This window comes from Pristis pectinata, chromosome 5 (genome assembly GCF_009764475.1).
Source record: "Pristis pectinata isolate sPriPec2 chromosome 5, sPriPec2.1.pri, whole genome shotgun sequence".
NCBI classification, from domain to species: Eukaryota; Metazoa; Chordata; class Chondrichthyes; order Rhinopristiformes; family Pristidae; genus Pristis; species Pristis pectinata.
The window spans coordinates 57,900,009-58,106,452 of NC_067409.1; the positions used below are offsets into that span (position 1 = coordinate 57,900,009).

At 40.3% G+C, this 206,444-nt stretch overlaps 2 protein-coding genes across 6 annotated transcripts; one reads left to right on the forward strand and one right to left on the reverse strand.

Annotated features, from left to right (window-relative positions):
• Positions 1 to 6,167: 6,167 nt before the first annotated feature.
• On the reverse strand, positions 6,168 to 161,993 carry LOC127570362 (cytoplasmic dynein 1 intermediate chain 1). Of its 5 annotated transcripts, none has more exons than XM_052015842.1 (17): positions 161,869 to 161,984; positions 151,050 to 151,167; positions 144,943 to 145,057; positions 141,324 to 141,465; positions 131,230 to 131,289; positions 130,716 to 130,828; positions 95,866 to 95,952; positions 83,745 to 83,907; positions 78,178 to 78,277; positions 75,952 to 76,077; positions 67,133 to 67,279; positions 64,299 to 64,412; positions 46,633 to 46,766; positions 40,909 to 41,053; positions 28,013 to 28,153; positions 20,495 to 20,620; positions 6,168 to 6,821 (listed from the first exon to the last, which is right to left on the reverse strand). In XM_052015842.1, exons 2-17 carry the CDS (start codon positions 151,155 to 151,157, stop codon positions 6,702 to 6,704), a joined length of 1,941 nt encoding a protein of 646 aa, XP_051871802.1. In that variant the 5' UTR covers positions 151,158 to 151,167; positions 161,869 to 161,984; the 3' UTR covers positions 6,168 to 6,701. The 5 variants fall into 5 exon arrangements, with proteins under 5 accessions (XP_051871802.1, XP_051871801.1, XP_051871800.1 ...); XM_052015841.1 differs by having other exon boundaries at positions 161,764 to 161,879; XM_052015840.1 differs by having other exon boundaries at positions 161,745 to 161,874.
• Positions 161,994 to 174,263: 12,270 nt separating this feature from the next.
• On the forward strand, positions 174,264 to 194,693 carry sdhaf3 (succinate dehydrogenase complex assembly factor 3). Its single transcript, XM_052016590.1, has 2 exons — positions 174,264 to 174,656; positions 194,129 to 194,693. The coding sequence occupies exons 1-2, from the start codon at positions 174,483 to 174,485 to the stop codon at positions 194,330 to 194,332; spliced, it is 378 nt and encodes a 125-aa protein (XP_051872550.1). The 5' UTR covers positions 174,264 to 174,482; the 3' UTR covers positions 194,333 to 194,693.
• Positions 194,694 to 206,444: the final 11,751 nt, after the last annotated feature.

Sequence of the window (206,444 nt, forward strand, 5' to 3'; positions counted from 1 at the left end):
AATGTGTACAGTCAAAGTGCTTTCAGTTTATTCAAACGGTAAAGTTCTTTGGGAGTTGACATTATAGTGCTTTATGTGCATTAGTTGTCACATGTAAGACATGGGTATCAGGCAGCAACAACAACAACTGGCCCAGGTCGCCTTATCAAAGTCTGAGATCCCAAACGGTATGAAAATCGAGCGTCCTTGCTGCATACAATTTTGTTAATCAGTCTCTACCTGTTGCTCAATTGCAAGAGCACTGAGTTGTAAAACCTGCATTCCTGCAGGCAACTGAGTGAATCCTTTCCCTGACATCTCATTGTCTGCGTAGTAGCTGATGTTTCTTTACATGAACAATTCCCTCTAATTCTGAATGAATCTGGACATTTATTTTCACAGGCAGACCAAAGTACAGTCTCCATTCTATCAGTAAGGGGACACTGAGTTTGCCAATCAAGCTTTCTGTCACGACAGATTGGCCTTTGGAGGAAGAAGAAACAATTGCACTGGAGAGATTAATAAACCAATGAGAGTCTGAGTGCAGCTTCGATTGGGATTATAATTCCATATCTGCTGGTGATGTGTAACAACATTATTTCTGCCCATCAAAAATTCATTTTGCTCCATTCATTGCACTTCCCTACTTTCTCTGCTACCTAGATTAACATTTATATTTCTCTTTCTACAGATGCTGCCCAACCTGCTGAGTTTTCCCAGCACTTTTTACCATATTCCCACACTCTCCCCATGGCCCTTCTTGCCTTTTGCACTTAGAAATTTATTTGCTACTTAAAAATATTCAGCAATTTGGCCTCTTACAGCCTTCCACAGTAGCAAATTCTATTGGCTTATCCCTTTGACTTAATAAATATTTCCTCACCTCAGGCTGTGTAAACCTCTGCCCAAGTTAGAGGCACTAAATAATGTAATATTAAAATAAACAAAAGCTAGCCAGGTCAGAATTTTGTATGTTTCTATTAGATCCCCTGTCATTCTTAGCTCTAATAAGTACAAACTTAGTCAACCTGATCTCTCCTCACCTGGCAATCCCACCAGTTTAGGAATCTGTCTAAATTTGGATTTTCCTGACAGCAAAGGCAAATATCATCCAATACATGCCTGGTGTAATGAAATTAGGATGGGCCATCAAAAAAACTACAAAGATAGATCAGGGCCTTACAAAACAACTGATCTAGAACTTCCTCGCTATTTTGATTAAGTATGGGATGGGCCAAGTTACTTTTGCTACTGCTCATTAAAGTAATGGAGTACACTACCATCTCCCCTTGAGCTTTTATTTTCAAATACTTTATTATTTCTAGTGAGCACTATTTTATTTCCCTTGGACGTGTGACAAAGTTATTGTACAATGGCAGGAACATACTTAAGACGATGACATGAAAAGGAAACTAACACACATTACAACAGTAGCTGCACATCGAACTACTTGAATGACCATAAATGCTTCAGACACCTCTGAAGGTGTGCAAAAAGGACCAGAGAAATCATGTTTGTTTATTTTAACATTATGTTATTCAGTGCCAGTCTTCACCTTCTACTTCAAATAGCCCAAAGGTAGCAGAAAGTTCCACAAATTGCCAGCATTAAGAAAATGAACATATTTTCCATTGGGCCATATTTAACTAACACTGGTGACTTATAGTTACCTAACTGTAGCTTGCACTTAAAAATTGGCTGAATCCCATACAGCTCAGGCCAAGGAGAATTGGTTGGGGGATGATTTTTGAAAAGCCTGCAGCTTTATTACATGGATCCTCCATAGCACCATCACTGCTGACCTCAATAAAAGATCCAGTGATATCGGGTGTGATTATTTCCTGTTCTGATGCTTGCTGCTGTGAGATCAAGCCATGATGTCATCAAACTGCCTAACCTGTTATCTCCATCAGCTTGGTACTAGAACAGCAGTAACAATTACTGCCACAAGAAAATCAACATGGAGGGTCTTCTGAGATAGCTCTTCACAGACAACCCACGACTCCCAACCAGTGGCTGGTCTCCCCCATTCCACCATATATAACACAAGTAGAGAGACTCTTTCACTTGACAAGCAGATGCTGGAAAAAGTGCAGGAGATCCAATAATTAGCACAATGGGTACATTATTCTACTTAGTTGTGACCATTTGCAATCCAAATACCAAGGGCTTACCCTGCCAAGAGCCAAGTAGAGCGGACAGCTCATCAAGGAAACAGGCAAGCAGCATGCACTTAGAACAAACTCAGGACACTGTCTTCACTGCAGATGACCTTGACTCCACACCACAGTACATGATCCAGACCAGACTCAATGCCACTTCAAACCAACAAGTTGAGAAGCTCAAATGTCAACCAAAACACACAAATTTGCGATTTCTGAAAATTAGTAGATGACATATTTTGACTCAACTTTGCATCATCCTTCACATCTGCTCAGAGGACATACCAGTGAGCCTCAGAGACACCACAATTGTGACCCTCTTCAAGAACGATACAAACCTGAATACAGAAATTTAGAGATCACGCTGATGTCTGCCACAGAGAAAGTCAGGATACCCACAACCACCTCCTCCCAGAAGGCAAAGATAGGCTTCCCAAGTTGCAATGTGAATTCCATCCATCTGGAGTCACAATAGACCATGCAACATCCCCCCCACCAAAAAAAGTGCAAAGAGCAGCAACCACAATTCATGGCCTTTTCTGACATTCAAACAAAAATGTAAAATTTTTGTCAACCTGGAGGGACAGTGTGGAATCCTTCTCAGATTTGGTGCCATCTGAAATTTATCTTCATTCTACATCTGCTACATTAATGGTACACAAGCTGTGCTTCTCACTGTGTCTGCCAGATCCAATCCCTGTGTAGACAGAGTAAAGAAAGGCTATGTCATTGCTCCAATCCTTTTCTCAATGTCTCACTGCAATATTGTGCCTCCTTGCCGATAAGCTTTCCATTATAGTGGAGGTAAACTACACAATGAATGGGAAAGTCTTCAACCTCATGTCTATTCTGGAACCAAAATGACTTCGACCTTTACCATCGAGCTGCAACATGCAGTTGAGGCTCATGTACAGACACAATGAGACAGTGCTCAAAGTTACCTTCAAGCATGCGAGAGAATGGCTCTTACATTAAACAATGCTCCTCTACCAACCACTGCACAGCACCTTTCTCCAATTTAAGAGGTCCAAAGGTCCTGGAAAACATGAAGCGACATCATAACGAAGGCAGACATTGATAATGAAATTCACCACCATTTCCAGTGCACCAGTGCAGCCTTCACCCATCTGGAAAAGTATTCTATGATCACCTACAGAAAGGTCATGATCTACAGGGCAGCAGTGATCTATGTCCCCTGTGGCACTTCAAGACAAGCAGAATAAGCCTTGGGGAAAATAAAGGTGTAATATTCTCACCGACCAGAGGAAATCCCTGCCCTGCGACCAGGCAAAACCTGGGAGATGTCTTGAATCTATTCATTGGAAGCATACAGAAGCTCAGCAAAATTGACATAAGGAGCACGGCACCTCTCAAACTACTGACCTATCAAACTCATGTCCCATCTGAAGCAGAATCAGCAGGTCACACATTGGCCTCCCCAACTATCACAGAACTGCAGTGGAAGCAAGTCATCAGTAACTCCAAGGGGACTGCCTAAGAAGAGGAGTTAATAAATGCCAAAAGTTCATGCCAATTTTCTTTGATTTTGATGAAGGAAGCTTCAAATATTTCAATCAGTGGAGGAGAGCTGAATAACTGACAGCAGTTCTGAGATTTCCAGGTAAACAATGAATGCTCAGAAATCCTCAAATTGCTGTCAGTTTCAGAGTGTAATGATAGTCAATGTTAATCATTTCACAAGCATTACTAATGTACATGTGGTCACTTGTGTTTTGATTATTGCACTTTAAAAGTAACAGTAGACAAGGCAACTGCAAAAAGGAAGGTTGCTGTATTTCGCTGTGGTACAGCTCAAAAATGACAAAATCTTGCTGAGGAATTTAAGTGTTAAAATGTTAACATTCACATGTCATAACACCAAAAGGGCAGAGTGCTATCTGGCATCAATGACTGTGATGCCAATAAGCATTTTGCATTTTCTTATAAGCAATGAATACTTGCAGTTTTATAAATGAAATTAACATGATTGAATCTATCCATTATATTCTGGTAATTTTTTTTTAAATGCTTTCACTGCTGTAGATTTGCCTCATTCTGTTGAAGGGTCATAAGCCTGAAACATTAACGCCATTTCCTTCTCCACTGACGCTGCTGAGACATTCAAGCTTTTCCATTTCTATTTCAGATTCCCAGCAGCTATAGTTGTTTGCCTTTTGTAATAGGAGTGAACAGAAATAGTGCAGTGATTGGTTATTTCACATACACACAAAATTGCAAGCCTTTAAAGGACAGAAATTAATTTCCTTTAGAATGCACTAAACACATTATGTAGTAATGTACTTCTAAAACTTAGTTACATCAGTTTCAGTGGAATAGAGTCCAACATGCATAGGTTATTGTATTTTGTGTTTAGCATATACAACAGAGGCTGAATTTCTACCCCTAGCTGTGATAATATGCAAACTGATTTTACCTCCTGAATAATAAATTTTAGCAAACCATTTGGGAATCAGAAGTTCCACATGATGCCATGAATTTGATCACTATAAACGTAAATAATGTTTGCCAAAAAATAAACAGAAAATCCTGTAAATATTCAGCAGTTCAGACAATACCTGTAAAGAAAAAAGGCCTCAACATTTCAGGCCAGTGACTTTGTCTGAATTTAACATATTGTAGTTCTGTATCTGTTTCTTGTGCCATAAATGGTACCAGGCCTGCTGAATGTTTCAAGCATTTTCTTTTCAAATTTCATTACCAACACCTGGACTATTGACGTTTATAGACTGGCTGATATCTACAAAGAACATAATACATTTGGGAGCATATTTTCATATATTTAACTTGAATTCTTATTATAGCATCCTACAATATTGTCTAATACAGTAGCCCGCACATTCAACACTCATTACTAAATGCGATGTTAACTTACCCGAGAGTCTACAAAAAGCACTAAATAGAAGGCAAGAGGAGACTTAACAGGTGTTTCAATGAAGTGTTTCTTAACCTTTTCTACATGCACAGCTGTTCATCTGAAATGCACACAGGAGGCAGCTTTATGCATTTTCAATGCTTTTTGCAATGTGCAGATTAAACCTTCAGGATCATGAGGCCATAGTTTATTACAGTACTAAAACATAGGACCAAATTGCAATTGGACATTTTGCAAAGTCCTAATAGAAGCAAACTCACTTTTGTGAAGCTAAGAGCAGATTCTTGGTATGGTCAACTCTTAAAGTCACACTTCCTTTTCACTTTTCTTCTCTACATGCTGACATGATATTTATTTTCATTGAGAATAAGCATTTCAATAGTATTTTGAAACTTTGACATACAAAAAGAGCATGTACACTTTGGAGGGGAAACGCATATAATTAAACTTATCCTACATTTCACTGAAATATGCAAAATTCTGATAGGACTAGACAGACTGCATGCAAACAGGATGTTTGCCCTGGCTGTGGTGTGCAGAATAAGGGAGTCGTAGTCCCAAGTTATAGGGATATTTAGAACTAAGATGCGGCGAAAATTTACAGAGGGTAGTGAACCTGCCAAATTCTCAAACCCAGAAGACAACAGAAGCCAGGATACCAAATATAATTGGGTTAGCGTTCTAGAAACGAAAGACATAGAGGGTAAATGATATAGAGACAGAGGATCAGCCAAAATCACATTGAATCATGGAGCTAGAAGGGATGAATGGCAAAACACAACACCATTTTTCCAATGTCTTTGTGTAACCACAGCAAAACACGTTTAACACAGACATCTAACAGTCAGCTTCCAATGAGAGGTTCATTAATATTTAATTTTTGAAGCAGATTTGGGTCCTGCTGGTAAACAAGTACTCAAGCCACAATATTAGTACATCAACTAGAATGCAGATGACAGTGAGGGATCCAAATTGTTGTTACGGTATTATAACAAATACAGTATACTGGAACCTTTAAAGCTCCTATTTAAATGAGAACTGCTACCATATGACTAGGGCGAGGGTTTTTGGGGAAAATGTTCTCTTAAATGAAAGCAAAATACTTGAATTTACTGAGAAAAACTGGAATGCACATAGAGACAATAAAGATGGCACATGTTCTAAATTAGTTTAATATTTTTCTAGTATGTTCCATGCAGTAGTTTAATAAATATGAAGCAGCAATTCTAATACAGTACAACCATTCATAATGTGTGCACTATGAATGCACATTTGAAAACACCACATTTGAAATTCTTGGCTCAGTCTCGTACAGCATGACTCGCCACATCTGCATGTCATATCTGGCATCATATGGATTTAATAGATCTATAGCATACAAGCCTGCAAACACAAAATTTAACTATGGGCTTCATGTTATTAAATAAAACTAAAATGTATTAATGAGTACTTATAGTTTTAGAATGTGACACCTATTTAAGAATCCAGAAGTTTATTTCATTATGCAGTGCAGTTTTTAAACACATTTAACATTTTGTTAAACATACTAGACGTGTGAAATGGAAAAAAAATAATAATAGCAGCTTATCATCTTAAATGGCACTTTACACTGGCATATCTGGTAATGGCATCATTGGGCTGGCAAGGCAGTGGGTGTACATAATGGCTTACAGCTGTGCAGACAGTTCAACTACACTTTCCTCTTCAGCATCTGCCCGGTTAGCCCGGATCTCCACCAGGGTCCTAGCAAAACGAGCCCATTCATCACTGTGAGGGATTGCCAATTGCTGCGAATGAGAATAATGTGGAAGAGCTTCACCTTTTAGAAATAAATCTCAACTTTCAGAGTTACCATATTTCCTCTTATTTCTAGCTTGCACTGAACAACATCAAATAATAGTTTTTAAACAACTAGTCAAGATTAAAACATATAACATGAATAAAAGCATGAGCAACAAGAATAAAATAAGCTAACATATTTAAAAGTACCATATCTTGTCAGATTGCCAAAGACATTTAAGGCTGTAAATCACAAGCCTGCAATAATGCAACTTAACAACAACTAGGAGTCATTAACTGTATAACATACATTCAGGAAACTTAAGCATTTTGCACTTTTTTTTGGTACAGTTAACAAATGAGAATCCTAACAATGGAAATTAGGTAGCACTTCATTCTTATGGAGCCAAATTTAGCTGAAACAAATAGGATAAAAGTCTTGCTGCTTGACGTAAAGGTTATATATGATGCAACTTTGTTTAGTCTCAACGCACTCCCTAGTGGATGAGAGCCTGCAGGCCAAAAATACCTATAATTTGGCACAAATTGGTATTCAAAAGAGTAGCACAAGGGTGGTTACTGCAGGAAACAAATTACCATATTGGTGATTGCCAGGGCAGTGTTGAGGTGTACCAGGCTTGATTTTCTCTTAATAGGAGGCAGTGGTGAAAAGCAAAGAAAAAATCAAAACTGTCTCTGCTAACGGGAGGTCTGATTCCGCACTGCTTCTATAGTCAGTGGAATAGAAGGCTTTAACTGCTGTCCAGTTTATTCATCAGCAGAAACAGAAGTATGGTTACATAAAACTACTTGCATCTTGTCTGCATTTCCAGCCATCTCAGCAGGATTTGTACATTGTTTTAAAATTTGCCAAGAAGCAGTTATCTGAGCCAATACACCAAATGCACAAGCAATTTTCCTCCCAGAACTCAAATTCATTAAGTGAACTCAAATCAAAACTGCTTTTGAAGATAGCACATTTATGACTGCATATGGTGACAATGCTATAGCTTGCCAGAAGAATGAGTAATTCCTGTCAATCAAACATGACCACATAGCTATAATTGACATTCATTTTTCCACACAAGATTTATGGTCCACTAGGCCTCACTCACTGCATTTTCCAGAGAAATTACCCTGCTTTCACTATGAGGTTGTAATAATGTGTTTCCTCTGCTCTTTAAAGAGCCAATTTACTTAATTAATTAATTTATTGTACAATAGTTCTTATATTTACCCCTCCCCCATCCCCAACTACCCCTTTCCTATTCCCAGTCATTGGTTGAAATGTGGCATGTTTTATCAACCACCCCATGCAAACCCAGCCGCATTTTGGAGCATCACAGCCAGGCCTGATTTCATCTGACAACCCACACATGTATACCTTTCAGCAAGGTCACCGAAATGTTGTCCAACAGGAATTCTCCTAGAACTTTCCTCATCACAGCCCAGCAACGTTCCAGAAATTGCAGTGCCCCTACTGCCATTCAAGCCGCAATCAAACCAATTTGAGAGACTGCAAGTTACTGATATACGTGTATTGATATCGCACAATAATGCATTTGCCAAACTACCTAGAAGGGAGCTGAAATGTGCATGAGAAACTAAACATTTCTATTGAAATTATGATCAAGTTGATTGCTTCAATGCATTGTAGTTCAAATGCAGGTCCTTATTCAACAGTGAGCAATTAAGAATCAGATTTCTATGTGGCCACTAAACTGTTGGCCTATAGCTTCTGATGTGCACATTTGGGCACCATCTGCTTGACCAGATGGTAAAGTTTTCCTTGCAAAGGGTTAATAGCTATCTTCTGTTCAGAAACATATGTACAGATAGTTGCATACTAAAAAAAAATAAAAGATCTCCATTTCTCCCCTAAACCTAAAGTACAGACTGAAACATTTGTCAAATAAAATTTACAAACTAACCAGAGTTGTGAAGAGACTTCTTGTTTTTATCCAAGTGCCAAAGTAATGACAAAATTGCAGACAGCTTAGGCAGCCAGCAGTGGTGGAATGGAAAATGCACATATTGCCTAGGAAGCCAGATTCAAAGGAATGGACAGCTGTACGCCAAGGGGGCAATGGTTTGAGATGAGATTGGGCAAGGTCAGAGAGCATGATGGCATGTGGCCAGGAAGGCTTGATGAGGATGTAAACATTTTTCGATACTAAGGACGTGGAGAATGTGTTGTCCTTTGCAGAGCTAAGTGAAAATGCAAAAAGAGGGAAGGCAGTGATCTTGTTTGCCAGGGTGCTGCCCTATCTCAGCCATTGAAAATACATTTGCCTAGCTAAGCCTGGATGGTGAACTACTTGGTGCAGGTTGAGCAGCATCCCTCAAGGAGACAGAGCAATATTTAAATAGTCAATGCTGTTTCTTTACACCTTCCTAGAAGTTGGCAAAAATCTGACAAGAAGCTGCATTTTCCAATGTAGAGAGTCTTAAATGTGGGAGGAAACAAGCAGAACTTACGGGCAGACACACACACACACCCCATTCAGTCGAATGAATTATTGCCAAAAGGGATCATAAATCAACCAATTCCAATCAACAGTGAAACAGATTACTCATTTACAATGTGGTCAAAGTTTCAGGAGGGATCATGCAGATGCAGGGTTTCTGTCCCAAAAGGTCGACAATCCCTTTCCTCCCACAGATACTGCTTGACCCACTGAGTTCCCCCAGCAGATTGCTTGTTACTTATTTACAATGCTTAGAAAGTAAGCAGGAGAGTAGGCCACACACTACCCCCACCACCAGCAATATGTTCTGCCATTCAGTAAGACCATGGGTGATCAGTTCGTTGGCCTCCACTCCACTTTGCTGCCAGATCCTCATAACCCTCTATTCCAACATGATCCAAAAATCCCTCAGCCTTGAATATCCATAATGACACAGTATTCACAGCACTCTGGGACTGAGTGCCACAGATTCAGAAGAAATTCCTTCTCATCTCAGTCCTACATGGGTACCATTCATTCACAATCTGTGCCTGTGGTTCTAGATCACCTCATTCTTCTAAGCTCCAGACAGCATAGGCCCAATCTACTCAACCTTTCATAAGAAGATGATCACTTCATTTCAGGAATGAATTTAAGGAACCTTCTATATGGAGCCCAAAATTGCTATTTTTGAGTAGGGCAGCACAGGTAGGACAGCTGGTGCCTCACAGCTCCAGCACCCTGGGTTCAATCTTGACCTTGGGTGCTGTTTGTCTGGAGTTTATATATTGTCTTTATGTATACGAGTTTCTCACATGGGTACAAAAAACAGAACACTGGAAGAACAATGGTCAGGCAGCATATGTGGAGGCAAAAGGTGCAAGTTGACACAGGACTGAGAGGAAGGAATGCTGGTATATAGAAATATACAGAGGCTTGTAGGTGATAAGTGAAACCAGATTCGGGGGGGGGGGGGGGGGGGGGAGGGGATAGAAATGATAGGCATATGAAACTGGGTGGGGGAGGTGGGAGAGGTGAACAAAGGGAGAAGAAAACTCAGTGGATGAGTGGCAGGAGAAATTTGGGAGTGTGGGTTACCTGAAATTGGAAAATTTGATGTTCATACCTTTAGATTGTAAGCTACCCAATACTTCTTGGCCTCTGTAGCAATGGAGAAGACATAGGATAGGTTGGTGTGAGAGTGGGAAGGAGGGTTAAAGTGACATGCAACCGGAAGCTTGAGATGGACATTGTGCACAAAGTCCTAATTACCTAATCTATGCTTGGTTTCACCAATGTAGAGGTGCCATATTGTGAGCACCAAGTTTTTTTTTAATAAAGGTACTCCCATTTCCACCCACATCCCTGTAGGTTAAGGGGCCACTCTAAATTGGTCCTAGTGTATAGGCAAGATAAAAAATCTGTGGAGTTGACGAGAATGAGGGGAGAATAATTACAAGTAAAATTATTGGGGGAATGGGAATGGTCTACAAACCAGCAGAAGACTCAATGGACTAAAATGGCTTCTTTCCATGTCAAGGAAATATACAAAATAATATGAAAAACTGTAGGTAGTAATTCAGGTTTGGTCTCAGCACGACTTCACAGTTGTTAAAAGACATCCATACTTTTACATTCCATCCCACTTACTCAAGTGATAGATCATGGTGAAACTCTGGTGTTAGCAATCGGATAGAAATAGACATCCAAAATGTAATTTTACTATAATTCATCAACTGAGCCTCTATGATACTTAAGCTTTATTCAGACATAAATTTTATATATTCTGCTGTAGGTTTCAGAAACTTTAAATCTGAACAATTATCCTAAATTAAGTCATATTCTTAGTACATCACAGTATTTTCATCAATAGGTAGGGAAGGGCAATTTTAAAAATTAAAATGCTCCTCTATCTACAAATCTCAAAGTAGTAATTATTTCTATCGGTCACCTAAATAATTTTTTTTTAAAAGTTTAAAGGAAAAACAGTTAGCAAAATATATGCTTGATATTTAGCACAAAAATTGTTTTTTTTTCTAGCTAAATTTTCTGCACCAGGGTTAGAGGACACGATTCTGAAGGGGGGTTGGGGGGGAGGGGGTCAAGAACAAAGATTTGCGAATGTACAAGGTTCATTGAAAGTGGAAGGGTAGGTTGAGAAAATGGTTAAAGTAGCACATGGAATGCTGGGTACAAAAGTAAGGAGGTCATGATGAACCTTTATAAAACACTGGTTAGGCTACAGTTGGAGAATTATGTCTAGCTTTGGGTGTCCTAATTCAGGAAACATGAAGGCTTTGGAAAGGGTGCAGATGTGTCTCCCAAAATGATTCAAGAAATGAAGGACTTTAATTTGAATACACTGGAGAAGTGTTATCATCTAGAATACAGAGCCAAGTTAGTGGTCGAAGGAAAATGGAAGTGCTTTGAGAAACTGGTTTCCTCACACCCACATTTAAAAGAACTCTGGCATCTCTTGGATAGAAATCCAATTTTAAATTATCAAGATGTTCACAGGCACATTGTCTGAACCACTGAACATCTACCTACAAAAGGGGAATCAATTTGGGTTATTAATAACTGCCAAAGACTGCACTTCTAAGCAGCTAACCTTGAAGATACTGTGATGAGCCTGTCAAAGGATGGATATTGCATAACAACATTCAGGGACAAACTTGAAAATCTGATCTTCAAGCTGACTTGCCCTTGCCCTTGCCCTCCAAGAGGAACTGTTTGGATCCCTTTATTATTATTTGAATTAAATCTCTATATTTTAAAGAAACTATGATCTCAACCTTAACATTTCATATATAAAACCAGCTCCTTTAAAATGTAATATACCAACAAATAGCATTAAAAGAAGCATTTCTAATTATAGATGTGATTCCAAATCTTACCAAAATGTATATACACACAGAATAAAAGAGAAAAGACTTAAGTGAAAAATATATGCAAATGTCTTTATACCTCTTTTTCTTATATGTTTAACAGGTTAGGCATTAAAATTTGCTATTGAAAAATAGTCTTTATAGTATCACTCATCCTATATAATTACCCTTTCGTGTTAGTATTTTCCCTGATAAAATCTGGACATTGATAGAAGACTGTTTTAAACCAGGCACAAAGTAATGCCAGATCCTGTTACCATATAAAAAAAGACTTTGAAATCAGGAGAAAAAATAAAATTGAAAGGCAACGAACATTGAGCACATCATAAAATGCATGTCCAAGCTTGTATAGTTAAAACGTGTTTTAAAGACTTTCATTTACAAAAATTTGTATTAAACTCCAAAAAGATTACCATTTCCTGAAACTGTCCCAAGTTTAAACACAAAACTTAAAATTATAACTTTTGAAAATTTATAATTTACACCTTCAGGACAGGTAAAATTAATTTATTTTCAAATGCTTGCTATTAAGTTGATTACTGCATTCATTGAAATTCAATGTTGGTAAGACATAAGACGACAGGCACTTTTATTCTAAGATTTCTAAAACTATCTAAATGATGAAATCACCACAGAGTTCCATTTAAAGGGAATGAACTTCTCCCATATTTTAAATAAATGAAAATCAGGGCAGTGTAGCAGAACGCAGCGCGTGGAAGGGAAGAAAACGCAGAGACTGGCGGCTGGACTGGAGCACACTTTACTGACTGAAACAAAGCGCGCGTGCTCGCCAAAGTAACCAAGAGCCTCTCCGGCGGACGTGACGTGCGGTCCCCGCCAGAAGGCCCGCCCCGCAGTTAGTCCGCATCACGCTCCCGCAGCCGCCGATGGCGGTTCGAGTCCTGCGGGTCCAGGCCGCTACACCACCTCCCCCCCACCCCAGAATCGCCCAGCGGGGGCGTGGGATCCCCAGTCTGTGTGTCCACCTTGGGTGGCCTGCCCCGCCGGCGTGGTGAGGGCACCTTCACGGGCTGTCCGATGTCCAAATGCGGTGGTTTGAGGTGGTCCACTGTGAAGGTCTCTTGGCGGCCCCCCACCTCCACGACATAGGTAGATCCGTTGTGCCGGATCACCTTGAAGGGTCCTTCGTACGGCCTCTGCAGAGGGGACCTGTGCATGCCCTTGCGAATGAAAACGTACTCTCAGTCCCTGAGATCCCTAGGAACAAAAGTCAGTGTAGTGCCATGTCTGGAGGATGGAACCGGTGCCAGGCTCCCCACCTTGTCCTGCAGCTTTATCAGCACTTCCGCCGGAGTCCCTGCTGGACCTTGGGCCTCCAGCACGAACTCGCCCGGGACCGTCGGGGGGTGCCGTAAACCAACTCCGCCGAGGAGGTGCCCAGGTCCTCCTTGGGGGCCATGCAGATGCCCAGTAGAACCCAGGGAAGTTCATCTGCCCAGTTGGGCCCTCTGAGGCGCGCCATCAGGGCTGACTTGAGGTGCCTGTGGAAATGCTCAACCAAACCGTTAGCCTGTGGGTGGTACGCCGTGCTGTGGTGTAAATGGGTGCCCAGGAGCTGTGCCAGTGCTGTCCACAACCCTAACGTGAACTGTGCCCCTCTGTCGGAGGTGATGTCCGCTGGAAGTCCAAACCTGGCAATCCAGTTTGCGATGAGTGTCCTGGCGCAGGACTCCGTGGATGTGTCCACTAGCAGCACGGCTTCTGGAATCTGGTGAACCTGTCGACCACGGTGAAGATATACCTGGCACCCCAGGAGACGGGCAGGGGGCCGATGTCCACGTGGACATGCTGAAACCTGCCGAGCGTCGGTTGGAACTGTTGGAGGGGAGCCTTCACGTGCCGCTGGACTTTGGCAGTCTGGCAGTGTACGCAGGTCCTGGGCCAGTGTCCGATCTGCTTGCGCAGGCCATGCCAGACGAATTTGTCTGAGACCAATTTGATGGACGGCCAGATGGACGGGTGGGCCAGGCCATGTAGCGTGTCGAATACCCGCCACCTCCATGCTGTTGGTACCACGGGCCGAGGTCTGCCAGTCGACGTGTAGCACAGGAGCCGAACCACTGTAGGGCTGACGGGGACGTCCTCCAGCTGGAGTCCCGAAACGGTGGTGCGATAGGCCAGGATCTCAGTGTCTACTTGTTGTGCCTGCAGCAGCACCGTGTAGTCGACCCCTGGGGCTGAGGTGGTCACTGACTGGATGTGGGGACGAGACAGCATGTCGGCGACCACATTGTTCTTCCCCACGGATGTCAGTGGTAAACTCCGAGATAAATGAGAGGTGCCTCTGCTGCTGAGCCGACCATGGGTCCGATACCTTTGCGAGGGCGAAGGTGAGGGGTTTGTGGTCCGTATACGCGGTGAAATCCCGTCCTTCGAGGAAATACCAGATGGCTAGGTAGAGTGCTAGTAACTCCCTGTCGAAAGCGCTGTACTGCACCTCCGGCGGTCACAGGTGTCGGCTGAAAAAGGCGAGCGGTCGCCACTGGCCCTCGACCAGCTGCTCCAGGACTCCACCAACCGCCATGTCGGAAGCGTCGACTGTGAGCGCCGTGGGTACATCGACTCTCGGGTGTACTAGGAGGGCCGCCTTCGCCAACGCCTCGAAGGCTTCCATGGACTCCGCGTCCCATTCCACCTCCTTGGCCTTGCCGGCCATCAGACCGAACAGGGGTTTCATGATGCGCACCGCCGCTGGCATGAACCGGTGGTAGAAATTTACCATCCCCACAAACTCTTGCAGGCCCTTGACCGTGCTGGGCTTGGGAAACTGGCGGATAACCTGAACTTTGTCCGGCAGAGGGGCAGCTCCGTGCTGGTTGACCCGGTGGCCCAAGAAGTCGATTTCCGGCAGCCTGAACTGGCACTTCGCCGGGTTGATTGCTAGTCCGTGGTCGCTCAGGCACTGGCAGAGCTGGCGCAGATGTGCCACGTGCTCCTTGCATGACTTGCTGGCCTCACCCAACCGAGTCCATTAGCCTCTGGAAAAGTCTGAGCGGCATTCTTGAGGCCGAAGGGCATCCTTAGGAATTTGAACAGCCCGAAAAGGGTGATGAGGGCTGTCTTGGGCACATCATCAGGGTGCACGGGGATCTGGTGATAACCTCGGACCAGGTCGATTTTTGAAAAGATGGCCGCCCCGTGGAGGTTGGCCGTGAAGTCCTGCATGTGGGGCACCGGGTATCTGTTAGCAGTTGTGGCGTCATTAAGTCTCCTGTAGTCCCCGCAGGGCCTCCAACCTCTTGCGGACTTGGGCACCATGTGCAGCAGCGATGCCCAAGGACTGTCCGAGTGGCGGATGATCCCCATCTCCTCCATTTCCCGGAACTCCTCCTTGGCGAGGTGAAGCTTGTCGGGTGGCAGCCTACAGGCCCGGGTGTGCAGCGGTGGTCCTTGCATGGGGATGTGGTGCTGTATGCCGTGCTTGGGGCCGGTAGTAGAGAACTGTGGGGTGATGATGGAGGGGAAATCTGCCAGCACCCTGGCGAGCTCGTCACCCGAGAGCGTGACGGAGTCCAGGTGAAGGGCCGGGAACTGGGCTTCCCCGAGTTGGATGGTTTGGAAAGTCTCAGCGTGGACCAAACGCCGGCCTTTCAGGTTGACCAGAAGGCAGTTGGCACGTAGGAAATCCACCCCTAGTAATGGCCGCAACACCGCTGCTACTGTGAAGGTCTAGGTAAAACAGCTGGGGCCGAAACACAGCGGGACGGTACGCGAGCCGTACGTCCGGATGGTGGTGCCGTTCGCGGCGGTGAGGTCGGGGCCTGGGGCCGTGGTACAGGTGTCCATGTTTGATGGGGGAAGGACGCTGATCTCGGCCCCGGTGTCCACCAGGAAATGTCGCCCTGAGTGTCAGTCCCAGAGGAACAGGAGGCTATCGCGGCAGCCAGCCATCGAAGCCACTAGCGACGGCTGGCCCTGACGTTTCCTGGGAAGGCACACAGTGGAAGGCAGTGGCGCGCGTTTGACCCCCACCTCTGATGGTAAAAACACCATTGGTCCGAACCCTCGTCTTTGTCCCCCGTGGGTCTCGGCAGTTTCGGTTGTGGGGTCTTGGCCTTAGGCTGCGCGGTCGTGGTTAGGCAGATGGAAGCTGCTCCCCGCTGCTTACTCTGCCACAAAATGTCCGCCCTGGCCGCGAGGCTACGCAGGTCGCTGAAATCTTCACCCGTGAGGAGGCGGCGAATATCCTCTGGCAGTTGCTCGAGGAACAGCTGCTCAAAAAGGAGGCAGGGTTTATGGCCATCCATGAGCGCCAGCATGTCGTCCATCAGCTCGGATGGCTTGCGGTCGCCCAGGCCGTCCATGCGCAGGAGCCGTGCGGCTCGTTCGCGGTGGGAGAGTCCAAAAGTGCGGAGGAGGAGTGCCTTGATTTTAATGTACCTGTCCTCCGTAGGCGGATGGTGCAGGAAGTCAATGATCCACGCTGCCATGTCCTGGTCGAGCACGCTGACCATGTAGTAGTACCGCGTGGCGTTGGCTGTAATGCCTCTGATGCTGAACTGGGCCTCAGCCTGCTCGAACCAAACGTGGGGCTGAGCAGCCCAGAAAGTTGGGAGCTCGAGCAAGACTGCGTCGTGCGAGTCGTTGGGATTCATGTCTCGGGTTCCAGATGCCGTCTAGGAGCGTCGGGGTCACCAAATGTAGCCGAACGCAGGGCGTGGCAGGAAAGAAAATGCAGAAACATGGCGGCTGGACTGGAATACACTTTACTGACTGAAACAAAGTGCGCGCGCTCGCCAAAGTAACTGAGAGCCTCTCCGGCGGACGTAACATGCAGTCCCCGCCGGAAGGCCCGCCCCGCGGCCGCTGATGGCGGTTCGAGTCCTGCAGGTCCGGGCCGCTACAGCAGCATGGTGGTGGTGCAGCAGCTAACACTGCTGTCTCTCAGCTCCAGAAACCTGGGTTTGATCCTGACCTGGGTGTGTAGTTTGCATATTCTCCCAATCACTGTGTAGGTTTCCTCTACATCCCAAAACTTGCTGGTAAGTTAATTGGCTTCTGTAAATTACTACAATGCAGGTGGTAAAAGAATCAAAGGAGAATTGATGGGCATGTAAAAAAAGAACAAGTTGCAGGGATACAGGGAAGTGGAGCTGCTGGAATGGGATTGATGGGATTGAGCTGTTGGAAGTCAGAATGAGGAAAATGGCTTCATCTGTCAGAATAAAAAAGCGGAATCTTGTTCATAGATATCTACAGAATGAATTGTTCTTTAAGAAATAACCTAGTATGTTCTGTACATCAAATGGGTAAACTCTTGAATAATTAATGTTATTAGTCTATTCATTAAATGGAAGAGTACAAACTCTCATGAGGTTTAATTTAATGTACAGAACAACTGTTAGTTAAATAAATACTAATGGGGTTAAGATCAGTACATTTCAAAATGGGATAAAACTGAACAAAACAGTAACAAAGACGAGCAGCTCTACATCAGTGACACATAACTTTACAGTTCAACTCCACAAACATACGTGAGCTGGATGCCAGCTAGAAAAATATATCTGTACTGAAAGGGACATGAAAGAGAACACTACTGCAGCCTGATCTCTCAATCTATATGAAGAGGGCTGGTTATGAATAACTCTATGAACAACAGTTTCAAAGAATCTTCCAACAAGAAAACAATAATCATACACTTTGGGAAAGCTGCTGGGAAAGCAGGGAATAATCACGACGCAAGGTGAAATTGGAATGACTAAATGGCAACCATGATTTGATATTTGCACGTTCCAGATATTCTGGTTCATATGAGGGGGTGGGAAATATAATTTTGAACCACAAGTGGGATTAGGGGACAGTGCAGATCTATAGAAGTTAACTGATGGGACTTCATTTTTTAACAAAAGTGTCCAACCTCAAAACTTTTCACAAGTAGTTAGAGGAAAGATTAAAATGTTTCTGAATTAATCAAGCATGATGTATTATAATAATACAAAAACTAAAAAGTCTTCTCTTTAGATGTTCAAAGAGCATGTCTTTTTCACCGTTGGTTGACTGAACTGGGCCATAGTGGATACTGATGGCTCCGACTCTTCATATAATTGACCAGTGATTGCCATTCCGCACTAAGTAATCAATGCAACCGAATCCCGACCTCAGACATAGCACAAAATTCATGGTCTACTCAGGCCAGTGATACCTCCTATCTGGACTACCTACAGCAGCCATCCCAAGGCACTGGAAAAATAGCACCAACACTGACTCCATAAAGTCCTCCAAATTCACAAGGATGATAAGTGAACCAATGTCAGTGTCCTCTCCCAGACTAACATCCCCAGCATTGAGCTCTGGTTACATTTATTCAGCTAACACGCCCAAAACAAACACATTGCAGACATATTTAATCTCTCCCTGCTTCATTCTCAGGTTCCCACCTCTTTTAATAAGACCACTATCATCCTGGTACCAAAGAAAAGCAAGGTAACACGCCTTAATGACTACCGACCAGTGGCTCTGACATCCACCATCATGAAGTGCTTCAAGAGGCTGGTCACAGCACGCATCAACTCCAGCCTCCCAGACAATCTCGACCCACTGCAATTCGCCTATCGGCGAAACAGGTCTGCAGCGGACGCCATCTCCCTGGCCCTACACTCTGGAGCATCTGAACAGTAAAGACACCTACGTTAGACTATTGTTTATTGACTACAGCTCTGCCTTCAATACTATAATTCCAAGCAAACTCATCACCAAACTCTGAGACCTGGGACTCAATACCTCCCTCTGTAACTGGATCCTTGACTTTCTGACCAACAAACCGCAATCAGTGAGGATAGGCAGCAATACCTCCGGCACGATTATTCGCCCCACAAGGCTGCATCCTCAGCCCTTTACTCTACTCCCTATGTACTCATGACTGCGTGGCCAGATTCTGCTCTAACTCCATCTACACATTTGCAAATGATACCACCGTTGTAGGCCATATCTTAAATAACAATGAGTCGGGGTAGAGGAAGGAGACAGAGATCTTAGTGATATGGTGTCATGACAACAACCTTTCCCTCAATGTCAACAAAACAAGAGAGCTGGTCATTGACTTCAGGAAAGGTGGCAGTGTACATGCACCTGTCAACATCAACAGTGCTAAAATCGAGAGGGTTGAGAGCTTCAAGTTCCTAGGAGTGAACATCACCAATAGCCTGTCCTGGTCCAATCACGTGGATACCACGGCCAAGAAAGCTCACCAGCGCCTCTACTTCCTCAGGAGGCTAAAGAAATTCAATAAGTTCCCTTTGACACTCACCAACTTTTACCGATGCACCATAGAAAGAATCCTATCTGCATGCATCACAGCTTGGTATGGAACTGCTTGGTCCAGGACCGCAAGAAACTGCAGAGAGTTATGGACACAGCCCAGCGAGTCAAGGAAACCAGCCTCCCACCTCTCGCTGCCTTGGTGAAGCAGCCAGAATAATCAAAGACCCCACTGTGATAAGACTACTAAACGGTTTGCATATATGATGAGATGGACTCTTGACCTCACAATCTACCTTGTTGTGACCTTGCACCTTATTGTTTACCTGCACTGCACTTCCTCTGTAGCTGTGACACTTTACTCTGTACTGTTATTGTTTTTTACCTGTACCACCTCAATGCACTCTGTACTAACTCAATGGAACTGCACTGTGTAATGAATTGACCTGTACGATCGGTATGCAAGACAAGTTTTTCACTGTACCTCTGTACAAGTGACAATAATAAACCAATACCAGTTTCCGAGCTCTGTAGCGAGAGGAGATCACCAGAAAGACAAAAATATTCAAGGACATGCTCGATGCTTCCTGGAAGCAGCACGACATCTCCATTGATCCCTGGGAACCCTTGGTCCATAACCACTCAACACTGAGACAGCATTCAGACTAGTATTGAGAGGCCTCGAGACTGTGCGATGGGGGCCCACAGGAGCCCTGCATAATGGTGAAAGGACACCAGTTCAGAAGCCGATCCCATCAGCCACCTCTGCCCCCTTGTGGGAGGGTCTGTAGTTCCCACATTGGCCTCATCAGCAGAAATGTCATCCCCGATCCAGAGGGAATGCCCAAAAAGAGATCAAGTGGTAATCTGTAGTCACAGCTGATCATCAGAAATGTGTACATAAAGAGCTGCATTAAACATCAGTTTAAGAAAATCTTGTGCAGAGATATACAAACATAAGTGACCTTCATATTAGAGTACAGCATAAAACAAGAGTATAAATGTCAAAATGCTTTTCCAAGATTTTAAAGAGAATGTGAAATTTCAGATATTCAGACATATGCAAATACAGTAAATCAGATTTACTAAAACGATTTCAAAGGTAATTATAAAACAAATGTTAGTTACCTCACTGACATCATAAACCCATACATGTCCTTCTGAATCTCCTACTGCCACCTCTCTGCCAGTTGATGCCCATCTGACTCTATTTAGTGCAGATGTTCCCTCGACTGCTGCACTGGCTGTTGGTACCTAAAATGAAACAATATTAAAATTGATTTGCCTTACAAGCAGCAAGTCATTTTTGATTTTTTTTTAAGCAGCAAGTTTTCATGGTTGAATTCAAAAGGAAGCAAAAAGTATCCAATGCATTGCAATCAAGCAGGTAAAGAAAATGTCCACTGTATGGTGTTATTTTGCCTCATTGCTACAGGTCTTCCCCAGGTTATGAACACTCAACTTATGAACATATTCTAATGAGCATTTGGGAGGACCAGCCAGATAGAGTTGCTATCTACTGTGGGACTTAAGGCATCTTCTGCCACCATTTCTGCGTGTCTTCTCTCCCCAGCCCCATCTGGGGCTAGGTTGAACAGAGCAGAGCTGGAAGTACTGAGCAGACTCAGAGAGGCCGGCTGGCAGCTGCTCTTACCATGGCCTGTTCACTCTCCCATCACAGCCGTTTCTGTGATCCTCTCCCACACGACGTTTTTGTTCATTTCCAACTTACGAGTTTAGGTTATGAATAGTTCTTAGGAACCAAATACTGTCGTAACCTGGGTACTACCTGTATAAATTATAAGACATTCTTTTCAAATTTCCGTGGCGGAACTTGCCTTTCATGAAAACCTTGGCAGTGATTTATTAACCTGTATTGCATATAATGGAAATAACTTATTTATTTATGGGTCAGCTTAAAAATATCTGAATATTTGAGCAACATCTTCCAATAAGTGACATTATAAATAAGAGAAATTTATGTTTTATGCAACAAATTGAGATGAACATAAAGGACCACTGTAACCAAAACTGCAAAGTTTAGCTGACTTTGGAAGCACAGCAAATTTTGGTACTAACTTGCATTCATCAGATTTTAATACACCTTGTTTTTTGTCTAATGCAGTGGTAAACATTTAAAGCAGGCTAAAATATACTGTAATTATTCTGAACTGAATTTCTCACAGATTACAAAGGGATCTTCTATCAAATAAATTATGACCTCATTTAGATCTAATTTCTTAAAATTCATCTTCAATTTTGATTGTGAATTTTGACGCTGAATAACGTGAAGAAAATTCATTCCATTTTGGGAAGATTGTGGTAACAGAAGACATTCCAGTTCAAGTTGGGGGCAGCTGGGATTTAAAGTGTGGCCTTGGAAGAAGGAACAGACATAGGGTTCAAGGCTTCTCTTAGCTGTTCCTCCTTTCAATCTGTTCATGGTTGATTATCTACCTAATCTGTTCTCCCACCCGTTTCCATATCCCCCTATTCCCCAAGTGTACAAAAGTTGAATGATTGAGTATCCACAGCTCCTTGGAGTAAAGAATTCCAAAGATTCACAATCACCTTAGTGATTTCTCACCAGGTCCAAAATGGACCCAGAAGCTATTCCCTACTTTTAAACTCTCCAGCCAGGCCAGAAAACACAGCCTCCTAGGATCTCATCATCCCTAATTCTTGCATGTTCTGTGAGCCATCTGTCATTCTGAACTTTTGTGTGTTGGCATATTCTACTCAATCTCTTTTCATAGGAAAAATCTCTCATTCCAGTGAAGCTGCTCTTCTCATAGGCAAGTGTTTCCCTTGGCATCGAGTCACAGCTCTACATAATATTGCAGGTGCTGCCAACATGACTGGCTTACTTTTCTACTCCAACCCTCTTGCAACATTGGCCAACGTACTATTTGCCTTGCAAACCCTTTGCTGTAATTACTGATTACTGGGGGGTGGGGGTGACACATGGTACAGCTGTTAGTGCTGGTGCTGCACAGCCCCAGTAACCAAGGTTAGGTTCAATCCTGATGGTGCCTGTGAAGAGTTTGCATATACTCAGTAAAGAATTAATTTTAAAGAGGCAAAGTAAAATATAAATACAGACAGACAAGAAATAAAAATGGGCAAGAGTTTTTATAACTACATAAAAAGGAAAGAGCAGCAAGGCAAATGCAGGCCCCTTATAAATTTTCCTGTTTGTCTATAATGGGGAATAAGAAACAGCAGAAGAATTAAACAATTACTTTGTGTCTATCTTAATGGTAAAAGACAGACAAAACCAGCTTGATATATTAGAGAAGGGTCAGGAGTAGGAACTGAAATAAATATTCATCAAAAAAATTAATACTAGAGAAGTTGATGAAATTGAAAGCTGATGAATCCCAAGGACCCTAATGATCCACATCTGAGAATTTTGATACAAGTGGTTTTAAAAACAGTGATGTTTTGCGTGTCATCTTCCAAGGTTCTGTAGATTCTACATTTGTCCCCATAATTAGTAGGTAGCAAATGTGACCTCACTAAAGAACTGAATGAGAGAGAAAAAAGGGAACCACTGATTCATTAGCCTCACATCAATGGTAGGGAAAATGCTGGAAGCTATAATGAAGGATGTAGTAACCGAGCACTTTGTAAATAATAAAAAGGATTGAACAGAGTCAAGATGGACTGACCAAGAGAAAAATCACATTGACTAAACTGTACAAGTTATTTGAGGATGTGATCTGACAAGAGGGATGTGGTGTACTTGGATTTCTGGAACACTTTCGATATGAACGGAGGCTGGTTAACATGATGAGAGAACACAAAATTGGGGGTAATATACTGATGCGGATTGAGAATTGGACAGAAAGCAAAGGGTGGGAACTAATTGATCCCTCTAAGGCTGTGACTGATGGGGTACTGCAGGCATCGATGCTTGGGCCCCAGCTTTTGTCATCCATATCAAGAATTTGGCTGGGGGGGGTTGGTGTGAAACGTCAAATTTCAAGATTTGCTGGTGACACTAAACTAGGCAGGATTGGGAGTACAGAGTATATAAAGAGGCTTCACGGGGATGTGGACAAGCCAAGTGAGCAAGAATATGGCAGATACAATATAATGCAAAATAATGTGTGGTCATCCACTTTGGTGCATATAATACAAGAGTATTTGTTAAATGTTGAGAGACTGGGTAGTGTAAACGTACAAGTCTCTGAAGGCCAACATGCAGGTGCAGCAATGAAGAGGAAAAGTAGTATGTTAGCCTTTATTGCAAGTGGGCTTTGTTACAGGAGTAAGAAAGTTTTATCCAATTTGTAGAGTGCCTTGATGAGACCACAGATGGGGTGCCGTGCACAGTTTTGGTCTTCTTACCCAAGAAAGGATGTAGTTGCTACAGAGGAGATGTGGTGAAGATTAACTGGAATAGGTCTAGAGATGGCAAGTTTGCCACATGAAGGGAGATTGAACAGACTTAAGAGTTTGGAGGAGATCTCATCAAAGGTTGCTGGCTGGACATGTCTCCTGACCGAGGAATCTAAGGCCACAGGGTAGAGATTGAGAATGAGGGATAGGTCATGTAGGACTGAAATGAGGGGAAACTTCTTCACTCAGACTGTGGTGAAGCTTTAGAATTCTCCACCCTGGAGGGCTGTGGAAGTTCAGTCATTGTGTTCATTCAAAACAGAAATTGATAAGTTTCTGGATACTTAAAGAATAAGGGGACATAGAGATAGTGCTGGAAAATGATGCTGAGGTAGAAGATCAGCCATTATCTCAATGAATGGTGGAGCTACAGCAAGGGCTAGATGGTCCACTCCTTCTCCTGTTTCTTACGGTTTTATAGTTTTAACAGAAGCAGTCTTAGTTGGTCAATTGGTATTGTAAATTGCTCCTAGTGCTGGCGAATCAGGGTGATGTTAATCAGTACGTGGTGGAGAATAAGTAAAAGGGAAATAACTGGGGTAATGGACTGATTGCTGAGAGCCAGCACAGGCTTGATTGCTGAATGGTCTCCAATGTCATAAGGTGTAGCGACTCACCATCCGAGCAAGTGAACTGGCTCGGCGGTCGGGTCGCTCGTCGTCGGAGTGGCGAGGCCCAAGATGGCGGTGGGCCTGCATCTTCCCTGAGCGACAGGGAGAACCCGCGCACGGGGAAGATTTGATGACGTAGCGTATACGTCACTGCCGTTTTGAGTGGGCGGGAACAGGCTCTCTTAAAAGGCCCGCGCAAGGCAGGAAAATAAACCAGTTCTTGTTCTGAAACCCTTCGACTAGCGTCTTGTTTTTTTTCCATCGCGGTTGCAACCGCTACAAAGGAAACAATTTCTCTGTCCCTCATTACAGTCACATTTGCTACTTACTCACCATTTTCCATTTATTCCAGTAAAATTAATCATCTCACATTTTCCCACAACGTACACTGTCACCTTTATTATCCAACTTCTTCACATCCCTTTGCAAGCTCCTTGTCATCTCCTCACAGCACCCTTTCCCACCAAGCTGTGTATTACCAGCAAACTCAGATACATGACACACTCCTGTCATCTAGGTCATTAATATGTTGTCAGATCCTTGTGGCACCTAACTGGTAACAGTCTGCTAAACAAAACATCCTTTTTATTCCTACTGTCTTCATTATTTGTAACAATTCATTACCCTCAATCACCTGAACTCTTATTTTATGTAACAGCCTTTTCTACAGCACCTTATCAAATGTCTTTTGAAAATCCAGATGTATTTACATCTACTGGTTTACCTACTGTACTAGTCACATCAACAAAGAAATCCATTAGATTCGTCGATTTTCCCTTCACAAAACCCAACATGCCCTTCACTAAGTAACAATATCTCAACAACTTTAAATTAATAGCTTTCAGAGCAGACAATTTTAACAAAAAGTCTACTTTTAAAATTTATTATGTTGACACTTGACAACAAGCTGCAGTTCACACTTGTAAGTTTTGTTTTCTATGATTTACAACAGCAAAATTACTTTTAGGGTGGTTATAGAGGTTCATATCCAAACCTTTCCATGACCTTCTCAAAATCACTTTCAGAATATTAATCAGAATGTTTAGCTGGAGTCATGTTTCTCTGGAAGAGTAAGTGAATAATACAAGGGCTACTTCTGAGTTGGAGGCTAATCAGTACTACAGGCAAAAAACTTGCACCACTCTAGTAGTCATGAGTAGCAATACACAAAATATAAAAATGAGGAATTTAATTTTTGGGCTGGGTTTGTTTTCCTGGAGCAGAGGAGGCTGAGAAGAGATCTGACAGAGGTGTACAAAATTATGGGAATATTGAAAGGTATAGATTGTGAGGAACATTTGCCCTTTGCAGAGGTATCTTACCGGGGTATGGGTTTAAGATAAGGGGTAGGAGACTTAGAGGAGATTTTAGAAAGTATTTCTTCACCGAGAGTGGTTGGAATCAGGAACACACTACTGCCTGGTGGAGGTAGGTACTCTCAATGTTTAAGCAGTATTTGGATGAGAAGGCTACAGGCAGAGTGTTGGAAAATCTGATTAGTACAGATAGGTACCTGCTTGGATGTAGTAGGCCAAAGGGCTCATTTCTGTGCTGTACGATGCAGACTCTTATAGATTCACTGGATCGATTCTTGCTGTGTTGAAAGGTAGACTTACTTGAGTTTAAAAAGAATGAAAGCTCTAAGATATTATGAGAAGGATTGACAGAGTAGATACATAGAGGCTGCTTCCTCTGGCGTGAGAATCTAAAGCTCGGCTGTTTAGTCTCAGGATAAAGGAAAATCGATAAAACATGCAGATGCTGGAAATCTGAAATAACAGAAAATGCTGTAAAAACTCAGCAGATCAAGCAGAGTCTGTGGAAAGAGAAAAATAGTTAACATTTCACCTGAAACATTAATTGTTTCTCTTTCCACAGATGCAGTTAACCTGTTTAGTTTTTTAAGCAAGATTTTGTTGTTTATCTTGAGATAAAGGGTTTTGGCACATAAGACTGAGATGAGGGCAAGTTTCAGATTCAGATTAGTTTATTGTCATATACACCAGAGTGCAATGAAATTTCTTGCTCACAAACCGTATACATGATAATTAAATAAATGCAACAATAAATACAGCAACGAGCACAAAAACAACAGAATGGTGCAAAGTATAGTAGTGCAAAAAGAAATGCTGAAGTGACAATAACAGAGGTAGAATTAAAGGTTCAAGAAAGTGGCAGCACCACCAGGAAGGAATGTGAAAGAGGTGATTAGTTCAGAAGTCTGACAGCAGTGGGGAAGAAACTGTTCAAGTCTGGTCATCTGGGCTTTCAAGCTCCTGTATCTTCTCCTAGAAGGTAGAAGAGAGAAAATGGAATGGCCTGGGGGCAGGCATCCGTGATGATGCCTCTTTGCACAGAAGTTTGCAAATCTTTGAGATTCTTTGTCAGAGGGCTGGAGATGCTCAGACTTTGAGCACATTGAAGGATTCTGGGCACCAATGGCATCCAAGGGTGTGATTACTAGGTGGGAATGTGGACAAGGCACTGAATCAGTCATGATCTTACTGAACAGTGGAACTAGCTTGAGGGACCATTTGATCTACGCCAATTTCTACTCTGTATGTAGACAGCACACACCTCATCTCATTAGAAGCTTAAGCTTTTCTAGAAACAGTTCTGCAATATTAAGATGGTATTCGATCAGATCATATAGAGTCAGTATTTAAATTTAAATACTCAAAATACACAGCAAATGCAAGCATTTTAAAACATCAGTAATGTATTTACTCAAACTGGACTAATTCAAAAATCAGAGTATTTTTTGAGCCATTTCAATTTCAAATATTGGAAGTAACTGGTGGCAGAAATTATAGGTTTTCTGGTACCAACCTGGAAATGAAGAGGTTAAATAAACAAGTTTCAGAATTTATACCAAAACAGGAAGATGACCAAACTAAACTTTACCATGATAAATTTTTATCTAAATTTGGTCTATTAGTGCATTTCACAAAATATACCTGACAGCACTACGACCTCCTCCTAGAACATAGCTGCTGCAGAAAAGTCTTCTCCACTCATATCCTGCAGCTGTGTAGCTCATAATTAAAAAGGCTGCACCGCTTCCTGCTGCGGACACTTCAAAAGATTTTTTTGTCTCCAGTCCGTTGACGTCCAGCTTGAAATGACTTGCCCACATTTTTGAGTTGGCATTAAATAACAAAATTATATGTAAACTATATACATCGATAAAAGTGGAAAAAAATGTCAGGCTTAGAAGAACAATCTGTTTTATTGTGACCCAAAATCAACATGACAAAAAGTACTAAGGCAAGGTTGTTTAAATAAGCATTTTAGGTTTTCTGTTCTTATAAGCTAACAAGACTAATCATGAAGTTTCAAAATGCTGCGAGATTATTACACAATGTATAAATTAAAACATCCAAGTGCAATCTAAGCTACAAATTCTAATCTAAAAATGTGATTTCTTCCTGATCTTTTGCAGGCGAGATTTGAATCAAATCATTCACAAATTTATATTTTCCAAACTTGGGTGAAATTTTGAGGTTTAAAATTAGCAAGTACAGAATTGCACAAGGAGGATCCTACATTAGTATTCAATGACTGGATAGTCACAATTACTTCCAAGTTTTTTTTAAAAAGCCAAATAATAAAGGGTTAACTTCTTCCTCACCTCAGTGTCATTATTGAGGTTCCAGAGGTCTAATCGTCCCATCCCATCCACACAAGCAAATAGTGCAGGATGCACTGGTGACCACATGACGTCGTAGACATAGTCTGCATTGTCTTCAAAGGAGTAGAGAGGCTTGTTGTGCTGTAAGGCGGAGAGAGCAAGACGACTTTGTGGCGCTAGTACTGCCCGAGGCTGTCTGGCAAGTCTAATTAAAAACTTTGCACATTTTCAAAGTGTCATAAACCAATGAGATGAAAGTCTGTAAAGGTGGGAGTAACTTCAATACAACAGCTGCCTGGTAAGATAAATAATATATTAAAAAAATCCATAAGGACTTCATGAGTATGCCGCAGACAGGTAGACATTTAGGTTTCCAGCTCACAATTCATTCACGACAAGTAGGAGGCTACATGTCCAAATGAATCAAACTGTGGTAAACCTGCTTTAAGTAAACCAGTCAGGAGAATTAACTGCAGACTTCCAGACAATAACCTGGCTTTATAGATCCAGAGTGCCATCTAGTGAAAAAATCTTGTGCAGCAGGACTGTTCAAATTGATGTGAACTGGTTTCCCCAGGGGCCACATGACCTGCTCTGCTTATCTCCTCCAGACATTTCACCTACAATGTGGACAGCTGCAAGGACAAACTGGCCATCATCAAAGCCAAAACAATTAACTTCACAGACCAACATACTGGCTACTGCCATTAGCTGTCATTCTCTCCTGAGAAAAAGATATTAGAATGAAAGATGCTTCTCCCTTCTTTCTGCCCTTATCCCTTGCACATTCAAGCGCACACGCTCACTCACTCTCCTCCTCCACAATGCAACCACGCACAAAAGTAAATGCCTTTCTCAGGAGACAAATATTTCATTCTAGTGGGAAAATGAGACCTGGAAAATATTTTTGTCTATTGACAATGCCACAGAGTGTCTTTGATTGCTGCACCATGCTTCAGATCACATTAATCTTTTAAGTCTTCCCAACACATTCTACCACTTCACTATCACATGAAAATCTTCACAAACACACACTTCAGTAAACACACTGCACTCAAAAGTGAGCACATATTGCTTTTGCACCAGAGGCACAATTATATAACTTTTGACTCATTAAACAAAAAGTGACTCAAACTGCACATATCAGTCTGAACTCATCCTGCCAATATCTAATACTCAATGATCATATCAAGTCCTGATATGATGGAAATTGCTCTATCTGGCACAAAACAATATGCTGCATTACAGCAGGTCATACAAGAGAGAAATGCATTTTATTACTTCTCACATTGGCTCCTGCCACCTCAACTGAGGGCAGAAACATCAAAGGCTTTCAATAAATAGCATTATACACTGTTATTTAGTTTGACTGACAGATCATAAACCATGAGCTACCATCCAAAAAAAAGCAAAGTAGCTTTTCATACTGTATATGAAGGTAGTCAGACAGGCCAGTGTATGAAATTAGTTCTTCAGAATCCAATAGCTCCCATTATAAAAGGACTTAATGACACGTTATCCTTTTGGGTTACATTCTTTTAAAGATGAAGACTTAAGGCATCAAATGAACTGCATATACAAGAAACGAAGATGTCAAAAATTCATAGAGCAAGGTAACAGACCCATCAACCCAAGCTCATAATGACCATCAAGCACCCATTTACACCAATCCTACTTTATTCTCCCCACATTCCCATTAACTCCCCACAGATTCTACCGTTCACCTACACACTAGGAGCAGTATCATAGTGGCCAATTGACCTTCCAACCCAAAAGTCTTTGAAATGTGGATGGAAACAGAGGCACACGGAGGAAATGTACTTGGGGTCACAGACAGAACTGGAGGTCAAGACAAACATAGGTTGACGGAGTTACGATGCAGCAGCTCTGATAACTGAGCCATCCTGTGCATGGTCACGTTACTATTATCTTTACTGAAGAGCTGTAAAGTAACTGCTATATTCATATTATAATGATGGCTCACTTAGTGCTGCCCTGCAAAATGCTGATTCTTTACAGAGCTGTTGATCATGAAGTCAAACATTCACTGGCTGCATCTGCTCCACGTGTTGTCAGGACTACCCAGATCCTACAGTCTCACTTACAAGCACCAGTTGGATGCAATGCAAACTGATGCCTCTCACTCTCTTTGGCTGCACACCTCTCCCCAGCCCAGAGATTTCTCTATGGTGACAAGCTCAGCATTAGTCGCTGAAATTGAGCTTATTACCACAGATAAGTCTCCCATCTGGGGAGAACTGTGCAGCTAAGGAACTCAGCAGCTTTCACTGCATCCAACCTATTCCATCGGAAGTAAGTGATATCATCATAGAATTGTTAAACTGCAGGAAGATGTCATTCAAGCCATTAAATCATGCCAGCTCCTTGTAAGGATATCAACTGAGTTCCATCCCTTCACTCTTTCCCCAAAATCCAGCAAACAATTTTCCTTCTAGAGCCCATCCAAATTATTTCAGAAACCCCTGACTGCATCACCTTCCACACACCGTTGCAGATTATTCACACATTCCGTGTGGGGGGTGGGGGGGGGGGGGGAGTGTGGGAGGGACTTCCTCACAACAGTCTGCACCTTTTGCCCATCATTTTCAATCCATGTCCCCTGGCCCTCAAACCATCCACAAATGGTAATAGCTTTTCTCCACTCATCCCATCCAAGCCCATCAGGATTTTGTATACTACTGTCAAATCTCCTCTCAACCTTTATGCTGCAAGAACAACCCCAGCTCCTCCAATTTAAAAACAGCTAACATCCTTTGAACCTTTCTACTAAATCTTTTCTATACCCTTTAGCCATCCTTCCTGAAGTGTGACGACTGGAATTGAACACAATACTGTCAAATTAACTATGACTGGCCACAAGAGTCCAAAATGCTTTGGATAAGACACGACATAGAAGGTTACCTTTTCAATAACTTTTCAATTTAGAGGAATGGAGTTGACGACATAATATTGTTCTGTTTCTATTGAGAAATTTCAGCCCAGTTTTTTTTTCTTTTTTTTGTCTTTTTTTTTTGAAATTTTCCTTTTTAGTTTGGTTTATGTACAATTTTTTATTGATTTGGGGATCTTTTTTTCTTTTATATACACAATAAATCTTTTTCTTTTATATTATATTCATCTACTAAGAGATCCTGAGATCTAAAAATTTTTTTTTATATTATTCTTTATGATTATCTATGCCATGATTGTTCTCTTGATCTCTTTGTATTACATGTACAATCATCGATATTATATATTAATCTGTATTAATTTGGAAACCAATAAAAAGATTGAAGAAAGAAAGAAAAGGAGGTTACTGCACTCAGTGAACTATCAGCATGATAAAGGATTGCTAACAAACAAAACAATGTCAGGATAGATGGGTAATTTTCAGATGAAGATGGAACTGATGGAGTGGTACCAGGATCAACTATAAAAAATGTAAATTAATGGCCTAAAAGGAGGAACAGAGTGCATCACAACCATATTTGCTGACAATTCAAAGAAAGATAGGAAAGCAAGTTGTTAGGAGTGGTGCTTAATGCTGGTATATGCAAGGTCATTCTCAGCACATCAAGAAAAGAGCAGAATATTGTGGACAGATACTATGGAAAGCTGCAGTACTGAGAAATCTGGAAGTCCTCAGACATGAAATACCAAAAGCTTGCATGCAGCTACAGAAAGTAATTAGGAAGGCAAATGGAATGTTGGCCTTTATTAAAAAGGGGATGCAGTCTAAAAACAGGGAAGTTTTCAACTCAGTTCCGATGAAAGTTCTTCGACCTGAAACATCAACTATTTCTCTCTCCATAAATACTGCTTGACCTGCTGACCTTTTCCAGCATTTCCTGTTTTAAATGTTTGCTAGAGCATGGGTGAGATAACAGGTACAGTTTTGGTCTCAATGACTGTATTGAAGACAGTCCAGGAAAGGTTCACCTGGTTGCTTCCTAGGTTTCAAGCAGATGGCCTTTAATAATGGAAGTCTGGGTAGGTTAGGCCAATACTCAATTAAAAACAGAAAATGCTGGAAACGCTCAGCAGATCAGGCAGCATTTGTGGAAAGAGAAACAGAGCTAACATTTTGGGTCCAAAACCTTCACTAGAACTGGAACTGAGCTTATACTCATGTGAATTTACAAAAATGAAAAGTGATCTTATTGGAACGTTCAAAATTCTGAGGAGGGCTCAACTGGGCACAGTGAGACTCCAACAATCCAGCACGCTACGGGCTTTGGTGGTGCCAGACGAGCAGATTTTCCAGATTCTTGGAACTTACTCCTATTAATAGCCAAGCACACTTATTTCACTCTTTTTTTTTTGAAGAAAAACATGTCACACAGTAAATTTTCCAGTGAACATGGCAAGTTTAAAGGGAGTGGGAAATATACAAGTGCTCCAGACCACGGCTCTGTCGACGAACTACAGATGTTCCTGACCCTTGGCATTCTGGATCCTGACCTGCCTCTGGCTGCATATCAGGTCCACAGTCCGAGCCCTGGCCTCAGCTACACACCAGACCCTTGGCTCTGGACCCCCTTCCTTGTATTAAATTTCATCCACCACTTGTCTACTTATTCAGCCAGCCTCCATTTGCGTGCAGCCTGTTATGTTTCACTGTTTACCACACTTCCTTTAACATTCCAGACTAATGAATGAGCAGATGCTGGACTATCAGGATTCCCAAAAAAAAACTGGATGCCAGGTTATCGGAGTTTTACTGTAGATGTTCAGATGTTTCTTTTCATGGGGTAAGCTGGAACTTGGGATGCCTTTTCAGAAAATGGGTCACCACTTTGAGATGGGGACGAAGAATTTCTTCACTGAGAAGGTCATGGCCCTTCTGAATTCTCTATCCCAGAGGGCAGTGGAGCCTGAATCATTGAATATGACCAATGATAGATTTTTTTGAACCACAGGGGACTGAATCAAGGTTACACGGAACAGGAAGAAAAGTAGAAAAATCATATCATCTGTGATCTTACTGAACAGCAGAGCTGGCCCTGCCACTTCAACAGAAAAATGTGCACACATCCATGTCTTCCACAACCTTTAGATCTTTATTGTTTCTCAAGGTTCTTTATGCCAAAATGTATTCATTTACACTTCTCCACATATTCTGCTTGCCACTTGTCCACCTGTCCTGCCAGCCTACCTGCTCCTACAGCCTATTATAAATGCACTTCCAGGTTTGGAGATTTGTGCAAATTGTGAAAATTTTACTCTGCACACCCATATCAAAGTTATTAATATATATCAGAAAACCAGCAGAGATTCCTGGGGCATGCCACCATTTACCATTCCCCAGTCTGAAAGGTAAATTTGAGGCCAATTTCTTTTCTACGCTAATATGAGCCTCCAATTTTGCTAAGCAACCTTTTAAGTGGCACTTGGTCAAATACCTTGTCAAAATCCATAGATAACATCCACAGCATTCCCTTCGTCAAACTCCCCCATTAGAGTCATAGAATGCTACAGCACAAACAGGCCCTTCATCCCATCTAGTCCATGCTGACCTGATCTTCTGCCTAGTCCCATCTACCAGACCATATCCCTCCAAACCCCTCCCATCCACGTACCCATCCAAACCTCTTAAATGTTCCAGTTGAACCCACATCTACCACTTCCGCTGGCAGCTCGTTCCACACTTGCACAACCCTCTGAGTGAAGAGGTTTCCACTCAGATTCCCCTTAAATATTTCTCCTTTTACCCTAAACTTACGCCCTCTAGTTCTAGTCTCACCCACCCTTATGGGAAACAGCCTGCATGCATTCACCCTATCTATACCCCTCATAATTCTGTGTACCTCTACAAGATCTCCCCTCATTCTGCATTCCAGGGAATAAGGTCCTAACCTATTCAACCTTTCCCTAATAACTCAGGTCCTCAAGTCCTGGAAAGATCCTTGTAAATTTTCTCTGCACTCTTCCAAGCTGATTGATACCTTTCCTGTAGGTAGGTGACCAGAACTGCACACAATGCTCTAAATTCGGCCTCACCAGCATTTTGTACAACTTTGACATAATATCCCAACTCCTATACTCAGTGGCCTAATTTATGAAGGCCAATGTGCCAAAAGTTCTCGTTACAGCCCTATCTACCTGTGACGCCACTTTCAAGGAACTATGGATCTGTATTCCCAAGTCTCTTTGTTCTACCGCACAGCTCAGACCCCTACCATTCACTGTGCAAGTCTTACCCTGGTTTGTCCTCCCAAAGTTCAACACCTCACATGTCTGCATTAAATTCCATCAGACATTTTTTAGCCTATTTTCTTAGCTGATCAAGATCACATTGCAAGCTTTGATAGCCTTCCTTGCTATCCACTACATACCCAATCTTTGTGTCATCCACAAACTTGCTGATCCAGTTTACCACATTATCATCTAAATCATTAATATAGATAGATAACAACAGACCCAGCACCGATCCCTGCGGCACACCACTAGTCACAGGCTTCCAGTCAGGGAGACAACCATTGACTACCACTCTCTGGCTTCGCCCGCTCAGCCAATGTTGAATCCAATTGGCTACTTCATCCTGAATGCCAAGCGACTTAACCTTCTGGACCAGCCTCCCATGTGGGACTTTGTCAAAGGCCTTGCTAAAGTCCAAGTGGACAACGTCCATCGCCTATCCCTCATCAACCTTCTTGGTAACCTCCTCAAAAACCTCTAAGATTGGTTAGACATGACCTACCATGTACAAAGCCATGTTGACTATCCCTATCAGGCCCGGTCTATCCAAATACATAGTGGCATGCAAAAGTTTGGGCACCCTGGTCAAAATTTCTGTTACTGTGAATAGCTAAGCAGGTAAAATATGACCTGATTTCCAAAAGGCATAAAGTTAAAGATAACACATTTCTTTAATATTTTAAGATTACTTTTTTTTTATTTCCATCTTTTACAGTTTCAAAATAACTGAAAAGCAAAAGGGCCTGAAGCAAAAGTTTGGGCACCCTGTATGGTCAGTATTTACTAACACCCCCTTTGGCAAGTATCACAGCTTGTAAATGCTTTCTGTAGCCAGCTAAGAGTCTTTCAATTCTTGTTTGGCGGATTTTCACCCATTCTTCCTTGCAAAAGGCTTCTAGTTCTGTGAGATTCTTAGACCGTCTTGCGTGCACTGCCCTTTTGAGGTCTATCCACAGATTTTCGATGATGTTTAGGTCGGGGGACTGTGAGGGCCATGGCAAAACCTTCAGCTTGTGCCTCTTGAGGTAGTCCATTGTGGATTTTGAGGTGTGATTAGGATAGTTATCCTGTTGTAGAAGCCATCCTCTTTTCATCTTCAGCTTTTTTTGTTTTACAGACGGTGTGATGTTTGCTTCCAGAATTTGCTGGTATTTAATTGAATTCATTCTTCCCTCTACCAGTGAAATGTTCCCCTTGCCACTGGTTGCAACACAAGCCCAAAGCATGATTGATCCACCCCCGTGCTTAACAGTTGGAGAGGTGTTCTTTTCAAGAAATTCTGCACCTTTTTTCTTCAAACATACCTTTGCTCATTGCAGCCAAGAAGTTCTACTTTAACTTCATCAGTCCACAGGACTTGTTTCCAAAATGCATCAGGCTTGTTTAGATGTTCCTTTGCAAATTTCTGATGCTGAATTTTGTGGTGAGGATGCAGGGAAGTTTGGAGATAAAACTGAAGGTTTTGCCATGGCCCTCACAGTCCCCCAACCTAAAATTCATCGAAAATCTGTGGGTAGACCTCAAAAGAGCAGTGCATGCAAGACGGCCCAAGAATCTCACAGAACTAGAAACATTTTGCAAGGAAGAATGGGTGAAAATCCCCCAAACAAGAATTGAAAGACTCTTAGCTAGCTACAGATAGCATTTACAAGCTGTGATACTTACCAAAGGGGGTGTTACTAAGTACTGACCATGCAGGGTACCCAAACTTTTGCTTCTGGCCCTTTTCCTTTTGTTGTTATTTTGAAACTGTAAAAGCTGGAAATAAAAAAGTAATCTTGCTTAAAATATTAAAGAAATGTGTCATCTTTAACTTTATGCCTTTTTGGAAATCAGGTCATCTTTTACTCGCTTAGCTATTCACAGTAACAGAAATTTTGACCAGGGTGCCCAAACTTTTGCATGCCACTGTATATATTCTGTCCCTTAGAATACCTTCCAATAATTTACCCATGACTGACGTCAGGCTCACTGGCCTATAATTTCCTGACTTATGCTCAGAACTTTTCTTGAACAACGGAACAACATTATATCCTTCAGTCCTCTGACACCTCACCCATGGCTAAGGATGTTTTAAATATCTCCGCCAGGGTCCCTGCAATTTCTGCACTAGCCTCCCACAAGGTCCGAGGGGACACCTCGTCAGGCCCTGGGGATTTATCCACCTTCATTCGTCTCAAGATAGCCAGCACCTGCTCTTCCATAATCCAGACACTCACTACTCTCTTGCCTCAATTCTATAGTCTCAGTGTCTGTCTCCAGAGTAAATACAGATGCAAAAAATTCATTTACGATCTCCCCCATCTCTTTTAGCTCCATGCATAGAGGACCATGCTGACCTTCAAGAAGACCAATTTTGTCCCTTGCTACCCGTTTGCTCTTAATATAGCTGTAAAAACCCTTGGGATTCTCTTTTACATTGTCTGCCAGACCAACCTCATGTCCTCTTTTTGCCCTCTTGATTTCTCTCTCAAGTGTTCTTTTGCATTTCTTATACTCCTCAAGCACCTCATTTGATCCTAACTGCCTATACCTGATATGCACCACCTTTTTCTTTACCAGGGCCTCAATATCCCTTGATAACCAAGGTTCCCTAAACCTGTTATCCTTGCCTTTTATTCTAACAGAAACATACAGATTCTGTATTCTCAGAAGTTCACTTTTGAAAGCCTCCTACTTACCAAGCATCTCTTTGCCAGAAAACAGCTTATCCTCATCCACACCTGCCAGATCCCTTCTGATGCCATCAAAATTGGCCTTACTCCAATTTAGAATCTCAACTAGCGGATCAGTCCTATCCTTCTCCATAATTATCTTGAATTACTTCTTCATAAAATTCATACAGATTAGTTGAGCACACTCTGCCTCTAAAAATCTGTGCTGATTGATTCTTCTTTAACAGAAATCTCTCTCTACCACTGACCCCACCATCAAGGTGAAACTGATCAGGTTGTAATTGCCAGGCCGATCCTTGCTCCTCTTTCTGAATCAAAGCATTAACATTTGCCATTCATCAGATTATTCCAATTGCAACAGAAGTGACTACACTCTTCCACAGATTTTCAAACATGCTGATCGTAGCATGACAATGAGTCTATAAACAGTGGTAACAATTCAAGAGAAATACTTTAAAGCTTGGTGTACTCAGTTTTAGTGGACTCAGGTTAACCATGACTAAACATGCAAAAGTACGCCTGCAGTCTGAAGACAGACTGATTACTTTTTTTTTGAGGTTTGTTCTTTAAGTCGATGCATTCTTTATAAATGAGCTTGACAAATGAGTCACACAAAAAAAAATGATAACCAGTCTGGTTTTCGGATGTGAGAAAATCAATGCATCTGACAAAGAAAAGGAAAGAATGTGCTGTGATAGATATCCGAACTAGGGCGTCAGTTCATCAAACAGCAAGGAAAGGGGTGGGTCAGGAATGCCTTCCTAAGCTATAATTTTGCTAATGCCTCATTCTATACACTCAATATCTGCTTAAAAAGAGTAAAATTGTAATTTTAACTTTGACATTTAAAAAAAATCACGAAGTTCAACACTGCCAGATGAGGCTCAACTTCCTCTACATTCTTACAAAAAAAATTCTTCCCTTGCTAATTTCCGCACCCTCATTCCAGTGTTCCCTCCATGCTTTCTTCCTCTTGCTACAATACTCAAGGTGACAGACACACCACAAAACTACTCTAAACAGGCCATCACCAAAAAGGTGACGGGTCAGGATTTTCTGGCTTTTTCTTTCCCTTAAAGATGGCAAATATTGATGCTTCTCTGCTGACTAGTACAGGATACTCCCTTCAAACCTGTAACTAGAAAGCTAATTGAAGACAGGATTCATAATCCCTACACTTAGCTTGGGATTTCAGCAACTATTATTCAAATTAATGAAGTAAAACTCCCATTTATGAAAAATCCAGCATGGCAACAGATCCTGTTCAAGAGTATTTTCAAAAGACTACCTCCATCAGAACTGCTGCAATGTAGCAAACAGAACACTGGATACGATACTTGGAAATATTCACAGTTTGTTAATCAGGATAAAACATCATGAATGTATACTGCCAGACTTGTTTGCCTTTTTGTGGGGGGAAAAAAGCAAGGGGAAAATTTTCATGAACTCATCCACGTGCACCAATGTACTTTAATCTAAATCAAAGTTTCGGCAAAATACCAGTCCCAGGAGAAAAAAGCCTCAAGCTCAACAAATGTAACCTTCATCTTGTAAGCTCAGGGAATCTATGCCTCAACCCAGAGCAAGCGAGTTCCGAAATGAGCACTTTGCATCGGTAGTCACCAAAGAGAAGGGCATAGACGATGGCGAGATCAGGGAGGGTTACGTTGATATTCTACAAAATACCGATATTGAGGTGGTAGTGTTGGGCCTCTTGAAAACCATCAAGATGGATAAATCCCTTGGGTTTGATGGAATCTATCCCAGGATACTGAGGGAGGCAAGGGAAGAGATTGCTGGGGCCTTGGCTGAGATCTGTATATTCTCTTTAACCACAGACAAGGTGCTAGAAGACGAGAGAATAGTCAGTATCGTTCCTTTGTTTAAGGGCAGCAAAAGGGACAAACTAGGAAATTTTAGGCCAGTGTGCCTTACATCAGTGGTAGGGAAATTATTAAAGATTCTTAGAGACAAGATTTACTCACATTTGGAAAAACATGACATGAACTTATTAGGGATAGTCAGCATGGCTTTGTGTGGGAAAGGTCCTGTTTCACAAATTTGATTGAGCATCTTGTGGAAGTGATGATGAGGTTCACAAGGGTAGGGCAGTGGATGTTGTCTACATGGACTGCGTAGAGGATTTGACAAGGTCAAATGCAAGAGTAAAGTACACAGTAAGTGGCAGGGCCCTTCGAAGTATTTATGTACACAGAGGGATCTTGGGATACTAGTCCACAGCTCCCTAAAAGTGGCAACACAAGTGGATGGGATGGTAAAGGCGGCACATGGCATGCTTGCCTTCATCAGTCAGAGCACTAAGCACAAAAGTTGGGAAGTCATGTTGCAATTGTATAACACTTTAGTTAGGCCTCATTTGGAACACTGTGTGCCGTTCTGGTCGCCACACCGCAGAAATGTGGGGGCTTCAGAGAGGATGCAGAAGAGGGTCACTAGGATGATGTCCAGATTGGAAAGTATAAGCTACAAGGAGAGGCTGGACAAGCCTGCACCGTTTTCTCTGGAATGTCGGAGGCTAAGGGTGGCCTAATAGAAGCACATAAAATTATGACAGGCACAGATAGGGTGGACAGCCAGAGTCCTTTTCCCAGGGTGTAAATGTCAAATACCAGAGGACATAACTTAAAGGTGAGATGGGGAAAGTTCAAAGGAGACTTGCAAGGCAAGTTTTTTTTTGTTGAGGTGCCTGGAACGTGCTGCCAGAGGAGGGAGTGGAAGCAGATACGACAGCAACATTTAAGAGACCTTTAGACAGACACATTGACAAGGGAACAGGAATACAGACCATGTACAGGCAGATAGGATTAGTTAGATTGGCATCAGGGTTGGTGCCGACATGATGGGCTGAAAGGCCTGTTCCTGTGCTTTTCTATGTTCTAATATGGTGAAACACAAACAGGGGAAGTAGTACACAAGATCCCAAACAACCAATTCATCCCCCACTCCATCTCTGGCAGTCTTTGGATCCCATGTAGAACTCATTAGTCACCAAAAAACCCACAGAACTGTAGAGGAAGGCAAGTCATCCGCAATCCCAAGGGACAGCCTGAGCAGGAAACGCAATATAGTAAGTACAACAAAGTTTTTCAGGTGAAGTTCCTGCTGGCTGAACTGCAAAACTCTGTGCTACATCACCCAATCATTCAGCTGTAAAAATTTCATTTTTTCATTAAAATAAAACCCATTTCAAACTTGGACCTCACATTTTTCAACAGTTGCTTTAACAAATGCAAACTACCACAGTGATTTTCACAAAAAAAACCACATTAGTGGGAAAGCATTTACTTCTACTTTGGGTATTTCCTTCTATTGATCTCCTGCAGTTCCTCTTGCCAGCTCCATGCCTCTTTTCTTCACTCCCCCACAAGCTGTCAGCAGTTTTTCTTTCTTCATCCCACTCACCCAAACCAAAACTGTAGGATTACACTCACCAGACACATCAGTTTTAAAAAAAAGAGAAAGCCACAGGGAGAGATCAAGAAACACTGCAACCAAGTTAGAAGAGCTTCAACATGTACAGCAAGACTGAAGTCACACTGACAAAATCCACAGATGTGCACTTTTTCCATCATGACTTGGGGATGAGACAGCTTATACCTGAAACTTGATGAAGCTACTACAACTAAACCATTTAAAATGGTGGGGGTGAGGGGAGGGAGGTGATGAAGCAGCATTGACTGGCAGTTTTATTAAATGTTAAATCGATGCATTCTAGAATGACCAAAAACATACCAGCATAGAAAGTTCAAAAAGCATACATTTCATAGAACAGGACAGCTGGAAAACGTTAGCATTACATAAACACATGCAAACAAATACCCTGAGGTATTCAGACACCTAACAACACAGGAGCTCACCTAACAATTTATAAATTAGTTAAGTAGAAGAACCAGTCAATTCTAAAGCCATAATGCACAATGTCTCAGTAAAGAAATCGTGGCTTGGAAAAGATTCAGGCAAGATTATAATTCCTACTGTCAGGTATGAGAAAGTGCATCTTACCTTTGTGGTCCATAATTTGACTGTCCAATCAAACGAAGAAGTGACAAAGAGATGAGAGAAATCAATCTGTCCCACAGCCATGTGACAGTTGATACCAGTCACCGGACCCTGATGTCCCTCGAACATTTCACCAATACCAGCCTTACTGGAAAACAAGTTTTAGGCAAAATAACTCATTAACTAAGCAAAGAAATATAACTGGTTTAAAGATGCATTATTGTGGCCCAGCAGACATAAATTATCAACCAAGGTTTTCCATCTGGTTCAATAGTTGTAAAATCACAAGTTACAGTCCAGATGCTTTAGCTTATGATATACGTTACTGAAGGAGAAAAATCAGATGGCAACTAACAGACATCAGCATCAAAGGATACAGCAGCTCAAACAGTTTATTCCAGTATACAGCTGAGTTACATCCATTAGAAGTAAAAATATAGTTGAGTTTTTATTTTAATCTCAGGAGTTAAAGCTATAAATGCAACAGAGTTACATATGCAAGGAGCCAAACATCATCCCTGTCACAAAAACACAATGTTTTGATTAAACTCTGGGAGGAAGTCTTTACAAAAATTATTATATAATGGATTTTCAACATTGAAACATTTTGTTAAAGGGCGATTTCGTCAAATGCTTGCAACAAAATAAAGATCGCCTTGCCAGTAAATGATGGCAGACTGGTTCTGTTTGGCTACTCCCAGAGCAAGTGCTGATGGGGTGGGATAACAAGGAAATCATTGGCATAAAATTTAAATAAATCCTTAGAAAATATTCTACTAAATATCTGCACTATCCCTGCAAACAGTATCAACTGGCTCATCTCTATCCAGAGTGCCAGTCTGTAGAATCAGTCACTGAAGTTGAAAACTTGTAGCAGGAACAGGGGAAATACTCAAAAAGAAATTGATTCCAGCCAATTAAAAATTATGATCTTAATAATTGGGTAACAACAACACAAAATCGAAGGTCACACTTCAATAAAATGCTGAAAACCATAATGCATTTGAAGATTGGGACTGAGCATACACAAATAAGCAGAAATAAGGAGACAGATTTATTTTCAACTGCTCCCCCTGAAACTTAGTCCACACTCCTGTGAGAAAGAGGATGAGAGAAAAGATTCATAAAGTTCATTGCACTTAAAATGAAAAAAGGTTTAGTGGCATGTTTGATTAGGTCAGCTTCCTGAATAGTCATGTTTAAAAGTGAGCTCAAATACTAGATTACTTTAAAGCATTTATTCTCTAATAGAAAATAAAAGTATAATAAATTATTTAAAATTTTAATTATTTTGGAAGTTGTATCAGAGGATTATAAATACTCAAAACTTCAAACAAGCTAGTCCAGTATCTGATTGCTCAGAAATTCTGATGGTCCAGTACTTAGTTCACTCATTAGTCCGGAATGTGAGCTAGAGGCCCAGGGTGTAACAGGGGTGTAAAGCACAGGAGTTAGGGTCAGGTTTGAGTACTTATGTGTTTCCTGCTCCTAACCTCACTGCGTCCACTGGAAAATTTATTATACTACTGTGCAACGTGAAATAAAAATGTGTGTTTGGGTAGGAGTAACATGCAATAGTCTGGAAAATCTGTCAGTCCAGCAGGGTGCTGGATGATTGGAGTTTTAACATGTAGGCCCGTCTGATCAACAACAATTACACAGCATATTTAGAATAATAAAACATCCTATGTTGCTTCACAGAAGTGTGATCAAAAAAAGTTATTGCATCAGATAATAGTTGTGAAAAATACTTAGCAAAAAGAACATATTACATACTAAAAGAGCGAAGGGTTTGGGCACCTGGGGACATGAGCATCAGTGGTGGGTCATAAAGATCAGGTATTTTCATGAAGTTAGAAATGTGGCAGAATACAGAGATCTTAGAAGATTGCAGAGTTGAAGGAGATTACGAAGATAGGTATGCCATGGAGGGATTTAAAATTAAGGATGTAAATTACAAAGTCTAGTCTTTACCAGAGCTGGGGGAAGAATAGGATTAGGTGGGAGTTGGGAAAGGAGCACCAGAGTTAGGATGGGTTTAAATTTAAACCACCACAAGTAATCATATAACGTGTACATCAGAGAAACTGTTGGTCTACATTTTAAAAGACTGGCACGGTGGAAACATTAGTATGCAACATAACTGGGATCAATGAATGTCATAATTTTGGGGACTGATAATATGAATGTCTCATATTATCAGATACAAATGCTTTTTCAGTAACATCAGTAGTCTGAGCAAGTTGCATATTGGGAGTTTATTTTATTAAGGAGTTCCCAATTTCAAATAAAAGATAATATAAGCAAAGAGTGGGATCAGAATTGGAAATTGATTTTTGCATCTGGCCTAATGTGCATCTCTGTAATACTTTCCAAGGCAGATCAAGAAAAGACTGGTAAGGGGAAGTCACAAACAAATCATTGTCACAATCTATTAAACAAAGTAATAGTTATAATTTAACTCGTATGCAGATGTTTCAGCTGTATTCTTATCGAAGAATTAGCAAACACATGCTCTTTTAACTTGTATCCAAACATTGATTTGGGTTTTTGACACAAGAGATTTTGGTTTAATTTTACTGGACTCTCAATGTCCAGAACCAAGAGAAACTAAACACAGCAGCTGAAATGATTAATTTCTTTAGCAAGCTAACGAACAGCTCATTACTTTTATATTTGAGAAACAACTTCAATGCCTTTCCCCCACAGATGCTGCTTGACCCAGTGAGTTCCTCCAGCAGAGTGTTTGTTGCTCCAGATTCCAGCATCTGCAGTCTCTTGTGTCTAGCATTTTAACCACATTTTTACCGTGAATCCATTTCTTAAAAATAAAATGCATGAATACACTTGGGGGGGAAAAAAAATTGAGTGTAATTCTTTCCCAAAATCCTCCTGGTTGTGCATGATCAAGAAAATTGCTAAGCAATGCAAAGTATGAAGCTACAAAATGAATGATTGGGAGACAAAGAAATAATAATCTTATATTGTTTTTTCTTTTACCTTTATCCACCCACATGGCGGAGAAAGGCAAAACAAAATTACCAGGACACATGCATTATTACATCTCAAGAGCTTAAACTCCATTCATGTTTTTCTTACTGAGCGGATAGACAGAGAAATCAATTCCAGATTTCTGCCTATATCCCTAATGAACATATTACATGAAACTGCACCAGAGCACCATCTTCTCCTCCTTATAAGAACAGCTTGTGCACACAATTCTTACTGACAGCTCTATGGAGGGATGTATTAAAATTGGGGAGAATATTATCCAAACATACGTTGTACTCAGCAAGGAATCAGAGTGGTGGATTCATCACCAATGACCTGGCCTGCCTGGCTGCCAGATACCGGTTGCAAAAACACAAGCAGCTATCGCTGAGATACACATGAATGCACAGAAATTGAGCACTGAGAACTCAGTAACAAGAACTTGACTTTTTAGACACACAAGAAACTGCAGATGCTGGAATCTAGAGCAACAATCTGCTGGAGGAACTCGGAGGGTCGAGCAGCATCTGTGGTGGAAAAGGAATTGTCAACGTTTCAGGTTGAAACCCTGCATCAGGACTGAGAGTGGGGTGGTGGGGGGGAATAGTCAGTATAAAGAAGATAGGGGGAATTGGTGTGACAGAGGCCAGAGGTGATTGGTGGACTGAGGGGTGTGGGGGGTGTAGTGACTTTTTAAAAAGTTTTTGAAATGTGCCTTCATAAATGCCAGTTAAGCAAAGTTAAAGTTCTCTAATACAACAATTAAACACATCAGAATATCAGTGCACAAGGTTTTGGGCTTCAACTGACATCAACTTTAATCTATTTTTTCCTCCCTCAGGCAAACTTGCGGCTTTTGGATAGAGTGAGGAATGTAAACGTGTTGACAAGATACCACAGTTGTTGAATAGCAGGCTTTGCCATTGGCTTTCCCACTTGAGCTACTGCAAAGTGTTCGTGAGGTGAGGTGAGGTGGGGTGGGGTGGGGCGGGGTGGGGGGAAGGGGGTGGTGGGTGGAGAGCCTTAGAGTTGAGAGGATGACTTCACTGCTGAGCTGAATTTAGTTGTGCCTTATCCCTGATCACTGAGATACAAAATACACATTAGAGCATGTGAGGAGATTAGCAATATGCTTTTACTGCTTGCACTGAGTAATAGGCGATCATTTTGCAACACAGGATTTTCCACAGAACAACGTTAACATTAAACACTCATTACATTAACTTACACCTCATTCTTTAAAATAGAAAATATAGTTCAAATCTTCTTTTGATCCCTTCCCACACAGTTAATCCAAATTGTACTATTCCTTACACCAACACAGGTGCAACAATAATTGCTAGCTATCACTTCCAAACCTTTACCCCAAAATAAAACATGTGATTCCTGGATTCTAACCTCATGTCACAAGCAAATTAAGATATTCAATGGTGTTATAATCTATCTACATTGGAAAATTAATGGAACTGGTGTTATTTAGTAAATGTTGTACCAGAAACGGTGACAGGGTAACTTTAATATAAAAAGCGTATGGCCACATGACTATGGAAAATCTTACTGAACACGATGCACTGATTCAAAAGTAATGTCATTCTGATTTTTTTTTAAATATCTTACAGGTGTCACAATTAACAAGGGAAAAATCAAGCTACTCCATGAGCTTTACTGCAATTTATTTTCCATTTAAAAGCGATTTCCAATTTAATTATTTACAATATGGCTATAACAAACATATAATTAGATAATAATTATTTCTCTGGTATTGGCAATAATTTGCTTGAACCTTTGTAACTCAGTTGTAAGGTGAATGTAACCATGAAACTGAAATTGTATCCAGCAGCTCATTAAGTAACTGCATACAATTTATCAGTGATTGTTATTGAGTTTTATGCAGTCCAACAATGAACTCACCTTGTTCAGCCCCTACGACCTTGCTTTGATTCCCTTTCATTCCTGGAAGAATTCTAATTTGCAACTCAACAACGTTTAATTTTGATGTTCATTTGAATTTCACACTATGACCATCCAAAAATTGCCCACTTTCACAACAAAATATCACCCAGCTCTGTTCAATATTCATCCTCACTATTAAAGAAATCCTTCTTCATCCTTTAATTCCAGGTTGAACCTTTTCATCACCCTCTTTGGTAGGCCCCCAGACTCCATTCTGGATAATTTCCAGATTTCTAACACTCACATCTTAATACTCTCAAGATCGACCTCCTCTCACTTTTAGCAGCTCACCATTTCTCAATGCATCAGTTTTAAAACACTCATTCTCCAACAAACAGCTTTATGGCCTCACTCCTCACATTCCCTTCTTCTAGCCCTACAACACTGCTTGATTCTCAACATTTCCAACACCAGCCTGTTCTGCTTTCCCACTTCTCTACACTTTACTATCAAAAGTTATTTCCACAATCAAATTCTCTCCAAACCCCTGCATCAACCAATCTTGGAACAATCCTCTATCTGCATTTTAAATTTCTTGCATTTCAAACTGCAATTCCCTCTCAACTTTAGTTTTTAATTATAAAGTGCATTTGCTCTTTTTGATATAAAAATGTATTCTTTAAATGTGAGCTAACATACATTTGCCCTGTTAATAGCAAGCATTCTGCTACATCAGCATGTTACACTATTTGACAACAAATCCGATTTGGAAGCATAATAGAGAAAAGGATTTCTTGTTAATTAAATGTTATAAAAGGTTCATAAAAAGGTTATAAATGTTACCTGCCATGGCGACATGCAGTATAAACCATGCCCTCCTCGCTGCCCACAACAAAATTGTTGACATCTCCTGTTGGAAAAGCCATGCTAGTGACAGCCACAGGCTTTGACTTGTTGTATACCAGCTCCATATTTTCCTAGATTAAAAAGAAAACAAAGAAGTTAGCACAGAGCTTTAAATACTTTTTCCTATAATTTTTCTCGTCAGAGTGGATCTTCCCATTGCTCATATTCACCACCTCCATTCCCCCAAACTTACCTTCTCTGGATCCAGAAGGCCAATCTCGTTGGCCCAGATGGTCCTGGAGACTAGCTGTGAGGAGTGGCAGCACGCCCTTCAACATGTAATAAATTGATGTAGAAGAACTATAACAAACACTGCCCATGAAACTCCTCCAGAAGTCTTTGACAGCTGGTGAAGTTTTGCCACCTGTCAAAGTTCTTCAATATTTCTGAATGTTCAAAAACATTTACAAACAAGTAAACATTTTGAAAATAAAAATGCAACACACACAGAAACTGTGCCTTGTTTAACCAGTGTAAAAGTGCGGGATCCGCAAGCAGTCATTGGACTCTGTTGCACTGCACAGCTCCCCTCAAAGTCAGAAAAACCGCCACCACTGCTCGGCCAGCAATATCAGCACTTTTGTGAAAAGCACTATCCTGAAACGTGTTGGCACTTGAGAAATGCTGGCAGCTCCATGTGGAACTGCTCACAAAACACAGCAAAATCCAACTATCACAGGTTGCTGACTTATTGAAAGTACCTGAAGTACTACATTCACATGCAAAATTTTCCAGGAAGGTGGGAAGCTATACAACTATGAAGCTTTTGGATTGCTCTCAGCAGACACCCTTGATGCTTAAAGATGGAGCTATTACATAGTTATCGAGGTCCAAAACTGCAGCTGATTTTCCTTCCCTTATGCAGGATTGCCAAGGGCAGGTGTATGGCTCCCTATCACTTCAACAAAATAGATCTGCTAAATTTGCACAGACTGAGGTCTGAACTCTGTGTTATGACTTGGCTGTTCACCGACTAGACTGAACCACTGAGGCAGCTACATGCATCTTTATTAGCTGGAAACTTTACAATTTTCTGACATATAGCAACCCCCATCTCCCCCTAAAAAAAATACCTGCTTCTAACAAAAAATGTAACAAATATTGCACTTAATATTTTGCAATTGCATAAACACAAAACATTTTATTTAAAAAATGCTGCTTAGATAGTAAAGTTTTTCCTTTTGCTCACTTCCACGTGTCCTTGCAACAATTTGCTTTCCTGTTATTTTTAAAACTACTTATTCTCCATAAATAGTTTGCAAGATAGTGAAAAGAACTACACAAAGCCTTTAATGAAACAGCAAAAAAAGTTTAAGAACAGAATTGTACTATGCACCAAAACAATTAATATATAGCTAAAGTGCATGTACATCATTTAATTTCAGGTTACCTGAAATCAGATACAGCTTCTGCAGAATTTTACTTATCAATATTTTTATTCCTTTTGTGGTCACCTAATTATTACAGAAATTGCTATTATAATCAGTGTACATGTAAAATATGCTGAACATTCAATAATGCATTCAATAACACAGATATTCAATGACTTTGGGAATAATGAAATTATATCTGTAGATCAACTTTATCAAGCCAATCTGTAAACCAAAATATGCAATGTTCACAGTAGTATCTGCAACTGAACATTCACCCCAGGCAGGCAGACCTTAAACTTCAATTGAAGGGATCAAATTTCATTCATCAGAAACCTGGTCATAGTGAGAAGAAAGTTATGAAAGAGGTATTGTAATGGTTTACATTCACATCTCATTTTAAAAGGCAGTATCTTCATGAAACAATCGTGCTGGTGAAGTGCAAGAATATGGAAGCCATAAACAGCATTTTCATCGACATAATTTCACACTCAAATTATGTAATTCAGTTTGATTTATATTTTTATTGCATGTTGTTTACAAATAAGCACATGGGCTCAGCCAAATATTAAACAATGAAATTTGAATCCTTTTTAGTTCAATAAGCACAAGAACATCATACATAGAAACTCCTTGCAAGTCAATCATTTGTAAGCATTTGACTTTAAAATATTCCATGCAAACTCTGTCCATCTGTTGCACACATTTTAGATCCTTCTCAATTGCTAGCACATATGCTAAGCTATGTCACAAACAACTCAGCAACAACTGTTTGATATATTTCTCTCCCCTGGGCTTATACACAAGGGGAGGGGTGGCAGTGATGGTGCTCAGGAACACCAACTTCAAACAATTGAGCTACATTTGTACAAGATGGACTCCTGACCTCTCAATCTACCTCATCATGGCCTTGCACCTTATTGTCTGCCTGCACTTTCTCTGTAACTGTAACACTATATTCTGCATTCTGTTACTACCTCGATGTACTGATGTGATGAAATGATCTGTATGGATGGCATGCAAGGTTTGTTTTAAAACCGTACCTCAGTACATGCAAGATAAAATAACTGGTTTATTATTGTCACATCTGTATAGCTGCCTAACCCCTGCCCTACTCCAGGATTTCCCACTTTTTCTTGAGTTCCACTTCCATCCTCCCTCACTCTCTACAAGTTAACCTCGCATCTTTCTGCCATCCAGCCCCTATTCCCATTAAACCACTAAGCATGCACCCTCACTTCATGGCTCCCATGCCCTCCAAATTTGAGAATGGGTTCCTCTCCTCCCATACAGTTCAAAACTACCATTTCATCATTTAAAAAAAAATCCGAATCATCTACTTCCGCTGGCTAGTACAAGATGGGTGGATATTTCTGCAGTTCCATTTCTTGGGATTGCCATGTGGAATGGAATAAGCCTTCTACCAAGCACCGATGCAGTAATTTAGTTCAGAAATGCCCCCTGTAGATTGCTGCCTGACCATTAAGTATTAAAGGAAATGATAACTCTTGTCACTATGGAGCCTGGGAAGGCAAAGAGACTTCAAATTGAATACAACAGTCCTGTGCCATTGTTGCCTCCACAAATCCATTAAGGATCTATTCCTGGCTTCCTTCAATTTGCATCAGCATGATGTTCACAATAAACTCTATTCTCCACCCAACAATTAGACTCCCCTCTCTAACAACCATCATGGACTGTTCTAGACTGTTCCCAACCTGGGCATCGTTTGTGTCTCAGCCTTGGCCTACTGAATCCATAACCTCAGCATCAGCAAAACTGCAAACTTGCAGTGCCACATCCTCAGTCTTTGCCCCTCTTTACCCAGCTGACACCCAAAATCATCACCAATGCCTCTGTTATCTAAAGAATGTACAAGTACCCTGTGAGTGTTTGGACATGATGACAGAGTGCTGCCACTTAGAGCATTGATTTGTTACTGCACTGTTTGGACAGGATAACACGTAGCGGTATGTACACCATCATACTGCATGCTGTTACGCCAGGAACCTGGCACTCTGCTGGCGCACTCACAGCAGTGAATCACCTTCAGTACAATATGGAGAGTCCATACGACTGGCATCAAATAGGTTGGGGCAAGTGGTGCGGCCACTCACCGCTGAGATGTGGGGCTCAAGGATGAACCTTGGCCAGCGTGGTGACTACAGGATGTTGCTGGGGACTGGCAGAACCTGCCCAATGCTGACAGATCACCGTGTGGTCTCTCTCATTACCTCCTGTTGGAATGTGATGGAAGCTGCTGGCTTACTTTCCTACTGTTTAGCTGTTGAGCTCAAAGACCAACAATCACTGCAGAACTAGTTTCCAGAGAGAAATCACTGGGCTAGGGAGAGTTGTGCAGCCCTGAGCCCTGCATCTTAGCATTGAGCTCACCCTGGCCCACACAACACCAGCCACACCAAATTTGCACCAGATTCTCAGTACCCAGGTTCCTGGCCCAGTAGAGGGGAAGGCAGAGGATCACACCAAGTTCCCAGTTAGTAACACATCTCTCTGTACAATACTAATGTGACCCATTTTAGTGCCAATACCAATGTTCCTGTTCTTGGGAAATGCCTCGAGCACAATCTAAGGTACCATTCTGCTGCTTCCCTGGTCAGCCTGCTAACACCCATCTTCTATCAACTTAAATTAATCAAAAATTCTGGTAACTGCAGCCTAACTAGCAGCAGCTCCTATTCATTGATGCTCAATGACGGGCATTGTTTACCATCTACTAATGCTTTGGATTTTTAAAATTCTCATCTTGAATGCAAATCTTTCCCCCACCCTACCCTGACAGTCTCTCAATCTCCTTCATCTCTTCCAGTTCTACAAATTCTTTCCAGTTCTACTGTGCACTCCTTCAAACACTGCATTTTTCACAACCCTTGCTCCAGTATCAAGTCCATGCCTCCAACCACTCTAAATAGAAATCTCCGTTCACATTTGTACTTTAAGACCCCTCTTAAAACTTCTCCTTCAGACCAAGCTTTTAGTCGTCCATTCCAACTATATCCTTCTTTGATTCAGCTGACTTTTGTTTAAGCTACAAAATACATTTGGAAAATGTTACTGTCAAATATGCTGCGTATACAAAAATGGTTGTTGCTAAATTTACAGTTGTCATTGTAGAACTGTTCAGGTAAATTAAGTGGTGTATATGAATTAATACTGCTGTTATTCTGTGATATACAAAAAGCAAAGGTAACTGCTGTTACTATGAAGTATTTTCTATGTGAGTAACAACATTGTGGAATTCCTAACTCTATTAACTTTATTTAATAGAGTAAATAAATCAGCCATGATCAAATGGTGAAGCAGTCTCAATGGGCCAATTCTACTCTCATGTCTTACGTCTTATTTTAAAATCCACCAACTGAGAATGCATTGAACTTCACTTTACCAGTTCAGATGCGGATTTAATAGTTGGGAAATATGAACCAAGATTGTGAGAGCAAACATTATTGATGTGCAACTGACAATCATGATGGAACACAATATAACACTGGACGTTACAACCCCTTTAGTGCCTTGAGGCATGTGTACCATGTAATGGTTGAACAAGGCAAAACTGGAGTAGTACTGTGCGTCAAGTTTAACTTTCTCACTTAATGCCCTGTCTCCTGTGCTTCCTCTAGTACCCCAAAATTTCTCACTAAACCATGAAAATATTACATGACCGACCACCCAAAGCCCTCTGAGTCAGAGATTACTAAGATTCACAAAGCTCCATTAAAATAAAAATTCTCAGTCCAAAGAGACTCCTGCTTATTCTGAAAAGTTCCTCCTTGGTCTTATTCTTTCCAACTTAAAGGCAGCCTGTCATTTTCTGAAACTTGTAAAATCACCTTCCTCTTTTTTTTAAATATATAAAATAATTCAAATATCGGCCATACTCACTCACTTTCTCCTCATTGAGCAATGTCCACCTCCTAAGAATTAACATGGTGAATCTGTACAATCTCCCCCAATTCCAAGACAATTATATCCTTCTTCAGGATAGAGACTAAAATTCCACATTGCTCCAAGTTAGGTCTCACCAAAGCCCTATTCAATCTCCAACCTCCTCGAATAATGTCCAGTTTTCATGTCACTCAAGTAACAATATCAAGATTATTACCCTCGAGTTGACATAGAACAGCATTGGAGAGGCCACTTGGGCCACGATGTTGTGTCGATCTTGATGCCAATTTATACTAAATGTCCTCCTCTTGTGTACCATCCATATCCTTCCTTTCTTATCATAGTCATGCATCTATCCAAAAACCTCTTAAAGTCCACCAAACTGTCTACTTCCACTACTACCCCTGGTAACCCATTCCAGACACCTACCACTCAAGTAAAAAACTTGCCCCTCACATCGCATTTATGCTTCCCTCCTCTAATCTTAAAAGCACGTCCTCTGGTATTTGACATTTCTACCCTGTAGAGAAGATTCCAACTGCCTACCCTATCTATGCCTCTCATAACTTTAAAAACCTCTATCAGGTCTCCCTCAGCCTCCGATGCTCTAGGGAGAACAACCCAACTTTGTCCAACCTTTTCTTATACCTCATACTCTCTAATCCAGGCAGCATCCTGGTAAACCTCTTCTGCACCCTTTCCACAGTCTCCACATTCTTCCTATAATGGGGCGACCAGAAATACACACAATACTCCAAATGTGGTCTGACTGAAGCTTTATACAGTTGCAGCACGACTTCCTTACTCTTATACTTAACACCCAAAGCAATAAAGGCAAGCATGTCATACGCCTTCTTTACTGCCTTATCCACTTGCATAGCCACTTTCAGTGAACTGTGGACTTACACCCTAAGATCTTTCTGTACTTCAATGCTATTTAGGACACTACTATTAACCGTATACTTTCTCCTCTCATTTGACCTCCCAAAGTGCAACACCTCACACTTGTCTGGATTAAACTCCATCTGCCACTTCTCTACCCATATCTGTAATTGATCTATATCCCGCCGTATCCTTTGATGGTCCTTTACACTGTCCACAACTCCACCATGCTTGGTGTCATCTGCAAACTTGCTAATCCACTCATCTATTTCTCCACTTAAATCATTGATATACATTACAAACAACAGTGGTCCCAGCACCGATCCTTGTTGGTCACAGACCTCCAAGCCAGAATAATAGTCTCCCATAAGCAAGCCAGTTCCGAATCCAAACTTACAATTCATCCTAGATCCCACATATCTTTATCTTCTGAATCAACCTACCATAAGGAACCCAATCAAATACCTTACTGAAGTCCATGTAGATAACGTCCACTGTCTTACCCTCATCAAACATCTGTCACCTCCTCAAACAAAATCAAGTTTGTAAGGCATGACCTGCCCCGCACAAAGCCATGCTGACTGTCCCTAAGCAGGCCATGCCTTTCCAAATGCAGATAAATCCTATCCCTAAGTATCCTCTCCAATAGCTTCCCTACCACTGATGAGGCTCACTGGCCTATAATTACCTGGATTATCCCCATTTCCCTTCTTGAACAAAGGCACAACATTTGCTATTCTGCATTTTAAATTTGGTGCCTAGTTCCTCAAATTTTCTCAACACAACTTCACTCCCATTTCTAACTACATAGCTGGTTCCCATGTGGACCATGACAATTAGTTTCCCCCACTCCCAATCCAAGACTTTTCCTCAGCACCAAATGTCCTTAATCATAGGATCAGGCAGGAAACCCTGGATTGTGGCTGCAGAGAACATTACTTATTCTTCCGTCTATACATTTCTTTACCACCCATCCTGGTTGAAGTCTCCTATATCAATAATCTCCAGCTGTGGTTGGCTGCCCATGCTCCCTGCAGTCTCTGTTCACATCTGTATAGAGAGCAAGTATCTGGAAGGAATAGGAAAAGGTCAAATGTGGATTCTCCTACAGCAGTGCACACTGGATCCCCAATTCTTCATGTCTTTTGCATCATTAATTTTACTACCAAGTCCAGATCACTACCTAACCTAAAGTCTTGATTGCCTTCCAGGTAACTCTCCCCATCTCTGATGCTCCTTAATGTCTGCAACTCAGACTCTAGCTCAACAACTCCAAGCCTAGTACAGATGTAAACTAAAATGAGTGCACATCAAGATACAGACATGCATTAAAATGAGTCATTTAATTGGTCCTCCTACATGCTGTTGATGTAATACATCACCTGTCCAGTATTAACTATTTATTTGCTTATTATTTAGCAATTTAACCTAGTTAGTGATCTTACCTTACCTTTCAGTTAGCTGTAAGCTTGAAAATGGTTTCTGCAATATGTCCCATTAAACTTCTAATGCGAGCGTGGTGTGTCTCTGACCTCTGTCACGCCAGCACAGTGCAGTCCTTAATCCTGGTTGTGCTCATGGTGTGTTCTCTGAACTCAGTAGCACATAGACAATGACTGAATCTAATTACACATTGCAGAGAACCCAAATTATTCTACAGCAGACTGGAACAAATTACACATTCCAAAACGTTGGGTGAACATTATCCTCCTACTTCATGTCACTGAGACTAAAATGTTTGCTATTCCCAATGCAGTGGTAAAAATAGGTGTTTGTCAAAACAAACAGATAACTTAGTACAAGCACTTTTAAGAAGTTTGACTCACGTCGAGAAGTGCAAAATGTAGTTTCTCTGAGCAGATAACATCATACTGCTACCTACCAAAATACATTATTTCCAAATTGAAATTTCAGATTTGTCTCTTAGAAGTTTACAATTCATCTCAATAATTCAGTCTCCCATTGCCACAAACAAGCCAATTCCCAAGTGTCTACAGTTATTAATGAGAGTACTATACTGGCCAACTTAATAATGCTCCTAGTCGGCTTGAAGCATCCTGGACTCCAGTAGCAAAGTCTGAAAGGTTGAGGTGGGTACATGGAACACTGAAGCAGCCCATCTCTGAAGCACCCCAGAAATCTTTGTCAGTCAGCAATGCCCCACTCCCAGCTCTGCAGGCTTTACATGCTGAGTGCCAGAAACATTTAAAAACTATCAAAATTTAAATACAAGGTCAAATTATTAAAATATTTAAAAATAAACCTAATGACATTTAAAGACTTTAAACTATAGCAAAATAATAAAATAAAAGTTATTTGCCTTACCCTTTGCCTTCGCACCCACAGCCCAAAAGTCCCTGAAGGAATGAATGGGGTCTCAGGTCATGCAGTAGAACCCGAGCAAGTCTGAACTCTGCCACGGCAGTTCAGTCCCAAGCTTCAGTTTGAATGGTTAAATGCTGGCAGCTCTGTTCAGAACCACCAGCAATATCCAGCAAGATGTGGCCCATAACCTATCACATTCAAAGATAATGGTTGCCCAAAGTTCTCTTGGCAGGCATTGGGCTCACCATAATTTCTTCCATCCTTGGGTAGGTTTGTCAATAAGAAGCAGGGCCTCCAGCTGGGCTTTCATGTGACACCCCCCCCCCCCCCCCCACCAGATTACCCATTCCCTGACAACCTTTAAACATCCCACAATATTCAGTGAAGTACATGCAGCTACTGAGCAACTAAAGACAGTTATGGCAACTGTTGCACAGTCGGAGTGTTCCAGCAAACAAACAACTTGCAGCTGTATGCTTAAAACACCAAAACCTGTTGGAACTCTTCCAGTTTCTACCCTGCCCGAGATTTTGTTACTGTATTATAGAATCAAAAGCTTTTGCATGTAACTGTAACACTTCATAAACTCATTGGAGGCAAGCATCTGTGGAGAGGGGAGGGGACAGGAGGAGAGGGAGCTAGCAGTCACGACAAGGCCCATACCCACCAAATATTTGGATGCGCTGAGCTCTTATCTGCTACAACGGGGTCAGACCATTGCACCACAGCTTTAAAAAAAAACTTCCTAGGTTTCCCTTACAGTAGAATATAGCAGATCTTCTGTATCTGCCAATGCCTCATGTACCTTAAGCCATCTTCAGTGGGGACCTCCTACAAATGTAGTCTGCTTGCAGGTACAAGTTGAGAGACCCCTTCCTGGACACCAGCCAGGCCACTTGAAACGATCAGGATCAGTCTGGAGGTACTTCAGCCTGATTTAGAGCCTAGCTTTGGCTCATATTTAGATTAGAATCAACTGTGCCTCAATTGGTAGCACTTGCATCCCAGTTAAAAGGTTTTGGGTTCAAATCCCACTATGAAAAACTGAACACAAAAATTTTAGGATGACATTTCAGCCTGAGACAGAGAATGCTCCACTGTCAAATTCCAGCAACAACATCATCAGTATGGCAAATTCCACATACAGAATCAAGGGATGTTTCACCCACTCGCTAATCACGCAAACCTTTAAAATGGCAAATCCATTAAGGCAGAGGTCAGGCAGCTGGTTCTATTTTCAATAAGATCTTGACCAAAACTTGCTGACCTGCTGAGTAATGCCAGTATTTTGGGTTTTTATCCCCAGATTTCCAGTATCTGCAGGTTACTGATTTTCCATTTTAAAGGTTTTTGGAAAGTGATTTATGAAACCTGCAATCTACTTTAGTAACAAATTATACAAGAGTTATAATAAAACTGGGTGTTTAATTTGAGTGTATTTACCTAATGGAGACATGAATTTGACTTTCATTTTGCTCATCCTTAACCAATATACATTTGAATATTTTAGATTTTCGTCTATCAGTAGGCAAAATACTGCAATTCACATTTAAACTGGACAAGCACTGATTTGTTGAACAGATGTTACCATACCCTATGATTTTTTGTTACATGCATTCATTGAATGCAAGTGTTAAATGGGGAGGGGAGGGAAATGCTTTTTTCAGAAGGCACTACTACATGATCATTAGCACAGTAATGACATTTCTGCTGTGTTGCCAATTCAGTTCTTTGAAGCAAATGACATGAGAAATAAACTAATCATGGACTTTAAAGATTCAATGCATAGTGAAAGTATACAATGAAATATTATTCTTTGTAGGGCCCACAAAGAATCAAAGCCATGGATTAAACCCTGTGCATTAGTTCTCTTTATTGAAGACTTCTAGATGCCACTCCATTATAGTTGAAATAAGTACCCTTTTCCTTAAAAAACATTTGTAGAGAAATCTTTTCAAGTGCTTGTTTCTCAATTTCCATTGGAAAAACATTGATCAATGCATGAACTTGATGTATGAGGTATCCTAGTTTAGATCTCCTCAATTCAGAAATGTGCTCCAATTCAAGGAGAGATCACAATCAAAGTATTGTTTCTAAACCATAAGGGAACCCTTTTTAGTTTTAGTATTTAACATCCATTATGTATAAATGACCAGAGCTGATATTCCTTTAACATCCAAGTCAAGCATTCCTTCATAACACTTGGCTAAAGAATCCAGTTGCAGAATATTTCTTTAACTCGAAGTGGTACAAGTTGAAGCAAATATGGGTTTGGGTTTTTCCAATCAGCTCAGTCATTTGCCACAGAACCTTTGAGGGTTGGAACTGGTGACAAAGATCTATTTAACTCTGCATAGACTTATTTTTAATAAAGTCAATTGCTGTCAGGCATCAGTTTAAAGAGATCCCAGGCATCCAGAGCTACGACATCAAAGTGACTGAGCAACCAATCACATTAAAGAATCTTTAAGGAGCGATCCTCACGAAGGAAAGAGATCAATTTAAAGCAATTATGTTAAACATTTTTACAGAGCTCTAAATAAAGACACAAGATTTAGGCAGATGCTGAAATAAACACATTTTAAAAATGTTTCTTTAAAATAGCTCTTTAACAGTTATGTAAGGAAATTCCATTCCACATACATAAAATTAAGTTTAGTTGGAGCCACAGAGTTTGGTAAGCAGTATCAAGGGTTGGCCTATTAAAACTCATATGAATCATACATCAAAGAACAACACCTTCAGGTTTTCCTCGAGTGACACTGGTTCATAAATATTCAAGTTATCTGTCAATTCAATTATTTGCTATGGAGAGGGTCACAAAGTTAATGCAAACTGTGAAGGTGGGCTGTAACATCATCCGTAACTCTAGATTTTCACACTGAACTATGCTTCATGATGTTATGATGATGAACATAATAGATCAGTAGCATTACAACCGCAAAATCTAAATTGTACAGATCTTTTAAAAAAATCTGAACTGTGGTCAAAAAATTGAGCAGCCAGGCAGAAAGGCAAGAGGCATCTTCAGTAGATGAATTAACATTCTTTCCATCTCCAAGTGTTCATATTGATTACACCAAACCAGAGTAAAGATTCAAGGTAAGAACCCCCCAGCCAACCTGGGGATAATCACATCACAGTGCTATTGGTTTTCCAAATATGGCATGAAGTTAATAACGCTTTGAACACCCCAAACCAGGTAGCAAGGGCCGTGACTTGGAGCGAGAAGCGGGACTCTCGGTGCAAGAAGTGGGAGCCATATTAAGAGGTGAGTGTCAGGACCCAGTTCTTTTCCCGATATTTCCATACAATACAAGAGGCACAGCCGCGAATTGTTAGGTGATAAATCTAATGGGAAAATTAGCCAATTGGCAACAACCAGTAAAAAGGGTAGGGTCAAGCAAAGTGGCCATTGTTGGAGTGGACCAGTGTTAGAGTGGGGAGCTTAGGCTTTGGTGAGAAGAGGCTAAGGTAAGTTTCTTTCTTACTCTCTCTCTCTCTTTGTCTATTCGTCCTAAAGTTATTAGCTATTAGCTAAAGTAGTGACAATGGATCCAGGGTCAGTGGTGTGTTCTTCCTGCCAGATGTGGGAGATCTCAAGTCTCCCTGATAGCTATATCTGCGGGAGGTGCATCCAGCTGCAGCTCCCTACAGACCGTGTTAATGAACTGGAGCTGCAGCTGGACGACCTTTGGAGAATGAGGTGATAGATAAAAGCTAGAGGGGTGTAGCCACACTGGTTTCAGGAGGCAGGTAGCTGGGTGGTGTCAGGAGAGGGGAAGGGAATAGGCAGATAGTGCAGAGTAGCCCTGTGCCCTTCCCCTCAATAAAAGGTATACATCTTTGGATAGTGTTGGGGGACCACCTACTAGGGGGAAAGCTGAGGCAGTTAGGTCGCTGGCACTGAGTCTGGCTCTGTGGCTCAGAAGGGAAGGGGGTAGTAGAGGAGAGCAACAGTGATAGGGGACTCTATAGTTAGGGGAGCAGACAGGAGATTATATGGTTGTGAAAGAGACTCCTGGATGGTATGTTGCCTCCCATGTGCCAGGGTCAGGGACGTCTCAGATTGGGCTCACAGCATTCTAAAGGGCAAGGGTGAGCAGCCGAAAGTCTTGGTGCACATTGGTACCACTGACATAGGTAGAAAAAAGGATGGAGGTCCTGAAAAGTGAATATGGGGAACTAGGTAGGAAGCTGAAAAGCAGGACCTCAAGGGTAGTAATCTCTGGATTGCTGCCTGTGCCATACGCCAGTGAGGGTAAGAATAGGTTGATTTGGCAGATGAATGTGTAGCTGAGAAATTGGTGCAGGGGACTGTTTCAGATTTGTGGATCACTGGGATCTCTTCCGGGGAAGTTATGACCTGTACAAAAGTGACGGTTTACACCTGAACTGGAGGGGGACCAATATCCTTGCAGGCAGGTTTGCCAGAGCTGTTGTGGAGAGTTTAAACTAGTTTGGCGGGGGATAGGAACTTGAGTGATAGGTCAAAGGATGGTGCAGTTGGTGTACAGGTTGATGTAGCGTGTAGAGTGACAGAGGAAAGATATGCAGTTGATAGGGCAAAATTGCAGTCAGTTGGATGGGTTGAAGTGTCTATTTTAATGCAAGAATCAGGAACAAGGGTGATGAACTTTGACTATAGGTCAGTACATGGAACTATGATGTTGTGGCCATTACAGAGACTTGGCTGTCACAAGGGCAGAAATGGCTGCTGGATGTTCCGGGTTTAGATGTTTCAAAAGGGACAGGGAGGGACGTAAAAGAGGTGGGGGAGTGGCATTGCTCATCAGGGATAGTATCACAGCTGCAGAAAGGGAAGACGTCCTGGAGGGATTGTCTACTGAGTCAGTGTGGGTGGAGGTCAGAAACAGGAAGGGAGCAATCACTCTATTGGGTGTATTCTATAGACCCCCCCTAATCTCAACAGAGACTGAGAAACAGATTGGGAGGCAGATTTTGTAAAGGTGCAAAGAAAAATAACAGGGTTGTTGTCATGGGTGATTTCAGCTTCCCTAATATTAATTAGTACCTCATTAGTGCAAAAGATTTGGTTGAGGCAGAATTTGTTAGTTGTGTCTAGGAAGGATTCCTGACACAATATGTAGACAGGCCAGTGAGAGGAGAAGCCATTCTGGATCTGGTACGAGGCAATAAACTTGGTCAGGTGTCATATCTCAGTGTGTGAGCATTTCGGAGACAGTGACCACAACTCCCTGATCTTTACCCTTGCCTTGGAGAGGGATAGGAGCAGACAATATGGGAAAGTATTAACTGGGGGAGGGGGAATTATGATGCTATTAAGCAGGAACTTGGGAGTGTAAATTGGGAGCAGATGTACTTGGAAATGCACAATGGAAATGTGGAGGTTGTTTAGAGATCACTTGCATAGGGTTCTGGATAGGTTTGTCCCATTAAGGCAGGAAACGGATGGTACGGTGAAGGAACCCTGATTGACAAGAGATGTGGAATATCTAGTGAAGAGGAAGAAAGAAGCTTGCTTAAGGTTTAGGAAGCAAAGATCAGACAGGGCTCTAGAGAGTTACAATGTAGCCAGAAAGGAGCTTAACAATGGACTAAGGAGAGCTATAAGGGGGGCATGAGAAGGCCTTGGTAAGTAGAATTAAGGAAAACCCCAAGGCACCCTACTTGTATGTGAAGAACAGGAGGATGACTCGAGTGAAGGTAGGACCAATTAGGGATAGGAGGAAACTTGCCTGAAGTCAGGAGGAGGTAGGGGAGGTCCTTAATGAATACTTTGCTTCAGTATTCACCTGTGAGACAGACCTTGACATTTGTGAGGACGGCGTAAAACAGGCTGATAAGCTAGAACAAGTCAATGTCAAGGAGGAGGATGTGCTGGAACTTTTGAAAAACATTAGGATAGATAAGTCCCCAGGGCCAGACAGAATATATCCCAGGATACTATGGGAAGCCAGGAAAGAGATTTCTGAGCCCTTGGTGATGATCTTTGCATCCTCACTGGCCACAGGAGTACCACCAGATAGTTGGAGGGTGGCAAATGTTATTTCTTTGTTCAAGAAAGGAAGTAGGGATAACCCTGGGAATTTTTCTTCTTACTGGGAATCACCAGTGAGTCCTACTTCAGTGGTGGGCAAATTATTGGAAAAGATTCTTATCGACAGGATTTATGAGCATTTGGAGAAGCATTATCTGATTAGGGATAGTCAGCATGGCTTTGAGGGGCAGGTCATGCCTCACAAGCCTGATTGAATTCTTTGAGGATGTGACAAAACACAGGGTAGAGTAGTGGATGTGGTGTATTTGGACTTCAGTAAGGCGTTTGATAAGGTTCCCCATGATAGGCTCATTCAGAAGGTCAGGGGGCACAGAATCCAGAGAAACTTGGCTATGTGGATTAGAAATAGGCTTGCCCACGGAAGGCAGAGGGTGGTTGCAGACAGAGTGCATTCTTCCAGGAGGTCAATGACCAGTGGTGTTCTGCAGAGATTGTTCTGAGACCCCTGCTCTTTGTGATTTTTATAAATGACTTGGATGAGGAAGTGGAAGGGTGGGTTAGTAAGTTTGCAAACAACACAAAGGTTGGTGGTGTTGTGGATAGTGTAGAAGGTTGTCAAGGGTTACAATGGGACATTGATAGGAAGCAAAACTGGGCTGAGAAGTAGCAGATGGAGTTCAACCTGGAAAAGTGTGAAGTGATTCACTTTGGAGGGTTGAATTTGAAGGCAGAATACAAGGTTAATGGCAGGATTCTTAGCAGTGTGGAGGTACAGAAGTCCACAGAGCCCTCAAAGTTGCCGCACAAGTTGATAGGATTGTTAAAGTGTATGGCATGTTGGCCTTCAGTAGTTGGGGGATTGAGTTAAGTAATGTTGCAGCTCTATAAAACCCTGGTTAAACCACACTTAGAATATTGTGTTCAGTTCTGGTTGCCTCACTATAGGAAGGAAGTGAAAGCTTTAGAGAGGGTGCAGAGGAGATTTACCAGGATGCTGCCTGAATTGGAGAGCATGTCTTATGAGGATAGGTTGAGTGAGCTAGGGCTTTTCTCTTTGGAACAAAGAAGGATGAGAGGTGACCTGAGGTGTACAAGAGGCACAGATCGAGTGGACAGCCAGAGACTTTTTCCCAGGGTGGAAATGGCTAACATGAGAATGTACAATTTTCAGGTGATTGGAGGAAGGTATGGGGGGTGGGGGCAGATATCAGAGGCAAGTTTTTTTTAAAACAAAGTGATGGGTGTGTGGAATGTGCTGCCAGGGGTGCTGGTAGAGGCAGGTACATTAGGGACATTTAAGAGACTCTTAGGTAGGCACATGGATGATAGAAAAACAGAGGGCTATGTGGGAAGGAATAGTTAGATTGATCTTAGAGTAGGCTAAATGGTTGGCACAACATTATGGGCCAAAGGGCCCATACTAAACTGTTCTAAGTTCAAACTTTGTTTTTCCAAGTAATCACTTTATGAACCAATATACAGAGCTAGCTATGGGACAGTCATTTGGGAATGAACTGAGACTTTCTTGGTTACTTTCTGACCATTAAGGAAACAGACATTTTATTGCCTCCTTTACACCTAATGGGCCCAGTTAGAATGCACAAGGATTGCCCAGGCATCCGATAACTTCTTCATGTGGCAATTTCTTTTAAATGTATTATTTCAGAAAATATTAAAAACGTGCATTTAATGGAACTATCTTGTGAACAACACACATCTCTAACCAAAACAATCCATAAACATAGCACCAAACTACCTAGGATAGATATAAAACTGATAAGTCACAAGTAAAGAGTTTAACCACAGTCCATTGCAAACTGTTCACCACTTGCAAGCAATGAGTCATCCATAAATATGGAAATTTTACCATGCAAGTCATAACAACGTGACTTTGGTTCTTTTGCTACGCATCTGAAAACTGCTTCTTCGAATCCTTAACTCCTCCACTAACAGAAATAGTTTCTCTTTTCCACTGTGTTTGTCTACTATATCTAGACCCCTCATTATTTTTAAGCTTTTTATCTTCTCTCTCTGCCATGTCTGCTTTAAGGACAACAATTTCAGCTTCTCCCATCTTTCCCCTAATGAACCATTCCAGTAAATCTTTCTCTGCCCACTCTCCAAAATCCTCACACCCTTAATTTTGGTGTATGCTATACTCCATTGCGGCAAACTATGTAGAACCTTTAAAATACTGAAGGCCTTTGTTTAGGAAGCTCAGGATCCTTTCCCAAAACAAAGACTACTACCTTTGCAAGCTGTCCTACCAAATTCAGCAGGGTTTCTCCTTCTGGAAGGATCTACAACTTCAGGCAGATTTAGAGGATGAACCTCTTCTAAGGATGCTGGGAATTTGTGGAATTCTCCACCCCAGAGAGAAGACCATGTCATTGAGTATATGCAAGGCTGGAAAAAAAAACGTTTTTCAGTTCGAGGAAGCAAGGATTAAGGGGAACACTCAGGAAAGTGGAGATGAGGCCAAGATCAGATCAGCAATGACCGTATTAAAGGGCTGAGCAGGCTTGATGGACCATATGGCCTACTCATGCTATTATATTCCCATGCCTCTCCTCAAGTTTCCCCTATGCCAGTTCATAGGGCAAACTAACAATGACTTTGTCATCGATCCTGCCATTCCATACTGTATCTTGCACTGCTCAAACCAAGTACAGACAAGTCTCACTACACAAATTCACTCAAATTTATATAAACTTGTATAAAAAAAAACAATACAGGCAACGCTGAGGCTACTGTGGGGATGGGGGTTGAAGGCACTTTCCCAGAAAATTATCTGTATCACAATTCACCATAACATGAAGGCTCGTCATCTACGCATGCTTCAAAAAAAAATGAGAGTTGAAAAAAAAATCAACTTTGTTGATTTACTTTTCTTTCTCCTCCTCCCCCACCCCCCAACCGCATAAATTTTGAGAGAGTGAATTTTATTCTGTATCTCAAATTTTTGAATGTTTGACTTATGTTTCGTGAATTCTGTAAGGGTGAATTTTTGTAACATGAACAGCTAATGTGGCAGTCGCCTACAACAATAAATCAGCTACTTTTTTGGTTTAGTTTTGATGAAATTAATTACTAGTATTGTTTAATCTACCTAGACAAATGTAATGAAACCAGCTTACCTGTGGTTGAGTCAGCATATCCAGGCTCCAGGAACACATTTTTCCATCTGTGGAAACTGTGATCAGATTATGGGCATTTTGTGTTCCAACGACATTCACACAATACACAGGATGCTTCAAAAAAAAAAGCATAAAAGTAAAAATTCTAGCAAAGAGCAATAATAAAGCTCTGCCTCTCCCTTAAAGTTAACCAATTATCTTTCAAATTAGAAAGATTGAAATTTAATAACAAAACTTTAAACAACACTTTATTGAACATATTTCATGTCACTTCATTTCAAGTCAGATACACCTGTGATTTTCATTTTTGTTGATTCATAACTTACCCCTACTTTGCAAACTACCCTAAATTTCCAGGTCCCTTAAAGTAGTAGGCTGCTGAACTTTGGCTTTGTTATTTTGTAAATTCATGTACAATTTTCACAGTTATATTTGTTATAGTTCTACAGAGTTTACATATAGTAATGTGAACTAGAAGACTTTCCATCATATTACACAAAAGTTAAGATTAGGTGTAGTCTTAACTGAATTGGAATCTGTTGGTAGGGGATAATTGAACCAGAATGTATTGATAAATGAATGTACATTCTCAAGTTATCCATGTTCTGCTTTTTATTCAGTAATGTAATTATTTTATTAACAGTTGATCACCCATGACATTTTACAAGGGAGTCAATATTAAGCATAATATAGAGGCAAAGCAAGTCTGAATGATCAAGATAATACACAAGGCTACAGCAATAAATTCTAACTATACAGTAATACATTCGACATACCTTTTAAATATATTTTTACCTTTATTTCTAATTAAGTAGCAAAACACAGCATCAGAGCTAACGGGGACACCAGTATTCCTCAGAGGATCCAGAAGTCAAAAAAATTAAGTTGTTATGCTTCCACCCATGGAGAGAGGGTACAATTACAGCCTGACATGTTTACATAGTTTCCAGTGTACATACAGCACACATATTTATAATGGAAAGTTTGACACAAAAATATGACAAACATTCCACGGCATCAAGTAAAGTTTATAGGTGGGAAATGTGTACATGTGTGATATTTTTAACATGTTACATGGATGATGATATTTTGATACTCAGCCTATATTAGTTCAAAGTCACACGTGATGAAAAATAAATAAATAGTTTGCACGATGCACTAAAGCAGTTCAGACTTTAAATTAACTTTTCCTGGAAAGAAAAAGGGCTGTAATCTTCATTGATTATTATTTTAAAGTCTACACAAAAACAGTGGGTGGACATAAAGTGGCCAGAGAAGTTAAACAGGCATTATCAAAATGAGTCAACATTCTAGGCTTTGTAGAGGGACAGGGCCGCACTGTGCTCCCCATCTTGCCTGCTGTTCCATGGGGTATTACCAGCTATCTCCTCCTCCATCCAGTTCGTCTCTGACTTCTACCAGTGTATTGAAACATGGCAGGCAGTTTACACATACTGAGTAATGACTGTGTAATTGTTATTTTGAATGTTGATCAAGGGGGTAAATACTGGCCTAGATGCTGGGAATAATTTACCTGCTCTTCTTCAAAATAATGAAAAATAATTTTTCTCAGCCATCTGAGAAAGACTTCCACAGCTAAAGTTGGACTGAAGACTGCAGGTGAATTGTTTACTGTCTCTCCCAATCTTAATTTCTAGGACTTTAAGTGTTCCAGTGGGGCGTTCGGCTCAGGACTGGTTGGGACCTGTGGCCCACTCCATTCATAGCACTTTCAGGTATGGAGGGTCAATTTACTGGCCTTCTGTACCTAGAATAGGTTGGTCTATGTGGATCCAGTATGATCTGACGCAATGAGCCAAAGCCTTGGAGTAGAGATTACTAGAATAGCACCAGTAATTAAAGACTCCAGTCACATGGAGTAAACAAAGAAAATGGGATTGTTCTTTAGATGGACAGATTTTATACAAGTGTCAAATTCCTGATGCACTTTGATAGAACTAATACTGGGAAACTGTCTCCGGTGGCTGAGGTAATCTAATTGTGATATGGCAGTTACCAAAAATTAGACGTTTCCAGCACATTTTAGTTTTTAAATACAGTATATTTACCTGTCAAAGTTGAGCACCTGCAAAATAATAATTTTGGAATTCAATCTGAGAAATGTGAAGCTATACTCAACATTAGAATAAATACATTTATAAAAAAATTTGCACAGTCAGCCTGACATCAGTTGGTAAAATCTAATTGCCCTCAAAAGAGCAATACAAGCACCTGGAATTGGAACCACTGCTGTGATGGTTTGGTGGTAGCACAATCACTTCAGAGTCAGAAGGCTGTGGATCCAGTTCCCACTCCGGGGTCCCCCAGATACAAAATTCCACTGAGGCACTGAAGGATTGCTGTGCTACCAGAGGTGCCATCTTTTGGATGAAACATTGAACAGAAGTTCAGTTTACTCTCACAGATGGGTGAGAAAAATTATTTTCCGCTATTTTAAAGAACAGGTAATTTACTCACTGCATCTTGGCCAATATGTATGCATGTGTGTGTATATCTCTATCTATCTATCTCTATCTCTATATACACATACACACACACCTCAATCAGCATTCTTAAAATAACAATTACCTGGTCATTACCCTAATTTACTTTGTGTAAGCTGTCACCATGTTTCTTAAAAGAGGAAGTAAGTTTCAAGGTGAAACAGTATCACTGCCTATTAATTACTTTGGAATATTCTAAGATTGTGAATGGCGTAAGAGAAATGTATATTTTTGGACAAATTACATTCATGTTAATTTAGCAAATAAGTATAAGGACAAGTTAAGAGGCAATTAAAGTTACACATCTAGGTACAAGAATGTTTTACTTACAGTGTGAGCAGCAGCAGAGAGTGGGGTTCGTTGAACTGGAGTTCGACGGTGGCTGCGGTTGTCCCAGAGAACAATCTGTCCAGAGTAGGTACCACTAACTACCAAATTTGGGTGAAATCGGGCAAAGCAGACCGACATTACTGGAGACTGCACATAATCAACATATTGAGATTAATTAGTTACCATTCAATATATGTGATCAGTCAATGATGCACTCAAGTTAACAAGTATCTATTGAGCTCATTGAGGCAAAATTAGGGATTGTTTTAAGGTATATTTTAAGATGTATTGATCTTTCAGCTACAAGATGTCTTTCACCTTGATAGAATTTATTGATACTAGTTATTCACTTGTTCCTGTACATCAGTCAGCGCCACTCCATGAAGCATAACAGTAATTTTCTACTGTGGAAATAAATGTAATATTACTTGCATCAAATTGCTTTCAGTTTACTGAATATCCAAATCAAATCTAAATTAGACTCAAATCTTGAGGAGAGAAACTTGGATCAATGATGCTCATTTTTTGATGCTGCCAAATTAGCATCCACAGCATGCACTGATATCTGTAGAGAAAAGTCTTGTTAGACAGCACATTTGTCAATGGCTTTATTACACCAACACTGAACATCCATCACAATGCCAGTTGTTATGCAGCAGGAGATTTCATCTTCCCCAAAAATAGAAGCATCAGTCTTTCAAAAATGAGCCTCTTAAAGACAATCACCTGGTTATAATGTACAACTATGTGACTGGCTTAGTTAGATTGGGAAAGTAGATTAAAAGGTTTGCCAGTAGTAAAACAGAGCCATAGAGTGATACACATGGAAACTGACCCTTGAGCCCACCATGCCCACTTCAACTACCTATTTACATTATTCCTATATTAATCCCATTTTATTACCTCCATATTCTCATCAACTTCCCCCAAATTCCACCGCTCCCCCACACCCAACAGGCAATTGACAATGGCCAATTAACTTAGCAAACCACACATCCTTGGGAATGGAGGAATCCGAAGCACCCAGAGGAAACCCATGCAGTCCGAGTACACAGAGTACGATGAGTTAGAGTACAGGAAGGAGATAAAGAGCCTAGTGACATGGTGTCATGACAACAACCCTTCCCTCAATGTCAGCAAAACAAAAAAGTTGGTCATTGACTTCAGGAAGAGGGGCAGTGCACAAACTCCAGTCTACATCAACAGTGCTGAGGTCAAGAGGGTTGAGAGCTTCAAGTTCCAAGGAGTGATCACCACCTGTTGTGGTCCAACCACGTAGACGCCACGGCCAAGAAAGCTCACCAGTACCTCTACTTCCTCAGGAGGCTAAAGAAACTTAGCATGTCCCCTTTGACTCTCCCCAATTTTTAAATCGATGCAACATAGAAAGCATCCTAACTGGATGCATCACAGCTTGGTATGGTAAGTGCTCTGCCCTTGACCACAAGAAACTGCAGAGAGTTGTGGACACCGCTCAGCACATCATGGACACCAGCCTTCCCTCCATGGACTCTGTCTACACTTCTCGCTGCCTCAGTAAAGCAGCCAATCAAAGACCCTACCCACCCACCCTCTCTTCTCTCCCCTCCCATCAGAAGGTACAAAAGCCTAAAGCACATACCACCAGGCTCAAGCACAGCTTCTATCCCATCTATCCCACTGTTATAAGACTTTTGAATGGTCCCCTAGTCTGATAAAATGGACTCTTGACCTCACAATCTACCTCATTATGGCCTTGCACCTTACTGTCTACCTGCACTGCACATTCTCTGTAACTGTAACACTATTCTGCATTGTTATTGTTTTACCTTGTACTACCTCAATGCACTGTTGTAATGAAGTGATCTGTATGGACAGTATGCAAGACAAGTTCTTCACTGTAACTCAGTACATATGACAATAATAAACCAATTTAACCAATGTTTTGTACAACTGTTTTCAATTCCATCCTTTTTCTGAAGCTATTTAGAAATCTTTTTCTTATTCTGAAGGTCAACTTGTACCCATACTACGGAGACATATGGAACTGCAGATGCTGGAATGTGGAGTAAAAATATAAACTGCTGGAAGAACTCAAGTGAATCAACAGCATCTGCAGAACCAGATAAGGGGGAAGAGGGTGATGAGCAGATGGAGCCAGTTTTTTTTTGGTGGGGGGGGGGGGGGGGTGGAGAAAAGTGGGTAATGGGTCTTGGTAATGGGGTGGGGGGGGTGGAAAAGCAGAACGAAAGGTAGAGAGAACTTGGGTGAACTGGTGGGAGTGGGATACCTGAAATTGGAAAATTCAATGTTCTTATCATTGGATTGTAGGCTATCCATGTGGAATGAGGTGTTGCTCTTCCAGTTTGCATTTGACCTCACCACGGCAATGGATAAGCCCAAGGACGGATAGGTTGGTGTGGGATTGGAGTTGAAACAACATGCAACTGGAAACTCAAGAAGGCTGTTGCCTATTCCCCCTTATCCCACCTTTATCTGTTTCCACCAATCACCTACCAGTATATTTAAAGATTAGATTGCATGGGGTGGTGGGTATGTAGGACAAACTGCCAGAGGAAGTGGTAGAGGCAGATACAATTACAACATTTAAAAGACATTTGGACAGGTTCATGGATAGAGAGGTTTAGAGGGATATAGGACAAATTCTAGCAAATAGAACTGGCTCAGGAAGGTACCTCAGACAGCATGAACGTGGTAATTAAATTAAAGGATTTGAGACATCTTGATACAGCAAAATAATGGAATGTATAATACCAAATATTATGTGCTAAAAAAGTATAAAACATCACTTTTTAGACTGCTACAATCCTTAAATGAAATGTAAGCAAATGAATGCTGTAACAACTTAAGAATTTAGTGCCAGATGTTTTAAGAGTTAACAGTTATCATTAGTATTTATTTCAATCACCAATTAAGAGTTACTAGTTTGCCAAAACTCCAATCTTTTCATAAGTAGTTACAAAAATACCGATTACCATGGAGAGATTTGTTGGTTCCCATCAACAGATGCAAAATGCAGTCATACCCAGACACTTTTTAAAGGAGAGTTTTGCAAGCAGATGATGACATCAAGCCACACAAGAAGCTTGGTCAGACAGCAAGGTTTAAAGAGCCTTTTAAAACAGAAAGGCCTTTAGGTCTGACAGCATGATTTGTCAATGGTAGGTAACTACATTTTAAAATGCTCAAGAGATCAAGATTGGAGTACAATGATATCAGAATGTTGAAGAGCTGGGAGGAGGTTACAGACAAAATCAAAGAGCAAGGGACTGGAAAGTTTAACAAGGTACAGCTGAACTTGATATCAATGTCAGATAATGAGCAGAGGGATGAGTGATCCCTGACAATTGCATTTTGTTTCTATTGGCACATTTGTGATCTTGCAAAATGCACAGCTCCATGGCCATGTATTCTAGTAAGGGTATCGGTTTCTGTATTGGTGCTTCATAAGGTGCATCTGTGAGACTGCAGGTCCAGAACCATTGAAAGACATTGGTAGGACAAGCTTAACAAATGATGAGAAGATTGAATGGTAGCAGTGGCAGAACAATAAAGCCTCAATTTGTCATGCTGCAAATGGAAATGTTTCAGCTATAGCATGCTGTAAAACAGACAAAGGAAAAATACCACATTAACGTGCTGTGGTATCTCCAAATCCGCATGCCCCACATGCATTTCTCATCCCTATTCTGCCAAAGATATTGAAAAAGCATTTACTTCTTATTTCCCATCTACAGAAAATAGAGGCCCTCAGGTCTCACTAGAATTAAAGCAAAGTGAGAGTCATTTTGTTCTGGGCCATTGTACAAAGCCTGATGGAACCTACATTTATAGAATTAGGTGGAAACATTCTTCTGAATTAGATGTCACAAAGTCATATAACATGGAAACAGACCATTCAGCCCATCATGTCCACACCAACCAGTGGGCACCCACCTGTATTAATCCCATCTTCCACCACTTGGCATGTAACCTTCTCTGTCTGGGCAAATCAAGTGCTCATCTCGACACCTCTTAAATGCTGTCAGCAACTCTGCTTCCACCACTCTCAAGCAGTGTATTCCAGGTACTCACCGCTCTCTGGGTGAAAAAGGTCCCCCTCAGATCCCCTCTAAATCTCTTACCCCTTACCCTAAATCCACATCCTCTAGTTTTATCCATCTCGGATATGGGGAAAGGTTTCCTGTGGTCTACCAGATCTACAACCCTCAAATTTTATACAACTCAATCATGTCCCCTCTTAACTTCCTCTGCTCTAAGGAAAATACTTAGCCTCTCCTCATAACTGAAACTCTCCCTCCCAGGCAACATCCTGGTGAATCTCCTCTGCGCCCTCTCCAGCACCATCATATCTTTTCTATAGTGTGGTGACCAGAAATACATGCAGTACTCCAGCTGAGGTCTGACCAATGTTTAGTAAAGTTAGAGCATAACCCTCCTGCTCTTGTATTCAATGCCCTAATTAATGGAGGGCAGTATCCCATCTGCATTCTTAAGCACATTATCTACCTGCACTGCCATCAAGGATCTTTGGACTTGTACTCCCAGGTCCTCCTGTTCTTCAATACTCCAAGACCCTACCATTCATTGTTTATGTCCGAGCCTCATTAGTACTCCTAATTAGTTCATCATCTCACACTCATCTATTTTTAAACTCCATCTGCCATTTCTCAGCCCATTTCATCAACACATCACTATCACCCTGTAGCCTAAGGATACCCTCCACACTGACAACTGCTCCACTAGCTTCATATCATCTGAGAACTTACTGACCTTACCTCCTACATCCACATCATTCACATACTTTACAAACAGCAAGGGTGCCAGCACCAATCCCTGTGGAACATCACTAGTCACAGGCACCCAATCACAAAAACAATCCTCTACTATCACCCTCTGTCTCCCATTGCCAAATCAATTTTGAATCCAATTTACAAACTGGCTCTGGATCCCATTTTGCATCAGTCAACCACGTGGGGCCTTGTCAAAGGCCTTACTGAAGTCTACATAAATCTACTGCATTGCTCTCAATGAACTTTGTTACCTCCTCAAAACAAAATATCAGATTGGTCACAAAGGATCTGCCCTTGACAAAGCTATGCTGGCCATCTCTGATTAGTCCTCGTCTTTCTAAATGATCATTAATCCTGGCATCAGAATTTTTCCCAAATGCTCCATAGCGAGTCCAACCACAGCTTCAATTGCTCTATGCCATCTGCCTGGAGCTGTAACTAGATGTCATCACCAGGGCACCAGATGTGTCCCACATCCCACAGGAAGAGCATGCCACTGCTGTAGTTTCCATATCCTTTTCCCAATCCCTCCTAAGAAAGAGAAAAAGAAAATGTGTTGAATTCCAGATGCTCGTATATCCTATCTCTAAGAATTTTCTCCAGCAATTTCCCTACAACTGACGTAAGACTCACCGGTCTATAGTTCCCAGATTTTTCCTTGTTCCTTTCTTAAATAGAGGAACAACATTAGCCACTCACCAGTCCTCCGGGACCTCACCCGTGGTCAAAGAGGACAGAAAGATACTGGTCGAGGCCCGAGCAATTTCCTCTCTTGCCTTCCTCAGTAACCTGGGGTATATCCCATTGGGCCACAGTGACTTATCCACCTTAATACTATTTAGGAGACCTAAAACTTCGAAACCCTGATACATCAATCACCCATTCCTGTCCCTCCCTCAACCAAGTCTCTGTAATGGCCACAACATAGTTCCATATACTGATCCATGCTCTAAGTTCATCACTTTTGCCCATAATACTCCGAGCATTAAAGTACAAACACTTCAAACCATTTGTCCCATCACATCTGTTATTAGGAACCTGCCTAATACTACATAACCTGACATCAGCCCTCCTGCCCATTCCCTCACTTACTGATCTGTTGTTCCAGTTCCCATTCCCCTGCGAATTCTGCAGAGAGCACAACGAGTAGAAATTGCCAGGATTTGGCAGTGAGTGACAAGATGCCCAAAATCACCGGTGAACTCCAGACAAAGTCTGCACTTATTTAAATCAAATCCTCAGTTGGTAACTTGCTGGATAAATGACTCCTGATCCACAGTACTAAGGCTGAATCATGGTGGGATTTTTTAATGCCATCTTGTCACATGGTAATGGGCTGTGGGGGTAGTATTGAGAACCAGAACAAGTTCTGCCCATGACACTGCTGCAGAAAAGCTTTGACAACCAGCTAAGCCTCATCTCCCGACTTAGCTGACTGCCAAAAATTGTTTCTATATGTTTGAACACGTGAATGCATTTCAAAACTATCAAAAAATAACCACACTGTCTAAAAGTGGGAAAACAAGTTATGAAACCTAAAACACTTAGAAGTCTTCAAATAAATTCAAAAGAATAATGAAGTTTGGGATGAGTTAGTGGTCAGGGGAGGGACAAACTTTTAAATTTTTCCACATTTGCATACACATGGAAAAAACTGTCAATGTGTTATTACTTGCACAAGGAAATTTTCCTGAACAATCAGGCCCCATAAAATTTGCTTGCTCTTGGCTGATGCACAGAACAATGGAAGATAAATTAAACCATATTCCAAGCAGAAGTTATTTTGAATGCATTGGTGAAAGCAGAGTGAATGCTTTGATTGCATACAGCAGTTTACAAACAGCTTCTAACTCCCATTTTATGCAATGGTCCAACTGTTACTGACTTACTCCTATCAGAATCAGATTTATTATAACTTGCTTATATGACATGAAATTTGTTGTTTTGCAGCAGCAATACAAAGACAAGGTTACTATAAATTACAAAAATAAATAGTGCTACAAAAAAAGGAATAACGAGATAGTGTTCACGGACTGTTCAGGTATCTGATGGTGGAGGGGAAGAAGCTGCTCCTCAAATGTTGAGTGTGGGTCTTCAGGCTCCTGTACCTCCTCCCTAATGGGATTAACAAGAAGAGGGCATGTCCAGGATGGTGAGTGTCCTTAATGATGGGTGCCACCTTCTTAAGGCACCACACCGCCTCTTGAAAGTGTCCTCCATGGTGGGGAGGGTTGTGCCCATGATGGAGCTGGCTGAGCCTATAACCCTCTGCAGCTTCTTGCGATCCTGTGCATTGGAGCCTCCATACCAGGCTGTGATGCAACCAGCCAGAATGCTCTCCACTGTACATCTATAGAAATTTGTAAGAGTCTTTGGTGACATACCAAATCAACTCAAGCTCCTAATGAAGTAGAGCCACTGGTGTGCCTTTTTCATGATTGCATCAATGTGTTGGGCCCAGGATAGATCTTCTGAAATGTTGATGCCCAGGAACTTGAAGCTGCTCATACTTTCCACCACTGACCCCTCAATGAGGACTGGTATGTTCTCCCAATTTCCCCTTCCTGAAGTTCACAATCAATTCCTTGGTCTTGCTGACATTGAGTGCGAGAAGTCATACATCAACTTCTAAATTTTACCATTCCCATAGAACATTCATACCAGTTTTATTTATTCTCAGCCAATCAGTTCTTGAAAAGTCAGCCTTGCTCATAGGATTTATTCCAAGGATTGCACCTCCTTTAATTACAAGGAAGTTGTTTTATTTACAGCTTTATATACATAACTGTTTTACAATAAACAATACCAAGCAAGAATTTGCTCCCCATGATGTTTCAAGCTACTTTGCATTCATGTTTACAGAAGTCAGATTGCTTGACACCACATTTACCAAAGAAAGGTGATTCAATTTCATTGATAAAAAATGGAACAAAAAAAAAGTCAGGGAAAATTCCTGGCCTGACCTCACCATTCTGCCCCACCCACCTCCTACCAATATGGCACTTTGATCCCTTCCCTGACCACTAACTCATCCCAACCTGTCCCCAACTGCCAATATGCTAACCTAATACCATCTGACTAATAAGCTTTGATCTGATCCATTAATCCCCCAACACACTAATTTTTCTGCCCCAGCTCTGTCCCATAACATTCATGATCAAAGGTCACCAATACCTCAGCTCCCCACCCAAACTCCACGAGCCCACTTATTATACTAGTCTTCACCCTTCCCCTCAAATCTCTGCTCTCTTCTCACAATAGTCCCTCCCTCCATGACTTGCTATATTTCCTCCATGTGCTCTGCAATAGTGAAGAGAATGAATCAATGGTGTTTTATGATTTAAGGCCCATTCAGTAATATGCAACTGCAGGTACTGACACAATTCAACATCTAGGTCCTATGTTTATCCAACCTGAACGATTTATTTAAAAGACTTCAAATGCAGAATGATCTATATAGAATAAATTAACACTTGACTCAATATAGATTTAACATAATGTCTAAATCAGTTCCCAACATTAAAATCTTTTCTTTAAACCAGTATTTTGTTTGAATGGGTGGACGTATCAAAATATTCCTTTAAAAAAGATTTTGTAACTTGTTTTTCACATCCAAGGCTACTCTTCAAAAGGAAAAATATTGAGATAAAACACGTGCCTTTTATTGCATAATGCTTATATAAAACCATCCTCAGAAAGGACACTTAATGAGAAGAGCTGCTTGAAAATAAGAAACTGTGTGAAATTAATATAAAATGCACCAAAAGAAAGCCTGCTGATTTTCCACTTGGGTGGGCTAAAATATCCGAATGGTTGGTTGAAATGGTATACCACACTTTCAACAGTGCAGAAGCAGACCGTATGTTTTGATGAATGCAAATGTTATCACTAAAAAATAAATCACAATTATAAATAGTGTTTTTCATTTTATAACATCAATTGGAAGAGTAAAAAGAACTATTTAATACAAAACATTTTGGTGTGAAACTGTATTTACAAGATTGCTGCCTCATCACGAGGCCGTACCTGACAGTGGAAGATGTATTCTGGGGTGTTTTTCTTAAATTTCATATTCCAAACCAAAGCTACCCCATCTGGCTCATGTGGGGCATCTTCATTGTTACAATAAGAAGCAACCATCAGTTCAGGATACTGAAACAAATAAAAGGTTTAGATTCATTATTGCACAAGTTCACCTACAAATGTTATTGACTGAATACTGCTCAACTCTCAGCAAATAAAATGGTTGGCAATGAAACTTACTTGATTGTGAAATAAATTTAACCCTTACAATTTAGCTGCCATGTAAACAAATTTAATAAACTCACTGGTAAAGATGCTACCCATTTAAAAATGGGCCAGACTCCAAATCATTACTTAGTTCATAAACAGAAACAGAAAGTGGCTTACAACTGAATACAAATCAAATACCTTCAGTCACAAAGCCCTTATTGTACACTGATTATCTTACAATTATAGCCTTTCCAAATACATATTAAACAAAAAATTATCACTCATATCCAGTTGCATAACTCTGCATCAAAGATTTGTTCTGGAAGGGTCCAGAGCAGAATGCGATTTCAAATTCAGACAAGAGAGAACAGATACAGAAGTAATATTTTCTTCATTTTCAAGCCACGATGAGAATTCAGCAAATAGAGTAGTGATTTACTTTTATTAAACTTGCTGCTTTTCAAATCTAAAACAGACTGAAGTCCAGTGATAAGGGCTCCAACATCTCCCTCGATGCAAATTTGAACAAATCCCTTCATGTACTAAAGTCCAAAAACAGAAAACAATAATTTTGGAAGATCCTTTTGGTGTCCATTTCACATTTTATCAGAAAATTATATACCAGCTTGCACAGCAACTGGGTTAATGGTATAAAACTGGAAAGGTGGCAACCTATCCTGGCATTTTATTATAGGAGTCCCACAGCTGATGAAAATCTGCTCAGTTCCCATCAGCAAATCACTGCCAATACCCCCAACGCAAATTTTGGTCATTTTGTTCTAAGTCCAAGAAAGACAGTTCTTAGGCATTAAAGAACATGAAACAGAGATGGGTAAATGGGGATTAGCAACAATTTAACTGAATGGCAGAACAGACTTGAATAACTTAATCCTATATCCATTTCCCCTGGGAAAAGATTCTCTTAGCCCATTGCTCAGAAATATTCTAGACCATAAAATCACAATTTGTAAAATTCAACTAAGACTCAAAAATCATAAACCAGGATCTTAACACTTTCAAGACAACATATTCCAGCAGCAGCAAATTTAGTGAGGAAAAGATGTCACATGTCCAATACCTACCTTTCTGAATTTAAGCAAGTATGTTCACCTGCTAGCTCACAGGAAGTGTTAAAGGCAAATTTGGTTCTTATTGGATTAGTTACTATACCTCTAAGTGCTCACTTGCCACCATGCCAAAATACTGCTGAAACCTGATGTTACAGTTTTCAAGAGTGTATGGCAAATTACTAATATACATAAGAGCAAAATGGGTACATCAAATTAATTCTACTCTTGCTCATTTATACGAATTTGTTTGGGAGTTTTTACACAAAGGCAGAACATTATTGCTCAAAATAAATGCAGAATCTGATTGCTCCACTTGCCCTAAGTAATAAGACAGTAACAAAGTTCAGTCTATCCATGGACCAAGTGGACTGGTATCATCTAGGAATAAACTTCAGAAATAATTAGATAATAACTCCTCGAGCAAAGAATGTACAGTGCCATCATCCATCATGTTTGCACTCTGCTTTTTTTCAAGAAAACATGGTTTACAATTAAATTAAGATTTTAATATTTTAAGCAACATTGAAAATATATATTGTGTAAATGTACAAGTGGTCTACATTTCATACTAGATCTTTTGGATGAAAGCTTTTCAGATTATTTGCATTCACTATACTAGGATAGAAGTTAACAAAACATACACATCAAACTTCGTGTCAGCAATGTTGCTGGGGTCACAAATCAAGGATGACACCTTCATCTGCATTCCTATTAATGCATTCCATGTATCAATGCAAGGCTGAATGGATTTTGGTTACAGACCTGTTTGGAAAATGGGCACCATCTTTCCCTATTTCTAATTTACTGGTATTCCCAGTATCCAGCAATACACTTTCAACATGCAGAAAAATGCTCAACAACCTTTAAGTTCATTGCAGCAGAGTCTTCACAAGCAGACTTAAAACATAACATTTCTTGCATGAATTACTATACTTGAAAACTCATTTACCTGAAGTGACCAATCTAAACAGGTTACAACACGGTGTTTTGACCAATGTTCATCATAAAACTGGCGGTTAAATGAAAGGTTTAGTCCAGATTGAAAGTCTCTGCAACAAAAAAAGTTAAAATAAAACACCATTACCCATGTGACTATTGTTCATTCTTTGCTATTTTAAGAGTATTATTATTGAGGATAATGGTAATAATAAGAGTGCCAGTCTATTCATAAGTAGATATTTTATATCTTCAACTCAGTGATTTATAGATGGGTTTCAGGAACATACGCTTCAGCTAATATATCCCTCGCTCCAAGGTGCCATGGTTAATGTAATGCTCCCAATATTGATCTATAGAAGATCAATACCTAGAATAGGCTCAATTTAAAAAAGCAGGTAGAAAAAAAACCGGAGGTTTCGCTTCGGCAGACGTCGGGACTTCAGGACAGATAAGTTTTTCTTCTTTTTTTTATATATAGGGTTTTTATTATAAGGTTCAGTTTTATAAGGTTCTTTTTTTATATATAAGTTTTTATATAAGTTTTAATCGGAAATAGTGGGGACTGGACTACACAGGTGCATGACGTCAGCAGGTAAGGCACGGGCAGTTTAAAAAAGCGGATAGAAAAAAAAACGGAGGTTTCGTGGGTTTCGCTTCGGCAGACTTTGGGACTTCAGGACAGAAGTTTTTCTTTTTTTTGTAAATAGGATTTTTATTATAAGGTTTAGTTTTATAAGGTTCTTTTTTATAAGCTTTTATATAAGTTTTAATCGGGAATAGTGGGGACTGGACTGCGCAGGTGGGTGACGTCAGCAGGTAAGGCGCAGGCAGTTTAAAAAGCAAACCGCCATATCCAGCAGGCAGCAGAGTGAGAGGGAGCAGAGTGTTTTGGGCTTTGGCTCAAGGGGCTTTGGTGTAAAGGGGCAAGGAAAGGTAGGTGACTTGAGTTAAGGAAAGGGTATGAGTGCGGTTTCCTGTACTCTGTGTCAAATGTGGGAGTTACCGGAGTCTCCCTGCCTCTGGGAAGGCTACATCTGCACCAGGTGTGTCGAGCTGCAGATCCTGAGGGACCGTGTTAGGGAACTGGAGATGCAGCTTGATGACCTTTCTCTGGTCAGGGAGAATGAGGAGGTGACTGAAAGGAGTTTATAGGCAGGTGGTCACACTGGGACCATGGGAGTCAGGCAAGCGGGTCACAGTCAGGAGGGGGAAGGGGAAGAGTCAGGTACCAGAGAGTACCCCTGTGGCTGTACCCCTTGACAATAAGTACTCCTGCTTGAGTACTGTTGGGACAGACAGCCTACCTGGGGGAAGCAACAGTGGCAGTGTCTCTGGCACAGAGTCCGGCCCTGTGGCTCAGAAGGGTAGGGAAGGAGAGAGGAGGGCACTAGTGATAGGGGACTCTATAGTTAGGTGGGCAGACACGCAATTCTGTGGACACAGGAAAGAAACTCAGAAGGTAGTTTGCCTCCCAGGTGCCAGGGTCCAGGATGTTTCAGATCGTGTCCAAGATATCCTGAAGGGGGAGGGAGAACAGCCAGAGGTCGTGGTACATATTGGTACCAACGACATAGGTAGGGAAAGGAATGAGGTCCTGAAAAAAAGACTATAGAGAATTAGGAAGTTGAGAAAAAGGACCTCAAAAGGTAGTAATTTCCAGATTACTGCCTGTGCTAAGTGACAGTGGGTATAGGAACAGAATGAGGAGGAGGTTAAATGCGTGGCTGAGGGATTGGAGTAAGGAGCAGGGATTCAGATTTCTGGATCATTGGGGCCTCTTTCGGGGCAGGTATGACCTGTTCAAAGAGGACGGGTTGCACTTGAATCCCGGGGGGACCAACATCCTGGCAGGGAGGTTTGCTAAGGCTACTGGGGAGAGTTTAAACTAGAATTGTTGGGGGGTGGGATCCAAACTGGAGAGACTGGGGAAGAGGTGTTTGGCTCTCAAATAGAGAAAGCTAGTAGTAGGTACGATAGGCAGGTGATAGAGAAGGGACGTGCTCAGACAGATTTGAGATGTGTCTATTTTAACGCAAGGAGTATTGTGAACAAGGTGGATGAGCTTAGAGCTTGGATCAATACTTGGAGCTATGATGTGGTGGCCATTACAGGGACTTGGATGGCTCAGGAACTGGAATGGTTGCTTCAAGTGCCGGGTTTTAGATGTTTCAGAAAGGACAGAGGGAGGCAAAAAGAGGTGGGGGAGTGGCACTGTTGATCAGAGATAGTGTCACAGCTGCGGAAAAGGTGGACGTCGTGGAGGGACTTGTCTACGGAGTCTCTGTGGGTGGAGGTTAAGAACAGGAAGGGGTTGATAACTTTACTGGGTGTTTTTTTTATATATAGGCCACCCAATAGTAACAGGGATATTGAGGAGCAGATAGGGAAGCAGATCCTAGAAAGGTGTGAGAATAACAGACTTGTTGTGATGGGGGATTTTAATTTCCCAAACATCAATTGGCATCTCCAGACAGTGAGGGGTTTAGATGGGGTGGAGTTTGTTAAGTGTGTTCAGGAAGGATTCTTGACACAATATGTAGATAGGCCTACAAGAGGAGAGGATGTGCTTAATTTGGTATTGGGAAATGAACCTGGTCAGGTGTCAGATCTCTCAGTGGGTGAACATTTTGATGATAGTGATCATAATTCTATCTCCTATACATTAGCACTGGAGAGAGATAGGAACAGACTAGAAAGGCGTTTACTTGGAGTAAAGAGAATTATGAGGCTCTCAGGCAGGAAATTGGACGATTAAATTGGGAACAGATGTTCTCAGGGGAAAGTACGGAAGAAATCTGGCAAATATTCAGGGGATATTTGTGTGGAGTTCTGCATAGGCATGTTCCAATGAGACAGGGGAGTCACGAGAGGATACAGAAACCATGGTGTACAAAGGCTGTAATAAATCTAGCCAAAAGGAAAAGAAAAGCTTTCAAAAGGTACAGAGAGCTAGGTAATGTTAGAGATCTGGAAGACTATAAGGCTAATAGGAAGGAGTTTAAGAAGGAGATTAGGAGAGCCAGGAGGGGGCATGAGAAGGCCTTGGCGGGCAGGATTAAGGAAAACCCCAAGGCATTCTACAGGTATGTGAAGAGCAAGAGGATAAGATGCGAAAGAATAGGGCCTATCAAGTGCAGCAGTGGGAAAGTTGTCTGGATCCAGAAGAAATAGCGGAGGTACTTAATGAATACTTTACGTCAGTATTCACTATGGAAAAAGATCTGGGGGATTGTAGTGGGGACTTGCAACGGCCTGAAAAGCTTGAGCATGTAGATATTAGGAAAGAGGACGTGCTGAAACTTTTGGAAAGCATCAAGTTGGATAAGTCGCCGGGACCGGATGAGATGTACCCCAGGCTGCTGTGGGAGGCAAGGGAAGAGATTGCGGAGCCTCTGACGATGATCTTTGCGTCGTCGATGGAGACGGGAGAGGTTCCGGAAGATTGGAGGGTTGCGGATGTCATTCCCTTATTCAAGAAGGGGAGTAGGGATAGCCCAGGAAATTATAGACCGGTGAGTCTTACCTCAGTGGTTGGTAAGCTGATGGAGAAGATCCCGAGAGGCAGGATTTATGAACATTTGGAGAGGTATAATATGATTAAGAATAGTCAGCATGGCTTTGTCAAGGGCAGGTCCGGCCTTACGAGCCTGATTGAATTTTTTGAGGATGTGACTAAACACACCGATGAAGGGAGAGCAGTAGATGTAGTGTATATGGATTTCAGCAAGGCATTTGATAAGGTACTCCATGCAGGGCTTATCGAGAAAGTAAGGAGGCATGGCATCCAAGGGGACATTGCAGGGTGGATCCAGAACTGGCTGGCCCACAGAAGGCAAAGAGTGGTTGTTGAAGGGTCGTATTCTGCGTGGAGGTCGGTGACCAGTGGTGTACCTCAGGGATCTGTACTGGGACCCTTGATGTTTGTGATTTTTATAAACGACCTGGTTGAGGAAGTGGAGGGGTGGGTTAGTAAGTTTGCGGATGACACAAAGGTCGGGGATGTTGTGGATAGTTTGGAGGGCTGTCAGAGGTTACAGAGGGACATAGATAGGAAGCGAAGATGGGCTGAGAAGTGGCAGATGCAGTTCAACCCAGATAAGTGTAAAGTGGTTCATTTTGGTAGGTCAAATATGATGGCAGAATATGGTATTAATGGTAGGACTCTTGGCAGTGTGGAGGATCAGAGGGATCTTGGGGTCCGAGTCCATAGGACACTCAAAGCAGTTGCACAGGTTGACTCCGTGGTCAAGAAGGCACATGGTGTATTGTCCTTCATCAATCGGGGAATTGAATTTAGGAGCAGAGAGGTATTGTTGCAGCTATATAGGTCCCTGGTCAGACCCCACTTGGAGTACTGTGCTCAGTTCTGGTCGCCTCACTACAGGAAGGATGTGGAAGCCATAGAAAGGGTGCAGAGGAGATTTACAAGGATGCTGCCTGGAACGCAGAGCATGTGGCACAGTAGCGTAGCGGTTAGCACACCGCTATTACAGCGCCAGCAAACGGGGTTCGATTCCCGTCGCTGTCTGTAAGGAGTTTGTACGTTCTCCCGTGTCTGCGTGGGTTTCCTCCGGGTGCTCCGGTTTCCTCCCACATTGCAAAAAGACATATGGGTAAGTTAATTTGGGTTTAAAATGGGCGGCGCGGACTCACTGGACCGGAAGGGCCTGTTACCACGCTGTAAATAAAATTTAAAATTAAATTTAAAGCAAGTTGAGGGAACTCGGCCTTTTCTCCTTGGAACGATGGAGGATGACGGGGGACCTGATAGAGGTATATAAGATGATGAGAGGTATTGATCGGGTAGATAGTCAGAGGCTTTTCCCCAGGGCTGAAGTGGTGGCCACAAGAGGACATAGGTTTAAGGTGCTGGGGAGTAGGTATAGAGGAGATGTCAGGGGTAAGTTTTTTTTTACTCAGAGAGTGGTGAGTGCGTGGAATGGGCTGCTGGCAACGGTGGTGGAGGCGGATACGACAGGGTCATTTAAGAGACCGTTGGATAGGTACATGGAGCTGAGAAAAATAGAGGGCTATGGGTAAGCCTAGTAATTTCTAGGGTAGGGACATGTTCAGGACAGCTTTGTGGGCTGAAGGGCCTGAATTGTGCTGTAGTTTTTTCTATGTTTCTACTGCACCTTTCGACACATTTATCAGAAGTTCATTAAATAGCATTTTCATGCTATTTTTGTGGGCAGTTTTAACTAATGCAAGAGGAATGAGATTTTGACTGCTCACAATCATTCCTATGTGCAAGAATAAACAAAATCCAGGGCTTTACATTTGTTCCTATAAATAATGTAACTACAGGAAAAATCCTTTGTGCATCAGCATTTTTTGTTGACACTACAAATGATCCAAGAACTCACTATTTTAACCCAGAAATATCTATTTCTTTGAGCCACTGATGCTTTAAAATAATTCAAAATTTCTAATTTGATAAATAATTCAGTCACTAATTTGCATCAGAGACAGCATACTTTATATACTGACAGTTGCCCCTATAACACTGGTATCAGCCACGTTGCTTTTGTTTTATTTATCTGAGGAACAGTGAAGTGATTTAAAAATAAAACATACCCTTCTTTTTCATCCAATTCTTTGCCACCATAGTCAAAAAAGAGGCTGGAATCTTCAGCAAGAGCACGTTCTATAATACGTATGTTATGGTCAAAGAAAATCAAAAATTCCTCAGAATGAAGAATTTGTTGCTTCTCCGCTTCAGTGAGTTCCCTTGGAGAAGCTTTAAAAAACAGGAATAAAAATCACAATAACATTGAATGAAAGGACAAACAACTGACTTCTTGATTATTACAATTTGGCAGACATTAAAAGCACTATATATTAATAGCAACTAATCCCAGCCTGCTTCTTCCAAAATGGATCAGTTTTTATACAGATAATTCCTAATCTTTGAGATCTGGGAATGATTAGTTACAATGCACAACGGCACCTGTAAAAATTGACCAGAGATCTGTTAGTTTTTTTTAGTATTACAGTTACCAATAATTAAATTTTTTTTTAAATTTTATTTACAGCATGGTAACAGGCCCTTCCAGCCCAACAAGTCCACGCCGCCCATTTTAAACCCAAATTAACCTACCCGTACGTCTTTGCAATGTGGGAGGAAACCGGAGCACCCGGAGGAAACCCACGCAGACATGGGAGAACATACAAACTCCTTACAGTGATTGCAAAGTGGATTGCAAAAATTAAATGCTTGCATGCAATTACTCCTGTTAAAAACATACATTGCACAATATATTTTCTGACCTCTACAAAATTGCAGCTACAGTTCAACAATGCAGTCTTTCGTCTATATTTGTTCAAAAGGTTCAGAACAATAACCTGAGAAAGACTAATGCAGAAACAGCTGGTGTTGTCTAAAAACCAGTTAAGGGTGTTGATTGGTATTTACTTGGATTACAGGACCAGCAATAGCTAAAAACCAAATTCTTTTACGTGAAACCTTTAATTTAGACGCTTAAAATTTTACAAATATTCAGACAAGTCTGTGTGGAGCCAGAAGAATCAATCTGGACAAAAGACAAAAATAACATGTAATGAAAACTTTCAATCAGTGCAAAACTCTTGGATAACCTTCAAAAAAAAGAAAAAAAAATTGGACTTTGAGGAAATTGTACTGTCACAAACCAGCAACAAAAGAAACACACTGAGCATGATTCAGTGTTTAAAACTATTTTATTAATCACTACTTATGATAATACGTAAAATAAAAGTTAAAAAAAAATGTTAGTATGTTAGAATTCAAGAATGTTAAACCTCGAACGTTAACCCCAAAACTAAACTCGTCGTGTGTGTGTGTGACAAAGTCCAAAACTCCCAGTTCCTGAATGGTTCTTAAAGTTCAGTTCCGCAAGCCATAAGGTGAAACATGAGCAAGGGCTTCTTCAACAACCACCGTTGTCTGAAGATAAGATGTAGATGTAGAAAAACTTAGAGAGAGTACATACGAAATCCAAATGTTCCACGATGGAACCCAAACGACACTTCAGTGTTTACTCGGTAGTGACTTCCTCACCCCGAAAAGCATCCAAACCGTGGTCGTCCACATACAAATACCTGTTTCCTTCTACAGGTCAGCAACAAAGTGAACTCCACCGGATTACTTCCAACTTCCATACATGGATTTCAGTGGCAAACACAGTTATTGTTTCTCATCCATCGATAGAGAAAACAAGCAGGCTGGTGTCTCTCTCCCTTCTCTCTCTCTCTTTCTTCTTCTAACTTCTTCAACAACGTCATTACGTCCTTTATCTTCTATTGACGTAAGCACGCCCCACACACACATACACACACACTCTCTATCTTAAAGGGACTTTCACTGAGTCCATAACAGTACACTAAAAACATAGATCCTGCTCATTGTAGAAATCATACTGCATATCAGAGTTATGCTTAGAACCACCACTCACTCCACTATGATGTTCCATATAAAATTGGATTGATTAAGAGAGCTTAGCTCACTGGTAGAAACTCAGACTATGCCAATTATATATTGACTTCCACTGGTTAGAGTTTCCAAGAACTACTGCCATCGGCTTGCATTTTTTAAAGAACCTAATTGTTTATTTACTTCTTCTGAACTTATAAATATTCCCCCACTGATCCTTGCTCCACTGAACCTGGTTCATAGCCAAGAACCAAGTCTAGCAGTGCTGTCTTTCTTGTTGAACCAGAAACTCCATCTCTTTGCCTCTTATGTAACTGCAATTCCAATCTATAATTAAGTTCCCCCTTATTACTCGATAGCTTCTGCACATTTCTGCAATTTACCTGCAAATTTGCCCCAGATCTCTGTTATACTTGCACCATTACAATCCCACATTGCTAATTATGCCTCCAGCTCACCAACTTCATTTAATATGCTCCTTGGGTTTACACATGTGCACTGTAAATCTATGTTGCATCTTCTTGTACCTTATATTTAAAAACCCTTTCTATTTCTGGTCTTATTCATCTCTCCTAATCATTTTTTGCACCTTTTCAATGCTACTTTCCCACATGCATCCCCTTGCTAAATTAGTTTCAACCTCCCCAGACAACACCAGTGTAGCGCCTGATAGGAGATTAGTCCCAACTCTGTTGAGGTGCAATCCATCTGGGTTGTACAAGCTCTCCCCCTGCTCCCCTCACTCCAGCATTGTGCCATCTTAGTTCTATAATCACTGGTGCATGACCTGCTCATCTTACCTTTTAGCCAAGGCTTGACGTTCCACTTCAGTTATACCAACATCAAATGGAATTGCCACGGTGCTGCTGCGGTGTTACGCATACATTGGTCATTACACCTGCCCTTCTGAAGAGTTGCCCATCTGTGCTGTACTCTCAAGTTTTCCCTCACCTTCCCAGCTGGATCAGTGCTTTATTTGAATAGGGCCATTGCACCCTGAACTACAAGTGGCTCCTGAATTTCTTGAGGGCCTAATGCTACAATTCTCTCAAAAACACAGTCCCTCAATCTGAGTGACTTTATCCAATCCACGTCAGTGGTCGATCAATGCACACTCCTGACATATATCCACAATAGGCAAGTGGACTCTTAAGTCTACTAACAACCCAGTAGTTTATTTTCCCCACAACTTGGTGAGTTCTTCTTCATTGGTACCCATTTAAAAGGCATTTCGGCAGGGACTTGGACAGGAAAGGCAAAGAGGGAGAAGGGCCTAATGTGGACAAACAGAATTAGCATAGATAGGCATCATGGAAGGCCAAAGGGGCCCATTTCTATGCTGTACATTTCTATGATGAGATCATTTTGCTCCTTCTCTACAGAAAATGTCCAATATATTTCTGATAAACACTCTGACTTGTAATTTAGAACTCCAGTATCAAAAAGGATGCTTATCATGATGTTCTCAATTAATAAAATAGGTTTAAATGCATTGTCATTATACCCATTTCCACTCTTCACCACCCAATTTCAGCCCAAATAGTATCCTATGTGCCATATCCATAATTTTCTCCTTTTTCTTCTGAGGCAAATGGGAACCATTGTCTTTGCCACTAGGCCCTTTCTTAGAGACATGCACCTCCATGCAATATACGCTGTATTCTGTGACAATTATTGCACCTGAGAAAGGTATTCTTGGGTCAAATGACTCTCATTACAGCCATGAAAAGGCCCTTCATCCTTCACACCCACACAACTTGCAACCTCACCACCTAAAGTATTCGCATAACCTTTTGGTTTTCCGTCAAACCCAGTCATCTGCCTGTGTGGCCCCTCAAAATCAAGAATGACTTGCTTCCAGTCTGGTCTTGAGGGTTTGGAGCTAACCGGTAAGGCCAATGCACGACCTACAGACTTCACCACAGATGGTGTAGGCAGTGCCTGATGCAGCAAGTGGATGATTTGTGAGGCCGTGCACTCCTGCCATTTATGCTGGGTTTTTGCAGGTTTCTGATCCATGGACTCGTGATTTCTAATACCATTCTGAAATGCACTACTCTACTTTGAGTAATCTTGGGCCAGGGATTCTCAGTTGGACTGCTACACTTTTACCAGAGACTTCAAAAACAATTTTGAATCTTTTCCTCTGTCTGCCTGATAATCTCTTTCCTTGAGAGAGCTTAGAATAGTTTGTCTGTTTCAGGAATCATACAAGGTCGCCAATGACACCACTGTTGTAGGTAGAATCTCAGATGGCAATGAGGAGTGAGAGAGATTAGCTAGTTGAATGGTCAATTCCTTGGTCTTGTTGACGTTGAGTGCAACAACCACCTCGCACTCAACGTCAGCAAGACCAAGGAATTGATAATGGACTTCAGGAAGAGGAAGTCGGGAGAACACATACAAGTCTCCATTGAGGGGTCAGTGGTGGAAAGGGTGAACCGCTTCAAGTTCCTGGGTGTCAATGTCTCAGAGGATCTATCTTGGGCCCAACACATTGATGCAATCACGAAGAAGGCATGCCAGTGGCTTTACTTCATTAGAAGTTTGAGGGAATTTGGTATGTCACTAAAGACCCTTACAAATTTCTACAGATGTACGGTGGAGAGCATTCTGACTGGTTCCATAACCACCTGGTATGGAGGCTCCAATGTGCAGGATCGAAAGAGGCTGCAGAAGGTTGTAGACGCAGCCAGCTCTATCACAGGCACAACCCATCCCGCCATCAAGGACATCTTCAAGAGGAGGTGCCTCAAGGCAGCAGCATACCTCATTAAGGACCCTCACCACCCGGGCCATGCCCTCCTCACGTTACTACCATCAGGGAGGAGGTACAGGAGCCTGAAGACCAACACTCAACATTTCAGGAACAACTCCTTCCCCTCCGCCATTAGATTTTTTAAACAGTCCATGAACACTACCTCATTATTCCTCTTTTGCACTATTTATTTTTGTAACTTAGTAATTTTTCTGTCTTGCACTGCAGCTGCAAAACAACAAATTCCACAACATATGTCAGTGATAATAAACCTGATTCTGATTGATGTGACCTGCCCAAGTGTAATTAGGGCCCATATACCTCACTACTGTTCTACCTGCAGGTGTTGGCCTGGGAGAGGACACTGGCATAGGTTCACTTACCCTGCCAGTAGATTTGGAGAATTTTGCATGGACAGCATCTTCACAAAGTATTAAGGCACCTGCTCAAGGTGGCCCAAATCTAAAAGAGGTCAGTGATCTTGAGTTTTGTGCCAAGTTTGATGTCTTGATCTTCAAACATCCTTTTCCTCAATTGACCAAAGGCAGTGCAGGTGCAGCAAGGCAAGAGCAAGTTTCATCTTCCATGTCTGCCTTCACTGAGAGGTGGCTCCTGAGATATGAACTTGACACAGACTCAACAAAGTCACAGGCTTTACTACTAACAACGACAACTCTTTCCACTTTAAGGGCTTATCCACATTGCTCTAGGACTTCAGAATATCGTTCCCTCTAAGGAATATCTCCATTCACTGCAAGTGTAGGACAAATGACTGAAACAAGCTCACCAACATATCCACCGCGTCCACTGTCTGCCTTCACTACTACTCTATCCTGTTGTCTATTAATTCACACTTGATCACTGCCCTGGAACTTCAAGCAGCAACATCCCAAACCCAGCACCAATGCAGTGTCTGTAGGCTCTTTTGTCTTCCTGAAGCAAGGGATGTGCTGGGAGCTAACAACAAAGCATCCTTTGTTGAAAGCAGTCAACACTCAGTAAACAGCAGTGGCTGGTACCAAATTATATCAAACGTCATATCATATGGTATACAGTTCTTAGAGCTGGACTCCCTCATATAAATGAAACAGCAATAGAGGTGAAAAAGAATTCAAAAGAACAAAGTAGAGGAGAGGAAGGGAGGAATGTGACAGAGGAGAATGAAGAATAGAGGGATTGAACAGGAACAAGAGGAGATTGGGAAAACAAGAGAACATGGCAGAAAATGAGAAGGAAGAAATATATAGTGATTCATATTAATAGCCTTAAAATCCAACTTCAGAAGTGGGGTTGTCTGTAAAATGAGAGGCAGTGATATCACTGCCTCTTTCACAAATGCTTTATTTTCCTTTTGTTTTAGACTGTGTAATGGAAAATGGGGCATGATGTCTAAAAGGCGGATGATTTGCCATCACTTGTTTCGTTTCATATCCCCAGAAAAGATGAATCTGTAGTCTATCTCCATCTGTCAGAGGGAAAACCGGGTTAACCAATGTTACAACTTCTAATTTCCTACAAGCAGAGTAAAAGGGAGACACAGAAAGAAATGGATATTTCAGTACTCTCAGCTTTATTCCAGTTTCCAAAGGATTAACTGCCAACCTGCACCCCCGCCCACCCCCACCCAACACAGCCTCCTGGAAGACAGGTAGGGTTGGTGGATCAAGACAGCAGCAGGATGAATACAATCACCTATGGAAGAAGATTGAAGGTTAATGATCCCAAAGCAAGATATCAACTACGAGGTTCTAGGAAGGGATGGGATAATGAGGTGTAACTGTGGACAACACAGTAGCTCAAAGAATAGTGGGAAGGCAGAAATACTTGGGAGAAATATTAGGAAACTACTCTGGGCAACAGTTATTTCCAAACCCTCATTCAACATATAACCTGGGCACATCTTTTCCCTAGCACACATTGCCATGTCATTCATCACAAAGGGAGAGTGAGAAACTCAAAACTGAAAATAACAAAAAGTTGAGAGAAAAGAAAATGGATAAGAAGAGAAAAGCACACCAAAATAGAAGAACAGAGGAAACTGTTAACATGGACATCAGTGACTGATTAAACAGTCAGCATATTCCCCATATGTGCCACAGAATATTTACTCGTACTGAGAAAAGTCAGACTTGCTCTACTCATTTTCTAATTGTAAAATGCAGTGGGCATCTGAAATTTTAAAATAGTGAATTGACTCATGCAAATTGAGGATAAAAAGAAAGCAGTTTATTTTCCTGGCAACGTCAATACAATTTTTAAAAGTTGGTATTCATTTTTAAATTATATTTAAGATGTGAAGTGTTTAGCATTTTGAATGCATGCCTATGGTCATAAAATGCAACTTAATCCTCTGACCAACTGTACAGCTATGGAATAGTGTGGTGGTAAGTTGCTATTTTAATTGGAATACAGCACTTGAATGAATTGCTTTTTCTCTGGAACCAAATTAAATATCAGACTGTAGTGCTCTGTGCAGGACTTGCATGTTCAAGTACCAAAGTATACATATTTAACTGCTTGGTAAAAATCATCCAATAACTTTGCAGAAATGCTGCACAAGGGTTTCAAATGTGTTATTGCGGGTTTTTGCATAAAATTATTAAATTTTTCAGTACATTTTAAATAAAATGATTCTTGGGTTATTCAACTTTAGGTTACTAACAACTAATAATGGCATTTAAGTATTTTTAAACTGGCTGATAACATTTTCATTTGCGACACTTCTAATAGATGTAACAGCTGCTTTAAGAATGAATTTTCCAAGAGCTTTCAACCTAATGTCTATTATAACTGGAAATGTCACCCAAATAAATCACATTCCCTCTAATCATCTTAATATACATTCTTTTTTGTAAATTGTGAGCAATGGACTATTTTACAGCTAAACATATTCCATAATTATATAACTAGTTATTGTTTGTGGTTCCAAGCTTAAATTATTTAAAATTACTTACAAAATGCCAGTGAATTTTTGACATTTGACAAGTCAAAAGAAAATAAACCTTTTGCAAAAATGCTGCATGGAGACATGACTCTTGTTAAAATACTTCATCACTGTTACTACAATCTCCAATGTCTATGTTGTTTGTGCAATCTTCCATAATTTTCTTCTTTGGTAACTAGTACTGTTAAACGTACTTTGATCTCAGTTCCATGACTGTCCCTTACTTCTTCTAGAGAAGCTAGCAGATGCACAAATGGCTGATCAAAGTATGCTACTGAGGCACTCCAAAGAACAAGATAGGCCACCATGTAGCAACCAAACCACTATGTGACAAAGCCATATTTTCTTGGGAACATTTAGCTCTTTGGAACACAATGATTATCCAATTCCTCTTTGGTGTTAAATGGAACTCTAGTAATGTGCTGAACATGCCTACAACTAGTGCAAGCATTTGGCATACCCACAGTATTCAATTTATTATGTTAATAATAAAAAAAATGCATTAGAACAGAAATACAAACCAACTTAGCCTCAAAAAAAAATTCTATCCATAAGCTCCGGCTATCCTGATCCTTCAGGAAATAGTGAAGCAGTGAGTTAATACTTCCCATTTTCCCATCAAACACATACACAATTACATCTTTACATAAACATTTACATTCTACAGGAACAGCTCCTATAATATTGATCAGTTTTACAAGTTACATTAACAGTATTGTAAGTTTTAGTGCAATAATTGTGTAAAGGGTTTTGCAGGGCAGATGCATGGGTGACGTATCCCCCTGACTGAGGAGCCTAGGACTGGAGGACACAGATTGAGAATAAGGAGTAGGTCATTTGTACCGAGATAAGGAAAATTTCTTCACTCAAAGGGTGGTGAATATTTGGAATTCTCTACCCCAGAGGGCTGTCATTCAAAACAGAGATTGATAGATCTCTGGAAAATAGAGCTGAGGTAAACGACCAGCCATGATCTTGATGAATAGCGGAGCAGGCTCAAAGAGCCAGAGAGCCTACATCTGCTGGTTTTACTTGTGTTCTTAAGCGTTATAATACAGTATATTACAGGGAACCTGGGATACGAGATGCCAAATGCAATTATGTGAACTTATTGCAGTGCAAGTACATTTGCCCTCGAATCAAAAGACGGAAGGTTCAAATTCTACTATCACGTTCCCTTCACTTAATCTTCTTGCAAACACAATGCCAACCCCACCAGATTGCTGCACCTCTACCAATGATTGTAACTACAGATCCCTTCACATAAATCTGTTTCTCCCCTATCCACCCAATCGTTGAGACTGACTTATTTTAGAATGCCAAACATTGGCAAATCTTCCTTTCTTTCTATTCTATAGTAAACAACACGGGTAAATGGCTAGTTTTGCATTTTAACTAGTGTTTTCTTCCCCCTAGTAGTTTAAACAAACATCTACAATAGGCATAGGTCAGCAGAAGCCATTTTCGTTCACAAAACACATGAACAAACAGATAATGCTGTCATCCCAGTAGTCTACATTATTGGAACGCATGATTCCTCGACTCCCTCTGCTATTCTCTCGATCTCAGTCCCCTTCAATGCTTTATCTCAAGTATCACTGACCTCACTATGCTCTGTACCATTATCCAATATTCGAGAAATCTGCTCCACAAGTCACAGTAGTTCCTGCATCAATTTTAAGATCTGTAAAAACTAAATGATCTGTTCACATAAATTCTTTTCACCCACTCTAACCACTGCCAGAACATTCATCCTTTAAGAGGAATACACCACCTTCTTAAGGCAAGTTTAGGAATAACTGTAGACCTCACCAGAAATGCCCACATCCCAAAAACAAAATGTGCTTTCATTTCCATACAAAAGAAGACATCTGAATCTCCATAACCAACAACATTGAAGACAGAGTGCTTTATTCAAGTTTCTAGTTGTCAAAAAGACTCTTCAAACCATTTCAGCTAACCCAGCCAATACATGTATACATTTCAATTTTTGTGGAAACTTATTTATCACTAGAATTTGATCATAATGTGGTCAATGGTGACATTGCAGCTGCTAATTTTCTTCTTTGCTTGTGCTCTCATAACAAGATTTGATTTCTTACTCAGATTCTGTGGTTCTTTCATAACAAAAATGCACTACTGCTCAGGTTAGACTTTTTTTAAAAATGGTAGTACAGTACTGATATAGTTATCATACAGTGCCCTCCCCTGCCAGATGGTGTTAAATACAGCAGTTAACATTTTAAAAGGGCTATGAACTCAATCTAGACCTTAAGACAGATGATTCCCAGCACAGATGACATTTACACTGAAACCCATCTATCACCAGAATATTTTGTTCTGCACTGACATGAAGGAAGTCCTTCAAATAGACAAAAATCTGTGCTGCATAATGATCATACAAAACCATGGCAAACACTTAACCATTTATTTCTTCAAATCTAAGGTTTTGAATGAAAATGCTTACTTTTTCTACATTGTATCTCACTATCACTACATGTCATTTTATGTTAATCATGGAAGATTTAATTTTTAAGTTTGTTGAAAAGTTTTGCAGAAATGATGATCAATTATGTTATCCTAAAGATCATATCTTCCATGCTCAACATTGTTTTTTTTGATAATATTTGCCAATCTGACAAGTATCTATTAAGTGCTTTTTAACTGCCAAATGAATTGACACCTTGGACATTATGGTGGAATGATTTTATTATCATGCTAGAAAAATACTGATTACAAGTTTAAATTTAAAATTTCGAAAGAATCCTGCAAATTATGCTCAATCCTCCTGATATGAAATTATACTTACAGCTGACTAATTCAGTAAAACCCTTAAAGGAAACCTAGCAAATCTTACCTGGTTTGACACAGGTATGACATTAACTTTGCACCAATATAGTTAACTGTTAACTATTCTCTAAAGTAGGATATACTGTAGGTATAGAATTTGCTTCAAACTTTTAAAATGTGGCACACCATCATTATCTCAAAGCAAGTAGCTGAGGGCAGCGTGTATTACCTATGTATTACCTCCCGTACCACTACAGTGATTTCTTTAAAATTTTAAATGGAAAATTTATGATTCTAACTAAATTATGTCTTATGAAAATTGTGACATCTGCAGGGATGGAAATAACAGTTAGCGTAATGCTATTACAGCGCCAGCCACCTGGGTTCAGTTCTGGCCACTGTCTGTAAGGAGTTTGTACGTTCTCCCTGTGTCTCTGTGGGTTTCCTCCAGGTGCTCCGGTTTCCTCCCACATTCCAAAGACGTACGGGCTAGGAAGTTGTGGGCATGTTATGTTAGCACCAGCAGTGTGGCGACACTTGCAGGCTGCCCCCAGAACACTCTACGCAAAAGATGCATTTTACTGTGTGTTTCGATGTACAAGTGACTAATAAAGAAATCTTATCTTATATATTGCCACAGTTTTGATGTCATAAATATAAAGAGCCAATATGATAAATTCAAAGTTCTTCCAAATTGGAAAATATCAGCACACATAATGGCTCAAAACGTACCCTCTTAAAAGGTGGTCAGTTTAATTTTTTTCGACTTTATATTGTGCATGTTCCAAGTATATAAACTCTTACAATTGTTAAAGGAAATACTTAGCAACAGTGATAAATTGCTGAAATTGTGGATTAAAAATATTTATAACGTGACTGTTATTGATATCTGCCCAGACGATTCTGATTTGCAAAGGGCAAGAGTCTAAAATCATAAACTACCACTTGACATAATGACATTAAACAGAAAATGTTGTAATACTCATACAGCACCTGTGGAAAGACAGAGTTAAGATTTCACCATGTTGGAACCTCGTTGGCCATCTATCCCCAAAATCAATTCTGATACTTTAGGCAGAAACTTTGTCATTCAGCATTAAGCATGAAAAACACTATGATGCTGGAGGAACTCAGCAGGCCAGGCGGCATCCGTGGAGATAAGCAGGCGGTCAATGTTTCGGGTCAGGACCCTTCTTCAGGACTGAAAATAGGAAAAGGGGAAGCCCAATATATAGGAAGGAAAAGCAGAGCACTGATAGGTAGACAAAAGAGGTGGCGGGGTGGGCACAAGGTGGTGACCCAGATCCACTGGGCGATGGGTCAAAGGTAAGGACAGAAAAAAAAGGGAGGTGGGGAGGGGTAAAAAAAAAAGGAGTCATTTTTTTTTTCCCCTGTCTCCTTACCTTTGACCCATCCCCCGGTGGATCTGCTCTCTCCTCCTGCCTGTCACTGTCTCTTACCTGCATCTACCCATCACCACCTTGTGCCCATCCCGCCTCCACTCTTTTGTCCACCTATCACTGCTCTGCTTTTCCCTCCTATATATTGGGCTTCCCCTTTTCCTATCTTCAGTCCTGAAAAGAAGAGTCCTGACCTGAAACTTTCACCGCCTGCTTCTCTCGACGGATGCTGCCTGGCCTGCTGAGTTCCTCCAGCATCATCGTGATTTTCATCTAGATTCCAGCATCTGCAGTCCTTTGCTTCTCCAACATTAAGCATGGCTTGGCGAAAAGAACCTTTCCGCCCACGTAGACTCTAATGATTTTCACACACATTAAAAATGATAATGATCTACCTTCTTTACTATCAGCTTTCGACTCTTGGTTCTCCAACTCAGATTCAATTCCAAGATTCAGTTCAGGCATCTCATCATCTTCATCTTCTGCAAGAAAAAGGGAAAAATTATCGTATTGGTCTGTTCATTTCCTCCATTTCAGCCATTAATTTTTCTGCATTTACATGCAAGAACAGAATCTGTAGGTAACATCAAGCAGCAAAAGGTAGAAGGTTTAACCATAAGTTATAACCACAAGTTATTAACCTTTGTTCCTATAGTTAAGTGACAACTTCAGAACAAGCTTAGAAGGAAAATCCAAGCCTTCAATCATTAAAGCAGAGTTAATGTTTTAGGGCACCTGTTGTCACGACTGAGAGTTGCTTTAGATCTGAAGTACAAGGCTCCAAGGTTAAAGCCAAGGAAGCAGGAGGGTTGGGGTGGGGGCCAGGTGGGTGGAAGGTGACAGGCAAAAGCTCAGAAGGCCTATGAAAGGGTGGAAGGAAAAGAAATTAAATGAGAGATTAAAATGAGAAAGGGATGATAGTGCTAAGTAAAACAATGAGACAGGGTAATGGAGCAAAATTAGATGCAGAATATCTAGAAGGACAATGGAAGAACTATTACCAGTGCCTGCTGTCTGTGGCTATGTGTGTGTGGCTATGTGTGTGGGGCTGTGGCTCTGTGTGTGTGTGTGTGTGTGTGTGTGTGTGTGTGTGTGTGTGTGTGTGTGTGTGTGTATGTGTATGTGTATGTGTATGTGTATGTGTATAGTGGGGGGGAGGAGGTGATGGGGGAAAAAATAAAGATGCTGTGATGACAATCTGAAATGGGCAAATTTATTAGAAGTGTTTAACTGAAAGGAAGGAAATATTGTTTCTTTAGCTTCCCTTGCACCACAGTAGGAATCGAACAGCAAAGACATCACAGTGAAAGTGCAATCAAGACTTAAAATAATGAGCAACCTGAAGCTTATGCGACATTGTCTGCATATTGAATGGATATGGATAACAATGCAGTCATTGTTCTCTCCCATATAGGGAGAAGTAAATTTATCATTAAAATTGTAAGTCATACAAGTAAATTTTACCCAAAAGGAATGTTTGGGCACTGGCTGTTGGGAACCGAGGATTTGGAGGGGAGGATCTGCTGCATCCTCTGCATCTGCATGGAAAGTGTTATGCAAAGGGAACTGGGTATTGGGAGTGATCAAAGAGCAAGGTTGGACATCACAGAGGGAATAGTCAGGGATCAGAATAGTAGCTAGAACACTGAACAGCAGGACAAATGGTGCATCTTCTTAACCAACATGACTAAAGGGGCAAGATAAAGATGGTGACTGAGAAAGAGGGCAAGTTACAATGGGAATTCAATGCCAAATCAATTATGGAAACTGAGATAGAGGGAGGACAAAAGATTCCATTATGTGAGAAAAAGTGAAATGAGAAAAAATTAAAAATAACATTTTCATGAAACAATCACAATCTTAAAGAATGTGTCCCCACGTGGAATTGATGACTCTCTGCACAAGAAGAATGACTGGCAGCTGTGTGGTGCATTTAATGGACAAATAATATATAAATACAGGAATGCCATCTACAAGGATCACAGATATTAAGGGTGAGGTGCTGTATGTGCAAAGTCAGCAGTACACACTGGTTTGCCATTCTTGTAGCACCTCATTCTCATTACATGTTGCTGTCGTTTAGTTATCTTCCTTTTAGCAAAATCTGGCCTAATAAATCAGTTGTTCTGGCTAATAAACAAGATCATAAATTAAAGCCACTTACTATATCCACCACCAACTCCCCCCCCCAACCCCCCAATTCCAAGAAAGCCCATCCTTGCACATCAAGAAATTAGTACTTAAAACTTCATCGTGGTAGAACATTGATGTTTCCTTCAACCTACTCAATACAACCTAAAATACTGATCAGTTTGATCTTTTAAATAACTGCTGCAATTTTCTGCTCAACCCATGAGAAGGTATCAATTAAGTGGTCTCAAAGTCCCTTCCGCTCTGAAGATTCACCCTCGCATTTGTTACAGTGTTGGCGATTCACTTTTCCTTCTGATGAGAGCCCATTTCTGCAGCCCTATTAATTTAGGCTCATGAACATGCATCACAATGTCCTTTACCCTCTCCATTACTTTAACACACATTCTCTCAATGTCAAAAGTTAGCCAGTTTCAGAATAGATATAGCAATGAAATATAGAATCCTGGGATTAATGAAATTGCCGTTGTGGATTGCCTATGGTCAATTCAACTACGTTCCTGCTGAATGCACACAAACCACAATCCGAGTATTCATAGTACATTTCAAACTGCTGCCTCCATATTCTGTCATGGTTTATAGGGAGTAGATGGACAAGTTGAGCTACCCATCTTCCACAACCTTGTGGGACAAATGAAGCATGACAATATACAGGGAAAAAAAATGAAACCTTTCCTATTGATTGGGAGGATGGACAAAAGAACATAGGACAAAAGAAATATCCTTAAAAATCAGAGCCTGACGATTCAGCAGAAAAGTTAGGAAACTGTTTGATAGAAAGGGTTGTTTAAGGGTAGAACTCTCCCAAAAAGCATGGATGCATGCTCAATTTATAACATAGGTTCTTTTGCTAGACGAGGGGAAAAAAAAAGCAAATAAAAATATGGAGCCAACGCAGCTGGATGGAGTTAAGATACTGATCTTATCAAAAAAACTGAAACAGGCTTGAGGGGTTGAAGTCTAGCCCTGTTCCTAGGCTTCTCTATGCAAAGAAAAGTAACTTTCTAATGCAAGATATAAATTCTAATGTATTGCAATTGCAGAATTAACTCAAAAACAATAATGAAATATACTTCATTGAAAAGGTTAAGAACACAATAAACATTTTGTAATGTGATCTTGCTCCCCATATCCTAGATAAATAGATGATAAAGGAATAAATAGCATCTTTCAATCATATGAAAATGCCTTATTAATGACTGCTACAGATACCTTGCTTTTTACAAGGACTTACTACATCTATGCTGCAAGCCCAAGATCTCTAATTGAAACCTGTGCAAACATTTGCCTGAGAAACATTGTGAACCTGATCACCTATCACCCAGCAAGTCGTTACATATGCTGTTCTCACCAATTTTTTTGTTAATCAGCTTGCTTCTGGGCAGAATGTTTTGCTGAACTAAAAGGTTAATGACTTTGTGCCACAGAGTTTTAACAGAGCATTTTAGGTATTAGAACAATCAACAGCGAGGTCAAAAACTAATACAAATTTTAAAGGACTGTATTAATATTCCAAACCTCTCCAAAAGTAGTACCATGGGATATCAGAAAAATCAGGAAACCATGCTTCATGCAGATGTTAAAGGCCTCAATGCTGATTTCTAAAATTAGTTCTGTTCACTCCTCAGCTACCACAAATAAAATGATATCTTATACCTGAAGAAAAGATAATATTTGATAACTGCATTTCAGTTGCATTGCAACCCATCACTGCAAGAGATTTTCTAGAGCAGCATGTTACTTGGACTTTTTAAGCCTACTTTTCTTTTTGATCTATATTTAGACTGTAATTTGCCGGAACATAGCTGCTGTGGCGAGGTTAAGGACAGCACAGTTAATGTCTTAACCCTTAGACCAACCACACGGCACTAAAATAACTACCAACAGATGTTGCAAGTGAGACTGAGGTGAACAACTGGAGAGGTAAGTGAATGGCAAATTCTAAAATGAACTTTAAAGTTGATTTTAAAAGTAATAATTTATCCCTAACCTACATTTTCCTGATGCTCCAAGATTTGGTGTGGAATCCTTGGCTGGTTTTCACAATGAGCATATTTAGCACACTAATCATTTTTTGCTGATGACAATGACAGGTTCCTCAAGAGCATTATGATCCCAAGCAGTTAAAATTAAGTGTAGAATTTGACTTAATGGTAGCATGTCCTGTTGAATGCATGTCCTTGTAATTCCTTAGTTTGTGTTAGAGATCTCTACTGCCTGACTCGTAGCAGTGTAGAAATTAAGGATTGTCATTGCTACAGACAAGATCAGAAGGTAGATTGTGGTCCAACTTGTTTATGAGGTGGCTAATTGCTTTCATGTTGAGCTCCTCAAACAGTGCCTCAAAAAGAAAAAGTTCCTTATACCCACTCTGTGCAATCTCTGCTGAGATTGTTCAGACTCTGATCATTTTTATTTGTTCTTCTGCTCCTCCTCCAGTTTATCCTGGTCCTGAATTATTAGGGACAAGGTAATGCCCATCTTTTCACCTTCCTTACATAACAATATTAGTGGTGTGCTGATTGTAATTATCTTCTGATACTAACAGGACTCACACCAGTAAAACCAATCAAGAAAAAAAAAATCTGGCCAAAAGAAAATGGGTGATTTGGGGAAAAAATTCTTAAAGTAATTTTTAGATTACCGGAGCAAGTCTCTCCACTTCAATCCTTTGTTGAACTCTCAGAGCCTTGTTGGCCATAAATTACAATGGATGGTATCAGGTCACCCAGCCATTACTTCTCAGTTTACAGAGCTGCAATACAAATGGTACTAATCCAGCAAACTGCAAACCAGTAACATCTATGACACCAAGTGGGTAACAGGAAAGTCATACCAAATGTGCCACAAAACAAAACACTTGCTCTATTGTATTCTAAAAATATTTTTAGCAGCAGAATATTCAGTAAAACTTCTGCTCAATGTCAGCTTTCAGAAGCAAATCCAAAAGGATCTAAGAAAACACATTAAATTCAGACTCACAATTTTCCATCGTGTACAGTGTTGAGATCTGAATGATGTCATATACACTGTGCAATGCTTATGAGCTCACAGATGCAGTAATCAAGGTTTTTAATGCCAAAAGGAGGAGAGAATTAATTATTACCTAACAGAGATGAATTAGTAGACACCAACTTTCAATATCTCAAAACAATTCTTAACTGGAGAGTAATTTTTAATAAAATTACATTAGTTGTATTTTTTCCATTTGTGAAAAAGCATATTCATTGTGCACTTCAAGATTGTGGAAAATATACCAAAAGATTCAAAACAAATAAAAAATGTTATTGGGAAGATGGGGGGGAGGGGGTGGGGGGGGAGAAAATCACCCATTACACAATACCACTCCCTACCCCTGCCTGATCCCACCAAAATTTGATGCCTTCAAATTTTGCATACAAGCTCTGGCCCTTCCAGAAGCAGCACCTGTTCCACAACACTAGTTTTAATGTATTATGATAATGGTCAGCTTTCCCTTATCCTGCTTTAGGGGATTTTTAAAAAAAAACCATTGATAGTGGATGGAATTTTATAAATCACCCTGATTATACCATCACCATCAATGGGAGGAAACCTCTCAGAGTGATCTACTTAAATTTAAAGGTGAGTACTTAATAAATAAGCAATTTAAGTGTTGATGAAACATTAATTGGCAGAACCTTAACTTGTATACTAATTGCTTAGCATGCATACAGTACATTGGTTTTTGACTATAACCAATATACAGGCAATGGGAACTAATATTTGCAAAGAGCATTGTTTGTGGGGCACTGTAAGGGCATGAGAAAGGTCATGTAGTGAGATGATGTAATACATTCTTAAAAAGGCATCCTAAAAAAAACTGCCCCTGTGGGCTTTCAATCATTACCACAGCAATTGAAGCAGGACAAATAAAAGAAGCACTTCAGAATTATCAGATGTATTGTTAAATATGTTGTTTCCTAAATGGGTAATAACTCTTCTTCTCATCCAATGGTTGCTTTATTTGCAAAAGAACTTTATTTCCTTAACTGGGTTGATCAATGCAATGTGCAACATCATAAATCAGAGTCAGACTTCTTGTTCAATTACCCCTCACTTAAGTAGTTTATTTTTAACAAAATATAACCATCTTATTTCTTCTTACCAATACGATCTCACTAAATTTCCAAGAGACAGGATTTCAGAATGGAAAAATCAAGCAAAATGAAGCTAAATTTTAGTTAGATACTTAGAAGTTAAAAGTTGTGCTGCAAGGATGTCTTCATCCTGTGACAGTTCCAGAGCTATTCTTATCTGAAAAAGGTTACCTAAACTCTGCACTCTAAACAGAGCAACAAAATCAATTTTTAAAATGTACACTGGTATTTAGCAGTGCAAAAAGCTATAAACATTTTTTTCTGCTAATAACAAACTATTACCAGGCAAGTGAATGAAACTTTATACCTTTTCTGCAGACAAAGATTGAACTGAACATTACTGCAGTTCACAGGGGTTAATTAGAATTATTCCAAGAATACTGAGATTGTATTTCTGGTATAAATAAAAATGCATCTATACAAAACCAACTGCCTAGAGGAGGCAATTCACAGTAACACATCAACAAACCCTCCTCTCAACATCTGTACAAAAAATGCCCCAACCATTGCTTACCACAACGAGACCACCTAGTTTTCTAAAAATACTAGGCAAGAAAAGACGACCACACAGGAAAAACAATATCACTGCTAGGATCAGGTAAGAGCATTGTGCATAAAAATGCTAAACTAGTGACATACAGGGGATCTGCAGCAGATTCATGAAGGAGAGTGATTTTTAAAAAAAATACATCTTCACGCACTTCGAATTTTTCATTTCATATTTCAGGAGTTAGGTCAAATATACAAAAAAATCTTGTGGGTTGTCCCATCAAGGTAAGAGGTTTGCAATCAAGGGTTCTTGACAGTAGTGGGGCAAAAATCAGGTCAATTAAAGATGAGAATGGTAGGAAAGACACAGGAGGATTTCCCCCTTTCTCCAATGATCAGTCAACTATAGCAGCTGGCTGCAATGTTGGTCAATTGCTGATCAAAACAGCAAACCTTGTAGCAGCAGAGGCCAACTCAAGGACATGCAAAACAAAAATGTTAAAGTGAGCATAAGAAAGTGAAGCACGAATAGGACATTTGACCCTTGTGCCTGCTCCACCATTGAACAAGATCCTGGGTGATCCTTTACCTCAATGCCACCAACATGTACTAACCCCATTTCCCAGGATTCACTTAATATAAAAAAAACAATTTGTTTTGAATTTATGCTCAACTACTAAGCCTACACAGCTCCGCAGTAGAGGATTGCAAAGATGTACTACCCTCTGGGTGAAGTAATTTCTTCTCATTTCAGTCCTGAATGGTTGACCACTTAGTGAGGCTGTGACTCTTAATTCTAAGCACTCTAGTCAGGGGAAACATTATCTGTGCACCTACTCTATCAAGTCCAGGAAGAATTTTGTAAATTTCAAATGACATCAACTATTCTTCTTCTAAAAAGGCACAAATCTACATAGAACAGTACAGCACAGGACAGGCCCTTTGGCCCATGATGTTGTGTCGAACTAATTAAACCAATGACTCCTAATTAATCTAATCCCTCTTCCCCACACATTGACCATATCCCTCCTTTCTCTGCATATTCATGCATCTAAGAGGGAGTCTTAAACTCTCCTATGCTATCTGCCTCTACTACCACCCCCGGCAGCACATTCCAGACCTCCAGTACTCTGTAAAACAAAAATACTTGCCTCATACATCTCCTTTGTACTTTCCCCCTCTCACCTTAAATACATGCCATTCTCGTACTAGACATTTCAATCCTGAGAAAAAGATACTGGTTGTCCACTCTATCTATGCCACGCATCATTTTATAAACTTCTATCAAATCTCAGCCTCTGCCACTCTAGAAAAAACAGTCCCAGCTTGTCCAACCTCTCCTCACAGCACATCTGCCAAACAGGGCAGCTTCCTGGTCAACCTCCTCTGCACCCTCTCCAAAGCCTCCACATCCTTCCGAAAATGAGGTGACCAGAATTGAACTCAATACTCTAAATGTGGCCTAACCAGAGTTTTATAAAACTGTAACATAACTTCCCAACTCTTTAGCTCAGTACCTCGACAAATTAAAGCAAGCATACCATATGCCTTCTTTACCACCCTATCAAGCTGTGAGCCACTTTTACAGAGTCATGTACCTGAACCCCAAGATCCCTCTGCTCATCAACACTGTTAAGGATCCTGCCATTAACTGTACTCTCCCTTTATGTTGGATCTCCCATCTGCCATTTCTCTGCCCGTATCTGCAATTAACCTACATCCTGCTGAATCCTTTGGCAATCTCCTAACCAACCTTTGTGTCATCTGCAAACTTACTCACCCACCCAAATTTTCATACTGGATACATATACATAAAATAGCAGAGGTCCCAGTACAGATCCCTGCGGAACACTACTCACAGACCTCCATCCAGAATAGACCCATCCACCACTACCCTCTGTCTTCTATGGGCTAGCCAATTTTGGATCCAATCAGCCAAGTCACCCTGGATCCCATGCATCCTAAATTTCTGGATGAACCCACCATGCAGGACCTTGTCAAATGTCTTACTAAAATCCACGTCTACAACATCCATTGGTCTACCTTCATCAATTACCTTTGTCACCTCCTCAAAAAAAAACTCAGATTAGTCAGACATGACCTGCCCTGCACAAAGCCATGCTGACTGCCCCCAAGTAGACCATGCTTCTCCAAATGCATAATATACAAGTTCAATCTTTTCTAACAGAAGAACCCTCCACTCCCTGACAAGGAATCAAAACTTTGATCTTTTGTTGCTTTCTCTTATTTCAAGTGAGAGCAGATCTCTGCATAATATTACAAGTGTGGTCTCACCAGGAGTAAGACCTTTTTAACCCTGGTAATCAAATTCCTTGCAATGAAGAACAACATAACAATTGCCTTCCTAATTTCTTCCAGTACCTGCACATTAACTTTCAGTGATTTATGTGCAAGAACACCCAGGCCTCTCCACACATCAATCCCTGCATCCTCCCCAACTCACAGCACCACCCGTCTGATGAAGGGTATCTGACATGAAATGTTAACTGTTTCTCTTTCCACAGATGACCTGAGTGTTTATCTGCTGTTCTAATGATTTTTCACACTGGCACACAGTTTTACATCACTGATTAAAAACTGAACAACTGTGGCAATCCCCTAGTGACAGGCTCCTAATCCAGAAAAAAAGGCTAGATATACCCATTTTCTATTTTCTTTGTAAACCAATTCTCTTTACTCTCATAACTACACTTCCTTCAAACTTTTTTCCCTTAAAACATTTTCAACAGCCCAGGCACTCCTTTCCAGTTTGTGCAGAAATATTCCCAATATCTACCTTATACTTGCAGTTCATGGCTTATACATGCTCTCTTATCCTGTTCTTTTCTATTTGAAAATACCGTTTTGGATTTCTTCCCCCTCCCCTCACATAAATTCAGAAAGATCACCTCTGGACTGTCTCTTTATCCAGAAAATCCCTTTATGGATCAGCTCTTCCCCCAGGCTTGGTGACCACAACCATGCACAGTGAGCTCTAATCAAGTGACCTTACACTTTGGCTTGATGTCTGATAATTTGAACTTGACTGAGTCATCAAAATAAACTGGTGTCCACCTTATGTTGTTCAATTTTTACCCACACAGTGGGCATGCAATTGCCAAGTATGGGTTCCATGCTCTGTGACACATTAATTACATACTTCTGGATAGATTAAGCAGAGATATGTGAAACCAGTAATTTTCTCTTGTACAAAATATGAGCATTGCAATATCAAAAGGATTATGTTAGCCACACAATAGTACAATTCAGGTAATACTTTTAAATTGGTTCAAGCAAATGTCACCAGGAATGGTTCAATGTCAGTCGCTAGATACTCCTAGATGCATATATTATTACATTAAAAAGCTTTTTGCCATTACCAACATCGCTGATGGCAAAATTCACATTTATCCACACTCTTTTTCAATAGCCTGTACGTGAGCCAATAAAGCTGATCCTGGCAATACCGTTCTACGATCAATGTATTGCTGTGACATCTGATACTCCATATATAACATATGGCCCTTTGTTATTGTTTTCTTTAATTCACAAACTCCTACCAAAAATTTTGTTTCCCCACATTCCCCCTAGTCAGAAGGTGATAGAATGTCAGTCCCCTATTAGTACCTTTGGCAAACACCTCGAGAAGGTTTGGTAGGGGTAGGTTTTTCCATTAAAAAAATAATATTTTTGAATTGATTTAATTTGTCCCTAATGGAAATTCTATGTCCTCAGACAATTACTGCCAACTTTCTCAGGTGTTGACTTTTCACTCTCATTAAGCAGGGATACCAAATCCACTCAATGGCATTCCCAAGCCAAGTCATGAGCTCATCACTAAACACAGCCAATTCCTTTTCAGCGTCTTAATCTGATGCAAAACCACCCAGACAATACTAGTCTTTCCCTTTTGTGCACAGGGCACTGTAGTCCTCTTACCATGCATGTGCAATCTCACGCACAGAGCCAAGATAGAAGTGGCAAACACAGGTATCTTATCAGGCATCCCAGAAATACCCAAAACACCCCAGTAATCTCTTATCCCATGCTCAATGAGTGAATTGTCCTGCCTCAGGCTCCCCAATGGGATAAATTCTTGGCCCTGGAGGACAATCAACTCCTTCCCAAAACAGTTATTCAGATTACCTCATCTGCAGCAGTCATACCAACATGGAAAATATAGGAATACCAAAAAAAATTCCCAATCACATTTGAAATGACAGACTGGTGGGATATACAAGCCTCACCCATCCCTCTCACTTCTATATACTGGCTACCTTCCCTCGCAGTTGACCATCCCTTTACCTCCAATCTCTGTGCAGACCTGCAGAATATGGTTATCACTCAACTTTCAAGGCAGCTTTATCCACGTGCTGGAAGATCTCCACAGTTCAGAGTTGGACAGCAAGAATGATTGGAGGACAGATGTTCAACATGTACCAAAAAACAGGTGTACATTTGAAAACCTCCCTACAGAAAGAAAGCCATCTCTCCAATTAAGAGCTCCACTGAAACTGAGATTGGGATCACTGGATAAAAATAAATTTAGATGGGACTTTTACATCAAAACGGAATGGGAAGGCATCAAGCAAGGAAAAGATATCAATTAGAAGCATTTGTAGCAAGACAGACAATTTGAAGAAAATCAAAAATTCTGCAGATGCTGGAAACCAAACACAGAAATGAACCAGAATCTATTACTAAGGAAGTGGTAACCAGCTACTTTGAAAATTATAATGAAATATGGCAATGTCAACATTGTTTATGCAAGGAAAATAGTGTTCAACAAGGCCAATAAGAATTGAGGATATAACTTGCAGAGTGAATAAGGGGGAACCAGCAAATGTCATATATCTGGATTTTCAAGAGATATTTGATTAGGGTACCATTATGAGAGGCTATTACATAAAATTAGAACTCATGGGTATGTAGGTAATATTGACACCACTTGGATTAGTTAAAGCACAGAAAATCAGAATCAGATTTATTATCACTGACTTATATGATGTGAAATTTGTTGTTTTGTGGCAGCAGTACAGTGCAAAGACAGAAAATTACTATAAAATAGTAGAAATATATGGGTCATTTTCACGTTGATGGGTTACTACTAATAGAATCAATGATGGGTCCTCAGTCAATTATATTCTGTGTTAATGACTTAGATAAATGGACAGTGCAAGGTTTGCGAATGATACAAAGCCAGATAGAAGATGTACAGGATCTTCAAAGGGATAATGATAAAGAAAATGAATGCTTAAGGTAATGTAAAATACTGAGAAATTAGGTTATTAATTTTGATAGCAAGAATAGAAAAACATTTAAAATGGCGAGAAACTGGTAGATGCTGGTATTCAGAGGTACCTTAAATAAAGTTACAGGCAAAAAAAAGTTAGGAAACAAATGGCATTTTCCCCATAGCAAGGGCTGCAAAACAAGAGTAACAACGTCTGGGAGAATTGTACAAGGCTTTGGCAGAACTCCATCTAGAGTAGTGCATGCAGTTTTGAACTTCATACCCAAGAAATGAGCTACTTGCTTTGGAGATAGCATAGGACAGACTGACTAGAGGAGACTATCCTACAAGAGGAGCCCAAACATTCTGGATTTCAGAAGAAATTGAGGCAAGACAGCAATTGACAGGGGAAATTGAGGCAAGACAGCAATTGACAGGGGAAATTGTTAAAGAGTCCAATACCGGAAGGCTCAGACTCAGTATATGGGGTCAGTATTTAGGATTAGTACGAGAAGAGACTTCTTTAGAGGGTGGTAAGTGTTTGAAATCTCAGTCCTGGAGTGCTGTGAATACTTAGCTCTCAAGTATATTGAATTGACATGATCTTGGACAAAGGAGGAATCAAGGAATATGCAGAATAAGTAAGAAAGTGGATGACTATCATCTTATTGAAGGCTGGAGCAGCCTTGAGGAGTCACATGGGCCCTTTGTGCTCCTATTTCATACAATATCAGTAGTTTCAGTCGTTACCCTTATCAAATACAGAACCATGTAATTTCAAAACCATTTCTATTTTTATTTAATGTCTTTTCTCCTTCACTAGTCCCACTAATTCCCAAGGCATAACACCCACAAATATTGCACAACACTCACCAGAATTCTCATTCATTCAGACCAGATCCAGACAGCCAACTATAAATAACAACCTTCCCAGTGGACTGCCCTTGTATCCTGGACCTAGAGGTCAGATGCACTTCACGTTCAGTCCCTCAGCTTCACACCAAGAATGACTGGTGCATGTACTGCAACCCCATTGATTTGGAGAGGATCATTGAGCTGGATTGAAAAGTTAGGTGCAGGAAAGTTATTTTACTTTGTTTTTAATTCATTTCTCATAGCTTATGGTAATTTTTTTTTTAAATCACTTGAATCACAGAGACATTTAAAAAACCACCAAGGACTTTCCCAGACACAAGTCGTCATAATGCCGTCAGGTCAATCTGAGTTGGGGCCTCATGATCCTTGGCCTTGGGCCTACTTACTGCTTGTGACCCATTCAGGCAACGGCTACAGCAGCCGAACCTCCAGCTGATTTAGTCCTGAAGTACCACAAGAAGTGCATGAGGGCGAGGCTAGAGGGTTAGCAGCAAGTGCATGCACCAGGCCAAATCACGCTCATTGTGACCCAATGTCTTCCTTCTCGTTGTTAGATGCAATAACTCCCTAAAACCAGATACTACCGATAATGTCATTAGCACTCTTAGAAACAAAATGCATATTTACAATTTAAATAATAAAAAAAGAAAACCTGAACCAAGGGGCAGATCAGGATTGGAACTGCATGCTTGGCAGCCACTCCACCCTCAACCTTCTCTACCCAACTTCCAGGTGATGTGAAGGAAACATAGACCTATCATAAGTAACGTTCATACCAAACTCTATGGGCTAGGATCTGCTCAGACAGATCTCATTTAACCCACAATGACTTCACATCAGTTGTGATAACCGTGAATAAAAGGAAACACCTTTCAGATTGTAAACCACAATGTTTGCCCTTAAGTTCCCATGCATTAGAGCATCATTGAGAGGCTGAAAAAGCATACAGACCCTGCCCACGATTAAAGCGCAAGATTATATTTACTCAAATTCAAACACACAGTGCACCTAATCGATGTACTATGATAGGATTTCTAGGCCCAAGCAGATTTTTTTTTAAATCTAATTAATTTGGGCTTGTGATGCTGACCTTCCCTCATTACGAAAAAAAAAGCAAACAATTGCAGTATAAAAAGTACTGAAACTATAATTTTACAAAAATAACATTCCCAGTTTTATATTTAAATTTAGGTTTCAGTAATATTAAGCAAATTATTTTTTGTTTAAAACATTGCTGGAATGCACTTGTTGATCACACAGACTTCAGCCACAGTATGCAGCAGTGGACAACTGTTGCCATGGATACTGTCGAGTTCCTTGGGTTGTTATGGCTACAACTACCAGGTTAGCAGTGAGCATCTGGACCATGTGGATAATAGAGAAGATAAAGGTTTGGAGATCAGCTGCTTACCAGAGACTTTACAGCCCCTGCTTTGTAGCCTCAAGCATTTGGTCAGTGGTGACCTATTTACATATAAAGCGTTTTCTGAATATATGCTATACTCAGTTTTTTGTGGCAATAACATTTTTGACAATATACAATTTTGAATGAAATAGACTTTTATGTATAATGTGAATACACATTAAAATATCACTGGGCTTGCTCTTCATCGTTTCTGATGAAACATCAGTCTAGAAATTTACCACTTTTCTGTGGGCAATAATAGATGTTTTAAGTTATGGGCACACTACTTGAAAATTCAGTGATTCCTAGAGACTGATGGAATAGGGACACCACTGAAAGGGCCTTGTACACTTGTCAACGTAGGCCTTCCTCTTTCTGCAAGGAGATAAAGTAGTACAACTCCCAGCATCCAAGTACAGTGCCACCAAAAATTCAATATCCTTGTACGTGTGATTAAGGTCAATGAATACATCTTTAAATGACATATCGTACCAATGGAACCACTTGCCTCTGACATTGTTCAACATATCAGGTTCCTAATCATCTACTTACCAATAATCTCTCACAACAATATTCATATAGCCACACTACACACTTGTACTCTCACTATTAGTTCAAGCTTTACAAGTACATCCGAGAGCTTAAACACACCATCAACAATTCAACCACAACAGCCACCTAACCTATACATATTCTGTGACACCTATGGAAAAGTGACACCAGAATGTACTCAGTTGCTTCACCTCATCGTTCTTGGGAGAATACAGTCTATTCCTGTGGTGCCCATGATAATATTGGTTGCCAGCAATGGCCTGAGATCACTGAGGTTGTGGACATACCCCACATCCTACTTCCCCTTCATATCATAAGCCCTTCTGATTTACAAGCTTCAGATAAAGTAAGAATGCATCTTCCCTTTCCACATAGAACAATGATTAGGCAACCTATGGGAGATGGCCACTGAATTTATACAATGAAATGCGATGCAAGCCCAACCATGAAACGTCTGATGGCAGAGGTCTCACTTTTCCCTGCAATACAAGCAGAAGCCACCCAATTTTTTGTACTGCAGTGAAGCTCCAGCTTGTGGCTGGTAAAGCTTATCCAGCTGAGATTCAACCTCAGACTACCATGATTTTGGTACTGCCAAAGGTCGTAGAGCATCGCAGCGGTCTGGCGACCTCCCTTTTAAAAAAAGGTATTATGAGGCACTAATGGCTGTGGAGCAAAAATATGGCAAACTTCTGAAGTTACAGCAGGATGCTCAATGAAACTACAGTACCACTTCTCCTTGCTGTCCACCTCATATCCTGTCCATCAGCAAGGCTGCACATGCTATCCTTTGGAAATTAACCAATACTCCTATTTCCATCAATTTTGGTCCACTTGCAGAATACTTGCCCTAGTACAAGAGATGGGTGCTTATAACAATTATGAGACAATACTCATAACAGACAATGCCATTATGAATAAAATGCAGTTTTCTCATTACCACAGTACAAAGGAATATAATAGGCAATCCCCAACCATCAAAAATCGCTGAGCAAACAAATAAAGCAATTCAAATGCTCCATTGAATACTGAGACAGAGTTGGAATGATCCATTACAGTTTAAATTTAAACACTTAAGTAAATGATAGAAATATGCTCTTATGTTTATTACAGTATTGAAATTACAGCTACTCCCAACTACATTTCTTGAGATTCCTGCAGCCAATTTAAAATTGAAGACAACCCCAATAGAATTGACATAGGACAAGATTTAATTTTCTACTCACATTAATTACACTGGACAGACTGCAGATTATTAGTTGACTTTTTTTAAATGCAGAGTGTCCTTCAATTAATCTTCTCTAAATTTGGCAATTGTGAATTATAGTTGAAACACATTCAAGTTCTAGTCATAACGTTCAGTGGAAATTTTAACAAAAATATCACAACTATTTCCCTAACCCAGGAAATATGTAAAATTTTACTGTAATACTATTCACTGCGAGTTCCTCCATCTATATGCTGAAGTATCAAATCATAACAAAAACTAGAAATAGTGTTGAAATGCACATAAATCAGTAGTCTTCAAATATCTTTAATGAGTTTTGTGCCGTGCTACTAAAGACCTCAAATGATTACCAAAATACATAGGAAGGCAAACAGCAATTTTATTGTTCCAGCTCCCATAAGGCACCAGAGCATTTTGCCGATTATAAAGCTCATTTATAATTCCCCAAGGACTACAGAATATTAAGAAATCAAAGCAATACATGCGAATGGCATGTTACATCGCAGAAGATTTCATTAAGTATTTGCATTTGCACCATTTGGAGGCAAAAATAAATCAATTCCTCATGAGCTCAGTAGCTACAGTGCACTTGTAGGTAACTGGCCATGATTACAACTTTCACAACCTATTAATCAGATGAAGAATGTTATATTTCCATTAGGGACCATCAATGGCATTATAGTATCCAATAATCAAGTTCAATCCTTACCCATTACTCTTAGCACAGGTAGGGCATTTACGTCCAAATGGCATCAATCCTGTTTAACTTGCAACAGAAGTTTATTTGGGAACACTCACTGCTGAAATATGGTTATATCAAGGTTAAAAAAAGTCAAAGGGATATACATCAATATTTCCTCCATTAACTCAGACCAAGGCAATTCTTTTCTTATTCTGATCCAAGTACAGAATAAATAGTTTCCCCTCTCCTCTGCCGCCGAACCCCCACCCTACTCTGACAACTTAAAATTCATTACATATGATCTTATAGCAAAGAAAAAGCCCTTGGCCAAACAAGTCCAAGTATTACACACCCTCCATTGTCTTGAATTACCCTACATCCTTCCATTCTTTTTCTCCCTCACGTTCTTCCCCAGGTTCTCAAATGCACTAATTCTATTTCCCTCAACTATTCCAATAGTAGCAAGCCCAACATTCAACTGCCCAAGTTCCTCCTGAATTTGTTATTTACTAGTCTCTCTGTTTTGGCTCTAGTTTTGGACTTGCAACATTTTCTCTACACCTATCCTATCAATTTTTAAATTCTCTACCAGATTACTTCAGTCTGGGCTTCTCAGAAAGATTAGGTCTGGTGTCTTTCTCAATGCTTGTATCTGGTCATTCTGTTGTCATCCTTGTAAATCTCTAGTGCACTTCACTACTACTTCCTATAATCTGGAGACAAACAGGTCATTTCTACCATGGTCGAGTAGAGACACTTTACAAAGTTTAATACAGCTTCTCCACTTCTGAATTTTATTCTTTTAAAAATAAACTTCAGTGCTTTGTTTACTGCATTTAACAAGCTGGGTCATTTGATGTTGCTTTTCATGTTGTTAAGTCAGACTCAGCGGAACAACTCTGATTCATGCTGCTAATTCTTCACTCTAGTGCAGAACTCAATGGAATCTCCTGGACTTTATGTTGGTGGGCAGTTCTTGTTACTGCACGCCACATAACGATGACATGACTCAAAGACAACACCAAGTGAACCTTAATCACCACTTCTGGAATCTTTGATGTATTATGGTTTGCTTGCAATGAGCAATACATGTGGCCTGAAGTTAGTCAGATTTCATTATAAAAGTGTTCCAGTTTACTAAACACTTGACATAGTCAAATTTGGATTCCAATCCACATCAGACATGTAACAGCACTGAAAGCAACATGCCATTCACAACTTGCTGGGATGATATAATCCCACTCCACTTACATGCCCCTTCTGTTTATGGTCAGTTTTCTAAAATGAAATGAGTGGCAATTGCAGTGACCTCTCATTTGAGCCAACACTTCATCATAAAAGACAATGGCCACCTTAACAGGAAAGCATAACATATCGCAATCTTCTTCCTTGATATCATATCCTCAGCATTTAGTTCGGTTCTTGTACATTGTTTGCAATTCCATGTGCGTGGTGCACAGCATTGCTGCATACAACTGAAAAGGCTTTGTTGGTATTTGCTGTTTAAATTGCAAGCCTTCACCACAAACAGAAGGAGGCATGCAACCTGTGTGGCGCCAAAGGATCCCAGCAAGTTGCGAAAAGTAAGGTACTGTCAGTACTGTAACATGTCCTGGCACGGATTGGAATTCAAATCTACATCACTTAAAAAGATAGAAATTTATGCAGCATTAGTTGAGCAACACAACTACTGGCACCCACCCCACCCCGTCTGCTTGTTAATGTCTTCCCACGACAGAGCTTGGAATACAGCATCTGTTTTTAAGAGTCTGGGAACAGGCATGCAAATGATGTGGCCTGCCCAATAGAGCTGTTGAGTGTAAATAGGGCCTTAATTTTGGAAACGTTGGCCTAGGAAGGGTGCTGCTGCTGGACTGTTTATTCTTCCAGAGGATTTGAAAAGCACTGGTTGCATCTTTCCATTGCCTTGAGGCGGCTGCTGTGAATAGTCCAAGGCTCACAAGCACATAGGAGGACAGGGGTCACTGCTGCTCGGTCGACCACAGGTTTCGTGCAGTGTTTAACATCCTGATTTTCATGCACCCTTTTTTCGAGTCAGCCAGTGCATGTGCTGATGCACTGAAGGCGGTGATGAATTTCCATGATATCTGCCTCCACTGAGAGGTAGCTCATGAGATGAGATGAGATGAGATAAGGAAAGCGTTTTCCAGGATCTTTTCACAAACCTACAGTATCTGAGGAAGATGTTATACAGCAAGGGCAGATTGGTTGAGGGCACTTGAATAGGACAAGGCCAATCCTCTTGTATGCTTCAATGAACAAGTCGATGACAGAGCTCAGCCTCCGAACATGTGCAAATTAAAGTGATGCTGTGTTCTGCACTGTCTTTAAAACTGACACCAGTTTGCAAAGACTGGCCACGTGGTCTTCATGCATACACCGAGGCTAACACCACACAGGATTTTAAGACTACTGTCCTACTCTATTGTGAGTTTGGCATGAAGGACCAGTTGCATTGTTAATGATGGGGATTTCAGCCATACATGCTGCTAAAGTGATTGACGAGGCAAGTAGGGAATATGACCCACTGCACTGCATCCTTCCCAACACCACTCCCCAACCCCCACTTTTCCTGTTCACATTTTCTCAATAAATCATCCAAAAAGTTATTCTTTTTGGGTGAAACTACACAAAATATGATGGAGCAACCCTTGCGCAGTGTTCTAACATAGAAACCAGTCTCTGAACATCTTGACAAAAAAAAAAGCACACCAAACCAAATTAAGGTTGGAGGAGTGCTCATTATGAACCTGCAAGGAGGACAGGGTGATGAAGAGGCAGAGGAGTTTTTGGAGAGCACGTGTAAAAAGGCATGCCAAATGTAGGGCAAAGGGAGGGAGGGAGGGAGGGAATACAGTGTAGGTGTGTGTCAAAGAGATGAAGAGTATTTGTAGGGGGTTTGGGGGTGGGGGGCGCAGGTGGGGAAGAGCAGTAACAGTAGGGAAACATCGAGAGGAGGATTTTGCAGAGACAGTGTGTTGGCCAACATAGGACAGCGAGTACAGCTGTGACAAAAGCTTTGGAAGTGGGATTTCATGGAGCATCAGCATAACAAAAAAAATACAGCTAAATGGAACTCAGGCACAGATTACTCATGTTCTAAAAGACTGGGAGACTAAATTTCAAAAGCATTAGGGGAGGATTATATGGTAAAACAAAGTGACAACAGCAGGGAGTAACTGAGGATATTAGATAATGCACCATTGTCGGATTGTCATTAGTTTTTGAGTGCTATTTCTATGTTGAAGGTATGCTGTCTTCTATACTTTATACCTGTAATTACTAAAGAAAGCTGATAACTCACATGAAAGTGTTTGCTTATAGTATGGAAATACACATCTGTCCATATTTTTTTTAATCAAATTCTACTACCATACACTCCTTTGGAGAAGAGATACAAAAATTGCCACTGCTGGGCAAAACAGCATCTTATGGTTTCATCCACTAGATTAAAATAGCTTAAAGAGTTATCCACAACTTCTTATAAATCACACTCATTTTGTTCAAGAAAATACCCAAAAACTATACATTGCAGCAATTTTTTTTAAATCATTTAAATCATTAAATAATTTTTAAAAGATTTCACACTTTTAGATTCTAATTCTAAACAATTTTACAATCACATACTTGTCTAGCGGCATAGTTCTGAGGCAGAGTAGATTTTAAAATAATATTAAATTTTTGTATTAAAAATACAAAAGGTTCTTTGTCTTCTATCATTCTGATAGTCGTATGATACAATGGAATTGCTGACTAATCACAGCAATCACTCTCTCAATTAGTATGCATGTTTGATTAATCCTACCTTCATGGGAGAGACTAGGTGGTTGTGTGGTTAAAATAACCCCAAAAGGGATTTAAATGAAGCCCAGAGGCTTAAAATTGCCTATGCTTTATTTTGGGGATCACAGGTGAAGTTCCAAACACATTTGCTGCAGAGGCAATAAAAGATCAAACTCTGTACATCTGTACATTTAAAGAGCAAAGAAGAGTAGCAGTCATGAAAGCATGTGTGCGCATACACACCTACTGAACTCCTGAAGTAGCTACACTTACACAAGGGAAATGCCAGTATTTCACTGCAAAGATAGAAGCTACTGATTAAGATTTCATGTGAGACCCTGTATTTTAACAAAAGATTCTGACACTTGTGCTGAGCATTGGAAGAATCTAATAATTAAAAATTAAATTTAAAAAAAAATTCACTGCAAGAAAAAAAAATGGCCTCATGATAGGAAAAAAAATGTAATTTAAAGTTTCCTAAACTTGGGCCTCTTGCAGGTGGGCTTATTTTATATTCAGAGCATTAGCAGTATATTTCCAAAGTTTTCATTAGGGCAAGGTTACCAGAATGATGGACAACTTGCATATATCAGCACATGTGGGGTACAGAAAAGTGGAAGGTGCACAAGCAACAAAAACACACACCAAAACTCTGTTGCAAGCATAGCTAAAGGCTATGTCCAATCAAAGGGTTGTCACTGGTGTACTCAATGAATAAATGAGCTGCTTTGACAGGAAATTCCAACAGCAATTTTAATTCTGATCAGGCTTCAGGAAGTGGAAAGAATAAAAACACATCAATTATAATGACAGGAAGTCTTAAATAACATGGCAAACAGCTGCTGCCAGCAAACATGATGGCCTTTTCTTTAATTATTTAAAAGAAATGTTATATATGTAGAAAGCAAGAAATTCCACCTAGAATGGAGTACACAGGGTCACTATTTCTCCCCCCCAAGGGTCAAGTTACTTATTCACAAAATCATTTTGAAAAGAGCGCAATATGATTTATTTTTCCACTTAGGTGGAACATTTGAGAAAACTTCAACTTTAGGCTGTGGGAGGAGGCATAATTTCCCTTCGATTTCCATCTCAAATTTTCACTTGTCAGAATGGAGTACTTGAACGTACAAGCAATGTGTACAAAGAACACATAATTGTGGCTTTATAGAACTGCAGAAAAAACAGATTTTCTTCTCTAACGTTCTTTGCATAGTTGGTTCCAAAGTGTTATAAATGATGTTATGCTTGCAGAGTGCTTTACAACATTGAGGCTGTAGGAAATTGCAGTTTTGTTTTGATGTTTAAAAATGCACAAGTACCAGAAGAATTTTATTTCTAAATGATGTTCCATTTGCCTTTTTGACACTTTCTTAAAACAGTTTTCCTTTCTAATGTTATGTCACAAGATATCTTCACTTTAATTTTTTTATATACTAATATTACTTTAACAATAGAAAAACTGTTGCTAAGTTGAGATACTAAAACTCGAGCCAATTTGAGAACTCTATAACAAGTAGTACTAAAACAATGATACAAATTTCTACATCTTCATTATTCAAAATTAAACAGTACAATTCTGCCAAATGAAAGATGTTCCAAAAAAAACACCCAGATGTCTATTTGACAAAATGACACAAACACTACTCTACATAGGATTTTGTTTACGATTATGGTACTCGAATTACTTCTGTAATTGTCAAACTTTTTAAAAGATAGAGATTTCCATAGAAACAATTGAGGATCCACAGCCTGTGGCTGATCCAATCCTCAACCATTTCCTAGTTAATTAGTGCCTAGTATACAAGGCAGTAAAACATCTAAATTTTCAAACAAAAATACAATGGGCTTAGAAACTTTAATCATAAAACACATTTTTATGCACTACATAATTCATTTTCAGATTAAAAAATAGGAATCTTTATGCACAATTGACTTCGCTGCCAAAATATTTTAATGTAAGTATGTTCTTAAAGTCTGACTTTCCAGAGGGTACTTTCCCCAGAGTCAAGGCTTGCATCAGTGCAAAGTAAAAGCTCTCACCTCTACTTTAGCCAATGCAAAACAAGACTTCCAATCATTCCTCAAATTAGGAGCACTTGGATTGTCGTTTGACTCAAGTGTTTGGTTTGGTTTGGTTTGGTTAAAAGGACAAATCTGCCAATAGCTAATTTATCACAAGACTAAAAGCTTCGAAGTTTTTAAACGTGAAAAGATAACAGAAGGTTGCTCCTGAAAAATGGGCATCATGATTCACATTAACCACTTTGTGTCTCAAAATGATTTCTGCACTGTCCACTTCCTAGCTTCCAGAGGCATACAGCATGACATAAAATAGCACAAGAACTACTTCTGGACACTGCACTGAAGATATTTGAGGAAGATATCCTATACTTCCTAAGCAATCAGAGGGTCTCCAGACACTTGTTCAGAAGACAGTAACAACAGGAACATGGGTGATTTCCAGGAAGAAGTTCATTGACATGATCAAGCTGCATATCCAAATGCCATAATCCTGCAAACCTCATCAACTATTCACATTCCCATCACTTGCTTACCATCAATCTCCACCAATTTAGGGAAGTTGGGGTTGTGTGGTAGAAGATGGAAGATTATACTAGCCACTAGAGGAAAGCTAAGCTGTGGATATCAACACCACCTTTGAGGGGGCAAGGGTATCTGCCTATTTAATTCTACTTCATCCTACAACTTGGTTACTTACAAGCTGCAAGTGGTAGAAGAAAATACTTTTGTCTTGTCTTCTCAGCTTTACTGTTATCCTCCTCCCCCTTTACATACCCAAAATCTGCATCCTTCATGGCCAAGTGAGGAAGAGAATGGAAACATTAAAGATGAAAACTTATTACTTAAACTCACAGCCCAGATACAGACACTACACATAATTGAGAATAAAGGGTGACGCAGGGTTGCTAATATGGCAAGACACTGGGCACAAGTGGCACAACAAACAAAGCAGAGGTAACGATCACACTGTCTGAATGCTCATGTCTCAGCTTGTACTGCAGCATGCTGCATCCACCCAGCAGCTGCTGCAATGGCTCAGACTCCATATTCAAGACTCTACTTAACAGCAAAGTGGCTTCCAATGTGTTACACCATTCTGAAGTCCACTTTACAGTTGATGTTCTCTGAAATGTTGCTATGTACTTGATTTGCCAGTGAGCACACTTCCCTTCCTTCTGTTGGTCCTGATGAGGGTCTCAACCCGAAATGTCGGCCATCCCACTGCCTGCTCTGACGCTGCTTGACCCACTGAGTTTCTCCAGTTATTTGACTTTCACTCCCCCTCCTTCTCCCTCTTCAAGCATCTCATCCTGCTCTACACCTTCTGCTCATTCTCCAGTCATATTGTACAATGTAATGAAAGCTGCCTTTTAATCCACAATGTCAGGGAGTTACTGCTGTGTACTGAAGTCACCAAAAAAGTGCCTCAGTTCATGCTACACCACTCCCTTGACACCAAAATTTTAACCAACAAAAATGAAGCACCGGAAACTCAAAATGCAACAGCCAAAAACAAACCCATTGATAACACCTTACGCAATGCTGGTTGGGGATGGGTGCTGTCCTTCCACCAATGTTTAGCCAAGAGGTTTACGTCAGTGCTTCAAAATGGTAGCATTGACACATGTACCTCATCTGTATACTTCCAAATATTAACTGCAGCCACTGTAATCACTTTATCAAAATGGCAATCAGCGCACTTAACATCAAATGTGAGCGTGTGCTGCAGATACCACCTTGGAACCCTCAGGGGCCTCAAGTATTCAAGAAAGGGGAGGTAAGGAGTCCGATTTTGTCCTCACCGTCTTTAATGCATCACAGAACTGGTGCAATTTATAATCAAAATATAACTTCATTTGCTAGTCAGCACTCGGCAGGCATGGTAGTGTAGCAGTTAGCATAACGCTTTACAGCGCCAGAGACCCAGGTTCAATTCCAGCCACTGTCTGTAAGGAGTTTGTACGTTCTCCCCATGTCTGCGTGGATTTCCTCCAGGTGCTCTGGTTTCCTCCCACATTCCAAAGACGTACGGGTTAGGAAGTTGTGGGCATGCTACGTTGGCGCCAGAAGCGTGGCGACACTTGCGAGCTGCCCCCAGAGTACTCTACGCAAAAGATGTATTTCACTGTGTTTCGATGTACATGTGACTAATAAAGATTTTATCTTAGTCACTGTGAAACATACGCATGCATGCATTCTTAATATCAGCAAGTAAATAATTTATAAACAAAATAATTCCCCTTAAATCACTCAAGATGCATGTATTTGAATTAAATTTTACAATTGCCCAGGATGTATACTGTTACATCAGTAAAGAACAGGGCTGCGAAATCAATTCTCACTTTTGAACATTTAGTCCAATTTTGGCTTCAAAGCTCAACTTCTAACCTTTCGTTCCTCGTGGTGATGTCATTGAAGTTAATGGTCACTATCTTCTGCCCAGATCTCTGTATTTTAGCCCTGTTCCCATAATTATCTGGATTTTTTTTTAAATTGACAGGCACATCAATTTAGCAGGAAATCACATATGTAAAAATGGAGAAAGAAGTTAATCAAATAGATAAAAGGGAAATGAGACTCCTGGCAAAAAAAGTCTAAAAAAAAATTAGCATTACCAATGATTTGATTGATTACATATATGTAAACCACTGGTTGATTCTGACCAATTCTTTCTTGCCTTGATCACACTGGCATAGACGAGATCTAAAAATATTCCAAACTAATTGTGTTGTCCTTGCATCTATTGCATGAAATTTGAAATTTTACAGCACCAATTCCCACCCCATGTACAATTCCTGTTTTTAGATTCATTTAATAATGTGTCCTCCTCCTAAATTTCACTACAATAGTAGAAGCACTTCAGTACCACAGCAGCATAGCGGTGCAGCTAGTAAGATGCTGCCTCACAGCACCAGAGACCAGAGTTCAATCCTGTCTTTGTGGAGTTTGCACATTCTCCGTGACACCAAGAGTTTCCTCAGAGTGCTCCAGTTTCCTTCCCATCCCAAAGGCGTGCTGGTTGGTAGGTTAACTGGCCACTGTAAATTGCCCCAAGTGTAAAAGTGAGTGGTAGAATCTGGAGGGAGGTGACAAGAATGTGGGGAGAATAAAAACTGGGATTAATGGAGGGTTAGTGTAAATGTGAGGGTTGAAGTGGGCACAGACTCAATGGGCGATAGGGACCATTTCTGTGCTCCCTCTCTAACTATGGGAATGGTGGAATGTACACTTACACCCATCATTAGCCAATGCAGTTCTTTCATTCAAATGCAATTTGTCTAAACAAATTAGTTACTTTTATTACAATTCAAATTTGTTATAGTCATGATTGTTTTAATTTTATTACATGTGCTACATAGGAAGGTTCTGTAGCATATCTACAAAAATCTACTGATGGATTAACATACTAAAGGACAACACTGGAGAAGGTGCAGAGGAGATTCAACAGGATGGTCCCAGGGATTGAGTATTTCAACTTCGAGGAGAGACTAAATAGGCTGGGTTTACTTCTTTGAAGCGGAGACCCCATTAGCATATACAAAGTTATGAAGGACAGAGGGGGTTGATTGTGAGAAACATTTCCTCATAGTAGAAGTATCTATAACCAGATGGCATATGTTGAGTGCAAAAAGGTAGAAGATTTAGTGGGGATTTGAGGAAGACATTTTTTTTCTACCCAAAGGTTAATTGAAATCCATAACGCACTGCCTGAGGGGATTGGGGAGGTAGGTGCCCTCACAATGCAAGTATTGAGATGAGCACTTGATAAGCATAGAAGGCTACAGACCAGGTGCCGGAAAATGAGATTCATATGGAAAAGCACTTAACGGCTAGCACAGACACAGGGAACCAAAGGGCCTGTATCTGTGCTGTATGACCCTATAATTCCCTGTACCACAAATTAATCTCCAATGAACTGGACACTTACTGCGACAGAGCAACCTAAGTTTCTAGAATCTCAAATAGCCTCTTGGTATTATTTCAATAGAACCTCTATTATCCTGGCTCCAATTAATTAACATCTTAATTGTTCTCAAAATTTTCACAGCAAAGTATTGTCCAACTCTTGCATTATTCAGTAACATTAACCTACTGCTACCATAAACCAATTCCTCAAAAGTTCAAGGAACACAAAAATGTCATAAACTATTAAATATATTGTTATTTAAAGAGACAAAGATGTCAAGTCAAATAGATTGATTAAAAATAAACCATTTTGTTGCTCTCAAGACAAGATAAATTACAATGCAAGCAAGATTATTCAATATTCAATACAATTTAGTCAGACCAGATTTTTCAAAAAACTACTGACATAAATGCCAAAGGTTTGGGATTCTCACACATGTGGTAGAGGAAATTCCCTCATTCACGTGGAGAACGTACAAACTCCACACAAACGGGATTGAACTCCGGCATTAAGAGGCAGGATCCTTGTAATCCCAGAGGTCCAGCACTCACTGACAATGGTTTCCAGACTTTCTTCCCTCCAAAAACTATGCTTCAGCTTTGGATATATGGTGGACCTCATGCAGGAGCAGTGTCTCCACTCATTTGATTTGAAAGACTGGACATGAGCGATCAAGGTGTGCATCTCTGGAGTTCAGCACTTTGACCAAGGCTGTCAAGAGATCTGGAACAGAGTGGCCCTGGCAAAACAGAGAGCTGCTTCATAATGCTGTCGATGACTTTTCTGATCATTGCGTAGACTGATGGTCAGTAATCAGCCATACTGTTTTTATAAGTTTAGTTTTTGATGATCAGTCTTGATTACATTGAATGACATAGCAGTCTCAGAGGGGCTGAGTAGCCTCTTCCTGTTCCTATTTTCTGTTTTTGCTTTTTATTTTTTTTTAATTGTTTGAGATTTAATAGCTTTAATATTTCTGAAAGATAAAATATTTTTGTCAGCAAGCCAGGAGACATGGCTCAATCTTGTAGTAAAGCTTTCTCAGCTACCTTCTAGCTATGGTTGGTACTGGCTCCCCCACATCATGGCATCTGAGGCACAAGGTTCTGCTCTTATGCATGTTCTTGCCAGGATCAGTCTAGCACTTTGCAGAAAACTGATATCTGGGATATCGCCTGAAGGCAAGTGCAGACACAGCATAGATCAACAATGAGCACCAGTGACTGGACATTGCCAGGAAATTTTGACAATAGTGAATATAATGTGCTAAACCTGTATTAAACTTTGATTAGTCCATAACTTAAGGACCATGCACAACTCCAGTTGCCTTTTTTATAAAACAAAAAGATGAAGAAGCAATCGAGAAAAAGCAAAAATTCACAAGGACAGTACCAGAAATAAAAGATTATACGCATCAGGAAAATACAAATAGGGAGAGTCTCTTCTCTTGAAAAGACATGCTGAAGCCAAAGGTTTTAAAAACGATTTTTGTTTAAAGCACTGGAATCAATCCCAAGTGTACGCACAGTAAAAAAAAATCAAACAGATGTGACAGATTAATTTATACCATGATCTTCTAGACATTTTTTAAAATAACACTTTATTCCAGATACCAAGTGCAAATTCAGCACAGATCCACCAGGAACGCCAGCATGAACCCCCATCCAACATGATCCTGGACTTTTCCAAATACAGGCATAAACCATAGCCCCAAAAATCTGAGTAGTTTTCCCTTTGTACCACAAAATTAAGTACAACTTAAGGTCCACTCTGTACCCCTTTACCTCAATTTCCACAAAAAAGTGTGCTTGATTTTAGCCAGCATTGGAGATGAAGTTTATTTCCAACAGGTGATCTTTGATTTCAGTTCCCACCTTCAAGCCACATGGTTCAAATAAAGAAACAAACATCTATTGATAAATAGTCCCCCTTGCCAAGTTCGAGTCTATGTTAACTTGGCAGACTATGGTTCATGCAAACCTATCAGTGGCAACAGCATGGAGAAATATCGCCATTCCTTCATTGGGCTGGGTCTAAATCCTGGCACTCTCTCTTCAATACCACCATGTACCTTCAACAGCAGGTAATGATACCAGCCTAGAAAACCCATACGAGATACCACATGAACCTGTAAATTCAGGATTGCAATGACAACATGTGTAAGCGAATATGGGATCAGACCTGCTCCTTCCAGAGGTCTTGCTGGTTTGGCAATACTCCCTTGCTTGGCTTCTTCACCGCAATAAATCCTTATTATTTACCATTTGTGTCCACTCAAACATCCTTAATAGACACACAGTTACATTTAATGTGTTTAGGGATTCTCATCAGTTTTAAGCCTCTTACAACATTAAGTAGAAGAGTGAAGAGAAAGAAATTGTTGATAGGATGATTAAACAAGATGGAGATTCCTGTGGAGCGCAAACACATGCACAGAACAAAAAAAGGCTCAAAATTTCATTACCAGCTACTCCCAGGAACTTGGCATTTCAAAAAACAAAAAATCATCGTATTAAGGAAAAAACATTACAAATAATTAATTTAATGCAACAGGGAACTGATTGGGCTTCTTCACAAGTGCTGACCTAGTGGGCCAGATAGTGCTCATTACACCCTAGGATTATAAAAGGAACCACTGGCATTCCAAGGAAAACAACTCCCAGAATTGTGGATCTGCCTTAAGTCAGAGATGGGTCAAGTGAAAATGCCACCACATCTGCTAGGGGATCAATATCTGAGAGTGTAGGTCAGTCAGACCAGTACAAGATTAAAATCCCATTCAACTTGGAGATTGGGAAGGGCAAGTTTTGTTTTAATTTTTTTTAAATCGGTTCTTACCGCTTTTTTTGTTCATAGCAAATACTTTTCTTAAAAAAGCAAGGTGTCTCAGAATTTCAGGTACACTTAAAAGTCATTAAAATCTCTCCCAATTTTGACAGATGGCAAGACACCACACCCATCCTTGCTTTTTGTCCAAGACTGTCAGGTGTTGAGGTATAACTTCAATATGCTGGCCGGAGCCAAGTCACCACAAGATCTTGCTATCCCTCACATTCCAACTCTCAGGGGAAAAGAGTCAGCTCATCCAACCTTCCTTATCTAGTGCAGCCCAGAACAGGTAGGTGGGCTGTGGAGCCAATAAATTTATTTTCTACAATAATGTTAAACACATGAAAAGAATATGCATGGGATTTAAAGAAAAAACAACAGAAAGGAAACTAGCAATGAAGTGATTCACAACTACAACAAGGGCAAATTGCATTTTTAAGAGTCCTACAAACTCACTTTTATCTCAATGGTAGAACACTGATTTCCCTTAAGGTAAATTTTTTAAATTAATTATCAACCTCAACTCACCAACTTTAAAAATATAAAATAGATGTCTTAAATTTTAAATATTGAAAATAACATTTCACAATATTAGGTTTTAAATGCAAGAACTAAATTTACTGAAGTTTCACTTTCATTTGAAAATGTGCAAATCTAAACAGCAGGATTAGCAAAATAATTTTTTTTTGTAAATTATATTTTCTCATCCTTTTTCCTCCCTCGTCTCAAATATTGAGAGATCCAACTAGCATCACAGGATTTCAGACCAACAACAGTTCAAACCATCTCTCATATAATTCTTAAGGCTGAATACCACATAAGTGATTTGGATTTCCATCAGCACTGAGGAATAATTTAAAAAAATCTTTAAGTTGCTTTTATTGTAAAAGTTAAGATCTTGTCATTTGAGTTACCACAAAAGAATGATAAACGTCTTATTCCCATACAGTGTTCAACAGTCTCACAAGAGAAACAAGCTAATTCATAGCCTCTGCGTCAATGACAGTTTATAGAAAGAAACTGATGGGCTTGACCTCTCTCCCCTCAAAAAAAAATCACAAATAGAGCAAGGTCAAATTCTTTGCAAGTTCTGAAAATTTGTAGCCTGTTATCTAAGTCGTGTGCGCAGGAACAGGACCAAATTTCTTTCAACTGGGAGCGGGTGGGTATAGTGCAAGGGGGAAATTGGACTTTAGTTCAGGAGTTTGGGGGGGCGGGGGGGGGGGGGTGGTGGAGGGGTGGTGGGCAGTGGAGATGGAAGGCACTATGGGCAATACTTCCTCTTAGTTAGGGGGAAAAGGGATATCAAGTTCACAAATTGATACATTACACAGAATTACAGCATTTGCATATAATCAGGGGAAGGAGGCCGAGTTTCACCCCCGGGTCGAGGGAGAAGTGGACTGGTGGTGGCAGAGGGGTCATCTATGCTTTCAGTGGCAACAGAGTGGAGTGCCAGGGTTATCCTTCCACGGATGGGGTATGGCCAGGTTTGTCATCATTTGATGATTTGCCAAATTTCTTCCTGACATGCAATTGTACAATCGACAGAGGAATTATCAACATTTTATTTTACTGGGATTGCTTCTTTGTGGCTACAGAAGGAAGAGGATGGTGAAGAGCAGGGTTGCAGTGCTCTTGGTAATGTGTCAGAACTCTTTAACCAAGGTGACAAAGAACAAGTCATGTACCGATTACTATTCAAGTGTGGGTTTGTCTCCACCTTAGGTTGGTTACTTTGGCTCTGAATAATACCATGAATTTTTTTCCAGCCAACTTAATAACATTTCCATCTTCTGCAATAAAATCACATAGCAATCTCATGAGAGATTTAAGCTCTTTTCCAACCAGTATGAATATGGACCAAAATGCAGCACAATGTTTTTCCAATACCTTTTGCTGGTGGAAAATTTGCGTCAATATCCAGCAATATTATTTAAATACCTTTATTGGAAATAAACTTTAATCAACACCACTAGAGGGTGCCATCCACTTGCTCTCCAGAATTACAAGAGACTAAAAACAATATTGTGATCAGAATCAGGTTTATTATCACTGACATATGTCATGAAATTTGTTGTCTTGTGGCAGCAGTACAGTGCCAGACAAGTTACTGTAAGTTACAAAAATAAATAAATAGTGCAAAAGAGGAATAACGAGGTCACGTTCATGGACCATTCAAAAATCTGATGGTGGAGGGGAAGCAGCTGTTCCTGAAATGTTGAGTGTGGGTCTTTAGGCTCCTGTACCTCCTCCCTGATGGTAGTAACGTGAAGCAGGCATGTCCTGGATGGTGAGGGTCCTTAAAGATGGATGCCACCTTCTTGAAGCACCGCCTCTTGAAAATGTCCTCAATGGCAGGGAGGGTTGTGCCTGTGATGGAGCTGGCTGAGTCTACAACCCTCTGCAGCTTCTTGCGATCCTGTGCATTGGAGCCTCCATACCAGGCTGTGATGCAATGTCAGAATGCTCTCCACCATACATCTGTAGAAATTTACAAGAGTCTTTGGTGACATACCAAATCTGCTCAAACTCCTAATGAAGTAGAGCCACATGATTGCATCAATGTGTTGGGCCCAAGATAGATCCTGAGATATTGACGCCCAAGAACTTGAAGCTACTCACCCCTTCCACTGCTGACCCCTCAATGAGGACTGGTGTGTGTTCTCCCGACTTCCCTTCCTGAAGTTCATCATCAATTCCTTGGTCTTGCTGACACTGAGTGCGAGGTCGTTGTTGCACCACCACTCAACCAGCCGATCCATCTCAGTCCTGTACGCCCCCTCATTGCCATCTGAGATTCTACCAACAGTGGCATCATCGGTGAATTTATAGACGGCATTTGAGCTGTGCCTAGCCACACAGTAATGAGTGTGGAGAAATAGAGCAGTGGGTTAAGCACACATCCTTGAGGAGTACCTGAATTGATTGTCAGCAAGGAGGAGATGTTATTACTGATCTGCACCGACTGTGGTCTCCTGATAAGGAAGCTGAGGATCCAGTTGCAGAGGGAGGTACAGAGGCCCAGGTTTTAGAGCTTGCTGATTAGTACTGAGGGGATGACAGTGTTGAACACTGAACTGTAATCGATAAACAGCAGCCTGACGTATGCTTTGCTGTTGTCTAGGTGCTCCAAAGCAGAATGGAGAGCCAGTGAGATTGCGTCCATTGTAGACCTGTTGTGGTGGTAGGCAAGTTGCAGCAGGTCCTGGTCCTTGCTCAGGCAGGAGTTAATTCTAGCCATGACCAACCTCTTAAAGCACTTCATCACAGTAGATGTGAGCGCTACCAGACGATAATCATTGAGGCAGCTCACCCTGCTGTTCTTGGACACCGGTACGAATGTTGCCCTTTTGAAGCAGGTGGGAACCTCCAACTGCAGCAGTGAGAGGTTGAAGATGTCCTTGAACACTCCAGTCACTTGGTCGGCACAGGGTTTTCAGTGCCCTGCCAGGTACACTATTGGGGCCTGACGCCTTGCGAGGGTTCACCCTCTTAAAGGATATTCTGAGTCAGCCTCTGAGACAGAGGTCACAGGATCTCTGGATGCTGTGGGGATTCACACAGGTGTAGAGTTATTCTCCCTATCAAAGCGTGCATAAAAGGCGTTGAGCTCATCGGGGAATGAAGCATCACTGTCACTTATGCTGTTAGGTTTCGCCTTATAGGAAGTAATAGCATGCAAACCCTACCACAACTGTCGTGCATCCGATTGTGTCCAACTTCACGCGGAATTGCCTTTTCGCTCTCACGATGGCCTTCCGTAGGTCGTACCTGGACTTCTTGTAGGGTTCTGGATTACCGCTGATCCATTTTTGTGTAGTCAGTTTCTATTTGTTATCCAAAGTTTTTTTTGCAGCCATGACATACATTTTGTATACACCATAATTATGAAAATCTGTTAATGTATTCATTAGAATTTATAGACAGACACCATAGCAGCAGATCAATACATTTTAAATGAGGTTTGTTGAATCAAGCCAGGTAGAATTTATGTGCTCACTACCATCCTCACTGTGGAGAACACCAGCCTCCTCCCAATTACATGCAACTTCAATTTTATTATCAACAAGCTAGCTGTAGTCTTGGCTTTTCCCTTTAAGAAAACTAAACTGAGTTAAAGCCCAAATTCTCTTTCCATCAAGCCCACTCACAACCATTCTCCAGCTAAAATAAGTTCAGTCTTATCCCTACCTACATGTTGAGCAACTTACTGCCCAGGCAACGAATTTCAAATTTTCAGAAATTTAACGAAGTAACCTAAGGTCAACTCTTTTGAGGAAGGACAAACTTTTTTTTTAAAAAATGTTACTAATAAATCAAAACTTATGCAAATTTCACATTTTTATTTCCGTTTAAGCTATCTTAATTAACCATGGAGTCTTTGAAACCTCTCTCCCTTAAACTATACCAATTTTACGTTTATAACAGTCTTTCACCCAATTTTTCCCATTTTGTTCAAACGGGAAAGCTTTTGCCGTTTTATATCAGTTCCTAGCAAAGCTGCCATTTAACATTTAGCTGGCTGGTGGTGAATACCGTTCCATCAACAGCTTACTGTTGAAGTACAGATGTGCAAAAATTGAATCTGCACAAGGTACATTTCATTGAAGATGGCTACTTTTCACTGAAGTTTCCAATCTTGTAGCAATGAAAAGCATCTGACAGAACTCCAAAATTTCCTCAATCAAGGAATTTCACAAGCTTCAGTTGGAAAACAATTGTATAAATGTTAATCAGAAGTCAAACACTTCCCATTTGGGACACTGTTGATTCTTCACACTTCACAACTACATAAATTCAGATTCATTCCTGAATAGCAAAACTACATGTAGATCTATCAAATGTGCTCATTTGTTGAGGTATGTATGCACTTCTGTCGTGAATTTTGTATTTATAATACGTATGCTAATAATTGCCATAATCGCAAATATCTATAATGGAAATTTTCACGTTAAACAGTTCTACATCACAGCATCTGCAAAGTGGGGATAAGGTTCTTGCGCTTTCAGCAACTATAGCAACATATTGTATTCCACATGATAATCCAAACTCATGAGACCACTTGCTCAATTGTGTTCAGTCCAATTTCCTTGTTTTCCTTAGTTCTTCTCTCACTTTACTGAGCATTTAAATCCAATTTTCCACCCAATTCTCAGCTCTTTTATCCTGCTCTTCACCCCCAACCCACAAAAATGTCATTGTTGGCTAACAATTTATCCTAATTTAGACTAAGACCCATTCAATTCCCAGCAATCCTGTGATAAAACAGCTGTTTGCTGTTGCAAGTATTAAAATGGTAGTCGTAGTCGTTGAGATTTAGGAAATGCGAATTAAGATTAAATGTTAAATTTAATACTTCCTGAAAAGGGAAGGCATTGTGGAATGGCATTCCAGAGCTGATAGTGAACACCGACCTAATGAAGTTTCTTTCTGGTAAGTAAGAAACTGAAAATAAGGTGTAAACTATTGACCAAAAGGGGGCTGAATAGTTCACCAGTAAAGGGGAGGGGGGAGCAGTTGAATCAGGGAAATGACGCGGAGCACAGAAGAAAAGTCCATCAAGCAATGAAGCAAACAATTGCTTTATCTTGTCTGGAAGTACGTAAAGCAACATAGAAGGTGACTATACAGTTCATGGTGGAGGGCACTGAAAGAAAATAGAAGATAGTGCAAGGTGTGAAATAGTAATACAAAGGGGAGGATATTGAAGGGAGAAAGCAAATAAGTTATAGAAACTGTGTGGAGAGCAGGAAGATCAATGTTAGGGTTGGCAAATGCACTGTTGATGGATACAAAACAGATGAATACAAGACAGACAGTTAATAAATTCTTTTGGATGCATGGGACATGAACAAACTAAGAATAATATTTTGCAGTCTACATTTTACAAGATATTTTTAGTTCATCAACACGTTATTAGTTCATATTGTTAAAACAAGATACCTTCTGGCTCGTGAGCAACTGGCGTTTGGGTCTCTTTGGAGTATGACACCACCTCTCGAGGTAAAAAGTCAACTTGGGTAATTTTTGAAATCACAAGTTTAGGCAAGCGGCGGCTGTATTGAACAATGGGGGAAGATATTATAATTTCCATTTCAGTAACTGCTGTTATTTTCTTTAAAATATACCTGAACTTTACTTACTGTAACACAAATCACATTTTAGAAAACAAACGAGAGAAAATTAAAACAATACATTTTAATAAAAAGCTAGTACCCAACATTGCAAATCAGATGCTCCTGCCCTAGTAATCTCAACAATTTTCCTTACAGCAAAAAAAGATATAAATGCTCACTACAAATTCAAATGGACACGATGTTACAACTTGAAAATATCATGTGGACAACATTAAAGTTCAGGCAATTGGTAAAATCACATTTAACATTCATGCATCTCAAAAGATCATTTAATAGTTTTTATACACCATACATGGTGAATATTAAACACAGCTACATACCCAAGATCAGAGTCAGACTGCAGCTGCAGTACAGAAGGATCGGTATCCCATTGTAGTGCCCTAATTAGTTCATCCAACAATACAAAGAAGAGAGACATTAACTCAGCAGAACATTACTGATAATACTTAATATCAGGAAAGAATGCGAGATAAATTAACAAAATTTCATATATTTGGTAATATTACCAGCAAGCTCAGTAACAAGTTAGTATGATTTATTTCAGATTTCCAGTATCTGCAAATTATTGGTTTATGTTAAACATAGAACTCTGGGGCATTTCTATCAATGATGATGAATGGTGGCATTCATGGGTAACGTGGCCAATAACTTCAAGAAATTGAGATACATCAGTTCCAACATTCCAGAACCTGCTGAACAATTTTTACTGCCTGCTTTGCACAAAAAGAGTCACATCCCCAGCTTCCAATAACAGAATTTTAAGAACATGCTGGATTTGTACAGCAAATTCCCTCTAAACTTGCCTCAGGGAAGTATGATACTCAATAGCTCAAGTCCTTTTTTTTGAAAAAAGACATGATAATTGTTATTGCAGTATTAACATTTAAAGTGCTCAGTCTCATTCCAATATGCAGTGAATTAAATACTGAGATTTTTGTCTTTACAGTTATCTTTGTTCTTATTTTTCATTTACCTTTTCCTACTTCAATCTTATTTGGAAGACAAATTCAAGTTTCACTTCACTTTCACCTGCTTCACCTATATTAAAATCAACTTTCGAGATCTGGAGAAAATTCAATAAGCAGCCAAGTCTTAGCCCTTTCTGGTGTCCGTTACATAAATACGAATGTTTGAAAAGCATTTGTAAAGCTTTTAATGGCATCTTTCTACAAAGTTGATATCCCAGGCATAAAAATGAGGAAAAAAAGATACAAAGTAATAGTGGAGAAGTTCAGGGTGTTTTCCCCAAGGGCAAGTTCACCATGATGCATGGCAGCTTAAACGAGCTTTCCTGAAAATCTGATGAGGGATGGTTGAGGATCACTCTGTATAGTAAAAGGCGGCAGAAAATATGTAATTTTTTTTTAAATTCAGCTCTGCCACACTCATTACAAGGGTGAAATCCAGTAAGAGTCTTGTTACAAACAGCTTTCACTGCATGTACCCAATATACAAGAAAAAAATATTTGACTTTCTACCATGTTTGGTCATTGTGTACATCTTGGTCGCAATGAACCTTAAATTTATTTTTGTTTGTCCAACGGGAACATGAAACTTTGGGCTTTTGACCATGAAAAGGTTGGAGAAATTTTTTCAGGTACTACATTATGCAGTCACAAAATGCAGTATTAACTGCCATTTTTGTCAGATAATTGTAACAGACATAATTGTAATTAGACTTCTCTCAAATACATTCATTAGTACAATTATTATGGGAACAAATGGTGCTTAGCAAATGATTTTGTGGTTCATGACTGAAAGAGTTGAGAGATGCTCTTGGCAGATTGTACAATTCCTCCACAAAGTGGGCTAAACAACACAGCTTCCAAGGTGCAAGCAAATTTCCTTTGTCAAATCTATCCATTCCTGATCAATATTAGATATTCACATGGCAAGATCCAAAGTAAAAACAGAAAATGCCCAAAATACTCAGCAGGTGAGGCCGCAACTGTGGGAAGAGAAAGAGAGTCAACACTTCAACTCGAAGATCTTTTGTTTTTGGGACTGGGAGGGAGACAAAAGAAGCTTGTTAAGCTGCAGGGAAGGTGGGGGAAGACGACGTCTGGTAGTGTAAAACCAAGTTGACCATGGGAATAAAGCTTATTCCTATGACTCTAATTGCTCCCAGTCATTGATCAGATAGCCTGGTTTATAGTTTATCTATCCCCTTGTTCACTCTAAGCAAATAACCATGCACAATTGGCAATTTTGATGTGCATAGAAGAAATACAGAATTTTGCAAAAGAAACAAATGTTTACAAGAATTCATACCAAAATATCAATGTATAACAAGTCATTGAAATATGTATAACAAATTAGACCAATTTACTATTTGGCAAGTGTAGAAACAGAAATCAACTGTTCCAGTGTCAAGAATACATTTACTTATGGTTAAGAATTGGATAGATGGGGTCAATTAGGAGCTTAAAGATGAGTGAGGAATTTTAAATTAATGGGAAACTATCTGGTTGGTTTGAACATGAACTAAAGAGTAAATATATTCGAAAAGCTCCAGCTTGGAGAAGTTACATACACTATGTCCATGCTGCCCACAGTCATAAAAGCAATTTGTCAGGGCACATTATGTTACATTTGGTGATACCACCAGGCCAGAAAAGCATCATTCAGAATAAAAACTGCTGATATTTGAAACAAATAGAAAATGCTGAAGTACACAGTAGGTCAGGTAGTACCTGTAGAAAAAGAAAAGTAGAATTCATATTTTAGGTCAATTAGCTTTCCATCAGAATAGCTGTCAAAGCTAAAAGGAGCTATGTGCTGAGTACAAGAGCTACCTTGCCTTCAAAAAAAAACATGGAGGCCCACCTTATGCCAGAGAATGACTGGAGCATTTCAGAGAAGATAAATGTAAAGTTACATTGTTGGCAAATATTGCAAGCACAAAATAACTTTTTGTTTCTGATATAAATCTGCCATCAATAAATGGCACAGTCCCAGCCTGGGATTTAATGTTAAAATGTTGTAATGAAAATTACAACATTAAAAGTTGAAATGTTTTAATTTATTACATTACAAGTTAAAATGTTTTAATGATAAAATGTTGTAAATCATAGTTCCAGCATTGTTTTATTTTCTCACCTTATAGCTCTCCTCCAAAGAGATCAGCCATATCTAACAATCCCTTGCAACTCTCCGGCACCACCACCAATTGCAGCACCACCCAATCACAATTCCCTCTGCCCTTCTTTGCAACTTAAAATGTGATTAACCATTTCTAACTTTACCTAGTTTTAATGAAAGGTCATCAAAGCGAAACATTAGCTGTTTCTCCCAGCACTGAAGCTGCCTGATCTGCTGGGGTGTGCGTGTAGATATTCTTTCATTCATTCATGAACACAAGAACAAGAGATCTTCAGCACTGGTAATAATTTGAGACTTTCTAATTAATGTAGGGGTTCTCTCCATTTAGGGTTCCCCACCCTATTTGGCAACGGTAGTTCATTGTGCTGGTTCAAAATAACAATGAGGTTTTCCTACTTTAATGTAATGATGCAAGGAAATGTGGTTTTCAATTTGCCAACCATTTCTGTACAATTACCTGATCTGTTTTGCAAGGTACAAATGGCACTTCCATCAGATTGCAGAGCTCAGATACAAAGGGGTCTAGATGTCCTGGTGCATGCTTTGCAAAAGGCCAGCATACAGGTAAATTACTCAATTAAGCTAACAGAATGTTGTATATTGCTAGCAGAATTGAATACAAGAATAGGAAGGTTATGCGTCAGTTATATGGGCATTGGTGAGAATACATGTGGACTACTGTGTTAAATATTAGTCTCCTTATTCAAGTAAGAATGTTAAGGCATGGAAGCAGTTTAGAGAAGATTCACTGGACTGATACCAGGAATGGGCAAATTGTCTTATAAGGAAAAGTTGAACAGGCTGATTTGTATCCAGTGGAGCTAAGAAGAGGCAAATTGATTTGTACATGTGAATTCCTGAACAGTCTTGACAGGGCAGATGTGGAGATGTTTCCTCAGTGGGAGGATCTAGATCTAGTGATCCCTGTTCAAATTAATGAAGGGATCACCAATGGGATAGAGTGATTTCTTTCCTCTCTCAGTGGGTCCGTCAGTTTTTGAGGAAGGAAGTCAATGAATACTTTTAAGGCAGAGGTTCTCGATAAGCCAGGAGTGAAAGGTTACTGGGTGTTGACAGGAACACAGAATTATTATAATCAAATAAGCCACAAAAGCACAAATCCAACCAGCTTGGATAGGATCCCATTGTGAATTGCAAGTACAAAGGAGGAAAATGAGGCATCAAAACCAATCATGTGGAAAAAGGGGGAAACTAATCATTGATCTTCACAACGTAACACTGCATAACCTGGCCTTGGAACAAATTTGACAACAGTGTTGTTGATACAAAGACCTCTGAATCAGCATCTCCAAAACCATCTCTACCTCTAGAAGCACAAGACCACCAAGTGCTCACCAACTGCAAATTCCTCTCCAAGTCACATAGTGTCCAGAGATGGAAATGCATTGACTTTCTTCCATCACTGCAAGAATTAAATTATTACCCAAATGCACTGCAAACCACAGCCTCTTGGATAATTAGGGATACCGTGATGCTGGAGGAACTCAGCAGACCAGGCAGCATCCGTGGAGAAAAGCTGCTTTTCTCCATGGATGCCACCTGGCCTGCTGAGTTCCTCCAGTGTCATAGTGTTTTTCATCTAGATTCCAGCATCTTCAGCCCTTTATTTCTCTAGGGATAATAATAAATGCTTGCATTGCCCCTGACAGGCATACCCCAAAAAAATGAAAACAAAACGTATAATGGAGCTTTGTGCATTGGCAGTAAGCAAACAGCGCATAAAACAGGGGGGAAATAAGCACTTGCAACATAACATTATGAAATTCCATTTGACACTACACAATAAACTGGAACAAGCACCGTTTCATAAAATCAAACTGCATTCAACAGAAAGTAGGCTAATGCCCTTTAAAAGGGAGATGTAATTATTCTGTAGTTTTGAAATTAATCCCCAATTCATTTTAAGGTCAGAAGAGTTCCAATTTTAACTGGGTTGGTGCCAAATTAAAAACTATAGATACTATGGAACCAATAAACATTTTAGAATTGTTTGTATTTAAAAGTGAGTGGCTAAATATTTCTTCAAATAGCCAAGAACTCCAGTCTTGACTACAGATGATTTAAGATCATGTAGGATCATGACATACTTCAGTATACTGAAGTATCGTTCTCTATTGAATTCCAGGATTTACAGCATTATTTGCATTCCTATTCTGGAAAAAGCAAGATTAGCACGGGGGTGCTATCCATAATGATGCAGCATTTTATACTTTCTTCACCTAAATGTCAAATAATGAGTCACCATTCCTAATTATTAAAATACAATTAGTAAAATGCTGCATGCAGGCAGCACATTTTAACTATTAATACTACCAAGACCATGGCATTAAAACAGCTTTACTGATCCCTCAAGCAGAGTTATCTTTACTGACTTTTACATTCTTATCTAATTAAAACTCAAGGCCGTGAACTTGCTGTTTGAGCCAGGAATGAAATCAGACTGTGTTTTAATGTCCTTCAACAACTGCTCTTCTCTAGACCTCTCAACCATTATTATGTTCTAACCACCTTTAAACATTTAATAAACCTTTTAATCTTATATTTTGCCAACATCTTTTTACCCCCATACCCCCTTTAGAATTTTAGTTCAAATATGAACACTGTAATCTTCAGAGTTTCCCTGTTTCAACACCAGCAGATGACTATTTTTGTTCTATAATCAGAGTATGGGCAGGGCTTGGGGAGGCAATTCTGTACCAACTCTACAAATGCAGCCTCCCCACCCCTACCCAAAGATATAAACTAGTCAGAATCTCCATAGGTCTCTAATCTGCAAAATAAGTATCTGCTCATCTCGACTCACCTCCCCCTTCAACTGACCACGTCATCATGCAGTCAATAATTACAATAACGTTCAGTATCCTATATTAATTATTTAATGAAATTCAAAGGAATTTATTTTTTTATATAAACAAAAGCAAAGAATGATACATCATCTTTTTAATGACCATAAGCTCAGTGGATATTGCTGGTGATAGCAAGAGGAAAAAACAAAAACTAGAACAGGCAGGCTGTCTTTGTAAAGAATGCCGAAGTAATTTAAAAAAATCTTCAAATTTAAGCAGGAAAAGCTGGTCACCATTGCATTATTGTATGCCTTTGAGTCCCAAAAAAAATTCAAATTTAGGAACAATTCCAACATGCAAACACAAGTGACATAGCTCCATTGCTGAAGGTCATCGTCAAGTTATCAAAATATCTCTGCAACCCACATACAAAAAAAATCCAGTTTCAGGGACAGTGGGAAGGAAAAAAAAAATCACAGCAATTTAAATAAAGATCCTGCCTGATTAATTGAAATATAGTTATTTTCCTAGCCTGCTACATCTTCCTCCAGATATCCAGCGCAACCATGTATAGTGGCATGCAAAAGTTTGGGCACCCCTGGTCAAAATTTCTGTTACAGTGAATAGCTAAGTGAGTAAAAGATGACCTGATTTCCAAAAGGCATAAAGTTAAAGATGACACATTTCTTTAATATTTTAAGCAAGATTACTTTTGTATTTCCATCTTTTACAGTTTCAAAATAACAAAAAAGGAAAAGGGCCCAAAGCAAAAGTTTGGGCACTCTGCATGGTCAGTACTTAGTAACACCCCCTTTGGCAAGTATCACAGCTTGTAAATGCTTTCTGTAGCCAGCTAAGAGTCTTTCAATTCTTGTTTGGGGGATTTTCACCCATTCTTCCTTGCAAAAGGCTTCTAGTTCTGTGAGATTCTTGGGCTGTCTTGTATGCGCTGCTCTTTTGAGGTCTATCCACAGATTTTCGATGATGTTTAGGTTGGGGGACTGAGGGCCATGGTAAAACCTTCAGCTTGTGTCTCAAGATAGTCCATTGTGGATTTTGAGGTGTGTTTAGGATTGTTATCCTGTTGCAGAAGCCATCCTCTTTTCATCTTCAGCTTTTTTTTTCACAGACGGTGTGACGTTTGCTTCTAGAATTTGCTGGTATTTAATTGGATTCTTTCTTCCCTCTACCAGTGAAATGTTCCCCGTGCCACCAGCTGCAGCACAAGCCCAAAGCATGATCGATCCACCCCCGTGCTTAACAGTTGGAGAGGTGTTCTTTTCAAGAAATTCTGCACCCTTTTTTCTCCAAACATACCTTTGCTCAGTGCGGCCAAAAAGTTCTATTTTAACTTCATCAGTCCACAGGACTTGTTTCCAAAATGCATCAGGCTTGGTTAGATCTTCCTTTGCAAACTTCTGACACTGAATTTTGTGGTGAGGACACAGGAAAAGTTTTCTTCTGATGACTCTTCCGTGAAGGTCATATTTGTGCAGGTGTCACTGCACAGTAGAACAGTGCACCACCACTCCAGAGTCTGCTAAATCTTCCTGAAGGTCTTTTGAAGTCAAACGAGGGTTTTGATTTTCCTTTCTAGCAACCCTACAAGCAGTTTTCTCATAAAGTTTTCTTGGTCTTCCAGACCTCAACTTGACCTCCACCGTTCCTGTTAACTGTCATTCCTTAATTACAGTACGAACTGAGGAAACTGCTACCTGAAAATGCTTTACTATCTTCTTATAGCTTCTCCTGCTTTGTGGGCATCATTTATTTTAATTTTCGGAGTGCTAGCCAGCTGCTTACAGGAGCCCACGGCTGCTGATTGTTGGGACAAGGTTTGAGGAGTCAGGGTATTTATAAAGCATTGAAATTTGCATCACCTGGCCTTTCCTAACGATGACTGTGAACAAGCCATGGCCCTAACAAGCTAATGAAGGTCTGAGACCTTGGTAAAAGTTATGAGAGCTCAAACCTCTTGGAGTGCCCAAACTTTTGCGTGGTGCTCCTTTCCTTTTTTCACTCTAAAATTGTACAAAACAAAAATAATATACTAATCTTGCTTAAAATATTGAAAAGAATGTTTCATCTTTAACTTTATGACTTTTGGAGATCAGTTCATCTTCCACTCACTTCACAGTAACAGAAATTTTGACCAGGGGTGCCCAAGTTTTTGCATGCCACTGTACATCAAGTTATTTTGCTTGCAAAGTAGTAACTTTTAGAGTATTTTTCCCTGATGCCAACCTACAAATTAGTTAATCTAATGAACTAGAATTCAAAACATTTCAGATTAGAACTTGAACTAAAACTCCAGCCTATTACTGTATTACAAGGCAACCGTAACCATAATGTAATTGGGCATATGTTAAGCAAGCGAAATCCAGCCTTCGTTTCACATTTCCCAACTATATGGAAGAAAAATCTCATTCCTTGCTTAATATCTTGCTTTCCTTCCCCTACCACCCAACTTCACCCCGCCCCATCACACATCATGTCACAGCTGAGATTGGAAACTCATTTTATAGCAAATCTGCTACATTAGAATACATTAATATGCCGATTCACACCCAGACATTTTGTATTGTAAATAATCTGCTATTACTAAATAGCAAGTATTCCTTTCAGAATCCTCAAAAATGAAATTGATAAAGCAAAATTCAATCTATTCATCTGAATTGTTACCAATCTCAATGAAAACCAGTACAGGTGTACATTATTAGTTCTCTCAAAAGAAATTATTCACACATTGCACAAAAGGTTACACATTTCTAGTTTTGAGGGGAGAAAGAGGGGTGACCAGTGTAGCATTTCTCCAGCATTTTCTGTTTTAGCTTTAGACTTCAGTGCCTATAATTTTTATTTTTGGGTTTCTCCCACCAACTATTCACCCAGTTTCTTTCTGGGTATCACTGAAGCAAACAGCGGGCAAAGTAGATCCAGACTTTCCTATTGCCTTTGTATTCTTTTCTGATATTAATGGCCAAAAGCATAATTACATGAATGTTAAGTCATCTCAATGCTTTGCTATCATTTTCACAAGAACACAAGAAACAGGAGTAGGACATCTGGTCCTTCAAGGCTGCTCCGCCATCCATCAAGATCATGGATTTTTGTTTTAAAACCTCAGTACCATTTTCCAACAAATCCATTCCCTCAATATCTAAAAATTTATCCATTTTTGTTTTGAATGAACACAACCATTGTAGTGTGATGTGGAAGATAGCAAGACCTTAGTTTATTAAAACTTTGTGATGTGCACAACTGACTCTTAAAAACCATTGTTGTGGTAATGGTTATTGTGTTAAGCAGCTTAACTAAACTTAGTTTGCTATAGTGGTGTCATGTGACATGCATTTGTCACATGAAAGGAAGTTGTTTGATTACGTGTGTAAAAGGAGATTTTGTCATTGGTACAGAGAACTTCTGTGCAATCATTTCCAACTCCAGTCCAAAGACCAAAACTGAAAAAATATGCCTACATGTGCTGTTGCCAGGACTGTGGAAGAGTAGAAGGGGCACGAGAAATGTGTTTTATTTTCTCTTAAGAGCTATTTATTTCCTGGAACGATTAAGCAGACTTTGCCTCAAACTATATAGTCTTGGCCAAGTGGCATCAAGAACTATTGAAGACTAAAACACTGGTTGTTGCCAGGAACTTCAGTATGTGACTGGGGACCGTGTTCACTTGAATAGTGTAAACTGTTTTAGTTACTAATGGTGTAATAAACAATTTTCTTAAACATATTGATCAACCAGAACCACAATGTAATAAATTTGTCTACCTGCAATGTACTTCCTCTGTAACTATTACATTAAATTCTACATTGAGGTAGTACAAAAAGGAAAAAACAATGTACTCATGTATCTCAGTATGAGACAATGATAAACCAATTAAACCAGCATTTTGCAGTAGCCATCCAGGTAGAGAATACCAGAGATTCATCACCCTGAGTAAAGAACTGTCTCCTCTATCCTAAATGGCTACTCCTTTATCTGAGGTCCTGCCCCCAGCCCTAGACCCCACAGCCAGGGGGAACATCCTCACTGCATCTGGTTTGTTAAGCCCTTTAAGAATTTTGTAAGGTTCAATGAGATCTCCTCTAATCCGCTCTGATCCGCTCAACCTCCCCCAGTTGAGTTCCAAGGCAACTGCAACATCCTTGGAACCAGCCTAGTGAATCATCACTCCACTCTCTCTACAGTGGATACATCCTTTCTAGGATACGACGACCAAAGCCAAACATAATACCCCATATTCGGTCTCTCCACATGGATCTAGACAACTGCAATGAGGTTCCCTTATGTCTGTATTCAAGCCCTCTCATCGTAAAAGGCTGACATACCATCTGCCCCTCCCAATCATCTATGTTAACCAACCCATTTCACTAAGTGGTCATTAATCAATGATGCAGGTAATAGTGTCAATGCCATCTTTTAAAAAAAAAATCAGTGCAATAAAGATACCCTTAACAAAAAAAAATACACATGACAAAAAAGCTTTTTACCTTCCAACATGTCCGCCGTCTACGGAATCCTGGCTTCCAGCTTCACTGGGTGTGCTCACTGATTTCGAGGAGGGAGACATGGGGGTTGGGACTAAATAATGAAAATAACAGGCATCCCATGTTACTAATTGCAAAGGCTGCACTGATGGTGAGCAGTGTCAGACAAGGAAAAAAACAAATTAAACCCAAAAGTTTAAATTAGTGTGGAATATGGAAGAAAATGGAATTGCAATGGTGAAAGCCAAAAGGAAGAAAAAAAAAGGAAGGAAGAAAGTCAAATGAACATTTAATTTTTATTTTTGCAAAAATAATCATTCAAAATGAGTTTGGAATGTGCACAGAATCACATCAAAATGCAGCAGGGTTTCAGCTATCGTAAAATTGCTGGAAAACAATTTGAATGTGCAAATAGCCCAAATGTTGCTACTTTTTGCAATGAATTCAGAGACTAATGTCATCACATAGACAAGAAGCCAGACCAAGCTGCCAGAAACAAACACAAAGGTGTGTTAACTGTTGCTCTTCAAATCCTTTATACAAAATTAGCTTTAAATGATCTTCTTGGTTAACCATCAGAATATTTACAAAGTTTAACAACCCTATTTATTACAACTGACCAACCCAAATCATCAAATAGGCTGAAATTTTCTTGCCTTATGCAGAGAAACAGATAAGATTATATCTGGTGCAGCTGTTCAAGTTAGAACATTAAAATTTCCCAAGGAGTTACAGAAAATGTGAGAACAGATTTCAAAAAATGATTTTACTTTTAAAAGAAACTGGATACAAGTTATTGGAATAGATTTTCAAATTGCAGCTGAAACCCTCAGAAAACACATACAATATGTACATATAATTTGTGTAATTACGTGTAGATTTACTCTCTGGGCATTTGTAAAGAATCACTGCTACTCCAAACACCATGAATGAAATCAAAAACATTTTGAAGAAACAGCTGAACAAAAGGCAACAAAACATTAAAATATGCATTGTAAAGCTCGCATTACAAAGCTCACATTGCAGAAAGCATATGATTTAAGTAAAAATACACACACAAAACATCAATACTTTTAAGGAAGTTTAAATACAACCAATATCATGATGATTTTGTCAGCTACCTACTTGCCTATTTTACACAGGTGTTAACAATTTCTATAAAGAATCTGGTCAGAAGTTTAGCTAACAAAAACAGTCAATGCAACCCTCATTTACCTGGGAAAGACACCAAAGCATTACTAAATGAAAATACTGACACTAACCCACATAAGTAAATGTTGGGGGAAACAACCAGAAATTTAGTCAGAAGGTAGATTTTTAGGAGCATCTTAAGGAGGCAAGAGAGGCGGAAAGATTTTGGGCAGAAGTGCCAGAATCAAGAGCCTTGGTAGTTGCCAGTGGTGGAGCGATTAAATTCGGGGATACTAAAAAGGCCGGAATGGAAGGAGGGTCACAGTTCTGGAGGAGTTCGCAGAAATGAGAAATAGTAATTACCAAAATAGATCTTTGGGGGACACAAAAAGTGAAATTAGAGGCAGAAAAAAAGTCAGTGACTAGTTGGATAAAAATAGAAACAAGCAAGTGTGATTCTGCCCAAATGGAGAGAGTGATATGGTCAACCACGTCAAAGGTTGCAGCGAAACTGAAAAGGAGCAGATTACCTCCAACACAAACACATGGGAGGTCATGAGCAACTTTGGTCAGAGCTGTTCCAGTACTGTGGCGGAGACAATAACCCAACTGGAGGGACTCAACAAGGAGCCCAGAGTCAGGTGAACATGAATTCAGGGGGCTACAATAGAAGCAAAGATGGGAAAGGTATTGGAGATCAAGCTGCTTTTGCCAACAGTCAAGAGACTTGCAAGAAAAGGGGTGGACAGATTTGAAGGATGGGGGGGAAATAACAGATTTAGGGTGCATGAGAGACAGCACTGTTAAATTCATCATGGGAGCCAGGAAGGTCTTTAGTCTTGCAAGAATAGAGAAATTGAAAAGTAGCAGATAAATATTATGAAGACGTGGCTGATAGAATATGAAAAAAAAGAGATCATTCCCTTCAGTAGAGAACTATTAACTTAAACGAAGGGTTAAAAGATAATGATACCCAGGAAAGATCAATGTATCTTTGTACAAGAAAGTACAGGTATGGCAGGCAATTAAGACAAACAGTATATTGCCTTTTATTACCATTATTTGAGTACAGTTATATAGGGTAATTGGAATACTATTTACAACATTAGGTCTCTTACCCAAGGAAGAACATAATTGCGATAGAGAATGCAACAAAGGTTCACCAGATTAAAAACTAGCATTTGGGAAAAGGGTTTGGGGAGAGGTAGTTTAGTTCTGTGGGCCCAGAGTTTATAAAAATGAGAGGTGATCTCACTGAAACATACAAAATTCTCATGGGTCTTCTTGACAGGCTATAAGCAAAGGTGATGTTTCCTCTAGCTGACTGGCCCAGAACCAAGTTAGAATCAGCGCCTCAAAACAAGAGGTCATCCATTCAGGATAGAGATGAGAACATTTTTCACCTAGCAGATAGCGACTTTTTGGAATTCTTCACCAAGGAAGGGTGGAAGGACGCAGTATGTTCAAGGCAGATATCAATTGATTTTTAAACATTAAATGGGTATCAAGAAATATGGAGTTAGTGCAGAAAAATGGTGCCAACTAAATGATCTCACTGAATGGCACAGTAGCCGATCCTACTCCTGATTCTATATATTATGTTCTTAACTAAGAAAGATTTAAGCTGATTAGCTCTCCCATTGCTTAGCATTTTTAAAATTTTTCAATTTACATTCTTAGCATTTTTTTTAATCTTCCAATTTCTTTGCTGGTACTGTCTCCTCTACAGTCTTCCAATTTTAGTTTATTAGTTTAGATTTTCCAAACTCTGCCAGCTAATCCACAAAATTCCGCTAGCATCAATATTTTCCCAACATAATTGTAATCACTACCATTATTTTCCTGTTGAACTCTATAAATGAGATATTTTAAAATCTTAGTATATACCTACAAAAATGTTAAAAATGAAAAATTTCTTTATACACTTTAGGATGATTAAACACTAATCAAAGTTGTAGGGGCAAAGGGTAAGAGAAGGAGAAATGGGACTGATGAAACTGCTCAGCTGGGAGCTGGCAAGAACCCATGGGTCAAATGGCCTTCTGTATCATATTAAGTGCACGTAAGACATTCATCATCTGTTTATTGAGCAGGCACACTTCCAATAATTGGGTGAAGTGCTCAGAAGAAATAAACTTTGTATCTATAGGGTCAGAAATATTATTCCTTGGTGGAATAGGAAAATAAAAACTTGATTTTGATTAGATTTTTTAAATTTTAAAAATCAAAATGAACCCAACTTGCAGATTTTCAAAAAAAATTGTAAAGTAGCTCAGTGTCAAACTCTTGAAATTAACATTTAAACTATGTCATCAACAAATATCAAAATGCCCCAGAAATGGCATTTTGTCCTTACCTGCTTATACATCATTACTTTAGACTCATTCCCACAGTTTCTCAATTTCAAAATTATGAGTAGAGGAGGAAACTAGATCACCTGCAAAATTGTCAGCCTTAACAAGATCACATGGTATGACACACAGCTCCTTACCTAGTGCTGGCTCTGGGGCGATACCAATGCTCTGCAGCAAAGCCTCCGTCTCTCTGCGTTTGCGGTCAAGATCGGAGTCCTCGGGGGGAGTCTCTTTCTTCTGTTGCAACTCAGCCTGAAAGGACAACAGAAAACTCCACTAAATAGCTCTGAATAAAATCTATTTTCCCAACAGTCTGGGAAAAAAAATTCCACATTCAACTACTTAATCGTATAAGGAGATGAATAAAGCATGAACCAAATGCAATGGCACAATTTAGGCAGGACTATTCATATTTTTCCCTCAAAACATATTAAGCAAAATATTCATTCTCCAAAAATATAACTGGGATGTTTAAAAGGAGTCAACTATGGGGCAAAAGCTCCTTTATTTCATCAGCCACCATTAAATTCTCTGGGCAAAACAATGAGGAAAATTGTGCTGACAGGATTCCCATCTGTTTATGAACCCACACTGTGCAACTGCCCACAGAGTGCACATAATAAACAACTTCTTAAAAGTTTGTCTCTTCGATAATGCACTGCCAGCAGACAATACAACAGTCCACTTTATTTCACAAAGTAAATAACATTTCTGATCACCTGCGACACTGAAGAAATGTTGAAAAAAATTAGTCATGGCTTTTCTTCCCTCCTGTAACCACCAAATTCTCGTTATGTCTTTGGTTTCTGTTCATCTCTTCTTTCCAGTAAATCCCACAAACATCTTTGAATGGTTTTCCCATTTCTTTCTATGCAAAGTACCAAGCAAGTTTTCCTTTTTATGTTACTTACATCAGCTTGTTCTGCTTAGGTTTTAATTGCTTTACGAGCTTTCCTGAGCTTTAGCAGAAATCCAATTAAGATTTGTAGTAGAGCAGCTCCAGAGCTTGGGATCAGATTGAAGGCAGAATTTGGATAGGTGAAAATGGCACTGCCGAGGCCTAACTAAAGACCCGGCAAGTCCTGGAAACTATAGAGCTTCAAGCTGCCCTCTGATTCTCTAAAGATGGTTATAGAAAACAATTCATATCCAAAAAAGTAATGAGGCCAATAAAGATAGATATTTAACGAGAAGACAAAACTCACTTAAACTTTGCCTCAGGAATTCAGAAGGTGTGAAAAATTATAGTAGTCCAAGATGAAATTACTGAGGGATCAGCCAGTGAGGCTTTACGGGTGGAGATGAGAAATAAGAAGGGGATGATCACTGTGTTGGGATTGTACTATAGGCTCCCTAACAGTCAATGGGAATCAGGAGAACAAATATGCAGGGAGATTCCAGAAAGTCGCAAGAATAATAGTTGTCATAGTAGAGTATTTTAACTTTCCTAATATGGACTGGGACTGCCTTAGTGCTACGGGCTTAGATGGGATGGAAATTGTAAAATACGTTCAGGAAAGTTTCCTCACACAATATATTGAAGGTTCTACCAGAGAAAGGCTCTTGGGAAATGGGGCAGGACAAGTGACTGGGGTGTCAGTGGGAGAGCACTTTTGGACCAGTAATCACAGTTCTATTAGTTTTAAATTAGTTACGGAAAGGGACAGATCTAGTCCACAGGTTAAAGTTCTAAATTGGGGCAAGGTGAATTTTGATGGAACTTGCAAAAGTTGATTGGATAAGGTTGTCTGTGGGCAAAGGGACATCTGGCAAGTGGGAGGTTTTTAGAAGCGAGATATCAAGAGTTCAAAATCTGCATGTTCTTGTTAGAGTGAAGGAAAAGGCTGGCAGGAGTACAGAACCTGGATGACGAGGAATATTGAGGCTCTGGTCAGGAAAAAGGAGGCAGCTGGGATCAAGCAAATCCCTGAGTATAGGGGATGCAGAAGAAGGAAATCAGAGGGGCAAAAAGGGGGCATGAGATAGCTTTGGTAGAGAAGATTAAGGAGAATCCAAAGAGATTTTATGTGTATTAAAGGAAAAAGAGTAACTAGGGAGAGAATAGGGCCCCTCAATGACCCAAATGGACAACTTTGTGTGGAGCCATAGGAGATGGGCAAGATCCTCAATGACTATTTCTCCTCTGTTTTTACCGTGGAGAAAGACATGAACACTTTGGACTTAAGATAGTAAATGGGGAGGTCTTGGGGATAGTCTGCAATACAGCAGAGGAGGTATTGGATGTCTTAAAATGTATGAAGGTAGATAACTCACCAGGGACTGATCAGCTATATCCAAGAATACTCTGAGAAGCTAGAAAAGAAATTGCAGGAGCCCTAGCTGAGATACATCCATCATTGATGACGGGTGAAGTGCCAAAAGACTGGAGGGTGGTTAATGTTATGCCTTTATATAAGAAGGGCTGCAAAGAAAAACCTGGGAACTATAGACCAGTAGGCCAAACACCTGTGGTGGGCAAGGTACCATGTACATGCATTTGGAAAGACAGGGGTTGATTCGGGGTAGTCAGCATGGCTTTGTGTGTGGGAGATCATGTCTCACAAATTTGACTGAGTTTTTTTGAGGAACCAATCAAGAAGGCTGATGAGGACAAGGCAGTAGACATAGTCTATGTGGACTTCAGTAAGGTCTTCGATAAGATTCCACATGGTAGGCTGCTATGGAAAGTTAGATCACATGGGATTCAGGGAAAGCTAGCTAATTGGATAAAGAATTCACTTGATGGTAGGAAGCAGAGGGTGATGGTGGAAGGCCTGTGTCTAGTGGTGTTTCCCTGGGGCTCAGTGCCAGCCTCTTTGCTATTTGTCATCTGTATCAATAATTTGGATGAGAATGTACAAGGCATGGTTAATAAGTTTGTAGATGACACTAAAATAGGTGGTGTCATTGACAGTGAAGATGTTTAACAGGATTTACAGAGGGACCTTGATCAGCTGGGTAAGTGGACCAAGGAATGGCAAATGGAGTTTAGTTCCAATAAGTGCAAGGTGTTGCAATTTGGGAAGACAAATCAGGGTAGGTCATTCACAGTAAACGGTAGGGCTATGGGAAGCGTTGTAAAACAGAGGCACCTCAGAGTAAAAGTACATGGTTGCCCGAAAGTGGCATCGCAGGTAGACAGGGTGATGAAGGCGGCTTTTGACAGGCTGGCTTTCATCAGTCAGGGCTTAGGAGTATAGAAGTTGGGAAGTTATTTTGCAGTTGTACAAGACATTGGTGAGGCCATATTTGGAATAGTGTGTTCAGGTCTGGTCACCCTCCTATAGGAAAAATGCCATTAAGCTGAAAAGAGTGCAGAGGAGATTTAAGAGGATATCGCCAGGACTCAATGGACTGAGTTACGGAGAGAGGTTGATCAGGTTGAGACTGTTTTCATTGGAGCGTAGGAGAATGAGAGGTGATCTTATAGTAATGTATAAAGTTATGGGGGGCATAGGGTGAATGCATACAGTCTTTTTCCCCAATGTTGAGGAATCAAGAACTACAGGCATCAGTTTAATGTGAGAGGGAAGAGATTTAATAGGGACCTGAGAGGCAACATCTTCAGCCAGGCAGTGGCAATGACCTATCACTTTCAGATGAGCTTTTTATGCATGCTTTGATAGGGAGAACTACGACACACTCACACGAGCCCTCACATCTCCAGATGACCCTGTAAACTCAATCTCTGAAGCTGATGTCCGGGCATCCTTCAAGAGGGCGAATCCACAAAAGGCATCTGGTCCAGACGGTGTACCTGGCCCAGAACTAAAGATCTATGCAGATCAACTGGCTGGAGTATTTACGGACATATTCAAATCTCTCACTTCTGCAGCAAGGTTCCCATCTTCTTCAAAAAGGTATCTCAAGAGGAGTATGGTGACCTGCCTCAATGACTACTATCCAGTAGTGCTTACATCAACCATAGTAAGTGATTCAAGAGGTTGGTTATGGCACAAATCAACTCCTCCCTGGGAAATGACCCAGATCTACTTCAATTTGCCTACCACCACAACAGGTCAAGAGTAGGTGCGAATTCTCTGGCTCTTCACTCTGCTCTGGACCATCTGGACAACAGGAACTCATACGTCAGGCTGCTGTTCATCAACTACAGCTCAGCATTCAACACTATCATCCCATCCAAACTCATCATCAAGTTTCAAGATCTAGGCCTCTGTACATCCCTCTCCAACTGGGTACTCAACTTCCTCATCAGCAGACCTCAATCAGTGAGGATTGGTAACAACATCTCCTCCTTGCTGACTGTCAACACAGGTGCACCTTAAGGCGGTGTGCTTAGCCCCCTGCTCCACTCGCTATGCACATGACTGTGTGACTCAGCACAGCTCCAATGCCATAGACAAATTCACTGATGACACCACTGTTGTTGGCCGAATCACAGGCAGTGATGAGTCAGGTACTGGAGCGAGATAGGACACCTGGTTGAGTGGTGCCACAACAACAACCTCTCGCTCAATATTAGTAAAACTAAAGAGCTGATTGTTGATTTAAGGGGAAGGAGGGCAAATATGCACATGGGGGGGAAAAAGAAAAAAAAAAATCGGCAGTGGAGAGAATCAGCAGCTTTAAATTCCTAGGCATTAACATATCAGATGACCTGAACTGGGCCCTGCATATAGATGTGATCACAAGGAGAGCACACCAGTGTCTTTACTTTCTTAGATTAAGGAGGTTCGGCTTGTCACTGAACACCAACAAACTTCTATAGATGTACTGTTGAAAATATCCTGACTGGTTGCATCATGGTCTGGTACGGCAATTCCAATGCGCAGGAATGCAAGAAGTTGCAAAGAGTAGTGGGCTCTGCCCAATACATCATGGGCACATCCCTCCCTACCATCAGTAGTATCTAAAGGAGGCACTGCCTCAAGGCGGCCACATCCATCAAAGATCCCCACCATCCAGACCATGCCATCTTCGCACACCTACAATCAGACAGGAGGTACAGAAGCCTGAAGTCTCACACCACCAGATTCAAGAACAGCTGCTTCTTTTCAACCATTCGGTTCTTGAACCAACTGACACAACCCTAATCACTAGGATTTAGCAACACTATGACCACTTTCATCAATTTGCACTACAATGGAATTTTTTTGTTCTGATTGTGTTCTCCCTTGTAAAAAAAAATGTTTATGTTTCCTTGTGAATGCCACTTATATGATTTTTTGTGCCTGTGATGCTGCTGCAAGTAAGTTTTTCAATGCACTGTATATACACGTACTTGTACACAGGACAATGAACTCAACTTTGACTTTGTTCATTATATGGAATGAGCTGCCAGAAGAAGTGGTTGAGGCAGGTACATCAACAACATTTAAAAGGTACTTGGACAGCTGCATGGATAGGAAAGATTTAGAGGGATTTAGGCCCAAACCCAGGCAAGTGGACTAGCTTGTATGAGAATCTTGGTCAGCATCGACCTTTGGGCCAAAGGACCTGTTTCCATGCAGTATGACTCTATGACTCAAGTATTTCCTTCTTTTGATAACTACCAGATAGCTAAGAATTCTTTTTAGTTCCAGTTGTAAAACTTTCAATATCCACTGACCATGGCACATCCATGAGAACCTCCAGCAAGATTAAGTGGAACTGTTGGACAGATGTACTCTATTACACACAACAATGAAGTAATAGCTGCATGTTTGCTCATCCAATGAAGTCAGAATCAGTAGTAAATAAATATGCACGACTCCCAGTGTCTAGTAAATATTCCATTCACAACAGCACTACCACAGACCCAGGCAAGAGAGAAGTTACACCTGTGATTTTCGATTTCCAATCCTTCCTTACCAACTCTCCCAATTTGAGAATCCATTCCACTTCTTGAGGTGCTTAAAATGCAAGATTAACCATCTCCTACACTGAAATTTCGTGAATTTATGTAAGAGTCAGAGGTCACAAGGTACTAAGCAACTTCAACCTTGTACCCATTCTGGGGCCTATTGAATTTAGGCCCCCCCCCTCCCTGAAACAAGTGGGAAAGACAGGCTGCAGAATGAATTCAACAGGCCAATACCTAGTTTCATCGTAGGATGTGGGATAAAATAAAGAGCTTCATCTCTCAACTCCTACTAGCAAGAACTATAATAAAATTAATTGACCATTATGCCAAGTAATCCTCAAACTGTGATCCCCATGAACTTATTTAAATCAATTACACTTCCCATTTCTTTTTAATTACCCGAGATGTTCTACATCAATCGTTATTCCCACAATGACTGACCTCTTTCTTTTTCCGTTCCTCCTCTTTTCTTTTTTTCTCCTCTCGTATCTGAGCCAGTCTTTGCTTTTTACGCTCCAGTTCTGCTTTTAAATCACTTTTCTCTGACATTTTGATGCACCTAAAAGATCCCAGGCAAATGGGTAAAGATTAGACCTCATATATGCAGTAAATTAGAAGCATACCATATCAAATCACATTTGTAATCTACATTCGCAATTGTTTTTTTAAAACATAAATACTATTTCAGGAGAGTCTGGATTTAGCTGGCTGAAAACAAGTTTGTTAAAAGTGGATAGTATGAACAACAGTGATAAACATTATTTCAGTACTATGCAATAATCCAAATCCAGGCATGAAGTCCACACACTTGGCTGAAATGGTGCTTAATACTCCACATACTGTAACTGTGAACTCCTTTGAATTCAAGAGGAGTAGACACATTGAGTGGAAGGAAAATCCACCATGACATCCGTGTTCCTCAACAGGCAGATTAAATTAAAAATTCTTCCCAGAGCCAAAAATTTCAACTGTAAGTCAGAGGCGGAAAGAGTTATAGAGCATGGAAATACACTCTTTGATCCTGTGTTCACGCCAATCATCAAGTATCTATCCATACTAATCCCATTTTCCAGCTAGTTTACTATGCCACGCGTTTCAGGAAGCCACCATGATATCATCAGATTTTGTTTCTGTACCTGCCTCCACCACTTTCTCAGGTAATATTTCAGATTTCAACCACCCTCTGGGTGGAAAAAAAAAATCTTCAAATCTCCCCTACATCTTCTACCTTAACCCAATGCCATCTAGTTATAAGCACCTCTGCAAAGGGGAAATTTTCTCATCATTTACCCTGTGTTCCTCATAATTTTGTGCATTTTAATCAGGTCCCCTTTTAGCCACCTCCACTGCAATGAAATCAAACTCTGCCTCTCTAGTCTCTCCTCACAGTTGAAACAATCCATCCTGGTGAAGTTCCTCTACATCCTCACCAGTGCAATCACATCCTCCCTATATTGTGGTGAACAGTACTGCAGCTTAACTAATGTTAATAGAGCAAAGGGGTGACCTTATAAGAGGTTTATAAAATCATAAGGGCATAGATATGGATGGTCAGCCTTTTTCCCCAGGATAGGGAAGTCTAAAACTAGAGAGCACAGGTTTAAGGTGAGAGAGGAAAGATTTAGAGGGGTAAGATAATATCAGATCTTTATTCGTCACATGTACATCGAAACACCTAGTGAAATGCATCTTTTGCGTAGAGTGATCTGGGGGGCAGCCCACAAGTGCCGCTAAGCTTCCGGCGCCAACATAGCATGCCCACAACTTCCTAACCTGTATGTCTTTGAAATGTGGGAGGAAACCAGAGCACCTGGAGGAAACCCATGCAGACACACGGGGAAACGTACAAACTTCTTACAGACAGCGACGGGAATTGAAACCGGGTATTATTGTCACATGTACTGAGGTACAGTGAAAAGTTTTTGTTTGCACGCCACCCAGACAGATCATTCCATACACAAGCACGTCGAGGTAGTACAAAAAGGGAAAACAATAGCAGAATATAGTGTTACAGTTTCATAGAAAGTGCATGCAGTGCTAATGGACAAATAAGGTGCAGGCACCACGATAAGGTAGACTGAGGGTTCAAGTGGTCATCTTGACTTGAGGTTTTTCCACACAGAGGGTGGTGTGTATATAGAATGAGCTGCCAGAGGAAGTGGTCAAGGTAGGAACAATTATGATGTTCAAAAGACATTTGGGCAGGTACATGGATAGGAAAAGTTTAGAGGGATATGAGCCAAACACAGGCAAATGGGATACACAGTGTTTCCGCTTTACTACTCAACAGGCACATGGGACTAGCTCAGGTAGGCACCTTGGTCAGCATGGGCGAGTTTGGCCAAAGTGCCTGTTTCCATGCTGTATAACTCTATAGTTACGTTTTATAAGATCAGGGAACTGTGGTACAACCGTATATCTCATATGTTGCCCTAACCACCCTATGTAGCTACAGTATTGCCTTCAGGTTTCCTTGGACATGGAAACCTAAGTCCCTCTGTTTCTTGGTACTTCAGATTCTACCATTCATTCTATAGACTGTAGCCTTATTAGTCCTCCCAAAACGCATCATATTTTTCAGGATTAAATTCCTTCTGCCATTGTCCTACCCATCTTGCCAATTCATCAATGTCATTCTGTAGCTGAAGGCTACCCTTCTCACTATCAACACCACCCATTTTAACATCATCGGTGACCTTACTAATTGTCTCTCCCATGTCCAGATTGTTAACGTTCATAACCAACAAGGCTCCTAGCACCAATCAAAGTAGTACACCAATGATCACAGGCTTCTGATCACAACCATCAGCTTCTACCTACCATGAAGAAGATAATTTTGGATCTAATAGGCTTACTTGTTGGACCTGTCTCCCACATGGGACCTTATCAAAAGATTTTACTGAAGTCCATGTAGTCTACATCAACCAAACTACCCTCACTGATCCCCGGTTACTTTGAAAAATTCAGTTAAATAAATCAGACAGGATCTCCCCTTAATAAAGCTATGCTGACTATCCTTGACTGTCCAAGTGCAGATTAATCTTGACCCTCATTTGATTTCCCGACCTTTGATGTTAGACTCACCTGCCTATAATTATCTGGCTTATCTCTGCATCCCTTCTTGAATAGAGATAGCATATTTGCTGCCCTTTAGTCACCAGGCATCTCTGTGGCCAGAGGAGTTTTGAAAATTTGTCCAAGCCTCAGCAAATTTCTCCCAAAGCAGCAGGATTTCATCAGGCCTTGGGGACCTTTAAGCCCTCAATACCAACTTTTTCCCCCAAAGTGGTAATTTTTTTCCCCCTAGAATTTCAACATTCCCCTCCCTGAATTCTCCAATTACAGTGTCCTTCTCCTTAGTGGATACAGGGGAGAAGTATTCATTTAAGACCTCATCTACATTCTTTTATTCCACACGTAGATCACCACTTTGATCCCCAGTGGCCCCTACTCTTTCCCTGGTTATCTTCTTTACCTTAACATACTTATAAAATGTTTCAGGATATACTTTAATCTTGTCCCCAGTGCTATTTTGTACCCCTTTTGTGCCCTCCTAAATACATCACCCCCCCCCCCCCCATCTTAACTCCTGCAGGGCCTCTCTTTGATGAGTTAAGGAAGCATTTTTAGAGACACTTTTATGATAGAATGCACACATTGTACACATGCACTGCAGCAGATTTTTTTTTTAAATGGCCAGCATACATACAACCCTTAAAATCTAAGGAATTAATCATAGGGACAGAAAGGGTTATTGGTTAGAAAGATTTGTTTCACACAAAGTAATGCTGTGAATGACAGAAACTAATCCAGCTCCTAAAATCAGCTGAGCCTGCCGTTTGCCTCTGCCCTTTCCCCTCACCCATGTCCAATAATTCCAGGACAAGTCCAAAATGCTACCAGTTTTCAAACTTTATCATCAATTTAGGGTAGCATAATCACAAGAGAGAATGTTCAGAGTACCAGATCTTATAACTTCAGTTACCAGATTGCTTACAACTTAGAAAAAGCATTCCTACATAGCTTGAGCAACAAATAGCAACATTGGTATAAAGTTGCTGAGCACTTTGAATGGAATCCTGCAGTTTGTAAACCAGTACAAAGTATGAACATTCAGTACAAAGTATGAACATTCAGTACAAACTGAAGTTCTCATACACTGTGTGAAGGGGCACAGAAGGCATTAAGTCAAGTTTTTTTTTTGCATTACCCATGCTTGAAACTTCTTTGGCAATGGTAGTGGAGCTGGTGGAAAAGTGCTAAGCACTTCATTTATTGTGCACGGTTTTCCATATTCCCAAAATGAAAATGGCTAGTTCAAATGACAATGGAAAAGAATGTAAAGCACAAGTGTTTGTTCCTATCTAAAGCAAATTCTAAAGATTCTGTAAAACAAATCAGATGCACTATAGCATTTATTTAGAAAGATAGACAATGAATATTGTAACTTTAGATCAATTAGACTGAATTTGATACCAACATAAGTGGTTAGAAATCAGTTTGCAATAGAGACACACAAAAAATGTAAAAAAAACACAAGCATTTTACCAACCCCCTTCTCACCAGCTAGGATTTCAAACATTATCCATTTGAAGCACTGATTTACTCGTACTACTTTTAATATAGTATGGAGCAAAATACAAACTGCTGAAGGAAGTCAGCAGGTCAGGCAGCATTTGTGGAGGAAAAGGAACGGTTGACATTTTCAGTTGAAACCCTGCATCAGGGCTTATAATGTAGTATACTGTACTTACTGCTCACAAGTCCTCCCTCATAATGGAGAGACCAAACAACTTTAGGTTCCATTGTTCTATTCTGTTAATTCTGTTTCATTCTCACATTGGTTCCTTTGTTCTTGGCCCGCTACATTGTTCATTGGATGCCATGATCTTCACGGAGTTAAAAGATGTGACAACAAACACTTGCCTTCATTCATGCTTCTCATTACCACCATGATAATTCTTGCCTGAGTTCTGGCCCAGTTCTAGCTTACTTGTCTAGCTGAGAGGAAGTGTGGTGCTGCCAGGGTTTAACCAGGAGTCCATGTACTCAGTTGCAAGGAGTCAAGCTTTGTGTGCAAGATAGAACAAGGCCACAGCCACCACCTATTTCCCAGGAGGATCAAACAGCCTCATAGTAGGTTAGGGTATGCTTCATTTTAATCCCATCACCGCTGGTTATAAATACTATCAGCATTGAATTAAAGACCCAGAGGCAGTTTGCACAGCACAATTTTCATGTTAAAATACATGTTTATTTGCATTAATTCACATTAAGGTCAATTATTTTGCAACCCGATTATTAAAACCAGGTTGATTGGGATTAGGTTTCAGTTGTGAGGGAGGGGGCAGTAATTCACATCCAGGACAATAAGGAAGAGTTCTTAAGCATTGGATAGAAAGGCCAAAGATTTGGGACAGGATGAAAATTGTGCAATTATCCAATTTAAGAAATGACTAATGATGATGGTGGTTAATGGAGAAATAAGTGTTGAATGAATTCTCTAATTCTGTTTAAAACAATAATTTGTATTAGTATAGCACTTTTATATTCCTGTAAATTACAAGTAAAAGGAAATACAATACATTTGTTAAACATGAACAAAATTGTTTATGAAACAGTATTTTAGTGATATGTTTTTCATAAAGGTGGCAGGTAAAAAATATTTAACATCTTTCCTCATTGACAAGGTTGTCTAATGATTTCGTCTTGTCAGTCATCCTATGCATTATGTAAATGTACTGTAAAACACCTAGAACCAAAGTATCATCACACTACACAGGAGAACTGAGAGTGAAGTATCCAAAGTCCTTGACTCAATACTAACCACAAAAGCATTTTATATCACTCTCAAAAAAACATCAAGTAAAACAGTACAATGAAAAAGGAGAAACACAATAACACGGCAGGTAAAGTGAAATGACAATAAAAGAAAAACAGTACGCTATGGAAATATAAATATAACATGGTGCTTTAAAATTTTACAGATGTTGACAAGCCGATGTACTAACAACATTTTCTTTATCACCATGTTGGCATTTTTTTTCTATTCTTTAAGAGATTAGTTTATTCTACTTCCTTAAAACCATTATTTTTACACAGCAAACACTACAAGCCAACACTGAATGAACAAATTACATCTGTGATTTCCTAATTACACTAATCTCAAGTGAAGAGTTACTTGACATAAAATTGTAATTTCTGCGAAGAATGGTTTTCCATATCTACATTCCCTAGATTATTTGTACACCTTCTAGCCACCTTTTGCCAAAATAAAATCATGGATTCTGAATATCTTTAAGATCTCCAATTAATCAAAAATTGCATTATTATAGATGTATTCATAATGTCTCAAAGAAAAATAAGAAGTATTTGAATTCCCACAGTTTGCATCTTAGAGCAGCAGGGAAGAAGATGGTGTAGATGTAGGTCATTTTTTATTTCAAAAATGAAACTTTATTCATCATAAATATATACAAAATAAACAGTGCAAAACATCTTACATTCATGGTCAATACACTTAACAAAAAAAAGTGTTAACTTTTTTTTAAAAATCCATAGCACCGTTGCCATTCACGTGGCCTCTCATTTCACCACTGTGACCAAGTTCAAGGAAGCTTCCAAACCAGACTGATTTTGTCACTTTGCACATGAAGCATGGTTATAGACATACTTGCTCTCCATCGACAATCGGGATATTTATATACTCAGAGAGTCAGCCCTCACAACACTGACTTTGGGTGTCTAGGTTCTCTGTCCTCCAAAGCTTTTAGACCATCCGTGTGAATTACTTTGTCCCAGCAAAGGTGTTTGAACATTCAGAGGTGTCCTGTCAGTTACCGTAAATACATAACTCAATGGAACCATTTGTCAAACAAAATTTAAAAGTAAACAATGTCACTGCAGCTATTGAAATTGTATTGAATCACCTGCTGTTACCTTTGTTCTTTGGAGTACAAAACCTTGATGTGCTTTGATTTCAGCAAGACTCTTCTGAAAGGGTCTCCAAGAGAATACCTGCTTGTCTTGATGAATAAAGACTTCTTATATCAACCATCTTGTCTCTCCAGTGACTCAGTTCACAGTCACCATTCAGGGACCTTCCAGGTCAGGCAAAGATTTAAGTGCACTTCCTCCAACCTCTTCTACTGCATTTGGCGCTCCTGATGTGGCCTCCTCTACATCAGCACAGACTAGGTGACCAATTTGCAGAGCACTTGCACTCTGTCCACAATGGCCATCCCAAGCTGCCAGTTGCATCCAGCTTCAATTCCCCTTCCCAATCTCACACTGCTTGTCCATCCTCAGCCTTCTCCAATGCCAGGGTGAGACCCAGCGCAAACTAGATGGACAACACCTCAAGAGTTCCTCCAGCTTTTTGTGTGCAACACCTCATAGTCCACCTGGGTAGTCTACAAACCAATGGTATGAACACTGAATTTTCCAATTTCAGGTAACCCTCACAATGATTCCCCCCTCCCTTCCAATCCTCCTCTGGTCCCCTTATTTTTGTCCCCTTTCGCAATCTCCCCCCCCCCCCCCCCCCACCCCAATCAGCCACTTTGATTCCAGCACTGGTAGCCTTTGTGTTCCTGCTCATTGCCCTTCCTGTCCTCACCCCCTTCCCCTTCCCCCCCCCACCCATCTGTCTTTTTTGTGTGCTTCCATCTATCATCCACCTGCTCAACTCCCAACCCTACCTGGTCCAATCTGCCCATCATCCTTGACACCCTCTCAGTCCACCAATCACCTCTGGCCCCTCTCCACTTTGTTCCAGCTATCTTCCCTCTCCACTCAGTCCCTATGCAGGGTTTCGACCCGAAATGCCAACAACTCCTTTCTCTCCACAGATACTGCTTGACCTGCTGATTTCGTCCAGCAGATTGTTTATTGCTCCAAATTCCAGCATCTGCAGTCTCTGTATCAAAAGCAGCAGGAATGTTGTATTATCTGGTACAATGTCCATTCCAGCCTATTTTAAGTAAAAATTGTAACAGAAGCAAATATGTTTTTAAATATTTTTCCTATTAATGGAACAGAAAAATATATACCAATTACACTTTAAGTAGCAACAGCTGCTTGTACGTGATCCATTTTGTGAATAAGGGTCAAAGATGAAAAAAGCCATCCTCTTAATTCTGCTCAGCCATTTGTTAAGCATGAGAGTTTTCTTCTCCACACACAGCACTAATGGTTTCTTAATCACATATCCAATATCCTAACCAGAATTTCATTTCATTCACATCGGAAGCAACTTGATAGCAAAGACAATATGGCTCACGGGTTTAAACCGTAACCTGACTGAGATACTTCTTCCCACAGCTAAATATTTTCCTGCCTCTAGTTAAAGTTCAGTTTCTAACCCTAGCAATCAGCTGCAGGAATCCTTCTCAGCCGTTCTGGCCCAAATACCTTCTTTCTGCTGCAGTGATCATTAAAAAGGTGTGGTTCAATTGAGTTGTTTTAGCATCATGACACCTCATTTGCAATCTGCTGTTTCAAGTATATAATTTACTACTGTATTTCCTTCCTTGATTGCTGCACAACATCAATTTGACTTTATTAACTAAAAATTCAACATAAATATCAGAAGATTTTAAGATTAAAAACATACAACAAGCACACCAAAATCAAAAGTAGTAACAATTGAGTTAATATTATTATTTGCTAGCAAGGGCACTGTTGCCAACTTCAAGGTACATAGATTAAGTCGTTCAAAATAGTCTCATGATAGACAATGAAATAAATAAGACAAACTTAAGAACAGAAAAGAATAATTCATGTTATTACAGCTAGTTTGTGTGGAGAGGAAGTGCCCTCAAGCAATAACTTCTGCTAAGAGACCTTCAAGCATTTTGTCTACATTAATATTATGGCTTCATTAAACTCAAACCTGCATCACACAAATAGTTTTTTCTTTTAAAGAACCAAAACCAACTGACACTAAAATCTATCTAATCACCTTTTTGCCCTTTTCTTTGCAAGTTTCCCTCTTTTTCAGAATTAATATGAATGTCAACTTTTTATTTATTTGTTTACAACATGTGAATGCCGCTCAGAATGCCAGCATTTATTTTCCATTGCTAATTGCCATTGACGGAGGAGGCAGTAAGGAATCAACCACATTGGTGGATTGGGGTCAGGCATTTCCCTGACTGGGCAAGGGCAGCAGATTTTCTATCTTGAAGAGCATTGATAAACCAAATGTTTTTTTTTTACAACAATCAGATAATTTCACAGTACCGTGGCTGAGATTTTATTATTAAAAGTTCCAATTTAATTACTTGAATTTAAATTCCCCAGTGGCTGTAGTGAGATTCTACTTCAAGTATCTGATCAACATTCCAAGACTGTTACTACAGTAATTTAACTACAACACTAACATCTTACACATAACATAACCTTATGGGTTAACGTTATTTCAACCCCTTATAGTAAAGCTCCTGTAATCCATTACCTGTCTATTCAGAAACCTGAATGGTTCAGCTCCTGGGTCACCAGGTGATGTTTCCCAGACTCCTTGAAACATATAAGGGCCCCATTCCCTGAAAACCTACTGGAGTTACTGGAAAATTTATAATGCTCCGTGAGATCTGAAAATTTTTTTTAAGAAGTCAAGGGTCATATAGCACAAAAAACAGGCCCTTCAGCCCACTGCATCTATTGCCAACCATCAAATACCCATCTATACCAATCCCATTTACCAGTATTGATGCCTTAGCAATTCAGGTACTCACCCAGATGCTTCTTAAATGTTGTGGGATTACATTCTCCCCCACCTTCTTAAGCGGTGTCTTCCAGATTGCAACCTCTCCATGTGGGAAACTGGAGGGGGGGGGGATGGAGTCTTCCTCAGAGCCCCTCTAAACCTCCTACTCCTCAACTTAAACCCATGCCCTCTGGCTTTAGCCATGGGGCAAAGTCTCTTACTATCTACCCTATCTATGCCTCTCAATTTTGGACACCTTTCAGGTACCTGCTCAACCTCCTCTGCTCCAAAGAAACAAACCCAGTTTATCCAGTCTCACCTCATACCTGTAACATCCCATCCCAGGCAACATATAGTGTGGTGACCAGAGTGTTTTGGGAAATTAATAGAAATAACATTCAATAATTTGGAAAATCTGCCAGTTCAGCACCAAAGTCCCAAGTATGCCAGATAACTGGAGTTTTGCTATATCCAAATCAATAAGGTAGAACCACCATGACCACTCAGACTGTACTCAACCCCAACTCAGCTTCCTCCATTAATGGAGGGAAGTAGACAGTCAGCATTTTGGGTCGAGACCCTTCATCTGGACTCTTGCCGTTTGCTCCAGATTCCAGCATCCACAGTCTCTTGTGTCCCAGTTTTCTCACAACCATTTTGTCTTATACAAGTTTTTTTTTAAACCTTGCTTTTCTTCTTCACCTCAAGGAGACAAGGGATCTCATACTGTACCTTGTGGCTTTTGGAAAGTTAATTTCAATTATAATGGCATTTGACTCATCCACCAGAACTTCCAGTCATCTTTTCTAAAATTAATATCCAGGGCTTCACACTATTTTCCCTTCATCCCAGAGATATTTGTTTTTTTAATTTTTAATTATAGCAACAATTTCCCCTCACAATATTAAACAAAATGGCTTCTGATTTATCAAGCAAATTGGAAACATATTATATTGGCCACTCTGGTACACACCCACAAGGGGAGAAAAAAATGGCATTTTGGAACAAGGTGTTTTGATTATGGACATCAAATGGCCACTCCAACACATATCCATGGGAAAAGGCAGGGGGAAATGACATTTGGAGGCAAAGTAGCTTCATTGCAATCATGCAATCTGAAAAACTTAAAACTTTCACCGATGCATTAAATTGTTAAAGCTGCAGGTAAAGACAGAAGCAATAAAATATTGAAGACGTCAGATGCTGCAAACACAGCAATATTTAGGTTGGAGGATGCAAAAAAAACCGTAGCGCAACACAAAACAAGGCCAAACACACGCATTTCCTTAAACAATGTCGGTTACTACAAAAGGAGAGTCCTCTCCCCAAACAAAACAGGCAAAAGGATAACGAAATGAATTAGGAGCAAGGAAACAGGGTGGGCAAGAAAATCACGATGATGCAGCAAGATTCAAATATTACCTTACCTATTTCAACCCAACTCACTTAAAATTATAATTGATGGATAACAGGGCATTTCCTGCTGAAGTGGTGCTGTAATAAATAAACAGAAAAGGATGCACAACTATAGAGCTACAGCCAGACACTTACAGCCTGATCCCTCCCTCTCCGTCTGTAAGCGGTCAGCTTGCGCGCATGAGCATCACATTCGAATGAGACAAGATGCAGCTTTTTCCGTTCTGCGGCTGCGCGCCTGGTTCTATTGTTGCCGAAGCGCAGCCGCCTGTCGATCACCGGGACAGGAGCGGCCGGCGGAACAGGGAGCCATCACCTGCACATGTTTCACTGAATGAAGGGCTGCATGACCAGGAATTTCCATTTGGTTTCAGTCTGGGAGGAAAATAATTAATGCAAGATTTCAAAATTATAGAATTTTTCATTATGAAAAAATTGTAAGTGTTTTTGGAAGAGGAAATCAAAATTCTGGGTTACTTGTAGGAGGAACCTGTTTCATATTGTCGTTGGTAATAAAGTTAGTTTTGAGTCATACTTTTATATTGATGTGAAAGAAGGCTATTCAGCCCATCGAGTTTATGCTGGCTCTTGACCCATCAGCCACCTACACTATTGGTAATTCACAGTAGCCAACTAACCAGCACATCTTTCAGATGTGAGGGGGAACCAGAACATCCAAGAGAAACCCATTCACCCACGGGGAGAACATGCAAACTTCACACAGACAGCAGTGGAAGTAAAATTGAATTCAGATCACTGGAGCTGTGAGGGAATTGCACTAAATGCAGTGCCTCTCACCCACAAATGTTCAGATTTTTAGAGCAGCAGCAGTCAACTTGACAGAATTAAGATGTCAAAGAATGAACAAAATTAAATATTACATTTTAGTTTGTAGCTTTCCACATCTCTTCTATAAGAACACAAAAGGTTTGCAGTTGATACAAATATTTTTATATATATCTTCCATTCCAGAGAGTACATTATCAGACAATGCAAAGCATGATTTTGCAGTCAACATTGTTCCCCCAATAAGGAACCAGATTCTTTCATTATTGGGAGCCTTACACAATCATAGAGTGAGATACTTACTTTCCAGCATGCTCCAAATCAATACCCTCGCTAACAACTTGTACTTTAACGTAACAAAATGTCCCAAGAAAGTTATCAAACTGTGACATCAAGACACATAAGGAAATATAAGGAGATATTATGTCCAATAGCTTGATTGAAGAGATAGGATATAAGTAGTGACTTAGAGAAGAGAGGTAGAGAATTGTAGAGAGGGAATTCCAGATCTTAAAGCGACAGCAACTAATAGTGCAGCAATTAAAATTAGAGATGCACAGAAGGCTAAAACAATGGTGCAGAGATATCTCAGTGGGTTGTGAGGGAGATTGCAGAGGTTGGGAGGTGACAAGGCCAGGGAGTGATTCTTAAACAAGGATGAACATTGTAAAATCGAGAACCGATTTAACAGAGAACCAAAATGAATCTGGGGAGATGATGAATAGGATCTCTGTAACTCAGAACAGAGGCAACATTTTCAGGTGGGTTTAAATGGAAGGGGGAAGTTGGGAGTCCACCAGGAATGCAGTGAACATTTCAGCAGTAGCTGAATTGAAGCAGGAGTGAGCTTAGCAATATGACAAAGATGGAGGTAGGCAGTCTTATCAGTGTTTTTAATGAAGCTCATTCTGGCATCAAATACAGAACCAAGGTAGTGAACAAATTGGTTCAGAGAATGATACCAGGGGAACATGTAGATTCAAAGGCTAACAAATAGAGTTTGTGTTGGGCACTGACGATAATGTATCTTTCCTGCACCATCATTGAACTCTTTATCCTGCTGCATATTTACACCACTTTTATTATCAATCTTACGAGTAGCATTGATTACTTTGAATAGCAGCAACCTCCCCACACAATCCAAACAATGGGATTGGTGCTTTTGGACACCTAATTTTTATTCTACAGCTGTATAGGGATTTCATCTGACCTCAATGAGTATACATCAGACATCACTAGTTTCATCAAGAAATGTGTTATCAACTGTGTTCTGAGGAAGGCAGTTAGGGTCTATCCTAACCAGAAACCTTGGATGAACAGGGAGAACTACCGAGGCTTTCAGGATGGATGACCCTGCACTGTACAAGAAAGCCAAGAATGACTGATAATGCTCTCAGGGATGCCAAGAGCAAAGACCATAGCAAGCTAGAGGCTTAATTCAATCAAGCAGATGCCAGGCAACTGTGGCTGGGCCTGAATACTATCATGGGCTATAATCCAAAATTAGGGGTAATCTCCGGCAACAACGCATCCCTACCAGATGATCTCAATGCCTTCTACACCCATTTTGAACACGCAGAGAAAGCAAGGCAAATCTCCCCATCCCCGCTGACCCTGTTCCCTCCCCCCAGTGGCAGAAGTCAGACATACCTTCACGAAGGTAAACTCTTGGCTGAACTAAATGGAGTCCCTGGACGGGTTCTGAAATCATGCATCAATCAACTGGCCACCGTCTTCACTAACATCTTCAACCTCTCACTTAAACAGTCTATTGTCCCTGCCTGCTTCAAGGAGACCTCCATCATTCCTGCCCCCAAGAAAAATGTCTCAATGACTACCAACCAGTAGTTCTAACATCAACCATAATGAAGTGTTGAGAGACTGGTAATGGCCCACATCAGCACCTCCCTCCCAGACAATCTAGACACATTGCAAACTGCATACAGGAAAAATTGGTCTACAGTGGACACCATCTCCCCTGCACTACGTTCAGCTCTGGAACACCTCAACAATAAGAATATATATGTCATGGTGCTATTCATTGACTACAGCTCAGCCTTCAACACCATAATACCAAATAAACTCTCAGCACTGGTGCTCCCCAGGGTTGTGTGCTCAGTCCCCTGCTCTACTCACTGTATACCCATGACCGTGTAGCTAAATACAGCATCAACTCGATCTTTAAGTTCACCAATGACACCACTGATCAAAAACAATGAGGAGACAGAGTGCAGGCAAGAGATTGTGAACCTTATGTCATGGTGCCAGAACAGCCTAATTACATCAAGGATCACTTATACTTCACATGGTTGCAAGAATAAGTTAGTGCAATGCTGTCATGTGGAAACTGCTGACTAACTACAGGTGTAGCTGTGGCAACATTGTGCGTTCTCACATGCACAAGTTTCAGAAGCAGATTTAAAAACCAATTCACAAGGCTGATAACAGGCACACACACTACTTTTCATTTCATTTTACAAATAATTGCTCAAGAAAGTTAAACAACATATTAAAGAGCTTTGCAGATATGTATTAAAATTACTTGGTGTATATTAGCACCTGTAACATCTTATACCTGGTAATAAAGTTATTTGCCTAGATTATGAATTAATCATGTGTAGATAGAGGCTAGCCAAACAGCTAATAATGTTCTTGTCATTATGTTAAAAGCATATGAGATAGCATGCTTCCTGAGCGACAGGATACTAAATCATGAGAGAGGTTTATTCCATGTACCAGGAGGAGAAACACGACAAACTACAAAAAAGGAATGAATGTGATCACAGATAAATGTAAAGTCATAAATGATGACCTTCATAAAATAACAGTTTCATCCAATTGAATCATAGAATGCAAATTTTGAACAAATGTGTAATAGTTTGCACACCTGGGCACATAGTCACACATATTTAGGATCTGCCCCGCAATGTAAATAGGCAAATATTAATATGGTTTACAGTCTCACCATACCAGTGTGAATGGGTAATCCTAAAAATTAAAATATTAAACACAAAATAGTTGATGCTTTTTAAAAATACTACAAAAGAATATAACCTATGTAACCAACTTGCAGATGACCTGCTCTCTGTCCACAATGGCCATCTCAAGCTCCCGGTTGCATGCCATTTCAATTACCATTTCCACAGCAACATGCCCATCCTCAGCCTTCTGCACTAGCTGGGTGAGGCTCCCAATGCAAACTAGAGGAACAACTCATATTCTGCCTGGGTAGTCTACAACCCAATGGTACAAACATCGAATTTTCCAATTTCTCGTAACTTTACCTCCTGTGTGTCCCCCCCAACCCTCCCCCCTCTCCTTCCAATCCATCTATGGTCCTCCCATTCTCGTCCCCTTTCCTATAACCACCTCCAGCCACCCATCACCAATTTTCATCCCACTCCTGGTTCCATCCACCTACTACCCACACATTTCACCCACCGGATCCTTGTGTTGATCTGGTTCCATCTGCCTCTCCCCAAATGGTTCCCATTATCACCTTCCTTATTTATCAGATTCCAGTATTTTGTGTTCCCACTTATCACCCTCCTAGCTGTCTCCACATTCACGTTCCTCTCCCCCCCACCTGGCTCCATCTGCCTATCTTTTGTTGGCTTCCATTTATTATCCATCTGCCCCTGTCTCCCAACTCCATCCCGCCCCCTCCCAGCTCCATCTACCCATTATTTTTCACCCCTCCACGGTCAACAAATCACCTACAAGCCCCTGTCTCATACCTCCCCTTCTCCTCTTTATATTGGCTATCTTCCCTCATCACTCTCATTCCTGATGGAAGGTTTCAACAAAAAGCATTGATAATTCTTTTCCCTCCGCAGAAGCTGCTCAACCTGCTGAGTTCCTCCAGTATTTTGTTTCTTGTTGCAAAAGAATATAGGATCCAATTAATAATAACTACTAATGAATTTTCTACATAGCTAATGATTTTTACTAAGAAGTGGATAATAGCATTTTAAATGTTGTTTGTAGATGATAGAAACAAAGTTAGATTTAATAAGATTTTGGAAACTCAATAATAAAAATACCTTGAAATATGTCGAAATGTCAAATAAATATGGTTTATGATTATGTTGCATCTTTGAAAAATTTAAATTAATTTCCAAAGAGCAATAGTGTTTGATAATAGAGGAAAGCCATAAATTAAATAATTGTAGCTTGAAGCTGAGAAGATACATATACCTTCATACTTAAATAATGCAATAATCCTTTGTGTGCTTGGTTTCCGGAACTACTTAAAGGTTTTTATATTAGATCCATCTGCTAAGTGTTTGCTTAGGATCTGATAACTGCAAGATCACAATTGGGAGTTAAATACTTGCACACAGTTAGGAAGGTGAAATCAGCTCTCAAGTGACCTTAAGCATCCTGGTGAGGTATCCTAAGCAGAACTGACAAAGGCGAAATCATTTGGCTAAAATTTGGTTTAAAGCAGAGACGAAAATGAGCAATATAAAATTAGTTTTGGAATTGAAAGTATCATTAATTTAGTTCTATTATTGATCAAAATATTCGCACACCACATGGTATAGAAATCCTTCAGCACTGCACTGTCTGGACCTAAGATCAAATATTTGAGTTCAAAATTGACATTGGTACTTTCTTAGTCAAGCTATTAACAAATGAAGTAATCCAAATTGTCCATGCTAGTCATTAGTTCCTCTTTTTCAACCATGTCTTTGAAACTTACACAAGTCTGAACTTTCAGGGATTGAAATTCTATGCATCAAATATCTCCAACAGTTTAGCAATGCACATAAACAGGAAAGTTAAGTGCACCATATTAGCTGTTTTTAGTAAGAACCTGATTCTGCTCATGGAGTATTTGTTCAGGAAATCCCAATTAATGGAGGCACTTTGCAATTTTAGATTGCTATTGAGCTCACTGAGTCATCTGCAAGTCTTGTTCAGACTGGAATGAATGCAATAAATTTAAACAAATAAGGAGCGGATTTTGTTTCTGTTAGTAATGGTTGCTACTATATCATCAGATTAGGAGTGGGGTAAATGAACAATGATGATAAACGGATAAAGAACTCTCAGGAGAACACTGCTTATGAATAAGAGCACATACAGGGGAAGAATGTCATGGCAAGGTCTAATGTCTGAAGGGACTAAGTCTCTTCAGGGAGGTAATGTATTGGTATCAGTTTATTATTGTCACCTGTACTGATGTACAGTGAAAAAATTGTCTTGCATACTGATCGTACAGGTCAATTCATTACACAGTGCAGTTACATTGGGTTAGTACAGAGTGCATTGAGGTAGTACAGGTAAAAACAGTAACAGTACAGTGTCACAGCTACAGAGGAAATGCAGTGCAGGTAGACAATAAGGTGCAAGGTCACAACAAGGTAGATTGTGAGGTCAAGAGTCCATTTCATCATATAAGGGAACCGTTCAATGGTCTTATCACAATGGGATAGAAGCTGTCCTTGAGGCTGGTGGTATGTGCCCTCAGGCTCCTATATCTTCTGCCTGATGGGAGAGGAGAGAAGAGAGAATGACCCAGGTAGGTGGGGTCTTTGATTATGCTGGCTGCTTCGCCAAGGCAGCAAGAGGTAAAGACAGAGTCCATGGAGGTGAAACTGGTTTCCGTGACGTGCTGTGCTGTGTCCACAACTCTCTGCAGTTTCTAGCGGTCCTGGGCAGAGCAGTTGCCATACCAAGCTGTGATGCATCCAAATAGGATGCTTTCTATGGTGCATCGATAAAAGTTGGTGAGTGTCAAGGGGACATACTGAATTTCTTTAGCCTCCTGAGGAGGTAGAGGCTCTGGTGAGCTTTCTTGGCCATGGCGTCTACGTGATTTGACCAGGACAAGCTATTTCAACAGTGTGGGATGACTGAAAGGATCACATCTGTGACTATCCCTGTTCTACATGTAATTGTTAAAATCATAGCTGAAGATAAATATATTCTGATGGAGTTGGGATAATTGCAGGGAGTTGTAAAGAAATGAGGTTCCAATGGATTGCAATCAAGATTGGTTGGTAAGATTGTAAATGAGCATCAGGAGGCCTTCAAATAAGAAATAATTTGAATACAAACTACCCAGGTAAGAGGGAACATAGATGTCTTTTATAAACATGCCAAGAGCTGAAAAGTTGGAAGCAACTTTTCTTCTCAAACCTAAAATCAAATTCAATCATAATTTGGTCATTATTCACAATGTTCCGTAATAGTTAAATTGTTAATTAATTCCAGTACATTATTAGTGTTTGATTTAGTGACAAGTGACCAATGAATGCTGATACTCTGAATATTGTTATGCAAGAAACTCAATATGTTCTTAATTTTTATTACTCCTTTTATTTTAATATATTTCATGATTGCATGTCATAATGCTTTCCATGCCCAAAATCTTAATAAAAAACTCTGGGGGATGGGTCAAAGGTAAGGAGAGAAAGGAAAAAAAAGGGGGTAGAAAAAAGAGAGGCTATGAAAGGGAAGAAGAAAAGAAGCATGGTGGGGGGTGGGGGGAAGGAGGGAATTACTTAAAGTGGGAGAATTCAATGTTCATGCCGTTAGGCCCCTGCACCTGCCTATCACTATCTTTTACCTGCATCTACCTATCCCCACGTTGTGCCCACCCTGCCTCCCCACTTTCATCCACCTATCACTGCTCTGCTTTTCCCTCCTATATATCGGGCTTCCCCTTTTCCTATCTTCAGTCCTGAAGAAGGGTCCTGACCCGAAACGTTGACTGCCTGCTTTTCTCCACGGATGCTGCCTGGCCTGCTGAGTTCCTCCAGCAACAGTGTTTTTCATTTAGATTCCAGCATCTGCAGTCTTTGTTTCTTTTGTTCCCCCAAAATCTTAGTGCTGTTGAAGAACTCCAGTCTCAGTATCAATTGTCCAAAGATGCCCAAAATTTGAATGTTTGTTCATTCAGGATTCCTACCAAAATGGATCATGCATTTCCAGAAATCAACACTTGTTGCTGGATCCCATGACACTGCTTTTGGTGTATTGGAAAAATGCAATAAATAACTGTTACATAAATGTTTTATGCAGTATATATTCACATATAAAGGGTGCTATTACTTTCAATGAACACTTAAGGATTATATTAGGCACAAGGGAAAACATTATTGAAGACTAACAAAGATCAGTATTTGTAATCTATATTTCAAATACAGTTTAATCCATAGGAATTTCTTTTGTATCACCTTTAGCAACTTTTGTGCTCTGATCTTTGCTCATTTGCAGCTTTTCATATCTTTGGACTATTATTATTTCCACTTGGACTTTCATCACTTATAAGTTTAAAGCTTTATACATGATCCCATTTATCCCCTCAACCAAGGCCTTGACACAGATTCAGATACCATACCCAATATCTCTCCCAACGTCCCATGAAATAGAACCTATCTTTCCAAATCAAATTTTTAGCCATCTGATACTTTCCTAATTTGATATCATCATGCCAATTAGCACATGAGTTACGTAGTAATTCAGAGATTATAATATTTGAGGACCTGCTTTTCCATGTAATTCCTAGGTTCTATTGTTCCCGTGGCATGCCTTCCTTCCTCTCATTAGCCCCCTTTTCAAGTTGCTTTGCAACTAATTTGTGATATGGTTTCCCCTGGTTCTGGCCTCACAGAGGTCTGAACATAAGGATAACAATTTAAAAAGATACGATGGTCTAACTTTCATGCTGTAGACAGTTGATTAATCCTTAAACCTCCTCCATTGTGACATCCCTCCAACCTCTCTTTAACTTTCCAGTTCTGATCTGCTGCCCATTGCTGATTTTCATTGCTCCAGCATTACAAGTGTGAGGTGTTGCATTTTGGAAGGACAAATCAAGGGAGGACATACACAGTAAATGGTAGGGCACTGAGGAGTGCGGAGGAACAAAGGGATCTGGGAGTTCAGATACATAATTCCCTGAAAGTAGAGTCACAGGTAGACAGGGTTGTAAAAAAGGCTTTTGGCATCCTGGCATTTATACATCAAAGTATTGAGTTTAGGAGTTGGAATGTTTTGGTGAGGTTGTATAAGTCATTGGTGAGACCAAATTTAGAATATCGTGTGCAGTTCTGGTCACCGAACTACAGGAAGGATGTCAGTAAGATTGAAAGAGTGCAGAGGAGATTTACAAGAATGTTGCTGGGTCTTCAGGAGTTGAGTTACAGGGAAAGATTGAGCATATTAGGATTTTATTCCTTAGAGCGCAGAAGAATGAGGGGAGATATGATAGAGGTTTACAAAATGATGAGGGGCATAGACAGAGTTAATGCAAGTAGGCTCTTTCCACCTAGATTAGGAGAGATAAGTACGAGAGGACATGACTTTAGGGTGAAAGGGGAAAGGTTTAGGGGGAACATTAGGGGGAACTTCTTCACTCAAAGAGTGGTGGGAGTATGGAATAGGCTGCCATCTGATGTGGTAAATGTGGGCTCGCTCTTAACTTTTAAGAGTAAATTGGATAGTAAATGAGAGTAAATGGACGAGAGAGGTCTGGAGGGGTATGGGCTGGGGGCAGGTAAATGGGACTAGCAGAATAATGTTTCAGCACAGACTAGAAGGGCCAAATGGCCTGTTTTCTGTGCTGTAGTTTTCTATGGTTTCTAGGGTTTCTATTGGTAACTGTATATTTTGCTGGGAAGCCCAACACTAGAATTTCCTCTCTAAACCATTGCATCCCTCTCTTTTCTTTGACGCAAAAACCTTCCTCTTTAACCAAGCTATTGATCAGCTGTCTTATCATTTCCTCATATGCCTTGAGACAAATTATGTTCACTCTCATGCAGAATCTAGAAATGCTTTGCTATGTTAAAGGATTTTATTACTGCAAGTTATAGTTGTCTTTCCAAATGGAATGTAAATGACGAGGGGCTCAGAAGGTGTTAATTTGAGTGGAGACACAAGAGATTGCTGATGCAGGAATCTGGAGCAACAAACAATCTACTGGAGGAACTTCGCAGGTCCAGCAGCATCTGTGGGAGGAAAGGAATCATGGATGTTTTGGGTCGAAACCCCTGCATCAGGACTGGGAGAGGAGAGGAGAGGCGAGGTGGTCAGTATAAAGAGAAGGGAATGGTGAGAAAGGAGTCCAAGGTGATGGGTGGAATGAGGAGGGGTGTAAGATAACAGGCAGGTTGTGCCACATAGGGGACGGTAGCGGGGGTGGAGTTGGGAGAGACTGGCAGGTGAATGATAGATGGAGGCAGACAAAGTGAGAGGAAAAAATACGGAGAGGCAGATGGAGCAAGATGGCGGGAGGGGAGTTTGAAGCTAGGAGAGAGCTGCTGGAGGGAGATAAGCAGGAACACAGAGCTACCAGTGCTGGATTCTGATAAATAAGATATCTTTATCAGTCACATGTACATCGAAACACACAGTGAAATGCATCTTTTGCGTAGAGTGTTCAGTGGGGAGTCCGCAAGTGTCGCCACGCTTCCGGCGCCAACATAGCACGCCCACAACTTCCTAACCCGTACGTCTTTGGAATGTGGGAGGAAACCGGAGCATCTGGAGGAAACCCACGCAGACACGGGGAGAACATACAAACTCCTTACAGTGGCCGGTATTGAACCCAGGTCACTGGCGCTGTAATAGCGTTACGCTAACCACTACACTACTGTGCCTGCCCTATATAATAAATAAAAGGGGTGAGAATGGGAAATTTGAGCAGAGCTGTGATACCAGCAGATTTGAAGGGGAGAGAGGCAGAACCAGGGAAGAGAGAGTGTAAGCCAACTTATCATTGTCAGCACAGAACAGTGTATTGGAGTTGTTCCTGAAGACATACCATTTGACTCTTAAATCAGCTGAGATCCTCTGAGGTCTCCTATCTTCTTCTTAGGCGATCCCTTGGGATTGAAGACAACTTGCTTCTACTCCAGTTGAAGACTGGATGATGCCTGTGTGGGATTTTGCTTAAGGTGAAGTGGCTGTTGCAGATCAGCTACTAAATGGACTTGACAAAGCGATAACTTGGTTTGATAGCAAGGAGTTCCAAGATGATTTAGAGACCACACTCTGCCACATGGACGTAGTATGTATTTGTGGATACATACACAGATGCCTACTCACACTCAAGATGCAAAAAGCCACAATCCGACAATGCATCATAACCCTTGTCTCTGTCTCCTTTTTATAACATGGAGCTTAAAACAGTGGACAGAACAGCAAGTGTGCTCTAATCAAGATTTGAAAACACTTACAATAACTTCTGCACTTTTCAATTCTTCCTTACTAGAAATGAAACCTGGTGCTTGCTTCGTTTTTGGAAATTAGCCTGCAACACCATGTTTAGTGGTGGGTAACTGTATGCGTTTGGCACACTGAGAACTTTGTAATCTTTTGACTCCATTCATGATGCTGGAGGAACTCAGCAGACCAGGCAGCATCCGTGGAGAAAAGCAGGCGGTCAATGTTTCGAGTCAGGCCCTTCTTCAGGACTGAAGATAGGAAAAGGGGAAGCCCCATATATAGGAGGGAAAAGCAGAGCAGTGATAGGTGGACTAAAGAGAGGTGGCAGGGTGGGCACAAGGTGGTGATAGGTAGATACTGATGAGAGATAGTGATAGGCAGGTGCAGGGAGGGAGGGGAGAGCAGATCCACCAGGGGATGGGTAAAAGGTAAGAAGAGAGAGGGAAAAAAAAGCTAGGAAAGGGAAGAAGAGAAGAAGCATGGTTGGGGTGGGTGGTTGTGGGGAAGGGGGATTACCTAAAGTGGGAGAATTCAATATTCATGCCATCAGGCTGTAAGGTTCCAAGCTGGAAAATGAGGTGCAAGTCACGGTTATGGAGAGAGCGCAGGTATTCTGCAAAATGGTCACCTAGTCTGCATTTAGTCTCACCAATGTAAGGAGGCTACACTTGGAGCACTGAATGCAGTAGGTGAATCTGCACCTCCCTTAATATCATCCCATTGCCAGTCACTTCAACTCCCCCTCCCACACTATCACTGATATGTCAGTCCTCAGCCTCCTCCACTGCTGGGAGAATTCCAAGCACAAACTGGAGGAACAGCACCTTCTCTTTATCAGCACCTTTATCTTCTCTTCTCTCCTTTCCTAGCGTTTTTTCCTCTCTCTTTACCTTTGACCCATCCCCCTGTAAATCTGCTCTCCCCTCCCTCCCCCACACCTGCCTATCACTATCTCTTAACTGCATCTACCCATCACCACCCTGTGCCCTCCCCGCCTCCCCTCTTTTGTCCACCTATCACTGCTCTGCTTTTCCCTCCTCTATATTGGGCTTCCCCTTTTCCTATCTTCAGTCCTGAGGAAGGGTCCTGACCCGAAACATTGACCGCCTGCTTTTCTCCACGGATGCTGCCTGACCTGCTGAGTTCCTCCAGCATCATTTCACATCGTTTAGGTAAATGATTCGCAGCAGTCGCGGGTCATTTGCCGAAGTAGGAGTGGATGAGAATATCGGCGGCATCCCACCGCCCCCATTCCTGTGTGAAACCTGAGCTGTCCGCCCCCTGCCCCACCGCAGCTCCCCCTCTGCCCCGCCCACCACCACACCGCAGCCCCCTATGCCCCACTGCCCCGCCCACTGCAGCCCCCCCTCTGCCCCACCCACTGCCCCGCCGCAGTTCTTAACTTTCGCGCCACAAGCTGGGATCCCCGTGGCTTGTGACGCTATCTCCACGGCAACGGCCGGCATTCTATTTGTCACCATGACCTTCGTGCATCATCAACAACTGCCCCAACAGCACCACGGTTCCCGGAACAACGTTACCAGGGGGGCCAAAAAAAAATACGAATTGGCCGGGAAAATCTCTCCACCAAGCACCACGTTTGTCATCATGCCCTGGCAGTTCCCTTGAAGGAGGTGCGGGATGGTAGGGTTATGTAACGACTCACTCCTATCCCCAGGAACAAACGGCAATGCAGTGGGAAGGATATTAGGGTTGCACCCCGACGGGAAGATTATACAACCCAGGCGGCGGGACCCCAGCAACCGTTGCCCGGGCGACACATGGCGGGGGCTCCCACCGCGCGAGTGCGCGCGCTCTACAAGCGGTTGCTGCGCCTCCACCGCCGGTTACCTAGCGACCTGCGCGTCCTGGGCGACCAGTACGTCAAGGACGAGTTCAGGAGGCACAAAGTGGCCGGAGCGTCGGAAGCGGCGAGGTTCATGGAGCAGTGGCAGGTAGGAACGGCCAGCCGGCCCTGGGCCATCGCCCGGCCCGGGAACATCACCAGCCGCACCGGCAGACTGCAACCGCTCCGATAGGAATTCTGGCTGCAGTATGTTGGCGGGGGAAACAAACAGAGTGAAATAAATAGGATCCCCCAACGTTGGATTTCAAACTAAGGGGCAATTTGTAGGCAAGTGTTTGCCATGGCTCAGGCCTGGTTCGCCTCTTCCACGTTGCTCCAGAATTCAACTGCTTTTCTGCCACCATCAACAGCATTAACCCCTATTCTCTGCAATTCTCGGAACCCTTCTAAAACATGTTCGGAGTCGTTTTCTGTATTGCCAGCATTGATAAATCTGATTTTATTGAGTAGCTTATCATAGATTAAAACTAAATTTTAAAACCTTTTTTAAAGCTAAACATAGATGCATAGTTATTCCATTATCTGTGGCAGAGTACTTTTTCGTATTGGAACAAGGAAATAGGCGCAAAATGATATATTAAAGCCAAAATGCTGAGGACACTGGAAATCTGAACTATTAGCTGAAAATGCTGAAAATATTTTGCAAGTCAGGAAGCTTCTGTAGAGAAAGGTTTCATTTTGTTGACCTTTTAGTTTATTATATTGGAAAAAATAGTTAAGATATGACTCCATTTTAATAAGGACTTGCAAGCAGCACTGGGATGCACAATTACATTTTACTAAAATGGTATTTATTTCAGTATTATGTAATAGAATAAAAATCCAGCAGGTGGCAGAGAAACTCCTGTTATCAACTCTGGAATCGTCTCCAGTGGAATTACAGCTGTCAGGAAGAGGCTTATTTGGAATCACAGAATCCTACAGCACAGAACCAGTCCATCATAGAGTCATAGAGCATGGAAACAGGGCAAAATCCACAAAATTCCAGATGCAGACGCAAGAGTCTGCAGAAGCTGGAGTCTGGAGCAACAGACAATCTGCTGGAAGAATTCAATGGGTCAAGCAGCATCTGCAAATACAGTCTCACTTGAGGCATCCACTTGCAATAAAGGCCAACATGCTGTTTGCCTTTATAATTGCCTGCTGTACTTGTATATATGAGGATACTTGGGTCCCTCTGAACATCATCTTTCAGTCTGTAACCATTTTACTTCACTTTTCCTTTTTTTTTCTCTAAAACGGATAACCACACTCATTTCCATATTATGCTCTGTCTGCCATGCTCTTGCTCATTCACTTGGCCTGTTTATATTTCTCACTTTGCAACCTTATTATAATTTTTATTGCCACTCTCATATCATCAACAAACATGGATCTATTATACTTGTCCCCTCATCTACGCCACAGAGTATGAACAGCTGGGGCTGTAGCATCAATCCTTGCAGTACCCCATAAGTGAAAGCCTCCCAACCTGAAAATAACCTGTTTATTCCTTGTCTCTATTTTCTGTCCATTAACTAATCTTCATTCCATTTCAATATATTGCCCTGTGTCATGTGTTCTAATTTTGTTTAATAACTTTTTATGCAGCACCGTTTTGAATGCCTTCTGAAAATCCAAATACACCATATGAACTGGCTCCCCTTATTTATCCTACAAGTTATGGCCTCAAAAAACCTTGAACAGATTTATCAAACATGATTTCCCTTTCATTAATCCATGCCCAATGCTATTACTGTATTACTTTCAAAGTGACCTGTCACCATTTAATTAACAATAGATTCTAGCATTTTCTATTCTACTGATATTTTAACTGCAGGTCAGCTCAAACAATCAAAATAAAACTGAGAGTAGGCTAGGGTATGGTCCTCAGCCTGAACTGCTTAGAGTTTAATGTTTTTAAAACCTTTAAGAAATATTATAAAAACATACTGCTTTAATAAAAATGAATTTTCATGCAATTAAAATAAATTTTTCTAAATTAATGGTCATAGGAAATATTTGTGAGAACTAATAACTTCTTTAAAACTTGCCACTTGGGTCTCTTGCTGCTGTTCTCTTCCAATAAAATCTATGATGCAAGGCTTTTTGCATCTCAGTCCTGGTGTGGAATCTTTGGACATTATTTCTGCAAGTACTGGGAAATTAGGCTAAGTTTTTGTTTACCTTGTTGAAGCAGAATCTGTATGGTCTTGTCAAATCACTGACAGCAGTTTTCGGATTTTCATTTTTGATCATACAAGCACAGATGTCACAACAGTGCTATCAGTTTTGTGGAATAATGACTGCAAACTGGTAATTTCATCAACATTGTTACTGCAAAATGTAGGTCAATTGATGTTCATACAATCGGTGAGCCAAAAGCAGCACGTGTGCATGGCAACCTAATTCTCCAAACCAATATATTTCAGTCTTATTTGTGCTTCTATTTGTTGCTTTCATCTCTGAAGTCTAATTTCAATACCCCCAAATAATTGGAAATAGATGTGGTTAAATCTAAATAGAATATCCCCATCAATTAGAGTCAGAAACCAAAAATCCAATCAATAAAAACAATTGATTTCAACTTTTTTCTGCCACTCCAGCATGTCTACATTGCTCAGTCCTCCCTCTCCCATTGCCCACCAAGAGAGGTCCATTGTATAGAATCATGTGGCCTACAAAGCTTGAACATTCGTCCTTTTACCTTACAGGTGTCAACCGCTATATTCCATGTAATTGATTTATATAATAGTTGGGATCTTGGCAGAAAGCCAAGAAACCTCATCCACTGGACACTTCTGGATGAATATAGTTGCAGGTGCTTCAGCCTTGTCTCTAGCATTCAAATGCTGGATCCTACTATGATTGAGGATGCAGATGTCTATTGTGTGTTATTTTTGCTACTTATGACACAAAAAGTCTAGTGGTAGTAGTACTTAATATTTTCTTTGTAATGTAAGTTCAAGATCTGTTGTATCATGTAAATGTTGACATAACCCAGCCCTTAGAATTATCTTAAAGTGAGTTGCTTCTTACAATTCCCCTGTAATACGAGGAAGACCTAGCTGCAATTGTGATTGTAGTTTTACATTTTTCCATAGGATGGCACTAATGATTCTTAGATAACTTAGTGGTTTATTTGAAGTCTGAAATCTCAAGGGGATAAATCTATGTCTCAGAGAATTGAAATAAGTGACTTTAGAAACAGTAATGCTTGGGTTATCATCTTCCAAGATTATGTAGGTTCTGAAATTGTTCCTGTTGATTGGAAGGTGGTAAATGTTACCTCATTATTTAAGAAAGAAGAGGTGGATAACAGGGAACGACCGACCTGTTGGTCTAACACCAGTGGCAGAGAAATGCTGAACTTGATTATGAAGGATGTAATAACAGAACACCCTGAAAAGAATGGTGGGCTGAGCACAGGCAACACAGATTTTTGAACTGTATTCACTTTTGACTAATCTGTTGGGGTTCTTTGAGAATATGACTGATAGAATGGATAATAGGGAACAGTGGTTGTGGTTTATTTGGAATTCCGAAAAACTTTTGATAAGCTTCCACATAAAAGGTTGGTTAATGAGATTAGATTAGGGGTAATGTACTGACATGGATTGAAAATAGATTATTGGACAGAAAGCAAAAACAGATCTTTACATTGGCGGTCTGTGACTAGCAGATTACGAGAGTTATCAGTGCCTGAGCCCCAGCCATTCATAATCTATTATCAACAATTTGACCAAGGGAACCAAATGTCACATTTTCAAGTTTTCTAGAGATATAAAACTAAGTGGGATTGTGAATAAGGAGAAGGATGTAAAGAGGCTTCAAGGGGATGTGGCTATGTGAGTGAGTGGCAAGAACATGGCAGATGGGATATAATGTAGAAAATGTGAGGTGATCCACTTGGTGCACATAACATAAAGGCAGAGTATTTGATTAATGATTAGAGGTTGGATAACATTGATGTGCAAAAGGACCTAGCTGTGTTTGTATATGAGTCACTGATAGCTTGCATGCAGATACAGCAAATGAACAGGAGTGCAAATAGTATATTAGCCTTTATTAAGAGAGGGTTTGAGGATGATGGGTTTGCTGTATGAGGAGACATTAAGTAGACTGGAACTGTATTCTTTAGAGTTTAGAAGGGTGAGAGGAGAGCTCATGAATTTTTCAAAATTTATAAAGGGCTTGACAGGCTGGGTATAGGGAGGGTGTTTCCCCTGACTGAGGAGTCTAGGATCAGCAGTGCATTTTGAGTATAAGGGGTGGGCAGTTTCGGATTGAGATGAAGAGAAATTTCATTCGGAGGGCAGTGTACCTATGATTGGTTTATAATTGTTACATGTATGGGGATACAGTGAAAAATGCATTTGTTTGTATGCCATCCAGACAGATCAATCCATACATAAGTATATTGAGGTAATACAAAATGGAAAAAAAACAAAATGCAGAATATAGTGTTGCAGTTACAGAGAAAATGCAATGCAGCTAGACAAACAAAGTGCAAGGGCCATGAGAAGGTAGATTTAGAGATCAAGACTTCATCGTTATCGTATCAGGGGTCCATTCAAGAGTCTTATAACAATGGGGTAGAAGCTGTCCTTGAGCCTGGTTGTACGTGTTCTCAGGCTTTTGTATCTCCAGCCCAATGGGAGTGGTGAGAAGAGAGAATGATCAGGGTGGGAGGGGTCCTTGATTATGTTGGCTGCTTTCCTGAGGCAGTGGAAAGTGCAGAAAGTGTCAGTGAAGGGGAGGCTGGTTATCATGATAGACTGGGCTGCGTTCACAACACACTGCAACTTCTTGTGATCTTGGACAGAGCAACTGCCATACCAAGCTGTGATGCATCCAGTAAGGATGCTTCCTATGGTGGATCGGTAAAAATTGGCGCTGGTCTGCTTTCTTGGCCATAGCATCCTTGTAGTTAGACCAGGACCAATTGTTGGTGATATTTACACCAAGGAACATGAAACTCTCAACCATCTCCACCTCAGCACCACTGATACACATGGGCATGTACTCCGCCCCCACTTCGATGACCAGCTCTTCTGTTTTGCTGATATTGAGGGAGAGGTTACAGTCTTGATACCATGCAATTAGGCTCTCTATCTCCTTTCTGTACACCATCTCGTTGTTGTTTGACATCCGGCCCACTACGGTAGTCTCATCTGCAAAATTGTAAATGGAGTTAGAGCAGAATCTGGCTACACACTCACAAGTGTATAGGGAGTAAAGTAAGGGGCTGAGGATGCAGCCTTGCAGGGCACTGGTGTTAAGGATAAGCATAAAGGAGGTGTTGTCACCTGTCCTCACTGATTGCAGTCTGTTGGTTCAGAAGTCAAAGATCTAGTTGCTGAGGGGGTTGCTGAGTCCTAGGTCTAGGAGTTTGGAGATGAGTTTGCTTGGAATTATGGTATTGAAGGGTCTTTGAAGGTATTGAAGGAGATGAGTTTGCTTGGAATTATGGTATTGAAGGTGTTTGACGTAGGTGTCTTTGTTATCCAGTTGTTCTAGAGATGAATGTAGGGCCAGGGAGATGGTGTCTGCTGTGGACCTGTTACCGTGGTCCAATTGCAGTGGGTAGAGGTTGTCTGGGAGGTTGGAGTTGATGTGTGCCATGACCAGCCCTCAAAGCACTTCATGATGATGGATGTCAGAGCCACTGGATGGTAGTCATTAAGGCACAATGCCTTATTTATCTTTGGCTAAATTTTTCTGAGCTAATTCTATTTTATTTCAACTCATTTACTGGAGACCTGTTCTCCACTATTTTTGAGGCTAATTTTAGGCTTTAAGAAGCAGATAAATATATGACTTCAGAATTTTGAGACCTTGTAAAAATTGTGGATGGGGTATCACAGGGAATACACCAAATGTAGTTTGATAATGCATATTAAAGTCATAGTTGTCATTTCAGCTGCATTACTAAGAAACTGATGATTTTTGGTTTTCTGACTCTTTTCCATATTTGGTTATTCCTTTTGATAAAATTATGGAACATTTTTGATCATTTTGGAAGTTCTTGAATGAACTAACAGTCGTAACGAAGTGTGCTTTTCGTAAAAGCTCCCAGCAATTCTCTATTCCAATTTTCGGTTCCTGCAAGCCTAGTATAGATTTAAGAATTATGTTGTTAAAACAAAAACAGGTCAGATATTCTCTCATTTGATTAATTGACTGATACTTTTGCCTCTTTAAATAGTTAATCACAGTTTACTGTATCAATAAATTAAAGATTTTTTTTATCAAATCAAGTCATGCAATTAGTTTTATTTCCATCAATATTAATATAATTTTAAATATATTACGTACCTGCTCTGTGGTCAGAACAAGAAAGGACAAAACTACAATGCTTTGGCATCTGGCTCACCGAGTGCTGATTCCCATGCTCCCTTTAACAATGCCAGGATCTTGGACCCAATGCTCCTTTTGAATACCTGGTTCTGTTTCCCATACTTCCTTGAAACTTTCTAGGTTCACTGGAAAATATATTATTTGACTGTGTAACATCTTAAAAAAAAAACAAAGTGAATTAAAAGTGTCTTGGAGTATTTATAAGAGTAATGTCCAGAAGTTCAGATAATTTGCTAGTTCGGCACCAAAGTCCCATCTGTGCTGGATTACTGGAGTTCTACTCATTTCATGCTCACTGTTACTTATATTAGCTATGCTGTCATGCTCTGATATTATTATTATCCTGCACTAAAAGCGATTTTGTATTTCCTAGAGAGGTGTTGTAGGTGATGCAAATGCTGCAAGTGACTCAATTAAAGTTTTCTGTATATCTTTAATGCGGAACAGCTGGCAGTGGGAGAACAGGAGCTCCCAGGTTTTTGGGTATTGCACTGGAGCAATTGATAGAGAAGTTTGGAAAGGAAAAAATTGGTTCTGTATACTTGGGGGAGGATGATGGTGCAGGGAGGCAGGCAGGTGGTCTTCCAGAAAAACAACAGGAAGATGAAGGGAATAGATAGCCACAGAGATCAACGTTGAGGGTATACCCTTAGCAGTGCCCAAATTTGTTGCATGATCAAGGTTAGTGAGTACATCTTTAAATGTCATATTCTATCAATGGCAGCATTATCACCAGCCACCATTTGATTTACTGCACTTTCATCTCTCAGTCAGAACTCACATCAAGCATTCATATATTTCATCTCATCCTGAATTCTTAGCACTATTGCAAATTTCAGACTCGCCTCTCAAAAACTGAATACATTGTCAGTATTAAACCACGATACTGAGGAGGATCCATTGCCGAGGCTGTGATCACTGTCTGTCTGAAATCCATGAAGGTGAACAATTTTTCACTTTGTTTTTAAAATCCTCATATTCCCCAAATACTAGGCTTTTCAGTTGTGTTCAAATAGCTGGTTTGGCATCAAAATAGGAAATGTTCCCAAACCTCACTCACCTCAAAATAAAATTGGTTGAAGGTAACTGTGTCCATTATTTACATTATTCTCTTCATGTCTTGGATGTATTATATGAAAACAAATCGGTTTCAAATTGTAATCACCATTACAAAATAAATAAATATGGCATTCAGTCTGCATACACCAGAATTCTACAAATGACGACTTAGATAAATGATTGATTAATCTTTTGTTTTGCTTGAGGGAAGAATGTCAGGCCAGAAGAAATATATCCTGAATAATCAGTCCGCCCAGATCAGTGCTTCGGTGCACCACTGAAATGCTGGCCTAGATCATATGCTTAAAGTTTAGTTTGTTGATTTTAATGGTGCACTAAACCAACCTCATGGAGGAGATATTTTCCATCATTTTTTTTTCCTGTTTTCCATGTTCATTCAGTTTTTATTCTGCCTTACTCAAATATTTTAAAAATCTGTTACAGTAACCTTAGCTGTGCAGAGGCTCAGCATAATGAGCACCTAAGCATCAAAATGGCAGAAACATTGTGTATCATTGGCAGTGCACTTATACTGCATAATGTGGTAGTGAAAGCAGAAGAGGCAAAAACAAACAAACCAATAGTTGGGCCCTTTTGAAAATATGGATTGGGACCAATTACTTGTTTGAGGCCCCATTCATAAAATTGATTCTCCCTCAACACAACTGGCATCAGGTCAGATGCATTTAAGAAAATTGGTATTGGTTTATTATTGTCACATGCACTGAGGTACAGTGAAAAGCTTTTGTTTTGTGCCATCCAGACAGATCATGCCATTCATAATTACAGAATGCAAAATATAGTGTTGCAATTACAGGGAACATGCAGTGCTTGTAGACAAATAAAGTGCAAGGGTCACAACGAGGTGAATTGGGAGATCACGAGTTCATCTTTTAACTTACGAGAGGTCCATTCAAAAGTCTGATAACAGTGGGATGGAAGCTGTCCTTGAGTCTGGTGGTAGGTGCTCTCAGGCTTTTGTATCTTCTGCCTGATGGGAGAAGAGACAATGACCAGGTTGGGAAGGATCCTTGATTTTGTTGGCTGCTTTCTCGAGGCAGCAGGAAGTATAGACAGAGGCAGTGGAGGAGAGGTTGGTTTGTGTGATGAACTGGGCCACTGTGATTTACATGAAGTTAAGCAAGCTGTGCCCGAAGGAGACACCACCAAATAGTTAATATTTTTACTGGAAGTCTTGTTTATGGAGCCAGTATGAGCAATTATGGTCCTATTTTCTTCCCAATGTAGGTTTTGGAAATGATATGTTGGGGCCTTCTATTTGTTCAGCAGATGCCACAGTCTTTCCAGTAGATGTTATCATTGAAGTGTGAGTAGGTGTTTGCAGGAAACTGACTGAGAATTGAAGGTGATAGTAGAACTAGTGCTTGGGGAATAAGGAAGGTGAAGAGATCAGGACACTAAGGCTGATGGAGAGTATTCCTACCCTTCCTGGCTCACAAGAAGTACTAAGAACTATTTTTGGTGCTTAGTATAATTTCAGATTCAAAGAAACCCTGGTATTTCCAACATTTGTGTGTGAGCTCTGTTGTGTTATAGAATACATTTACCTGGGAATAACTTTTGTTGATAAATGAACTACATAAATATAGTTATTATTGCAAGGGCAGGTTGGGCTCCCAGGTACTTCTTAAAGGGAATTAACCCAGACTCCTATTGTGTGAGTGTAATTTTCTGACAAGCATTCCCCCTATTACTTTTCATCCCCAATGTGTTTCTGGGATCCTGATGGCCCCACCTTGGACACAACTCATACATGCATGCTTTCCAATGTGGAGATTTAATGGTCTGGGTATAGATAACTGGAATGCTTACCTAAAGCTGTTAGTTTGATCATATTATATAGCGTAGCTTTTGATTGGTCTGTGAATTCTTTTTTATTCATTATGACTGCTTGTACTATAAGTCCCAAAGTGACTACAATGTCCTTTCTCTAACCCACAAATCAATATAGAATTGACTATAAGCAATGGGAACTCAGCTAGACTACCTGCAACTACTTTTAAAAATTAGAAAATACTTGAACTCTTTGAACTGCATACAATATTTTTGTACATAGGCTTTAGACATTTGAGTTCAATTTTATTTTTAACTTGATTCCATCTGTTGTCTGAATCCTCTCAAGCTCAGATGGCACCTTAATAAATCTGGTGCAGCTCCAAGTTCCATAAATTAAGACAGGAAAAATCCAGAATTTTAATGGTGCTGGATGATGTATTATTATGTTTCTAAATTGGAGAGTCTAGTAACTAGCAGCTTGCTGTGAAGGCTTGGCTGTAAATCAATGTGATGTCATGCCTGAAAGCCATTCACTGGCTGTTTAATCCACTCTGATCGATTTGACATTGTAATGACATTCGTTTCATTTTTTTTTAACGTGGTTGTTGCCTTGTGAGATATAAAATGAATGAACTCTTGTAGTCTGAGAGGAAGAAATCTAATGTTGCATTTCAAGAGCAGTCTAAATTTTCCCTGACCTTTGAAACAAGTCATGCTGACTGTGACCAGCAGTTCTGAACAGAACATCTGGTGGTGAGCCATTCAAACTGAACTATGCTCCAAACTTGGTGCACATGCTGAGAATCCAGGGCTTACTGATAGATTTGGGGGGTTGAATCTGTCAGTTTGCTCTGGTGTTGGACTTCCCAGGGAGTTGAACAGCCAGGACCAGTCTTGCTGGGATTTCCTTGCAATGGTCTGGGGAATTGCCATTTGGATTCTGCACCAGGTCAGACTTAGTGTTGGATCCAAACTCACTTCGATTATTGAGGTTATAGAGTAAAGATTTAGGAGACAGAGTGGAAGGAGTTACTTTTTAAAATAAATATTCTGCTTTGTTTTAATGTTTTTAATTGTTTCTGAATGTTTTAATTAATGTTATTTAAAGTGTTAATTTTTACATTAATTCAATATTAATAACTTTTTTGTCTGTAAGGTAGCTGCCTGGACAGAAGACAGCTTCACCCACAGGCATGCCTTTGGTCAAAGGCTGTCAAGGATGTTTCAGAGGCAGAGTCTCCACACTAAACTGCCAACAAGGCTGGCCTTCTGCATTTGGCCTAAGTAAACATAGAGCCGCATGTAGCAATTTCAATGCACCCAGCCCCACACATGCTGACCTTTTAAACATGCCTGTCTAGAAATTTTAACATGTCCCCAGAACAAATTAGTATGAAATTAATTGAAAATACTTGCAGGGAAAAAAATCCTCACACAAGGTCATGAGCACTTGGTAGGAAAATGGCTAAGGAGGTATTCTACTCTAGGATGGATACAAACGTCCACAGAAGAAGGGAAAATGGAAGAGAAAGGAATGGATGGGAGGGAAATTTCTGAAAACCGTTGGTGGAGAATCAATTCAGATTTTCAGGAATAGGTGGAGAATTGAGATCAAAATGTTAGAGTTGCAACTGACAGACCCGGCCAGATTTGTAGATTCATAGTTATACAGCATGGAAACAGGCCCTTCAGCCCAACTCATTCATGCCAAGCAGGATGCTATCTATGCTAATCCCATTTGCCTGCATTTGGCCCATTATCCCTCAAAACCTTTCCTATCTATGTACCTGTCCACAGTCATTCCATTTGTGTAAAGCATAGTAAGTTCCCATCCTGTGAACCTTTTTGATAATCTATTCAATCATTGACCTTTTTTGTTTTCAGGGTGAGTCTATTAAATTGCCACAAAACCTAATACTATATCAAAAAACGGAGTCATGAACAATCTGACTAATATCATAATTCTTTCAGTTCAAGGACTGCATATCCTCAACAGCGATGAAGGTTTAAAAATGCACATATGATTTCATCCAGCTTCTCTTCAGTGTTACAAATATGTGCAGTCCATTAATCAAACATGTTCAAAATAATCAGTTTCAGTACATTTTTCATCCATGGAAATTGTATTACAGCATAAAAGTAGGCAGTTTGCTCCATCCATGCCTGCATCGACTAAATGATCTCTCTAGTTATTTTCAAATCTCCACCATAAAATATTTTTCTCAAAAATATATATCTATTTCCTTTTTAAAAACTATTATGAATTCTTGGTAGGATATTCCAGTCCAACAGTCATTTCTAATTATAACTGAAATTCTCCAAGTTCCTGATGTCTCTCTTTTGAAATGAAATGTTTGCCTTGTGGATCTAATTTACTGATTTAATCACCTTGAGGTTTTCATGTAAAATTCTCATTTTGTCCAATGTCCTTCCCTTCTTCAACTGCATTCAATATAAAATGGTGCCTCGCTCAAGTGATAATCGATTGTGTGATATTTAATATACATTTTGATTAACTATTCAACTGCAGGAACATCACAGTCAAGCATAATCTTATCCATTCAGATACATTTCAATAGAGGTCAGCAGATAGAAATTATGGTCTTGATTTTAATTCTATGACTTGTTGGGAGGAGGGGAGTAAGTGTTCAAAAGCATATGGGAAATACAAAGTACCATGGCTTTTTAACTCGCCCAACAATTTATAATTTTCCCACCAACCAGTGGCAGCATTTAAATCACACTCCAACATCAAAGGCCAAATGATACTCAAATACAGTGCAGCCCTTTTACACTGTTAGACGTGCTCTGTTCAAGATGAGAACTAAGACTGAAGATCCACCTGTTCCTCCAGCTGTTCATAAAGTTACTTTGAGGAAAACAGATGATGTGCATGAAGTAATCACAGCTCCAGAACTCAATTGGACACTCCAGATGTAGAATTTAAAGGAATTTAGAGTTGGTGATCAAAAATAGGCTAGTGCCAGAATGGAGTCCAAGCAGGCAAAGGCTGTTTTCAGTGAAGCCTTGCACAGTGTGCTGCTGGTAAGAGCTACTGTTCCTTTCAGTGACAGACAGATATATAGAAGTTTCCTGTCCATTTCAGGATGTTCTAAAGTGCTTTGCAGCTACTAAACTTTTTATTGACATTGCATTTGCTGTTTCAATATCCCAAATATGATGACCAACTTGTGCACCACAGGCTCTTGCGCACAGCAATGTGATAATGATCATCGTGTTGTTTTCGTGATGTTGGCTGAGGTTTGAACGTTGGCTAGGACACTAAAGATAACTGACTCGCTCTTCCTCAAAATAACTTCCATGAACACCTGGGAGTATAGCTGGGATATCAATCAAGAAGGGATATAAGAGAGCCTGCCACTTTTTTTGCTGAAGCCACTGCCTCAACAATGTTGGAGTAATAAAGGAGAATAAAGCTTTGTAATTCCACATGGCTGTGCAATGGGCTTTATGAGAAAATGTTTTAAGTTTCTGTTGTTTACTTAATGCAGGTATTATATTTCAATAGGTTCCCATCTTTAGTGCTTGGGGTTGTAACTGTATTTAAGGAGGTCATAAAGTCACAAAATCCATGCTGGAAACTTTTAAAGGGTTGGTAGTTGGTTAATTGCAGGACACCTGGTGGCTATGGAGGTATTTGCTGAAGGGAGAAGAATTACTGTTGCATTTTCTGGTAATGTGGATGTACTGGTGTATTCATGAGGGAATCTTGCATTAAAAGGGGGATCTTGGGCAGCAATGGAGTCATTCAGGGTACATTGTCTTCATTGCACATTTTTTCTCCTCTCCTTCCTAAGAAATCTCTAATTTGCACAGAGTTACCTCTTATTTAAGTTACTATAAACAAAGCCTTTCCCTGAAGTAGCTGTGAATATTGATACTTTTGGATCTTTACCTGACAATGCTTGCCAAATTAATTACCAAATGTGTTTGTTTTGGTTTCATTGGCACATCGGCTCATAAATTCTTGCAGCACAGAAAAATGCCCTTCAGCCCAACTGGTCCATGCCATCCAAGATGCCCATCCAAGCTAGTCCCCTTTCCCCATATTTGACCCATTTTCTTCTAAATCTTTCCTATCCATGTACCTGTCCAACTGTCTTTTAAAAATTGTTATTATATCTGCCTCAATCGCTTCCTCTTGCAGCTCGTTCCATATATGTACCACCCTCTGAGTAGAAAAAAAATTGCTGTAATTAAATCTTTCCCCCTCACCTGAAACTTATGCCCTCTTGATTCCCCATCCCTGAGAAAAATACTGAGTGCATTCACCCTATATATGCCCCTTCATGGTCTATACAGTATGTACACGCTACAAGATCACTTGTCAGTCTCCTACACTCCGAGGGGAAAAAAGGTCCTAGCATGCCCAGCCTCTCCCTATAATTCAGTCCCTCAAGTTCTGTTAACATCCTTGTAAATTGTTTCTGCACTCTTTCCAGCTTAATAACATCTTTCCTATAGCAGGGTGACCAACTGAACACAATACTCCAAGTGTAGCCTTGCCAGCATTCTGTACAACTCCAACATAACCTCCCAACGTCAATACTCAGTGCCCTGACTCATGAAAGCCAGTGTGCCAAAAGCCACCTTCACCACCCTGTCTACCAGTGACTCCACTTTCAGGGAACCATGTAACTGAACTCCAAGGCCCCTCTGTTCTACAACATTCCCCAGGGCTTTACTGTTTACTGTGAAAATCTTACCTTGATATGACTTTCCAACATCCAACCCCTTACACTTATCTGAATTAAACTCCATTTGCCATTCCTTGGCCCACTTACTCAGCTGATCGAGGTCTTCCTGTAATTATTGATGACTTTCTTCACTGTCCACTATACCACCTATTTTAGTGTAATCTGCAAACTTGTTAACCATGCCTTGTACATTCTCATCCAAGTCATTGATATAGATGACAAACAACAATGGGCCCAGCACCAACCCTGAGGCATACCACTAGCCACAGGCCTCCAGTTCAAGAAACAACCTTTCACCATCACCCTCTGCTCTCTACCGTCAAGCCAATTGTGTATCCAATTAGCAGCTCTCCCTGGATTCCATGAGATCTAACCTTTCAGAGCAGGCTACCATGTGGATCTTTATCAAAAGTGTTACTGAACTCCATATAGACCACATCTACTGCCCTGCCCTCTTCGACCTTCTTGGTCACTTTTTCAAAAAGCTCTTTTGAGTTTGTACGGCATGATTCCCATGCATAAAACCATGCTAACTACCCCTAACCAGCCTGTGTCTTTCCAGATGCATGTATATCTTCTCCAGTAACTTACCTACCACAGATGTGAGGCTTACTGGTCTATAGTTCCGAAGTTTTTCTTTGCAGCCCATCTTAAATAAAGACACAATATTTGCTACCCTCCAGTCTTCCAGCATTTCAGCCATGGCTAACAATGATGCAAATATCTCAGCCAGGGCCCTCGTAATTTCTTCTCTAGCCTCCCATGGTTCTTGGATATAGCTGGTCAGACCTGGAGACTTGTCTACCTTCAAACATTTTAAGACATCCAGCACCTCCTCTACTGTAATGTGGACTAACCCCAAAACATCCCTATTAACTTTCCCTAGTTCCCAAGTCTTGGTGTCTTTCTCTATGGTTAAAACAGAGGAGAAATATTTATTGAGGACCTCAGCTATCTCCTGTGGTTCCACACTTAGATGCCCACTTTGGTCTTTGAGGGGCCCTATTCTCTCCCTAGTTACTTTTGTTCCCTTAATATACTTATAAAATCTCTTGTATTCTCCTTACTCTTCTTTACCAAAGCCATCTCTTCTTTACCAAAGCTATCTCATGCCTCCTTTTTGCCCTCCTGATTTCCCTCTTGGGTACACTCCTGCATCCTCCATATTCCTTCAGGGATTCACTTGATGCCAGCTGCCTGTACCTGATCCATGCCTCCTTCTTCCTGGACAGGGCCTCAATAGCTCTTGAAATCCAGGGTTCCCTACTCCTGCCAGTCTCGCTCTTCACTCGAATGAGAACATGTAGACCTTGAGCTCTCACTATCTCACTTTTAAAAACATACTCACTGGAGGTCTCTTTGACTGCAAACAACCTACTCTAATCAACCTTTGCAAGCTCCTGTCTAATGCTGTCAAAAATTCACCTTGCCCCAATTTAGAACTCAGAACCTGTGGACCAGTTCTGTCCCTTTCCATAACTATTTTAAAACTAATAGAACTATGATCACTGGTCCCAAAATGCTCCCCCATTGTCATCTCAGTCACTTGCCCTACCTTATTACCCAAGAGTAGGTCGAGCTTTGCCTTCTCCCCATTTGGGCCCTCTATATATTGCCTGAGGAAACTTTCCTGAACACACTTAACAAATTTCACCCCACCTATGTCTTTAACACTATGGCAATCCCAGTCTATGTTAGGAAAGCTAAAATCCCCTATTATGACGAGGGGAAGTTTGAGTTCTGAAAACAGTGTTTCACTATTGCTCTTGTGTGCTGTTGTGTGGAGCACAGAAAAGCACTGTCATTCTGGAGGTCATGGCTGATGCTTACTGAAGATCATCTCCAGGCGCTAGTGCATCTTTAGTGTGCTGATTGCTTGTCAAATCCCAAACTGATGATGATATAATTTTTACTTAGTACTTCTGCACTTCAGAGTCTAAGTTCCTGTCTGGTGTCATAAGCCAAGTTGACCTTCATGACCATTGCCCAGGAATTTTGCACACACATGCATACCAACAGAACATTAACGGAGTGGCAACCTTTGTATTTAACAATTAAGTTGGTTATTCTAGGAATGTAGGAAGCCATATAGAGTTGCAAACCTTAACGCCAACTCAATCTAACTGGTATCATCAGTTGCAAAATTGACATGATTGGTAGTCCTGATAAAGAAGGTGGCGATCATCATGCTTTTTAGAAAAAACTACTGAGGGATCTGCATATATATATATATATTAAAAAAAGACAGAGCTCTGGAAGGATTTGGCAGCAAAAATATGCAATAACTTTCACTGGCAATGGTAATGCCACCAGACCCAACTTTTAATAGATTGTCTTACAGGCTGCAGAGATCTACCATGGTTTGATGTGACATCCTGAAAATTCCAAGGCATCAGTGTTCAGATAAGTTAAGGAAATTGATCTTCTCTTGGATTATTTCTTGTTTGGGAGCTGTACCTCTCTGTTGCACAGCTGTGAGTGCTGCTAGTACCATTGCTGGATATCTTTGCTCTCAACAGATGTCCTAAGGATTGAGCACATCTTCAAAATGTAGAAAGTAATCCTAAATTGTACAAAGTAACTTCATTAAAATTAACACAACTAAAGTCTTTCCTTGAAACCGGTGACAAAATATGAGAATATTGAGTATTCAATGGCATTTTTACCTGAGTTGGCCTCCACCATTTTAATTGTCATGTTCCTGGAGGTCTGGGAATCCATGGGCCCAGTATTAAAGTGAAAGCTATTTCAGTATTGCTCTACGTAATTAGCTTCTGGAAGCTGACAGCTCACCTTTCCCAAAGGGTTGTAATCGCACTCTCTGACATGCTGAAGGCAAATGTGAAATTCAGGAGGTGGAAACCAGCCACCCAATTCCTATTTTAACTTTATACTCAAACCACTTGTGTTCTAGCTCATGAAAATTTAGCCCAGAGAGTGGAACCCCAGAGCTAACTTGGTACAGAGCAGTGGTCAAACCTGGAACATTTTATGCATTGGGAGTATAGACTTTTAGGGGAATTTTACGAGCAAAGCAAGATATGTTTGACCTGGTTATGCAAAAGTGTGGGGAAAAAAATTCAAACCTGTTTATTTGATTCGTTTCCATGCTCTATGACTCCATAAATAACTTAATGGAGCCAGCTTCTTAATTTGGCTGACTGTAGCAAGGAAATGGATTTCAAAAATGGTAACTGGGACTTGCCATTCAATTTGGCAAGGCGCAAGGGAAAACCCACTCTTTTAGGTTTCATTTCCCTCTCCATGAGCATCATGGCTCTTTTTTTTCTAAACAATTGAGAAGGCTTGATTTTTGGTAAATAATTTGTTTAAAATATTGTACAATCTTTTTCTTTCCCCATCTGATTCTAATCCTGCAAGTTATCTGTATATATATATAAAAAATATATAAGTTTACAATAGTTAATGTTACAGAAGTGGAATTGGCCACGAGTTGATTGATACTTGGATTGCCACTCTGCCTCTCAAATGTATTGGTGCAAGTTCCCAAGCAGGGGAAAGATGAATTATAACTAATAAAATAATACATTTCTAATCTTCTGGTTTTTAATTACATTTTTGTAATGGAGGTTTCTCATAAGGGAAAAGTTTTTTTTGTCATTGTAAGATTATTGAAGCATGTTCGTCTTGCCTAAGTCGGTCAGGATAAGACTAGAGCCAATCTTGGTCACCTTATAACTGATGTCAGTGATTAATGAGTTGGTTAAATATTCCAGAAGGATGGAATGAATGCATCATTCTGCCAGAGATTGATTATGCAGCACACAGGCAAATGCACATACACTATAGTGGAAAATATAAAAGCTCAAATCATCACATTAATATATTAACAGTAAGTGCTATTTAACCATTACCAGAAATGCTGGTTTGTTTGGTCAAAGTGCTGTAACATTTTCCAGCAGGTGACAGAAATGTTTTCAATATAAATTCTAATTGTAATTGATTTTCAAAATGCCCTTGGGTTTCTTGTACTTTTTTTCTAAATTTCAAAGTTATAAATATATGTGCTAAAAGTCACCCAAAATGCAACTTGTGCATTATAGTACTGAGCATAATGTCTGTAGGCACTTAAATAAATGATGCGTAATACAGGATATCATACTGCATTATCCAGAAGAGAGTTTTGTGACTATTACAATTAGTAAAATTCATTAGGCTTTTGAAATAAAAATTGAATACTTTAAACATTACAGCTAATTATTTTTTTAATTAAAACCTGTTTTTCTATTTCCTGTAGTGATTCTTCATGTGCTGGTATTTCTTTAAAGGCCTAAGATTTTACACAAAGTTGAATAAGATTTGATTAGGAGTAAAAATAGCAAAAGGTGTCTGAAAATGTACAAGGCACATGATTAATTGATATTTAACCACATAAAAATGCTTTGTGTTTTTGCGTGGCTGTTAACTGGTGCTGTACTGAGGTTTATTACAGATAATTAAATTCAGTACTTGCAGTGTCATTTGTCTGAATAGAGACTTCAAGAATACCTATTTCAGGAAAATCACTTTCTTTTAGTTTTGAATGAGGTTTCCTGAAAATACCTGGACATATTAAAACTTAATAGTTATATTTTTGAACAACATTTTAATTAGAACAAAGGTAAAGCTGAATACAACTCCCTTAATTCACTATATTTAGATGTGTACTCATTCCTGTAATTTCAGCTAGTCTTTAGCAATTAACATGCCACGTTAAAATAAAATTTCCTTTACGGCCAAGTCACAGCTTAGATTATCTGTGAAAGATGTTGCTTATAAAAATACATTAAAATACAATTTAAGCTACAAGGTGCAGTATGAACTACTACATTTCAAGAAATTCTGAATATTTTCTCTACAGTAGGTATCCCCCCTCAAGTATGATAAATGTAATCATTTTTGGAAAATGCAATAATGAAACTTTGAGTATCAGAGCTGAGATGTCATGTTGCAGCTGTACAAAACATTGGTAAGGCTACACTTGGAGTTTTGTGTACAGCTCTTGTCACCACACTACAGGAAGGATGTGGTAGCATTAGAAAGAGTGCACAAGAGATTCAACAGAATATCTGGAATGCAGGGCTTTACTTAAAAGGAGAGATTGGATAGGCTGGGTTTATACTCATTGGAATGTAGGAGGCTGAGGGGTGGCTTTATGGAGGGTTATAAAATTATAAGTGGCGTAGATAGGATAGTCTTTATCTTCGGGTGGGGCAATCTAAAACTGAGAGGGGAGAAATTTAAATCTGAAGGGCATGTTTTTCACACAAAAGGCAGTGATAGTTATTTTACAGAGGAAATGGTAGAGGCATATACAATTACAGCATTCAAAAGACATTTGGACAGGTACTTCGATAGGAAAGGAGTAGAGGGATAAGGGGCTAATGCGGACAAACGGGATTAGTGTGGCTAGGCATCACGGTTGGCATAGAGTTACAAATTAGGCTGAAGGATCCATTTCTCTACTGTACAACTCTATGTCTCTACGACTTAATCTCAGAAGAGAAAATAGTTTCTGATACATTTATAGTCTGTTTAATGTCTTTAATCTCGGCAAGTTTGATAAAGTATCGTTGATAATGAGGTAAGTGGGCACTTTTCAGTCTAATGACCTCCTAATACAGCACTCTTATTTCTCTTTGCTCAGGCATATGCAGATGTACTACAGACACAGGTTTTGGAGAGTGCGATGCATCCAATGCAGAAGGTTCAATATGGAGCCAGTCTGACGACAAATGAATTGCAAGACTTTAATGAAGCACAAGTTGGACAACTGTATGAACTGATGCAGGAAGCCACAAAACCTAATTACCAGTTCAATATTGAAAATGACCCCCATCACAAGAAGTAATTTAGCAAGTACCGCAACAGGAAGAACATAACTATAAAAATGAATCTTTTATCTTCTTGCTGTTGTTAGAAATAATTATCTAAAAACTTAAGAATGTTAAACATTGCTACATATAGAAAAAACAATGAGCCCACTTTAGCCAAAATGATAAACAGAGCTTCACAGTATTTATTTCAGCAAAATACTCAAACATAAATGGGTTTCTAATAAAATCCTAAACATTCAAACAATTCTTCTGTAAAACTGGCAAAATCATTAGTCTGATTTTGTGTAAGAAACAAATTTTTGTGACATTTGATGCACTTTTGCAATTTGTAATCTGGAAAGAAGTACGTAACGAATAAACTTCATTCAATTATCAGCAGGATATTGATGATGGGATTCAATGATGATAGATGTTGGAGTGTCAAAGGAAAGTGGTTAGAATGGGAATCCAAAGGGGAATTTTTTTCACACAGGGTGACTGGATTCTGGAACATGCTGTCTGAACATTCAAGAAGCATCTAGACAAGTACTTGAATCACAAAGCATAGAAAGCTACGGACCTAATGGGATTAGTGTGGATGAGTACCACGAGCAGCATGGATGTGTTGGACCAAGGGCCTGACTCTGACCCTAAGATTATTTCAATTATCTTGTTAGGATCTTAAATAATTACAGTGGCAGTTTTCATGACACTGTGATGGAGCTTGCATATTAGTTAAGTGTATGGACATTTAAAATGTTAGTCTCAATGATTAAATTGAATGTATTTTTAATCAGTTCCCAAAGCAGTTTTTTTAATGGAATCATTCACAGAATGTAGGTATCATTTCTGATTGCATTTGAGAAGGTGGTGATGAGCCACCTTTAGGACCGCAGTCCGTGAATGTAGTCATAGAGTGCTGTTAGATAGGGAATTCCAGGATTTTTAATCAATAATGACGGAGGACCAGTGATACATTTCCAAATCAGGTTTGTCTGTGACTTTTGGGAGGTACTGTTGATGAAGCCCTGGACTGTTGCTGCTAAACATCTCGCAGCTATTTTAGGTAGTGGATGGGGGGTATTGATTAAGGGATTACTGTGCAGTGTTGTCAGCTTCCTGACGGATCTGTACCCATTCAGGTAGGTGATGAAAAGGCTATAAAGAGTCATGAGGCATTTCATGCCACATTAAACCCTTCCTCCAATCTGCACCTGTAGCCACAATATTTATGTATCTGGGCTAGTGTTTTTGATCAGTGGTGACTGCAGGATGTTGCTGATGGGATTCAGTGATGCTGGATGTTGAAGATCAAAGGAAGATAGAATGCTCCTGTTAGAGATGGTCATTGCCTGATATGTATGGCATAAATATTACTACCAATTAATAGCCCATATCTTGTATCTCCTCTTGTTGCATTTTAGTATGGATTGCTTCAATACTTTCAGCTGTTGCAAGTGGAACTGAACACATTGTGATTATTAGCGAATATACCCCTTCTGACATATTAGAAGGTCATTGATGAAGCAGGAAATATGGTTGGGCCTGGGTCATTGCCCTGTGGAGCTCCTGGACTTTGGTTAACCTCCAACTGTGCATCTGCTCTATGCCCCTTTCTCCTGCCAAATTAGGTTAAACCCTTCCCTACAGCATTAGCAAACCTCCCTGCAAGGATGTTGGACTTGTTCCAATTCAAGTATAATCAGCCCAGTTTGCATAGGTCTCACCTTCCCCAGAAATTATCCCAGTAACAACTGCATATGTTTTTTCTCCCTTGTGTAAGTCATGAACACAGCCCAGTGGGAGTGTTCTCCATTTTCCTCTTTGTTTCAGTTTTACCAGGGCTTCATAAATCAAATGTGCCCCTGATGTCAAAACTGGTGAAAAGCAGGTGGTACATTTGTAAAGTAATAGTGATGATTACCGTATGTTCATGGGCACACAAAATAGTTGCAATTCATTCCCACTATATTAAAAAAAAACCTTTACTGTGTTGTGAAGTGGGATGCATGTCATCTTTCTCAGAAGTGGAAGTGAGAATTTTCAACAGATGAATTAAAATTGTTAATGGTGTAGGGTACGTAAGTAAATGTCTGTCAGTTCATAACTTGGGAACACAGTTGTTGCATAAGTGAAATGCAATGCCTGTTCCATACATGTCAATATTTAACTAAGACTGTCGCCCAAGTAGTTTGCCAATCTCAATTTTGTAAAAGGAGGTTCTGCTGATTGAGATACTGTGACTCCAAAAATCACTACTCTATGTTGATAAATGATGGGGGTGAATTTATCTCTGGGGAGTCTGGCCAGAGTTAAGATCATGGCACTGTGGCTGGTTCAGCTGCAAGAGTCTAGGAGCAATAGTGGTAAGAGTGTAGGGAATACACAGGTCTTTCAGCAGCTGCAACCATGGATACAGGGTGGTGTGTTGCCTCCCTGAAATAGTTACAGGGTATTCAAAAGGGTGAGGGTAAACAGCCAGAGATCAAAGTTAAAAAGAGGCCTGCAGCATGAATTTAGGGAGCTAGTTAGCATATTTTTAAAAAAAGGACCTCTAAAATTATAATCTGTGGATTACTTCCAGAGACAGGTGCAAGCAAGTTTACAAACAGGAAGACTGTCAGATGAATGTATGGCTGAAGAGATGGTGCAGGAGGGAGGGATTTAGATTTCTGATCACTGGGACAGTTTCTGGAAAAGGTAAGACCTGTGCAAACAGGGCTAACGACACCTGAACTGGAACAGGTCTAACATTCTTGCAGGGAGGGGAGCCAATGCTGTTGAGAAGGATTTAAACTAGTTTGGCAGGAGAATGGGGCACAGAGCAGATGTACAATTGGAGGGCTCAGAAGATACAATCACATGAAGTCCAGTAGGCATGATAAGGCACATGGTACGAATGTAAGGCTAAATTGAATCTATTTTAAAGCAAAGGATTTGACTAGTTGGGAGTTGAACTGAAAGTCTGATTACCACATGGGAATATGATACTGTTGCAATCACAGAGAGATGGTTGAAAGAGGGCATGACTGGCACCTCAATATTCCAGGATGTAGAGTCTTCAAGTTTGACAAAGGAGAAGGCACTGCAATACTAATTAAGGAGTTCTTTACCGCAGTAAAGAGCAACAATATCCTAGAAGGCTCGTCATATGATGCCATATAGATAGAGCCTAGAAATAAAAAAGGGGCAATCACTTTGCTGCGGATATAGTACAGATAAGAAGACCAACAGTCTACAATGCACAGTGCTCTGGGGCAATCTTACCAAAGCCCAATTTGCAATATGACTTCCTTATTCCTGTATTCAAATCCTCCAGTAATAAAAGCTAATGTACCTTTGCCTTCCTAATGGCTTGCTGCACTTGAATGTTGGCTTTCAGTGACTTGTGAACAAGGCCACCTAGGTCCCTTTGAGCATCAACACTACCCAGTCTCTCACCATTCAGTAAATATGCTACTTTACTGTAATGTACACTTTTTTTTCCACATTATACTTCATCTTCTTTGTTCTTGCCCATTCACACAGCTTGTTCATATCCTTTTGTAGCTCCTTTATATTCTCCCCTGTGAGTACTCACCTACTTCAGTATCTTGGACAAAAATGATATTTGGTCCCCTCAACCAAATTGTTGATGTAGATTTTGAATAGCTTGTCACAGCTTGTCCTGCCAACTTGAGAAAATTCTCTTTTCCTTTGCTTTCTATCTGATAGATTGATGGTGGGACCTGCAGATGGTGAGACATTGAACATGAGGGCCTGCAGACAGGGCAGAGTAAAGATAGTGCAAATGCCAGCTAGGTGGAAAGCAAGGATACTGCTTACAGGTATCTCATTTGAATACTACTGGAGCAGGATACAGAGAAAGACTGATAGTTGTCCCTGATGGATTGAGAAGCATGCCAGAAAGCTTGGGTTCAATGACGGAGCATTGAAGAATGTGGCAGTGTTCAAAGTTGCTTGCATCACAGCTGCCTATCAACCCATTTTCCAAGTTTGAGAGCATAAATCTGCTGCTCTTCAGGCTGATGGCTTTCATCTCCATATGGCCACACTGCAAATGCCCTTGCATGGACTGTTCACCCTTCTGCTGCACACACTAAGATGGTCAGACATTAGATCTGAGTCTGCAGCACGGCCTTCCAGGGCTGCTCATGATTCTCCAATGTCATCTGAAGACATCACTGAAAATCAGCCACATGCCCAGGCCATCCACTCGCCATCTTGTCTTCACTGGGTTAGCTCTTCTTCTTAAGCAGTTCCTCTGGATCATGGATGATTTCTGCCACTGCAGTTCTAAGAAGTGGTATATAACTGTGTGCTAATTCCTTGAACGTGGAATTGCATGTTTTGCCCACTGTTCAGTTGTCTTGGTACAATAGCAAGGAGGTTCAAGACAGTTGAACAGTGGGCTCTGCTGCACAGACTTGGCATAATGCAGATGCCTAAATACGAATGTGCACACACCACATGCATGCATGTGTGCCTGTACACCCACACTTGCCAACATTCTCTTCCTTGGTCCTGCCCCTTGGCCTTGCCTCTGCTGTGCTTCAGCCCTGCCTCCCTTGGCCCTGTCTTCCTCAGTTCCCTCCCCTTCGCTCAACCCTCCCCTCTTCCTGCTTCCTTTCACTCTCAGTTTCCGCACTTCCCCACATATTATTGCACACCTATCACAATTGGCAGTTTGCGGTTCCCTGGTAACCTGTGGATGGGTTGGTGGGTCCCAGCATGTGACCTCCTGGCTGATGGAGTTAAATTCATCTTCCAGGAACATTCACATGGCTGCCATCAGCACCAGGCAGAGGCCCTAAATTCATTCGTCTTTGTCTTCTGCACTGCTCACTGGGGCACCACCGCTCTGTGGAACCACTGATGCTGTCCTAGAGAGGCACTTAAGCAATCATTGGATTTTTAAAACAGATTGTTGGATTGCTGTTTCCCTGCGATCTTTGAATGTAGTAATCCACAGGTATAAAGGCATTAGCATATGTTTGAGCTTCCATTTGAAAAGCCTAAAGCAGGTAATAGCACATAGAAGATGGGCACTAGGAAAATGCAAAAGCATGATTAACTTGCATTGATATGCAATATAACAGTTCATTCATAAATTTGGTTCAGAATGTTTATTTTAAGGTGATTTTCATTTTCACATTGTTACCACATACGTTTGATGGTCAGAGTCATAGGGAAGGTAAGGTGACTGGCTAATAAAAATTGAGGTTGCAGTTTTTCATATTGCAATTTAATAAATTTTCCTGCTTCTCATCCTAATGCCAGTTAGCAAGAGGGTGAAAGGTTACTACAGCTAGACAGGAATGCAGAGGTTACAATTAGAACAGCCAGGACCTTATGTGATAGTGGAACTGGCTCAAGGAGCGAGGTGGCCTGTTCCTGCTCGTAATTTGTATGCTTGTAGTTTCATGCCAGAGCTATCATCTTAGGAGGCCAGTCTGTCACACACCTTAACACCAGCTTTACTGCAGGGTTCCTCCACACCAGACCAGACCAAGCAACAGAAGTGTTGTTCAGCTCCCTGTTAGTCCAGTCTATTGCACTTTGTGAGACTGTATGGCTTTCTTTTGATGCGTGTGTGTGTGTGTGTGTGTGTGTGTGTGTGTGTGTGTGTGTGTGTGTGTGTGTGTGTGTGTAAATTGTGCATTAGAGATAGAAGTTTGTCATCAGTAGATAGATTTTGTGCTCAGAAGCCATCCTCTAGTTTGTTGTGGTGGCTCTAGTGCAAGATAAAAGCATCATGATTATTGCCAGGACACTGAATGCCATGTTTTGTTGCTCTGGTTGAATGTAGGTTGAATGATGGAGTAAAATTCCTATGTCCCTGTACCTGAAAGAAATGACTTGTGATCCTCCACAAAATATGTGTGGAGTCGATGGCTCCCTGGTCCCCGAAATTAGAGCAAAGTCACGTGTGTTTTGGCTGTTCTCTGGCAAGAGAATGAAATAAAGTGAACTGTGTTTGAATAAATAGCCTCAGAGATCTCGGTACAGAATGTAGTTTGCTGTCCCATATTATGTTTAAAATATCCCCAACTCCAGGCTAGAAAAAGACAGACACAAGTTAATTGGCTGTCGAGATTATGCCGATACTGACAGTGCAATTGTTGTTTGTTCAGATTTCTGCATGCAACAGGTGGTAAATTTTGGTGCAGACATTCTCATCAAAAGATTGACATTTCACATATTGTTGATCACCAAAGTACAGGCAGGAGAATGACTCCCTAAACACCTTGGGCTGAAGTGGCCTCCTGATAAGAGCCCATCTCCCCTTCATCCCTTTCTATTTGAACTGAGAGCACAAATAGAAATAAATATGATCTGATAGGCATTACAGAGACAGTACTGCAGGATTACATAGTTTGGTATGTCAATAATGAAGGGAACATAACATTTAGGAAGGCGGGAAGCTGGAAAAGGTGGAATGGTGGCTCCGTTAATCAATGATAGTCTGAGCACAAGAGGGGAATGGCCTATGTTCAGAAAAACAGACGTACAAACAGTTTGGGTGGAGATAAATAATAAAGGCAAGAAGTCATGTGGGAGTGGTGTACAGACTTGCTAAGAGTAACTACATGATAGAACAGAGGAGGAAATAAAGGGAGACTGTCAGAAAGATATGATGATAATCATGGGGAATTTTAATTTGCATATCGACTGGAAAAATCAGAAGGGCAAAGGTAATGTAGATGAAGATTTCATAGAATGTTTTGGAGTAATTTCTTTGAACAGCACGTTCTGGAGCCAACCAGACAGATGCAATGAGATAGGATTTATTAATAACTTCTTTGTGAAGGCACCCCTAGCTAGCAGCTATTACAAAATGATTGAATTTTTCATTCAGTTTGAGAGAAGAATGGATCTTGGACTAATATTTTAAGCCTATATAAGGGCAATTGTAGGGGTATGAAAACAGAATTGGCTAAAGTGAACTAGTAAGTTAGGTTCAGGATTGTTCAATTGAAAAACGTTGTCTGATGCCTTCAAATGGGAAAGAAAAATTCTAAGGGGAAAACCCACTATCCATGGTTAACCAAAAAAGCTAAAGATTGTATAAACTTTTTGGGAAGGAAATGTCATTACTTAATTCAAAAAAAGGAGGGGAAGAGAAAACAGTAAACAAAAGACCAGTTAGCTTATCATCTGTCATCAGGAAAATGTTAGGAGCTATTATTGAAGGTGATCAGAGGACATTTGATATGTGTACAAGATCATGACTAGTTCAAGTAGGTAAATAGAGGGAAGCTGTTTGCATTAGCAGAAGATTCAAGGACACAGACTTAAGATTTTGGGCCATAGATTAAAGGAGCATTGAGAGAAAAAACATTTTTACACTGAAAGTAGGTGGTCAGGATCTGAAATTAACTGCATAATCTCTTTTTCAAAGGGGATTCAGATAGGTGCTTGAAGAAAAAACATTTTGCAGAGTTATGAAGTAAGAACAAAGGAATTAGGTAAGAGTTAAGGTCAGATTGTTCTGCTAGGAACATCCATCTGCTCTGTATACTTCTGGCACGTGTCAGATACGTACGCATGATAATGTCTTCAATATGTCTTTAGTGAAGGAAATAAATTTAAAGCTTCCATACAATGACTTTCATCAGCAGATTTTGCCTGAGCAGGTAAGGACTTACGGAATTTTCCATTTATATTTTGGATTTCCACTAACTGGAATATTTTCCTTTTTACCTTCACTGATATAGACTCTGGTGCAATTTGCAGCAAATGGAAATGCACACGAATTGGACGTTTTGGTCCCCAAACAGCACCTGCAATGATCAAGTGAACTAAAATATAGTTGAGAATCAAATACTTTTTACCCTGATTCATTCTAACATGTCAATAAAACACTTCTTCAGCTTTTACCTTTGTATTTTTTTGATAATGTTCTTTAGTCAGGATACCACAACCCTTCTTCTGTTTTGGTCTCACACTTAATGTCTGGCCACTCTTTTCTCTGTCTCCTCTCCATTTCTGTCCCTCATTGGCCTTCTTATGTTCCCGGTTAGCTGTTGTGGAATTTGAGGAGTAGCAATGAATGCATTTATTAATGTTGCTAGTGTCATGCCATGAAATTGAAATGCAACAGAGTGAAAGGATCAAGTAGCATAGAAACCATTGATGTTTATTCACAAGCCTATAGTCAATAGTTTGACTATTAACTTACAGAAAGCCTAGACGGGCGAGCTGCTGAGAAAGAGAGAAGTGATCCATGTGTTATAATCAGTACTGAGCTACCATACCAGCTCCTAGGAAATATTGAAAAGATAAGGGGACAGAGATAACCTTGCAGGTACTAATGTGTTTGTGATGAGAAAATCTTTGTGTATAATACCTATTAAGAAAAAGATTGTTAGAATCTAGCACATAACACTCGATGTCTAAATACGTTGTGCAAATGTACATAGCAAGGACATCTCTGTGGCTGCCTGTATTAAAAATTGTTTTGCCTTGTTTTGCAATGATCATGTTACTTTTTTCTAAGATAATCTGATACACACTCAGAAGATGGAGCAGAAAGCTATTAAGGAAAATGTTTGGAGTACCGAGAATCAGAATTTTACAGCGTTGGATGCAATAATTCAGTCATTTAGGAGCTATGTAGTCTCTCTGAAAGCACTATAAACAATCCAATTTTTTTGCCCTTTGTGGGTATATTTAAAGTTTTTGTTCTCAAATGAATCAATAAAATTGTAATACTTTCCTCGGGTACATAAAACAAACCAGCAACATTATCATTTTTTTTTCATTATAGAACAGTACAGCACAGGAATAGGCCATGTGGCTCATGTTGAGCAATTGACCCTATTTGAAAAATTACGTAATTACACTGAAATGTCACACCAGCAACTGCTGGTCCCGAGTGTGCTGGAGTAACATTTCAGATGGCCATGGTTAAAGTTACTGAAACCCAGAAATTGTCAATTTCATATTAACTACATTAAACTAGTATATACAAATCATTTGAACTGACCAATAAAAGGAAACAATTATTTTCTGTCCCAATTGAAACTAACCAGTTTTAGACTTTAAGCCATAGGAATCATATAAATGCAATTTAATGTTATAGTCTGTTACTTTTCTGCACATTAGTTTGTTATCTATGCAATATCAAATGTGAGCAATGAGGAAGATGCAAAGAGGCTCCAGTGTAATTTGGAGAAATTGGTGAGTGCACAAATGGATGGGAAATGCAGTTAATGTGGATAAATGTGGGTATTTGAGGAAAAGTTCTTAAAAAAACAGCAAGTTTATTATCTGAATGGCAAAAGATTGGGAAAGTGGGAGGTTCAATGGCGGTTCTTGTACACCAGTCACCTTGTACATCAGAAAGCAGTTGGGGAGATAAATGAACTGTTGACCTTCATTTGATTTAAATACAATGATATGGATGTGTAGCTGCAGTTGTATAGGGCCTTGGTGAGACAACATCTAGAGTTGTGTGTGTAGTTCTGTTCTCCTTATCTGAGGAAGGAAGCAATGCAACAAAGGTTTACTAGGCTGGGATAGTGAGGCTGATGTATGAGGAAAGATCAGATTGATTGGGTCTATATTCACTCATGTTTCAAAGAATGAGAGGGGATCTCATAGAAACCTATAAAATTCTAACAGAGAAAGACTAGCAGGGTAAATGTTCCTGCCGACTGGGAGTCCAGAATGAGAGGGTCATAGCCTCAGGATATAAGGTATACCATTTAGAACTAAGATAGGAGAAATTTCTGCCGTCAAAGACTGTGGAGACCAAATTATTAAATATATTCAAGGAGCCAGATATATTTCTTAATGCCAAAGGGTTCAAGAGATATAGCAAGAACATGGAAGGTACTGAAGTGAATGATCAAACATAATCATACTGAACAGTGGAGCAGGTCCAGGGCTGAATAGCCCACTCCTGCTCCTCCTTTCTAGTTATTGGGTAGAAAATGCATTGAAACTTTAATGCAAAACTCTTAATCATAATTCTTTGAAACACATATGCTTATAGTTTTTGGTTTTTTAAAAGATGCCTGATGGATGGTTTGGCAACAGCATTTTGGTAAAATTGGTCTAGTTAATGTTGATGCAAGAGACTGCAGATGCTGGAATCTGGAGCAAAAAATAGACAATGTTATTCCTTGAGAGTCCATGCACAACATTTGCTGCCTTTGTTCATCTCCTTCTTTAGCCAAAGATAAAATAGCCAGTGCTCTTAGTAAATATCCATCTATCATCCACTCTGATTAATAATATCCTCAGGCAGCAGCATTCTGTAAGCCCATTCAATCAGTTGAAATACACAAACGGGGTTTGAATGTTTCTAAATCCATTCAGAATCGATCATTCCCTGATGTACTTCCCAATCTGTAAAACTGAAAACACTGATTAGAATTTGTTAAGAGTCATAAATTAGGATTGCTCATATTATGGTGTGTTATTTGAAAAGTTTCTTCTGAAAGTTGCCACAAAGGAAGATATTAGTGAGTGTAGTGTAATGAGCATCAATATTGCCAATGACAAGTGTCAGACCAGACCAAAGATTACTCTTAAACTATCTGCTGCTCTGCAGGAATGAAGTGAAACAAAAACTGAACATAGTTTATAAAGGTCTAATTGGGAATGTCTGGGAGCAGAAGCTATGATACAAATAGTTGTGTGTTAAAGGAATAATATTTGATGAGAATTGATTTTTTTTTTAAATTTAGTGGAGGAAATGCTTAATCAGGACTTCATCATTAGTGCATGTAATCAAGACCAGTAGACAATCTGAAATGGATTATGATGCAAGATTCAAATCAAAATACTCAAATTCCATTTGGAATCTATAGCTAAATTCGTACAAGCATTGATTGTAATGTCTGTTCTGTTATTTGACCATACTAATTTTTGGATGTGTGTTTGTAATCTTGGTTTAATTTAATGTCCCAAAGCCTCTATCTTTCTATAGTGGAAAGATGAACTGTTCAGCTACCATGTTAAATACAGCTGAATATTTGCATAAACAATTAGCATGGAGCTTGGGCTTCATGGGACAGTGTTGGCCATTACATATATATTTATTTTGTATAGATATACATAAAACTTTTTCTCATTATAAAAGTGGGTTTGACAGTATGAGTGTGTTCTGCTGCCTGGGAAAGTTATTAATCAGTGAATTAGACAACCATTGTGGTTTTTAAAAAGCACATAACATTAATATCTATAAGTTGTTACTTTAAATAGAAATGTGTAGGATTACATAATAAAGGTCGTAGTAATTAGATCCAAATAACCCATGAATATAAAACAACACTTATTGCAACTTAAAAATTCTGAGTTACTATTACAAACTGGGGGAGAGCGCTTGAATTTCTCATTACAATTAGTCAGTACCATGAAATTATAATATTTCAGGCAGGTTCCAAGGTGCCTTTTGGAAATTGTTAAATGTCACCTGTCAGGACATAGAACATAGAACAGTACAGCACAATACAGGCCCTTCAGCCCACAATGTTGCGCCGACCTTTAAACCTCGCCTAAGACTATCTAACCCCTTCTTCTCACATATCCCTCTATTTTAAATTCCTCCATATACTTATCTAGTAATCTCTTGAATTTGACCAATGTACCTGCCTCCACCCCCGTCCCAGGCAGTGCATTCCATGCCCCAACCACTCTCTGAGTAAAAAATCTTTCTCTGATATCTCCCTTGAACTTCCCACCCATTACTTTAAAGCCATGCCCTCTTGTACTGAGCACTGGTGCCCTGGGAAAGAAGTGCTGGCTGTCCACTCTATCTATTCCTCTTAATATTTTGTGCACCCCTATCATGTCTCCTCTCATCCTCCTTCTCTCCATAGAGTAAAGCCCTAGCTCCCTTAGTCTCTCCTCATAATCCATACTCTCTAAACCAGGCAGCATCCTGGTAAATCTCCTCTGCACCTTTTCCAAAGCTTCCACATCCTTCCTATAATGAGGTAACCAGAACTGGTCATAATACTCTAAGTGTGGTCTAATCAGAGTTTTATAGAGCTGCATCATTACCTCGTGGCTCTTAAACTCGATCCCTTGACTTATGAAAGCTAACACCCCATAAGCTTTCTTAACTACCCTATCCACCTGTGAGGCAACTTTCAGGGATCTGTGGATATGGACCCCCAGATGCCGCTGCTCCTC

What these genes read in the sequence shown, in the direction of transcription:
- LOC127570362 (XM_052015842.1), bottom strand. Translation starts at nt 151,157, where the DNA reads ATGTCAGAGAAAAGTGATTTAAAAGCAGAACTGGAGCGTAAAAAGCAA. An exon ending in GACGGCGGACATGTTGGAAG is followed by an intron (nt 131,290 to 141,323) that starts GTAAAAAGCTTT and finishes TGAACTAATTAG; the next exon opens with GGCACTACAATGGGATACCG. An exon ending in TCTCTGCTGCTGCTCACACT is followed by an intron (nt 64,413 to 67,132) that starts GTAAGTAAAACA and finishes TTTTTTTTGAAG; the next exon opens with CATCCTGTGTATTGTGTGAA.
- sdhaf3 (XM_052016590.1), top strand. Translation starts at nt 174,483, where the DNA reads ATGGCGGGGGCTCCCACCGCGCGAGTGCGCGCGCTCTACAAGCGGTTG. An exon ending in GGTTCATGGAGCAGTGGCAG is followed by an intron (nt 174,657 to 194,128) that starts GTAGGAACGGCC and finishes CTCTTTGCTCAG; the next exon opens with GCATATGCAGATGTACTACA.